Source organism: Saimiri boliviensis, chromosome 4 (genome assembly GCF_048565385.1).
Source record: "Saimiri boliviensis isolate mSaiBol1 chromosome 4, mSaiBol1.pri, whole genome shotgun sequence".
Lineage (NCBI taxonomy): Eukaryota > Metazoa > Chordata > Mammalia > Primates > Cebidae > Saimiri > Saimiri boliviensis.
The window spans coordinates 139,617,179-139,905,536 of NC_133452.1; the positions used below are offsets into that span (position 1 = coordinate 139,617,179).

The 288,358-nt window shown below is 44.2% G+C and overlaps 3 protein-coding genes and 2 long non-coding RNA genes across 7 annotated transcripts; 2 read left to right on the forward strand and 3 right to left on the reverse strand.

The window, feature by feature from the left end:
• Positions 1-63,631: 63,631 nt before the first annotated feature.
• LOC120361113 (uncharacterized) lies at positions 63,632-110,446 on the reverse strand. Its single transcript, XR_012517401.1, has 7 exons — positions 97,388-110,446; positions 95,414-95,551; positions 73,265-73,365; positions 72,575-72,845; positions 68,312-68,386; positions 66,170-66,372; positions 63,632-65,004 (listed from the first exon to the last, which is right to left on the reverse strand). It is a non-coding gene; the product is annotated as an uncharacterized LOC120361113 (long non-coding RNA).
• A 12,625-nt stretch (positions 110,447-123,071) lies between these two features.
• FOXQ1 (forkhead box Q1) lies at positions 123,072-126,270 on the forward strand. The gene has a single exon (XM_039462741.2). It carries the CDS (start codon positions 123,072-123,074, stop codon positions 124,275-124,277), a length of 1,206 nt encoding a protein of 401 aa, XP_039318675.1. The 3' UTR covers positions 124,278-126,270.
• Positions 126,271-128,136: 1,866 nt separating this feature from the next.
• On the reverse strand, positions 128,137-209,432 carry LOC104651283 (uncharacterized). 3 transcript variants are annotated; one of them, XR_744788.3, is made up of 5 exons: positions 207,343-207,792; positions 171,011-171,154; positions 138,656-138,808; positions 132,546-132,727; positions 128,137-131,730 (listed from the first exon to the last, which is right to left on the reverse strand). It is a non-coding gene; the product is annotated as an uncharacterized LOC104651283 (long non-coding RNA). The 3 variants fall into 3 exon arrangements; XR_012517403.1 differs by lacking the exon at positions 207,343-207,792 and adding an exon at positions 209,372-209,432 and having other exon boundaries at positions 128,137-132,727; XR_012517402.1 differs by having other exon boundaries at positions 128,137-132,727.
• On the reverse strand, positions 197,685-199,490 carry LOC141584169 (uncharacterized). Its single transcript, XM_074397085.1, is given in 4 exon segments — positions 197,685-197,827; positions 197,830-198,166; positions 198,168-198,183; positions 199,071-199,490. Coding segments are annotated over 4 exon segments (456 nt in total). The 5' UTR covers positions 199,129-199,490; the 3' UTR covers positions 197,685-197,782.
• Positions 207,904-214,117, forward strand: FOXF2 (forkhead box F2). Its single transcript, XM_010338100.3, has 2 exons — positions 207,904-209,498; positions 213,026-214,117. Exons 1-2 carry the CDS (start codon positions 208,316-208,318, stop codon positions 213,187-213,189), a joined length of 1,347 nt encoding a protein of 448 aa, XP_010336402.2. The 5' UTR covers positions 207,904-208,315; the 3' UTR covers positions 213,190-214,117.
• Positions 214,118-288,358: the final 74,241 nt, after the last annotated feature.

Consider the following 288,358-nt stretch of genomic DNA (forward strand, 5'->3'; position numbering starts at 1 on the left):
TACACTGCTTGTGAGCAGACTGCCATTATTTCAACAATCAACAGTCTTAAATCTCCTTTCTCCTTAATGCTACCTCCAAGGAGTTTTCCTGGCCAGCCTTCTTTTTCCCAGCTGCCATCTTTGAAGATCCCATGTAGTCCTGGGGTCAATGATGCAGTGGTGTCCCAACCATGGGGCTGGGTCTGCTGCTGAGCTACAAGGGGCAGTGGGAGTCATGAAGACATGGAGGGGCCCCAAGGAAAGGAGGGGAGCCGAGTTCCCCAGCTGTCCCCTGGATTGAGAAACATCCTCTATCCTCTCTCAGGAGGGTTAGCAAAATCAGGCCCAGCCTTGTGGAACAAGGCGTGGTGTTGTTTTCTTCAGAACCTATTTTGCCATGAAACTCGCCAGGTCCTTGCTCCTGTCCTTCTCAGGAGGCTTGCCACCAAGTATTTGGAATTGCACCACAGATAAATACGGAGCAGCTTCAGCTCTTTTACCAGTTTTGGTTGTTTTTATGATCAATACCTCTTGCCTCGAGTTCCACAGGAAAGTTACAATCCCGCCAGCACTGTGTTTTTGTAAACTGTGTCTAGCTTCCCTGAGACTTTGATCTGTTCCCATACAGCACCGTGTCTGGGTGTGGTGACTGTAAGTAAACCCACAGAATCCTGCAATGATGACAGCTCACACTCCACGCCACTGACCACACAGAACTCCCGTTCCCAATGGGTTTGGCCTCACTGTCCTGTGGCCATCAGGATCCATATGGCTATAACCTCAGTTTTTCATGAATAGATTCCCCAATTCCCATGTCCCTGGGTGCCACTTTACTTTAATCTGCCACTCTGTGGAATGTGAAAGAGGAGAGGAGAGGAAGTGGCTGGGCCCAGGGATAGGGGCTGGCTGGAGCAGTTGGGGTGTCTGTTCTGGTGTGGGTGATGCTCCTCCCCTTAGTGGCACCGTTTTGACCTCTCATGGTCATTCTGGCTGACATCAGGCAGCACAGCACAGCGATTCTCCACACTGGCACCGTATCTGGACCTGCACCTCTCCTCTGCCGCCCACTAGCTGGTACGAGCAAGTTCCTGAGCAAGTCCCACAGCTTCCCGAGAGAGCCTCAGCTTCTGTCTCCCATTGTGAAGATTCCACGGGAAATATATGTGAGTTGCATGTCACATTGTAGACCCCTGATGGATCGCAGCTTTTGTTATTAGTGACACTTTCTTTTTCTGAAACTTTGGGTTTCAAGTGGAAAAAAACACATGCTCAAAATCTCTGAGTCATTGGAGTAGTTAGATCTCCATCTTGACTTCAGAGACCCAGACAGGTGACGAGCAGAACTGGCTCCCATGCAGCAGAAGATAGAGCCCCCGCCCCAGCCCCAACTGCGTCTCACATCCCACATGAAAGAGTGGCCACATGCAGTTTTTTCACCTATTCAAATCTGGGGGCCTAATCTAAACTAAAGAATGCAAACAGCTTTGGCAAAATAGAGTTGTCCGTATACAAGATTTTTAAGAATAAAAGGAAAACAATATTTTTCAAATCACGTGTTTAAGGAGGAGTGATTGTTTCTTGGTTATAATCATAGTCTGAATAACAATGTGCAGAAGGTCAAAGCTGAATTCCCTGACCCTGAAGCTCTGTGGTCGTGAGCCTTTACCTTCCTCTGTGGCTCTTCTTTTTTTTCCTCAAGACAGAGTCTTGCTTTGTCACCCAGGCTAGAGTAAATGGCATGATCTCAGCTCACTGCAATCTCTGCTTCCTAGGTTTAAGCTGTTCTTCTGCCTCGGCCTCCTTAGTAGCTGGGATTACAGGCGCATGCCACCATGTCCTGCTAATTTATTTTTTCAGTAGAGAATGGGCTTTCAACACATTGGCCAGGCTGACCTTGAACCCCTGAACTTGTGATCTGTCTGTGGCTTCTTTGATCTCATGCTCTCTTCACACCTCCTGAATGATTAGCAGCTCATTCTCAACACATCTTCTGTGTTTTCGCTTTACTGTGGGCTTACTTTGCAGCCAGGGCTAAGATTTGAAGCCTGCTGATGTCAGGCTATCTCCCCCAGATTCCCATGCTGGCAATCTCACAGGTGAGGCTCTCTCACCTTGCTCACCTGGACTTCAGTGCTGTGGGTGCCTGGCTGCTCCCTCTCCTCACCCCAGCCATGGCAATCACGAGGCCAGGAACTGCCCCTCCATTGGAGCTCTGATCCCTTAGCAGCAATGCATCTATCCCAACTACAGAAACACAGGTTCCTCATCTGCACCCCAGACCCTGTGGAGCACACAGCTCCTTGCTGCCTTACAGCTCTACCCCATCCCAATTTCCCCCAGCCAGACGGACTGCTCAGCCTTCCCCTGACATGAGCGCTGAGCCTTTGCCCCTTCTGCGCCTCTGCATTTAGTGCTCTCTCCCTGGCTCCCCTTGTCGAGATCCTGTGATTCTTTAGTCCTGAATAAGCACTTGAGGCACCCAGGGGATTTTTTAAACAGGTACATGCCCCACATCAAGTCTGTTCAGCTAAAGCAACACTTCTGGTCGGGGTGGGGACAGAAGTGAGATTCATAAAAACATTCCCTGGCGATCTTAGGCTCAGCCAGTGGAGACCCATGGCTAGAAGCCCTTCAGGGGCACTTCCAGGCACTCTCTCTCCACTGAGCCTGCCCAGAGCCTCACCTACTGCCATACAGTCCTGTGTGATTTGGGTTTTCTTGGCCCATGGACACAGCTGTGCTAGCTCCTTCTCACCTTCCCGTGGTCAGTATTAGACTCTGTCTGAGTCTTATCAGATTCCTGCAGCTGGACTGCAACCTGTTTTCAGGCAGGGGCTTGCTCTCAGCTCCGTACCTGTGATTCCAACACAGGCTTCGGCCAGGGGCAGGTCCCCGAAACACCTGTGCAATCGAGCATGGTGACTGGATCCGTCTGCACACCATGGGGGCGGCTCCCTAACGTGATCTGCAGGGCTTCTTTCCCATCCACTGTCTCCTCTTAGGTGTCAGTGAAAAGCATTGCCAAGCTTCATTTCCATCAAGGTGATCACTGAACATGTTTCCTCTGCACAAGAATACAGCACAATGCACAGCAGCAGCAGTGATCCCCCAAATTAGAACACTTGGTAAGGTGTCTTTGAGGGCAGAGGCAGAGAACCTGACACAGACCTGGAAGAGCTCAGGAATCTGGAGGCATGGGTGTGAGCGGAAGAGACACAGTTTGCTGTAAGCAGAGACGAGACCATGGAGGGCTTGCCACCACCTTAGGGATTCCAGCCTTTATTCTCAAGCCCCTCTGGAGCTGTGGAAGGAAGCTCAGTTATGAATTTCAGGAGAGGCCTCCAGGAACACCCAGAGAATGATATTGACAGCTGGGGGGCAGGGAGGAAGCTGTTGCAGGCTTCCATGTGGAAAGCAATTGGCCTGAACTGGGAGAGTGGCCGAGAAACAGAAGCAAGCTGATTCTCAGGACCCGCATGCGTCGGCTTCCAGTCCTTTGTCCTGGTCAGCTGTCTAGATGATGAAGGCATTCACGGAGGGCGACGGGCTGGAGGACAAGCAGACCCTCCTAAGTGGTTCACCTTTCATGCCCATGGGACGTCCAGCGGCAGACACCAGAGGCAATCAGAGCCAGAGGGCTAGAGCTCAGGGCCAGGTTGCAGGTTTGGGTTTAGATCTGGGAGCCATGACCTATGGGATGTCTTGGAGCCACAGGAGAGGATGTGCCCATGCCGGGGAGACAGCAGGGAAGAAAGACAGAAGCTGAGTCAAGCTGAGAGAGCACCAATGTCGCAGGAACAGGTGTTCAGAAAGAAATTGCTCCGTGACTCTTTTTGCAGCGCAGTGAGGAAGACTATTCAGGGCCACCTCTATAAAGTCAGAGACTGCTGTAACAGGGTCTTGCAGTGCTGGAGAGATTGGGCTCAACTCCAAACACACCCTGTGCAAGTGGGGATTTGTAGCCAAGGAGCAGAGTTGGGTCAGTGGATGGAAAATGGCTGAGGAGACATCAGGGGTCAGGCAGATTCTGGCTAAATTGACCTCGAAGGATTCTTGCTAAAGGCAGGTGATCAGACAACCCCTGGGAATGGTGACGGAGGAGGAGCCCAATCAGGTATGGAGGGTGATCATGTATCAAAGGTGGAAGGTTCTGGCTAAGCTAGCCTAGCGGTGTCCTTTGTTAAAGTTGGATTTTACGAGGCAGTGCACAGATGGGCTTAGGAGAAGTCCTGGGAACCTGGCTAAAGCTTGGCCAAGCCAAGAATCTCTGTCCCAGGAGACTGAGGAGGAGCAGACAGAAGGCACAAGAGCTGAACAGGGGTGACGGAAAGAGGCACAGTCCCTGTGCTGGGAGCTGTCCCAACCTAGGAAGGCCCTGCCCAGGGTCACCAAGGTGGGTGAGGGTTACCAGGCTGGGCTGCCAGAAAGGCAGAGTGACGGAAAGTCCCGGCTAGTCTGCACCTGGCTGGGTTTCACAGCTGCAGCACAGCTTCCCGCAGATCTCAGAAATCGGAAGCTAAGGCAGATGGCTCCTCTCCCTTCAACTCCAGCTGGGCGACAGCCACCTCCGCCAGGCTAGGGCTCTGTCAGCCGCATTAGCCCGCAGCCCACTGACATTTTTCAAGAGGAGATGGAGCCGTTTTGGTAATTAATTAGTCATGTGTTTATCCTCTGCCCCCACTCCCCTCACCAGGCGATGGGAGTGTGAAGACAACAGCCCTATCCATTGTCCATTGACACGTGCTTTACCTCGGCCCCTGACCCATAGACACTTGGGGAAGAAAGAAACTGGGGAGGAAAGAGGTCAAGAGGCAAAGAGAAGAGAGGGAAGACAGCGTCCTGAGTTTGTTCCATTCTCTGGAGTAACAAACAGCAGCAGCGAGCCCGGCCCAGGCTGCCCGTGTGGATGCACAGCAATGAGCAGAACTGGGATCCATCGAAGGCCTCTCATCTCATTCGTACCCTGATATGCCCATCTGCTAGCGGCAGCCCTATTAAGCATTGGCTGTGTACCAGACCCCACAATCATGCTTGGATCTGCCATTCAGACTTTACCACAGCCCTGCCGCTTCCATCACACTCTGATCATTCTACAGAAAAATGAGCCTCTGAGAGCTTCACTTGTCCAGAATATTCCTGGCCTCATTCAGATATCAGTGTTTTTCCCCATACACACTTGGGTTTCCAGATAAAACACCGAACCTCCAGTTATATGTGAATTTCAGATAAACAAGAAATACTTTTTAGTATAAGTATGTTCTAAATATCACATGGAATTTACACGAAAATAAAAACATCTGTAGTCCATTAGAAATTCAAGTATAGCTGGGCTTCCGATTTTTATTTGCTAAACCTACTACTACTTGCTCAATCACAGTACCACACTAAAGTACAAAGGCTGGAGAAGTACACATGCGCAGTTCCTCCGGCGGCTACTAACATGCAAATGGCACCTTCTTCCCCACCTGAGCCTCCAAAGACATTTAAAATCCTGTGCTTGGCCAGCCGCGGGGCCAGGTACAATTCTAAGGGAATTTCACTTCTCCTGGAAACTAAGGCACTTTCTTCCTCCCCAGCTGGCCTGTCAGCTCGTGGAAGTGCTGCCCTCCGGCCTGGTTCCTGTTGCTTTGATGACTGCCAATCACCTTTACCAACCCACCAGCCCTATAATTCTGACATGCGTGTCACATTCCCCTGGAGCCACCTAGAGATGTCTGGAAATACCTTTGCCCTGGAGAGTAGCGGTTATCACCTAATATAAGTTATTTGTTTGCTGGTTTGTTTATTTCTTCCTACTTTCCACTTTCATCACCTGTTTATATCAGTCCCAAAGCTTTTGCCTGTCTTAAAGCTTATGCATGTTCTTATTATCATGAAATCTTCTTTATTATTATTATTATTATTTGAGATGTAGTCTCACTCTGTTACCCAGGTTGGAGTGCAGTGGTGTGATCTTGGCTTACTGCAACCTCTGCCTCCTGGGTTCAAGCCATTATCTTGTCTCAGCCTCCTGAGTAGCTTAGATTACAGGTGCGCACCACCACACCTGGTTAATTTTTGTATTTGTAGTAGAGACGGAGTTTCATCATGTTGGTCAGACTGGTCTCAAACTCCTGACCTCTTGATCCGCCCTTCTCAGCCTCCCAAAGTGCTGGGATTACAGGCATGAGCCACTGCACCTGGCCCTTTCTTGCCTTTTCTCTGTTAGTATTCCTGAGGGCATTTGTTTTATTATCATCCTTTATTCTGTATATATATATATTATATGTGCTCCTTTACTTTTATTAGTTAGTGAAAGAAAATCAATTAAAACAAATACACAGCCAAAAGCACACTCATGAGCCCAAGAGTTTTGTCATTTCTTTGCCATCCCGTTGGAAGGCATCTTTGCCTCTGTTATTAAATGGTTGCTGAACTTCCTGTGTCTGAGAAGAAACTGACTTGAGAACACTAGTGCTCCATTTCTGGGATTCTATTTGATGCAAGAATAGGAGAAACACTCTCAGCCACAAGATTGACAACCTAACCTTTCGCACAGCTGCACTCCAGCCAGTTGATATAAGACTGTCTTTTACATTTTTAAGTACCAGCCTGGTACAATGGTTCATACCTGTAATCTCAACACTTTGAGAGGCTGGGGCAGGTGGATCATAAGGTCAGGAGATCCAGACCATCCTGGCTAACATGGTGAAACCCCGTCTCTACTAAAAAAAAATACAAAAAATGAGCCAAGTGTGGTGGTGTGCACCTGTAGTCCCAGCTACTCAGCAGGCTGAAGCAGGAGAATAGGTTGAACCCGGGAAGTGGAGGTTGCAGTGAGACAAGATCCCACCACTGCACTCCAGCCTGGGTGACAGAGTGAGACTCCATTTCAAAAAAAGTAAAATAAAATAAAAGAACGATTTATAATCCTTTGGGTATATACCCAGTGATGGCATTCCTGGGTCAAATAGAATTTCTATTTCTAGATCCTTGAGGAATTGCCACACTGTCTTCCATAATGGTTGAACTAATTTACACTCCCACCAACAGTATAATCGTCACACTGTCCTCCACAATAGTTGAATGGATTTATGCTCCCACCAACAGTGCAAAAGTGTTCCTATTTTACCACATCCTGTCCAGCATCTATTGTCTCCAGATTTTTTAATGATCACCATTCTAACTGGCGTGAGATGGTATTTCAATGTGGTTTTGGTTTTCATTTCTCTAATGATCAGTGATGATGAGCATTTTTGCACACTTATGTTCATTGAGGCACTGTTTACAATAGCAAAGACCTGGTCCAACTCAAATGCCCTTCAGTGATAGCCTAGATAAAGGAAATGTGGCACATATACACCATGGAATACTATGCAGCCATAAAAATGGATGAGGTCATGTTCTTTGTAGAGATGTGGATGAATCTGGAAACCATCATTCTCAGCAAACTGACACAAGAACAGAAAACCAAACACTGCATGTTTTAACTTATAGGCGGGTGTTGAACAATGAGAACACATGAGCACAGGGAGGGGAACATCACACACTGGGGTCTGTTGGGTAGGGGACTAGGGCAGGAACAGCAGGGGTGGGGAGGTTGGGAAAGGATAACATTGGGAGAAATGCCTAATGTAGGTGACGGGGGGGATGGAGGCAGTGAACCACCATGGCGTATGTGTACCTTGCAATAATCCTGCAAGATCTGCACATGTACCCCAGAACTATCCTTTATAAAAAAAAAAAGAATGGTGGTGAATAAAACAAATCTCACACAGGATTGTACGTCCCTCATTCTCTGACCTCTATGTAACTCCGGAGTTTCAGTAACTGATGGAAACACAGGGCTGGGTTGTTCTGGGACAGGCACCTCCTTCTGTAACCTGTTCAATAGTCACTTGTGTAGTGAACCTGACTTCTGCCCAGAAACATCCTACATCCATGGCTTTTTTCCTTTATCCTAATATGTTACTGAAGCTCCAATTACTGATGGTGACACCTTCTATGAAACCTTTTAACATTGGAGAATGTGGTGGTTTCAGAGGATGTGTGGGGTCAAATGTCAGCTCAGCCACTTCCTGGCTGTGTGAACAACTGATATGGTTTGGCTCTGTGTCCCCACCCAAATCTCATCTCGAATTGGAATTCCCACATGTGGAGGAAGGGACCTGTAATCCCCATGTGTCAAGGGGGAGGGAAGTGATTGGATCATGGGGGCAGTTCCCTCCCATGCCATTCTCATGAGAGTGATTCTCATGAAATCTGATGGTTTTATAAGTGTTTGGAAGCTCCTCCTTCATTCTTCTCTCTCCTGTCACCTTGTGAAGAAGGTGCCTGCTTTCCCTTCCACCACGACTATAAGTTTCCTGAGGCCTCCCCAGACATGTGGATCTGTGAGTCAATTAAACCTCTTTCCTCTATCAATTACGCAGTCTCTGGGATGTTCTTTACAGCAGTGTGAAAATGAACTAATACACCAACTTTGGGCAAATTATTTAATTGTGCCTGGTCCCCTCATTGGATGAAATGAGGCCATTAAGACAGAAATGAGGATTCAAAGAAAGAAAATACACAGAGTGCTTGAAGTGACACCTGGCAGAGGAGGTACTTAATGAATGTTCAACCTTTTTTTCTCAGAATAATCTCATTTCAATCCTGTTTTCTTCATATGTAACTTAAACTTCACAAAAAGACATTTAAAGTTAATTTTTCTAGGCTGATGTTTTCCTGTTGCGGTGATAGGTGTTTCTCCTAGTATAAATTAGTAGCCTCATTGCCCCTATAGCCATATAAATTGAATCATATTAAAATTGGATGAATATAGTGAAAGAGAATAAACTGAGATTCAAATACATATGTTCTAGGTCTCAACTCATAATAACCAGCCTCGGGTCCTCAAGCACCCTACTTCATCTCCTTAGCATTCTCCTTAACTATATGCAGTAAGAAATCACCTTTGCAACTCTTTCCAGCATTAAAATTAAATTCTCTGAAGTGTCAGGATACGCAGACTATAACTACTCTGTATTTGTTAAGAAAAGATTGTGAGTAATGCAGAGAATGTACACTAAAGAGATTACCTCCATCAAGACCACATTGTTTTTAAAAATGAAAACAAAACCCTGTAATTAGAAACTTAAAGTGGTGACTAAAGTGCTAAAAACAACCAGCGAACCACAGGAATGTGTCTGGGAAACTTGTCCATCGGGTAGTTCATGTGATTTTCATGCCCACATCTAGTAATGCCCACTAGTCTAGTAAGGTCTGGCTGCTGGTGGACGCGGGAGTCAGGGAATCCCCCTGAAACTTACCCTGGGAATAAAACATCTAAACTTCTGCTGGATTTACTGCTGTGTCCCCAACTCCACGTCCAGTGACATCACATGGATAGCTTGAAGTTGACCAGCATTTACACCATAGAAATCCACAAACACCACAACTCAGGGTCTTTCACCAACACCCATGCCCCAGAGCTGGTTGTTAAACATTTCCCAGCACACCTTCTTGGATGTTTAGTTTGGTCCAACTACACTGCACAATTTCAAACCCATAAACTGGAATCTATCTTGAATTGATCATCCTCTTCATGGGATCCTTTATAGGGACTGACTACTAAATTGAGATAGCATTTATTCTACTACTTTCAAAATATGTATACATTATATATGTTACATATGGATGTGTATAGATGTATTGTGTATATGTGTGTATGAAGATATATTGGAAATTAAGAACTATTTTATAGAAGAACATAGGCCTGGTTTAAAGTAAGAACCAGGACAAATAAATAAAAGATGCTTGCTTCAGAGCATATTCAATTATCTTCCCTCTTCTATGCCTTGCCTGGTCTTATGGTTAAATCTCTACCTTGTCCTCCGTTATTGACTGATTGGTTTGTTCTTTCTTCCTCTCATTCTTCCTTTCACATTCTTTCTCTTCCTTGTTCTGGGAAGAATTTCTCATGCATATCTCTATGTTACCTTGTTATAATGTTAATGCACAAGGCTAGCCTTTAAACATGGACAGAACACAGAAGCAGAGAGAGAGCAGGGGGCGGCCAGAGATTTTAGACAAAGGCAACAAAATGAAAGCAGGAATCACAACATTAATGTCACGAAAGAAGTCGTTTAAAGAGATTTAGAAGTATTTAAAGGGCTTTTTAAAGCATTAAGCAAGATTAGGAATATATAACAGTCACAAACATGTGTTTCCCCCCTCAAAAAAATTATAGAATAGTTTAACACACTCCTCTCAGAATTAGACATCAGTTTTAAAAGGACAAGATATTATCTCATCATAATGCAATAAAATTAGAAAAATGCAATAAAAAGAACAACAAAAATAGTTTAACTACTTAGAAACCAAAACACATCTTTCTACAAAATCATGTTAATAAAATTAAAGTTCAAACTTAAAATTAAATATATCTGGAGGGCAATCCCATAATTGCCCTCTAGATATGTTTATATGTAGAGATACAGCTAAAGCAGTAGTAACTACTTGACCTTAAGATATTAGGAAAAAACACTCTGACAATAAAGCCAAAATACTTTTAAAATAAAGGGAATGAAGACATTTGCTGAAATTAATAAAAATAAGAAAAACATGAAAAGATGAATTTTAAAGGTCATTATTTGGAAAGACAATTAAAATAGGTCTCCACAGCCCTGATTTTAAAAAAGAACAGAGGGAGCAGAAACTAAAGGAGCATACAGGGACGAAAAAATACAAATATGGAAGGGATTATAAGAATAATAAGTAGTATGTGTAACTCTGAGGCAACAAAGTTGAAATCTAGAAAAAAAATGTAATTTTCTAGCAAACATAAAACACCAACATTTCCCCATGAAGAAAAAATTATACGAATGAAGAAAGAACAAATTATAAAATATCACTACCATAGAAGACATTTAAAGAGTGATTAAGGACCTAACATTGAAAAAGAGCCTTGAGTCAGTTGGTATACAAAAATAAATAAATAAATGAATATATTTATAGAGCATATATTTATATATACATTATATATATACTTGATTGCCTACAGAAAAAAATTAAATATCTAATATAAAAATAGAGTGCTAATAAAATCAAAGAAAAATGATATGCTGGGTACTGCACATTATAAAGGAAATTATCTGTAGATAAAGGCAATTGTCCATAATATATACAGAGCTTTCACAGATTGTTAAAGAAATACAACCTATAAATAAAATGGGAAAAAGAAATGAAGTGATTCACAGAACATATCAAATGGTCAGCAGACATATTAAAAAAAAAAATGCTCGACTCCATTGGTAGTTAGGAAAATGAAAATGAGTAACAGGGTACCACTCTCAGTGAGAAAAGACACTGCACCAGCAGGGAAGCTGGTCAGAAGCACTCACAGACATCTGCTAGAAATGTCAGCAGTCACTGCCTTGCTGCAAAAGCACGACAACATCTCTTCAAACAAGCATAAAGAAATACATGGTGTTCAATCTAGTAAGCCCACTATCAAAAATCTAGTCTATGAAAATAAAACCATCAGTGGGTCAAAGGCTTTCACATCATAGCAATTTCATAGTAGCCAAAAGTTTAAAAAAAAGAAAAGAAAAGAAAAAAAGAAGACTAAATAAGTATTAAGAGATACTTGAATAAATTTCCTAAATGTATACACTGAAATATTATGTAGTCATTAAAAAGAGTGAGTTGTATAGCAGCTTTCTCTGTAATAGCACCGATCTGCAAACAACCCAGGTGTCTATCAATGAACAAACTAATGGTGGTATATTCATAAAATGGAATACTGCTCAAGGAATAAAAAAGCAGGGAAAAACAAACCCCTGATATTATAAGGACTGTATATGATATATATACTGTTCTAGATGCAGCAAAACTAATCTATGGTAGGATAAATCAGAATAGAGTTTGTCCCTGGATAGGGGAATTGGGAATCCATTGGGTGGGGGGCATGAGGGCACCTTTTGGGGTAATAGTGTTGCTCTGTATCTCAATAGGGATTTTGGTTACACAGATGTATGCCGTCATCTGAACTCATCACATAATTCACTCAATATTAGTGTTTTAGAATGTAAGTAAAATTTACCTTGAAGGAAAAAAAAATATTGAACACTAGCTAATGGCATGAGTGCAAAGTATTTAAGGGGAAGTATACTGAGAAAGCCTGCAACTTCCCTTGAAATACATTCCTCCAAAATAAAATGAGTTGCATGGTTACAGAGATGGACAGATGAAAAACTAAGTATAAGTAATAGGTTAACGGTAAAATCTACATAGTGGGCATAAGGGTGTTTTCTGTAAAATGTCTTCTTTTCTGTATGTTTAATAAACTTCATCACACAGTGCCAAGGATAAAAAGAATGTTAAATCTATGCCAAAAGGCTCAAGGGATATCTATAATGAGACATGCAAGACGTAGCAAAAGTATATGAAATAAGGAATCTGTTTTTTAAGAATAAACAATGACAAAAATACATTCATATATGTGTGTGGGTAGCTACCCAAATAACCCCATATTGGTCTATGACCATGAAGATAATTATATAAAGACCCTGGGAGACAGGGGTGGAGAGCGTGAGGTGAGAGGTGAAGGCTGAATATACTTATGTACAAAAAAAGATGCATGAAGCATGGGCCTCAACACACCATTAACAGCCAGGGCTAGTACAATTCCAGATCATGGTAATTTTCTTATCATTTTCTATACTGTTTAAAATTTCTTTTCTACAATAATCATTTATCATTTATGTAATCAAAAAGATATTTTTATTATTTTATTCTATATGCCTTTGTGGAGTAGGGGTGTGTGTGCGTGTGTGTGTGTGTGTGTGTGTGTGTGTGTGTGTGTATTTGGGAAAAGGGGTGAATATCTCTGTTATTGATCTTACTGTCAACTGGTGTGTTTATTCAATTGAATGGTGGCAGGCTTATTATCTATTGCTACATGTGCTATGAGAACAGAAGTAGTTGTTTATCAAAGCCTGGGATTGTCATTATATTTTCGTTTCTCTTCAAATATAATGAAACATGGCAACAATAAACACTCTTGTAAAATGAAAAAAAAACTGTTCTTATTTTGGATAAACATAAAAACAAAAGATAATTTTATATTCTTGTTCTTAAAAGAACCTGAGAAATTATCAGGACCCCAGAAAACCAAGACTCACTCTTTACCCCAAGACCTAGAGAAGTTTCTTGTCTTTCTGAGCTCTGTGCTGCAACTGGCATGAATTTCGCTCTGAAAACAGATACATTCATCACCAAGGTTTGCTTTCCATGTTGTCCAATGAGCCAGAACCAGAACAACTAAGAAGGCAGTAGAGGGCCACCTTTGCCAGACTCCCAAGGCATTTGCAAGCCTGGAGGTTCAATAGAATTTGCAGCTACAGTCTGAGGGGCTCATCCTCCAGGCTTGGCCTGAGGCCATCTTACTCTTAGACATGGATTTCTCAAAGAGCTCATCCGGTGGTCTGCTGCACAGCTCATGGTGTGACTGTCCCCAGCTGTATCCCTCAGGTCATTACAAGTAAAAGACAGAGCATAAAAGAGTGCAGGAGCCAGGCATGGTGGCTCACACCTGAAATCTCAAAACTTTGGTTGGCAGAGGGAGAGGAAGGCTTGGGCCAGGAGTTCAAGACCATCCTGGGAACATGGTAAGACCCTGTCTCTACAAAAAGAAAAAAATTAAAAAATTAGCCTGGTGTGATGGCTTGCACCTATATTCTCAGCTACTCGGAAGGCTGAGGTGGGAGGATGACTTGAGCCCAGGAAGTTGACGCTGCAGTGAGCTGTGAGGGCACCACTGCATTCCAGCCTGGGCAACAGAGCAAGACACTGCCTCAATTTAAAAAAAAAAAAAAAGGGTGCAAGGAGGCCTTTTGACAAGGAACTGATCCCACAGGAAGCCTATATGGGTTATAGGGCATGGAACAGTGCTTACGTGTGGGCATAGAGCAGAACTCTGCTACCACTCCTGGGCCAAAGGACAAGGGCAGCCAGCCGTTCTCACGCCTGGGGATGGAGGACTACAGGAGAAATCTTCCCCAGCCAGCGCTGAAATCAGGCCCTGAGGAACGCCACCCACTCAGACCCCTCCAGGAGACAGCAGGGTACTTTTAACTGCAGCCTGGCCTCCGTGTTCTTTCAGCGCCATCACCCGCCCCAGCTCCTACTTGGCCAAGCTCACATCAGACACCTGGGGCACCCAGCAGTAGGGAAGGCTGGAGCGAAAACTGGAGAGGCTAAGGAAGGCTTCCAGCACGGCAAGTTTCTCGGATCTACACCAGCAGTAGTGGTAGCAGCCTGCCTACGTCCTCTCCCAATGTGGAGTGGGATTCTAACCAGTTGAGCAACTGCTCCCTCTTCTCTCCCAAACCCAAGGGACACACAAGGAAGGCAGACTGATCCACACAAATGCGCACGGATCTTGAGTCAGAAGAATGCACCTTGCTTTCCTGCTTTCCTGCCTCTTCATGAATGCCTCGCTCTTCCAAGGTGGCCCAGTGGGTTAGAGTTAGGAGAGTAAAGCCACCAGCAAAGCCCGAGGATGCCATATTCTCCGGGTGGCACAAGGGAGGGCAACTTCCCCTCTGCACGTTGCCTGCCTCACTCTGGTCCTGGCCCTGTCCAAGAGCAAGACATAAATACAGCAACAGGTTATTTGAGTATACAGTAGGCTAAGTCTGTAAACAACAGCTCCTTATGCCTGGTGACATCCTGACGTACATGTCACTGTGACAGCTGACAATGAAATGGCTCTTTTTTTCAGCACCTCTCTATTAAAGACTGCCTCACCAGGGTAACCTGAACGCCAGTTGTCCAGGGCTGAACAAGCTCAGTAATTTAAAACAAGTATCTCAAATGCCATTCATATCTTTCCCTTAAAATGGAAGTGCAGGCAGAAATGCTTCCTACTTAGAGTATTCAAGAAACAGCCTAGAGAATTGAAGCTGTTCTTCCTGCTATTGTATTTAGCATAGGAGTAAAAAACCTGTTCAGGAGGCAATTGCTAGATGCCAACGGCTATGTGACCTTGGACCAGTGACTTAACTGATCTGAGCCTTGGCCTCATCTATAAAATGGAGATAACAACAAAGTTGGACTGAAGAAGGTAGTTGATGGGTTTAAATGAGATAATATAAATAATGCATGGCACATGAGAATCAACCAATGTTACCTATTTTATTATTGCTGTTTATTACTACATGATTTTTTTAAAAAGTGTACTTTTTCTAAAATGTAAACTGGCTAACTAGAGGATATGTTTTCATCCTGATTAATTACTGCCAGGAGAATGAAGGTCCTGTTTAAAGTAACTTTGGCTTATTGGATGGGATGTTTTCAGCTATGATTAACAAACAAGAAAAAAAAATACATGAATATAACAATGTACTCATCCATAGTGTTTCTCAAGAAAATATAATTTCTTAACAAGAAAAATGATATTTATAGCAACTTAGTTTTTTGTTTTACTGTACCAGTTGTGTGAGAATTTTTCTTAAAACTTTCTAAACCTGAGTCTCATAGCCTTGTCACTAATTAACTGTTCCACTTATCTAAATATTTGCTTGCCTTTGAACCTGGACCCTATGGGCCCCTGGTTGCTGAAGACCAGGCCTGTCTGCCCAGCCTGCTTCTTTTTGCAGCTGTGTTGAATGCTCTGTCCCAGTGGAAGCTGAACCTCACTCCATTCTGCATCTGTAAAGCCCATAGGGTTTCTGATCTAGTAAATGTTTATAAATTTTAAATCACAACCTCCTTATTAATTTATGATCATTAACTGCTCCTGATTTATTCCTTCATAGCCATTTGGAATGCTCAGCCTCTGAGACCATACTCTCTCCCCATGCAAAACATTCCCATCAGCTCCTCACACTTCAGGGACTGACTTTACCATCTGCCTTCAAGAGAAATTAGCATAAAGGGCTCAAACATTTTTATGGATGCATACTGTTCTCTGATAGACTGTTCTAAACAAGGGTATGGTCATAGTCTTGCAAAGCAGGGCAGGGAAGACCTTCCAGGACCAAGACTTGGAGCACACCCATGTTAGTGGTTTGTGGAGAGGGGCCAGGGAGAGGTTCATCCTGCCTCAAGTGGAGGTGAGCACCTATTCCATCAGCAGGCTGTGGGGCTGGGCTTCAGGGTCTGGAATCTCTCATCTGAAAGGAATGCTCATAGGAGTAAAGCCTCAATCCTAAAACCAGCTGGGTCCTTGGAAGTTCGTAAAGGTGGATTCAGCCACAGGGCCCAAGCCGTAGTCCTGTCATTAGAACTGGGACATGGTGGAACCAAGGTGAAGGTCTGCATGCCACAACTGGAAAAGAAAGTCACATCTGCCACCTCCAGGGTGACATGACCTGGAGTCACAGAGTGTTGGCTTCACCTATACTTTAAGTCAGAAATTCCAAACATCCCCATTAAATTTAATGAAAATATACCCAACCATTTTGTCTAATGAATTGACAGAGAAAAACAGTGATTTTCATTGAAATGATTTACGATGTTCAAGTATACCTTATGCTGCACAGTTTGTAACATAGTTTTATTCAATCCCTGCAAACACTCAGATAAAGAGTACTGTCCAAATAAAGAACTGGAAACTCAAACTCAGCTTTTACATGACTCCAACATTCATGTTCTTTTTGTGACAGACACACTTTCAATTCAACAATTTCCTAACATAACACATGTCTCTATCTGCTTACATTTCAATCTCCCAGAAGGCAGAATAGTGTCTAAAACAGGAGTCTTGCTAATGGCCAGTCTAGTTTTTACTATAAAGTAGACAATGCATATATTTTAATTGACTAATATATTTGACCTTTGAATGACATGGGAGGTAAGGGTACTAACTCCGCCCCCTGGGAAGTTGAAAAATCTACGTCTAACTTTTGATTTCCCAAAAATGCAACTATTCATAGTTCATTATTGACCAGAAGCCTTATTGATAATGCAGTTGACTAACAGGTATTTTGTATGTTACATGTGTTGTATACTGTATTCTTCTAATAAAGTAAGTTTGAGAAAAGACAACGTCATTAAAATCATAAGAAAGGGGACTTCTGCCAAGATAGTCGAGAGGAGGCAACTCTGGAGTGCAGCTCCCAGTGAGTGAGATGCAGAGGGCTGGAGGACCCACAATTCCAAGCAAGGTGCCAGGTTCATTTCAGTGAGATGGGTAGGACAGTAAAAGTAGCCCAGGGAAGGTGAGCCAAAACAGGGCAAGAGCAGCCCAGGGAGGGCAAACCGAGACAGGGCAGGGTGCATCCCCATGCAGAAAGTGCAGCTGGCTCAGAGGATTGGACTCTTCACCCCCTAGGTGCTCCGATTCAGATCCTGCACTTCCCTCATCCCTGCTGCAACGCAGGTCCATGAGAACCCCATCGGATTGAAAGCCACCACAGGTTGTCGATGCAAATCTGAGTGATGGCTCCAGCCTGCCTGGCACCACAAATTGTTGGAACGGACCTGGGTGGAAGTTTGGACTAATGCCAGAAGGACAGAACAACTCATCCCATACAAAGAGGCAGAATTGAAAGCAGGGAAACAGACCAAATGGCCTGGCAGGTCCCACCCCTACAAAACCCAACAAACTGAATCCTGTGCTAGAGAGTTTCCCAGCGAATACACCAGTTTGACCCCGACCAGGAAGATTGAGCTTAGGGAAGGAAAGACGCCCACCACTGGGAAGGTGAAGGCGGGGCTAATCTCACCTGCGTCAACAAACTCCAGGGGAAAACCACCCAACAGCCCGACTGAATCTGAGGCAGCCCAGCAGTGCCTCTACGGGCCAAAAAAACCAAACAACAACAACAAAAAAAACACCTAATACAGGAGATATAGCTCCAATCTCAACAGAAAGGATGTCCACTCAGAGACTCCTCCTGAAATCACCAACTTCAAAGCTCAAAGGGGGATAAATCCATGAAGATGGAAAGAAACCAGTACAAAAGGAATGAAATCCTCAAAGACCAGGATACCTCTTCTCCTCCCAGGGATCACAAGTCCTCACCACCAAGGGACTAAAACAAGACAGAGAATTAGTTTGATGAACTGACAGAAGCAGACTTCAGAAGGTGGGTAATAACAAACTTCTCTGAGTTAAAAGACCGTGTTCTAACCCAACGCAAAGGAGCTAAGAAACTCGAAAAAAGAATAGGCAAAATGCTAACTAGAATAACCAGCTTAGAGAAGAACGTAAATGACTTGATGGGAATGAAAAACACAGCACAAGAACTTCGCAAGGCATACACAAGTTTCAACAGCTGAATAGATGAAGCAGAAGAAAGGATATCAGAGACTGAAGATCAAATCAGTGAAATAAAACAAGAAGGCAAGATTAGCAGAAAAAAAGTGAAAAGAAATGAACAAAGCCTCCAAGAACTATAGAATTATGTGGAAAGACCTAATCTATGCTTGATCAGTGTACCTGAATGTGACAGGGAGAATAAATCCAAGCTGGAAAACACTCTTCAGGATATTATCCAGGAGAGCTTCCCCAAACTAACAAAGCAGGCCAACATTCAAATCCGGGAAATACAGAAAACACCACAAAGGTACTCCTCAAGAAAGAGCAACACCAAGGCACGTAATTGTCAGATTCACTAGGGTTGAAATAAAGGAAAAAATCCTAAGGGCAGCTAGAGAGATAGGTCAAGTCACCCACAAAGGAAAGACCATCAGACTCACAACTGATCTCTCAGCAGAAACCCTACAAGCTAGAAAGGAGTTGTGGACAATATTCAACATCCTTAAAGAAAAGAACTTTCAACCCAGAATTTTATCTCCTGCCAAACTAAGATTCATAAGTGAAGGAGAAATAAAACCCTTTACAGACAAGCAATTGCTGAGAGATTTTGTCGCCACCAGAACTGACTTGCAAGAGCTCCTGAAAGAAGCACTAAACAAGGAAAGGAACGACCAGTAACAGCCACTCCAAAAACATGCCAAATGGTAAAGACCAATGATGCAATGAAGAAACTGTGTCAACTAACGGGCAAAACAACTAGACAGTAACAAAATAGCAGGATCAAATTCAAGCATAACAATACTAACATTGAATGTAAAACACGCCAATCAAAAGACACAGACTGGCAAACTGGATTAATATTCAAGACCCAGTGGTGTGCTGTATTCAAGAGACCCATCTTACATGCAAAGACTCACATAGACTCAAACTAAAGGGATGGAAGAAGATTTACCAAGCAAACGGAGAGCCAAAAAAAGCAGTGGTAGCAATCCTAGTCTCTGATAAAATGGACTTTAAACTAACAAAGATCAAAAGAGACAAAGAAGGGCATTACATAAGGGTAAAAAGATCAATGCAACAAGAAGAGCTAACTATTCTAAATATATATGCAACCAATACAGGAACACCCAGTTACATAAAGCAAGTTCTTAACAACCTGCAAATAGACTTAGATTCCCACACAGTAATAGTGGGAGACTTTAACACTCCACTGACAATATTGGACAGATCAACAAGACAGAAAGTCAACAATGATATGCAGGACTTGAATGCAGATCTGGACCACGCCAACCTAATAGACATCTACAGAACACCCCAAATCCACAGAATATACATTCTTCTCAGCACCATGTCACACTTACTCTAAAACTGACCACATAATTGGAAGTAAATCACTCCTCAGCAAATGCAAAAGAACAGAAATCATAACAAACAGTCTCTCAGACTACAGCACAATTAAATTAGAACTCAGGATTAAGAAAAGCACTCAAAACCACAAAATCACATGGAAACCGAACAACTTCTCCTGAATGACAAGTGGATAAACAATGAAATTAAGGCAGAAAGAAAAATGTTCTTCAAAATCAAGGAGAACAAAGACACAGCATACCAGTATCTATGGGGCACATTTAAAGCGATGTCTGGAGGGAAATTTATAGTAATAAATGCCCACATAAGAAATAAGGAAAGATCTAAAATCAACACCCTATCATCAAAATTAAAAGAGCTAGTGGAACAAGATCAAAAAAACTCAAAAGCAAGCAGAAGACAAGAAATAACTAAGATCAGAGCAAAACTGAAGGAGATAGAGACAGACAAAAAAAAAAACTTTAAAAAAAAATCAATAAATCAGCCAGGCGCGGTGGCTCAAGCCTGTAATCCCAGCACTTTGGGAGGCCGAGGCGGGTGGATCACGAGGTTGAGAGATCGAGACCATCCTGGTCAACATGGTGAAACCCCGTGTCTACTAAAAATACAAAAAAACTAGCTGGGCATGGTGGTGCGTGCCTGTAATCCCAGCTACTTAGGAGGCTGAGGCAGAATTTCCTGAGCCCAGGAGACAGAGGTTGCGGTGAGCTGAGATTGTGCCATTGCACTCCAGCCTGGGTAACAAGAGCGAAACTCCATCTCAAAAAAAAAAAAAAAAAAAAAAAAAAAAAATCAATTAATCAAGAAGCTGGTTTTTTGAAAAGATCAACAAAATAGACAGACTGCTAGCTAGATTAACAAGAAAGAAAAAGAAGAATCAAATAGATGCAATAAAATACAATAAAGGGGAGATCACCACCAATTCCTCAGAAATACAAACTACCATCAAGATTACTACAAACAGCTCTATGCACATAAACCAGCAAATCTGGGAGAAATGGATAAATTCCTAGGCACTTGCACACTTCCAAGTCTAAACCAGGAAGAAGCTGAAACCCTGAATAGACCAATAACAAGGTATGAAGTCGACTTAGCAATTAATAGCCTACCAATCTAAAAATGTCCAGGTTCAGACAGGTTCACAGCCAAATTCCACCAGACGTGCAAAGAGGAGCTTGTACCATTTCTTTTGAAACTATTCCAAACAATACAAAAAGAGGGAATCCTTTCCAAATCATTTTACGAGACCAACATCATCCTGATACCAAAACCCGACAGAGACACAATTACAAAAGAAAACCACAGGCCAACATCCATGATAAACATTGATGCAAAAATCTTTAATAAAATACTGGCAAACCGATTGCAACAGCTCATCAAAAACCTTATCCATCACGACCAAGTAAGCTTCATCCCAGGGATGCAAAGCTGGTTCAACATACACAAATCTATAAATGTAATCCACCACATAAACAGAACCAAAGACAAAAACCACATGATCATCTCAATAGATGCAGAGAAGGCCCCCAACAAAATTCTACAGCCCTTCATGCTAAAAGCTCTCAATAAACTAGGTATTTATGGAACATATCTTAAAATAATAAAAGCTATTTATGACAAACCCACAGCCAATATCATACCAAACAGGCAAAAACTAGAAGTAATCCCTTTAAAAGCTGGCACTAGACAAGGATGCCATTTCTCACCACTCCTATTCAGTATAGTATTAGAAGTCCTATCCAGAGAAATTAGGCAAGAAACAGAAATAAAGAACATTCGATTAGGAAAAGAAGAAGTCAAACTGTCTCTATTTCCAGATGACATGATTGTACATTTAGAAGACCCCATCATCTCAGCCCAAAACCTCCTTAAGCTGATAAACAACTTTGGCAAAGTCTCAGGATACAAAATCAATGTGCAGAAATCACAAGCATTCCTATACATCAATAACAGACTTAAAGAGAGCCAAATCATGAACAAACTCTCATTTACAATTGCTACAAAGAGAATAAAATATCTAGGAATACAACTAACAAAGGATGTAAAAGACCTCTTCAAGGAGGACTACAAACCACTTCTCAAGGAAATAAGAGAGGACATAAACAGATGGAAAAACATTCCATGCTCAAGATTAGGAAGAATAAACATTGTGAAAATGGCCATACTGCCCAAAATAATATATAGATTCAATGCTATCCCCATCAAGCTATATTGGCCCTCTTCATAGAACTGGAAAAAACTAAACTTCATATGGAACCAAAAGGAGCCCAAATAGCCAAGACTATCCTAAGCAAAAAGAACAAAGCTGGAGGCACCATGCTACCTGACTTCAAACTATACTACAAGGCTACAGTAATCAAAACAGCATGGTACTGGTACCAAAACAGAGATATAGACCAACAGAACAGAACAGAGGCCTCAGAAGCAACACCACACATCTACAACCATCTGATCTTTGACAAACCTCACAAAAACAAGTAACGGGGAAAGGATTCCCTGTTTAATAAATGGTGTTGGGAAAACTGGCTAGCCATATGCACAAAGCTGAAATGAGACCACTTCCTTACACCTTATACAAAATTAAATCCAGCTAGATTAAAGATTTAAACATACAAACTAACACCATAAAAGCCCTAGAAGAAAACCTAGGAAAAACTATTCAGGACATAGGCATAGGCAAGGACTTCATGACTAAAACACCAAAAGCAATGGCAACAAAAGCCAAAATAGACAAATGAGATCTAATTAAACTTAAGAACTTCTGCACAGCAAAAGAAACAATCATTAGAGTGAACCAGCAACCAAGAGAATGGGAAAAAATTTTTGCAATCTACCAACAGAACAGAACAGAGGCCTCAGAAGCATTGCCACACATCTACAACCATCTGATCTTTGACAAACCTCACAAAAACAAGCAATGGGGAAAGGAGTCCCTGTTTAATAAATGGTATTGTAGAGACATGGATGAATCTAGAAACCATCATTCTTAGCAAACTGACACAAGAACAGAAAACCAAACATCACATGTTTTCACTCATAGGTGGGTGACAAACAATGTGAACACTTGGGCACAGGGAAGGGAACAACACTCACTGGGGTAGGTGGGGGGTTGAGGGGAAGTGAGAGGAGGGACAGTGGGGAGCGGGGAGGATGGTGAGGGATAACACTGGGAGAAATGCCTCATGTAGGCGACAGGGTGTGGGGGGAGATAACAAACCACTATGTATCTATGCAATAATCCTGCAGGATGCAGGATGCAGGATGTGCACATGTACCCCAGAGCCCAAAGTACAAAAAAAAAAAAAAAAAAAAAAAAAAAAAGGAAAGAAAATTATAAGAAAGAGGAGGAGGAGGAGGAGGAGTTGACCTTGTTGTCTCAGGGGTGGCAGAAAAATCCACATGTAAGTGAGTGATGTAGTTCAAGCCCATGTTGTTCAAGAGTCACGTGGACATTAATCAATGGCCACCAGAGTCCAGCAAAGCAATTCCAATGGAAAATATGACCTCACAGTGCTGAATCCTGCACCCTTAGCTGGGAACACACAAGTGTAGGAGGATTGCTCCATTTTTATCTTAGAAACATAGGGTTGCACAAACATGGGTACTGCCACCCAAACAAATCCGCTGCTTCAGAAACCACGAGCATGTGCAGTTTCACACTAAGTGTCTAATACCCACGGTATAGATGCACGTTGGCTGACATCTGCACAGGAGTAGCTGAGGGCAGCCACAGGATGACAAGCATAGTTGTAGCTGGGTCCATGTCAAAGTGTAGCTGGGTTTCATGTGAAGAGGAGGCCTTAGTGGGTGGGTCCAGACCCCCCACCCTCCTTCAGCCACAGCAAGCCTGCCATTTCTGTTTCCAGCTGAGAGTGGACATCATCCTGTCATTACAACACGCGAGGCCTCTGTCTGGGGCTTTGAAAGTATTCATTTAGTGCTTACAGCAATCCTATGAGATAGACACAATTATTCTTCTCATTTTAAAACTGAAAAAGTTAAATCCTAGGGAACTTTTGAAATGTGCTTTCCAGAACGAGCACAGTGGCGGACCTGGGCTATGAACCCAAGACACTTATACATAGAATGCCTTTCAATTTCCATTGGGCAAAACTCTTTCTTTGATGCCATTTAATTCCCTATTATGTTAAATTTTCTAGCCAGAAACCACAGATAAGGGCTTGTCCAAACAATTTCTCCACTTGGCCTTTTAAAATAAATAAATAAATAGAGATAGTAAATTTATGCTGAATATTATAACATTGCCTACAGAAGACTTAATTTGAAAAGACATTAATAGCATATTTTAGAATAAAATGATACATATTTTAGACAATTTTATGGAATTTGTAGAGTGGCACCGGAGATAGAATAGAACAGTAGTTCTCAAGCAAGGGACAGATTCAGCCCCCCATGGGATATGTGGCAATGTCTGGAGGCATTTTGGGTGGCCACGACTGAGGAGAGGGTGCCACTGGCACATTGTGTGTAGAGGTCAGGGATGCTGTTAAGCATCCTACCGTGCTCAGCACAGCCCCATAACACAGATGTATCCAGTCCAGACGTCAACTCTGCTGAGATGTAGGTGGATCAGTCTGTAGGTATGAAGGTATGGAGATAAATTGATGGACGGATGGATGGATGGATGGACGGAGGGATGGATGGATGGATGGATGGATGAATGGATGGATGGATGGATGGATAGATGGATGGATGGAAAGACAGATGGACAAGAATATGCCCCAGAAGTTACTTTTGAGGCAAAGGCTCATTTAAAGTATTACAGCTCTTCTAGTTTTGGTGTGGCCTTGTCATAGGGCTTCTAGTCAAATCATTCAAACTTGATATGCCTTTCTAGGCATATCAGTGTTATCGGTCCTGTTTAGGAGTAACTTGTGAGTGTATTGAAGACTGATAGGAAATCTTACAGACACAGCAAGGAATCATCATCATCCAATATACAAGAATAAGGAGAAAAAATATAAAATATTGTTTCAAGGTTCTAAAACTATTCAGTTAGAAAAAGAATAACACCATTTATGGAAATAAAGGTACTGGAAAAGGAACCCAAATGTGTGGGAAAAAGAGCCCAATTGTGTTATACAGCTCTGGACGTGCTGAGTTTGAAATGGCTGTGATGCACCCACGCTAAGGTAGTTGGAGAGTCATCAGAACGCAGGTTTGGAAACTGAATAGATCTGGAGATGAGCATTTGGTTTTAAAGTCATGGCTCAAGCCTGAAGACGAAGATTGTTTCCTAGGAGCAAGAAAGTGGTCACACTCAAATGACAACACTGGCAGGGCACTGGGCTTCAGAGAGCACCCCAGGGAAAACTGGGAGAAAGAGGAGTATGCAAAGAGATGGAGGAGGACCAGGAATGGCATGAGGGGCCCGGGAAGAGAGAGTTTACAGACAAGGTGTCATTGTCAGAAGTAAGTGCCAGGAGAGCCAGAAAAAAATCACCATGGTTAAGGTCATCGTGATTTGCAAAATGACTGGCAGCCTTCATACTTGCACAGAGGCAGAGAATTGCGAAGAGATCTTAGAATAACGGGAAGATACTGTAGGTAAGCCACTTGTTTGAGAAGTAGAAGAGTAAAGAACAGACTTGGGGAATATGTAGGCATGGGCTGGTTAAGCAAAGACGTTTTTCCCTACAACGAGAGCTATCTAAATATGTTCTGGAAAAAGAAAAAGATGAGGGGAATAGTTGATAAGGAAAAAGTAATGATAACAGAATCAATCGCTTTTTATGAACAGAAGGAAAAAAGAAAGAATGGTTATAACCATTTGAAATGCTCAAGTAACAAGGAAAATTTCATTCTACCAATGTGCCTTAGCCAAGAAATATCGAATACTTTATTTTCTAACCTTCCTGTAACAATCAGAGTCAAATTTGCATCTATTTCTAATTGAAAAAACAAAACACTACGAAGCTAACCAGATGGCACCAAAGAAAGCTCTCTTCGTTTGCCTTGTATCAACATCTGTAGAAGCTGCTCCTACTTTCACAGTCAGATTAGATTTTACAGCTTCCAGGAGAAACTTACACAAGATGTTTGGCACAAACTTGCCAATCAATGCTTATATTTTAAAAGCAAGAGTCATGTATTAGCTTTGTCAATTTGTTTTTGTGCCAAAGGGAAAAATGGTAACATTGACCTGAAATGGTTCCAGTGACTGATAATTCGTATAAAAGAAAAGTGATGCAATTCAGAGTTATAATGACTACTAGTGATAAGACGAGCATAGTCACTTGCTCGCTGTTTGGCAAGACCTGGCCCTGAGTCCAATCCCATAAACATCCTTCGTAAAACTTGTTGCAGAGTCAGGAAACCAAAATCCAACCACTGTAATTGCAGAAGTATTTTCCACATTTTTAACAAAATCCAGAAATCTGGGTCAAGGATGATCACTGTCCAAATTTTTTCTTTGTATCTACCAACTTATTTATACCCACCTTGTTCCAAAAAGAATTTAGTGGCAAATGTATTTTATTTGTAAATATACAGCCTGTCTTAAAATTCATAGCATAAAATACGACTGAAACACGAGTAGGCATGGCATAAATAAAGAACATTTAAACTTTCAAAGGCACAGCCTCCTTTGCAAAGAAGCAGCTGTGGAAGGGAGAATTCATGTCTGAGAGCAAGACCCTAGTGATCACCTTTTCCAATCACCAGCCCCAGTTTGTACAAGATTAGCAATCTGAGGCCAATACTGGTGAAATGACTTGCCTAAAATATTCCTTTAACTCCGATTTTATTTTCTTTCAATTTTTAAAATTTATTTTTATTTTCATTTTTGTGGGTATATTGTGGGTATATATATATTAATGAGGTACATGAGATGTTTGATACAGGTAGCACTGTGAAGTAAGCACATCATGAAGAATGGGGTATTTATCCCCTCAAGCATTTATCAACTGAGTTGCAAACAATCCAGTTATGCTCTTTAACTGATTTTATAAAGAACTGAGACCACAGTTGTTTCATCTTCAATAGAATTTTCTTCCCACCTGAGAGTTATGTTTATGAGTTCCATACATTTTGTTAATAATAATGATCACATTGAATCTTGGTTTTGTTGCTCTTGTTTGTCCAAAGTGATTCTGAGGGATTGCTATACTTTTGTAGTAATAATCAAAACTCCTGATTTCTCTCATGTGATCACCAGAGTAGGAGCAAGCTCATTTCCTGAACTCACCCCTGTGAATGGGTGTGGAGAGCAGAGCGTTCTGGTTCCTGAGTGCTCTGGTGGAAGCTGGGCTGGAGATGACAGACAGCAGCTAGTAAGCTCCTTCCCAAGTGCCTGCAGAGCACAGCGAGGTGGGAATACAAGCATGCGGGGCTCCATTCAGTTGAAATCCCAAGCACACTGGTCATCAGGTAGAATCGGACGGAGACAGTGTGTGGGGAGTGACACCAACCAGGGGCGTCAGCATAGGCCCAACGAGGAGACTTCTCAGTCTTACGTGCACTCTTCACTGAGCCTAGATATCAGGCAACTCAGGGAGGACTCCACCAGGAAAGTCTCAGGGCAAAGGGAGTGGCACACAGTCCCTTTACAGAGGTCTGGCAGTTTTCCATGGTGCTGTGAGAGAGCCATCAGCAGCACATGCTTCTGTACTAAGCAATGCCACCTGTATCAGCTGCATAGAAACCTGGCCCAGCACCCCCAAGACACCCAACACAGCAGAGCTCTGAATGCCACTGACAGATGACATCACCCAAAAAGAATCCCCTAAAAACACAGACATTTTATTTCCTTTCATCCAGGTTTCTCCTCTTTGAGGCTTGAATATCAAATGACAATAACTTCCAACATGCAGAATGACCTTCTCTTTTTTTGTTCAGCCAAGTAATGAAAAGATGAATGGTGTTCTTCACTCTATTGAAATTGTCTTAACGTCTCAGAAAAATTATAAAACAACTTCTGTTAAAGTGACTACTAGCAATTCCTCTAAGACTGGCCTCTGTCCAGTAATTGTACTACATTGAGTGTTTGGCAAGAAACTACCATGCAGAAAATGGCTCTTTAAAAAAAAAAAAAAAAAAAAAAAAAAAAAAGGCAAGCCTAAAAATACGCAAATCACAGTGGATTTAAACTTTTAGACCTCTGACATTTAACAGCACAGAAATGAGTTATGTCTTTTCAATCTGATGCTCCTCATTACTAGATTTTAGCCCTTAATACAGATCAATTTTCCTTAAAGAAAAGGCAGCGTTGGGAAAGAAAGGAAGTGGAACATGCTAAATTATCAACGACATTTAATACCAAACCTCTTCCTGGGTTCAAGAAAATGTATTAACTTGAATGATACCAATTATATCAGTACTTTACTGACAGACTTATATAGTAAAGATATTTTGGTGAATGCTATGATCACTTTATAAATTGCAGTCAAGCAAATGGTTACTTCCAAAGCAGCATTTCCAAATTGTGTCAAAAGGAGAGCTAGAGATGTTTATAGGTGCTTAGAGGGAAACGAGGGTCTCGCAGTCAGATGGCATGTTCTGTTTGATATTCTCCTTCTTGGCGATTTCTAAGATGCCTTAATGTATCAAGGGACGATTTGACCACAGAACCCCATTTTCCTGAAATTTTTCCTAAGATGCCAGTGGGGCTTGGGTTCCCTGGACACCAGTTGTGAAGCATTATTTTGAAGTCTCTAGAACATTTCACTTTTAAGTGGTTTAAAGAGTCCACTTGTGTGTTGTTTTCACTAGTGGTTTACTTGATAAAGTATTTCCTCGTAGATAATCCTAAGCCAAACTTTTGCCCACGTCTTAGGGCTCAAACCAAGGACATACATAAGCCACCACAGAAATCGTCCCACCCACCCCACAGTGGCACATTTATCTCCAAATACATAACAGCCTTTTTTACCTGCCCATCCCCGACCAAGACACAGCAAAACACACACACCTGGTCACTGGCAAGACCTTGCACTTTCTGAAGCTTTACTTGATGCTCTCTCCCCTTCTTCACTCCTTCCTCATTCTCTACACCTCAACACCACCTCCTTCTTCTGCTTGAAACTAGCTGGACCATGCCTGCTCACCCCCCAGGTCAAGTCTGCTTTCGAGAAGATCTAACATAGAAAACGCACCATGACTCAACTGTCCAATGAAGCTTTAAATGTCTTCTGTCCTACTGGTATTTGCTTTTTAAGAGGAACAATTACAACAATTCCTAGTTAAAGACTACAGAGATTTTATTATTATTATTTTGTAGTGATGGGAACTTGCTGTGTTGCGCAGGCTGGTCTCAAACTCCTGGGTTCAAGTGATCCTCTTACCTCAGCATCTCAAAGCACTGAGAGGAGTGAGCCACTGTGTCTGGCCCAAGAATTCAGAGACTTCAAGCAAAATGGAACATTAGGAATGATCTAATATGACACCAGAAGATGCTGAGGACCAGAGGGCTATAGCTTTTGGACCAAGATCACAAAACTCAATAGAGGCAGCATCTGACCCGCATCAAATACTCTAAAGTCTCAGGTCAGTTTACCAGACTTTAGGACACCGTCTTCCTACAAACTTTAGAGAAAAAGAGGAATTCCTGAAAGCCCCCAGCCCACTTAAGTTTAGTACTGACCCCAAAAGGCTCCATGACAGTGTAACTGTCAGGATGGTTGAAATTGAAGTCCTTGGCTCAGTTTTTCTCTTTATATGTCTGAGGGGCAAGGACAGAAATTCTAGACCCCACAGGTATCTGACAAGCACCAGCTCTGTCCCTGTCACTCTACCAGACACCTGGGAGATGTTGTAACGAACAGAGGTGGAGTCCCTGTGCTGCAGACCTGACACTCTAGTGAGGACAGCCTATGGGTAGTAAGGTCACACAGAAACTTTGGCATGCAAACCTAGGACTCAAGGGAGAAAGAACAGTGTGGGAATCAGCAGAGGAGGGCATTTAACCCATAGGATGTAAGTTTCCAGGGAGAAAAGGAAGATAAAGCAGAGACCAGGGCCTAGGCCTGTACCCTGGAGCTCAAACTCGAAAGATTGGGAAAAGGAAGGGGAACCAGGAAAGGAGACTTACATGAAGCTACCCCTGAGGCAAAAATAAAATTAAACTAAAAGCAAATGACAACAACAAACCAAGTTCAGAAGCCAAGCAAGGAAGAGGGCGTGACCCATCCTAACGATATCAATTACCACCCAGCCAGGTGTAGGATGGGAACTAGGGATTGACATTTCATCTGTTCATATGAAACTCACTGGTAAATACAGTAAGAATAGAGGAAGCAGAAATTGTCTACAAAACTGTTTTAAAGAGTCTTGCTGTGAAAAGAAAGACAGAAATAAAACAGTAACTGGCATGGAAGATGGGCCAAGGGAGGGCTTTTCCTAAGTGGGAGAGAGTCCGAATGTTCATGTGCATTTGAGAAGATCTAAAAGAGGAGGTGAAACCAGTGTGGCAGCAAGAGGGCAGAATGGACGCCCGGCACACAGCAGCAGGGAGCCTCCTGCCGGAGAAGCAGAGGCAGCTCCCCCAACAAGGAGGGGCAAGGAGGGGTGTCTGTACTCCATGCAGATGCAGGGATGAGCTGGTTCTGTGTCCACAGCTTCTGTTCTCTCAGTCAAATAAGAAACCAGATCATCAGCCAGGAGTAGGGATGAGGAGGGACTCTGTCATTGAAGTGGGGGGACAGCATGAGGCAGACGTCCCAGAAGCACTCACTTAAAAGCCGTGGGTATAACTTGGAGTAGAGCTGTCTCCCAGGCGGATGAGGGGGTAGGGCAGGGAAAGCTTGAGGCTAAGCTAAGCTCCGGGTTTTCCCAGCATCCTTGAGGGTGCGTGCAAAGGCATGCTGAGAGTGTGGCGCCTGGCATTCTAAGCTTCGTGGGTGTGGGGGTGTCAGTGTGCAGGAGTGAGGAGGAGTGGGGCAGTAAGCTGGTTGTCGGGGTGGGCCATCGGGGCCAGGAATGGGCAATGACAAAATCACTAGTGATGGCATGTCTAAGGAGTCACCGTGCAAAGCAAGGACCGAAAGGTGGTGGGTGGAAACGCCTGTAAGTGCAGAATCATCCATGTATGGAGAGGTCTGCAGGTCAGAGAACCACCCAGATAGACTTGCAGTTGCCAGAAATGATGCCAGGAGAAGAGGTGAAGAAGCCGATGATGAGAGTGACTGGAAGGGGAGCCAGGCCTTCGGTAGGAAACTGTAGGGACAGTAACACTCGCTACAGGAGAATGGTATAGTCTGACGGGGGCGCAATCAAAAGGAGATGGGATTTTTTCAGCGCAAACAGGGAAAATGGTGGGGAAACTTCTAGAAGGAGCAGGTGAGCATCTGATTCCAACTCCAGAAACAAAGGTCCTGGGATTTGGGGTGAAAGGCATTGTATGGTATGCAAGGTCCCCATGGGCCTTCCAGGTTACAAGTGGAGTAAAATTAAATTATAATGGAGCCAGTGGTTTTAGAGCAAAGGGATGTATTCACACTTGAATACCCAGGGTTTCTCAAGCTCTGTGCTATTGACATGGGGGGCCAGATATGTCTATGTTGAAGGCTGCCCTGCGCATTGTAGGATATTTAGCAGCATCCCAGGCCTCAGCCCACTAATGTGAGTAGCATTTCCTACCAATTATGACAACAAAAAGGGCTCCAGGTATTGCCAAATGTTGCCAGGAGCAATATCACCTTAGCTGGGCATCTCAGACCTGCCTGAACAATCATGGTGCTGTTCCTCTTTACCATGGGAAGTGACTCTTGGGAGAAGCAGTAACAACTCCTATGAAGGACAAGGTTCTCCTTGAAACAGACATCAAGGTGGGGGCCGATAGTATTCCTGTTTCAGCAGCAACCTAAAGAAAGTTGCATAAGGACATCACTGTCCCTGGCCGAAATGTTGGTAGAATTGGCTTATTGCAGACCTTACTAGTCTATGCAGTATTTACAGCTAAAACTCCCAAGATACAAAATTTAGGCCCTAGAAATGAATACACAGGCCTCTATGGAGTTCTATCAAAACCTGTCAGCAGATTTCCTGAAAAGAGCTAGCCTTCTTATGAAACTTACTCTGTAGATTTGCATGGGGCAATGTGCCTCACTATCACAGCTGTGCACTTGGGTGAATAAATGACAATAGAACAAGCACACAGATCTTCGCAAACGGCATGCACCTGGGCCCCGGCTGGCAGAGGGCCTGAGGGTTGCACCACCTGCAATATCATCATTGTGTAACGCAGTCCACCCTCTGTCAGCACACCAGCACAACTTGGAATCACCGGTTTCCAAATCACAATGTAGTCACACTGTCATCTATGTGTTTAAGAAAGGAGAAGCCACACACATTCAAACACGATCACGCGCCATTTCCTTGAAGTCACCAGAACGGCAACGTCTAGAACAAATAACCTCCTCTGGGAAGGCTCATTTCTCCACAGTTAACCATTGATGGGCTGGCGTGATCTCTTCACACATGGGTCTCCAGAACTCAGAGCCCAGAATTAAAACCCATCAAGGGTTTGTCAAGGAGATAGTACTCCTCAGCACCCGCTCAGAAAGGACAGATTTCCTGGAGCGCTACAGGCTAGCAAGGTAAACTTACGAGTGGGTGGACAGAGAAACGGCACTTCTGCCCTTCTTAATGCCTAGAGTTAATTCTATCCTCAGATTTCGTTTGAACTCACACTTCCGGCTCTGAGGACCAAAGCCTGCAAACATTATCAAGTGGACTTAGATACTCAGCAAATGCACCCTTTCCCTGTCTCACACCTTTACCTGCTGGCAAGTTGGATGGTCATTGCAACGCAGCTCCTTCCGAGGTTGAGCAAGAGAAAAAGAGGCTCCAAAACCAGTGGTCTCCTGCCTGGTTAATGAACCACTCTTCAAAGAGGTGTGTGGGAAGCAAGCTTGTACGCTGAAGCAACGCCTCAGATGATCTATGACCTCTGCATAGCTTGCCCTCCACCTCCCCAGTATGACAACTGGCTAATGGTTTTCTAAATATTTCCAGCCTGGAATTCCCCAACATTTTTAAGGATAATAGAGACCCAGAGGCAACAATTGCGGGCACTGAGCAGAATTTTGCATCATCTCTCACTGAAGTTTCAACAGACATGCTTTATCCAGGCGTGCCCATGGCTGATGCCTATCCAAACTCCTCACACCCTCACAGGGCTCACAGGGCAGAAGAGCATGCCCGCTCTGCCCCAGCCAATTCTTCTCACTCCCTAGCACCTCGCCCTCTCTTCCTTTCTTTCCCTTTTTCAGACCCAAGAGGTTGGAATGGTGACAATATTTTCTATGCAAAACAATTCTGAGCAGAAAGACAACCATTTCCTCTGAAGCTGTGATTGATCTGAGGGAGGCTAACATCATCGGAAAGCAATGGCTTCCAATGTGTCACCGGATTACAAGCAGGGGTGTCGCTCCTTCCACCACTTTCATCCGTTTAGCGGTTTATCAACACATGTTTATTGGCACCTGCTATGACTCTAGCTCTGTGCTGTGGATTTCAGGTGGCAAAATACATGGAAGACATTGATTCTTTCAATAAGATGGACCACCCACTGAGTGCCAGGTGCCAAACACACAAAGACTAATCAGACTCAACCCCTGCAGATGAGGAGCTCATGTATGTAGACCGGGGCTTCCCAGCCTGGGCTCTGTAGGCACTGGGGGCCAGATGGGCCTGTGTGTGGGGCTGTCCCGTGAGCAGTAAGATGTCTATAGCATCCCTTACATGTACCCACTGGAGCATGGCACCCACCTCTCCCCAAGTTGTGACAACCAAAAATGTCTACAGATGTCACCAAATGTTTTCTGAAGAACCAAATTGCCGCTCTCTCCCTCACTGAGAAACACTGATATAGACAGATATCAGTACAATATAGCGTCATACGTATAGTAGTAGAGTTATACACAAACTATGGTTGCTGCACAAAAGAGAGTCTAAACATCTTTGCCTAGGAAGGGATCAGAGGAGGTGAGACTTGAACAGTGCCTTGAAGAAAAGAGTGGGAACTCAAGGGGTAGACAAGAAAGACCAGGGGTGACGTCCGGGGGAAAAGTGGTGTACAGAAAAGTGAGAAGACCCCAAATTGCAGGAAACGGCACATGCTTGAGTAAGACCCAAGCTGAGAGCATGAGAGGAGGCAAGTGTGAGAGGGAGCCGGGAGGGGAGCAGCAGCCAGGACACCGAGGCCTCCGCACCCACTGAAAAGGGATCGGCCTCTCTTTGTAAAAGATGGACACATGGGATGTTCTTCATCAGGAGCCTGACGTGAAGAATCTTTTTTTACTTTTTCATTTCACTGAGAAAAAGACATTGTCTTGCTCTAAGGAAAACTGAAATCCAGCATGAAAAAAAAAAAAAAGACACCCAGGACACATTACCAAACATGTAGCCACATCTCTTACACATACAATAAAGAGAAAAGGGAAGGATAGACACTCCTGGTGTGTATCAAAAAAATGTGCAATTCCTATGAATAATATTGCTGTCTGTATTATTGTTTTAAATAAAGGAATATCTAACTTCTTCATTGAACACTCACCAGGCTGGGAATCTTTCCAAGTCGGGCAGTGGGTCTGGCTCATCTCTATGCCCCAGCAGCTGGTAGGGAGCCTGGCACATTGCAGAGCCTTGGTGAGTATTATGGGATGAATGATGTTCCAGACCAGGGATCAACAGACTTTTTCATAAAGGGCCAGAAGATAGCAAATACTTTTGCCATTGTAGATCAGGTGGTCTCTGCCCCACCCACTCAGCCATGCCCTCCTAGTGCAAATGCAGCCACAGTCTATGTCTAAATGAATGAGCATGGCCATGTTCCAATGGAACTTTATTTACAAAAAGAGGAAGCAGGCTGCATTCCGCCAGAATATTATAGTCTGCCAGCTTCTGTTGCAGACAAATGTGTTCTCAATGAGTTAAAGAGGGAACGTTATTCAGAATCTTTATCCCAAAGTAAACATCCCCAGCAAACACAGGGAAGACAGCCTCTTGGTCCTAAGTTCACTTTATTTATCTGCTCTTACAGATAGACGTACTCACTTGCTCTAATAAACTTAAAGTAATAGAGTGCTAGAAAGAGAAGAAGTCTAAGTTAACCCCTTCCTTTTACTGCTAAGGAAAGTAAATCCCCATAATCTAGAGGGCCTTGCCCAAAATTCTGTGGCTGTCTTCCTCTGATATCACAAATCTGGGGAAGAAAACTTAAAACCATTACTTCTAGGTGCAAAATTCCCTGTTCATGCACTGTCTGTCTTGTGGGAAGGGAGCCACCCTCCCGCCTTTCACCACGGAAGGGAGATACTCCAGGATTGGAAATGAGACATTCACTGAGCTATGCTCAGGTGGGATATTTGGCAATACAGTCCTGTGTTGCATCACATCTAGTTGGGTTGCGGAGCTGGCACTGTCCACACTGGCTATATCAAGGGAAGCACTTAACACCAAAGCCAGAGCTGTCCAGGGTTCCAAAAGATGCCAGAGGAAATGGAATTCACAGCATTTGATTTAGCGGTGAACACAAAGCACGTAATAATCACTTGAACTTGGATTCGCTGATGAGGGGGCTTAAATACCAAGGTCTTGACAGTGGTACTCCTTCCAATAACATTGTATCCCAGCCCCAGCTGGGAGATCTTTAAAGATCTGCTTCCTGTTGATCTAGGGCAGATTTCCCAAAGTACTATGATTTGGTCCCCAGTACACAGCAAACTTTGTAACTCTATACAAGTTAAGAGATTGTCCAAATCTCTGAGGCACTACTTAAAGCTTTCCACAAGAGTCAAGATCAGGCACCTGTATTTCCTGTTTTATCAATGAAAAGGCCAGGACAATGGGAGCTCACACAGACGATTGCTTGCCCAGGTCTTCCCTGGGCCCCCCGCTTCTTTCCTCCCTGAGCCTGTCATTGCATGAATTAGGGACACGTTATAGTTGGAGAAATGTGTGTGTGTGTGTGTGTGTGTGTGTGTGTGTGTGTGTGTGTATGTGTGTGTGTGTGTGTTTAATCAATTTCATTTTGTTTTGATCTTGAGGTGCTTCCTGTTCCAAGATTCTAAAATAACTAAACAGACATGAAAAATTACAGAAATGGCATTTCCAATGGAAAACATAGTAGGATTGTAGGAATGTGGTGTCGAAATGGTTTTGAAACAAATCTAGAGTCAGGAAGCCAGAGTTAAAAAGTGCCAGCAAGGTAAAACCCCAGGCGCATTGTACAACAGAACAATAGAATGCGATTTCTTCCTGTCTCCTATCAACAACACTTGATTCGCCGATGCAAACCACCCTCTCCTTAATGCCTTGGTTAGCAAACCAACACACCCATCTTACATAAACTGCTTTACTCAAACCTACACACCCCAAATTTAGACTCGAGTGAGAGATTCTCCTTAGATGTTTAGAACAAGTCAACACAATTACCCACATTTTGACTCAAAAGATTTTTCATGCTCAGATGACTTCTTCAAAATGGGATGGAAGAAATACTTTAAAAGACTGCTTGTGGTATTTGAATACTGGAGGCTGCCTGGCTACATTAGGACAGATACAACTATTTGTTTGAAAGTGCTAAATTATTAATTTGGCCCCAAGAGATTTACAACTGTATTTTCTTTTTCTTTTTTTATTTTTATTTTTAATATGGAGTCTTGCTCTGTCACCCAGGCTGGGGTGCAGTGGTGCAATCTCGGTTCACTGCAAACTCTGCCTCCTGGGTTCAAGCGATTCTCCTGCCTCAGCCTCCCTAGCTGGGACTACAGGCGCCCACCACTACGCCCAGCTAATTTTTTGTATTTTTAGTGTTAGCCAGAATGGTCTTGAATGCCTGACCTCATGGTCTGCCCGCCTCCGCCTCCCAAAGTGCTGGGATTACATTTCCTAGAATCACAGAATGCTGTGGCCACCTCTCTCCTGCCCACTGCCCCTCCTTGTACACTGATGCTTAGCTGAACTATGTCTGGACATCACTGGGGGCTGGGTACCTCCCTCACTCCCCATCCGGGTGTCACTGGGTGCTGGGTACCTCCCTCCATGCCCTGGTTCCTCTGTAGCTTGTACGCCTCCTTCCTTTCCTGGATTCTTCTTCCCCTTTGGTCATTGAAGTTCCAGATGCCTTAGAGAAGACACTGTGAATGGGAGGAAGGAGATGGCTTTTGAGATGGATGGTAATGGCTGCATGGGGCTATGTCAGGTGTAAATTTTGACCACCAGATCTTGAAGGAGGTGGGGAGATGTTGGGGGTGAAGAGTTGGGGAGGAGCTCAGAGACTAGAAGCCGTGTCCCTTGGCTGAATGACCAAGGACATGTGCTCTCCTCTAAGAGGTGCAAAGAACACTGGTGGGTTCATTCTGCACGCAGAAATTCATATCTAAGGTTAGGGTCTTGTCCGAGGACTGGGTCTTCAATGTTTTAATTTGAAAGTATAATTGAGCTAGGCACAGTGTAATCCTAGCACTTTGGGAGGCTGAGGTGGTGGGATCACCTGAGGTCAGAAGTTTGAGATCAGCCTTGCCAACATGGTGAAACCCTTTCTCTACTGAAAACACAAAAAAAAATGCTGGATGTGGTGGTGCACACCTGTAATCACAGCTACTTGGGAGGGTGAGGCAGGAGAACCACTTGAACCCAGGAGGCAGAGGTTGCGGTGAGTTGAGATCACACCACTGAACTCCAGTCTGGGTGCCAGAGGAAGACTCTATCTCATTAAAAAAAAAAAAAGTATAATTGTACAAATTTGCAATTACACCATTACAATTTATGATGGTAATTATAAAAGTAATGCATGCTTAGGGTGAAGTTGGAGAAGGGACTCTAGGTAGAAGTCCAGTACACGGAAAGGTTCAAGGACCAAAAGCATTCCACACCCTGGGAAGCTGGAGAACTCCAGACACCTCCATGTGTGATCAGGAAGAAGGTGGAGGAGGCTGTTGTGGGAGCAGGAGGACCTCTCCTGCCTGGCCTCTCCCTGAGCCGGGCACATCTGCCTGCTTCTTTTGAATGTCCTCATTCTCAATCTTTCTTCTAAGTGAGCTGACTGTGGTTCTGTGGGCTCATCAGCTTCTTTCAGCACCCAAAAATGCAATCAACACAGCAGGATTCATGTCGCACTCACCCAAAGCCACCTATGGCTTTCTTAACGTTCTTTATCAGTCTGAGCTTCTGTTGCCTCTTAATCATGTTGGTGTGATTCGGCCACCTCTTGATCTCTTTTGGGTGTGAAGATAGTTCTCCCTGACAGAGAGCTGGCTTTTTCCCAAACCCTGTTAGCATCACACCCTCCACCCCAAGCAGAGGCCCAGCCCATCCTCATTCTTCTCTTTGCTCCACCAGTAGCTTTGGAAAACCCCTTTATACCCAGCCGTGCCTCTTTCGGCAGCCTGGATGCCTGGGAAACAGCCTTCCCAGCACTCCCCAGGAGGCTGTGCCTCTCCAGGCTGCGTCTCTGGCCATGTACATCCTCTCCCACATCACAGGTTCTTTTTCTATCAAAACCCATTGGAAAGTCCCAAATCGCCCCATTGGGCTTCTTTGCACCTCTTAGAGGAGAGCACATGTCCTTGGTCATTCAGCCAAGGGACACGGCTTCTAGTCTCTGAGCTCCTCCCCAACTCTTCACCCCCAACATCTCCCCACCTCCTTGAAGGTCTGAGGGTCAAAATCTACACCTGACATAGCCCCACGTAGCCATCACCATCCATCTCAAAAGCCATCTCCTTCCTCCCATTCACAGTGTCTTCTTTAAGGCATCGGAACCTCAATGACCAGAGGGGAAGGAGAATCCAGGAAAGGAAGGAGGTGCACAAGCTACAGAGGAACCAGGGCATGGAGGGAGGTACCCAGCACCCAGTGACACCCGGATGGGGAGTGAGGGAAGTACCCAGCCCCCAGTGATGTCCAGAAGTAGTTCAATCTAGCATCAATGCACAAAGAGGGCCAGTGGGCAGGAGAGAGGTGGCCACAGCATTCGGTGATTCTAGGTAATGATTCTAGGAAATGACACCACTGAGATCTCCCTCACTGTGGAGGGTGGTCTCCGGACCCACTGAAGAGCATCCCTCTGCAATCCCCCTCACTGTGAAAGGTGGTCTCCGGACCCACTGAAGAGCATCTCTGTGCCCCACAGGGAGGGACCAACAGCAAAAGTTACTGTTTGTGGGGGTCCAGCCAAGCAGGCTGTTTCCAGGCAGGACTCCAGGTCTGGAGTTTCCATCAGCTATCTTAAATATTATTATTAATAAAGAAGAGAAAACAACTAGCTAGCTGACACTAACAGGGAGTTATTAAAATTGTCAGGGTATGGAAATGGGGGAATCTCGTTGCCACCAAAAATGTGAGTCAAATTACCTCTATCACCTGTGGTCCATGACAGTAAAAGGCACTCCCAATATCCTTTAATATCCCTACGACTTCCTGAGACAGTTTGGTTCCAGAGATGCCTAAATCTCTAGCCCCTGAATCTTCCTGGACGAGGTTGTCACCTCAGCAGCCTTAACTGAAAATGCAACACTTTCCTCCATTCCAAAAATGAAAGAGTGCTCAGACCAGAACCTACACACTTAGAAAACATGAGGAACGTTTCTGTGGGCCCCCTGGAGAAGTGATGCTAAGCCGTGCCACCTGCCTGCTCCCTCTGAGCTCATCTGTTGCACACAGAAATGGGCACATGTGCAAAGAAAGCATGCAGCTGCAGGAACAGTCACACGTGTCTACTTCGGAGGAATACTGGCCGAGGCTGGCCCATGCGGCAGGGCACTGGGGAAGCAGCCTGGGGCTTTCTTACAGCACGCATCAACCTCCAGCTGCACCGGGGGTTCTGAGTCTACACACCTTCTCCCTTCCTTGTCCAGCACTGGGTCAGGCACTACAGAGTCAAAACTGAGAAAATGAACAGCACACACCATTGCCTATGCAAGAAAGGATACAGAAGGAAGGGAGGCTCTGAGCTTCCAACCCAATGTGATATCTGCCTCCTTAGAATCAAGGTGTACTGTTTCCCAAGCAGCGTTGGAGAAGCATGAGTACCCTGTGACATGTTAACAGGTATTCCTTACCGTGCACCCTTTAAAGACTTTAGGGCTAGGTGTGGTGGTTCACGCCTGTTATCCCAGTGCTTTGGGAGGCCAAGATAGGTGGATCATGAAGTCAGGAGATCAAGATCATCCTGGCCAACATGGTGATCAAAAATTAGCTAAGCATAATGGCGGGCGCCACTAATCTCAGCTACTAGGGAGGCTGAGGCAGAATTGCTTGAACCCAGGAGGCGGTGGATGCAGTGAGCTGAGATGGTGCCACTGCACTCCAGCCTGGCGACAGAGAGAGACTCCATCTCAAAAAAAGACTCTTTTGGCAGGTAAATTTCAAAAATCCTTGCACACACGTTTCTGAGAGAGTTGTTTCCATTCACACATCAAGGGCTCTTAAAAGTTCTACAGTAAAAACTCAGCATTTTCCTAACTTATTTGACAAAAGAACCTTTTTTTCAACCAGGTAGGATATGCTATTCAGATATTTTAGTCTTTGTGATACCTAGAAGATAGTTAATTTTTTTATTTTATTTTATTTTATTTTGGGGAGGTTTTTTTGGCAAACATCCTAAAGTACACATTTTTTTGCAAACATCTTAAAGTACAAATATATGACATGTAAGAGTTGATCTCAACCCTATGTAAAACTCTAAATGTCATAGTTGGTGGATTGAAAGATAAGTACCTGAGAAGAAACCTGTTACCGCTACTAACAGCCATCTGATTGCCAGCCTACAGAGGGCAAAAAGAAGGCTCACAAAGCAAAATGCAGCCACTAAATCATCATTATTATCATTGTCATTACCATCATCTTCCCTGTGATAAAATAGATCACTGATTACAAGGTCATCTCAACAATCCACACACAGCAGTCAAGTAGTCTCCAAAATGTCTGTTTTAAAATAGTTGTTAATAACTGACAAATAAAGATTGCACATATCTAAGGCATACAATGGGATGGTTTGATGCAGGTATAAATTGTGTATGATTATCACAATCACATTGATTAATACATCCTTCACTACCCACACTGTATATAAGGGCCCCAGAGCGTGTTCATGGCATCACTGAAAGTTTGTGCCCTTTGACCGTCCTCTCCCCATTTCTCCATCCCTCAGCCCTTGACCACCACCTTTCTACAAGATGGCCCTTTTTATGCAGAAGAACTATTAACATCAAAAACAGCACTCCTTGGAATGCTGTTTGGAGAAATCTGGCCCTGGCATTCCCTCGGTCTTGTGCTGCCTGTTTTTCAGGGTCTGTTGTGAGCCTTCATAAATACCTTCTACTGCACTGTGAGCTCTCTAAGGACCCACAATACTGAGCTAGCTGGAAACAGTCAGCAACACACATAGACCACAGCCCTTGCGACGCTGTCTCCTCCCACAGGCAGATGCCTTTCCCTTTAATGGCTTCATGTCCTCCTGTATTCTCGAAATGTTCTGTCTCCAACATTTAGTCCTCGCTATCTACTTTTCACCATAAGAAATCGGACCATGGTGAACTCTCCGTTTGCAGTGTTCACTTACTCGCCACCGTGCACCTCAGGCCCCCCACCCCATTCATTCTTCTTGGTGTGATGAGCCCTGCACCCCTAGGATTAGGGACAGAAGGAGGAATAACATGGTTTCCCTGTGAGTTCCAGGCCTGGACAGGGATTCGGGGCAAGAAAACAGTATGTGGAATAGAATGAGGAGGCAAGGGAGGATGAAGAACCATCACTACCTGGAGCATGGGGAAGAGAGAGGTGCCAGCCACCTGGGGGGCCAGGAAGACCTTGTGGGAAGAGGGGCTGATGGAGTCGTATGGAAACAATGGGAGCAGTGGGTCTGTGGGCCAAGGGGCCAGGTGGCCGTCACAGGAGTCCCAGGCTAGAGGCCAAGAGGAAAGACAGGGCTCTGAGAGACGAACTGGGCAGGGCCTCACCAAGCTGTGTCCTTGGGAGGGCCGGCTGAACAGCCTTTGGTGGGCATCATTCACACTGGGGAAGTGAATCAGTACACAGAATAAAAAGATTGCTCTGGCCGCTGGGCAAGCAGAGAGCCATGTGATGAATCAGTCAGGAGCCAGGTGGTGATTCAGATCAGGGGTCCTGGGAGCCCACAGATGGGGAGAGAAGAGGGACCCTGGGGATGCCTATGCGGGAGCGAACAGCACTGCCGTGGGCTCCCCAAGCTGGATACTGCCCCTCTGGCCTCATACTGTATGTTTGTTTAAAATCGACCTCTTCTCACCCAGTGTCTCTCCCCTCTCTGTTCTCAGTTCTCACCATGACTGTTCTAGTCTCCTGACCAAGAACCTTAGGACTGCTCCGCCTCCTCCCTCACCAAGTCCTGTTAACTCTTCGTTCCTCCATAACGCCCTTTGCTTCTGATTCTACTTCTCCCCCCGTGGGCTCTGCCCTAGTCCGGCTCCGGCACACCCAACCATCTCCACAGTCCCCGGAGCACCCTCTCCTCCCTCCCACCCAAGTAACTCACTCTCCAAGTGACATTGCCTTGAGGTCTGTGTCCTCATCTCCATATACATTTTTGAGTCCAGCCAAGTTGATCTTCCACCCACTTGGGCTTTGGGGTCCCCATGCCTCTTGCCCAGGGTGCTGTGCCCTCTCTCTCTGCATAGTCCTGAGGCCCAACCCAGTGCCACCCTCTTGGTACGACTTCTCCCTCCCTCCTCTGAAAACTTGTAGCTCTCACTTTTGGCTCCACTCCTTGGACCCTGAGCATATACTTTTATGTAGTGTTATCTATCAGCTTTCCATTACGGTCCTGTTCACACTACGCCCCTGAAAGACAGAGACTTGATTCTGCATTGCAGCCTCTCCTCCCCTAATGAGCACAGTGGGTGCATAGTAATGTTGGCAATGGACTCCGTGCTTCTCGCTGACTCTAGGGTCACTATTGGCCAACCAGGTTCTCTGTGAGTGAGCGTGGCTTTCTGAGCTTCTGACTCCCTGCTTGGGAGTGATACATGCAAGATGGAGAGTCTAGCTCAAGGAACTTTTCCACAGATAATCTCTATAAGTACTAGGATTTCTAGTTCTCTAACTTGCAAGAAAACAAGCCAAAAACTTGACCCAAGAAATAGCAGCTCCTATTTATATCATGGGCGGCCATGTTCTAAGCTTGTTGTGAAAATAAAATGATACTTACTGAAAGATTATCATTGTTTTGTAAGTTTTGATAATCTCCCATTACACTGAATTAAAAAGAAAAAATCCCTCCTTCTTTTCCTTAAAGTCTCTTATTCAAGTAGCATTTACTAATGACTACAGTGTTCTAAGTATTGTCCTGGATGTTTTTGCATTCATTATATCACTTTGTGATCAGATGTCTTCACAGTTTCAGCAAAACTGGATTGACTATGCTTTATCATTTGTATTTGCAGTTTTAATTGAAGCCAGTCAATGTTAAGTTACAGTATGAATTATGTAAATCATACAAACAAATCCACTGGGTTATATTTAAACAGGCAACAAAGAAATAATTGTTGAGTCAAATATACTATGGAAGCATTATAGAATTTAAACTTCACTACAACCTTGCAAGGTAGATTAGTTATTACCTGCACTTACAATGAAAAAACTGAGGCTAACAGAAACTGGACACCTTGCCCAAGGTTGCACAGCCAGCAAATGGAGCAGAATTAGAAACCTGTACAATGTGGCTCCACGTTCCACTCTTGACTTCCTTCTAGCAGATAACCAAAAGAAAAGACCCAGACAGCCCCACGATCACAAATTCGCCCTCCCCTTTCAAATGAGCCCACTGGGCAGACCTGGGATGTGTCGCTCTGCACAGAGCACACACAGCCACAACTATGTCAAAACACAGACTCTAAGTGAGAGAAGCTGTGTGGGGCTTCTCCTCCTTCCCCAAGTGAAGCTTCTGCATGTGTGAGGTGACAGTGAGGTCCTACTGCTATGCAAAGAGAGGGAGGTCACTCCAGAGAGAGGACACCAAAACCCTGGTGGAAGCAAGCTAGGGCAGGGATTTGTGGGACAGGGTCTCCTCCTCCAGCCCACTCTTCAAGGAGATGTCTTTGCAGAAACAGACTAAACTTTCTTCAGGGCTTCTGGCCTACCACCACTCTTACCTCATCACATGTCACAAGTCACCTATACTTCACAAGTACATGTGGTCTCAACATTATCCATAAGATAAAGGTACTGGCTGTGAACAATGCCAGAATCAACCACATTCATTCCACACAACACCCCCAAATCTCAGCATAACCCCTCTTTTTAAATGAGAAAAAGGAAGTGTATAAGAACAGCCAGAATAAATAGCTACAGCTCTCATGACTATATTCTAAAATATAAGTAACTTCTAAAAGGTAACAATTGTTTTAAATACAGTCCTTAGGGCAAGAATATATATATATTTTTTTAATATATATATTATATATGTGTATATGTGTGTGTGTGTGTGTGTGTGTGTGTGTAGTATATAGTATATATATACACTACTATGTATATACACATGGTAAGAACCTTAGGACTATATATATATATATACAGTCATTGTAAAAAGTATCTTTATTTTCAAAGCAAATCTTTTACATAAAGGAAATAGCAGATACCAAGCCTTAAGCTGGAGTCTTTATTGGGAAAATCTGAATTCACATATAAAGAAAACTATTACCTTAATGTGAGTGACTCACTTATTAAGAAGCAGGAAGCTTGTTCTTAAGAAAAGAACATCTATTCATTGCTCAAACTTAATAATATTCACAGTGTTATTCCTTGTAGTTCTACAATTAGCCTTTAGTCATACCACTTTTCTTATGTAAGAATCAACTAGGCTGTATATAAAACATGTGCATATCTGCATGGTCTTTGATCTGGAGCACCCATCCACACAGGATGAGTAACATATGATTGTGAAGTTCTAAGAAGGGATGAAATTCTCTGTGATGTTAGAGACATAAAAACCATTACATTTTGCTATGTTATTCAGAGTGGAGGTGCTTTCAGTTTAATTAATGGTAGTAAAGCACTTAGCTGAGTGATTCTTCTAAGGATGACTATTACATTAAGACAAATGGATGTATTCTTAGGCCTTTCTAAGTATAGTATGTAAATGGCATGAACATTTGATCAAATGAAATAGCTAATCCGCTAAATGTCCATTAAGAGACTGTTGCAAGAATAATTACAGTACCTGGTCCTATTCATATGCATTTCTGATCCCTTTAAAAATCTTATTAAGTTATTAGGCTCAACAATATATTGCAACTGAAATTGTCCAAGGTTTGATAGATAATTGCTTTAAAATACTGCCTTGGACATACACACGCACATACAACAAAAAACAAGTAAATTTGCTTTCAAAGTGGTTTCTGCATTTGAAGCATTTATCGTGAATGTTTGCCTGAGATCTTTATATACGTCAGCAAGCCCTTTGCTCGAGTAGGGTAAAGAAAGTGAATGAAAAATAGATAGATCGGGGATAGTGAACAGTCTCCCTAACTCTCAGCCTAGCTCACTCCTGTTTTCCCTAAAATTTGTCTTAGACATCACCTCCTCCAAAAAGTCATTGTTGAGGACCCACGTTGAGGTCAGATGGCCTCCTTCATGCTCCCATTGTGCCCTGGGCTTTCTCCATGCAAATACTAGATGCTAGCATTTTAGAGAAGTGAATAAGGCATGTCCCTGCCCCCTAGAAACCAGCAGGTAAATATCTACAAAATAATAAGGGCTGCGCTGATCTTCACATAACAGAAGCCAGAAAAAGGGCTGAGCTGGGAGAAATCCAAACAGGCTTCGGGGAAAGGCTAGAAAGGGAAGAATCTAAACAAGAGAATCAGTGTGGCCAAAGGTGAGAATAATTAGGACTACTTTCCACAGATTCCCCCCACAGTCAGCCTCCTGGAATGGGCAAAAACTAGGGCAGCCCACAGTGATCTCTGACTTAGGCTAAAAATGAGTACAGTGTCTAAATGACATCTGTCACACGGGCTAAGGCTGGAACCAGAATGGGCTGAGGCTTTCCCCTGCAGATCCTCTCAGCTGTGGCAGAAAGGGTGGAGAGAGCAAGCGGAGGACTTGGTAGAGCTCTGTGGACACCTGGAGTTCTTGTCTAGCCACTTACCATGTTAGCCTTTTTTCTTAGTTTAGGGGAAAAACTTCCATCATGAGTCATGAAGGAAGCCAGGACTGCTCCCACCATGGGAAGTCCTAGTCAAGCCTGCCTCCATTTCCTGAAAGAGCAGAGTCCCAGGGAGGAGAAAGCCCTTCTGTCTGCCCATGCCTGGGAAGAAGCAAGGCTGGTGCAGAACAGTAGCTGGAGGGTGGGATTTCTGTCCTGCAGCAGTGAGTAGTAGCATGCACATGCCCCCACTGTCCCTGGGAATGCACTGCAAGGCACCAAGTCCCATGCTGCAGGTCCCCATGGGCTCCCCACACCCTCCACCTAGCCCATAGCAGGTTCCCAACAAGTCTTCTCCTTCCTACACTACATTTGTGCAGATGCACCTGAGAGCCAGGCCCGTGGCCTGCGGCCCACCTGATTTGCTTCCCAAGTTCTATTTTCCCTCCCCCATCCTTCTGCCCAAACAATGCCAGGATCGCATTCTTCCAGAGCCCTTGGCCTGTCCTGCCAGGACACAGAATCCTAAAGTGTCCATCAAACTTAGAGAGAACCAGATCTGATCAAAGTCAAGAGAACATCAGAAATGGGGAGTGGGAAGGGGAACCAGCCCCTATCACACGGGGAACTAGGTCTTTTAATGATTATGAAAGTCAGTGTGTCTGTGAGAAAGAAGCTGTGATAATAGAATACAGCGTGGAGGTTAACAAGGAAAAAGATCTTTCCTTCTCCTGTTGACATAAGCCTGTGAAGGGAAAAGAACTATAATCTTGTACTCTCCTGTACGCTGTAAAGTACAGATTAATTGCAGTCTCATGGGAGAATTGATTGTCACTTACGAATTATTATCCTGAGCACAATAGCTATTAGGTATGACAGTATGTGTCACATTGGATTTGTTGTAAGTTTTATTTCATTACAATACCAAGCCTTGTTCATGTTTGTTCTGCCTTCTCTTGTGCTGTTTTTATGCTTATCCGTTCATAACTTAAAACCCTGAGGTTACTTACATTAGTTTAGTACCACCAGGTGGGCTCACCTCCACCTCTCAGATATTCCCTCTTTCACCCGCACTAGCCTTCATCTCCATCTGCACACGGGACTGCTTTAGAGAAGGACAAAGTATGGAATGAATAGGTCATAAGGGTAAATTACAAAGATGCTATATAAAGGTAGGAAAAGCTTTATTTTCTGTAATATATGTCTAAATATTAATGAAAATTGAATTAGAAATGAAGAAAAGTAATCAGAATAAATGAGCCCTTGACCATTTCTCTTGATATTAAAAAAAAAAAAAAAAAAAAAAAATTAGCCCACAGAATGACAACTCCACTGACTAAAGGAATAAACCTGGAGCAGGAATGGGGAAAAAAAGGGAAAGGGAAGAACTCTCGAGTGGTCACAGACACTAACCCTTGGACATGTCTGCTGTGGGTGCTGATAGAGCAATAATCACCCAATTGTCCCCACTTCACAGCTCTAATGACTGTTTGACTTTTGCATTATCTTTCATTTCAGTGTCTTATGCTGGGGGAGAGGGCTGGGGTGGGATGGAAATTGGGGGCTGTGGGCTGGTGAGGGACAGGGCAGAGGGACCCAGAAACCTTCAGGAGGAGTATAGATGGCAAAGTGGAGGTGGTACCAGCATAACTCTGTTCTACAACCTCCAACTCACAAGCCACTTTACACACTGCAGAAGCCCAAAGGCCAGAAGAGCTGAGTGTAGCCATGTGGACCCCAAAACAGTCATGAGGATTCAGGGAAATAAGATTTTACACCATATTGGGGTGCTGACAAGTGACTTTCTCGGCATCAAATATGAATATTGCCCTGTGCCTCCAAAGTGCAGACTGCACATTGGAAAAGCCTAAGCGTGAATGAAGCCAGGTATGCCGACTGACTGCAGTGGGAGCCTGTGGGAGAAGGGTAGGGTCACAGGGCCCTGTTTGGGAAATTAATGGGCTTGGGAGCCGGAAGCCCTGAGCTGAGTCGTCAGCTCTGTCTACATAACACCTTTTTGACCTTTGGCAAGTTTCTCAGCCTCAAATTACTCATCTGTAAAACGTGGGTAATCCCAATGTGCTGTCCTCACAAGATTGCGGTGAGGATTTTTATGTAAAGTGACACATGGTGAATGTCTTTCCTCCTTCCTCCCTACAGAAAGTCCAAGCAAATCACTCGTTCTCATCTAACTTTGTTGTTTTTTTTTAAAGAGTATCAGTAACAACTGCTGCCCCTGTTCTTCCTAGAGATGCAGTGAAGACGGGCAGTGAGTTTGTTCTAAACTCCCTAAATGTTTATCTTCTCAGAGTGATGAGTTATGTTAGAAGCAGGTGATTTTTTTCCCAAAAAACTAATAAAGTCTTATTATTCTACCTATAATTACTGGTTGAATAATATCACATTGTTAGAGCCACATTGCTCATCAGAGAACGGCTATTTAAAGCTAATGAACTTGAAAATTGATAAGATTTTAAGTGTTCTCATCACAAAAAATAATTAGTATGTGAGGTCATGCATATGTTAATTGGCTCAAATTAGCCATTCCACAATGTATACATACTTCAAAACATCATCTTATCTATCATAAACACATACAATCTTTGACAATTAAAAAAATGTTTTAAGACAAATTTAAAAATATATAATAAAACTAGTGAAATAGAGACACATCTCTTTCTACATTAGAAAAAATTACCAAAGCTCGCAATTCTATTGCAGGAACATACCTGTGGTAACAGCCTCCAAGATGGCCCCAGGGACTCCCACCTATAAGACACACCCTTGGTACCCCCTCCCATGCTGTACCAGAGGTTTTCTGAATAAGCAGTAGAATATAGCAGAAGCCATGGCAAAAGACTGTCTGCCATAAGTGCTCTTCCTGTCTCGAGTCACTTGCACCAAGAAAGCTGCAGCTCGTCCTGAGGATGCTCAAGCCACTGTATGGCAGGGACTCACCTTCAGTTCAACCTCTATGTGATGCCAACCTTGGCTGACAGCTTGACAGCAACTGGAGCTGGAACCACCCAGCTAAGTGCTCCCAGATTCGTGGCCCACAGAAACAGTGATATAATGTGTTTGTTATCTTAAGCTGCTGAGTTTGGGGTCATTCGTTATGCAGCAATAGATAACTAATACATTACTTAATCAACACATACAATCACACACATACATATTTGTGCACACACACACACATTTGGCAAGAAATCTTTGGCGTACTATTTCAACCTGATAAACACAGTGCATTCTGGAGTCATGCCTTAAATTTCCCCTTATAAGAAGCTTCATCCTATCATCATGAGACTTTAGTTCCTGGTGCCCAAGCTGTACTCAACTCACATAAAATTCCATCATATGTCAAAGAGTGTATTACACGTAGAAGACAAGAAATCCTCTTGAATTCTGTATCTTTATTAGAGAGGACAAGTGTAATAAAAAGTATTTGCTTTTACTAAAGAGAGAAGGCCTCATTGGATAGAAAGAGAATTCAGATTTTATGCCCTGTGGATAATCTGCTAAGCAGACTCTCTAATAATCAGTTCAATAAATGTTTGGTGCACTGTTTGTTAGTTGAAGAGATTCTTCTGAAACATAATATTGCTTCTTGTAAAAATAAGTCAAAGAACAAAAATGGATGGATGGCTTATGCATATATTCTTGTGCTTTTAAACATCTGAGAGATTTATAAGTATTTAAAGATAATGGCTACTTAGTATTTATGTAGCACCCAGTATATAAGTATATTCACAAAAGATTAAAAAGATTATGTCTCAGCTCTGTCATGACCTATTAACTTCTACATCTATCATCTGGTTAATCCCCAAATTCTTTACCATTATCAGGAAATAAAACATCCTTGCTCAACAAAATGATTTGTTTGTTTATATAAAATGACTCATAAAATAAAGCTTTATTTCTTATTCAACCTACAAAATCCAATAACTGAGTAATGCTGTAATGAAATAGTGCTCTAAATATGAATAATAATATTAACTAAAAACATTAGAAATGAGTATACGAACATAAGATAAAAAGTAGAATATGTAGGTGTACCATAACTCCTAGTTTTGGAGAGGTGACCTGTGATTCGAGTTACTAAAATTGTTTTCAAACAAGTTTATCATTCTTTATTCTGGATTGCATGCTATTACATAATATAAATATTCACGATAATGTTATTTGGAAATAGAAGAGCTGCCCATGAGCCTTTGAGAGAAAGAACGAGAGGATATAAAGAAATGTGGCATTGGTCTTTGGACTTTGAAAAGAAAAAAAAAGTCCAAATGTCATCAAACCAACCAAGTACTAGATAACTGCTCTTTGAAGAACATTCTGCAGAAAATAAAATTTAACAGGCTTTAATGATTTCTTGAAAGCCAAAAACCTCTTAGCAAACTTGGAATAAAAAGGAACTTTAGCCAATGCATAAGGGGAATCTATAAAAAAAAAACAAAAACCTAAAGTGAAATATTACATGCTTTGCTTCCCCACCCCGCAAGATGGAGAACAAGACAAAGATGGCTACGCTCACCACTCTACTCAAAATCGTAATGAAAGTCTTAATTATTGTAATAAGGTAAAAAAAAGAAATAAAAGGCTTAGCGATCAAAAGGGAATAAACTGTCGCTGTTTGCCAATGATGCCATGATTAGAAAATCCTATGAAATGCATAAAACAACCACAAAAACTTATGTGAGGATTCATCAAGGTCTTCAGATACAAGACAGATATATAAAAATCAAATGCATTTTTAATACTAGCACAATTAGAAAAAGAAATTGTTTTAAATTTAATTTTCAATAACACCAAAAAACTTGGGAAGAAGTTTAACAAAGTACACCATCTCTACATTGAAAATTATAAAATACTAGTGAGAAAAATGAAAGAAAGACTGAAAAAATGAAGAAACATATATAATGTTTATGAGTTGGAAGACTCAATACTGTTAAGATGCCAATTCTCCCCAAATTGAGACACAGATTCAATGCAATAACCCCAGCAGACTTTTTATAGAAATTAACAAGTTTACTATAAAATTTCTATAAAAATTCAAAGGACCTAGAATAACCAAAGCAATCTTGAAAAAAAAGAACAAATTTGAAGGCTTTATAACTATCTAACTTCAACATGTACAGTATCAAGACAGTGTGAAATTGGCACAAAGACTAAAAATAGATGGAAAAATCATTTAATTTTCCAATGCAATCCAATGGGGAAAGAATCATGTTTTTAACAAATGGTGCTGTAATAACTAGACAACTGTGTGGGGAAAAATTGACCCCCTTCTTATACAATCCACAAAGATTTATTTGAGATGGCCAGAACAAAATACGTAAGCTAAAACCATGAAGCTTTTATTTATTTTTTAAAAATTTTAGGTTCAGGGGTGCATGTACAGGTTTGTTATATAAGTAAACTCATGTCACAGGGGTTTGGTATACAGACTATTTCATCACCCAGGTACTAAAATTAGTACTCAATAGTTATTTTTTCTCTCCCTTCTCCCACCCTCCACCCTGAAGTAGGCCCTGGTGTCTGTTGTTCCCCTTTTTGTGTCCATGTGTTCTTGTCATTTGGCTTCCACTTATAAGTGAGAACATGTGGTATTTGTTTTTCTGCTCTTGCATTAGTTTGCTAAGGCTAAAGACTTCTAGCTTCATCTGTGTTCCTGCAACAGGCATGATCTCATTCTTTTTTATGGCTGCATAGTATTCTGGTGTATATGTACATTTACTTTATCCGGTCTACCACTGATGGACATTTAGGTTGATTCTATGTCTTTGCTATTGTGAATAGTGCTGCAACTAATGTATATTTGCATTTGTCTTTATAGTAGAAAACATTATATTCCTTTGGGTATATACCCAGTAGATTGCTGGGTTGAAAGGTAGCTCTGTTTTTAGCTCTTTGAGGAATCATCATATTGCTTTCCAAAATGACTGAACTAATTTGCACTCCCACCAAGTGTGTAAGTATTCATTTTCTCCACAACCTCGCCAGCATCCATTATTTTCTTCACTGATTATAGCCATTCTGACTGCTATGAAATGATATTTCGTTGTGTTTTTGACTTACAAATCTGTAATGCTCAGTGATATTGAGGTTTTTTTTTCATATATATGCTTCTTAGCACCATATATATCTTCTTTAGAAAAGTGTCTGTTCATGTTCTTTGCCCATTTTTTAAGTTCCTTATAGATGCTGGATATTAGACCTTTGTCAGATGCATAATTTGCAAATATTTTCTCCCATTCTATAGGTTGTCTGTTTACTCTGTTATAGTTACTTTTGCTGTACAGATGCTTTTTAGTTTACTTTGATCCCATTTGTCAACCTTCATTTTTGTTGTAATTGCTTTTGGCACCTTCATCATGAAATATTTGCCCATTCCTATGTCCAGAATGGCATTTCCTAGGTTATCTTCCAGAGTTTTTATAGCATTGAGTTTTACATTTAAACATTTAATCCATCTTGTGTTAATTTTTGTATATAGTATAAGGAAGGAATCCAGTTATAATCTTCTCCATGTGATGACCCAGTTATTCCAGTACTATTTATTGAATAGTGAGTCCCTTCCCATTGCTTGGTTTTGCCAGCTTTGCTGCAGATCAGACAGTTGCAGGTGTGCAGCTTTACCCTTTCTAGGCTCTCTTCTGTTCCAGTGGCCTATGTGCCTGTTTTTGTACCAATATCACGCTGTTCTGATTACTATAGCCCAGTAGTAGTCTGAAGTTGGATAGCATGATGCCTCCAGCTTTGTTCTTTTGGCTTATGATTGCCTTGGCCATCCAGGCTCTCTTTTGGATACATTGAATTTTAAAGTATTTTTCTCTAGTTCTGTGAAGAATGTCATTGGTTGTTCGATAGAAACAGCATTGAATCTATAAATTGCTTCGGGCAGTATAAACATTTTAACAATATTCATCTCATGAATTTTTGAAAGGAAGAGCATAGAAGTATCTTTGCTACTTTGGGAATCTAAAATTTCTCTGATGAGACTTGGAAAGCAATGAAAGAATCATAATTTTAAAAACTAGACTTCATCAAACTTTCAAAATTCTGTTCATTAAAAGACAGTATTAAGAAAATGAGTAGGCAGGGCACAGACTTGGAGAAAATATATGAAAACACATATCTGATAAAGAACTCGTGTTCCGTTTGTATAAAGAACTCAACACTCAATAAAAGCCCAAAATAAAAGCAAGCAAGATATTTTAAAACTTTACAAAAGAAGAAATACACATGAAAAAATGTTCGACAACCCTAGTCATCAAGGAAATGCAAATTATAACACAATGAGATACCACCATGCACCAACTAGAAGAACTAAAATTAAGAAAGGTTGACAACATTAAGTATTAGTGTGGATTTGAAGCAACTAGATCTGTCATACACATTGTTGGTGGGAGTACGAAATGGTATGATCATTTTGGAAAAACATCTTATATTTTTTGTAAAAACTATACACCTATCCAATGATCCAGCAATTCTGTTAGATATTTGCCCAAGAGAAAAAAAAAATGAAAGCATATTTCCACAAAAAAGATCTGTTCGAGAATGTTTACAATGGCTTTATTTATAATAGCAGAAAAGTGAAAACAGCCCAGGAGACCATCTATATGAGAAAGAATAAAATAATTGTGACTTAGTCATCTGGCAGAACATCACTTAGCAATATAAAAAAAAAATGAACTACACATTCATGTAACCCACATGAATGTTAAAAGCATTTTGCCAAATAAAAGAAAGCTTACATAAAGGAGCACAGGCTGTATGGTTCTTCCTTTATGAAGTTCTACAAAAAGGAAAATTAACCTGAGGATGGTGGAGGCAGAGCTTAAGAGGCATGATGAGACATTTAGGGTAACAGCAATGCTGTAAATCTTGGCAGGGGTTTACCTTACACAAGTACACACAGTACTTCTGCCAAAACCCACAAAATGGTACATTTAATGTTTGCTTTTCATTTTACATAAACTTTACCTCAAAAGAGAAAAATTGTCAATATCAGACTGTCTTCAGGGTAAAGTATTTATGTAGACGAGTACACTCTCTTTAAATGCACTTTAAAAAATAAGATGGGTTGACAGATGGATAGAGCAATGGAGAGATGATAGGTGTGTTATAAGGTAATTCTAGTAAGCTTGCCTGACTTGGTAAACTGTGTGTCTTCACTGTGAAACTGGTTCAGCTTTTCTATATGTTTAAAATTTTTATAATAATGTGTTAAAAATTTCTTTCCAGCCTATACATTCCTAATAACAGTATTTTTTAGCTTCAAACTCCCAAACAGCTCTCATCACATCTTCCAGTGATTGTAAACAGAACAACTCCAAGGCGGGCTCCAGTGCTGGGTGTCTGTGCTGCCTGGACAGCCCGGAAAGTCCAGCAAGCATGCGCACCCAAGATGGAGCACGTGCATGCCTGGGGCACACGGAGGCTCAGGGACATTTGAACTAACAGCTCACAGAAAGGAGATACATGAGAAAACGCAGAATTTACTGGATTTGGAATGCTCTTTTCATTTAAAGGCCAAATATTATGAGAAGATACATATAAGTTGAGCATCCTTCATCAGAAAATCCAAAATTTGAAATGCTCCAAAATCTGAAACTTTTTGAGCCCCAACATGACTCCACAAGTGGAAAATTCCACACTCGACTTCATGTGATGGGTCACAGTCAAAATGCGCCAAAGCTTTGCTTCATGCACAAAATTATTAAAAATACTTTATAAAATTACCTTCAGGCTATGAGTGTAAGGTGTATATGAAACAAACGAATTTCATGCTCAGACTTCAGTTCCATCTGCAAGATATCTCATTACGTAGATGCAAATATTCCCAAATCCAAAAATATCAAGAATCTGAAACACTTCTGGTCCCAAGCAATTCAGGTAAGAGATACTCAACCTGTATATGCTAAGTTTTCATTCAGTGTAAATTATGAATATTTGAGGCAACCTACGAAACTTACCACAAATCCAACTTAACAAATAAAATGTTTAAACAACTATTAAAAAAGACTTCTAAGTATACTATCTCAGTAAACGTTCTAGAGGCAGTGAAAAGTCTGATTTCCTTTGCAAAGAAATAATGCGGTAACAGAAGAGAAACTAACGCCTGCAAACCAACTAGGGAACACTGACATGTTGACCAGTGAGAGAGTGGTGCAGACAGAGCTCTGTAAGACAGGAAACCTCACCTCAGCAGGGTGGAATGACCAGGAGGAAGGCAGGATTTAGACCCACTGACAAGCTTCCTTATATTAGGTAGCACTGTGCAATTTTCTAAGTGCTTTCAGATGTCTATTCTTGACTCCCATAAAATCGTTGTGAGCTGAACAGGGCTTAATATGATTTCTATGCTCTGGAAGAGCCTGGGATCATATGGCTGGGGAGCAGTGAGGCAGGATGAGCGTGGGTCCAATGTCTCTTGGTTTACCAGGTGTTGGAGCTGGGTGTGAATCCAGGCACCCACCTTATAGTCTGTGCTCAGCTTACTGTGCTCCAGGCTGCTTGGCCTCTGTGGACGGAGCAGCCAGAGAAAATGGAAGAGGAGGTGGCAGCCAGCACTCATGGGCCCAGGACCCTTGCTTGAGACTTGATATGAAATGGAAGATAGTGCCAGAACTGGAAGGAGATCATGGTAGCTCTGGCTTTCAGACACAAGGGTCTTTGGAATGCTTCCAGCATCTTGATTTCCTTAGTCAAGGAGGCCTTTCTCACACCACGAGAGGTGTGGACCTTATATCTGTTACAACAACCAAGGCTGGGCACCACCTCCTGATGTCGTTGGAAAAGCCAGTGTTCCACCTATGACCCAAAGTGACTGGGAGAATGTTTGCCAGGCCCCTGGCTCTTTACGAGGAAGGGGAGGCAAGGGTGAGAGGTAGACGTTTACGTAGAGTTTGGCTTTAGTACAGCTGTGGCCAGACTTACAGTTGATACTCGGTGAGGAAGGGCAAAACAATAACAAAACGCCCTTCATTTGAGTTCCTAGTAATTGCTTAATTACACTGTGCATTATGTTATTACACTGCTCGGGCTTCGGGCCTCCTGTTATGCTGGTGAGCCTCCTGCCCTGTTTCTTTGGGTGTGGCCCCCAGAATCTTGCGGTTTGCGGAATGATTTAGATGGTTCCAGGTTCTCTACCGTGACAATGGGGCGGCCTGTCAGAGGCTCAGCGATGCCCAACCCTAGAAGCCTTGCCCGGTCGGATCTGGAGCCAAAACGTGGAATAAAGTTAGAATTTAGAGAGACTTTTGGTTCGGTGGTAACATCTCTCCCTGTCTGTGAAACGTTGCTTTCTTTTATTTTCTTTCTAAACAAAAATGATTTCTTCTGTGTTGCTTGGTCGCTCAACAAGGAAACAGGAACTGTTTCTATACTTATCATTTGCTGTTTATTTAGTGTACGAGGGTAGAATCTAATATCTGTGGAAAATCTTGGGCATAACTGGAAATTCTGGCTTCTTAAGTAATCTGTTTATGTAATTTTATTTTGTGATGTATAAATTTTCTTTTCACTGATTGTCAAGAGAATGCTAGATATTGGTGAAGTCATGTTTTTTCTTTAAGAGAACTTCAAAGTATGTTAGTGCAGTTAAGATTAAGGTAATTATTTTATTTTGTGTGCTTTTATTGTGTCTTTTCTTATTTACAAAAGAAAATGTGCTAAAGGAAAACTAAACACAAGAACTTCAAATAAACAAGATGTTAGTGGAGTCAGGTATTTTCAGACAAAGTTATCGGGTAGGTCAGCAGAAAACTGAAACGAAGAAGAAAGGAACATTACTTCAAAATTTCTTAATTGTAAAGTTGGTCCTGCACTTTTTTTTTTTTTTTTTTTTTTTTTTTTTTTTTTTTTTTTTTGAGATGGAGTTTCACTTTTGTTACCCAGGCTAAAGTGCAGTGGCACGATTTCAGCTCACTGCAACCTCCGCCTCCCGAGTTCAAGCGATTCTCCTGCCTCAGCCTTCTAAGTAGCTGGAATTACAGGTACCCACCACCACGCCCTGTCTCATTTTTGTATTTTTGGTAGAGATGGGGTTTCACCATGTTGGCCAGGCTGGTCTCGAACTCCTGACCTCAGATGATTCACCTGCCTTGGCCTCCCAAACTGCTGGGATAACAGGCATGAGCCACCATGCCTGGCCGTCCTGCACTTTTTAATGCACATCCTCTAGAATGCTCACCAAAAGGCGTACAAAGAGAAGGCTCCCTGTTCTATATTTGTTTGTGTGAGGAGATAAGGAATAAAAGAAGGATGAAAAGAAACACACAGTAGAAATAATGAAAACATTCTCAAATTAGTATTATATTTGGAGTATACCACAGCATCTTTCTACTAATATTAGCCTGTTGGCTGAGGAATTAAATGAATCAATTAATTCCTGATGCTAATTTTTAAGTTCATTTTGAAATTTGTGTATAAGTCATGTGTTTTTTATATAATTAAAGTGCCTAATTTTTAAGTGGCAAGTACTTAGTTTAGACCCAAGGAGAATTAGAAATCCCAGCTTGCTAGAGATAGTATGCAATGAAGAATAAAATTCCCCTCAATGATAAAAAGTCATGGCCCATGTGGGTTTTAGAAATAGCGTTGGACTCAGAGAGACTCCAGTTTCGTGTCTCCCACCAACTCTATGTGCAGCTTTGACCTTGAACTGCCTGGACTTGGATTTTCCCATCTGCAAAAGAGGCAGTTTTATCAGCTGGCCTCCACCGCTACTCGTAGACACTTGAATATACTGTCATTTGCGTGTTAATCAATGTCAGTTACTTTTTGTTTGCCTTGTATTTCAACTTTTAATGCTTGGGAATATATGTGATGGAGATACAAAAATATATATGCTGTTCACCTGTTCCTTCAGCCACATTTTAGACACCCTCAGCAAACTTTCTCTTGTCTGGCTTTGGAGGACCCAAGACCACTTAAGGCTCCAGGTACAGGAGCCTTCAGCCTGATTCCTGGCCCTTGAGATCCTGTCCTGACAATCTTAAAATTTTGACAACCCCTTCAAGAAATGTTTCAGGCTATTAACAAGAATATCGTGCACGGAAGGAACTCCCACCTGAGGCCGACGGTGGTACTTTTCATGATGCAGCCAGTATCTTTTCCTGCTGTGGATTCTGCAATCAATTTGCACACACACTCTCACTTGAAGGGGTCTCTGCTGGCCTAAAGAGTGGCTCTGTTCTCCTCTCACCCATGACCTAACCTGTTTGACATTCCTCCACCTGTCGGGGTCAAACCCCTGTCCAGTTCACTTCCTCCCACCATGCTGTCTACCTCTGTGTGGCCCCTACCCAGGGCACTAACCAGCAGCCAGATTGGCACAGGGAAACCGGGGAATCAAGCTGGTGGGGATGGGGGCAAAGTACCATGAAATAAGCAGTTTGACACAAACAGATTAATAACTGGAATTTGTACATAGTGTTCCAGGCTGGATTATCTTCCCCTACAATTCCTATATTGAAGCCGTAACACACAGTGCCTCAGAACGTGGTTGTATTTAGAGACTGGGTCTTTAAAGCAGTAATTAAGGTTAAGTGTGTTCATAAGGGTGGGCCCTAATCCAATATGACAGGTGTCCCTGTAAGAAGAGGAGGTGATGACACAGACACACAGAGAGGGAAGTCCCTGTGAGGGCACAGGGAGAAGATAGCATCTGCAGGCCAAGGAGAGAGGCCTCGGGAGAAACCAAGCCTGCAGCACCTGGATCTTGGACTTCCAGCCTCCAGGCCCATGAGAAAATAAATGTCTGTAGTCCAAGCCCCTAGTCTGTAGTACTTGGTTATGGCAGCCCTAGCAGACAATTCGCTTATCAAATAATCGTCTTAGTGGGCATTTGAAGATAAGCTACAGGAGGACATTTGGAAGGACCCAGGAGAGCTGCCACCAACTGGGTTATCACTCCTCACCCATCAATGGACTCATCTGCTACTCTCCTGAAATCTGGAAGGACTTTTGCCCAAGAATTACCCTCACAGTGACAGAGCCTGGACTAGACACTAAATTCCCATTCAGTGGCTGGCCTGCTGCATCAGTCAGAGTGAAGGCAGTGCGGCTGTTTTTGGATGGCTTTCCTCCATGATACCAGAATGAGGGAGACCTCAGAATTGGTGCTGGATAAATACGTGTTCAATGTGTGAACTAAGCTTATGAGAGCCTGAGCAGTTCATTTCTCCAATATGGAGTCTTTCTACCCAAAAAGCCTGTCCGTGGTCAGAGCTTCTTCCTGTTTTCCTGGAGTTATAGCACCCCTGTTCCCCATCCCTCAACTTCACCTTCTAAGACTATGCTTGGGTCTCCCTTCACGGCAGCCTTCCTCTGCTGCATGTTCCAGTAACAAACTTTCATTGAGTACATCCCAAAGGACAGGCTATTTTGTCTCTAGGAAGATCCCTGGCAGGTAAATATCTTCCTCTAACCTGTGGGCCAGTGCCACATCTAGGCAAAGAAGTGATCTTTCTAGGAACTCTGTCTCACTTTTTCCCCAGGGTCAGTTTTCCTGTGTGATAATAATAATAGTAACTGATGTTGGCAACCTGCACTGTAATTCACAAAACACATTAATACACAGGATCGCATTTAATCTTCACAACAACTCAGCAAGGCAAGTAGATCAGTAAAGATGGTTTGGGGACTGGAGTCCAATCCTAGTGTGCAGATGTGACATCCATGGACTCATTTATGCAGCCCCCACCACCATTCTTCACACAAAATTGGCCAAATTATGTGCGACAATCAATTACAACAAGAGTCTCTACATAAACTTCTAAATGTATTGTGCAGCTTCTATATGTAAATAAATGTTTGTGAGACAGCCCACTCTGCTCTGATCAATTGTTAAGATATTCGTTTGTTCATTTTGCTGCTGCAGGTCATCTGATGACCAGCTGTCAAGTGCATTCTGGAATCCCCAAACTGACATGTCATCATTACTTTTTCTTATTCTTGCTGGGGATCAGAGCCAGTGGGCAACATTCTCTTTAAAAGTGTCCAAAAAATTCTTGTCAAGCCAAGCCTGAACCAGAGGCTGGTGCACTGACAAACCGAAGAGCCCCCCAAAGAATTAGTTATGACATTGTCACAAGCTGCTGGAAGCAGTGAAGAAACAGTTACATCCTCTCTTGTCAGATGTGCTGCATCTTCCCATGAAGTCCATACAGCCCAATCCTAAGAGGAGTTGCCAATCACAGATGCCTCGGGAGGAGGAGGTGGTTTTTTTTTTTCCATTTCTATGCATGAATCACGGAGTACAAAAAGCACTAACAGTTGAGACACCATATGTGAACCTCTCTGCCTCAGGGCTCCATGCTGATGGAAGCCACCTGCTTTCTTTGGGCACCCTCTGGATAACATTTCGGGAGCTGCTGGAAACTGGTGTCATTTCAGATGGCTCTTCTGTTGGGATGACAGTCTTCGAAAGATGGTTTTTATGAAACAGTCAGGACCAGGAGGATGACAGGTTATTGGGGAAAGAATGGAAATTTTTATGGCTGGATATCCTTCTCTTCCCTCACCCAAAAGGGTCTTGTTTAAAGTATTCTTCATGATATCTCTGGTGCTGAGGTCAGCAATCAAAAAAAAAAAAAAAAGAAGAACTTGATTTCTTACAGATCAAGAAAACTTTCAATTCCGTTACCAGTTTCATCAGCTTTTGTAGTGTTTGTGTTTGATCAAAGAGCACTATCTTGTACAGCTGGTTCTGAGTGTTTTGCTTGTCAGGGGGATTGCATATAAAGTGTCTTTTGCAACTGCTTATTTCATTACTAATTCTCATGGAGCTGGCATTCTTAGAAAGAAGCTGAGTTTTGCAGCAAATTGATGGCAGGGGCTCTGCAGGGCTGACGTGTTTGTCTTCAGCCTCATCCACACAATGCCATCACCAGCTGCACCAACACCCACTTGGGGGTGGACCTGGCCCAGGCTCTCTAAGAGAAGGCAGCTCACCCAAGAAGTACACTGGGAACACATAAAAACTACCAGAGGAGTGCCACCCCCAACACACACACCCACATGCACACACACATGTGCACATGCACAGACACATAGACACACACAGACTGCCTCCTACTGCGCATCCCAATAGCGAGGCCTCACTCCAAATTGTGCTTCCTCTTTGACCTCCATTTTACTTTAAATCTCCTGAATGTCGGCCCTGATTATTTTTTCCAAACTTATATTTCTGGCTCAATTTAGCATTGCCCATCAAAAGGAAATGGCCCCAAGAGACAGGCTGCCCATCACTGGTGGCTGCCAGCTTCCTTTGCAAGACAGTAATCAGCATAAGGGAATGGGTTCGATGCTCAGATGTGAGCATTGAAATAACCCACCAAACAGAGTGGAAACTATAACCCTTCACATAAACCATCGTTAATGCCTTTGCAGGGAAGAAAAACAACAGAAAAGAAGAATTAAACACTCAAACAAATTAGAATAACTTCTTAAAATATTCTTAGAATCAGTTTTACTTATTTCTCTACTGACATAAGCCTTAACATCGCTTTCTAGAACCACAGCCTCTCCATTACAGTACAAATTACAGTAGCAGCCAGGTGCGGTGGCTCACACCTGTAATCCTAGCACTTTGGGAGGCCAAGGCAGGCAGACCATTTGAGCTCAGGAGTTTGTGACCAGCTGGCCAACAATGGTGAAACCCTGTCTCTACTAAAAATTACAAAAGTTGGCCGTGCATGGTGGCATGCTCCTATAATCCCAACTATTCTGAAAGCTGAGGCAGGAGAATTGCTTAAACCCCAGAGGTGGAGGGTGCAGTGAGCTGAGATCGTGCCATTGCACTCTAGCCTGGGTGAGAGAGCAAGACTCCATCTCAAAAAAATATATATATTACAGTAACCCCTCATCCACAGCTTCACTTTCTGAGGTTTCAGCCACCTGAGGTCATCACTATCTGAAAGTATCACAGCAAAGGCACACACATGCCTCACATGATCACACTTTGCAGCTATTGCGTTTTTTACAAATTGAAGGTGTGTGGGACCCCTGAGTCAGGCAAGCCTATCTGCGCCATGTTTCCAACAGGATGTGCCCACTTCCTGTCTCCCTGTCACAGTTTGGTAATTCTTGCAATATTCCAAGCTTTTTCATCCTATCTGTCATGGTGATCTTTGACCAAGTGATTTTTGACATTGCCATTATAATTTTGGGGGGGGGCACCACAAACCACAACTATTGAGGTCAGGGAATTTAACCAGTATATGTGTGCATTCTGATCGCTCTGCCAACCAGCTCTTTCCCCATTTCTATCCCAACTTTCAGTCCTCTCTCTTTCCTGAAACACAGTTTTGAAATTAGGACACTTTGCAACCCTTCAATGACGTCTAAGTGTTCAAGCAAAAGGAAGAATCCCATGTCTCTTGCTTTAAATAAAAAGCTATAAATGATTAAGCTTGGTGAGGAAGGCATGTCAAAAGCCAAGAGAGGCCAAAAGTTACATCCCTTGCACCAGACAGTTATCCAAATTGTTAATTCAAAGAAAAACTCTTTAAAAAATTAAATGCTACTCAGTGAACACATGAATGGCAAGAAAGTGAAACAGCCTTATTGCTGATATGGAGGAATCTGAAATGGTCTAGATAGAGGATCAAATCATTAACATCATTCCCTTAAGCCAAAGCTTAATCCAGGGCAAGGCCCTAACTGTCTTCAATCCCATGCAGGCTGAGAGAGGTTGGCAGAAAAAAAGTTGGAAGCTAGCAGAGTTTGAGGAAAGAAGCCATCTCCAAAACATAAAAGTGCAGGGTGAAGCAGCAAGTCCTGATGGAGGAGCTGCAACAAATTTTCCAGAAGGTCTAGCTAAGAGCATTGATGAAGGAAGCTACCCTAAACAATAAATTTTGAATGCAGATGAAATAGCCTCCTATTGGAGGAAAATGTCATCTAGGACTTTCATAGCTAGAACAGAGGAAGTCAATGCTTGGCTTCAAAGCTTCAAAGGGCGAACTGACTCTCTTGCTAGGAGCTAATGCAGCCGGTGACTTGAAGTTGAAGCCAACGCTCATTTACCATTTTGAAAATCCTAGGACCCTTAAGAATTGTGCTAAATCTATTCTGCCTGTGTTCTACAAATGAAACAATAAGGCCTGGATCATAGCACATCTGCTTATAGTACGATTTACTGAATATTTTAAGCTCACAGTTGAGAACTACCACTCAGAAAAAAAGCAAACTTCTTTTAAAATATCACTGCTCATTCACAAGGCATCTATGCACTCAAGAGCTCTGATGGAGACATGCAAGGACATTAATACATTGATTTCACGACTGCTAACATAACCATCATTCTGCAGCCCATGGATCAAGTAGTAATTTCTACCTGTAAGCCTTATTATTTAAGAAATACATTTCATACGACTATAGCTACCATAGATGGTGATTCCTTTCATGGATGTGGGAAAAGTAAATTAAAAACCTTCTGAAAAGGATTCACTCTTCTAAATGCAATTTAGAATATTTGTGATTGATGGGAGGACGTCCAAATATCAACACGGACACAAGTTTGGAAGAAGTTGATTCCCACCTTCATGGATGACTTTGAGAGGGTTCAAGACGTCAGTGGGGGAAGTCACTGCAGATGCAGTAGAAACAGCATGAGAACTGGAATTTGAAGTGGAGCCTGAAGATGTGACTGAATTGCTACAATCTCATGATCAAATGTGAATGGATGAGGAGTTACTTCTGTAGATGAGCAAAGAACATGGTTTCTTGAGGTGGAAGCTACTCTTGGTGAAGATACTGTGAACATTGTTAAAATGACAACATTCAGATTTTTACATCAATTCAGTTGAGAAAACAGTGGCAGTGCTTGGAAGAATGGACTCCGGTTCTGAAAGAAGTTCTAGTATGGATAAAATGCAATCAAACAGCATCATGTGCTACAGAGAAATCTTTAATGTAAGGAAGAATCAGTTGCTGAGGCAAACTTCATTGTTGTCTTATTTTAAAAAATGCTACAGCCACCCCCACCACCACCTTGATCAGTCAGCAGCCATCAACAGAGAGGCAAGACCCTCCACCAGCAAAAAGACTGTGACTCACTGAAGGCTCAGATAATCAGCATTTATTTTTTTTAGCGATAAAAAGTATTTTAATTAACTTATGTACATTTTTAGACATAATGCTATTGCATACTTAATAGACTACAGTGCAGTGTAAACATGACTTTTATACACACTGAGAAACCAAAAGTTTGTGTGACTCATTTTACTGTGATATTCACTATGCTGCAGTGGTCTGAAATGGAACCAGCAATGTAACTGAGGTATGCCTGTGTTTTTGAGAGGGGAACCACATTCACATACCTAATAATGTGTAATAATATTACAGTTTATTGTTATATCTATTTTATTACTAGTTATTCTTGTTAATCTCTTATCATGACAAGCTTATCAACTGAACTTTATCATAGGTATATACGTATAGGAAAAACAAAGAATGCAGACTATATAGGGTCCAATGCTATCCATGGTTTCAAGCATCCACTGGGGGTCTTGGGATGTATCCTCCAAGGAGAAGGGGGTTCTCTTAATTTGGCTGTCCTCCTAGTCTGCTGCAATTGATCTCGAAATACAGAAGAGAAAACCAAATAAAAAAGAGGCCAATGTCAAAAAAACCAGCAGGCTCTTGGGTGCCGATCCCACGATGGCAATTAAGACATTGTCTCCTAAACTCCTTTCTTGATGTCTGCGAAAGGAGGAGGAGCTCACAAACTATCAGCACTTTGCAGAGATCGCAACACATGGTGATAAAGGTAGTAGAATATATGAATTAATGTAACGTTGGCGGGAATCCTGTCCAGCTTTCTATTTCAGCAGAGGATTGAAATGTTCTGCTTAAGATGACTAAGGTAGTTTGTGGCAAAGCTAAGGTTAAATCCTTAGTTTCCTAACTTGTCATGGACTCACGGATTCCCCGGGTTTAGAGGAACAGCCCAGACAAACCAGCTCTGAAATACTTGAAGCACTGTTTCCACATGCAGCAGATGCAGGTCCAGTTTACGTCCAAGCTCCTGAGTGATGAGATCTCATTGCTTCACAGGAGAGCCCACTCTGCCTTTGGACGGCTCTGAATGCTGGATAATTTCTTAGTTTCTACCTTTCTTCTGCCCTTGTAGTCTTACAACACGAGCTTTGCCCTGCTTTCGTTGGTCTTCAGAGTCAACGGTAGCTGTGAACCCTCTAGGGTCTTTGTCATTCTTCTGGGGGCAGTGTCAAGGCCTTTTGCAATCTGATCCCTGTGCTTCGGGTGTATTCTGTCCTTGTCTTCTTAAATGTGATGTCCAAAACTGAATGCCAATACTCCAAAAGCAGTTGCCCTAGCCCAGAGAAGAACGAGACAATTCAGCATTCTAGGAAATATTCCACCAAGACGTAGCCAAAGATGGACAGAGCAAACATGAAAGCCACATCCTGCCCTACGCTCGGGATTCTCCTCATCCTCACTGAGGGGCTGCTAAGCCCCTTGGCACCCTTGGGGTACTTGTGCAGTGAATTCTTTGAGCCCAAGTGAAGAGCCTTTTTATTTAAGCTTTTAAATGACATTCTAATACAATATGAGGACTACAGGTCATAATATTGTATTATATACTGGATATTTGGGAAGAGGGTCAACTTTAGGTACTTTTATTGCAAAAGACGGTGATGCCATGAGACAACAGATATGTTAACTTGCTTGACTGTGACAGTCACTTCACTGGGCATACATCTATCATCATGTTGCATGCCTTAAAGATATACAATAAAAAGTAAATAAAAATTATAAAATAAAATGGCCTTCCATCTTGCTCAGCCTTTTCTTCTAACCTGTGCTGTGAGGCCCTTTCAGCTCATGATCCTGACTGTCCTTCAAAATGTATGGTTTACCATTGAGCAGGACACAGGACTTGCAGCTCAGCACCAGAAGTGTCTGCGCAAGCCACTGCTGGTCATAGCTCAGACCAGCCTTTGTCAGGTGTATTCCCCAGACCTGCCAGGGAATGGCCACCCCAGCCACCTCTAGCCCACATGCCTTTATTCTGTACACAAGGATATCATCACGAGAGACTGTGCCAGATGCCACCACTGTGGTTCCACCATTTCCTTGACCTACCAGTCTAGTGGCCCTATCAGAAGAAAGATGTATTTACTTTCACATGATTTGTGCCTGTGAACCTGGCCTGTGCGTTTGTCACAATGGCCCCGCCGCTCTAGCAAATATTGATGACTATGCCCGTGCCCTGCTGGTCAAACCTGTCACGTGAAAGGCTGAAGAGCACGTACAGCTGATTTAAAGCAGGGGATGGTCCCTACTGAGGCCCCTGGGCTCTGATGGCCTGAGGCTCAGCTGGGGTGATCCCTGGGAGCTAGCCTGCCTTTGTTTTCTGGGCTTATGGAAGACAGAGACCAGGCAGGGAGCACTCCGGGGCTGCTGCTCTTATAGGGTCCCCAAGGAGGAACTTGTCCACTCTACTCCCCCGAGCCCAGTCCCCAGCTCTTTCTTACCTCCGGCACTCCTTGCCTGCTCCCTGGAACAGGCCTTGGCCCTTGCCTGTCTTTTCTTTCCCTCTTGGCTCCCTGCGGGGCTGCTGCCACCTCTCCCCAGTCTCCACCAAAGCTAACAGGAAGCACCGGCTATTAGCTCTCTCGGGGTCAGCTTTATGAATTTATGGTGCTGAAGGACTCCACCACAGCCACAGAATTCCAATCTGTTAATTCCAATCCGATAAAACATTTCTATAAAACCAAAGGAAAAAACTACGGCGCCCATAGTCCTCCCTTAGACCAATGAATGTGCCGCTTGTCAGTCTGGATTCCAGAGTAAAGAAGGGCTCCCTGTATAAGGGTGATGTAAAAGCCCTCTGTGTTCGCAAAACCACCATCTTCCTGATCAGAGTGCCATCTAAAATTATTACAAATAGGTCAGTAATCTCTGCCTTCAGCACAGAGGGCTCCTTTTACATTTTTTCCATGGTTTGTTGTATGTTATTTTTGCCATCATTCTTCAGTGTGTAGGTGGCATTATCGCCAGAAGGCAGAGACAGTGATAAATGAAATTTCAGGTGTTGCCACTCTTTAAAAAAAAAAATCCTTTAACAAGTGGTTCTGAGGACTGAGGTCATTCTCAGGTGCAGCCATTAGGAGCGCCCCCTCAGTGGGGATCTTGAAGACACTGGCCACTTCGGTGCTACAGGACATGAGTAGCACAGCTGCCCTCAAGGAGGCTAAGCATAATGTCCACATGTTGGATCCAGCTGAATCAAACTCAGCCAACCCTTTGAACTGCTCCAGCAAATAATATTTGATGTCTGGAATGCAGATAGCACTGTACATATCGTGTATGTTTCAAAGCAGCAGAACATACTTGACTTATTCTGTCTTAGCAACATACTGTAAGCACAGACCTTTTAACTCTTTCTGTTTAAAGATGCAAACTCTGAGAATTTGAGGGGCTCAAAGTTGCTGGGATAGTTAGCAGACAGGTCAGGACTAGACTTGAGGTTTCTTTAACCCAAGACATAGACTTTTCAGGGAGAGAGATGGGGAAAGGAAATGGAAGAACTGTGGTGTTGGACCCAAACAGACTTGGATGCCAGTCCTGGCTGTCCTTGTTACCAAATGAAACAGACGGCCTAGGGCTGGTCACTTAAGTGCTCTGAATTCTAGTCCCCTTACCTGTGAAATGAAAGTATTTCCAGCTTTGGAAATGGTGGTGGTGAGAAATGGATGGTGGTGAGAAATGGCACGTGTAATGTGCTTGACAGGTGCTAGTTCTTACTGTAACGGCGCCAAGTTTCTACTTAGTCTTCCTCACTGCACAACAGTGTTACTCAAAAGGCTCCGGCAGGCGTGGTGTCCTACGCCTGTAATCCCAGCACTTTGGAAGGCTGAGGTGACAGGATAGCTTGAGCCCAGGAGTTTGAGAACAGCCTGGGCAACATAATGAGGCCTCATCTCTACCAAAAAATATTTTTAAAGTTAGCTTGGTTTGGCGTCATGCACCTGTAGACTCAGCTACTCAGGAGGCTGAGGTAAGATGATCATTTGAGCCCAGGAGTGAGCCATGATCATGATACTGCATTCTAGTCTGGGTGACAGAGACTCTGTCTCTAAAACAAAAAAATGAAAGCAAAATGCACCCCACAAGCCATGTGTGAAAGGAAATGTTTTCCCAAGAGAGTCTCCTTTCATTGTTAAGCATTTTGGGGACTTTGCCTAGTTTATCACCCTCTTTGAATTAGCATCTTATGAGCCACACCAGACTTTAGTCTCCAGGAGGGCAGGAACATAATGGCGTTTCTCATACAAAGCCTGCAGATCTATACCCAGTGACAATTGCTGAATGAGTAGACAGTGAATAAATGAATAAATGAGAGGCATGAGGAGTTCTGTACCAGGAAGAAAAAAAAAAACTAACTTTGTGGAACAAAATTTCCAAATCTTGCATCACAGAGTTTGTCCTTCTCTGAATACCTGAAAGCTGCCTTAAAAATGCTGTTCTGGAGGGGCGGGTGTGTTTCCAGCTGCTCTCTGGGTAGGGGAAGTCTGCAGGGAGGAGGAAGGGGTTGGGTGGAACCCAACAGGTTTTCCACTCTGGCCATTCCCAATTTTATAAACCCCCCAAACCCAGGCTGACTTTTCTCATACCTAAGGATGTCACTGACTTCCTTCCTCTGTCCACCAGTTAACTTAGAAAATGCAAATGCTAATTTCACTCTCGGTCTATAAGGAAAAAGCAATCATTAGGAAGGTTAATACAAGGCACATTGCAATGTATCTCAAAAGTAAATTTGAACTTTCCATTAATAGGCATTAATGAATTAACTATATATTAGCCTGAGGTCAAGAGTTAAAACAGCATTTAAATATCTTCCTAATCACAAAGAAATTCCAAATGAAATCATTTCATTTGCACAGAAGCCTTGGAAACGGGATCTTTGCTGAGGGAAAGCACTCCCTGGGATGAAGGGGAGGGGGAAGCAGTGGTATGGGTCCCAGCAATCTCAACCGGGACTCTTCCTAGCTGAAAGAACAGAGCGACACTCCTGGCTGAGGTGGAAAGAGCTCCTTTCCTTGCAGGCCACGGACCTTGCACTGGAACCAGCACTGCCAGCAAAGCCCTGTGGTGTCAATTGTCTTGCAGGTAAGACAGAGCCAGGAGTTGGATAAACTCGACATAAGCTGCAGGTGTGATTCCTAAAGGTAGTGCTGCTCCAACACCACTGAGGCTTGGCAGCAAAAAGGTTGTGGGGTGGGGGGCGGGGGTTGCAAATTGCCAGGCACACCTGCCACTCATGGTCCCACAGGCTCATTCAACTGTTGAGGAAAGATACAGAATAGAAACTTACCCCTGGGCAACCCAAGTGTCCCTTAACAGAGATAAACAAACTGGTACATCCACACAACAGAATATGATTCAGCCTTTCAAAAGGAAGTAAGTGCTGGCACATATTACCACTGGATAAACCTTGAAGACACAGTGCTCAGTGAAACAAGCCAGCCAAAAAGGGAAGAGTGCTACATGATTCACTTAGAGGAGGCACTAGCGAAGGCAAATCCATAGCGACAGAAAGTACAGCCAGGGTCACAGGAGGAGGAGTTACTGTTCAATGGGTAGAGTTTCCATTTCACCAGATGAAAAAGCCTGGAGATGGATGGTGGTGACAGTGCCCACAGTGTGAATGTGCTTAACACCACTGGACTGTGTGCTTAAAATGACTAAACAGTAAATTTTATATTATGTATATTTTACCACAACTAAAAAGAATAGCATCAGTAGGGCCAGGCACAGTGGCTCTCATCTGTAATCCCAGCATTTTGGGGGGTCAAGGCAGAAGGACTGCTTAAGCCCAGGGGTTTGAGACCAGCCTGGGCAACATGGTGAGACCCTGTCTCCATAAAAGTACAAAAAATTAGTTAGGCATGGTGACATGTAGCCTGTAGTCCAAGCTACTTGGGAGGCTGAGATGGAAGGATCATCTAAGCCCAGGAAGTTGAAGCTACAGTGAGCCACTGCACTCCAGTCTGGGCAACAGAGCAAGCAGACCTGTCTCAAAGGAAAACATAAATAGCACCAGCCATTTGTTAAAAATTCCCCATGGAAGTCAGGAACACTTTTATACTCTGCTTCCTCAGCATCACAAAGAGTGTTTCTTCCCCATCCTGACCTCCCAACCAAGGATAACCATTACAAATGCCGGTGCTTTGACAGAAGTTGGGCTATTTCTAAAGTGGTGGTTTCTGTTGCAGCCTGAAATCTGCTCTTCTAGTGGGCCGAGGGCCCTGCTGAGGCAGTCGGGCTGTGGAAATCTCCATGGCACCCCAGCACACCTTTTGACTTCAACGGCATTGTCTCCAGCCGTCACATCATCGCTCTTTCGGCAGAAGTTTTCAATGACTGGCATTCTTTTACAATTCTTGCTCTATAAAATGTTTTTTAAAGCACCTCTGCCCATAAATGCAACGCAAACAAGTTGCCCTGTGAGTCACGGGCGGAGGGCACACGCTAAGTCCGTGTAATGATCTTTATGTAATTTGCTCCTTAGTCATTGTCTGGCCCATTAGGTAAACAGGCAGCGTGCATTTCTTTAAAAATAAGGGTCTCTATAAAAATTATCATTGTGAATAGACTGAGCAATAAAGAGCCCCACAACGTGCTTAACTGAAAGGAATGTTTTAGAGATAAAAGCAGATTTGTTTTGAAGTCATTCAGGATGAAATATCAAACAGGATTTCCCCAAGTCCACCCTGGGCATTGATTGTTTTTAAATTTCATAGGGGAAAAAAAAAAATCACTGTGGCCTATCTGAGCCTTAGGGGCAAACGCTGAAGTCTCTCAGCTGACATCAACTTTGCACAGGAAAAAAGGCCCTGAGGCCCTGGAGGTGGAACCTGGAGCCTCGCCACCTAGCTTCCTCCATGAGCTCAGCCCTGGCCAGCCCTGCCTCATTTCTGCACAAAAAGATTCCAACAAGGGCTCACAAGACAGGCGTGTGCACTCGGCACATGCAGTAAGGGAATCAAGAACTACTTTTGTTCACACAGTGTGGGGACAGACTTCAAGTCGTTTCTATACCTGCCTTTGGTATTACTAGAAGTTCTTTCTCCTCACATGCTGTGTAACACAGAGAACTGAACCTCCCAAACAGGAATTCTAATAGAAACACACATCTACACTCACACACACGCCCCCCACACACAACACACTCTCACATGCACTCACATATTCACACTCACATATTTATATGCCCCCACCTACTCACATAACACACTCACACACAGGCACTCACATTAACACTCACATGGTTACACGGCCCCCACACACAACACACTCTCACACACATGCACTCACATATTCATACTCACATACACACCCACACATTCACACAACACACACACATGCACTCACATATTCACACTCACATACTTACACACCCACACACTCACACAACACACACACAGGAACTCACATATTCACACTCAAATAGTTACACGCCCCACATACACAACACACTCTCACACACAGGAACTCACATATTCACACACATATTTACATGGCCCACACACACACAACACATTCTCACACACATGCACTCACACATTTATACTCACATACATGCCCCCACATACACAACATACTTTCACATACAGGCACTCACACATTCACACACATATTTACATGGCCCACACACACTCACACAACACATTCTCACACACACGCACTCACACATTTACACTCACATACACACCCACACACTCACATAACACACTCTCACACACATGCACTCACACATTCACACTCACATGCCCCCACATACACAACACACACATGCACTCACATTAACACTCACATAGTTACACACCCCCAACTCTCTCACACACATAAACTCACACATTCACACTTACATGCTTACACACCCACACACAACACACTCTCACACACATACACATTCACACTCATATACACGCCTCTCACAGACACACATCACATACACTCGCTCTCATACACTCCCACACATTCACACTCACACATATGCTCCTAACACACACACAACACACTCATACACATTCACGCTCACATACAATCCTAACACACATATGCGTGGCACACACATTCACACTCACACTCCCACAGTCTCACACATATACACACTCACATATTCACATAACACACACACATACACACACATATTCATACACACAGGAATTCACATACACACACTCATATACTTACATGCCCACACACACATAACACACTCCCATACACATACACTCATATACATTCACACTAATTCAGTCATACACTCACATGCTCTCACATACAGACACATAACACACACATTCACACAGTCACATAGACACATACACATACAACACACATTCACACTTTCACACACTCATATATCCTGTCACACACACATACTCGCATGCTCACACACATTACACACACAGTCACACATCACACACACACAAATACACAGACTCACACGTACACTCACACCCACACACTATCTCACACATACACACACACAAACACACACAACATACACACCTTCACTCTCAGCTGTTCTGCCAGGATTGGTGAGTACAAGACACCAGCATCCCCTGCCCTCTGGAGCCCCAGGAGGCACTGTCACTGACTGAATGTGACACCCCATTTCCTTCCAAGTCCAGACTTGCTCCTCAGCCCCACAGCCACACAGCACTTCAGACAGCCCCTGCCCATCCACCTGAGCCATCACTTAAACTGACACCATGTACCCTAATCTGTGCTTCTTCATTCTTAAATCCAGAAATCTTAAAAGCCTGAATCAAGCACAAGTGAATTTTCCATTAATGGAGTATAATTGACTTTTCACATCTGTCTTGAGGAAAAAAGATGTATTCATGTAAAGGATGGGTCATACAAACCTTCTTAGATGTTGACTTGAATTTTCCAGTGGCTTATTATTCAATGATGCATTACCCTTGAAATGTGTCCATAAGTGGGCATGAGACAGAATGTTCTACTGCAGCTCTGACTTGGGTACGGACCTGTGTGGGGTCATTGCAGACTTTGATTCCCTGGCCTAGAATTCGATGAGCTACGTGGACTCACATTCTGAATGTTGACCATGCGGGGATGGAATGCAGCGGCTACGACTTCAGGAGTCCTTCCCAGCTTCCTGTATGTCTCTTTTCCCTGCAAGAAAAAGAAAACTGTCTTGTCCTATTCAATTCAGTTAGGTGAGTGGAATTCAAGTTAATTCTACTGAATTAAGTCCAGTAAATTTAAGCAGTTCTCCTTCCTTTTTCCTATTCATGTATGTGTGTGTGTGTGTGTGTGTGTGTGTGTGTGTGTGTGTGTAGGTGTGGAATGGAGGAGTGTATATGTGTTTTTCAAGAAGGAAGGACTAGAATATTCTAGTTGAGTCAAGTCCAGGGAATATTTTTTAAAAGAGGTTTATCTGTCAATCTTCCACCACAGCTTCTTTAAGCTTCCTCTGTCCAAGTGTGGTTTTAACAACAAAGTGTCAGCAAGGCTAAGGGCCTAGGTAGGACAACAACTAATCAGAGAAAATCAGAACATTCTAACAAAGTGTTTTGCTGAAGAAGCATCACCTGTAAGTCTCTTTTCCACTGTGCCACAGAAGCTGGACACAGCCCAGAGTCGTCCTTGGTGTGGGACAGTGGATGAGGCTCTCTTGCTCCTGTCGTGAGCTCTGCACCAGGAACAGAAAGAGTGATGAGAAGAGGGACAATGAGCTCTACCCAAATCTGCATGTGTAAGGGGAGAGGTGGGAGAGGCTGTGTGACCGTGGTGAGGCACGGGGGTGGAGAGTGGCATCCCTAGCTCCACCATGGGTTCCATAACCTTCTCTCCCCACTTTGAAAGAGTAGCCAAATCACCCCTGCTACCTGCAACCATGGGTATCTGTGTTCTGTGCATTCTTCTCATCAATGCTAGCCCTGCACTTGAGTAACAGGCCCCACACTTTCATTAATATAATAGAAAGAAAGCAGATCTTAAATGTAGTTGAAAGTCACATTGAGGAAGATGTGGTCCAGTACGGCAAGACATGCACTAGGCTTCAGAACATGCACTGTGTGCTGGGCCCTACCACTCCCCACCCTCCTCCTGGTGAACTCTGGTTTCCTCTCATCCGCACTGTGGCTTATGCTATAACCACAGGGCTTCGGGAGGCCAAGGTGGAAGGATCGCTTGAGCCCAGAAGTTCGAGACTAGCCTGGGCAACATAGCGAAACTCTGTCTCTACAAAAAAATTTTTCTTTAATTAGCTGGGTGTGGTGGTGTACACCTATAGTCCCAGCTATTTGGGAAGCTAAGGCAAGAGGATCACTTGAGCCCAGGAGTTCAAGACTGCAGTGAGCTATGATTATGCCACTGTACTTCAGCCTGGGCAGCAGAGCAAGACACTGTTTCTAGAAAAAAAGAACAAAAGGCTGGGCTAGTTTAGAAGTGAGCTTCTGACTGAGCAAGGGCTCTCCTCATGTGGGCCCCCCTTGGTAATACTAACCACATTGCAGCGTAACTGTTGGCTAATTGACTTGCTCCACTGGAATTTGAAGTTCTTTGATAGAGGGAATGTCTTTCACCTCTGTATCCGCAGTCTGACGCCTGGTGCTATAGATACTAAGTAAATAAATCGTGCTGGACTTGGACCCTAATCAATCCATCACCAAGTATGTGCTGAGTGTCTGTCTACAGGCCCTGCTATGGGAAAAGAAGACATGCTTGTTTCCCTAAAGAGCTTATAGCTTTGTTGGAGAAGCACTGCATATATAAGGCAGGAGAGGACACATTTGGATGACAGTTGCACACTATAGAGAGATTTCTCAAGTAACCCAGAAGAGATGGATGGGAGCTCTTTTCCTGAAGGTAGCTGCATGGAACACTGATGAGGATCTTGAGCATTTGGGAACCCAAAAGAGGAACAGGCTTGCATTGAAAGGGAAGGTAATGTGGAAAGGAACACCATGAACTGCAGGGCATGGAATGCGGGGTTTTGAGCCTGATTTTGAACATTGAGTCCTGTGTGAAAAGGCTTGCTAGTAAAAGACTTGTTTACTGGTTAGTAAAAGGCTTTACTAACTACATGAGCTTAGGTAAACTGGGTGGAGGCTCCCTGTCTCTGTTTCCTCTATAAAGTGGGACAATGATAGTAACCATCTCGATTTGCTTGTATGAGAATGAAATAGGATACTGCACGTGGCACTCTTAGCATGCGCTGTGCTCAGAGCTCTTTTCCTTACTAGCTGTTAGTATGCACCATGTGGGGATGAGCCCAGCCTGTCTGTGGGAGAGTCATCAGGGCTCTCTGAGCATTGGTGTGCATCAAGAAGTGTGATGGGCCTGGATGATGGAGGGCTTGGAAAAACGGCAGATGGATGTCAACATGAAGGGGAAGAAATAGGAAGCCCCAGAAGGTATTCTCCTTGCTCTGCTGAGGGTACGGAGCTCAAGCCAGCGTGGTCCAGGCTCTCCTCCCATTATTCCCATTAACCATGTTAACGTACTCCTACCTAGCTCACCAACATATCCAATGGGAGTTCCCATGACTTAAACGTTTTTCAGCCTCTCTAAGCCTGTGGTGCTTTGATTACTGGGCGGGTTTTTGTTTTGTTTACATTAACAGAGTGCCTAAAATAGGCTAAAATAATAAAACCTTTTCTATCTCTGACTTTGACTCTTTAACCTCAGCTCAAATCACAGGACCCTTCTCAATATTCTCATCTTCGACATGTAAATGATGCCAGCATCTCCCCAGGGCATTTGAAGAATTAGCATCTGTCAAACATACTGGAAACTTCGGGACCTATTGCCCTAAAAGAGCTATAGCAAGCATTTTATTTTTTTTTTTTAAAAAAAAGAGCCTAAACTGGCTGACCCCCTCCACATCTTGTTACTTCTGAAATCTATACAGTTCTGTATGTTTCTCTTTTCTATTTTTACGTATTTGATTATTTCTTACAGAGTGGGGTGGTTTTCTGCCAAACACCACTGTGTATGCAGTTATTTTCTTCCCCTCAGTTCCCCACAATATTCCTCTATTGTGCCAAGTGTCCACGATTCTTTCAAATCATGGAGACTAAGATACCGTCTGTCACTCGCTCTAAAAAAGTTTTAAGTTCTACCTGCATGGGTGGTATTCTGAAACCAGCTCATGTGGGTGCAGGAGAGACAACTGTTACATTTTCAAGAATCTGTGCACTGGTTGTAAAACAATCGGTCACGTGAAATCACCTGTGCATGCATGGGAATATTTACACCAAGAAAAACGTCATATACTACAAATCAGGGCTTGCTTTGTTGTTTTGTCAATTGTCTAGACTTAAGAAAGCAATAAAGTGTTAATAGATTAGGCTATTAAAATAATAGATGGGAGACTGAATTTTTAAATTTACCTTGTCTGGAGACATCACATTGTGAATAGCACAAAATAACTAAGGAGATATTCCTCCAGAATTTGAAAGCCACTGTTGGATTCAGCAAAGAGGTTGTTCACATATTGTCTTCATTGTTTTACCTTTGTCTCACTTGCTAATAGTAAAACATCAATCAACATTCACACGGGAACCACATGCTGGGAGACATTTGGTCACCATGTACCAGCACGCCACTGCATCTGCCACCTTTGGGTCCCAGGGCAGAATTCCTTGGGGAAGGATGGCATTGTTCATTTCACTCCCATGGGGTCAGCCCTCCTCAGCCTGCCTGCCCAGAGCTGACCCTTCCTCTGGCCACAGACCCACCTCTAAGCATAAGATCAACCTGGAATTTCAAGAAGCAAATGGGGCCCTTGAAGATCTCTTGTGGATCCCATCAACTCCTGCCTTCTCTGCTCACAGGCTTTGAAGTGTGAGAATTTCCCAACAGTGAGATGCCTCTGAAACTATGAAATGAATAGGAATACATCTGAAGCAAGTATACATATATAAATAACGGGAAGGAAAATAACATTCCCTCAGGCTGGGCATTATCACATATTTAAAACAAACTGTAAAGACAGTCAACTTGGCCTCTTTTTCTATGTGCTCTGTTTGACACACTCAGAAAACAAAGTTGTTCATGAAAACTCACTGCACCTGTAGTCGACTAGTTGGAGGGGCAAGGGTCCAGCCATGCTTGCAATTAGGCAGCTGCCACTGTAATTCCTTTACCAAGAACAACGACCGTTTTTACATAGCACTTTTTCTACAAACACAGTTTACACTCAGTTCCATAGAAAAAGTAAATTCTGATGTTCAATAGCAGAGTAGGGTATCTATAGTTAACCACAATGTATTGAATATTCCAGAATAGCTACAAGGCAGGATTTGAAGTGTTCCCGACACACAAATATACAAGGTGATGGATTTCCTAACTACTCTGACTTCATCATCACACATTCTATGCATGTAACAAAATATCACACATACCCCATAAATATGTACAAATACTGTGTATCAAGATTTTTTCAAACTGCCTGCAAGATGAAAAACCGATGTTGGCCTGCCTAAGGATGGCTACAGGTATTTAGTTCTGGTCTCTTTGACTGAGGCACTGGAGCCGCTGAGAGGATGTCTCAGGCCTCCTGTAGGTGGGACACCCCCTGGGCTGGCGGGGCACTGTTCCCTAAGCCCAGAGGATAGCCATAAGGGAGAGAGAGCCACCCTCTGGGAGAGACAGGAGGAGCCCTCCCCACCATATGGGCTGGGAGAGGAGCGATTCCATACCCTGGAAGGCCTTCTTATGCTGCCTATGTTATCTCCACCTATGGGAGCAAAATATCTGCCAATTAAATATTACATTTCTTTCAAAAAGTTGTTTGATATATTTTCCACAAAATCAGTTTGCATTTTGAAATTTTCTATCCTGACTCTAAGTACCGCCATGACCCAATTGCCCAAGCCAGTGTGGACCACTCCCAGTCACCCCCATTTCAGCATCAGGCTGGCCTCAAAGCCCGAACTCCATAACCTCCTGAATTTCTCCCACATCCATCACCTCCTCTGCGTCCCTGCCAGCACACCTGAGGACTGGTATCCCTCATCACTTCCTGGAGTCAGTCACCACAGCCACCTTCACTTGCCTCCTCATCACTAAAGCTCCTTGAACTTAATCCAAAAGCCTCAGCTAGCCCCCCTTTCACACCAAATGAAGTCCAAAGCCCAGATCTGGCATTCAAAGCCCATAATCCACTCTGCCTATCTCTCTCATTGTGTCTCCTGCCTTCCCCAAGAGCAGCCTCCTCCAAGGCGCACCCAAAGAGAGCGTAGGCATTCATCCAACAGGTTGCGTTCCTTCTCACCTCCTGTGCCTCATTACGGTACAAGTGTGTGTCCAGACACCTAAGGAGGACAAGTCACTCATGAAATATAAGCTTCAACACTTCTCCATTGGACCTTCCTTTCTAGGAAAAGCCCCACTTGGGAGACCTCTGGTGATCTCTAAGACTTAATAATTGTTTAGTGAGAGGGGAAGTTCTTGGAAATATTCATCACCAAAACACACATGTATCAAAATAAATTTTCCCATTAACAAACTAAAACACACTATCTCACACCATTAGGATGCCTACTATCAAAATAAATAAATAAATAAATAAAAGACAGAAGAGGAAGGAACAAGTATGGGCAAGAATGTGAAGAAATTGAACCCCTGGGCACTATCGGTGGGAATGCAAAATGGTACACCTGCTATGGAAAACAAAAATTAAAAGTAGAACCATTACATGATCCAGCAATTCTACTTCTAGCTATACACCCCCACAAGAATTGAAATCTGGGAATGAAAGAGCTATTTGTACACACATGTTCATAGCAGCATTGTTTACAATAGTCAAAAGGTGAAAGTAACCCAAGGGTCCATCAGTAGATGTATGGAGGAGCAAAATGTGGTCTATCCATTCAATAGAATATGATTCAGCCATAAAAGGGAAGGAAATCCCAATACATGCTACACATGCTACAATGGGAGTGAACCTGAAGGACATCGTGTAAGTGAAATAAGCCAATCACAGAAGGACAAATACTGTGTGATTTTACTCATATGAGGTTCCTGGAGTAGCTAAATGCATAGAGGCAGAAACTGGAATGGTGGTTTCCAGGGGCTGGAGGCATAAAGGATGGGCAGTGGTGTTTAATGGGCACAGAATGTCCACTTGGGAAGATGCAGAAGTTCTGGAGATGGGCACTGGAGATGGCTGCCTAGTGATGGGGATGCTGTTAGTGCCACTCACTTGTACAGTTAAAAAGGTTAAGATGGTCCGTTTTATATTATGCATATTTTACCACACTTTGATATTCAGGAGATAGAATCAGAAGCATTTGGGGCTACATAGGATTGAGTCAATTTCCCCATTCAGGAAAAGCCCACTTGGGAGTTTTCACACTACATGTCTTTGCAGACTTTTCCCACTTTTCCTCTCATATTTTTTAGTGCAACCATTAATGCCCATTTTCCCCATTACACTCCGAATTCTAGAAGGTTGCGATATGCCTGTCTTGCTGACTCTTACACCCAGTATCTGTACACTGCCTGCCACTTAGAGTATCATCCAGATGCCCCAATAAGAATTGGTGAAGTGGATCAGTTAAGCCATGGGGAGAAAACCTTTGAATGAGTGAGTGACCCCACAATGCCAAGCTTTAAGAAAAGCTAAGTCATATTATTTGCCCTAAAAAAATATCCACTGAATTAGCAACAAGTAGACAGCATTTGTTCAGAGAAAAACCTAGGTAAAATATCTGCTGAGGATCAGCATAGTAATTCATAGCCCTACATCACAAGGAACAGTGAAATCCAATATGGCAGCCACTAGACAGATGGGGCTATTTATGTTTAAATTTGAGCCAGGCATGGTGGTGTGCACCTGCAGTTCCAGATGCTTGAGAGGCTGAGACAGGAGGATTGCTTGAGCCCGGGTATTCAAGACCAGCTTGTGCAATATAGCAAGAACCTATCTCAAAAAAATAATAATAGATTTGAACTAATCATCTATCATTATATGAAATTAAGAGGGTCAGTTGTCTATCTACATTTCAAGTGCCAAGAGCCACCTATGTCTTACAGCTATCATACTGGACAGCCCAGGTCCAGAACATTCTGTAACTGCAGGAGATCCTACTGGACAACAGTAGGTTGTCCAGTGCTTTTGATGTACCTAGAGGGAGGAGCAAGAAGCTATTCCCGGCTTTTCTTCGGTGGTGCCTCCTGAGATCAACCACTCTTCAAGGCAGGCTTGTAAATAGTTCATCAAAAGAAGAGTTCCTGAGCAGCTGTTTTCTGGGGAAGGAGGGTGTGATCACGGCAGGCTAGGGACAAAGGGATTCTGTTCGAGAAACTCCTCCAAGGTAACGAGCCACTACAGGGAAGGATTCAGAAAATCCAAGGGCTCTAGACCTACTCTGGAATGAAGTGGGAACCTGGAGGGGACTGGCTCAACTGACCCTCGATGAAATACTCTGTACCACAAACCCCCATGACACAAGTTTACCTATGTAACAAATCTACACATGTACCCTGAACTTAAAATTTAATATAAATACATAAATAAATACTTTTTTAAATGATGGTTTGAAGCTCTGTAAGTAATGTAGAGAAACCTCACTGGGATGCACTCTCCTGGATTTTTTTTTTTTTTTTTGAGAGAGAGTCTCACTCTATTGCCAGGTTGGGGTGCAGTGGCATAATCTCGGCTCACTACAACCTCCTCCTCCCAGGTTCAAGCGATTCTTCTGTTTCAGCCTCCCAGGTAGGTGGGACTACAGGTGCACGTCACCATGCCCAGGTAATTTTTGTGTTTTTAGTAGAGACAGGGTTTCACCACATTGGCCAGGATGGTGTTGATCTCTCGACCTTGTGATCTGCCCACCTCAGCCTCCCAAAGTACCGGGATTACAGGTGTGAGCCACCATGCCCAGCCTCTCCTGGTTTTTAAGAAATATTTTGGAAATTGTCTGCTGATGTTTAATATTGTTCTTTATACAAAAATGTATATGCGTGAGCATGTGAGTATATGTGTATACACATACATACATATATTATAATATAAACAAGGTCATTAATAAAACTTCTCCAACCTTAAAAAAAAAAGAAAAGAAAGCTAAGACCCAATATGACAGTATTAAGTGGTGAAGCCTTTAGAAGATGATTAGGCCATAGGGCTCAGCCCTCATGAATGGGATTAAATGCTTATCAAAGCACTCAAGGAAACCACGTATGTCCATTTTAACCTTCTGCCTTCTGCCAAATGAGGATACAGCAAGAAGGCACCATTTCGGAAGCAGACAGCAGCTTTCACCAGACATCAAATCTACTGGCGCCTGGATCCTGGACTTCTCAAGTATCCAGAACTATGAGAAAATAAAATTTCTGTTTTTTTAATAAAACAAACAAACAAAAACCAACTGACTCTTAGTAGCTTAGGGTGGAGGAGGTAGTGGCTGCTAAACCTGGCGGTTCTCAATGGGGGCTGCACATGAGAGAATCCTTTAGGGGTGTCCACGCTCCCTCCCAGACCCAGGGGATCTGAGTCCTGGAGGCAGGACCCACGTGTTGACTGCGAGTTAGAGCACCCTGATGATTCAAATGTGTGATCTCAATGGAGAACCATCAGTTTAGTCCAACAAGACATGACTCCTGCTTTGGTCTTCTTTCCCTTCCACTTTTCTCCACAGGTATATACTATACTGGTAACAAAAATGAGTAGAAAATCAGAATTCCTCTCTCCTAATTGGATATAAATCCTTGGTCAAGTATACTGATACAAAATTGGTGCTGTTGGTGATTTTTAAATTGCTTTGAGAAACATCTTGTGGACCTTTCTATAGAAAATTTCTCCTAGAAGTCATGTGCTCTGCAGGTGGAGAGAATTCACGCGTCTTCTCTGTCCCCACTCCCCGCTCTGCCTTCCGGCCACTCCACTCTGGAAGTCACTTGCTCTCCAGGTGGAGAGGATCCGTGCATCCCGTCTCCACTCCTCGCTCTGCCTTCCAGCCACTCTGCTCTGAAAAGCACAGCTACTGCGTTTGTAGTCCTTTCTGTAGACTTGCACAGTTTGCACACATGGTTAATTCTATCTCCAAAATTTACCTTCAGGCATTTGTCAGGATCTACTCATGCTGAAAAAGCAAATAAAAAGTAGTTTGTTTTCTCTCTGCTTGTGGAAACTATTTTGAGAATAGCTGAAAAACCTACCTCATGCCACAATATTGGGCTGACCAGCAGTAAGTTGGAGAGCCATGGAATTTGGTGGCTTGAAGAGACCTTCAACGTTATAGGCCAATGACCTCATTATGCAGATGGAGCCCAGGGGCCTGAGGGGCTTGCCCAAGGTGAACTGATTAATGCTAGAGCTGTGACCTGAGCAGTTTCCCACCTCCTGGCCCTGACCTGCCACAGTGGAGGAGGAGGCACTATTGAATTACTGAGGAAAACAAGGGTTTGCACTGTTCTTTACACAGTTTACATTTTAAAGTTGAAATTGTAAAGTTTTGCACTGAGCCATTTACTCTCCTACCCAGGTCATTGTAAGGCAAATGGTAACTACCATTCCTCACCATCATCCTCCAAGAGCATTACTAGTGTTGCCTCCATTTTGCAGGTGGGCAAACTGAGGCTTACAGACATGTCAATGTGCTCAAGTCACCCAGCTTGCAAGTGACAGAGCTGATATTTGAACCTTGATCTACCTATTTGAACCCAAGCTCCACAACTACCATGACATACTGCCCAAAACCCTATCCTAGAATGTTACTTCCCAGAGCATTACTAGGATATTCCTAGAATAATCCCAGAACATTAACCCCAATCCTTTTGTTTGGAAGTTCCCTACTCCACCATAGGTCTGAAAAATCTCCTTAAAATGCTTCAATGTATAATTTACAAGCCCCCCTCACCCCACCCACAATGGGGGTAAGGACCTTCCATTTCCTAGTCCTTATAACTACACCCTATAACCCCGTTTCATATTTAATGAAGCTATTTAAGTAATCAAAGTTGATCATCTCCCACAGAAGAACGCACTGTCCTGACTCAAAACCAGCCTGCCTAGACAGCCCGTTAGGCTGAGAGCATCTCCACCTAGACAAACACCATCCACATATCCAGGCCTCTTCTTGCTCTGAGGACTAAACTCTCGACAATGACCTGGTGCTTCACAGAATTAATCCCTTTCACCTAGAGGCTTGTTAAGCAAAATAAGCCTCCAGTTTCTGTCTGCCGGGAACTTACCACAACAATTAATTTGGAGGTGTTTCCCTCTCTCTTGACTTATTCCTCATGTTCCACTCCAAATTTAACCAGCAGACTCACTTGTATTTTGACAGACCTGGTTTAGCACAGTCTCCAAAAGCGTGAAGGTTATTCATTTTAATCATTACATGTCTGTTCTTAACATAAGACAGATATTGCACTGAACACGTTCATTACCAAAAAGAAACCTGATCCTTCAACAACAGATCAACAGACTTGCTAAATATAGTTCCTCCATAGCTGTAGGAACTCTCTTTTCTCAAAACCCCTTGTGACTAAATAATATGTTTTGGCTTTAAGCATGTTCCCAAATGACTTTGTATTTCAAGGTACAACGATGCAGAGTGAATCACGCAATAGTCAGGCTACTTCGAGTAGATCAACCTCACAACACCTTTCATTCATTTATTCTTTCAAAAATCTTTCATGGAGTCAGACCCTGTGTGGTACACACACTCACACACACACACACACACACACACACACACAGAATTACGTATTCATACGAACTCTCTCACAGACACAAAGTACTCAGTTCATCCTTAAAGAGGTCACTGTCTAGTAAGGAAAGCAGGCAAATATCTGCCATTACAGTGAAATAAGCACATAACGCCAGCTCAAGTCCTATGGGAGTGCAGAGGAGAGACACTGAACCCAACTCAGAAGAAATTTCCCAAGGAGGGTGCACAGGACTGAACGTCTATGTCCCCGTACAACTCTTACGTTGAAATCCTCACGCCTAATGTGGTGGCATTAGGAGGTGGGGCCTTTGAAAGTAATACGAATGGGATTAGCGCCCTTATAAAAAGGACCCCACAGAGCTGTGTTGCCCCCCTTCTACCCATGTTAGAATGCAAGAAGTCTGCTGTCTGCAGCCCCAAAGGGCCCCTCACCTGCACCCACCCTGCCGGCACCCTGCTGGTCTCGCCTTGCAGCCTCCAGAGCTGTGAGAAAGCATGTCAGTCATTTATCAGCTATCTGGTCTTTGGTACTTTGCTATAGCAGCTAAGGCAGGAGGAGAACATCTGAATTGTACCTTTTACAGCTAACGCAAAGAAGAAAACTCACTCTAAATTAATTGAATGGATGAATCCACAGAGGACTGATGTGATAGGTATGCAAACAATGGAAATAACCATAAGAGAGTTTGCCTGAGGCAGGTCAAAAAGAAACAAAGGCGGGCACTAGCAAGAGTGGTCAGGATAGACGTTAATCAATGATACACATTGACATGTGGAGGGCCCAGCATGAGGTGGACTCTGCTTGGATTTGTGCAGAGAGGACTGGGTGTTTAAAGGGGGAGTGAGTGAGGAGGGAGAGGGGTGAGTGGGGGCCCAGTAGAGTCAGGGAAGTGAACATTTCCAGAAAGTAGGAAGAGGGCATAGTCTGTGTGAACCCATCAACCCATCTGGGTTTGCTAACTGAGCTTATGGAAGTCAGGCTTCCACTACCTGCAGAGGCTGGGAGTCAGGGCCCCTGTCTTCACTTGTTGGCTGGAAAAAACAATAGATTTGTTTAGCACCAAAATCTTGAGTTTCCTCAGGCAGGCACTGTAAGGGGGCTAGGGTCATTCCAGGGATGTGGCTTTAGGCTGATAGAGGCCATGCTAGTGTTTGTTCAAGTCTTTATGGACCAAGATTGAAGCCATCTAGAAGGTACTCAGGAGAGCCTGGCTGGAGTCTGGTCAAAGAGGGACTCTTTGTCAGGTGCTATGAGATTGCAGGGACCCCCATCTAGGCTCTGTAGAACCCCAAGACGGCCTTCCAGGGGAGATCTACTGGAACAGGGACGGGGGGAACCACCTGCCCAGCAGCATGGGAGAGTATGGTAAGTTCTGTAAACATTTGATTTTTCTAAAGAAGGGAATGAGTTGGGGAGAGTGGCTGAGGGGCTGGCTGGACGTGTCTCTGAAGCCACAGAACATGAAGAGCCAGCAGTGGATCTGGGGATTTTTCCTGGAGGTGATGAGGAGCCAGGGAAGCAAGATGGCTGTGATCAGCAGGTGGCTGAGGATGCGGGGGTCAGCAGTCCAAGGCTATGGCAATAATTCCAGGAGAAATGATAAAGAGGATCTCAAAGAGGCCTGCTGCTGGGGGTCCAGAAAGAATGGGTTGGATTTTTAAAGTACATATTTAAAGGATTATTAACTTGGTTGGGAATGGGAGGCATGAATGTGATTATTTTCTGGTTTCCAGGCTGGGTTGTCTGGATGGGTGGAGGGCATCGTGGAGAGGAAAGCCAGGAGAAGCCAGGCCGGGGATTACGAGTTCAGTCTGAACCTGCAGCATTAGAAGCTCCCACTGGAATGTCCCGCCCGTGTATGCTGTGAGTCGCACAGTCCCAGGAAAGGGCTGGAAGCTGAAAATCCCTCCTCATGCATTCTCACATCCTAGAAGGTATTCATCTCCAAAGTCATGCCAGCTGAGAAAACTGCCTTCAGCCTGGAGAGAATTTAAAACTACCAGTAGATACAATGTGCTGCAGACTTCCTATTGTACTGTGCTCCTCACCTCTGTCTCAGCCGCAGCCCACCGTCACCTCGGAAGTCACCAGTTTTCTGCAATTGGCCTCACAATGCTGATATCAATCTCCCTATTGTCTATCATGTGTTTAGTTATCAGCGACAAACTTAAAACCCTAATCCTCGAGAGCAGTGACCTGAGGGTTCTTTTCACTGAGGGAGGACTGGTGGGGAGGAATGATGGGGAAACAGGGAGCCCAGGAGGACAGCAGCATGTCTACGTGACTTTCCAGCAAGAGCGCCTGGAGCTGAGTGGCACAGGGGATAGAGCAGGCAATGAGGGGTGCTGCTGTGATGGTCCCCATGCCCACCCCCCACCAGCAGGGGCCTGCCATTCTGCAGAAGGCTTCCAGCTCAGTGCCCCATCTTTGCTCCCAAGTCACCAGGTGTGAAAATAGACAATGTTTCTTGAACAATTACATCTTGCCAAGCTCTGGGCTAAATATTTCATATATACCACTCCACTCAATTATATATTATATAATTACATATAATATGCACATATATTTGATTATAATTATTTTATATATACATTATGAACATATAATGTATTATATACATCACCCCACCCAATTCTAATATATAATTAAAATTAGATTACATATAGAATATAATTGTCCATAAAGAATTATATACATCACTCCGTCCAGTTCTAATATGTAATTATAATTAGGTTATATACATATATATATAATATACATCTATAATGTAGTATATACATTACCCCACCCACCCAGTGCTGCCCAAAACCCTTAGGTAGATGTTAGTCCTCCAGTTGTGTGAATGAGAACATGGAGACTTCCAGTAACTTGACAGTACCACATAGCAGATCCAAGGTCAGAGTAATCTAAGGCCTTTGGTAACCACCACAGTAGACCACTTCCCAAAATGTTGTCTCCCTGGGGTCTTGTCTCCTCTTCTCTCTCACCAGATTCATCACTCTTGCTCTTGGCCTAGGTCAGGGCCACAGAGTAGCAAAGGATGCACTCTCCCAACTTGGCAGCCATTGCAGTGTTTTGGCTCTGTGGAGGGGAGTCCAGCCTCCTGATATCTACCTGCCCAGGGTTTCACCCTCCAGGCACCACTTCTGGCTGGGCCAATCGTATCCCAGGAACTGTGTGGCAGAAACTGAGGCTGGCTCCCGAGTGTTAATTCTCCCCTATTCCTTCATTATAGGACCCCCAGTTCTTAATCACCTGCATCCTGCATAAAGACGGTATTTCTTAGTCTCTTTCTGCCTAGGTGTGACCATGTGACTAAATTCCGACCAATGGGGTTCAAGCAGAAGTGTTGTATGCAAATCCCAGAATATATTGCTTACAAAGAAGGAAGATGACACTTCTTATCCTTTCCTCCATCCTGCTGGATGGAATGTGGAAGCGATGGCTGGAGCTCAAGCAGCCAGAGCCTGGGTCTTTGGGGAACAGCCATAGCAGGCTGGACTGCCTGCTTTCCAACCTTTTATAGGGGTGCATCAAACATTTTGTGTTTGAGTCACTGTTCATTCAGGTTTCTTCCTATTCTTACCTGATACGGGCAATGACAGTGTGTAGAAGCTATTGCTATTTCTCCTATTTTCTCTAAATTAAACATTTTTCACCTGCTGAGTGATTCATGCTGAACTCTCTCAGAACAGAAAAAGGTGTCCATGCATTAGGGGTCATTTATATTCCTTGTCACACTGCATTTTGCTATATCATGGAGGTAATGATAATGATAAGAATAGAACACAGCACATTTTGCAGCTAAATAAGCGAACTGTACCCAATCATTTGTGCTCAGGTTTCTCATGGGCTATTTACGACTTTTGTTCTGCATCATTAAATATCAACTAAAACTCAGCTTATCTTCTGGCCCACAAAAGATCCAGAACCCTTTACCAGTGACCAGTCTCCCCACTGAGGCAACAGAAACCTTCCCCTCTCAGATACTTTGCCCCAAATCACAAGCTCCTTGCAGTGATCTAGAATCTTCTTTTATTCAATGCACTGACTGTATCTGTTTACTTTTTCTTTCTTGTTGACTGTTCCCAAAGCAGACCAGAAGAAAGGCAGTGTTCTGGGAAGGCACGGGGTGGACAGACCCCTCGCTTACCCTCACAGCTGTTACACAAACTATTCGGAAGTTGGCCTTTTCTGACTGTGGTGTCCTATCTTTTTAACTCACATATACTTCTGATGACTGGTCCTTTATATAGACTAGGAGTTTGGTATTCATTGACTATTTACTATGTGTTCCAAACCATTCCTTAGAAGACATGGAAGAAAACTACAAAGGATCCTTCTCACAAGTCCCCAGATCATAGCCAGGTGGGTTTCTTTATGATTTTATGAAAAGCACATGATTTTTCTTAGTTTAAAACATGGATTTTTGCTGTATACTGGACCATAAATCAGAGTCAGAATTTATAAATCTATTTAAATGTAAATTAACATGTAAAAATAGTAATGGTCTCTACAACCATCACTGTACCTTATTCACTTATTGCAAGAGAAAACATAGCTGAACAGGTTGACAATCATGTTGAAGCAGCCCAGATTACTGTAAGCTTTACATAAGCAAAACTACAATGTTTATTTCAAACTGTAGTCTTTCTGAAAGTAGAAATCAAGGCAGTCCAGTAACATGAACAGATGGAGTTTAATTGCAGCTCTACCAGTTGAGTCAAGCAACTCTGCTTAAATTGCTTTCTTTCCAAATGCTCTTGTAGCAGCAATGGGTTAATAACACTCACATGCAGGGCTGCCTAGGGCATGAAGTGGGCCAGCATCTCTGGGGATGCCTAGCACAATGCTCAGCAGGTAGAGGCTTCTCTATAAATATTGATGGAATCTGATCCCAGACCTATAGTTTAACAGGGATAAATAGGTACTGAGAAAATGCAACATTCATAGTTAGTCACATGCTCTAAGAATTTAAATTAAGGAATATATCCTGACACTGAATGCAGGTTAATTAATATAGTTCATGGATAGAGTTTCAAAATGAAGATAGCAGAGATAGCAGCCAATAGTAGTGACAATAAATGTTATTCAACACCACTATGCATCAGATATTGTGCTGGACATTTAATCCTCACCATAACTTTATGGGAAGGTATCATCCCCATCTTACAGATACGGATGCAGATCTAGAACAAGTGGTGACTGTAAAAAGAGATGAGTAACAAGACGGATCCAAGATGGCCAATTAGGAGCAGCTCAGGATTGCAGCTCCCAGCAAAAGCACGGAGGCTGCTGCAGGTGATTCCCAGGCAAGCAGGGCCTGGAGGGGACCTTAGCAGTCCTACAGCAGAGGGACCTGACTGTTAGAAGGAAAACTAAGAAACAGAAAGAAATAACTTCATCATCAACAAACTGGATGTCCACTCAGGGATCCAATCTGAAAGTCAACAACTACAAAGACGACAGGTGGATAAATCCACAGAGATGGGAACAAACCAGTGCAAAAAGGATGAAAACACCTGAAAACAGAACGCCTCTCCTCCTACAAGGGATCACAACTCCTCACCAGCAAGGGAACAAGGCTGGATGGAGAATAAGTGTGATGAATTGACAGAATGAGGCTTCAGAAGGTGAGTAATAAGAAATTTCTGTGAGCTAAAAGAACATGTTCCAACCCAATGCAAAGAAATTAAGAACATTGAAAAAAGATCTGACAAAATGCTAACAAGAATAAACAACTTAGAGAGGAATATAAGTGAATTGATGGAGCTGAAAAAAACAACACGAGAACTTCGTGAAGCATACACAATTTTCAACAGCCGAACTGACCAAGCAGAAGAATGGATATCAGAGGTCGGAGATCAACTCAATGAAATAAAATGAATAGGCAAGATTAGAGAAAAGGGGGTAAAAAAAAATGAACAAAGTCTCCAAGAAATATGGGACTATGTGAAAAGACCTAATCTACATTTGAAAGGTGTACTTGAATGTCACAGAGAATGAATTCAAGCTGGAAAATAATCTTTAGGATACTATCCAGGAAAACTTCCCCAACCTAGCAAGGCAGGCCAATATTCAAGTCCAGGAAATACAGAAAACACCACAAAGATATTCCTCAAAAAGAGCAACCCCAAGGCACATAATTTTCAGAGTCACCAGGGTTGAAATGAAAGAGAAAATGCTAAGGGAAGCCAGAGAGAAAGGTTGGGTTACACACAAATGGAAGCCCATGAGACTCACAGCAGATCTCTCAGCAGAAACCCTACAAGCCAGAAGAGAGTCGGGGACAATATTCAACATCCTTAAAGAAAATAACTTTCAACCCAGAATTTCATATCCAGCCAAACTAAGCTTCATAAGTGAAGGAAAAATAAAATCCTTTGCGAACAAGCAAGTACTCAGAGATTTCATCACCACCAGGCCTGCTTTACAAGAGCTCCTGAAAGAGGCAGTAAACATAGAACGGAACAACCAGTACCAGACACTCCAAAAACACACCAAAAGGTAAAAATCATCAAAACGATGAAGAAACTGCATCAACTGACAGGCAAAACAGTCAGCTAGCATCAAAACGGCAGGATCAAATTCACACATAACGATACTATCCCCAAATGTAAATGGGATAAATGCCCCAATGAAAAGACACAGACTGGCAAATTGGATAAAAAGCCAAAACCCATCAGTGTGCTGTATTCAGGAAACCCATCTCACATGCAAGGATACACATAGCCTCAAAATAAAGGGATGGAAGAAGATTTGCCAAGCAAATGGAGAGCAAAAAAAGGCAGAAGGTGCAATTCTCGTCTGATAAAATAGACTTTAAAGCAACAAAGATCAAAAGAGACAAAGAAGGACATTACATAATGGTAAAAGGATCACTGCAACAAGAAGAGCTAACGATCCTAAATATATACGCACCCAATACAGGAGCACCCAGATACATAAGGCAAGTTCTTAATGACTTACAAAGAGACTTAGACTCCCACACAATAATAGTGGGAGACTTTAACACCCCATTGTCAATATTAGACAGATCAACCAGACAGAAAATTAACAAGGATATCCAGGACCTGAACTCAGACCTGGAACAAGCAAAACAAGCAAACCTAATAGACATTTACAGAACTCTCCACCCCAAATCCACAGAATATACATTCTTTTCAGCACCACATCACACCTACTCTAAAATTGACCACATAATTGAAAGTAAATCACTCCTCAGCAAATGCAAAAGAACAGAAATCATAGAAAACAGTCTCTCAGACCACAGTGCAATCGAGTTAGAACTCAGAATTCAGAAACTAACTCAGAACCACACAGTTTCATGGAAACTGAATAACTGGCTCTTGAATGTTGACTGGATAAACAGTGAAATGGAGGCATGAATAAAGATGTTCTTTGAAACCAATGAGAATGAAGACACAACATACCAGAATCTCTGGGACATATTTAAAGCAGTCTCTAGAGGAAAATATGTAACAATAAGTGCCCACATGAGAAGCAAGGAGAGATCTAAAATTGAAACCCTAGCATCAAAATTGAAAGAGCTAGAGGAGCAAGATAAAAACAAACAAACAAACAAAAAAAAAAACTCAAAGCCTAGCAGAAGACAGGAAGTAACTAAATCAGAGCAGAACTGAAGGAGACCGAGACACAAAAAAAACCTTCAAAAAATCAATAAAATCAGGAGCTTTTTCCAAAAGATCAACAAAATAGACCACTAGCCAGATTAATAAAAAAGAAAAGAGAGAATAACCAAATTGATGCAATAAAAAACGATCAAGGGGATATCACCACAGATTCCACAGAAATTCAAACCATCATCACAGATTATTAAAAAAACTCTATGCACATAAACTAGTAAACCTGGAAGAAATGGATAAATTCCTGGACACCTGCATCCTCCCAAGCCTAAACCAGGAAGAAGTTGAAACCCTGAATAGAACAATAACAAGGTCTGAAGTTGAGGCAGCAATTAAGAGCCTACCACCCAAAAAAAGCCCAGGTCCAGATGGGTTCACAGCCGAATTCTACCAGACATACAAAGAGGAGCTGGTATCATTGCTTCTGAAACTATTCCAGACAATCCAAAAAGAGGAAATCCTTCCCAAATCATTTTACTAAACCAACATCATCCTGATACCAAAACCCAGCAGAGACTCAACAAGAAAAGAAAACTTCAGGCCAATATCCATGATGAACATACATGCAAAAATCTTCAATGAAATACTGGCAAGCCGATTGCAACAGCACATCAAAAAGCTTATCCACCATGATCAAGTAGGATTCATCCCAGGGATGCAAGGCTGGTTCAACATACACAAGTCTATAAACATAATTCACCACATAAACAGAACCAAAGACAAAAACCACATGATTATCTCAATTGATGCAGAGAAGGCCTTTGACAAAATTCAACAGCCGTTTATGCTAAAAACCCTCAATAAACTAGGTATTGATGGAATGTATCTCAAAATAATGAAAGCTATTTATGACAAACCAACAGCCAATATCATACTGAATGGGCAAAAACTGGAAGCATTCCCTTTGAAATCTGGAACTGGACAAGGATGCCCTCTCACACCACTCCTATTCAATATAGTACTGAAAGTTCTGGCCAGAGAAATCAGGCAAGAAAAAGAAATAAAGGGTATTCAAATAGGAAAGGAGGAAGTCAAGTTGTCTCTATTTGCAGATGACATGATTGTATATCTAGAACACCCCATCGTCTCAGCCCAAAATCTCCTGAAACTGATAAACAACTTCAGCAAAGTCTCAGGATACAAAATCAATGTGCAAAAATCACAAGCATTCCTATACACCAATAACAGACTTAAAGAGAGCCAAATCAAGAACAAACTGCCATTCACGATTGCTACAAAGAGAATAAAATACCTAGGAATACAGCTAACAAGGAACGTAAAGGACCTCTTCAAGGAGAACTACAAGCCACTGCTCAACGAAATAAGAGAGGACACAGAGAGATGGAGAATCATTCCATGTTCATGGCTAGGAAGAATCAATATCATGAAAATGGTCATACTGCCCAAAGTAATTTACAGATTCAACGCTATTCCCATCAAGCTACCAATGACCTTCTTCACAGAATTGGAAAAAAACACCTTAAACTTCATATGGAACCAAACAAGAGCCTGAATAGCCAAGTCAATTCTAAGCAAAAAGAACAAAGCAGGAGGCATCACACTACCAGACTTCAAATTATACTACAAGGCTACAGTAATCTAAACAGCATGGTACTGGTACCAAAACAGAGATATAGACCAATGGAACAGAACAGAGGCCTCGGAGGAAACACAACATATCTACAACCATCCGATTTTTGACAAACCTGACAAAAACAAGCAATGGGGAAAGGATTTTCTGTCTAATAAATGGTGTTGGGAAAACTGGCTAGCCATGTGCTGAAAGCAGAAACTGGACCCCTTCCTGACACCTTACACTAAAATTAACTCCACATGCATTAAAGACTTAAACATCAGACCTAACACCATAAAAACCCTAGAAGAAAATCTAGGCAAAACTACTCAGGACATGGGTGCAGGCAAGGACTTCATGACCAAAACACCAAAAGCATTGGCAACAAAAGCCAAAATAGACAAATGGGACCTAATCAAACTCCACAGCTTCTGCATGCCAAAAGAAACAGTCATTAGAGTGAATTGGCAACCAACAGAATGGGAAAAAATTTTTGCAGTCTACCCATCTGACAAGGAGCTTTGTAAATATCCAGAATTTACAAAGAACTAAAACAGATCTGCAGGAAAAAAACAAACAAGCCCATTCAAAAGTGGGCAAAGGATATGAACAGACACTTTACAAAAGAAGACATACAAGAAGCCAACAAACATAAAAAAATGCTCATCATCACTGTTCATTAGAGAAATGAAAATCAAAACTACATTGAGATATCATCTCATGCCAGTTAGAATGGCGATCGTTAAAAAATCTGGAGACAACAGATGCTGGAGAGGATGTGGAGAAATAGGAACACTTTTACACTGTTGGTAGGAGTGTAAATTAGTTCAACCATTGTGGAAGACAGTGTGGCAATTCCTTAAGGACCTAGAAATAGAAATTCCATTTGACCCAGCAATCCCATTACTGGGTATATATCCAAAGGATTATAAATCATTCTACTATAAGGATACATGCACATGAATGTTCATTACAGCACTGTTTACAATAGCAAAGACCTGGAACCAACCCAAATGCCCATCAATCAGAGACTGGACAGGGAAAATGTGGCACATATACACCATGGAATATTATGCAGCCATCAAAAATGATGAGTTCATGTCCTTTGTAGGGACATGGATGAACCTGGAAACCATCATTCTCAGCAAACTGGCACAAGAACAGAAAATCAAACACCGCATATTCTCACTCATAGGCGGGTGTTAAACAATGAGAACACATGGACACAGGGAGGGGAGCACTACACACTGGGGTCTGTTGGAGGCAAATGGGGGAGGGATGGGGTTGGGGAGGTGGGGAGAGATAGCATGGGGAGAAATGTCAGAAATAGGTGAAGGGGAGGAAGGCAGCAAATCACACTGCCATGTGTGTACCTATGCAACAATCTTGCATATTCTTTGCTTGTACCCCAAAACATAAAATGCAATTAAAAAAAAAAAAACTCTAGAAGAAAACCTAGGCAAAACCATTCAGGACATAGATGTAGGCAAGGACTTCATGACCAAAACGCCAAAAGCATTGGCAACAAAAGCCAAAATAGACAAATGGGACCTAATCAAACTCTACAGCTTCTGCACAGCAAAAGAAACAGTCATTAGAGTGAATCAGCAACCAACAGAATGGGAAAAAATTTTTGCAATCTACCCATCTGACGAAGGGCTGATATCTAGAATCTACAAAGAACTAAAACAGGTTTACAAGAAACAAACAAACAAGCCCATTCAAAAGTGGGCAAAGGATATGAACAGACACTTTACAAAAGAAGACATACAAGAGGCCAACAAACATATAAAAAATTGCTCATCATCGCTTGTCATTAGAGAAATGAAAATCAAATCTACATTGAGATACCATCTCACGCCAGTTAGAATGGCAATCATTAAAAAATCTGGAGACAACAGATGCTGGAGAGGATGTGGATAAATAGGAACTTTTACACTGTTGATGGGAGTGTAAATTAGTTCAACCATTGTGGAAGACAGCATGGCGATACCTCAAGGACCTAGAAATAGAAATTCCATTTGACCCAGCAATCCCATTACTGGGTATATATCCAAAGGATTATAAATCATTCTCCTATAAGGACACATGCACATGAATGTTCATTGCAGCACTGTTTACAATAGCAAAGACCTGGAACCAACCCAAATGCCCATCAATGAGAGACTGGACAGGGAAGATGTGGCACATATACACCATGGAATATGATGTCACCAACGAAAACGATGAGTTGGTATCCTTTGTAGGGACATGGATGAACCTGGAAACCATCATTCTCAGCAAACTGACACAAGAACAGAAAATCAAACACCACATGTTCTCACTCATAGGTGGGTGTTGAACAATGAGAACACATGGACACAGGGAGGGGAGCACTACACACTGGGGTCTGTTGGGGGGAAATAGGGGAGGGACAGCAGGGAGTCAGCAGTTGGGGAGAGATAGCATGGGGAGAAATGCCAGATATAGGTGATGGGGAGGAGGGCAGCAAATCACACTGCCTGTGCAACAATCTTGCATGTTCGTCCCCATGTACCCCAAAACCTAAAATGAAATAAAAAATAAAAAATTTTAAAAAAAGAGAGATAAGGAAAAACTGGAGCCCTTAGGTCCAGGAGACAGTGAGACCCAACCAGCCCCAGGTAAGCTTCCTGTAAGTGGCCCTTTCCACAGTGTGAGTGCAGCTGAGTCCTTCCTTCATCAGGTGTCTGCATAAATTATAAATGGCATGAGAGAAGAGGCAAACTTACGAGGTATTTAGGAAAGAGTATGGAACTAAAGAAGGCCAATTTTGTGAAGCCAAAAGCAAACAGACAGATGCATTCATTTACATGGAAAAGTCAGTTGGGAAGGAAGCATTTCTCCTTGTGAATTCATTTACCAGCACCATCTTCTCTAAATTCTAGCCTTTAGGATCCTCCAGGTCAACATCCTCTTCCAGGCTTCAAGCAAGTCATTGGTTTCAGCATCTGGGAAAACCAAGGAATGTTATGTAACTGTCTCATGCATGTGCATGTGTATGTTCTTATAAAGAGAAGGCTCCTAGTGTTCATCAGATCCCAAAGTAATCTATGAGCTGAGAAGGTCAGAAGCCCTGCTCCAGTCTGCCCCTGCCAAGAGCCAGGCATTGCTCTGCAGGGATGAAGCTCCATTCGGATCCTGCCCATGGCCAGCTGAAGCCTTTTCTGCCTCTTGGAAGCCCTGAAGCCACTTATTTTAAGACCATGGCCTATAGTGTGGATCTTCAACTGCTGATTGCAATAGATTCAATGTCCCTTGACCAGGCAGCATGCCAGGGAAGCTGCATTTCCTCCACAAAGGCTGACAGAAAAACTTAGGACCCAACTTACCAGAAAACATGAAGGCGCCAAAGTCAGCTTTCCCATTATAGTCATAGGTTCTACCACACTGGTGATGAATCCTCAGCACAGGCAAAAAAACAGGATGGCATAAAAATAAAGCACATCTCAGGCCGGGTGCGGTGGCTCACGCCTGTAATACCAGCACTTTGGGAGGCTGAGGAGGGTGGATCATGAGGTCAAGAGATCAAGACCATCCTGGTCAACAGGGTGAAACCCCATCTCTACTAAAAATACAAAAAATTAGCTGGGCATGGTGGTGCACGCCTGTAGTCCCAGCTACCAGGGAGGCTGAGGCAGGAGAATTGCTTGAACCCAGGAGGCGGAGGTTGCGGTGAGCCGAGATCACGCCATTGCACTCCAGCCTGGGTAACAAGAGCGAAACTCCGTCTCTAAATAAATAAATAAATAAATAAATAAAGCACATCTCTTGGCCAGTGGTCTTGAAGTGTTCCTTCCACACCTGCCCACCTCAGCTTGCCTGTGGGCACCCTCTCCTTTCTGCAGAGGTTACTTGCAGCACGTCTTAGCCTTTCCACTCAAGTTCCATTCTCCACTTAGAGCCAAGTACCTTATCTAACCCACGATGCACACAGGAATGCAAAACATCCCCTGCTGTGTGCTGATGCCACATGCAGCAGGAAGTGATCCCAAGGTATCCTGAAATTAACTTACCGAGTTGCATGCAGCATTTCCTTCCTTTTATTTTTGTTTTGAAGGAGAATAGAATGGAATGGAATAGACAGACTAGACTAGAACATATCTGAGTCATTGCATGGTAATGACTACTTGAGACTTGTGTTTCAGTGTGTATGGTGGGGTGGGGGGTGTCGCAATTTAAAATGTTGCCTCTCAGTCAGAAAAAAAACTTGAAAAGATGAATCTCAGGCCATCCACGGAGCTTTCACATGAGGTCCAGGGGCTTCTGAAGGGCTGTGAAGTTGCAGGGAACATGAAAACAAAAGCAGCAGGGACAGAGGACCTTGATTCAGGTCCAGGATGTGCTGTGTCCTCAGTCAGGTCCCACCATCCCTTTGAGCCTTTTTTCTCCATTTGTAAAATGAAGATAATCAATCTCATTTTGCCTACATTGAAAAACTGTTGTGCAGCTCAAATGGAACAGCGTTTGCTAAATGTGGTGCACATCACAGGACAAGGCTTATGTAAGGCATCTTGGAATTTTTGTTTATAGTGGCAAACTCATACCAGAAAAAGAAGAAATGGATAATAGGGTTGTTCAGGAGGTACAGGGGGTGCAGAGGGTGCTATGGTTTGAACGTGTTGCCAAAAATCATGTGTTGAAAACATAACCCATAATGCAACTGTGGTGGGAGGTAGGGCCTAATGGGAGGTGTTTGCATTACGAGGGCTCCACCCTCATGAACGGATCCAGGCCTATTATTAAAAGGTCAGAGGTTGTAAGTTCACCCTCTTGCTCTCTCTCACCTTCTCTTTGCCATTTTGCCATGAAATGAAGCAGCAAGAAGGCCGTCGTCAGATGCCAGTCCCTCAGTCTTGGAGTTCTCAGCCTCCAGAACTGTGAGAAGTAAATTTCTTTTCTTTATAAATTACTTAGTCTGTGGTATTCTGTTACAGCAACAAAAAAAAGATTAAGACAGAGAGTGTTAAAGATCCCTCAAGTCATCCCACGCGGCAGTCTCAGCAGTCTCCTAGTTCCTCTGTGTGTCAAGCCAGAGGAGATTATCCAGGTAATGCCTCAGGAATCCTCCTACTGCAGGGATTCTAAGCAACACAAGCAAGGGAAGTCTCGTTTGTTTTGTTTTCCAGTGTCATTGGCCCCAGGGCTGGTATTTGATAGCACCTGCATGTCTAGGGCTGACCAGTTCTTTCTGGCTCACTCCACCCCTGCAGAGCCCTAGGAAACCCATACAACTTCCTCATTGCCGATGAAGCAAGGCAAGTTGAAGTGCACGCCTCTTATGGAGTGAACACTGCTACCCTTTCTACTTCATGGAAAGGTCTTGCAAAACATTGTTTCTGTCTTCTTGCATGAATCATAGACTAAAGAATGAAGAAACACTTCTGAGTAACAAGGAAAAAAGAAAAGAAAGCAAGCTGTGATGATGTGTTCTTGGAACGTAACTCCAAGTCAGTTTACATGAGCAAAATCAACATGTAGATCTTTGTGTAGGGTTTGCTGCTAAAGGACAAAAAAAAAAAAAAAAAAAAATCCTTTCCTTTTCCTTTTTTTCTGATTAAAAAGCTAACAGACACTCACAAAAGCAAATAAAAAAATTAGTTCCCAAGAGGAAGACAATGTAAGCAATTTAAAGAACATTTTTCCAAATTTGTGTATTTTACTAAACTAAAAGATGGATATACATACATGGGTACAGTATAGATGCTATTTTCCACTCCACGTTCTTTTACTCATCCACATGACAGAGAGCTTCTCTGTGATGGTGAATAAAAATCTAGAACACTGCTATTAGTGTTCTGTCATAAAAATGAAGCAGTTAGTCAATCTCACTGAGTTGCTTCTTAAGTTTTGTATCTATAAAAAAATGCCAGGATAAACATTCTTATATATTCATTATTACGCATTTATCCAGTTATCTCCCAGGAATAAGTTTCTGAGAGAAGAATGATTGAGTCAAAAACTATCAGTATGTTAAAGGTTAATGCATATTGCCAAACTGCCCTGCAGAAATGGGGCATCAGGTCCCACCATCCCCGAATTGTAAAAGAAAACCCATTTCTCCACATCTAATCAATAGTGGCTATTGTCAGTCTTTTTACCTGTTTTCCAACATAGTAAGTAATAAATAATACGTATTTGTTGTTTTAATTGCATTTCTTTGATTTCAGTGAGATGTTAAATTATTAACTGTTATCACTGCAAATATACTACTAACAGTGACAATTGATAATGTGCATTGAAAAATTTCTCTGCAACAGACACTATACTAAGCTCTTTACAGAATTATTTTCTTTAATCCTCACAGTAACCACTCAAGGCAGGGAAAATAAGTATCCCTGTTTTACAGATAAAAACAAAGGCTTAGAGAGGTTAATCTGCTAAAGGTCATACAGTTAGTAAATAGTGAATCCAGAACTCAGTCAGGTAGATCTGCCTCTAAAGCCCACATTCTGTAGGAGGGCATCATTCTTCCATTTATTTCCATACACATGTGCACTAATTCTGTGTTTCTTCTATGTATGTTTCCATAGGTAAGTTTTATGTGTTTATGTCCTTTGCTCATTTTTTTTCAATCGGAGGGCTTCTGTTTTTATTAATTAGCAATAACTCTTTGTATATTAAGAATATTGTCATTTTTAAATCTACTTTTTTCTCTGTGAAATGTATTTATACCCAATTTACAACTTACATTTCTGTTTGTGATTAGTGTAATGAGTGAGTAATGACTTTGATAAGCTCTGAAGCCTGATATTGTACTCCTCAGGTATAGATGAGCCCAAGAAGCTTAGCCAAGCGGATGGGGTTAGATTTTGCCAGCAGCGCAGCCATGGACACTAAGAGGGCTGGATAAAAGCACACATGGCAATGGGAATGGGGGAAGAAGTGACAGAGAAAGCCAGCAGACAGGGTCGCATAGCTGCAATTTCCTCTTCAGTGAGCCTCTTTAGGAAAGGAGGTCTCTCCGTTTTTCTCACCTTGCAGGACCTTCTCTAACACTTTCCCTCACTTCTGCCACCATATCCCAAGAACAGGAGTTTTGTCATATGGTATGTTTTAGGGCTTCAAAATCTCTTTGCATCCCCAAATTTGAATTAACCCTTTATCAAAGCAAACACTAAGCAAAGACCCCCAGCACATCCCTCCTTTGGCCTTGGGGTAGGTTTATTGTCATAGCACAAACCGTCTTCCCTGTAGCAGGACAGGTGCCAAGGGGGACATGGGAAATTGGGGCCCAGTTGGGGTCCCACCAGGTACTGACTGGTAGTGTGGCCATAAGGAAGTTGTTTTCCAATCCCCTGGCTTTGGTTTTCTCACTAGCAAAATGGGGATGACATAGCCATGTCACAGACGGCTGGAAATTATATAAGAAAATGTTTACCAAGTGCCAATGCCTGTGTGACCCTGAGTGTTTAGAAGCTGGGCCTCTGACTCCACCAGTGTCCTTAGAGATGGTGACATCAAAGTCCTCTATGGCTTTCATTGGAGAAATGTAAAACATTGCTAGGACTCAGCTGCCTTGCTATTAAACTAGTATTTCAGTTGATGTGTCTCCAAGATTATTAACCCAAGAGAGACTGCCAGAGCTAAACAGCAGGACAGCATGACATTTCCTCACTCCTCATTGACCTCTTTCTCCTCTTTGTGGGCACCAAAGCCCTTCAAAGGCTGCCTGATCCTAGAATCCACAATTGCTTCACTCAGTGACTATTCATGAAGTATTGTTGGTCCCCAAATCCTCTGTCTTTGGCTTGGATTATACAGGATTGCAGAGCTATAGTATAAATGAAGCAATACCAGGATTCATTCAAAGAAAGTTCCCCAGAACATCAGAACTTGTTGGAAGCAATAGAGGAGAAATGCAATCCTCTTAATTTCCTACAAAGACCAAAACAATCCCTCCTTTGCTGATGCTGGCTGGTTAGTTCCCAGCCATCCCTCTCCACCCTCAGAATGCTCCTCTTTTGGCCTTGAGGTAAGTTTATTGTCACAGCACCCTTTGTTTGCAGAGCAATGTAGATTTAGAGGAACTGGAGCTATGTGCATGGAGCTCCCCACTTTGCCAAGCACTGTAAACACACCTCATCCTCACAGCAGCCCAATGAGATCCCTAGTCACCTACTTAACAAAGCAGGAAGTCAAGATTCAGAAGATTGAACAGTTCCCAAAGCCACATAACTGGTCAATGACCAAAGTGCAACTTAAGCCCAGCTGCAGGCACCTTCAACACCCCCAGTCGCCTACCATGCACTCATCCTTTAGCCTTTACAAAGCACTTTCACATGTGTTTTCTTCTTGATTTGCCCCCAGATCCTTCAAATTGGCACAGCTCCCCTGCCATTGTCTCCATTTACTGATGTGGGGCTGAAAGAAGCTGCAGAATGGATTCTCACCCTCACTAACTGGCATGTGGTGCCTCTGGAGCCAAGCCCCAGGCATAGGCCTGCACCCCACCCAGGCAGCCTCCTGCAGCCAGGCCCCAGGGGTGGAGGGCACCCACCTGAGAGCTCCAAAGTGAGCTATTGAAGGAATACAAAAATATTTACCTTGTTTCTGAGATCAAAAATATTCTACTCAGAAATACGTCTGGACATTGCAACAAGATCTAAGTCAACATTGACCAACTCACTGGGGAATCCTGGGTTCAGGAGCCCTGCACCCCAATCCTTCTCCCCAAGGGGATCATTTGGCTTCACCAAGAAGGTACTGCTGCACAGGCCTTCAGCCCCAGCTGGAGGTCATCTCCACAGCTCCTTTTACTTGTAAAAGTTTATCAGTACAACCAACCCCTGAGGGCCACAGAGTTAGAGGTAAAACCAAGCGCGGCTCTGAAGGAGGAAGTATCGAACTGCAGCCAAAACAAATGTTGCCTGAGATGAGGGATTAGAGCAAACTACGAGAAGAGCTGGCACAATGAACACACTTACACTTCGTTATTCAAGGGCATGAGGTATGAAGGGCAGCTCGTCTTGGAGAATGCAACAGTCTGGTCAGCTTGCAGCCATTTTAAGCTGCATTCAATGAGGTGTCATCAAGGCTTTGAACATTCTTACTGGGGTCATACACTTTTTGAACTCAAAAGGATCTTTGAGAGAATCCAGTCCCATCCTCAAATTTAACAGTTGATGGAACTAGTGTCCAAATAAGTTCAGTGACTTACCCAAACTTATCGAGCTGGTCAGTGATAGAAAAGTGACCAGAAGTCAGGTGCAGAGCTTCAATAACATCAACACAGATTGCCAAGCCCTCAAAGGTGCTGTTTATGTGCACATACACATGCATATACATATGTGATGCAAATGTAAGCACACATGCACATACATACATGCACGGACATATACTCACACACACACTTCACTCAGACTCCACACAACACGTTCTTATCAAGCCATTCTGGGCATCCAAGCAGGATATACCTTGGGTAATGAGGTTGACCATGCAGCTGACTGAGAGGAACACTGCACCATGAGGGGCCTTGCTTACCGTCAGCTTTACATTTACACCTGTTGTTCCTTGACAGCCAGGCCAATAACAGCACTGACCTAGTGGGTGGTACTAGGTTTCCCAAATGACTGTATGGGAAAATGTTGACCAGCAGCTCAGAATGGTGCCCGGTACCTACAGATCCTCATTCATGTCCTAGATGGGGATGTGTCACTTCTTAGAAGGCAGGAAACAAGTGTAGTGTAAGGAGCAGAACTTCTGTGGTCAGACCACCCTGGGCCATGACCCCGACTCTGTTCTTAACTCTGGACAGCTTGCCCACTCTTGCTTGGCTATGGCACCCATGTATACATGAGTTGTTGTCAGGAGTGAATGAGGTGATGGCATTGGCTGCCCAACTGCCAGCAAATACGAAGGGCTCACAAATGGAAAGCAATCCAGGGTGCAATTTGCATGTGGTAGAGAAACACACCAGCCTACCTCTTCCTTTCCAAAAATCCAGATCTACAGTTTCCTCCTTGAGGGTGAGTTTTGTAATCCTACAGCACCAAAGTGTTGGGTGTGGCCTGGAGTCAGAACTCCATGCACTTCCACAGAAGAAAAGTTTCTCCAAAACTCTTTCAAAACTCACCTATTCAGGAAGTCTTTGCCAAGGGACTCAGAACTGACTTGGATGGGTCCTTTTCTGGTAGACATTCAGCACTTGATCTTTACTATATTATTCTCCACTTGTTGCTAAATTCCTTTCTAAGCATTCTCAAGTCCTTTCATCTAGGTTTGCTCTTCCCAACTCCATCACAATGTCCTGGGGAGAAATAATTACCCCTGTCAGCTAAGAAAGCATGTTCACCCAATAGGAACTCAAGAACCTGCTCCCAGAATATCTTTCCTTCCACCCTACCCTAACCGTGTGGTGAGGCCCCTGACATTCTTTAAGGCATTCTGCTGAAGTCACAGTTTCCCAGAAGCTCAGTTTGATGCTGGTGGGGAGTGGGAGGATCATCCCCCTCCCACATCACACATTCTGGACAGGAGCTCCTCTTCAGGGGCCACGTGCATGAGGCCAGATTCCATCAGGAGGAACAAGACACCTTGCAGGATGGCCTGGTCCAAGGACAAACTCAGACCCCCTGAGGGTCTCACACACTTGGCATGTGCCTGGTGAAAAAGCTCATCTCCATGGTCAGCCCTCAGAGCTGAAAATATTAGAAGCTAAAGTGGTAAGAGAGACAGGAGAAAGAGCCATGTCAACTCAGGTGAGAAGGTTCCTGCCAGACGGATTAGTGTCAGAAAGCTCTACACCCATTGTCCTCACTGTTCACACACACACACACACACACACACACACACACATACACACACACACCATTTGCTGATGTGAAGTAGCTAGATCAGACATTTGGCCCAAACTGAGCAACTTCAGGCTCAAACCACACACATCATGGAAGTGGCCTCAGGTGTGGGCATCTCACAGTTCATTGACTGGTTGAGCCTCCCACAGGGAAAATACAGACAACTGCCAAGGATTCAGCACCCAACAACATATGGCTCCCATAAATCACATCCTTATTCTCTAAAATCTTCATTATTTATTGAGCAATGGTCCTAAGAAGACTTTTTTCAGGAACATTATCACATTGAATTTAATACTGGCTACAATTCTTATTTCCCCAGTAAGGAAACAACTGCTTGGAGATGAAGTAGCTTGACAAGATCACATTGCTAGGAAGAGATAGAAGACTTTAAAAGGGAGCACAAAGCTATGAACCAAAATAGCAAGGTACAGGCATAAAAACAGACTCATACACTAAGAGAACAAAATAGCCCAAAAATAAATCCCCACATTTACAGCCAACTGATTTTCAACAAAGGTATCAATAGCACTCATTGGGAAAAGGGCAGTCTCTTCAATAAATGGTGCTGGAAAAACTAGATGTCCATATGCAGAACAATGAAACTAGATACTTATCTCTCACTATATACAAAAGTCAACTCAAAATGGATTAAAAGCCGAAATGTAAGACCTGAAACTATGAAACTACTAGAAAAACAACATAGGGAAAATTCTTCATGACACTGGAATGGGCAAAGATTTTTTGGAAAAGACTTCAAAAGCACAGGCAACAAAATGAAAAATATTCAAAGGGATTACATCAAACTTAAAAGTTTCCATATGACAAAGGAAACAATCAACACAGTGAAAAGCAACCCTACAAAATGGAAGGAAATATTTGCAAAGTATGCGTCTGACAAGGGATTAATACACATAATGCATAAACTCATATAACTCAACAGCAGAAGTAATAATAATGATCACTATCCAATTTTAAAATGGGCAAAGGGCCTGAACAGACATTTTCCAAAAGAAGATTTACAAATAGCCAGCAGATACAAGACAAAATATCCAACATCATTAATCATCAGGGAAGTACAAATCAAAACCACAATCCTATCTTGCCTCACCCCAGTTAGAATGGCTATTATCAAAAAGACAAAAAATAACAAATGCTGGTGTGGTTGCAGAGAAAAAGGAATTCTTATACACTGTCAGTGGGAATGTAAATTAGCACAGCCCTTACAGAAAATAGTATGGAGGTTCCTCAAAAAAATTAAAAATAGAATAATTTTTAAATTTAAAAAAATTAAAAATATGATCCAGCAATCCCACCACTAGGTATCTATGCAAAGGAAAGGAAGTCAGCAGTTCAAAGAGATATCTGCACTGTTCATTGCAGAATTATTCACAATAGCCAAGATTTGAAATCAACCTAGGTACTCCTCAGTGGATGAAGAAAATGGGTTACTGTATCACAGGCCTTGTACAAATTAATTTGTATTCAGCTGGTTTCATTCTTCTTTATGGCCAAACAGCATTCCATTACTTATATACAATCCTTACATGGCCTTTAAAAATAGTAAAAGATAAAGACAATATCGAAAAGGACCTATGATTTGCTGGAATTGACATCAGCCCCGGGGTAAACCATGCAGCCCTCAAACCCGTGATTGTTTAATTGTGCATTCCCAATGGGATCCCGCACTGCTTCCAGTGCCACAGCCAGATCCACACTAAAACATTAACCCCTGAAAATGGAAGGCCAGGGAGGGAGATGCTAAGCAGCACTGTTAATGCCTACACTCTCTTTACTCAGCTATCAGTATAAATTGAAATCTTAAAAACATGAGATATTTTTAATTAAACATATGTATGCCGACATGTGTTTCCCCTTCCCCCAATGAAATATCTAACCTCTCTGTGGGAACTACCACAATTCACTTAGCCTACCTCATTCTAGCCACAGCCTACTTCTCACCCTAATCTTCCTCATCTGGTTCTAGTCTCAGTCCCCCTCTCATTCTAGCCTCTGTTGTGACCAGCTCCTTCAGGGTGCAGCTCCTCAGCACCTCAACCCCAGCCCTCTCTGATGTCTGCCAGGACCTCTAGGTCCTCACACAGGAGAAACCTGGAAGTACAGGTTTAACACCTGTACTTAATACCCACTGGACCACCCTTACTCAGTGGGAGATGGAATCATGGAGAAGTCTTCACCCTTCTAGGGAAAAGTGGACAGCTCTTAAATGCATTTCTTAGGGGTCCTTAGGCGGTCTCTGGGAGCTGGTCCACAGGACACACCTACAAGAGCTTTCCTCCCCTGCCTTCCTCCCCCTGCTCCTGACTTCTGCTCCCTGGCATCATTTCCCACATAAACTCTCAGGCTGTGTCTCAGGGAAACCCTAGCCAAGACAAATCACTTCATGCAGTAAAATTTAATGACCATAGTTTTAGAATCAACAAATGGGACATGGCATCTTACAAAAGATGTCTCTGTACCACCTCTCCTCCAGGAAGGCAGATAGGCGGGAAGACCAAGACAGAACATCGAATTGAACAGAATTCCAGAGCATTTCATTAGTTTGTGTAATTAGTCAGAGAATTTGAAATAAGGCTATTTCCAAAATCTGAGCTGGATGGCTGCTGTACTTCTTCATGATGGTAAAAACAAAGTTGAGTTTTACTTCCCTTAAGAGAGTGAGACAAAGAAGCAAAGAAAAATCAGGTCTAGTGTGGCAGTATGCCAGGGCCCAGCCACATCAATGCTGAGAGGTTGTCACCACACCTGAGCTTGGATGGCTGAAGTAGCTTTTAAAACATAGTTTCCAGAAAGTTGAGATCAAAATCCCACACTAAACAAATATTTTAACTTGGAGGGAAGACTGTCCTCTAAGGTGTACCTGGAGTGTGTGGAGGAAGGAATACTAATATCACAATACTCTAAAAACAAACAACACAGAGCTTGAGAAACCAAGATTGTGCTTTACCAAACAGACAAAAGATCTTGGGAGCATTCCAGAAGGACAAGGGTTACCTGTAGATTAGAATGAGGAACCGAGAGACTGCCCGCACAGCTCAGAACCACTTTCGGGAGTATGCCTTCACACACGACTTACTGAGCCTACCAGTGAAGACACGCCGACATACGAGTTGGTTGTTCTGCACAGGTGTGGTGAGCGGGGAGACGAAAGAGACCTTCCCCCACTGTGTTTCAGGGCATGGGGCACAATGTGACACCTCAGGAGACTGGAGGAGGGAACCTAGCTAAATGACCATCTCAAGTTCCTGAATCTTCTGAGCCCCAGTTTCTACATCCTACAAAATTAGGCTGATAATATCAAAGAAACATCCTAAGAAAGAAGACATGAAAGGGCATTAGAGAAAGTGCTTTGTAGAAATAAATAATCCCATGCTTACTAGTACAAGAGCTGGGACAGACACTCACATTTGCTTAGAAAATCCTATGTTCCTAAATCAGCCCCATAAACTAGCATGAAAGGAAATACTTAAGTAAATGTAGACTACAAACAGCTTGTACATACCCTTAGGCAATACAAAAGCATCCCTGTCTTATGACTAACATGCAAAGCTATTCTTGTCTAACTGAAGGCGATCTAAGGGTGCCTTCTCTCACGGCAGTACCACCTGAGCCCAACTTGAGCTGGAGCATAACTTCGAAAGTAACATATGGATTAATATAACTGAGGCTGGCCTCCTGCCAATTGGTAGAAATTGGTCAACGCTTTCTTGAGCAAGATAAAGAAAACATTCTACTTTTTATTTGAGCTCCAATTTATCATTGCAATTGATATTTTGAAAACAAGAGCACAGCTAGAATAGCAGTACCATTTGCATAGTCTAGAAATTGAACCTAGCTAAGGCTCAGTGTCTGATAAATTCACCAATTAAAAGCAGTGCTTTGATCTAGTTATGGAGCATCAGTGGCTCCTAAGATTACAAAGGGAGAGACAATATGAGCTCCTTTTGTGATGGGAAAGCAAACCAATAACTTTAATGTAGTTTTATTTTAAAAACTGATCTGAGTATGATCAAGGCTCTAAATCCAATTACCAATTAACAGGAAATGTATATGGAAGAACATGTTAAAAGACACCATGGGAATGCAATCAGTAAAATCTAGAATGTTGGAAACTGTACAAACATCTCAGGTTTTCTTCAACAAAAGAAGATGGAAACAGAGAGAGAGAAAGAGAGAGAGAGTGAAAGGTAAAGGATTGACCTAATTTCTCATTAAATAAAAGCAGAAAGATATACTGACCAATATAAATATGCAAACTTTGAGTCCTGATTCAAAATGCATAAATGGTTTCTAAAATGTGTGACTTTGATTCCTGACCATGAAAAAGAAACTGGTATAGAATTTTTTCCCCTCCAAGGCAAAAAGAAAATTATACAAAAATGTTTAAAAATATATTTTTCAGACACAGGATATCAAACAATGTAAGACCGTGATCCTGAGAAAAGAAAGCAAAGGAGCTAAGTTTTACAATTGTCCTGGATTTCTGCCTGAAAGCAATTTTTGAACAGCACAAAAGGAACAGGGGAGGCCAGGAAAAGCACCACAATCTCCCTGGGTTGAGGAGAAACAGATCAGCATTTGGAGAGGCTGATCCAGCTGGAATTGGTAGAGCCAAGTTCAGAGACAAGTGAACTGTGGAAAGAAAGAGTTCCAGAGATGTACACAGGTGGCCCCTTGAGTCATTGGCAGAATATTAGTCTGTGCATTCACAGGGGGAGGATCCACAAGGCTAGACAAATAACTGAATAACTACAATTGAATCCATTCCCAGACCTGCACAAGGCCAAGAGGCATGAAAATTCTAACCAGCTAGAGCAGACACACCTTTTCGAACACTCAGAGCAATATGTAAAGATGTCAGAAGGATCATACCTTAGTACTAGAGCTAACTTAGCTCTAAAGTAGAGACTATTCTAGAATTTCCCTAAAAAGGCTTTAAAGCAAGCCTGGTAAAGATTAATCAGTAAACATATAACTTACCTGTCTGCCAAAACAAATTTCAAAACTTTTTAAGAAAGACAACTGTACCTAAACACTAAACAATAGAAACTCATAATGTCCTGCATCCAATAAAAAATCATTAGAAATGAAAGAAATCAGCAAATTTTGACCCATAGCAAGGGGAAAATCAGTCAAAAGAAACAGATATACATAACAGATGCTGGGAATAGCAGAATATAATTTTTTAAAAAAGTTATTATAAGTACATTTAAATTTTTTAAAGAAAACATGAGTATACTGAAGAGACAAATGAAAAATAATAAAAAGACTAAAATGGAAATTCTAGACAAGAAAAATACAAGTTCTGCAAGGAAGAATTCACTGTACAAGCATAACAGCTGATAGGATGCTCCAAAAGAAAGATCAGTGAAAGCAAAGACACTATCGCAGAAAATACTCAACCAACAAGCAAAGGGGAAGAAAGACAAACAACAAAAACAGAAACTCAGCAACCTGTAGCATAACATCCCCCCGTCAAACATACGTGTAGTTGGAGCCCAAGAAGATAGCGAGGAGGTGGCAAACTTCTGTGATGAAATCATGACTGAAAATTTGCCATTTCTGATGCAAACAATAAACCCACAGATCCAAGAAGCTCAGTGATATCTAAGATAGATAAACACAAATACTATCATAATCAAATTGCTAAAAGTTATTTATAAGCAGGAAAAGTTGTAAATGATTATATATGTAAATATAAAACATGTGTATATGTACACACACACATGTATATTTCCAATACATAATGTAACAAAAAGTAGATTCATTGTTGCCTGGGGCTAAGTATGGGAAGGGGAGATGGGACTGACTATAGGAAGATGAGACAGCTTTTTATGGAATTAAAGTATTCTCTTTTAATTATGATGGTGTTTATAGGAGTGTACACCCTTGACAAAGTTCATTTAAATGTACTGTTAAAATAGGTAGATCTTATTGTATATACAATATACCTTAATAAAATTGATTTTTAAACCATATAATATTTTTGGGATAAGCGACAATTTGAACATATACTGAGTATTTGATGACATTAAAAAATTACTGTTAATTGTATGGGTATCAATTAGTTATTGTGGTTAAGTTTGTTTTTAAGGGTTCTTATTGTGAGAAGTGCATAGTGAAATATTTACAGACAAAATTATATGATGTCAATATTGGTCTTTTTAAAATATAGGCAGCAGGGGAAAGGGAAGATAGAGTAATGTTGGCCATCAGTCAATAATTGTTGAAACTGGATACTGAGTACACGGGGACTCATTAAACTATTTTCTCCACTTTTATAACAACTTGAAACTTTCCAACATAAAAAATTCTTTTACATGCTTTAAACACATGAATTATGTGGCAAATTATTCAATTGAAAATGTAAACTGAGTAACTTTTTTGAGTGACAGATACTACAGGACATATACAAGCATAAGGAATGGTCTCTTTGGAACCATCATGGAACTCATGATTTAACTCACAATCTAGGAAATGCCAAGTAATCGAAAAAATTATATGATGAGAGTAGATGAGACCTTTTATGAGTCAGCATTAGGTTCCAAGAGAATTAAACTCCACAATAAGAGATTTAGATAAGATAGAGGTTTCTTTGCCTCTAAGATAAAAATCTGGAAATAGGCCACCAGAATTGGTAGCACTGTCAGAGCCATCAGAGCTGGCACCTGCAACAATGCAGTTCACAATCATTATCTCATTTAACCTTTCTCCAGCCCAGTAAAGAAGATACTGCCCAAGGTCAAATCTAAATGTCAGGATTTAATCCTGGATCTGAGACATTTTTCATGAAAAGAATTATAAAACAACACCCTCACATTTTTCCTTATTGCTTCACTATTGATACTCAGTTTAATTTTACCAAGATTAAAGAATTAGATAACTGGCATGGTGGTTCAGGCCTATAATCCCAGCCTTTTGGGAGGCCGAGGTGGGCAGATCATGAAGTCAGGAGATGGAGATCATCCTGGCTATCATAGTGAAGCCCTGTCTCTACTAAAACTACAAAACAAAAAAAGTAGCCAGGCGTGGTGGCACACACCTGTAGTCCCAGTTACTCAGGAGGCTGAGGCAGGAGAATCACTTGAACCTGGGAGGCGGAGGTTGCAGTGAGCCGAGATTGCACCACTTCACTCCAGCCTGGGGGACAGAGCAAGACTCTATCTCAAAAAAAAAAAAAAAAAGAATTAGATAGAGGCTTTGTGAAAATTTTGAACATGTTAATACTCTTGAATACACAATTATTCTTCATTAAGTCCAATTGCATATCATAATTTGCACATTCTTCTCTATTAATATAGTATCACTACCACTAGTCTAATATTTATTAGCCAAGAATAGGATAATTTTCTACTTCAAAGAAAATTATCTAGCTCAAAAAACAATACAGCTTAAATGAAAATAAAGAGGAAGAAAAATAATTCAAACTCTTTCATAGGGAATCTTTAAATGGTAAAACTATAGATTGATTACAATCATTCCCTGAGAGGGCATATTGGTTGAACAAAGAATAGCTTGATTATAATCTGGCCTGACAACAAAGTTGGCCCCATAGATTGTAAGGGAATCTTTACAAGGTAAAGGCAATGTACAAACAAAACAAATCAAAACAAAGCAAAAAACAACAAACACAAAAAACTTACATGTAAAGGACTTTGAAAGTTAAGGATGTAAGCTTGAGGTGCAATTCTATTTGTATATGAAAGTAACAATAATATGAATAGATGCCTGCATTCCTATAGCTTGGAAAGAACTTGGCAAAGAAGTTATAGGAATTTCACTAAGCTCAAAAGGCAGAATTACGGCAAAGTATTGCCAGTATTACGTAAGACAAGTTATTTATATTTTTGCAAGCAAATAAAATGGTAAATTAGTCTACCTTGCCAGCATGGATTCTAAGCATTATACTCAGTGTTAAAATTCTGCCCATTTAGTGATGTAGCCTTATATAATTCTGTCAACCCTTGCCAGGTAGTCAGAGTGTACCAACAGACTGGTGCACAATCTACTTTAGGTAATAATACAACCTCCATCTTTGAAGGTTGAGTTAATTAGAAAGTAGCTGACAACTTCTTGAAAGGCAATCACATCTTCTCCAGCCTAAATTTGAACCACAAAGTCCAAGGCTCACAGGATCATTTATGAAAGGGATAAAGGAGACCTCAGAATAGGTGGATTTGGGCTTAGCACCAGAAGCTGCCAAAGAACTAATTAGGAATAATGTAGAAATCAGATTTCAAGCCATGCTTAGAAAGCCATACCCTAATTTTTTTATTGCATTTTAGGTTGGGGGTACATGTGAAGAACATGCAAGATTGTTGCATAGGTACACACATGGCAGTATTGTTTGCTGCCTTCCTTCCCCTCACCTGTATCTGTCATTTCTCCGCATGCTATCTCTTCCCGCTTCCCCACCCCCCGTCCCTCCCCCATTTCTCTCCAACGGACCCCAGTGTGTAGTGCTCCCCTCACTGTGTCCATGTGTTCTCATTGTTCAACACCCGCCTATGAGTGAGAACATGCGGTGTTTGATTTTCTGCTTTTGTGTCAGTTTGCTGAGAATGATGGTTTCCCTAATATTTTTAAGACAGATACCATAAGTTTATTCTTTATTTATTGATCCTCTAAAACTGGAATGCCCATAGAATTTATTGTTCCAAGATTCTTGTAAAAATGGAAGGGGACCATTCTAATAATGGCACAAAGGCAACACATAGACACTGTTCTGAGCAACTGAGATGTGTAGTCAGGCCATGTAAAACCATAGCATGCACTATGATCAAGTTGGATTTATTCCAGGGATGCAAGGATGGCTCAATATATGTAAATTAAGGAATATGATTCACCACATAAACAGAATTAAAAACAAAAACCATATGATCATCTCAATAGATGCAGAAAAGCATTTGATAAAACTCAGAATCCCTTCATGATAAAAATCCTCAACAAATTAGGCATAGAAGGAACATACCTCAAAATAACAAAAGCCATATACAACAAACCTATAGCCAACATCATACTGAATGGGGAAAAGTTGAAAGTATTCCCCCTAAGAATTAAAACAAGACAAAGATGCCCATTTTCACCACTTTTATTCAACATAGCATTGGAAGTTCTACCCAGAGCAATCAGGCAAGAGAAAGAAATAAAATGCATCCAATTGGAAAAGAGGAAGTCAAATTATCTCTGTTTGCTGATGATATGATATTATATTTAGAAAATCCTAAAGACTCCTTCAACTACTACTAGATTGGATAAATGAATTCAGTCAAGTTTCTGGATACAAAATTAACACACAAAAATCAGAAGCATTTCTATACACCAATAATGACCAAGCTGAGAACCAAATAAAGGACTCAATCCCATTTACAATAGCTCCAAAAAAAAAGAAGTAAAATACTTAGGTATATATTTAAAGAAGGAGATGAAAGATCTCTACTAAGAAAACTATAAAACACTGATAAAAGAAATTGTAGATGACATAAACAAATGAAAAACCATCCCATGCTCTTGGATTAGAAGAATTATTACTGTTAAGAAGACCACACTGCCCAGAGCAATCTATTGATACAATGCAATTTCTATCAAAATATCAACATAATTTTTCACAAAATTGGAAAAAAAATCCTAAAATTTACATGGGACCAAGAACCCAAATAACCAAAGCAATCCTAAGTAAAAAGAACAAACCTAGAGACATCACATGATCTAACTTCAAATTATACTACAAGGCTATAGTAACCAAAACAGTATGGTACTGGTTAAAAAACAAATATATAGGTCAATGAAATGGAATAGAAAACCCAGAAATGAAGCCACATACCTAAAGCTAACTGATCTTCTACAAAGGCAGCAAGAACATACACTGGGTAAAGGATGTCCTACTGAATAAATGATGCCGGGTGCTAGAAAACTTGGATAGCCAGAGGCATAAGTATAGGACCTATATCTCTCACCATATACAAAAATTAACTCAAGATGGATTAAAGACTTAAATATAAGATCTGAAACTATAAAAATTCTAGAAGAAAATCTAGGAAAAACTTTTTTTTTTTAAGAGATGGAGTCTCCCTCTCACACCCAGAATAAAGTGCAGTGGGACAAGCATGGTTCACTGCAACCTCAACTCCCTGGGTTCAAACAATTCTCTTGCCTCAGCCTGTTAAGTAACTAGAACTACAGGTGCACACCACCATGCCTGTCTAATTTTTTTGTAGACACAGGGTCTTACTACATTGCCTAGACTGCTCTTGACTTCCTGGGCTCAAGAAATCCTCTCACCTCAGCGTCCTAAAGTGCTGAAATTGCAGGTAAGAGCCACTATACCTGGCCAAAAAATTCTGAATATTGGCGTAGGCAAAGAATTCACGACTAAGACTTCAAAAACAAATGCAATGAAAACAAAAATAGACAAATGGGACTTAATTAAACCTAAAAAGCTTCTGCAAAGGAAAATACATAATTAACAGAGTGAGTAGACCACCTACAGAATGTGAGAAAATATTGGCAAATCATGAATCCAACAAAGGACAAATATCTAGAATCCATAAGGAGCTCAAACAACTCAACAAGAAAAAGACAAATAACCTCATTAAAATGTGGTCAAAGGACACGAACAGACAGTTTTCAAAAGAAGACATACATATGGACAATAAGCATATTTTTAAAATGCTCAGCATCACTATTCATCAGAAATAATATGAAATAAAACCACAATGAGAGATCATCTTATACTAGTCAGGATGGCTATTATTAAAAAGTCAGAAAATAACAGATGGTGCAGATATGTAGAAAAGGGAATGCTGATATACCACTGGTGGAAATGAAAATTAGTACAACTTTTATGGAAAATAGTGTGGAGATTTTTCAAAGAACTAAAAATCGAATTACCATTTGATTCAGCAATCTCACTACTGGGTATCTACCTAAAAGAAAAGAAATTATTATATAAAAAAGGTATCTGCAATCATATGTTTATCACAGCACTATTCATAATAGCAAAGATACAGAACCAACTTAAGTATCTATCAATATACGATTGGATATAGAAAATGTGGTATATACATGCCATGGAATACTACTCAGCCATAAAAACAAATGAAAGCATGTCTTTTGCAGCAACATCAACGGAACTGGAGGCCATTATATTAAGTAAAATAACTCAGAATCTGAAAGTCAAATAACACGTGTTCTCGCTTACGAGTGGGAGCTAATTAATGTGTATATATGGACACAGTGGAACTAATAGACATTAGAGACTAAGAAAGGTGGGAGGAAAGTAGGTAAGGGCTGAAAAATGATCTAATGGGTACAGTGTTCACTGTTTGAGTGATGGTTACACTAAAAGCCTAGACCACACTACTACTAAATATATTCATGTAAGAAAACTTCACACATATCCCCAATATCAATAAAAGTAAAAAATAGACAATTTTTAAAATAAAACTACAAAATATTCTCCTGAACATCTGGGCATATCATTTTACAAAGACCTTGTGTGTACCATGCAACATGTACCACCCACACAGCTTCCATTTTCACTTGCTAAGGTCTTCATATTCTGATATCGAGGCCCAGATAGCATCACTGACTTCTGATAATTTCGGAATACTGTTCTATCTCATGTATGCACAGCATATCTCTGGGCCATGCTGATTTTATGTATGTTCTTATCTCTGGGTTACATGTAGAAATAGGCCATATAACAGGAAATGTCATTAAGTCAGAGGACAGTAAAAGTGAGGACCTCAAGGCCATTCCAACCATACATGGTTGTCCATTTTTACAGGTCCTGTATCTCTCCTACCATCTTTGAAGTCATAAAGCTGAATGAAAAAATCAATACATTTCCTTCAATGTCAGAAAATTCTGTGCTCAATTAACAATCAAAATATTATCTTCCAAATAAGACTATCTCTATATACTGCCATGGAGTGATTGCCAGGATTTTTTGAAAAGTTAAGAAGATGAAGTAGATAAAATTTTAACACTACCTACATGGAGGGATATATAAATACATCTATGTTGGCTTAGTTATTTTAAATAGAAGTATGTTATGGGCTGAGTTGTGTCCTCTCAAAATGTGTATGTTGAAGTCCTAACCCCCAGTACCTCGGTACTGTATTGCATTGGAGATAAGGTCTTTAAAGAAGTAATGAAATTAAAATGAGGGGTCTTTACGGTGGGCCTCAATCCAATCTGACTGCTGTCCTTAAAAGAAAAGGAAATGTGGGTACACAGAGAAACACCAGAGGTGCACATGCGCAAAGGGAAGACCATGTAAGGACACAGCGAGAGGGCAGCCAGCCAAGGAGAGAGATCCCAGATGAAGCCGACGCCTTGATCTTGCACTTTCAGCCTCCAGAGCTGTAAGAAGATAAATTTTTGGGCTGGGCAGAGTGGCTCATGCCTGTAATACCAACACCTTGGGCAGCCAAGGGATCACTTGAGACCAGCCTGGCCTACATGGCAAAACCCTGTCTCTACTAAAAATACAAAAATTTGATGGGTGTGGTGGCAGACACCTGTAATCCCAGTAGCTGGGAAAGCTGAGGCAGGAGAACCACTTTGACCCCAGGGAGTGGAGGTTGCAGCGAGCCAAGATGATGCCACTGTGCCATTGTACCCCAGCCTGGGCAGCAAGAGCAAAACTCCATTTCCAAAAAAAAAAAAAAAGAAAAAGAAAATAAATTTTCTATTGGTTAAGGTACCCAGTCTGTGATATTTTGTTTGGCAGCCCTAGCAAACTAATATGAAGAGTAATTTTTAAAGTTTTATCAAATGGTTACCTGTAGGACGGAGGAGGGAGCAAGGTGGGAAAAAATACTGATTAAAACTAAATTTCCCTGAATATGCTTCATGGTATCATTTTGACTTTAAAACCAGGTCAATATTCAAGCCAGGTACAGTGGCACATACCTGTTTTCCCAGCTACTCAAGAGGCTGAGGTAGAAAGATAGCTTGAGCCTAGAAGTTTGAGACCAGCCTGAGCAACATTGAGGTATCCTGTGTCTTAAGAAAAAAAAGTCAGTATTACTTACTTGTTAAATAAATGAAGAAAATAAAAAATGAAATACACCAAATGATGCTAACTAAAGGCTATAGTTTAAATGTGCTCCCCAAAGTTTGTCTTGTAAACTTAATTGCCATTGTGAACACTGTTAAGAGGTGGGGTCTTTAAGAAGTAAGTAGGCCATGAGTGAATTAATGTTGTTATTGTGAGAATGGGGTTCCTGATAATTTTGGCCCCCTTCTTCCCTCCCATCCTTGTGCTCACTTCCACCTTCAACCCTTCCATCATGGAATGACTGTTACCAGATGCTGATGTCATGCTCTTGGACTTCCCAGTCTCCAGAACTGTAAGAAATAAACATCTTTTCTTTACCAATTACTCAGTCTTAGGTATTCTGTTACAGCAACAGAAAGTGGACTAAGACACTGAATATCAAGTTGATGGCTTAATCACTGGAGAATAATTATCCCAAATTAATTTAAAATTTGGTAATTTGACTGTGTAGATGGTGGAATATATACCCTAAGGGCCAAAAAACAAAAAACAAAAACAAAGTCCACAAGTATAATTTTGAACTGTTTTCAGTTATCACATTGTTAGTAATAAAACAGGAATTGATATTCTAAAATAACAATAGAAAGACTGAGATATACATACACACAGTGATGATAAAGCAAATAAGTAATTACACTGATGTGATTGATATTCAGCATAGAGGCACATGTTAAATAGAAAAATGTCCTAGAAACAATAAACAACCCCAGGATCAATGAATGGTATTTTTAATGAACACTATTTATTATGCCATTCTCTTTACTTTTGTACATACTTGAAATCTTCCATAATAAAACCTATATAGACGGATGGATGAACAGATAGGTAGGTAGGTAGATAGATGATTGATTGATTGATTGATTGATATTCTTCTTACATTGTTACTACATGATTTACTAGCATGGGTTTTACTCTGAGTAACCCAACTGTGCATTCAACTCCTACTCAAATTTTGAATAAGGGGCCTGTTCACAGTTGAAGCAAGGGCTTCTGACTTTTCTTTTTATTTCTGGAACACCAGCTAGGTATTGGCCATAGACTAGGATTAAATGACCCCAAGAAATTTCTCATTCCTCCAGGGACTATTTTTCACTTTTCCAGTTTTTACCCAAAAAGTTTGCTGGATTAATGCTGGAGAATTTGCCTATCTGGGCTCACAGCAATAGTATACCTCTCAAAAATGAGCTCCCAAGTATGAAAGGGAATGAGAGACATAAAGAACATTTAATAAGGGCCTAGAACCTAGTAGTTCAGTTTTTAAAATCCTTATGACTGTTATTCTTACAGATTAAAAAAGATGAGGTCTAGGAACTTGCGTGGTAGAGGAGAAATACAAACCCAAGGCTCCGTGTCTCCAAAGCTCACACCTACCTAGAGTGGCAATGCCTTCTCTGGAGTTAAATGGGAGAGTTCAACCCCGTATCCACTCCAAATGCACAAACCTAGATTGTGGGTCCAGGTTTGAGGGTGTAATGGCCAAGACAAGGGACACAGATCCCTCCCCAGCTCCATGGTCCCCGTAAGGACTGTTTTGTTTGTACATCTTCATATTCATATACCCAAACTGGGTCTCATTTGCCATTTGCCCCTCTTTTGCCCAGAGTTGTATGACAGCAAGATGATGGAGCTCTCTCCAAGGATGAGAGTCAGTTCTCTTCACAGAAAGACAGTCTTCTTCCTTTGAAACATATCAGGGAAGGTCTGATTTTTAATTTACTGTGGATGGTTATAGCCTTAAAGTTAAAAAGAGAGGAATGGATAACTCATTGCAAACAGAAGTTAAATCTTCTTGTTTTGCTTGTAAAACTCAAAATGTAAAGAACTTCGGGTAAGAGAAACTGGACTAGAACTAGACAATGAGGGTTCCTAAGATGTAGCCAGTTCTGAAGAATGGACTGAATGATGCCACTATCTAAGCTGTCACCTTGTTATAATGAATCAGTCCTAGGATTTTCCTTCATACATTGATAATATTTTCACACAGAGTGCTAGAGTGTGCAGGATTCCGTTTCTGAGTGGCAGAATCAGGCAGCTTTCTCAATGACCCCTAATCTTCGTCGCACTGTAGATGATCTAGCTTTGTATCTGCACATCTTTACTCTTCCTTTCATCCTTCTTTCTCTCTTTTCCACCATTATCAGGCCTGCCTCCCTGCCTCTCTCCAGTCCTCAGGACCTACCACCAAACGACTACTTAATTCAATGGGTATCCAATGGCTTTCTTGCTGCTTGTAATCCCTGAGCTCTCAAAAGGAAGCTTCAAGCACATCCCTTGGTTTTGCACCTGGACAATAATGCCCAGCCAAATCCTGGAATTCTTGGGTTAAACCAAGCCCACTGGTCAAGGGACCAAAAGAAGACAGTTCACGCATGCTAAATGTACAAACAAATTAGCCTGACCCTATTAAAACACTTTTGGAAAGAAGTAAAAATACAGATACGTAACAATGCCTAAGTTTCCTCTGTCTACTCCCACACCCACCTTTAATCTGTGCATGATTATTCCAGTGTTTAGCATCTACCAAAAGAATCAACCAGACCATTTCATGGTCTAGAAGAGAGGACAAAAAACTCCTTTTCTTTTCACTAAAAGGAAAGGTAAAGAGTTGGGTTTTAACCTGTAGAGGACCTTCACTGCCACCTGACCTCGAGCTCCAAGTCAGGGTCCTTCCTCTCCGTGCCCCAGGGGAGACTCTGCAGGGATTCAAAGCCTTGCATTTTGCCCTGGGACTCTCAACATTAGCCTCGTCTCTAAGCTTCAGGCTCTTCAATTCTTAATAGCATTATACTATAGAGTTATCCAGAGTCCTAGGTCCCCACAGGAAGGCAATTTTAAGTTTACCCTCTCTTCAGATCCAGAGGTTAACATGGCAAGAAATTCAAAGCTGTTTCCAGGTTGCCAGGTGGATGTGATCAAGATTGTTCTATAGTCCCTTTGAGATGGGAGCTTGCGTGCTCTTCTAATGCACAGGGCAAGTCATCAATATTTCCACAGGGAATCACCTTAGGTATTTTAGGAATTAAGTTATTTTCATTCCAAGATTAGTGTTTAGGAACTGGGTCAGTGAAGCACTATCAAATTATGGAAAGCGTTAAAATCTGCAGATAGTTTCTATCAATTAAGTTAGTTCTTGGCGCCCGGAGATACACACACTATCTTCCTTTGCCTAAAATCGCCACTTAAGAGAAGGTCACGAGATCATGGAAATGTGAACTTATCCTTTGCCATAATTTATTCACTTATCTCCATGGAAATTAAAGGGTAAGGCGAGAAATGAGCTAATAGGTGTTTCTTTCCAGCCAGTATTTGGTCAAGCTCCACGAGCAGGCATTTATTATTAACCCATCAATGTACTCCCCAAGGACTGGGAATTAAGGGGCAGAAATATCCAAGCATTTCTGGGAAACTTTTTTTAAAATGCAGTATCTGGTCTCTTTGCAGTATCTGGTCTCTTCAACTGTACTCAGCCTGAGTGGAGGGTTGAGCCTCAGTCGAGTCAAGGGTGTTGTGGATAGACATACCTTTCTCCATACATTCCCCGTTTCCCAGCTGTAAAACAATAGCTAAAATGGATACTGACATCAACCACAAATGGAAAGAGCAGTTTGATTTGTGGTTTTAACAGAAGACCATGAGTTTATCCTCAGCAAATGGCACATTCATGTGGCAAGAATAGGGGAATATAGCCATGAAGAAAAACAGAAAAAAACCCTGCTCTAGTGGAGCTTCCATTCCAACTGAGGTAGGGTTTTTGTTTACCCTGCTTAGGTGGTCCATGGCCTGCCTTGCCCATGCAGAGGTCTTCCTTCTCAAAGTCCACTTAGGTGGCTGCAAGCAGCCTCTCACCTGCCCATTCCCTAAGTCACTCTAAAAATAGAAAAGTGTTTCCAGCCGAGAATTCACCCACCTCCACCTCACTCTGTTGTCCCCAACCTTTTCAGGCTCCAAACCTGCAGACAGCAGCCCACATTATAGGCATAATAGGTGGGTCAGGTCATTGCCACAAATGAGATCAGGGTAAGGAGAGGGTCCCCTGCAGCTGGGGAGGGGAGGAGGTTGGGTAAGAAAGGAGAAAATTGGGACATGGAGGTGGAGTAAGCCACCTTCTCTGGCAGCGACCAACACTCCTTGGTGGCAGGACACCTTGGCCTTGGAGTCTCAAAGAGACCTCCCTTGGACTCTATAGTGACCACAGGTCCCACCTTGGGTTTACATTCCCCATCAAATAGTCACGTGCCCTCCTACCTTGCCCAACCCCAGCTTCAAGAGAGGATGACATTAATTACGAATACCTTTTATCCCTGGCCAAATCCATGCCTCTTTATGTCTCTCTCTCTCTCTCTCTCTCTCTCTCTCTCTCTCTCTCTCTCTCTCTCTGTACATATAACATATAGTTGTGTATATATATATATAGTCCCGTCCCACTTCCATCCCCAGGTCCAGGGAACCATCAATTCTAAGGTTAGAGCTGAACAAACCCCTCCAGAACAGCTCGTCTCCCAAAAAGAAGCCGTTGCCCACCTGGCTCCCAAGGCGCATACTTCTGTCAGTCTAATCTCCGAACGCGATGCTTCCCCAAATACAAGAATAACAGAGCTGTGAATGGGGCTGTCATGTTGCCCGCCCCATTGTGAATGCCTTCAGAACTCCCTGAATAAAGATAAGAGACGATTGTGTACGTTTTCTACACAAATGGTGGAAAGCAATAAAATAAACATCAAAGGTGAGCTCCCACCTACTCGAGGCTCCGTCGCTTTGTGCAACAAAGGCAGGAAAAAGGAGGAAACGGCGTGGCAGGGCAGCGGGCTGGAAGTGCACCTTCCCGGGGCCGGGGCGCCCGCTCCCTGGACTAATGACGCCGCGTGGAGATCACTCCCCGGGCGCCCTGGGGTGGGGAACGCCCCCCCCCTTTCGAGACGGCCCGACACCGGTGCCAGCGAGGTCACAGCAAAAGTCCCAAGGGAATTATGGAAACACGTGGCCGTGAACCCGCTGTGTTCTTGCCCCCGCCCCCGGGAACACGCCCTCCCCGTCGTTCCTGTTGACTGTCAGATCCCGGCAACCGAGCGGCTGAGCTCGGAATCTGAGGCTTCCGCAGACACACAAGTGCAGGCAGAGTCCGGCACCCCGCGCCAAACACAGCCGCCCCAGGGTTAGAGGGGGACGCTGCTGTCCTCCCCCAGGAGCCACCAACCAGGTAAAGTAAGACAAAAGAAAAGTGAAAGTCGGAACCCATTTAGTGAGCAAGAGTCAAGGTCATCCAAAAAGGCACATAGAATTTCAAGTCCAAGAGTGTATTCATTAAAACAAGAGGAAGAGACAAGATGGTTATTGTAAGGAGCTCACAGGAAGGGGCACGGCAGAAGGCTCGAGAAAGAGGTCACCGCAAAGTGTCCTGTGCACTTTCTGTTCAGCACCTCTGCAGTGACAAGAGGGGTTTGCTTTCCTAATTAGCATTGTTTTCACTACTACAGAAGCACACAGGCCGCGTGCAGCTTAGGCCCCAGCAAAGTCCCTGCTCCCCTGGGCCCAACCCTTCAGGTGTCCTCCTAGGGGAACAGTGGCGTGTCCCCCCAGACAGGCGCACTCGCCCAAGTCGCTTCCCCTAACTGCAGGGCGCAGAAAGCCCTCGCGGCCCGCCAGGTGCTGGGGCCCACACCTGAGCGGGAGAGCCGGCGGGCGGGGCGGCCCCGCGCGCTCACACACGCACTTTCACAGACACGCGCACACCCACAGCGGCGCGCGCGCTCCCCATTGGCGAGAGGGGGAGGGCGGGGCCGGCGGACCCAAAACAAACAACCTGCGCCCAGCGAGTTTGCGGCCGCGCGGCAGCGTGGCCTCCGCCTGGTGCGCGCCCGCTGGAGAGCTAGGGAGCTGCCGCCACCCCGGCCACCTCGTTCCCCCACCCCTCGCCGTCCGCGCCCAAGCCCCGCCCCCGCGGAGCCGGAGCAGGGTTATATTGGGCCGGCCCGAAGGTGGAGAAGAGACGCAGCCGCGACTGTCCAGCGCGGAGATGCTGCCCCTGAGGTCGGGGGCGGGAAGGCGGCCGCGGGCGCAGCGGCCTCGGGGACTCGCCTCCGCAAGCGCTCAAGGCTGAAGGCGCCGGACCCTCCCCCACGGTGGCACACACATCATCTGGCACCATTTCGGTGCCCGAGGACGCCCGCACGGGACCTGGGACCGCCGGTGAAGAACCCCTCCTGGGCTCCTTTAAGGAGCAGCAGATGCGCACGCTGCTTCCCTCCAGCAGGAGAGCCTTCTGAGCCCGGCGCGCTCGGGCACCCAAGGGTGGAACCGCGGGTCCTGCACATACCCCAAAGTCTCAACCTCGAACCGAAGGCGACACCCATCCAACTCCTCCCTCGCCGCCCCTTAGTCCACCCAACACTCACAGCCCCTCCAAAGAAAAAGCCGAGCGAAAGAGGACTCCGGAAAAGTCAGTGTCTTGCAAGACAAGAAGGAGCTCGCGGGAGAGAAGGGCGAAGACCCCTAGCCCGGGATCGCCATCCCCTTCCCCAGCACCAGCTTCCCTACTAGGACGCGAGAAGGAAGAGAATACGACGCCGAGCAGGGACTGGGTGCGCCGGCATGAAGTTGGAAGTGTTCGCCCCCCGCACGGCCCACGGGGACAAGCCGGCCAGTGACCTGGAGGGCGCGGGCGGCAGCGACCCGCCGTCCCCGCTGTCGGCGGCAGGAGATGACTCCCTGGGCTCCGATGGGGACTGCGCGGCCAACAGCCCGGCCGCGGGCTGCGGCGCGGGGAATCCGCCGGGAGGCGGCGAACAGAGCGCGGGCGGCGGGCCGGGCGCGGAGGAGGAGAGCCGGGTGGCGGCGGCGGCGGCGGCGGGGGGCTCAGAGGCCGAGGCGGCGGGGCCTGGCGCGGGCGGCGCGGGGAGCGGCGAGGGCGCGCGCAACAAGCCGTACACGCGGCGACCGAAGCCTCCGTACTCGTACATCGCGCTTATCGCCATGGCCATCCGCGACTCGGCTGGCGGGCGCCTGACGCTGGCAGAGATCAACGAGTACCTCATGGGCAAGTTCCCCTTTTTCCGCGGCAGCTACACGGGCTGGCGCAACTCGGTGCGCCACAACCTCTCGCTCAACGACTGCTTCGTCAAGGTGCTGCGCGACCCCTCGCGGCCCTGGGGCAAGGACAACTACTGGATGCTCAACCCCAACAGCGAGTACACCTTCGCCGACGGGGTCTTCCGCCGCCGCCGCAAGCGCCTCAGCCACCGCGCGCCCGCCCCCGCGCCCGGGCTGCCGCCCGAGGAGGCCCCGGGCCGCCCCGCCGCCCCGCCGCCCGCGCCCGCCGCCCCGGCGTCGCCCCCCACGCGCTCGCCCGCCCGCCAGGAGGAGCGCGCCAGCCCCGCGGGCAAGTTCTCCAGCTCCTTCGCCATCGACAGCATCCTCAGCAAGCCCTTCCGCAGCCGCCGCCTCAGGGACACGGCCCCCGGGACGCCGCTGCCGTGGGGCGCCGCGCCCTGCCCGCCGCTGCCCGCGTTCCCCGCTCTCCTCCCTGCGGCGCCCGGCGGGCCCCTGCTGCCGCTCTGCGCGTACGGCGCAGGCGAGCCAGCGCTGCTCGGAGCGCGGGGGGCCGAGGTGCCGCCGGCCGCGCCGCCCCTCCTGCTCGCACCGCTCTCGGCCGCGGCCCCGGCCAAGCCGCTCCGAGGCCCGGCGGCCGGCGGCGCGCACCTGTACTGCCCCCTGCGGCTGCCCGCGGCCCTGCAGGCTGCTTCGGCGCGCCGCCCCGGCCCGCACCTGCCGTACCCGGTGGAGACGCTCCTGGCCTGAGCCGCGCCGCTGGGCCCCGGAACGCCGAGTCTGCGCCGTCGGGGAGGCGGGAACGCGGGCCAGCGGACTTTGCACTTTCAATCCAGAGGAAAATGAATTTTAAAAATCTCCATCAAACGTGCCTTAAAGCTAAAGCATTTTGACAGGAGTGTTTTAACTTAGTCCGGGATATTTTCCTTTGTCTTTTATAACTTTACGGAGGACCAAAGCAATTCTTGTTTTAGTTTCTTGGCGAAGCCTGTCCCTCTCACCCTTCATAAGGACTTTTTTTTTTTTTTTTGGTCTTTCTTTAACGCCCAGGCTTCCCCTTATTCCTACTGTTTTTGTCGCACCTTCCACTGATTTACGTCCCTCCCCTCCCCGCTAAGTACATCAGGGAACCTTTCCACACTATAAATGATATGACTACTGTTTGGGGTTTCTGACCCCCATCCGTGTACGTATATGGCATTTACAGGTATGACTGAGTGTAAGAGAGATGTCAGAGACTCTTCAGTCGTTTCTTGCTATTGACCAATGCTTCACTGTGCCAAAAGAGGAAAAAAAAATGTTGGGTTTTGTAATTAAATTATTTATATATTTTTGAAACCTGAATTGAAAATGTTGCAGGCAACGGGCGACAGCTTTATTAGTGGTTCTCTAACTGTGGTCTCCTTGGGCCAACCAATTTCTTTAGAGGAAAAGTTGATTATGTATGTGGGGTGCCAGGACCACTGCCACTCGAAAGCAAGTGTGATTTTTATTTTTAATATTATTTTATTTGTGTCTGTGTACATATTCATGTATAAATGTTATGAAACCCAAGCATAGTGCTTATTTTTTAATAAAACTCACAACTGACATAACACATTGTGGTGATGGGTTGGAAGTGGAGAGATTTTTACGCCTGTACCCTTCCCCCCCAAAATGGGCTCAGGTTTGGGTCTCAAGAAACTTCCTCTGGAGATCAAAATATTTTCCTGAATAATTCCATAAAGGTATTACAGTATGGGCTTGCAGATTTCCTTACGAAATATACTGCTGCACAAATTTCCAGACAGGTCTTCCATTCATGGGCTTTTTAAAACTTGAAAACCAATTACTCCTCTAATTCTAATTAGTCACCTAAGCACTAACAGAACAAACGAGAGGAAAATGTCCCTCTCTCCCCCAAGAATTCTTTAGCAGGCAAGTTGAGCTCTTAGCAAGCCTAGAATCAAGCAGGTATTTTCAGGTAAATAGGTTCTGATTTGGGGCTCAAAAAGTTGGAAACTTAAATTTTGTCTTAAGATTATCTCAACACCCAAAGATGTCTTCGGGGCAATTTCAAGAGTGATTTAAATGTCACAGTGTTTTTGTCAAAACAAAACCATCCACATTTTTTCATTTGGGTGAGAACCAATGGGTAGTATTTTTTTCACTCTCCCCTCATCTGTAAAGATTTCACTGGAAACGGTGGCAGTGTCCTGCCTGTTTCGATTGCAGTCTAAAGAGAAAATGCCACCTGGAGAGGAGGAACCTCGAGTCAGTTTACCATATTGCAAATGTAAGGGAGGGTTTTCATCAGTGGGAGTATCAGGGTGAACACCTGTTCCTCACTAGGTTCCTAGGCAGTAAGGCTCTAACAGTGCATGGATTGCAGAATTCTAGAGAGTAATACAAAGTGTGGGATATGCAGAGACTGGAAGCTTAGGCCTTATTGCCATGGCTGCCATTCTTGGGTAGATCCCGTGTTACCCACGACAGGAGGATGATTTGAGCTCTACATATAGTGAAGTGGGGAAGGAGGGTGGCATTTATTTCAGGATGGTGTCTTCTGGCAGGAATGGGAGAGAAAAATGTCTTCCATAAATTCGGTTAACAGATGATGAGTCTTGACTGATTTGGATTACATCTATGTAATAGTCATAAACAGTGATAATAATAGAGTTGAATTATGGCAAGAAGTAGGCATTTGCACCCACAGGGCCAATAATCCTACCCAAAAATAAACCTGAAACAGACCAGCAACTAGGGGCAGGGCACAAAAAGTTCCCTGGGTAGAAATGATCAGACCTTTTCATGTTGCTTTCCTCTTGAAAACACATGGAGGAGAGAATTAGGGAGAGGAGGGAAGTCAGCCAGCTCAGTCCTTTCCACCTCTGGTTTCAGGGGACCTTGTCTCTCTCGCTGCGTGCCTCACCCACAGAGGCAAAGTGCCGCCTACTTTAACATTTTTTGTAAAGCCAGTTTTCAGTCCTGCAAAGGGAGATTTAAAGTCGCTTCTGATTTATTCGTGTTAACACAGAAAACAGCAAAGTGAAAGACAAAGGTAGTGTTCCAAAAATCACAGCTGTTCGGCCCTCCCCTCAAAAGAAAAAATAAATCCTTCCTTGCTAATGAACACGCTGGAGTCTGGTAGACTGCTGTCCCCTCCTGGCTTCTGGGCCCCTTCTCTGTTTCCCCAGGGACTGTAAGGGCTTCTAAAGTCCTAAGAGTCGCATGACTTTTGCACCCCTATTCATGACCAGTTCCAAGCTTGGCATCCCACGACCGGAAGGACAATCACACTGGCTGGGCGGGGCGGGAGGAATTGGAGGGTCCTGGGCTGTGGCCCCCTCCCTGTCCCTCCTACACACCCCCAGCCCCGGGGAGTTTCGGTTTCTCGGTGCTGGGCCGGAGGCAGCCCAGAAGGAAGGGCGTCAGCACCAGCTCCCGTTTTCTCAATGACCGCGGAAAGCTGCAGAGCTGCTTTTAGTTCAGGTGACGCTGGAATTCCGCGGAACCGCACGTCGCGGCAGGCACATCCGCCCTCGGAAAGGCGGCTGGGTCCCCGAGGAACCTGGCCTCAGGCAGCAGCCTCACGGCGGCGGTGGGACCTCTCGAGCCCGACAGCTCCTTCCAGCATATGCCCAGAAAACTACATTCCTTGCAGGCGCGGGTGGAGAGCTCGGCGCTCACAGTGTCCAGGCCCTGGGGCCTGGTCGAGCCCAAGTGGTCCCCCTCCCCCAAGGGCAGGCCTCCCACTCCTCTCTGCTCCAGCCCACCCCTACCCCAACCCCCTCCTCCAGCCTACCCCTCCCCCCGTCCCCGCCTCCCGCCTCTCCCCGCGGCAGCCCACCCCTCTCCCCGCCCCCTCCTCCAACCTACCCCCGCCCCAGTGCGCCCTTCCCGGGCCAAAAGAACCCAGGTCCAGCTGCGCAAACATCAGGCTGCGGGGCAGCCGAGTGACCCTCGGCCGAAGCGGGGGGGGGTGGGGGCGAGGGGTCTGTTTGGTTTGGGAAACGCCCTTTGACACCTGTCAGGCCTTCCTGGAGCTGCAGCTGTGGGTCCAGAGCTCGGTGCGTCCCTTTTCAAAGCAACCCAAGTTGGCCCCCCACGGCCGCCGCCCGCCCTGTCCGCGCGTTTAAACGACCACAGTTCCCTTCCACCCCATCGAAAACCCCTCAGGGCCGCGGTGGACAGTTGGGTGGGGAGAAGTGCACCGCCGCGCCGCCGTCCCCGCCCAGCCTGGCCTCTACTGCGCTCCGGGGGCCCTCTCTGCAGACAGGGACCACGTCGGCTGCCTTTGGGGGCTGAAAACATCTCTGGGAAGCGACGTACTCGTTGTCATAAGTCTCCTCAGTCTGAAGCTTCCTTTCTACTAAGACACGGTTCCCATCCAGCGCGGGAAGCAGGGGGCTGCGGGGCCCACCGGCCATGGTCACCCTGCGCCTCCGCTGTCTGCGAATGAGCCCGGGAGGTGAAGAGCTCCAGCCATTCCAGGGTGAACTCCGAGCCCTTTAGCTAAGGATAAAGAGCCTAACTAGGTCTCCTCTAGAACTGTGCCTCAGATTCTTGACCCCACATAAATTTTTAAAAATCAGAAAGTCCCACCCCGAACAGATCAAGATGGGTTCTCCTAGGGGACCCCCAGGGTGTAGCCCACGAATTCTGAAGCATCCCTAAGAAGCACCTATGGCCACTCTGGTCCCACTGTTGCACAGTTTCACAAAGTTGGTATTTTTTCGGCCTCAGAGGATGTATTTTCACATGCACAATACAAAGCTAAACTCAACGACTCTCCTGGATCAACCACATACTTTCGAGCCCAGTAAGAAACCCTAATTTTGCACCGGAGAAAATGGGGTCCCCCAGTATGTCTTCACATATTCATTAGTGGCAGATGTGGGTCCGGAACCCAGAGGTTCCAGCTCCCAGCTCAGAATTCTTTGAACCGTTCAGATAATCATCGTCTCAATTCACTGTTATTACAATGGTCGTTAGACTCCCCATGCCCGTAAATGGTTTCTGCCGCATGAAAAACTTGCCTTTTGTACCTCCCACTTCACCCAGAACTAGCTTTTTCTAGAGGAGACCACATCCGCCTGGGAGACGGCATGTGGGCACCCAGACCCTAGAGCTTCCGTGCACCAGACAATGCAGCCCCCTACAGGGAGGTGGCTCCGCTAGCTCTCACTTCCGAGGCATGCCAGATACAAACCCCCCGCAAGGGCTGCAAGCAGAATTCTGCTTAGAAAGAGGGGTCTGCAGGGAACCTGGAATGACCAGCAGTTCCTACCCTCTGGTGACACACACTTACAGGTGGGCACTTCTCATCAGACACCCTTCCTGTTTTCCCACACCAGGCCCCAAACAACAGAAATGGCCTTTTTCCCATGTAAAGGAGAAAGTAGAACTTCTTAGAATAATTCACTTTCCTTTTTTAGCTTAAAAAAAAAATGCAAACTCTATGCATTTATGTGACTGACAACTTCCCAGGTATTAGGAGACTTGGTTGGCATCCAATGTACAAAGATTCTGCTCTTCTCTTTACTAATTTTTAAAAAAATTCCTTTGACTACATACAATAGCTGAGTTGCCTCAGTTGTAGAAAGAAGACCAGGAAGAGTCCTTCAGTAATTCTTTCCTTTTAAACAGCACAATAGTTCCCTCTTAAATAACAGACTTTATAGTTCTCTAATGAAACCATTAAATTTTTGTTATACTTTAAGAAGATAATTTGTTAATTCTTAATGTTGTCATCAACAAATGGCCCTAATAAGTATCTTCCAAGAGGATCATGATCAAAAACATAAAGATGTAACTCTCCCCAGATTCAAGGACCTCTTTCAAATTGGCAAGGATTCTGATGTCATGAAATGCTGGTGGTTGTGCAATAGTTTCTGCACTGTTTCTGTTCGACATTATTAAGATGGATGGGTGATTAGAAGCAAATGTTGTTCCTGTCATTTGCCAACTTATACACAGCCTGGAAGAGAGAATTGTATCAACCTTCGTTTTTGGTCAACTGCAGCCAAACATAAACATGAACAAAATACCACATTTCCCTTACCATTCCTGGACCCTCTTTGTCACTGTTTTCAGGAACAGTTTAACTTTGAAGGCTTGCCATAATTGAGCCTTTTTATCATGTCCGAAAATATTATACAATTTAACATCCTTGACATGTATTTGTTATTTCTGATCACCAATTCCTAGCCATTAAGAAAGAAGTAGAAAAGTTTTGCAACCTTTGGCAGGCTCTACCCACTGTAGTTAAATGTCTGGTCATGCTCCAAATCACAGAAGTTGCCCATTCAAGAAAGAACTCAGAATGAAGGTGCTAAGGAGACCCTAGTCTAAATTCCAGCTGTGACTCACACAGCTGGGTGACCTTAAGGAAGCGAGTCATCCCTCCAAGCCTCATAAGAACAAGGGTTGGGCTGGAACATGTCTCGCACACCTCCCTCACAGTGTACATCCATGAAAACCCTCATATAATGTCAAAAAATAACATGCTAATGTGTTTTTTTTTTTCCTTTTCCCCAAACTCAATCAACTTGAGATCAAGTGTGAATCTCAGGGACAAGTTTCAGGATAGCATTCTTTCACATGATTAAAGTACTCACAAACACAGCAGACTATATTGGATGCCTTAAAGTACGATGAACATATACAACTTGTCATTCTAATGGATCATAACATGTATTTCTAATTACATTTCCCCCAGTGTGCTCCTGACAACTTTCTCACAAAATCCCAGCTCTGAGAATTAGAGAGCCATGCTTATTTCACAGGCAGGAGACAGAAGTTGGGTTATTTTCAAGAGATTTCATCATAAGCAAGGCATTTAGGGCTGCTTTTCTGGGTCCCATGGTGGCTCCCAGGCTGCTGCTCTGGGCTGATAGGATCAGCTCAGTCCTTTGTTTATTTAAGGACAAAGTCCAAAGGCAATTCTTAGGGTAGTGTAGCAGAGTTGATATAACCTAAAAATGCAATAGCCTGGGTGCTTCTAGCACTTTGGGAGGCCAAGGTAGGAAGATGATTTGAGACCAGGGGTTCGACACCAGCCTGGGCAACATAATTAGACGCCTTCCCTACAAAAAAAAATAACTTTTTTTTTTTATAAAAATAACCAAGAACAATAAAAATTAGCCAGGCATGGTACCTTGTGCTTGTAGTCTTAGCTACTGGGGAGGCTGATGGGGGAGGATCGTTTGAGCCTAGGAGTTCAAGGTGCAGTGAGCTATGGTGGTGTCACTGCACTCCAGCCTGGGTGACAGAGAAAAAACATCCTATCTCTAAAAAAATTAATAGATAAAACTTAAACATAAAACTGACAATGTAATTAGCACCAAGGGGCTCAAGTCATGGGAACAAATGTATATGTGTTCCTACAAATATAACATGAAAATACTAATGTTAAATGTGGAAACACTGAAGGAAGATAAATGTGGCAACTAGAAACAAGCCCTAAAAAGAAAACAACTCAAATAAGAATAAACATTACTATTTAACGAAGTATATTCCAGCTAAGTTCTCAGGCCCAGGGAATAATAAGGGTGACACTATCACCCTGGCAGACAGACGCATCTTTAGGGGAGCTGGTATTTTCCTGGGGAAGTCAACATGTGGAAGAGGCATGCTCTAGTCTCAGCACCCCAACTTCCTCCAGGGGAGCCACCATCCATGGCATGCAGTATGGGGATTGCCTTCAATTATCCAGGGCTCTAAGCCTTGAGCAGGGAGACTTAAGGGCCAAAAAACAAGTCGGACTGATTTGCTCCTGGTGTGTCAGTGAAATGATCCACCAGCTTCTGCTGTGGGTCTCCAGAGCTGCCCCAGTTCCTCTCCATTCTGGGGAAACTTGTTCAGTCAAGTCTTTTTTGCTCGTTCATCCGGATCTGTTTCTGTTGTTGGTTACCTCCTCATGCCTGTGCAGTCAGCCAGACACAAGGCGAGGAAGTCAGCATGGTAGGCCTGCTCTTGCCCTCTGTCCTCCATGAAGGCTTCTCCTCCTACTGGGCCTCTTGGCACTCTCGTGCCCAGCTAGGGGATGGAGGGACTCAGAAGGCAGGGGGCATGTGAAGCAGGAGCAGCCCCTCTGCAGGCAGCAGCTCTCTCCCCCTCTCTGGGGGACAACACCACGGGCTGCTGGTCCCCAGTACGAATACTCTCTGACGTCTCCAGCTGGGTGAAAGGTTACCACCTTAGGTCCCATGTACATGACATGCTGAAAAAGGCAGAAGGAACAGAAATTAGATCTGTGGTTGCTGGGGGCTATGGTGGGCACAGTTCTGAAGGGTACAGGGGACTTTGGGGTGAGGGAAACACTCTGCATCCTGACGTGGCTTCAGGACTGCACACACTGGCCAAACTCAGTGTTGTGTGCACCAAGAAAGTGGAAGTGTTTGCTGTATGTGAATTATGCCTCGAGAGCCCTGACTCCACAAACCTATTCTCATAGAGAGTGAAGGCTAATACTTGCTGAGTTGCCAAAACCAGGACACCTTCCCAGTAACAGTGTAAGTTAAAAGAGATACAGCTTTATTTGCAGCATTTCAGCTAACTGGAGCTACCTAGCAGAGCATGTTTCCAGGGCAAAGCTAAACTTCTCAGTACCTCTTAAGCCATGCACAGTACCTAGCAGCCCCTTTCCACTCAGGGTAAAGGTGTCTACAGCCCTGGTGCCCGCTGCACTTCAATATGGGCATGTGCCAAGCACCAACATCTAAGAGTGAAACCATGCCAGCATGAAGCCTGCCTCCACCCTCCCCACATTCAGACACACTGTCTTCTTCGGCGGGTACATAGGCTGAGGAAGCACAGGGGGACTCAGAGCCAAAAGCCCATGTGGAAGAGAATGTGGTATTTCTGCAGACTCACATGCTTCCAGAAGCATGGATTTGTTCACAGGGTCGTTCCTGGGGGATGCTGCCAACTTTTAAGGCCTGGATGAGAACTCTGCAAGGGAAATTCCCCAGAAGGGGCTGAAACTGAACACCTACAGGACTTCGTGGCCCCACGCAAACCATCTAACACACTCACCTTCCCTGTGCCGGATTTCAGAAAGCAACTCTGATATGAAGGAGATCAAGCGCGTGCAAATCCCTCTGCTCCCTGACCCCTCACTGCACCGATTCCATAACCACAAATGTAAGAAGTCCGGGGAGATGTTGTGCAAACCAGGCACTTTTGACCCCCTGCGGCAGTTACACACAGTCAGCAATCTGAAATAAGATAATTATTAGTTCTCCTATTTATTAGCCGAGCCCTTTTGAGTAATAGCCTCTGGGGACATTTATAAATGCAATAAAAGACCTCATCATGGTTAAGTGCAAAATGATGTGGCTCATGCTAGATTTTTGCTGAAACAAACCCTCAAGCCCAAGTAGTTCCTCTCCCTGGAGTTGAGAGAGGCAAAGACTTCAACAAGCACCCTCTCCATGCCGGTGTGACTCCAGCATCTACTTTAGACATATTTGTCGAGCTCATTCAGGGGGTTGAAATCAGTAGGCTACATCAGTCCATCTGGATCCAGCAAAGATGAATCTGAGCCCATGTTTTCTAAAATGCAACCTCACGATGAGGTGTGACTGAAAAGAGACGTCTGGCGGCCCAACTCCCCTTTTCCAGTTGTGTCCATGAGCAAAGTTGAAGTGTTTCAGCCAAAAGATTGGGGCCTACAACAAATCTTGCCCAATAAGGCTCTTTCATGAGTCACAGGAAATTAAAACTACCGTATCTTTTAGTCACAGTTGATTCAATAGAATCAAGACCCAGCCCACAAGCAGGCCCAATGGCTGGCTGTTTGCACAGAGTGATTCAGAAGGAAGCCCAAATTCTCTGCCCGATAAGATCTCTCTCCACACACTTTTCTGTTTGCCTCGCCAATCCCAAACCCCCACCCCAGCTCGCTCTGCTGCCTGAAATATCACCCTTTGAGTCATTCTGTTGAGTTACATAAGAAAAATGGGGCATAAGTTCTACAAAAAGGGAAAAATTGGGGGAAGGGGGACTGGGGAGGGAGACAGAGGGAATTATTGATCCAGGACAAACACAGTGTTCCCTTCCTCACACCTCTGTTAATTGCAAGGTCCAAGTGGACCAGCTTGTAAGCCTCGGAGGACTCAGTCTGCGTACTGAACACACCTGTTCACAAACACAAATGGCAGTCTGCAAAAGGAAAACCCTGCTGTCAATCTTAGCATTTGATTTTCTGCCCCTCACTAGCAGAGGTGTTAGGCGTGAGTGAAACAATCCACGAACCTTGTGGTGACCAGCAGTAAATTCAATTAATATAGCAAATGCGACGCTATACCACCCAGAGGTCACAATCAGTTTTCCCTTCCGGGGGTCCCTCTTCCTTTGTCCCAGGATGCGAATCAATGCCAGTGTGTTCAGATACTCCACGACTTACAGTGCAGTCACAACCCAATAAACCCATCACCGAATTGAAAAATTGTAAGTTGGATCATCATAAGTCGGGGCCCATCTGTACTTAAATAAATGTGCTGTTAAATTCCTTTCACTGATCGTTTTCCTGCTGCCTACAACTTTTTACCTAAAGTTATAAAGCAAACCCAGGCTTAAGAAAACATGCAATCTATGTTTAAAACCCAGGCTCCAGGGGAACAGTAGTGATACAGGACAAACAGGATTGCAGTGAGTCGGGGAAGAGGCCCCCCCAACCTCCTTTCACCCCCATGCACACCCCTCTAGTCGGCTCCTGGGTCAGCCAGTGCGCTGAGGTGCGGGTTGCTCACTCCCTCCCCTCACTTCCTCTCTCTGTCCTTCTGGAGAAGGAAAACACATTGTTAGTGTTAAGCATGCCCAGTAGCCAAAGCCAGGCTTTAGGTCTAAGTCACAAGGAATCTAAAGGATAAACAGGATCCATGTCCTCGAACATATCAGCTCCATTCTCTGTTCCCTGCCAGACCCAGGGAGCAGACTGGTTCAAACAGGCAGCTTCCCTGATGTGTGCTGCTGGAGAAGCCTTGACTCTTGCACCTCCAGCAACGGTTCACACTGCCATCCTTGAGGTGGCTCTGGGAATGCCTACTTAGGAGCCCCAAGCTCTCTTAGCTCTGTCAGAATGGCAATAATGAGCGCATGTCACTCATTTCCTCAAGGGGAACGCTATCAGACTTTTACCACATCTTCCCTGGAGAAAAGGGTTCTCCCCTGGCTCGCTGGCGGGCAGTCAGCCATGCAGTTATCTACAGAGAGGCAAGAAAGGCATGGTGGGCAGTCAGGGTCATGCACCATGAAACCCAGCAGCGGGGCAGCAAAGCCGCAGAATCAGGTCTTCAAAGTAAGGAGCAAGAGGCACAGGGACAGCCCCAGCTTGGGGAAACGACAAATGGCAGTCTGTAAAAAGAATACCAAGCCTGCTGCTGTTCTTAGCATTTTATTTATATATTTAAGACGGTGAGTTTCGCTCTGTCACCCAGGCTGGAGTGCAGTGGCAGGATCTCAGCTCACTACCATCTCCACCTCCATGGTTCAAGCAGTTCCCCTGCCTCAGCTTCCCACCTCACTAGCAGAGGTGTCGGGTATGAATGAAACAATCCATGACCCTTGTGATAGCCAGCAGTGTCATAACAAAATTGCTAAGAGAAGAGATCTTAAATGTTCTCCCCACAAAAAAAAAATGAAATTCATACAGCCAATCTTATTTTATGGCAGCCGAGCTTCGTGGCCCTGAAGCGGAGATCAAGCCGGGCTGCACCCTCAGCTGTCAAAGGACTCCCTACCGTGGCATGCAGGGGGACCTATCTGCTCAACCCCTGTCTTAGTAAAAGAGTTGGAGCACAAATTAACTTGGCAGTGCCAGAAATACCAGTAGGGGAGGAGGGAAGTGGGCTGGTAAACAGAAAGCAACAGATACAGGTGAGGTGTCCAGCCAGCTACTGCTGGGAGTGGCTAGTGCTGAAGGCCATGAAGAAACTGTGGGGATGGTATGATACACCTGCCTGGAAATGACCCCACCAGAGATAGATAAAGGGGTGACTTGTTGAGAGGTCCTGGGGTTGGTGGGGTCATGTCCCCACTGCCATGCATTGAGCTGAGCACTTCCTATGCCTTTAGAGAGAACCTTCTAGCAGATATGGCAGCTGAAAGCATTTAATACCCAACCCACTGAAGTTCAGCCCTGCAGGCTCTCTGCACTCACACCAGGCCCTTTCAGTCAAGATTGGAATCCTGCACTAGGAACACTGATCTAAGAGATGGTCTCTGGCTTGTGGCATTTGCTGAATTCTATGGTGAAAATGTAATTTTCACAATGGCCCACCTCAAACCATCAGCAGCCAAACACTGGATGGGACATTCCTGCACATACAACCCCTGGCTGCTGTGCTGTGAGCTAGTGGGAGCCCATTCCAGCCCAACACAGAGGCTGAGATGGGGATCCCCATGCCTCGAGTCTCAGCTGTTGAGTCACTGGCCTTTGCCTGGGGACAGGGGCCTTTGGTCCCAGGGAGCCTACCATGGGATCTTTAATCCAGTAATAACTCTTATGTTTAGAGCTGACTTCCAAAGTTAAAAACTCCGGAGTTAAGAGACTATGTAGTTCAGTGATTAAGAGCATGGACTCTGAAGTCAGCCTGCCCACATTTGAATACCAGCCCTATCATGTGTCATCTGTTGTAACCTTGAGAAGGTAACCTCTCTGTGCCTCAGTTTCCTCTCCCATAAAATGGGGATAATAATAGTAATCACCTTGCAGCACTCCTGTAAAGGTTAAATGAGTGATTACATGCAAAGTTCTTGGAGCGGTGCCTAACACATAGTAAGCACTACTTAAATTTAGCTGTTATTATTTAAGGATGGAAATGAACAGTTGATAAGCCTGAACTCTAAGAGCATGATAAAGTTGTCTGGTTCATCCTGAAGGCTCTGCATTTCTATCACCTAAAGCTACACCTAGAATTAATTCTGGGAGAGAGAGGAAGGTAGAGTGCGGTAGAGAGAGATTAATAGTCTCCTTTATGAAAGGAACTTTTTAATGCCACCATAAATGAAGCAAGAATCATGGAAGGGCAGATCTCCCATATTTGAGGGTTTGTAAAGCACCAGGCTCGGGTTAAAGAGTAATTTGTTCTTTATTTTACATATGATTATACACAAAGTGATGATTTGATATGCATGCATTATGGAGTGTTTAAATCAAACTAATTAGCATACCCATCACCATATACTTATTGTTTGTTTTTGGTGAGAACATTTAAGATCTCCTCTCTTAGCAATGTTCAAACACATAATACATTATTATTTACTATTGTCATCATGCTTTATAATAGATCTCCAGTACATATTTCTCCTGAAACTTTGCACCCTTTGACCAAGATCTCTCCAACACCCCACACACACGGCCTTTGTTAACTACCATCTAGTCTCTGCTTCTATGAGTTCAACTTTTTTAGATGCCACATATAAGTGAAATCGGGCAGTATTTGTCTCTCTGTGCCTGGCTTATTTCACTCAGCCAAATGTTCTCCAAGTTCATCCACATTGTTGCAAATGACAGGATTCCCTTCTCTTTATGGCTGAATAGTATTACATTGTGTATTTATACCATTACAGTTTTCTTTCTCCATTCATGCACTGATGGACACTTAGGTTGAGTCCACATCTGGCCTGTTGTAAATGGTGCTGCAGTGAACATGGGGGTGCAGAGATCTCTTCAACATACTGATTTCATTTTCTTTGAATATACACCCACTGGATCCTATGGTAGTTCTATTTCGAATTTTTTGAGGAACTTCTATACTGTTCTCCATACTGGTTGTACTAATTTGCATTTCCACCAACAGTGTACAAGGGTTCCCTTTTCTCCATATCCTTATCAGCATTTATCTGTTTTTGATAACAGCCATTATCAAACAGGTATGAGATGATATCTCATTACAGTTTTAATTTGCATTCCCCTGATGATTAGTAATGTTGAGCATTTTTTCACATATTTGTTGGCCATTTGTAAGTCTCCTTAGAAATGTCTATTCACATCCTTTGCCCATTTTTAAATTGGGTTATTTGATTTCTTGTTATTGAGTCGTTGAGTTCCTTATGTATTTCAACAATGGATGTCATAATTTTCTTTTGTATCTATGGCTTTTTGGCTTCTTCTCAAATGCTTTCAATACAATAAAGAGATTCTAGATGAATTATATGAGTAGGCAATCCAAGGGTAAGATGAAATTCTTCTATGAACCTTAGTGCAGTTGTCAAGTTTTGTGGACACCTCAGTACCTGCCGGGCACCATAGCACTAGAGAAAAAGCCAAGGTGCAATATAGTCCCTGCCCTTTGGCTCTCCCTGTAAACATGGAGGTGAGTCCCAAATGCCACGTGGGCACATAAGAGGTGTGTTGCTCTCAGGCTACCGGGATTGGAGAAGCTTCCTGGAAGCAGTGGTCTCATACCGAAACCTGAACGATGAATAAGCTGCAGTTAAAGAGCTAAGGAGTGGAAAGGAAGCTTTTCGGATGGAAGAAGCAGCATGTGCACCGGCATGGAGCCAGGGTAAGCACAGTGCATTCAGAGAAGGGCAAATCGTCTGCATATACACACTGCAGAACCTGTGGTGTGTAGGAAAGGAAGCCAGGGAGTGAGGTAGACATGAACCAGACCACGAGGACCTCATTCTGCATTCTGAAGATAGTGGGGAATAGCCAAAATGCTTTCAGCAAAAGACTGACATCATCCTCTACGAAGATGATTCTGGCTGCTCTGGGGAAAACAGAATGGAGGGGACATGACCAGCAGCAACACTAGAGGCTGTTGCAACCATCCAAGTGAGGTAAGAGCACTGAATCAGCATGCCATGGTGGGGATGGAGAGTGGGCAGGGTCCCTGCAGGCTGGGAGATGGCTGGAGGCGGAGCTCAAGAAGAAGACACTGGACGGGCAGTGAGGCCATCTGGGAATCCAGGGGACCAAGGCGGGGCCGGCTTTGCATTGTGTGTGTGTGTGTGTGTGTGTGTGTGTGTGTGTGTGCGCGCGTGTGCATGCATGCAGTCATTCAGACTCTTCATGCGATGCACATATAAACGGGATGCAATTCATGTCACAGTCATAAAAACTTTGTATATCAGTGACAATTTTTCACCAATGAAAAGAAGATATTTTGAAAAAAGTGTGCATTTTTCTGACTTACCCAAAAGCACGCCATAGGCACTCTCCTTGGCCCAGGCCACAGTGCAGAGTTGGGCTTTGGACACATTGAGTTTGAGTCGCTGACAGGACATCTAAGGAGGGCTGTCAGGGAAGCAGGTGCATACACTTGTCTGGAGTTCAGGAACGATCTGGGCTGGAGAAGTAGATAGAAAACATCAGCACAGAGATGGTTTTTACAGCCCTGGAAATATACAATGGAATACGAGTTGGAACACTACTGAGGGGCAGGGATGGAGGCTCCTGGGACCCTCAGAAAGGTGGTTTCCATAGCAACAAGTAGACTGCAGAACTGATGAAAGGGGTGGCAGGAGAACGTGCGGTTGGTTTGGACTCCTTAAGCTGATGTGAAACTAAACTTCCACTGGAAATGGTCCTGCTTCTCATTGCATCTGGGCCTATCTTTGGGGCAAGGGACAAACAATATGAAATCATGGAAAGTACACAGAGTTTGAAGTCAAACGGTCTTAAATTAGATCCCAACTGTGCACTCAATAGTTGTGTAATCTTATACCAGGTAATTCTTCTATTTGAGCCTCTGTTTCTTCATCTGTAAATACAATGAACATGGGCTTGCAGGCCTTGTAAGACATGAGGATGAAATTCTAATATATATATATGTTTTTAATTTCCTTATTTTCTTTTGCACACACACACACACACACACACACACACACACAAACACACACTGCACACCCGTAACTATTTATTGAGTATGGTAAATGTATAGTATATAATACAGAGTGAATACTCAACAAATGGTAATCAGTATTAATAATAGAAAAAGTGTACCTTAACCTTTAATGAGGAAGTCAAATCCTCATCAATCAACCTATAATTATTATACAAATTACACAGTTTACCATGAGGTAGACACTTGGGGGAAAGATGCCTTCAGTAACTTAACTAAATTACCTGGAATTTGATCTACAGGATTATACTATTTATGCTGCAAATCGAAGTCATGTAGGTCTTTGCCAACCTGCATATCATATCATTCATGCCAAGAAATATAAACCTCTGATTAGTACAATTAACTTGTTTGGTCTTTAAAGGGAAAACACCCCACACATTTAGAAACTGTAGGAGGAACGCTAAAAACCTGGGCTATATACTGAATGAAATGTCTTGACTCTCCCATAAGACTTTTCATCTATTAAACCAAAAAAAAAAAAAATACACTGCAAAACTATTGAAATGAAACTAACAAAAAAGTTTTTAATTTCCTTATTTTCTTTTCAAGCATAACTAGATGGAAAAAGATAAAGATAATTCATCTGGTCAATTGTTTTTTCAGCTCAGTGATTCTGTCTTCTATGTTCATGTTGTCAAAATAGAAATAGGTCCTATTAGCTCTAAGGTTTGTGCACATAAGTGATTAATCCCATTTTAAGTTTTTCTCCCTTTCCCCAGAAGCCCTCAATTTTCCATTTTTCTCCCACCGTCTTCTTGCTATTTTTCCTTGTACTCTTTGAGACTTCCTTCAAAGGTTAGCCAGAATAAGAGCAAAATATTCTTTTATTTTTAAGGCAGAGTTTCACTCTGTTGCCCAGGCTGGAGTGCAGTGGCACAAGCTCAGGTCAATGCAACCTCTGCCTCCCATGTTCGAGCATTTCTTCTGCCTCAGCCTCCTGAGTAGCTGGGATTACAGGCATGTGCCACTGTGCCTGGCTAATTTTTGTATTTTTAGTAGAGGCAAGGTTTCATCATGTTGGCCAAGCTGGTCTCGAACTCCTGACGTCATGATTCTCCTGCCTTGGCCTCCCAAAGTGCTGGGATTACAGGCATGAGCCATCACGCCTGGCCCAAGAGCAGAATATTCTATCCAACAAGAAGAGTAAGCTTCTGCCGGATCTTAAAAACAGCCTGCACAGATCCTTTTAACTTCCAAGGAGCCACCAAACCTTCCCTCTACAGCACAACACTGGAGCAGCAGGTTGATTTGCAAAACCACGTGGAGCCAACAAAATTTTCTCAAACCCAGTCCCCACCTCACTCCATTCACCAGAACATAATCTAAAACAGCAAAGATTTCCATGTGTAAAGCAAGCCCACAAGAGCTCTGGGGGAAAGCACAGAAGAGTCCTAAGCCTTTTTTGTGTATAAGCAGGGCTCATCTGTGCATGGCACAAACCCCAAATGCTTTTTAAGGGAAAGCGGGTAACTTTGAGTTCTTAAATAATGTAAACTTCTATTTGTTTAAACAACAGACAAATGAGAAACATACTTGTGGCTTATCTGACAAATAAAAGTAATGATAAAGCTTTTAAAGTCAATTTTTAAGACTAAAAAAAAATAATAAACAGTAGTCAAAGCCAGATTCCACAAAACAATGCAAATAGGCCATAAACAGGTGAAAGAGTGTTCAGTTTTCCATACTTGAAACATGAATTACAGCAATAATTAGTTGCCATTTATTGCCTATTGGCAAAGATTTAAGCGTTTCATAGCGCATGGAGTTGGTGCAGTTTTGAGGAAATCGGCAGTTCATATAATGTTGATAGGGTTGTAAATAGGTACAACTTTTTTGCAGGGCAGTTTGGCAATATCTATTAAAATGTAAAATTTACATACCCTTTGACCCAGCAATTTCACTGCTAGGAACTCAGTCTAAGGGTGTGTTCTCTCATCTGTGCAAAAAGTGCAAGTGTACCAGGACACGTATTGCTGTATTGTTTCTAATCTCCCCAAACGTGGAGAGAATAACTTGTTAATATCAATTTAAGAATCTGGTTAAATTCATTAGGATGCAAACCACACAATGGACTACTAAGCATGGGTGGACTCTTAAGCTCTTGTGGAAAGGTTCTGAGACATGCTGTATCTCAGGTAGTGTATCTTTGGAGAAGCATTTTATCTTTCACCTTACATTCTTTTATTCTACTTGGAAGAAGTCATTGTTATCATTAATGTGCATTACTTTATTGTTAAAACAAACATAGTTTACTAAAAGGGGAAGAAGACACAAGGAAAAAAGGAGAAAACAAGGGAGGGAAGGAAAGCATAAAGGCTTAAAAGAGGGAGGAGGGAAGGAGAAAGGAATGGAAAGAAGAGAGAAGAAACCTCATTCTTTAGAGTAGAAGGCTGAGAGGCTGTTACCTGTTTCAATGGAAAAAGCTAGCAGCACATTTTAAAGCTTTAGTAATTTTACTCAACTTCACAAACACCAACTTGTTGCTTCTTTTCTAAATGGAAACAAGGAAGTACTGTAAGGTTGGCTTTGTCCACACTTTTTCTTGGGCTATGCAAACCACCCTGGGTAAAGTCCTCCCTGCTTGTAAGCCAAGGGTGACTCCAGGGAGCCAGACGGCATTTCCTCCCATAATACACAAATTTGTATTTTGCCTGATGTTTTTGTCTCTGAGCCCAGATCCCACAGTGATAGGCGCCACAAAAGTACACAGACAGGACAGAGGACGCGCCCTGATTTTGCAGAGGAGACATACTTGGGGGTCAAGAGGCTGCCTTTCTAAAGGCCACAGATTCAGACTGGGAGCTTCGGCAGTCTGAACAGATTAGAGCATCAGGATTTGTCGCTAGTGCATGCAAGACTTTTAACAGATAGAAATCTTTCTTTCTTCTCCTTAAGATTCTGGTAGCTGACCAGAAGCTACACGAATCTTTTTTTCACTTGCTTTTTAAGGTTAAAATAATACAGGAGGTCTCTTTTGTGAGATACTGAGTACTGAAAAGGATTTTTTTAAAGAACTGTTTTTTTAAAATCGACAGACTTTAACAGGGCTTGTCTGTTTTTAAACTCCTTTCCTATGGTAAAAGAGGAAAGTTTAGACCTACCTCAGGGCCAAGGTTTGCAGAAAGACAAAACTGTCCTGGAAGCAAATGGGACTCACTCCTTCGCCTCCTTCCCTCGCCCTCCCTTTCCTCTCCCCTTGCCCTGCACTGAACTCTGCAACCATTACTGAAGCTTACAAAATATTCTGCTACTACTCGACAGTTTAAAAATTAACAAGCATGTAAAGCTACTGGGGGTAAAAGCCTGGAGCCTGTGGCAAGAAGCAAGCCCTGGCTGGATTCTGCAATTATTTCTTACGCAACTCCAGGTCGCAGTCACAGCTTTCTGAAGATTATACACTTCCAGCCGCTCAGCTCGGCTGGGGCAGGAGGGCCTGGCTCCACCAGAGTCGCATAGGCCTCTCATAGCATCATAATTAGTCATTAAACAGCAGAACCAAGGGCCTTTCAGACCCAGGTGGCACTACTGTATTCCTTTGCTTTCAGGAAAGGAGACATTCCTTGCACATTCTCCCCTGGAAGGGTGTGAGTGGGGTTGGGGAGGGAAGGCCAAGATGTGGAGAGAGAGGGGTGGACTGAGAGTTAGCCGCAGAAGACAGACTTCACGGGGATTTTCTGTCCCTGCTGCTGGGTTTCTTGTTGTTTTTGTTGCTGTATGAACTCCAGGAGGCCAGCACGCTCTGACTGCCCTAGCCACGATGATCAATGGGAAGGGACCCCCTGGAGGGCCTCTGTGACTACCAGGTTTCTAGCCCTATCCCAGGCTTTTCCTTATTACCAAGATTGCTGCCCTCATATTCACACATTTTATACTTTCATCAGAATTGTGCAAAATCAGAGTTCTAAACTACTGAGGCCCTAGATACTTTTAATGAAACATATATCCAGAACCTGAATCTTCAGGGTAAAGAATTAGCCTTAGATATACCCACAGCTAGCCCATGGATTCTGCAGATGAAAAAACTGAGGTCAGAAAGCCCAGCGGTGAGTTTTTTAACAAACATTGTGGGGGCCTCGTGAAGGCATTTGGCTTGCTTGACTTTATTCTTGGAGCTCAGCGCTAACCTCCCACATTTCCTTTGTCTGCTCTAGGAATTCAGTGTCTATCTGAAACCTCCACCCAACCTGTTTGTACACTCGGAAAACCCAACCTGGTGCACGGGCTGGGTGATCATCATGGCAACACTGCAGCCTGCAGGTAAGTGTGAAGATAACAGCAAGACACCTGGAGAGTGCTCTCTGCCGGCATGGGGCGCACACAGCCTCAACCCCTAAGACACAGCTGCGCCCAAGAGGAGGGATGTCGACCAAGAGTCACACTTCCAGTGTGGGCTGAAATGAGTGAGCTAAAGAAGTGGTTTGTTATTCAGAATTACATTTGCCAAAGTGTACTAGGGAAGAGACTTAATTTCCCACAGCATTAGTAAGAGGATTGGGTCTTTTTGCCTGGGCTTTATAGATGAGGTCAGGAAAGGTGGAAAATGGCCCATGGGTCGTCTTTCCTGCCTCTGCCCACAGCAGCCTGCCCTGCTCAGCTGTGACACTCAGTCGTCACTAACAGCGACTCCAAGGTGACAAGAGAAAATCTTTTCACATTCATCTCATTTCCTCGTGTGAGAGTTTCACTAGACTACATCAGGGAAACACCACAGACACTGACTATCCAGTTCTAATACATCTGAAGAGATCTTCAAGAAGTGTATAGAGAAATGTAGGCTAGATAACTAAGTTACAGAGAAATTCCCTGGATTAATCAGTTGTAACCCAAATGTGCCAGTTAATGGATTAACATCAACCTATAAGGACATCTCTAGTGACACATCAAAGAATTCTTCTCCACCATATTTTCCAGTGAACTGGATAGAAACACCTTCAGATCTCACCTCAAATGTTGTCATTTCCTTTTGAGATTTTTTTCTGTAGCCGCCCTATCTAAAAAAAAATTTTTTAAGTCCTTTCTCCTCTTCTTATCTGTTTCCTCTGCTTTGTTTTTCTCCTTGGCACTTGGTATTCCTGAATTTACCATACACATCTGTCTTTGTTTCATGTCTGTCTTTCACACTTGAATGAAAACTCCAGGACAGGCATCCCCAAACTGCGGCCCGCGGACCGCATGCGGCCCCCTGAGGCCATTTATCCGGCCCCCGCCGCACTTCAGGAAGGGACACCTCTTTCATTGGTGGTCAGTGAGAGGAGCACAGTATGTGGCGGCCCTCCAACGGTCTGAGGGACAGTGAACTGGCCCCCTGTGTAAAAAGTTTGGGGACACCTGCTCCAGGAGAACAGGGATTTCTTCTGTGGTGTTCACCCCTGTATGCCCAGATCTTAGAATGGTGCCTGGCACGTCAAAGGGCACTCAGCAAATAGTCACCAAATGAATCAATGGATGTCAATAACACGCTTGCTGAATGTGAAGATAGCATAAACCCTGGCAGGTGGGGGAAAATATTAGATGGCAAAGTCAACAACCAAAATTATCCTGATAGGTGAGAATGATAGTCCGAAGCCAGCAAGATGGAATTTAACAGGCTATGTAAATCAATCCCACACTTAGATTTCAGAAAAACAATTGCACAAGAATAAGATGGGAACGATAATGTGACTAAATAATAGCACGTGCAGAAATGACAGGGTCTCAGATGACTGCCAGCTCAGTCTGAGTCAAAAATAAAACCAGCCTGTCAAAAAAGTGTGATCTTTGCTATCATCACTAATTAAAATAATCATAGTTTTCAGTTAAAAAAAATGTGCTCACTTGCATTCCTGCACTTGAACTCACATTTTTTCGTAGATATGGGCAATAAGCACGTAATCAAGTTTATTCACTGTAGCCTGGTTTGTAAGATGAGAGTCCACAAACTGTCCATCAATAAATAGGGGACTGGTGAAATAAATGAGGGAAAGCAAACACAGCCTTCAAATAAGAAGGAGGAGCCAGGTATGGTGGCTCAGGCCTGTAATCTCAGCACTGTAGGAGGCCGAGGTGGGAGAATCTCTTGAGCCCAGTAGTTCAAGACCAGCCTGGGCAACATGGTAAAACCCCATCTCTACAAAAAATACAAAATACAAAATATATGCATGGTGATGAGCGCCTGTAGTCTCAGCTACTCAGGAAGCTGAAGTGGTAGAATCATTTGAGCACAGGTAGGCCGAGACTGCAGTGAGCCGTGACTGTGCTACTGTACTCCAGACTGAGCAACAGAGTAAAAACTCTGTCTCAAAAAAACAAGAAGGAGGAAATTACTAAGGCATTGATTCAGAGTAGCCACTAAGGTAAATAGGTAGGGGAGACAGAGATTTAACAAAAAGAAAACAAATGTCCTGCTTTATTTAGATTTCATTTGGAGCCTTGCTACCCAGGGTGACCCTTGACCCTTAGTGTGGGCAGGCTGAAGGCTTGTTAGAAGTTCGGAGTGGCAGGACCCATCTCAGACCTACTGAAACAGAATTTGCATGTTAATAAGATTCCTAAATGATGCCTATGCTGATTAACATTTAAAAAGTAATTTTACGTTATTGTGGTAAACTAGGCATTGGATTTAGCACTTGAGTAATTTTTACACACGCAATTCAGTGGCCTTAAGTCCATTCACGATGGAGAGCAATATCACTACCATCTCTCTCCAGAACTTACACAGATTTTATTGGTAGTTTGGAACTACTTGGATGAACAAATTTGTAACACTTTTTAAAACATATTTGTTCTTAAAGGTACATGTCTTATCTATTGAGTCATTCATTCATTCAGTGTATATCCTTTCAGTGTTTGTGCTAATCCCGATATAATTCTGGGCAGAGAGGACTACAATGATAACTAGAAAGACATGAAGCTTACAGCCTAATGAGTTGGCTGAAACAATTTATTTGTCTTTTTTTCCATCTTCATTGAGGTAGGTATAATGACACATAAAACTGGTATGACCATTATGAAAAAGAGTATAGAGGTTTCTCGAAACATTAAAAATAGAAGTGTCACATGATCCAGCAATCCCACTAACCAAAAGAACTGAAATCAGTATGTCAAAGACACAGCTGCACTCCCGTGTTTATTGCAGCATTATTCACAGTAGCCAAGATATGGAATCAGCCTGTGTCCATTAACAAATAAATGGATAAAGAAAATGTGATACGTATATACACAAAGGAACACTATTCAGCCTTTAAGAAGAAGAAAATCCTGTCATTTGTGACAACATGGATGAACCTGGAAGACATTACGCTTAGGAAAATCATTCAAAGGCAGACGCTGCATGATCTCACTTATATTAAAAGTTGAACCCATAGAACCAGAGAGTAGAATGGTGGTTACCAGGGACAGTCAGGTAGAGAGATTGGGGAGATGAAGTCAGAGGGGACAAACTTGCAATTATAAGTTCTGCAGCTCTATTGTACAGCGTGGTGACTATAATTAATAATAATGAACTGTATGCTTGAAAGCTGCCTAGAGAGTCCATCTTAACTGTTCTCACCACAAGAGAAACAAAAATGGTAACTGTATGAGGTGATGGATGTGTTAACTAATTTGATCATGGTAATCATTTCGCAGCGTATATGTATGTCAAATCATCATGCTATATGCCTTAATATTGAAATGCCACTATGGAAAATGAATTTAACCCAGCCTGCCTCATGCTGTCCACACCCTTCCCTCAAACCTCACTTCTTGTAGCCCTCCCTCTTGTTCTAGAAACCAGGGAACTTGTAACATTCCCAACAGCTCTGAGTCCAGGCCCAAAAGGTTCTCCAGGATCTCAGGGAACACTGGGTTTCACAGGATCCTCCTCCGTGATTTACTCAGAAGTGTCCGTCGCTGAGCTGACACCAATGTCAGCTGATTTTGCCCTGCCAAACTGCTCACTGCAGGGATTTCTGCAAGTGTGAGTCATTCGCTCTTCTTTGGTCACCCTGCTTAGGTCAGGATGCAGTCAATTCCTGCTGTCTGCCAGTAATTTTCAGTAGCTACCACCTGAGTGGTCAGCCCAGCTGGCACAATGCCAGTCTCAGGTGTGCATTTTCCTCCAAGGCCAAGGGTAATATCAAAACCAGCCCAGGAATTCTTTCCAAGTTCAAGGTCACTGTTGTTGTATCACAGTGTGACATGGGTAAGATTTTGCCTTTGGATGGCGCATTATGGACTTTGGGTGGCATTTTGTTCATGTTTTACAGTCACTGGCCAGAAGGATGAAGCTCACATTTTTGCTGGGGGTCTTAGAGGTCACACTAATTTGGCACCATTCTACATGGTCTGCGGCTGAATGATTGAAAAGTCCCCATTCTGCCCACACTTGCTGCAGCTTCACACACTATGTGCTACTCAGCATCACTTTGCCCCCCTTAATACTTCAAGATGTATTTTTAAGTAACAAAATTTAAAAAGTGAGACGTAGAATGGCATCTCAGCATAGTACCTTTGCACAGTGGGGAGGGCACCCACTATATCATAGGCACCCAAGTGTGTGTGTTATCATATGTACAGAGCAGCCCTGAGTGTACACAGGCAGGTGGCCTGGCTGACTCCAGGTTTGTGATGATGGGAACAGCAGTGCCAAGGGGACATGCCATCACTGACTCTGGTCATTTTGAAGTTTTCACCATGTGCAAATATTGACTTGTCAAAAAACTAAATCTGAATTATGAATACATTTAAAATGGATTTTCTACCTTAACAAATGTAACGTTATACTTTATTTAACCAATATGCAGTGCCAGTACTAAAGAAGTAACTTCCCTAATTTTTTACCATGCAGTAGTCAAGACTTTCTCATGTGCAGAATGTTCAAATTGAACATCACACTTCCAAAAATGTATACTTGATATTTATATAATAAAGTGACTTTCTTGTCTTTCCTTCTTCCTTAAAACAAGAAGCAAGCCCAGGGAGCTCTCATCTCTAGGTTAAAATTATTTCCTGTTAGCATGTCAAGTCATTCTTTGTAAGCCATTCATTGCTGTGCATTGCTTTGCAATGCCTCATCCTCTATTCTTATAAGATCCTATACCAGCAAATGACACACAATTCAAGACAATGTTCCAAGTATAAATTCAGATAGTAAAAGCATATGTTAACCACAAAATTTGTTTATTCATGTTTTTACAACTTCAATAATAGAAATAGGTGGGTGATTTCCAGTTTCCAGCCCACTATGTAGGGAGCTTGGAAGCAATCACTTCTATCCTCACAGCAAGAAAGGAGTTAAACAAACTGAAAATCAACAATTCTTAGATCCATCAGAGAACTGCAGTCCTAGTGCAAACTGCTGTCCCCAAAATGGAGACACAGACAGGCAAATACAGATATTCATACTGTTCTGGAACAGATGCCCAGGAAAGAAAGCAGTTTCAGGAACCAGCACCAGCACCTTTTACCCAGCACATCATGCCTAGCTTTTAACAAGGGATTAGGAGGTATATTAAAACTCTAAAAACACAGAAGGAATACAGCAAGCATCAGAACTAGACTTGGATATTGCAAAGATATTGGAATTATAAGACAAGAAATTTAAAATACTGTAATTAATATGCTAAGGGTTCTAATGAAAAAAGTAGGCAATATTGAAGAAAGAATGGGTAATGTAAGCATAGAGATTAAAATTTTGAGAAAGATTCCAAAGAAAATGCTGGACATCAAAGATACTATAACTGAAATGAATGCCTTTGATGAGCTCATCAATAAACTACATGGCCAAGGAAAGAATCAGTGAACTTGAAGACATGTCAGTAGAAAAATTCCACGAGTGAAATGCAGAGATCAAAAAGAAAACAAAAAGATAGGCCAGGCACAGTGGTTCACACCTGTAATCCCAGCACTTAGGGAGGCTGAGTCAGGTGGGTCAGGAAGTCAGGAGACTGAGCCCATCCTGGCCAACATGGTGAAACCTCATCCTACTAAAACTACAAAAATCAGTCAGATGTGGTGTCATGCACCTGTAGTCTCAGCTACTCGCCTGAACCCGGGAGGTGGAGGTTTCAGTGAGCCAATATCATGCCACTGTACTCCAGCCTGGTGACAGAGTGAACCCCCATCTCAAAAAAAAAAAAAAAAAAGAAAGAAAGAAAATTAAAAGATAGAACAGAATACCAAGAACTGTGGGATCATTACAAAAGCTGCAACATACATAGTGGGAATATGCAAAAGAGACAGAAGAGAGAAAGCAACAGAAGAGACACTTGAAAGAAGAATGACTGCCAATGCTTCAAATTTAATGACAGACACAAAACCACACAGCCAAGAAGCTCAGAGAACACCAAGCTGGGTAAATACCAAAAACTGTACAATTAGGTATATCCTGGTTAAGCAGAAGAAAATCATAAACAAAGAGAAAAATACTGACAGGAGAAAGACAGAAACATTTTATCAACAGAGGAGTAAGGATACCAATTACACAGGACTTCTCTTCAGAAACTATGGAAGCAAGGAGGGTGAAGTGAAATACTTAAAGTATTGACAGAAAAACAACAATAACAACACACTAGAATTCTGTATCCTGCAAAATTGTTCTTCAGAAGTAAAAGAACATAAATACTTTCTTAGAAAAATAAAAATTAATTTATCTCCAGTAGCCTTGCCTTGCAATAAATGTTAAAAAGAAGTTCCGTGGAGAAAAATAAAATTATATAGGGCATAAAATCATAAAGAAAGGAAGAACATTAGAGAAGAAATAAGTGAAGATTAGTATTTAAAACTTACCTTAGGTTTCACTTTGTTGCCCATGCTGAATTGCAGTGACACAATCTCAAGGCTCACTGCAACCTCAACCCTCAGACTCAAGCAATCCTCTCACCTCAGACTTCTCAATAGCTGAGACTGCCAGTGCATACTACCATGACTGGGTAATTTTGTCTATTTTTTGTAAAAATGGGGTCTTACTATGTTGCCTAGTCTGGACTCAAACTCCTGAGCTCAAATGATTCTCCTGTCTCAGCCTCTCAAACTGCTGGAATTACAGACATGAGTCACTGTACCCAGGCTAATTTTTTATCATTCTTTTTTTTTTTTTTTTTTTTTTTTTTTTTAGACAGAGTTTCGCTCTTGTTACCCAGGCTGGAGTGCAATGGCGCGATCTTGGCTCACCGCAACCTCCGCCTCCTGGGTTTAGGCAATTCTCCTGCCTCAGCCTCCTGAGTTGCTGGGATTACAGGCACGCGCTGCTATGCCCAGCTAATTTTTTGTATCTTTAGAGACGGGTTTCACCATGTTGACCAGGATAGTCTCAATCTCTTGACCTCGTGATCCACCCACCTCGGCCTCCCAAAGTGCTGGGATTACTAATTTTACTAATTTTTATCATTCTTAATTGATTCAAAAGATAACTGCTGGCTAAAAAAAAAATAGGAAAAAGGCATTCTGTGATTATAGCTTATGAAAAAGTGAAATGAATGATAGCAATGTTATATAAAATGGGGGAGAATAATTGGGAATACTCTAAGGTACTTGCACTACCCATCCAGTAGTGTAGTGTTACTCAAGGATGCCTTGGAATAATGGTACCTATATTTTGTAAACTCAGGGAAACCAGTAAAAAAGTTATTTTTTAAAAGTATAAGTGACATGCTAAGAGAATAGGAAAAAACAGAATCATATAAAATGATCAGTCAAAATCAGAGATGACAGAAAAAGAGTGAAAGGCAAAAAAGAAAGAATAAACAAGGGCAACAAATAGAAAACAGTAACAAATATGGTGGATATTAATCCAGCCATGTCGGTAATCATTATAATTGTCAATGGTCAAAATGAGCCAATTAAAAGAGAGAGATTTTCAGGACCCAACTATATGTCATCTATAAGAAGCCTACTTTAAATCTAAAGACACAGATGGATTAAAAGTGAAAGGATGGAGAAAGATATACCACACTAACGAATGCTGGGAAGATGGCCGCCTAAGAACAGCTCAGGGCTTCAGCTCCCAGTGAAGGTGCAGAGGGTGAGTGGACGCCGCATTTCCAGACGAACTCTTATTGCCCACAGACCAGGAGATACCCAGGCAGAGGGGTCGCCAGGGTCGCAGTCCCAGCCGGTGCGGCTGTTTTGGCCCCTGTGGGGCTAATTCCGCCCAAGCCGCTGCTGTGACCACTCCCTGTTGCTGCGGTTCTCCGTACAAAAGCCACTGGTCTGGGAGCCCTCTTAGCTGGCGAGCAGAGCCCTGAGATGGCAGAGTTGCCCATTCATCTGAAATAGCAAGTCAGGCCAGGAGATTCCTAGGCAAAAAATCCGCCAGGAGCCGGCGCCACAGTTCGAGCCGACTCCCTGAGTCGCAGCACGGGAGATCCCAGCGCCTTTTCAGCAGGCGACCGGAATGCGGGGTCGTTCAACTTAAAAGACTCTGAGTCAGGGAGCCAGGTGATCAGGCTCGGTTGGTCCCACCCCTCCACCCCCAACAACAACCAAAACAAAAACAGTAATTGGAAACCCTCTGGGTTGAGCCCTCCAAACCAAGCACAGCTGAACCGGGACGGTCCGGCTCCGTGGGGGAGGGGCTTCCGCCATTACTGAGACTCTCCACCTCTATGGAGGCAGGCTGCCGTTGCCGAGGCAACCCGCCGTTGCCGAGGCAACCTGCCACAACAGAGAGAGTCCGCCATAACAGAGGCGGGGCCACCGTTGCCAAGACAGTTCTAACTACGCCCATATAAAAAGGACTACAGGGAAGAGCTCAGGGCAGCTGGGCAGAGCCCACAGCAGCTCAGCAAAGCCCCTGCGGGCAGGCAGTGGCTAGGCGTGCTGCTAGCTGGGCGGGTCAGACCTGAAAGAAAAATCAAAAAAGGCAGTAGTGCAACGGAAACTCATAAAGCTCCAACTCCCTGGGACAGAGACAGACAACAGGTGGATAAACCCACAAAAATGGGAAGAAACCAGCGCAAAAAGGATGAAAACTCCCGAAACCAGGACACCTCTCCTCCTAAAAGGGATCACAACTCCTCACCAGCAAGGGAACCAGACCGGATGGAGAAGGAGGGTGATGAAATGACAGAATCAGACTTCAGAAGGTGGGTAGTAAGAAACTACAATGAGCTAAAAGAACATGTTCTAACCCAACGCAAAGAAAATAGGAACCTTGAAAAAAGATTGGACGAACTGCTGACGAGAATGGAGAGCATAGAGAGGAGTATAAGTGAATTGATGGAGCTGAAAAACACAACACGAGAACTTCGTGAAGCATGCACAAGCTTCAACAGCCGAACTGACCAAGCAGAAGAAAGGATATCAGAGGTCGAAGATCAACTCAATGAAATAAAAAGAGAAGGCAAGAACAGAGAAAAAAGCACAAAAAGGAATGAACAAAATCTTCAAGAAATGTGGGACTATGTGAAAAGACCTAATCTACGTCTGATAGGTGTACCTGAATGTGATGAAGAGAATGAATCCAAGCTGGAAAATACTCTTCAGGATATTATCCAGGAAAACTTCCCCAACCTAGCAAGGCAGACCAATATTCAAATCCAGGAAATACAGAGAAAAACGCAAAGATATTCCTCAAGAAGAGCAACCCCAAGGCACATAATCGTCAGATTCACCAGGGTTGAAATGAAAGAGAAAATGCTAAGGGCAGCCAGAGAGAAAGGTCGGGTTACCCACAAAGGGAAGCCCATTAGACTCACAGCAGATCTCTCAGCAGAAACCCTACAAGCCAGAAGAGATTGGGGGCCAATATTCAACATCCTTAAAGAAAAGAACTTTCAACCCAGAATCTCCTATCCAGCCAAACTCAGCTTCATAAGTGAAGGAAAAATAAAATCCTTTGTGAACAAGCAAGCACTCAGAGATTTCATCACCACCAAACCTGCTCTACAAGAACTCCTGAAAGAGGCTCTACACATATAAAGGAACAACCAGTACCAGCCACTCCAAAAACACACCAAATGGTAAAAGAGCATCAACACAATCAAGAATCTGCATCAACTAACCAACAAAACAGCCAGGTAGCATCAAAATGACAGTATCAAATTCACACATAACAATACTATCCCTAAATGTCAATGGATTAAATGCCCCAATCAAAAGACACAGACTGGCATATTGGATAAAAAGCCAAAACCCATCAGTGTGCTGTATCCAGGAAACCCATCTTACATGCAAGGATACACAAAGGCTCAAAATAAAGGGATGGAGGAAGATCTACCAAGCAAATGGAGAGCAAAAAAAGGCAGGAGTTGCAATTCTCATCTCTGATAAAATAGACTTTAAAGCAACAAAGATCAAAAGAGACAAAGAAGGACATTACATAGTGGTAAAAGGATCACTGCAACAAGAAGAGCTAACAATCCTAAATATATACGCATCCAATACAGGAGCACCCAGATACATAAGGCAAGTTCTTAATGACTTACAAAGGGACTTAGACTCCCACACAATAATAGTGGGAGACTTTAACACCCCATTGTCAATATTAGACAGATCATCCAGACAGAAAATCAACAAGGATATCCAGGACCTGAATACAGACCTGGAACAAGCAAACCTAATAGACATTTACAGAACTCTCCACCCCAAATCCACAGAATATACATTCTTCTCAGCACCACATCACACCTACTCTAAAATTGACCACATAATTGGCAATAAATCACTCCTCAGCAAATGCAAAAGAACAGAAATCATAACAAACAGTCTCTCAGACCACAGTGCAATCGAATTAGAATTCAGAATTCAGAAACTAACCCAGAACCGCACAGCTTCATGGAAACTGGACAACTTGCTCTTGAATGTTGACTGGATAAACAATGAAATGAAGGCAGAAATAAAGATGTTCTTCGAAACCAATGAGAACGAAGACACAACATACCAGAATCTCTGGGACACATTTAAAGCAGTCTCTAGAGGAAAATATATAGCAATGAGTGCCCACATGAGAAGAAAGGAGAGATCTAAAATTGACACCCTATCATCAAAATTGAAAGAGCTAGAGGAGCAAGATCAAAAAAACTCAAAACCTAGCAGAAGACAGGAAATAACTAAGATCAGAGCAGAACTGAAGGAAATAGAGACACAAAAAACTCTTCAAAAAATCAATAAATCCAGGAGCTGGTTCTTTGAAAAGATCAACAAAATAGACAGACCACTAGCCAGATTAATAAAAAAGAAAAGAGAGAATAACCAAATTGATGCAATAAAAAACGATAAAGGGGATATCACCACAGATTCCACAGAAATCCAAACCATCATCAGAGATTATTACAAACAACTCTATGCACATAAACTAGTAAACCTGGAAGAAATGGATAAATTCCTGGACACCTGCATCCTCCCAAGCCTAAACCTGGAAGAAGCCGAAACCCTGAATAGACCAATAACATGGTCTGAAGTCGAGGCAGCAATAAAGAGCCTACCACCCAAAAAAAGCCCAGGTCCAGATGGGTTCACAGCTGAATTCTACCAGACATACATAGAGGAGCTGATACCGTTCCTTCTGAAACTATTCCAGACAATCCAAAAAGAGGGAATTCTTCCCAAATCATTTTACGAGACAAACATCATCCTGATACCAAAACCCGGCAGAGACTCAACAAGAAAAGAAAATTTCAGGCCAATATCCATGATGAACATAGATGCAAAAATCTTCAATAAAATACTGGCAAACCGATTGCAACAGCATATCAAAAAGCTCATCCACCATGATCAAGTAGGATTCGTCCCAGGGATGCAAGGCTGGTTCAACATACGCAAGTCCATAAACGTAATTCACCACATAAACAGAACCAAAGACAAAAACCACATGATTATCTCAATTGATGCAGAGAAGGCTTTTGACAAAATTCAACAACCCTTTATGCTAAAAACCCTCAATAAACTAGGTATTGACGGAACGTATCTCAAAACAATAAAAGCTATTTACGACAAACCAACAGCCAATATCATACTGAATGGGCAAAAACTGGAAGCATTCCCTTTGAAATCTGGCACTAGACAAGGGTGCCCTCTCTCACCACTCCTATTCAATATAGTACTGGAAGTTCTAGCCAGAGAAATCAGGCAAGAAAAAGAAATAAAGGGTATCCAAATTGGAAAGGAGGAAATCAAATTGTCTCTATTTGCAGATGACATGATTATATATCTGGAAGACCCCATCACCTCAGCCCAAAATCTCCTGAAACTGATAAACAACTTCAGCAAAGTCTCAGGATACAAAATCAACGTGCAAAAATCACAAACATTCCTATACACCAGTAATAGACTTCAAGAGAGCCAAATCAAGAACAAACTGCCATTCACAATTGCTACAAAGAGAATAAAGTACCTAGGAATACAACTAACAAGGAACGTAAAGGACCTCTTCAAGGAGAACTACAAGCCATTGCTCAACGAAATAAGAGAGGATACAAACAGATGGAGAAACATTCCATGTTCATGGTTAGGAAGAATCAACATCGTGAAAATGGCCATACTGCCCAAAGTAATTTACAGATTGAACACTATTCCCATCAAGCTACCAATGACCTTCTTCACAGAACTGGAAAAAAACACCTTAAACTTCATATGAAACCAAAAGAGAGCCCACATAGCCAAGTCAATTCTAAGCAAAAAGAACAAAGCAGGAGGCATCACACTACCGGACTTCAAACTATACTACAAGGCTACAGTAATCAAAACAGCATGGTACTGGTACCGAAACAGAGATATAGACCAATGGAACAGAACAGAGGCCTCAGAGGAAATACAACATACCCACAACCATCTGATCTTCGACAAACCTGACAAAAACAAGCAATGGGGAAAGGACTCCCTGTTTAATAAATGGTGTTGGGAAAACTGGCTAGCCATGTGCTGAAAGCAGAAACAGGACCCCTTCCTGACACCTTACACCAAAATTAACTCCAGATGGATTAAAGACTTAAACATCAGACCTATTACCATAAAAACCTTAGAAGAAAATCTAGGCAAAACCATTCAGGACATAGGTGTAGGCAAGGACTTCATAACCAAAACGCCAAAAGCGATGGCAACAAAAGCCAAAATAGACAAATGGGACCTAATCAAACTCCACAGCTTCTGCACGGCAAAAGAAACAGTCAGTAGAGTGAATCGGCAACCAACAGAATGGGAAAAAATTTTTGCAGCCTACCCATCTGACAAGGGGCTGATATCCAGAATTTACAAAGAACTAAAGCAGATCTACAAGAAAAAAACAAACAAGCCCATTCAAAAATGGGCGAAGGATATGAACAGATACTTTACAAAAGAAGACATACAGGAGGCCAACAAACATATGAAAAAATGCTCATCATCACTGGTCATCAGAGAAATGCAAATCAAAACCACATTGAGATACCATCTCACACCAATTAGAATGGCGATCATTAAAAAATCGGGAAACAACAGATGCTGGAGAGGATGTGGAGAAATAGGAACACTTTTACACTGTTGGTGGGAATGTAAATTAATTCAACCATTGTGGAAGACAGTGTGGCGATTCCTCAAGGACCTAAAAATAGAAATCCCATTTGACCCAGCAATCCCATTACTGGGTATATATCCAAAGGATTATAAATCATTCTACTACAAGGACACGTGCACACGAATGTTCATTGCAGCACTGTTTACAATAGCAAAGACCTGGAACCAACCCAAATGCCCAAAGATGATAGACTGGATAGGGAAAACGTGGTACATATACACCATGGAATATTACACAGCCATCAAAAACAATGAGTTCACGTCCTTTGTAGGGACATGGATGAACCTGGAAACCATCATTCTCAGCAAACTGACACAAGAGCAGAAAATCAAACACTGCTTCCTTCAATAAAGTGTTTTGTTAGCCATCAGGCAAACTGAAAATAGATTTAGAAAGTATTTACGATTCAAGATTACACAGAGCTTTTTAAAAATTATTTATTTATTTATTTTTTCTTAATTGTACTTTAGGTCCTGGGGTACATGTACAGATCATGCAGGATTGTTGCATAGGTACACACATGGCAGGGTGGTTTGCTGCCTCCATCCCCCTGTCACCTACATCTGGCATTTCTCCCGATGTTATCCCTTCCCACCCTCCCCATCCCTCCTCTGTCCCTCCCCTATTCCCCTGCTGTCCCTCCCCTATTCCCCTGCTGTCCCTCCCCAGCATCCCCAACAGACCCCAGTGTGTGATGCTCACCTGCCTGTGTCCATGTGTTCTCATTGTTCAACACCCGCCTATGTTACTATTATTAAAATCCTTATAGGTCATTAGTCAAAGAACAATTTTTATTTGTAATGATAAGAAAACATTTGTATTAATAATATATTGTTGTATAACAGGTCACCCCCCTACTTAGTGATTTCAAAAACAATAATCTTTTATCATCTCTCAAAAAAAAAAAAAAAAAGAAAATCAAACACTGTATATTCTCACTCATAGGTGGGTGTTGAACAATGAGAACACATGGACACAGGGAGGGGAGCACTTCACACTGGGGTCCGTTGGGGGGAAATGGGGGAGGGGCGGGGGGTGGGGAGGTGGGAAGAGATAGCATGGGGAGAAATGACAGATACAGGTGAGGGGACGGAAGGCAGCAAACCACACTGCCAAGTGTGTACCTATGCAACAATCTTGCATGTTCATCTCATGTACCCCAAAACCTAAAATGCAATTAAAAAAAAAAAGATATACCACACTAACACTAATCAAAAGAAAACTGGCATAGCTAGGTTAATTTTAGTAAAAGCAGACTTCAGTACAAGGGATATTATCAGGGATAAAGAGGGGCATTCCATAATGATAAATGGATCAATTCTCCAAGAAGACATAACGATCTTTAATGTGTATACACTAACCACATAGTATCAAAATACACGAAACCCAAAGTGACAGATCGGCAAGAATAAATTGAGAAATCTACTATTATAGTTGCAGATGTCAACACCCCTCTATCAGGAGTTCAAAGATTCAGCAGGCAGAAAATCAGCATTGGATTGATAATTAACAGCATTATCAATCAAATAGATAGAACTGACATTTATAGAATACTTAATTAAATAACAACAGAGAACATATTCTTCTCAATTTCACATGGAGAATTCATCAAGAAGGACCATGTTCTTGGCTATAAAACACACCATAGCGAATTAAAAAGAACAGAAATCATACAAAATCTGCTCTCAGACCACAATGTGATTAATCTAGAAATCAGTAACAGAAAGACAAACGAAAGCCTAAAATCATATGATTAAATCATAAATGAGGAAAAAGCATTTGACAAAATCCAACAACCATTCATGATTCAAACTCTTAGCAAACTAGAAATAGAGAAAAATTTCCTCAACTTGATCAAAAAATTCACACACAGAAAAATCTATAGCTAAAGTCATGCTTAATAGTGGAAAACCAGTTGTTTTCCCACTAAGATCAGGAAAAAGGCAAGAATGTCCACTCTTACCATCCTTATTCAGCATCAAAATGGAAGTTCTAGCTAGCAATAAGACCAGAAAAGTAAATAAAAATTATGCAGATTGAGAGAGAGAAAATAAAACTGTCTTTGTTTGCAAATGGCATAATTGTCTATGCAGAAAGTCCCAAAGAACCAACAAAATATGCCTGCAACTAATAAACAATTATAGCAAGGTTGCAGGATGCAAGGTTAATACACAAAAATCAGTTGCTTTCCTATATACCAGTAAGAAATTACTGGAATTTGAAATTAAAAACACCATGCCATTTACATTAGCACCCCCAAAAATGAAATACTTAGGTATAAATCCAACAAAAGAGGTACAAGATCCATATGAGGAAAGCTATAAAACTCTGATAGAAGAAATCAAAACAAATCTAAATAAATGGAGAGATATTCCATGTACATGGATAGGTAGACTCAATATTGTTAAGGTGTTGGTTCTTTCAAACTTGATCTATAGGTTCAGTGCAATCCCAAACAATATTTTTGCAAGATTTTTTGTGAATATAGACAAATTGATTCTAAAATTTGAAGATTGACCCATTCACACAAATTTGTTTGTCTATTCATCTTTCAGTGAACACTTGTGTAACTTCCTCTGAAAGATGGATAGACAAACAAAATGTGGTCTATGCACACAATGGAATATTATTCAGCATGAAAAAGGAAGCATTCTGGCACATGCTATAACATGGATAAACCTTGAAAACATTATGCTAACTGAAATTAGCCAGTCACAAAAGCACAAATACTGTATGATTCCACTTATATGAGGTATCTAGAATAGGCAATTGATAGCAACAGAAAGTAGAATGAGTACTGCCAGAAATTCAGAGAGGAGGAAATTAGGAGTTGTTTAATGGGTACAAAGTTTCACTTTTGCAAGATGAAAACGTTCTGTAGATAGATGGTAGGGATGGCTGCAAAACACTGTGAATGTACCCACACTATTGAACCGTACCATTAAAAAATGGTTAATATGGAGCTGGAAGTCATGACATATGCCTGAAATCCCAGCACTTTGGGAGGCTGAAAGGGGAGGATCGCTGAAAGCCAGGAGTTCAAGACCAACCTGAGCAACACAGTGAGACGCCTCCATCTCTACCAAAAAAAAAAAAAAGAACTTAGCTGAGTGTGGTGGCACATGCCTTTAGTTCCAGCTACAAGGAAAGCTAAGATAGGAGGATCACTTAATCCCAGGAGGTCAAGGCTGCAGTGAACGATGAACACTCCACTACACTCCAGCCTGGGTGACAGAGCAAGACCCTGTCCCTTAAAAAAAAAAAAAAGTTAATATGGCAACTTTTATGTTATGTGTATCTTACCACAAATAAAATTTCAAAAATTAATAAGAGAATAAGTAGGTATTTGATGAAAACTGACAATATAGTTACTTCTGGGGAGAAGGACTGAGGACCAGAACCAGAGAGATTTTTCACACATCTTTAACTCAGCATTTTTTAACCATATGCATTTCTCAACATTTTAGTTTAAAAGTGTAAGGGGCTTGCCAACAACCTCCCCCCACCACCTGCCCACATCCCTGTCAAACAGAAGGGGTAGTTAAGAGCCAGATAGGGGTTTTTGTTTTCATACACATGTGTCAATCTTTAAACAGAGAACCTGTATTTAGGGCTTAATTCTCTTGTTTGCTTCACCATAAGTGAAACTTTCTCAAAATTTAGGAAAGCCACTTATTCATAGGAACCCAAATGTTCAGTCTTTGGCACATGAAAAGAATAAAGCTTGTCTGTCAATAGCATTGTTCCTGTTGTTTTTTTGAATAGTAGTGATAGAGTTTTGCAAATTCATTTCTGCCCTGTCCACCGGGCTTGTGTCTAATATCTAGATAGATAGATAGATAGATAGATAGATAGATAGATAGATAGATCAATCTCCAGTAATAACCAGCTAACCCTAGGGTCCTGGTGCTACTGTGGTCTTTTACACATAAGGAAACTGGTGCATAGGAGTGTAAATAACTTTGTTGAGGCCTTGATGCACTCAGGTACAATTTTGCAGCCACTCTGCTATGAATCCAATGCCTGTGTGTTAAACCATCACACTGTGCTGCCTCCAGCAACTTTTCAGGGCGGCGATGACATGAAGCCTATTGCCATGAAACCCGCAAGGACAGTTGGACCAAAAGCCTTCCAGCTTGCTCCCTGTGGTGTCCCACAAATCACACAGCATCTGGCACTAAGTCCCTGAAAGACTTAGTGAATTAGCCAGACTTGCCATAACCAAGAGCTATTTACCTAAACGTGCAAGTAAGTGGATGACTCTGGAGGAATTGAGTGTACAAACCCCTCTGACATCCTGAGTAACTAAGAAAGGACTGCTGGAAACCATTCACGGCACATCTGCCTGTCTTTTTCACCCCAGCTCCTTGCACTCCCTAGCAGGACATTCTAACTAGGGCAAGATTTGTCTAATCCAACTGTGTCTCTGTAAGTTGTGCTCTTAACTTCTCACCAGTGGTGAGTCATTATTAATTGCCAATCCCCACATGAAGCCAAGATGCCCCTTCGAGTAGCTAAGTACTTGAGCAAATGCTGTCAACTTACCAAGTTAGACAAAAGTAACCTAAGTGGAAGGACATACTTATCACTGCCTTCTTCCCTTGACCCACAGAAGGGTCCAAAGTGGAAACCTCTTCCAGAACATAAAGGATGCAATCAATGCCACCCACCCACAGCTTATAAATAACACAGCACATCCACCTAGTGTTCTGAGGCAAGGATGAACACACACAGTTGCGTGCACATTCAGCTTCGCATCTAACCACCTCCCGCTTCTGTCCCTCCATTCAACCAGGCCCCCAACGTCTTCAGTGACTCTTAAAATTCTCAAAGCAGGAAGTTAAACTTGCCAGACACATCAGCAGCAGCACCATGTGGAGCCAAGCATTTGCTAAAGCCACAGCTTATAATCAAGGTGTTTTTAGAAATTATTATTACCGATGGCATATTACTCTGCATGATTATCCAGTTTTCACTTAGGTCTTTTCTCTGATGGAGCAGTACTGAGACTGACTTTCCTAAACACATGTGCTCACTACTGTTCATGGAGTTCTGTTCTGATTTTTCTAGGAATATAGGTTTACTCATCATGCCCATTAACTTATGAAATACCAGCGCTGCTGTCCTTCCATTGCCTAATGCAAGATATCTTTGCCTTTTCTCAGTGCTTCACACACACACACACACACACACACACACACACACACACACGTCTAGAAATAGATATATCTATATCTGTTATCTATATATCTATAGATACAGATATATCCAGATAGAGAGATAGAGACAGATCATAAATTCAGAATAACAAATACGTCATTTGTCTGTTATCTGCACCTTGTTATTTTTGGCCTCTAGACCACTAGTTCTCAAAATCTGGCTTGAATTCCTATCACTGGGAGGGCTTGTAGAAACACACTGCTGGGCCCCACCCAGAGATTCTGAGCCAGTAGGTCTAGAGTGAAGCCTAAAAACTTGAATTTCAAACAAGATCCTGAGTGATGCAAATGAGGCTGGTCCAGATCTCACACTTTGAGAACCACTGCCTGAGAGGAATGGCTTCAAAACCCATCAAGAGGGATGATGATTTTTGAACAACAGAGAATTAAAAGACACTGAAGAAAATTCAAAACCATGTTCAGCTGCAGGAAGAACATGGGCTTAAACAGTAAGAATTAGAAAATACTGAAGTCACTAAGAGAGAAGGGCTTTGTGGTGAACTTTCAAAATCATCATCACCATCATCATCGCTGGAGCTCTCTGCATGCTGAGCTTTGGATGTGCATCCGCCAACTTCTGCTTGACTTGATTATGTGATGCTTCATGTATTTATAAATAAGCTGGGCAACACTTTGCTTCTTCTGAACCTCATGCCCCTTTCTTGGTCCGTGTTGCTCCTCCAAGTTCACTCCTTTGTCTCACGCTTGCATCTCTCGCCACCGAAAGTCTGAGCACAAGGATGGGGTCTTCCTTTGCCCACACTGAAACCTGCTCTCTCAATAAATCTGTGAGATTTCAAGATTGACTCATTCACGCAAAGGTGTAAAATGGCTGATAGTTTTCAATATGTGACTCCTCTTAAGAAAAATCAATTTGAAATGTATTGTTTTCTCGTGCCATTATAAATGTTTAAATGTTCAGATGTTTCTGGAAGATGTTTAAAATTGGCACAGATGTAGAAAAACTGAAGCATGTGGCTGTCCTGTCCACAGTTTCCCCCAAATCCTGAGGCACCTCTGCTCGTAAGGCATGTGTCATGGAGTTGCCTTTCCCCACTTTATAAACGTGATTGCTGTCATGAGAGAGACAGCACCTGGAACCACCAATAAAAGTGGGCCCCTCTCCCCTCTGCTATGACTGTATGAGGCAAACAAAGGGCTTCCAATCTAGCCATGCCTTCAGGGACCCACCAAATTCTTCCAAAGGACAGTCAGCAGCAGTGACATGCTCACAGTCCTCTGAGTGACCACAGGCCTGAGACCATATCCAGGTATATTTGCACCTATAGTGCAGCCGTCACACAGGTGATGCTGCCCATGCATTCTTCCAGGCAGGGCTGGATCTTTATTCATGTGAGTCTGTGGACGTGAGTGGTCTTTACTCTTGCCTTGTCAGTGATCATACTGTGCCCACCATGCCCCATAGCCCGCAACGCATTCATGCCTTCTCATAACATCACAACAGTATCGGAGGAGAGGCATGAGCTCTAGGCAACATGATAAAAGCATCATTGTCCTGAATATAGCACCATTTGCTTTAATCAAAAGGAAGAGGGTAGGTGAGCTTGGGCAAAAAAGAGATTAAGAAAGAGTGACAAGAAAAGCAACATGCAAGAGTAATAGCCCAGAATGATCAAACAAAAGTGCCAGGCCACACATCTGCCCCTAAGCTTGGGAGTCGGTACCCCTGTGTGTATCACGCTCCCACACACACCTGCTAAGGATGAAGCTTTAGAGATAGCCATGTGGTCCAGAAGTGTTGCTACTCTTATTAACTGTCTAGGGAATCAGGGAAGCAGAGAGTGTCCAAGAGGCTGACCAAAGACCACCAGCTAGGTGCAGCAGAAACCCCCCTGTGTCTGTGCTAAGACTCCCATAGGGCCCTCCAGGACCTCTCCCTGAATCTTCAGGTCATTCAGCACAGGAAGGACCCCAGCATAGCAACAGCAAGGCATGAGTCAGACAGTAGAGGGCTTTGGGCTTCTCTTCACACCTCCACTCAAGAGTAAAGAGCATCTCTTTAAAGTCTTGGGTGACTAAAGATTTTAGAGTGGCCACTTGAGACTGAATACACAGGACAATAGAATGTCTCTTAAGGTTCCAAAAGGACCTCCACAACACAGTGCCGAGCCTGCCCGCAAAGCTCTTCCTGCCCTTTCATCACATCATGAAGGCTTGTGCTTGGCAGAAAGCAATGGCTGCAGCAGGGCCCTGCCAATTGTTTCAGCCATCACCGCTTTATCATAAGCACAGCTGCATGTTTTGGCATCCACTAAACAAGTCATCTCTCTTGAGTCTAAAAATAATCCCAGCAAACATGGAGAGCCAGTGAACATTTAATTTTTTAAACTAGGAAGTAGTTTGGTTCACATGAAAAAGAATACAAATGTATCTATGCTGTGACTATATAAGCGCATTTATATGGCTGTAGAAAGCCGAGAGAAAAGAGAAAAAGTTAAATGTAAAATTCTTTAGGATGGTAGACTAATGGATGATCTTGTACCCCATAAACATTTCTTAAGATGTCACCTTCAATCAATTACTGGATCCGACTTTCAAGATGGCCGCCTAAGAACAGCTCAGGACTTCAGCTCCCAGTGAAAGTGCAGAGGGTGAGTGGACGCCGCATTTCCAGACGAACTCTTATTGCCCACAGACCAGGAGATACCCAGGCAGAGGGGTCGCCAGCGTCGCAGTCCCAGCCGGTGCGGCTGTTTTGGCCCCCGCGGGGCTGATTCCGCCCGCGCGGCTGCTGTGACCACTCCCTGTTGCTGCGGTTCTCCGTACAAAAGCCACTGGTCTGGGAGCCCTCTTAGCTGGCGAGCAGAGCCTTGAGACGGCAGAATAGCCCATTCATCTGAAATAGCGAGTCAGGCCAGGAGATTCCTAGGCAAAAAATCCGCCAGGAGCCGGCGCCGCGGTTCGAGCCGACTCCGTGAGTCGCAGCACGGGAGATCCCGGCGCCTTTTCAACAAGGGACCGGAACGCGGGGTCGTTCAACTTAAAAGAAAAGACTCTGAGTCAGGGAGCCAGGTGATCAGGCTCGGTTGGTCCCACCCCTCCACCCCCAACAACAACGAAAACAAAAACAGTAATTGGAAACCCTCTGGGTTGAGCCCTTCAAACCAAGCACAGCTGAACCGGGACGGGTCCGGCTCCGTGGGGGAGGGGCTTCCGCCATTACTGAGACTCTCCACCGCTACAGCCGAGGCAACCCGCCGTTGCCGAGGCAACCTGCCACAACAGAGAGAGTCCGCCATAACAGAGGCGGGGCCACCATTGCCCAGTCAGTTCTAACTACGCCCATATAAAAAGGACTGCAGGGAAGAGCTCAGGGCAGCTGGGCGGAGCCCACAGCAGCTCAGCAAAGCCCCTGCGGGCAGGCAGAGGCTAGGCGAGCTGCTAGCTGGGCGGGTCCGACCTGAAAAAAAAAAAATCAAAAAAGGCAGTAGTGCAACGGAAACTCATAAAGCTCCAACTCCCTGGGACAGAGACAGACAACAGGTGGATAAACCCACAAAAATGGGTAGAAACCAGCGTAAAAAGGATGAAAACTCCCGAAACCAGAACACCTCTCCTCCTAAAAGTGATCACAACTCCTCACCAGCAAGGGAACCAGACCGGATGGAGAAGGAGGGTGATGAAATGACAGAATCAGACTTCAGAAGGTGGGTAGTAAGAAACTACAATGAGCTAAAAGAACATGTTCTAACCCATCGCAAAGAAAATAGGAACCTTGAAAAAAGATTGGACGAACTGCTGACGAGAATGGACAGCATAGAGAGGAGAATAAGTGAATTGATGGAGCTGAAAAACGCAACACGAGAACTTCGTGAAGCATGCACAAGCTTCAACAGCCGAATTGACCAAGCAGAAGAAAGGATATCAGAGGTCGAAGACCAACTCAATGAAATAAAAAGAGAAGGCAAGAACAGAGAAAAAAGCGCAAAAAGGAATGAACAAAATCTTCAAGAAATGTGGGACTATGTGAAAAGACCTAATCTACGTCTGATAGGTGTACCTGAATGTGATGAAGAGAATGAATCCAAGCTGGAAAATACTCTTCAGGATATTATCCAGGAAAACTTCCCTAACCTAGCAAGGCAGGCCAATATTCAAATCCAGGAAATACAGAGAACACCACAAAGATATTCCTCAAGAAGAGCAACCCCAAGGCACATAATCGTCAGATTCACCAGGGTTGAAATGAAAGAGAAAATGCTAAGGGCAGCCAGAGAGAAAGGTCGGGTTACCCACAAAGGGAAGCCCATTAGACTCACAGCAGATCTCTCAGCAGAAACCCTACAAGCCAGAAGAGACTGGGGGCCAATATTCAACATCCTTAAAGAAAAGAACTTTCAACCCAGAATCTCCTATCCAGCCAAACTCAGCTTCATAAGTGAAGGAAAAATAAAATCCTTTGTGAACAAGCAAGCACTCAGAGATTTCATCACCACCAAACCTGCTCTACAAGAACTCCTGAAAGAGGCTCTACACATATAAAGGAACAACCAGTACCAGCCACTCTAAAAACACACCAAATGGTAAAAAAGCAGCAACACAATCAAGAATCTGCATCAACTAACCAACAAAACAGCCAGGTAGCATCAAAATGACAGCATCAAATTCACACATAACAATACTATCCCTAAATGTCAATGGACTAAATGCCCCAATCAAAAGACACAGACTGGCAAATTGGATAAAAAGCCAAAACCCATCAGTGTGCTGTATCCAGGAAACCCATCTTACATGCAAGGATACACAAAGGCTCAAAATAAAGGGATGGAGGAAGATCTACCAAGCAAATGGAGAGCAAAAAAAGGCAGGAGTTGCAATTCTCATCTCTGATAAAATAGACTTTAAAGCAACAAAGATCAAAAGAGACAAAGAAGGACATTACATAATGGTAAAAGGATCACTGCAACAAGAAGAGCTAACGATCCTAAATATATATGCACCCAATACAGGAGCACCCAGATACATAAGGCAAGTTCTTAATGACTTACAAAGAGACTTAGACTCCCACACAATAATAGTGGGAGACTTTAACACCCCATTGTCAATATTAGACAGATCAACCAGACAGAAAATCAACAAGGATATCCAGGACCTGAACACAGACCTGGAACAAGCAAACCTAATAGACATTTACAGAACTCTCCACCCCAAATCCACAGAATATACATTCTTCTCAGCACCACATCACACCTACTCTAAAATTGACCACATAATTGGCAATAAATCACTCCTCAGCAAATGCAAAAGAACAGAAATCATAACAAACAGTCTCTCAGACCACAGTGCAATCGAGTTAGAACTCAGAATGCAGAAACTAACTCAGAACCGCACAGCTTCATGGAAACTGAACAACTTGCTCTTGAATGTTGACTGGATAAACAATGAAATGAAGGCAGAAATAAAGATGTTCTTCGAAACCAATGAGAACGAAGACACAACATACCAGAATCTCTGGGACACATTTAAAGCAGTCTCTAGAGGAAAATATATAGCAATGAGTGCCCACATGAGAAGAAAGGAGAGATCTAAAATTGACACCCTATCATCAAAATTGAAAGAGCTAGAGGAGCAAGATCAAAAAAACTCAAAACCTAGCAGAAGACAGGAAATAACTAAGATCAGAGCAGAACTGAAGGAAATAGAGACACAAAAAACTCTTCAAAAAATCAATAAATCCAGGAGCTGGTTTTTTGAAAAGATCAACAAAATAGACAGACCAGTAGCCAGATTAATAAAAAAGAAAAGAGAGAATAACCAAATTGATGCAATAAAAAACGATAAAGGGGATATCACCACAGATTCCACAGAAATCCAAACCATCATCAGAGATTATTACAAACAACTCTATGCACATAAACTAGTAAACCTGGAAGAAATGGATAAATTCCTGGACACCTGCCACCTCCCAAGCCTAAACCTGGAAGAAGCCGAAACCCTGAATAGACCAATAACATGGTCTGAAGTCGAGGCAGCAATAAAGAGCCTACCACCCAAAAAAAGCCCAGGTCCAGATGGGTTCACAGCTGAATTCTACCAGACATACAAGGAGGAGCTGATACCATTCCTTCTGAAACTATTCCAGACAATCCAAAAAGAGGGAATCCTTCCCAAATCATTTTACGAGACAAACATCATCCTGATACCAAAACCCGGCAGAGACTCAACAAGAAAAGAAAATTTCAGGCCAATATCCATGATGAACATAGATGCAAAAATCTTCAATAAAATACTGGCAAACCGATTGCAACAGCATATCAAAAAGCTCATCCACCATGATCAAGTAGGATTCATCCCGGGGATGCAAGGCTGGTTCAACATACGCAAGTCCATAAACATAATTCACCACATAAACAGAACCAAAGACAAAAACCACATGATTATCTCGATTGATGCAGAGAAGGCTTTTGACAAAATTCAACAACCCTTTATGCTAAAAACCCTCAATAAACTAGGTATTGACGGAACGTATCTCAAAACAATAAAAGCTATTTACGACAAACCAACAGCCAATATCATACTGAATGGGCAAAAACTGGAAGCATTCCCTTTGAAATCTGGCACTAGACAAGGATGCCCTCTCTCACCACTCCTATTCAATATAGTACTGGAAGTTCTAGCCAGAGCAATCAGGCAAGAAAAAGAAATAAAGGGTATCCAAATTGGAAAGGAGGAAATCAAATTGTCTCTATTTGCAGATGACATGATTGTATATCTGGAAGACCCCATCATCTCAGCCCAAAATCTCCTGAAACTGATAAACAACTTCAGCAAAGTCTCAGGATACAAAATCAACGTGCAAAAATCACAAGCATTCCTATACACCAGTAATAGACTTCAAGAGAGCCAAATCAAGAACGAACTGCCATTCACAATTGCTACAAAGAGAATAAAGTACCTAGGAATACAACTAACAAGGAATGTAAAGGACCTCTTCAAGGAGAACTACAAGCCATTGCTCAACGAAATAAGAGAGGATACAAACAGATGGAGAAAGATTCCATGTTCATGGTTAGGAAGAATCAACATCGTGAAAATGGCCATACTGCCCAAAGTAATTTACAGATTCAACGCTATTCCCATCAAGCTACCAATGACCTTCTTCACAGAACTGGAAAAAAACACCTTAAACTTCATATGGAACCAAAAGAGAGCCCGCATAGCCAAGTCAACTCTAAGCAAAAAGAACAAAGCGGGAGGCATCACACTACCGGACTTCAAACTATACTACAAGGCTACAGTAATCAAAACAGCATGGTACTGGTACCAAAACAGAGATATAGACCAATGGAACAGAACAGAGGCCTCAGAGGAAATACAACATACCCACAACCATCTGATCTTCGACAAACCTGACAAAAACAAGCAATGGGGAAAGGACTCCCTGTTTAATAAATGGTGTTGGGAAAACTGGCTAGCCATGTGCAGAAAGCAGAAACAGGACCCCTTCCTGACACCTTACACCAAAATTAACTCCAGATGGATTAAAGACTTAAACATCAGACCTAATACCATAAAAACCTTAGAAGAAAATCTAGGCAAAACCATTCAGGACATAGGTGTAGGCAAGGACTTCATGACCAAAACGCCAAAAGCAATGGCAACAAAAGCCAAAATAGACAAATGGGACCTAATCAAACTCCACAGCTTCTGCACGGCAAAAGAAACAGTCAGTAGAGTGAATCGGCAACCAACAGAATGGGAAAAAATTTTTGCAGTCTACCCATCTGACAAGGGGCTGATATCCAGAATTTACAAAGAACTAAAGCAGATCTACAAGAAAAAAACAAACAAGCCCATTCAAAAATGGGCAAAGGATATGAACAGATACTTTACAAAAGAAGACATACAGGAGGCCAACAAACATATGAAAAAATGCTCATCATCACTGGTCATCAGAGAAATGCAAATCAAAACCACATTGAGATACCATCTCACACCAGTTAGAATGGCGATCATTAAAAAATCGGGAAACAACAGATGCTGGAGAGGATGTGGAGAAATAGGAACACTTTTACACTGTTGGTGGGAATGTAAATTAATTCAACCATTGTGGAAGACAGTGTGGCGATTCCTCAAGGACCTAAAAATAGAAATCCAATTTGACCCAGCAATCCCATTACTGGGTATATATCCAAAGGATTATAAATCATTCTACTACAAGGACACGTGCACACGAATGTTCATTGCAGCACTGTTTACAATAGCAAAGACCTGGAACCAACCCAAATGCCCAACGATGATCGACTGGATAGGGAAAATGTGGTACATATACACCATGGAATATTATGCAGCCATCAAAAACGATGAGTTCACGTCCTTTATAGGGACATGGATGAACCTGGAAACCATCATTCTCAGCAAACTGACACAAGAGCAGAAAATCAAACACCGTATATTCTCGCTCATAGGCGGGTGTTGAACAATGAGAACACATGGACACAGGGAGGGGAGCACTACACACTGGGGTCCGTTGGGGGCAAATGGGGGAGGGGCGGGGGGTGGGGAGGTGGGAAGAGATAGCATGGGGAGAAATGACAGATACAGGTGAGGGGACGGAAGGCAGCAAAGCACACTGCCATGTGTGTACCTATGCAACAATCTTGCATGTTCATCACATGTACCCCAAAACCTAAAATGCAATAAAAAAAAAATAAATAAATAAATAAATAAATAAAGATGTCACCTTCAAAAATAACAAATGTAACACATGCTCACCACAATCTCTGAAACTATGCAAATAAAGAAAAAGCTAACATGCTTTTCTACACACCCTCTCCCCATTTATTCCCCAAATCTCACTACAAACAACTTGACACCCCAGGATTTGCCTTATACGCCTGTCTCCATACTCAAAGGAAAATATAGACACATAGGAGTTTTCAGTTGTTATAACTTTAGGAAAATTGAAGATATATGGATAGACAGAGACATAGATACCCACATATCTGTGCTCACCTTCTCTCTTTCTCTTTAATTTTTCTCATTTAAAACATTGTCACACTCCTCCAGGTCAAGAGGAAAACTCATTCTTCTGAGTAGTTTCACAGTATTCCACGGTATGAATGTTCTTCTTGCTATCAGGTTGTTTTCAGGTTTTCACTGTTAAAAACAATGCAGATATCACTGTGAATGGCAGTAATAACTTCCAAAAATTCTCCCCTTCATACAAGCAATAAATACATTGGCAAAACTGTCATAATCAACCTTTCCTGACCCCTAGAAATTAATCAAGGCTTGCATTAATCCAGGGATCCTCTGCTCATGAAAAATAGCTAAATCTAAGCAAGAACAGAGAGTTTTGTGACATTTGTAATTACCTTATTCCCATCTCCTCCTCTCTTGCTCCTTGGTAGCCCTAAAAACCAACAGCCAGCAATCACAGTGAAAATCAGAAGCCTGAAACCACTGAAGGGCGAATAAAGGGATTTAACTTCCTTGAAAGCCCTATTCTCAGAGAACTGTCATTTTGCAACCTGTCAGGTAGGTCTTTGAAATATCCCACTCCCAAGGCTTGTCTTTATTTGAGTGACTCAAATAAAATACAAACAGTGCAAATGGGCTTTTCTGGGATGAAGGGAAAGGCACTTCTTGAAAACAGATCAGTAGCAATTGTTATACATCAGGACTGCCTGAAGCAGTGGCTAACAGGTGGAATGAAAAACAGGCTAACTAAAAAATGTAAAGTAAAAGCTGAGTAATGAGATGTCCACATAAGGCTGACATATTTCTGGGACTCTAGAAGACCATGTGTATGTGTAAGGCTATGTGCGTGTCCAGGGCTGTGAGCATTCTCAGAAAAGAACTGAGAGGTTTTCAAGTTCTTACCTCTGGTTGACCTTGAGGCTCTGTGCAAGCAGCAAGTGATGGCTAAGATAGACACAACAACCATACCATTGACCATTAAAGGCATGCTCCAATACACATAGAGCCCCTTATTGGTTCCAAATATTTGGAAACTTATTGGTTCCAGATATTTAAGGAATTTGCTATTCAATCATTAGCCGATCTCCATACTAACTGAGCAGAGATTTCAGCAGTCACACATGACAAATAATCTAGACTGACACAATTCATTCTGAAAAGCCACTAAACAAACAACAAAAACCTTGGGTGGAGAGGAGGAGAAAAGTTGATTCATACAGCTGCTACATTACATTATTTTAAATGCCCAGGTCTTAAGAGAAAACTATACTACATGTAAAGAAACAATAAGTTATGGCCCAAACACAGTGAAAAAAAAAGCAGTCAAAAGAAACTATACTTGAGGAAGCCCAGACATGATACTTACCAGAGAAAGACTTGAATCATCAATCTTAAATATCTCTAAAAAACTAAGGGCAACAATATCTTAAAAAGTAAAGTCTGAAAATGATATCTTACCAAATACAGAATATCAATAAAAATATAGAAATTATTTTTTTAAAAATAGTAAATAGCAATTCTGGAATACAAAAATTATAAAAAAAACTGAATTAATGATTCACTGAAGGAGCCTAACAGCAGATTTGAGCAGGGTGAATTAAAAATTAAGATTCTGAAATATAGGTTATAGAGGTGATCCAGTATGAGGAACAGAAAAGAAAAAGAATGACAAAAAATGAACAGGTTCTCAGAGACCTCTAGGATTCCATGAGGCATATAAACACATGCATAATAGGAGTCCAAAATGGAGAGGAGAGGAAGGGATGAAAAGCATATTTGACAAAATAATGACCAAAATATCTGCAAATGTGATGCAAAACATTAATCTACACATCCAAGAAACTAAGCGAACTCCAAGGAAAATAAACACAAAGAAAGTGAGACCAAGACACATCACAAGGTGTCAAAAGACAAAGACCAAGAGAACATCTTAAAAACAGCAAGAAAGAAACAACTCATCATATACATTCACTCCTCAAAAACATTAACAGCTGATTTCTCATCAAAAATGATGACGGCCATAAGGCAATAGAATGACACATTCAAAATGCAGAAAGGAAAAGACTGTTACCCAAGAATTCTACATCCAGCAAAATTGTTATTCAGAAATAAAGAAGACATTAAGATAAACAAAAACTGATAGATTCTACAGCTAGTGGACCTGCCCTACAACAAAAATTACAAGGAGTCCTTTGGGCTAAAATAAAAAGACATAGTAACTCAAAGGAGATAGTAACTCAAATCTACATAAAAAAATAAAAGTACTAGTAAAGCTCAATACATAAGAAATTATAAAAGAGAGTATAAGTGTATATTTTTGTTTATAACTCTCTTTTTTTGCCTACCTAATTTAAAATGCACTCCATAAAGCAACAGTCATAAATCTATGCTGATGGGTATACAATGTACAGAGATATCATTTGTATAGCAATAACAGGACAAAGGAGAGGAAAGTGAATGGAGCATTATGGCAGCAAACTTTTTATATATTACTGTATTAGTCCATTTTCACACTGCTGATAAAGACATGCCCAAGACTGGGAAGAAAAAGAGATTTAACTGAACTTATAGTTCCTCATGGCTGGGGAGGTCTTGGAATCATGGTGGCAGGCGAAAGGCATTCATTATATGGCAGCAGCAAAAGAAAATGAGGAAGAGGCAAAAGCAGAAACCCTTGATAAAGCCATCAGATCTTGTGAGACTTATTGACTATCACAAGACTAGCACGGGAAAGACTTGCACCCATGATTCAACTACCTCCCCCTGGGTCCCTCCCACAAACATGTGGGAATCTGGGAGAGAGCATTTAAGTTGAGATTTGGATGGGGACACAGCCAAACCATGTTATTCTACCCCTGGACCTTCCAAATCTCAGGTCCTCATCTTTCAAAACCAATCATGCCTTCACAATAGTCCCCCAAATCTTAACTCATTTCAGCATTAACCGAAAAGTCCACAATCCAAAGTCTCATCTGACACAAGGCAAGTCCCTTCTGTCTATGGGCCTGTAAAATCAAAAGCAAGCTAGTTACTTCCTAGATACAATGGGAGTACAGGTATTGCAAAATACAGTCATTTCAAATGAAAGAAATTGGCCAAAACAAAAGGATAATAGGACCCATGCAAGTCTGAAATCCAGCAGGGCAGTCAAATTTTAAAGCTCCAAAATGATCTCCTTTGACTCCAGGTCATGCTGATGTAAGAGATAGATTCTCATAATCTTGGGTAGCTCCAGCCTAGTGGTTTTGCAGGGTACAGCCTCCCTCCCAGCTGCTTTCACAGGCTGACACTGAGTGTCTGTGGCTTTTCCATGCACATGGTGCAAACTATTGGCGGATCTACCATTCTGGGGCCTAGAGGACAGTGGTCCTCTTCTCACAGCTCCACTAGGCAGCACCCCACTCAAATTAATCATCTAAACTTCCATCTTAAAGAACTATAAAAAAGGAAAACAAACTAAAAGCAAGTAAGAAAGATGGAAATAACAAAGACTAAAGTGGAAATTAATAAAATAAGAAATAAAAAAATAGATGAAATTAACAAAATAAAAAGTTGTTTCTTTGAAAGATCAACAAAATTTACAAACCTTTATCTAGACTGATCAATATAAAAGAGAGTAGAGGCCGGGCGTGGTGGCTCACACCTGTAATCCCAGCACTTTGGGAGGCCAAGGCGGGTGGATCATGAGGTCAAGAGATCGAGACCATCCTGGTCAACATAGTGAAACCCCGTCTCTACTAAAAATACAAAAAAATTATCTGGGCATGGTGGCACATGCCTGTAATCCCAGCTACTCAGGAGGCGGAGGCAGGAGAATTGCCTGAATCCAGGAGGTGGAGGTTGCAGTGAGCCGAGATCGCACCATTGCACTCCAGCCTGGGTAACAACAGCGAAACTCCGTCTCAAAAATAAACAGATAAATAAATAAAATAAAATAAAAGAGAGTAGACTCAAATTGTAAAATTAGGAATCCAAGAGGGGATATTACTGCTGGATCCCTTCCTTACCCCATATTTTAAAAAATTAACTCCATAGACATCCAAATACAAGAAGCTCAAAGAACACCTGGGAAATTCATTGCAAAAAGATCATCACCTAGGCACACAGTCATCAGGTTCCCTAAAGTTAAGATGAAGGAAAGAATCTTAAGAGCTGTGAGACAAAAGTATCAAATAATCTATAAAGGAAAAATCTATTAGAATAACAGCAGAATTCTCAGCAGAAACCTTGCAAACCAGAAGGGATTGGGGGTCACATCTTTAGTCTTCTGAAACAAAATAATTGTCACCCAAGAATTTTAAATCTGACAAAACTAAGCTTCATAAATGGAGGAGATATAAAGTCTTGCTCAGACAAACAGATGCTGAGAGAATTCACTACTATTAAGCCAGCACTATAAGAAGTGCTAAAAGTTCTAAATCTTAGATCAAAACCTTGAAATACACCAAAATAGAACATCCTTAAAACATAAATCTCACAGGATATATAAAATAATCACACAATGAGGGGGGTGGGGGTGGGAGGATGGTAGGGAATGCTGGTTGTTAAGGCAACAACTAGCATAATGAATAGGACAACACCTCACATCTCAATACTAACATTGAATGTAAATGGCCTAAATGCGCCACTTAAAAGATACAAAATGGCAGAATGGATAAAAACCCACACACCAAGTATCTGCTGTCTTCAAGAGACTCTCCTCACACATAAGGAGTCACATAAACTTAAGGTAAAGGGATGATAAAAGATATTCCATGCAAATGGAAACCAAAAGCAAGCAGAATTAGTTATTTTTATATCAGACAAAACAGACATTAAAGCAGCAACAGTTAAAAAAGACAAAAAGGGATATTACATAATGATAAAAAGGATTAGTCCAACAGGAAAATATCACAATTCTAAATGTATATGCACGTAACACTGAAGTTCCCAAGTTCATAAAACGATTACTACTAGACCTAAGAAATGAGATAGATGGCAACACAATAATAGTGGGGACTTCAATACTCCACTGACGGCACTAGACAAGTCATCAAGAGAGAAAGTTAATGAAACAATTGGCTTAAACTATACCCTAGAACAAATAGACTTAACAGATATTTACAGAACATTCTACCCAACAATTGCAGAATACACATTCCTTTCATCAGTATATGAAACATTCTCCAAGATAGACCATATAGTAGGTCACAAAACAAGTCTCAATAAATTTTTTAAAAATTGAAATTATATCAAGTATCCTCTCAGACCACAATGGAATAAAACTGGAAGTTAACTCCAAAAGGAACCCTCAAAACGATACAAACACATTAAAGTTAAATAATCTGCTCTTGAATGATCTTTGGGTCAACAATGAAATCAAGATTAAAATTTAAAAATTATTTAAGCTGAATATGATAGTTAATCAATTTATCAAAACCTCTGAGATACAGCAAAAGTGGTGTTAAGAGGAAAGTTCACTGTGTTAAATGCCCACATCAAAAACTACGAAAGAGCACAAAAAAGACAATCTAAGGTCACACCTCAAGGAACCAGAGAAACAAGAACAAACCAAACCAAAACCCAGTAGGCGAAAAGAAATTACAAAGATCAGAGCAGAACTATATGAAACTAAAACCAACAAAAATACAAAAGACAAATGAAACAAAAAGCTAGTTATTTGGAAAGATAGACTAAATGACAGACCGTTAGTGAGGTTAACCAAGCAAAGAAGAGAGAAGATCCAAATAAGCTCAATTAGAAATGAAAGGGAAACTATTACAACCAGTACAATGGAAATACCAATGGTCATTCAAGACTGCTATGAACAGGTTTTCATGTACAAACTAGAAAATCTAGAGGAGACAGATACATTCCTGGAAATATGTTGCCTTTCTAGATTACATAAGGAAGAAATAGAAACTCTGAACAGGCCAATATCAGCGAGAGTGAAACAGTAATAAAAAAAAATCATCACAAAAAATAAAAGTCCAGGACCAGATGGATTCACAGGTGAATTCTATCAGGCATTCAACGAACAGTTGGCACCCATCTTACACAAACTATCCCAAAAGACAGAGAAAGAGGGAATGCTATCTAAATCATTCTATGAAACCAGTATCCCTAATACCAAAACCAGGAAGGAACATAACAAAAAAACGACAGACTAATATCCCTGATGAACATAGATGCAAAAATCCTCAACAAAATATTAGCTAACCAAATCCAACAGCATATCAAAGAGATAATATATCATGATCAAGTGGATTTCACACCAGGGATGCAGTTATGGTTTAACATAAACAGGTAAATAAATGTAATACATCACATAAGCAATTTTAAAAAACAAAAATCATATCATCATTTCAATAAATGCAGAAAAAACATTTGACAAAATCCACATTTGGAAGGAAAGAAGGAAGGGAGGGAGGGAGGGAAGGAGGAAGGTGAGGGAAGGGGAGGGGGAGGGGAGGGAGGGAAGGAAAGGAAGGGAAGATAGCCCACAAAATGAAAGAAAATATCCAGAAATAACATACCTGATAAGAAAAACTTCTATCGAGAATATATAATGAAGTCTTACATCTCAATAATTTAAAAAAAAAAACCATTTTTGAAATAGGCAAGGTATTTGGATAGGCATTTCTCCAAATATATACAAATAGTAAGTAAGTACATAAAAGGATGTTCCATGTTACTAGTCATTGGAGATATGCAAATCAACACTACACTTTATACCCACTAGGAAGGCTAGAATAAAAGACAGACAATAACAAGTGTTAGCAAGATAGGGAGAAACGGAACACTCATATATTGCTGGTGGAACAGCCACTTTGGAAAACAGTTTTCACAGGTCCTCAAAATGTTACACATGTGACTGAACAATTCCACTTCTAAGTATACAACCAAGGGAGCTGAAAACGTGTCCACACAAACACTTGCACACAAATATTTGTAGCAGCATTATTTATTATAGCCAAAAGGTAGAAACAACTCAAATATCTATCAACTGATAGACAAACAAAATGTGGTACTTCCATAAAATGGAATAGTATTTGGCCATTAAAAAGAATGAAGTAGGACTGGGCACAGTAGCTCACACCTGTAATCCCAACACTTTGGGAGGCCAAAGCCACAGATCACCTGAGGTTAGGAGTTTGAGACCAGCCTGGCTGACATGGAGAAACCCCTGTCTCTACTAAAGATACAAAAACTAGCCAGGCGTGGTGGCGTGTGCCTGTAATCCTAGCTACTTGGGAGGCTGAGGCAAGAGAATCACTTGAACCCAGGAGGTAGAGGTTGCCGTGAGCCAAGATCATGCCACTGCACTCCAGCCTAGGTGACAGATAGTAATGGTGGTTGCATACCTTTGTGAATGCAGTTGGCCCATGAACAACATGGGTTTGAACTGTACAGTTCACTTACTTCCAGCTCTGCCACCCCAGGATGGCAAGACCAACTCTGCCTCTTCCACTTCCTTTCCAACATACTCAACATGAAGACAATGAGAATGACAGCCTTTATAATGATCCACTTTCAGGTAATGAATAGGAAACATATATTATCTTCCTTATGCTTTTCTTAATAACATTTTCTTTTCTGCAGCCTACTTTATTGTAAGAGTACAAGATATAAATATACAGTATATTCTAATGGGTGAGTTTTTTGGGATGTGAATTGTATTCCAATAAAAGGAAAAATGCAGAAATAAACACTTTTGTATATGTATTATTATATATTCATGATTTTCTTTCTCAAGGATATATTCCCAAATGTTAGATGGCGGTGTCAAAGTTCTAAGGGTTTTTTCCCCTGAATTGTAGATACTCCCAGGTTATTTTCCAAAAGTGATACTAATTCACACTCACAACAAAAGTTATTTTCCAAAAGTGATATACTAATTCACACTCACAAGAAAATTTTAGTTCTCTGAATTCTGTCTGTCCCACTGTGCTTAAATTTTGCCAAGCATATGGGTGAAAATGATATTATTACTTAAACCACATTTCCCTCTTTCATTGCACTTCTTTGATATTTATGTATAATTTGGATTTCTTCAACTATGAGTTACCAAATTATATTCTTTGCCTATTTTTCTATTAGGTTTTTGTCTTTTTCTTAACAATGTGTGAGAGCTCTTCGTACGCTGGAAGTATTAACCCTTTATCTAGCTTATGCATTACAGATTTTGGCCCCTTTTTGTTTATAGTATCTGTGCCTTGAAGTATCTATTTAGATCATTACAATACAGGTTGAGTAATTTGAAAAAAAAAAAAAAAAAACAAGAAATAAGACTACTTCATACCTCTTCTTTTCTTAAACCTCCATACCCAGCTCTTCACTCTCACTGTAAAATAGAAGGCTTCCAAAAAGGAAGTCCTCTTCTTGCCACTACCAATACATTGACCTGCCTGAATGTGTGCCAACACGTGCTGCACCTGCAGCTCTTAAAGTGGTCAGCTGTTCTCTCTTGAGATCCACGGGCTATACTCCCTTTTTCATAGCTCCTTGAAATTTAAATTCAAACTTCTGGCTTTGTACCATCAGTTACCATGATGGGAACTTGGTAGATATCATATACACTGGTTGAAATGAATTGATGGGTTTGGATCAAGACAAATTAGAGATTGCTCAAAGACAGATCAATTTCCTGAAATTATGACCAGACTTGGTCTGGTCTAGTCAAAATTCTAGAGCAGTGTTTCTCACAACTTTTTTTTTTAATCTCAAGACTTCTCTGCACCCTTAAAAACTGAGGACCTGGCCTGGTGCAGTGGCAAACATCTGTAATCCCAAGACTTTGGGAGGCTGAGGTGGAGGGATCACCTGAGGTCAGGAGTTTGAGACCAGCCTGGCCAACATGTTGAAACTCCGTCTCTACTAAAAATACAAAAATTATCCAGGTGTGGTGGTGTGTACCTGCAATCCCAGCTACTCGGAAGGCTGAGGCTGTGAGTGTGTGACAGCAAAGAAGCAAACAACACAGTGGTTACAAGTGTAGCACAGTTTAGTATCACTGCCTCAATGTGTGGTGAGCCCACAGCTGTTTGACCCACCACCGCACGTGCACATTGGTGTAAATGTCAACACAGAATAAAAGACATCAAAAAAGTTATTCATCACTTTGACCATTTCAGCACTGTGTGGGGTGTGTGTGTGTGTGTGTGTGTGTGTGTGTGTGTGTGTTACCCATCAAAGAAGCCTTCTTTGATGATCATGTATCTGATACAAGATGAATACAAGAAAAGCAGTAAGTCCAGCCTCCATTTATAAGCAAAAAGTACAATTGTGCAGACAAGATATTAATACAGTCTTCCTGTTGGCAGCTGAGACTTTCACTCAACAGGTCACAGTATTGATAGTGGCAGTGTCACAACTTCTCTGCTGACTCTGCAACCAGTAGACACTCAGCAAAGCCAGCCCTAGAAGGCCTCATTCTTGGCTCAGCGGTCGTGTTCTTTCCCAGCCTGTGCAATATGATAACTTACTCTGTAAGATGCTTCCGTGGCTCTTTCATGTCTAGTTTGAAAGGCTGTAACAAGTTTGGGGTTTTTAAGAGGCTCATCATGTGTATATTTAAAACACTCAATTCCCTTGTCCTTTAAACTCTGAATGTTTTGTCCAAAAATAATGTCACAATTTAACTACCACCATAATATAATTCAGACATTTTCTGTTGCATAAGACAAAATAAGGTAAATTATTAATATCTATAGAGCTGATGCCCATCACATTTTCATTGCCTATTTCAATTTCACACAGTTTCTTGGGATTAGACTTCTCCTTTCATGACCGAGAGAATGTTCTGCTACAGCAATTCTATACTTTTCAGCGTCTTTACATATGGATAGCACAGCTGCACGCTGAGAAAGCAAATCTTCTCATGTCCCTTTGGAAAAGTCCATGACACATCCTTAAATATAATGAAAATGTGTAATAAATAAATTTCATTTTATTCTAGAATAAGATATTAGATTCTAGAATTGTAACAGTTTTAGACAGAATTATAAAATTTATAAAACGGTTCAGAAAAATAGTAAACTGCTATTGAAACAAGAAAAAAACCATACTTTTTGTTATATTTCTGCACCGTTACAAGGAAACTGTTGAGACTTCAAAATAATGCATGAAGATGATAGTAGGCACAGGGAAGACAGACAGCAGGAACCTAGTGGAGGTACTGAGAACACAACCTGAGTTCATCTCTGAAAATGTGCATGGGAACACATCAGCCCTACTAACTTAGAAGGTTCTGGAGAACATAAGAACACAAGCACACGTTTCACCAGCCATCATCTAGCATCTTCACACGCCACCTATCACAACCTCTGGAAAATCCTAGGGCACTATCCTGTGAGAGTGATGGTGAAAAGGGGAAATACTGTCTTAGTATTATTATGAAATAGTTTCAGCCTCGCAGACCCTTGAAAGGGTCATGGAGACTCCAGGGATCCACAGACCACATCATGAGAACACTATTCTAGACGACTTCCTTTGATCTTGAAGGCAGAATCCAGGAAGAGAAAAAAAAAAAAAAAATCAAGGCACAGGGAGCTTGGGCTTTCCCACAGCCTTGGGGCTTCCAACCAGGGTTGGGAGGTGGCTTCTTTACCAGGAAGAGCCTCCTCCACACTCATAGGCCTTCTGCAGCTGCAGGCTTCCAAACCAGAAAGGACATTCAAGGCAGCCACACAGCACGCTTGCTTCTCTACAGCTTTCTCTCCGTTCCTGGGGACATGTTCCACCTCACTGTCAACCCCTCACATGTGCACGCCATTCTGGAGACGGGTCATAAAGATTTGAACTATATTGGCTCAATGAGGACATTTTGGCTCCAGACTGTGCTGAACTTTGCCCATTCCAGAAATATCCCGTAAGACATTCCCAAGGCACTGAATGATGCGAACCACATTTATCCACTTACCACGGACAAAAATGTGACTGCAAAGCAGAACCTCAGTTTCTTCCCAGATAAAAGAGATGATGCAGACGGTGTTCATAATACAAAACTTCCCTTTCCCATTATTTTAAAATAACTTCCCATGGCTCATGACAGACTCTTGCAGTCTTAAGAATGATTTAGTTTAGAATCAATACCAAGCACTCCTCTTACCCTCTGCCCTTACGCACGGGAGCAGAAGGATACGGTCCAGCAGATGGCGTCATCCCCACGTGCTTCAGGAGTTTTGCAACTAATGATAATATTAACAGGCATAGCAGAAAAGCAGTAGCAATGTGTCTGTGTCACTTATTATAGGCACAGTTATCAAGCATTAGGATTTACTCTGCAAATACTTTTTTTTAAAAAATTCCACATTGTATTGTCACAGGAGAGTGAACTGTCATTCAACCCAGTCTCCTTAAGCACTATTCCTCTTTCTATTTTATTAGCCAGCTTTCTATCTGAGTTAGCATGCTCTGGCTGCCATAACAAATACCACACACTGGGGACTTAGACAACAACATTTATTCTCCCACAGTCCTGGAGGCTGGAAGTCCAAGACATGGGCAGGGTTGGTTTCTCCTGAGGCCCCTCTCCTTGGCTTTCAGATGGCGTCTTCTCTCTGTGTCTTCAAATGACCTTCCCTCTTCGTGTATCTGTGTCTTCATTTCATCTCCTTATAAAGACAGCATCCAAACTGGATTAGGGCTCACCCAAAGGTCTCATTTTCACTTAAATGCCTCTTTTAACATTCTATCCCTAAATATAGTCACATCCTGAGATCCTGAAGGTTGGGGTTTCAACATATGAGCTCTGGAGAGGCCAAATCCAACCCCTAACATCATCTCTCCTGCATCCTTCAAGTGCCCTCTTACGTTTTCTCAGGGAAGGCTGGGCAGCAAACCTTATCAGCCTTGTTCACCTCTGAATCAACAGCCCTTGGCAAAGATTTCTGGCATGTAGCAATGGTTCCATAAATATTTGTTGAAAATCTGGAAAGTTTAATGAATGTTCACTTGTAGATCCATCAGCATCACAAACATGAAAATATTATAACCTAAGAATCCTATTCAAGTGACTCCATTCTATATTTTTATAATAAGAAATAATTATTTATTCTCACACAAAGTATCCCAAATCAGATCCAAAAGATTATTACATGATGCAATTATTAAGTCTTAAATTATTTTTTGAGTGGTAACTCAAAATAATTCTATGAGTTTACTTAACATCTTTACCTTTGTTAGGGCAAGAGAACTAAATAAACTTTTAAAATATGAGTTTCAGAATGAATAATAATTTACCATGTTGCTAACTGAATGGAGTTTATTTTAAACTGTGCTGTCCATGGACTAAAGCCTTCCATATTGATAAGTAATTCTGCATGTGAACACACACTTTCACAAACCACAGCATGTGCAGATTAAAGGAAAAGAGTTTTTGGTCAAAATTTCCCCACATATGCTCTCAGGCAATATAATTTATTATGTAAATGAGCTCCTTTAAAGCATGAATGTTTAAAGCAGGAAATTAAGCAAATCTGGGTTGTTGGGGGTTTTTCTCTCCCTCTCTAAATAGAAAAAGGGATGTTTCTCAAGGCATTCAGCAGTCAGGACATTTATAACTTTCATTCCATGAACTCATAAACATCTGCATTTGCATCTGGAGTTATATGGCCTCTCCATTAAACTGAAATTCATCCACACGCTGTTATCTGGAAAATTATTCATCAGAAAGAAAAGTATTGCAAAATGTAGCTGGCTTCTTGAATGTCACGGAAAAAATTCTTTAAAAAAATAAAATAAAAAATAAACGTTCTGAACTCTGCAGAACTGGCAGGAAACTGAAGAAGTTCAGGATTTTTCTCTGCTGATTTTAGTCTTCTTAAATACCAGGGAGCCTTAAAATACCTTCACTGGGGGCAACGGAGAGAGACAGAAATAGCAGCATTGTGTTGGCCTCAGTGGGCCGTCCCATTCATACAGCAGCCTGCAAACAATCTCTCGTGCCACATTTAGGGAAAAACACAATTTTAGGAAATCCAAACAACCCGTAAACCCACTGACCTACAGATAACCTATTCAGCAACAATGAAACTTGAAAAAAGTAAAAGGGAAAAGAAACTTGCAAAGGAAAAAGAAGGCTTCCCTATCTCAGGAACTAAGTTGAAATCTCAGATGTTTCAAACCCTTGCCTTCATGGGTCTGCTCTGGTTGTGAAGTTTCACTGGGTAATTTTCGCTCGATACGTAAGTCACTATGGAGGACGGCTCCACACCATGGCTCTGAAGCGCGGGGAACACCGTACATACTCAGCTAACAGCGCATCAGGTCTCCAGGACACAGACAAACCTTCAGTTAAATTTCACCTCAAATGCAGCTAACACAGAGCATCAGGTCTCTGGGACACAGACGAACTCCAGTTAAATTTCACCTCAAAAGCACAGAGGAGCATTGAGATTGTTTGCTAAATGCTCAACCACTGCAGGAAATCACGCCAAGAAAACTATCATGGAGCCTGTGGGCTTTTCCCAAGTAAGAAGACACCTCAGAGAAAGAAGGCCGTTGTAGTAGCTCTTAGTGCAGACCACAGGAGGGAAAGATCCAGATACAAACGGGGACGAAAATCAAATATGTGTGGACTTTTCCTAGAACCCTCCCTCGGCTTTATGAAAGCACAGATGCCAGATGCCCCTCCATTCTGAATATCATTCAAAACAAAAAGCATTTCAGAATTTTGTTTCCACATGCAAATTGTGATGACCTAGAAAAGTACAAAAGCTTTGATTTGTTTGTTTGTTTTACTTCTCTCTTTGTCCCAGGGACGGGAGAAATTTTTTTAAGTAAGAAAAATAGCAAGACATGGTGGCTCATGCCTATAACCCTAGTACTTTCAGAGGCCAGGGCAGAGGGATCACTTGAGGCCAGGAGTTCAAGATCAGCCTGGGAAACATATCTCTACAAAAAAAAATAAAAGTTATCTGGGCATGGCTGTGCACGTTGGGAGTCCCAGCTACTCAGGAGGCTGAGGCAGGAGGGTGAGTGGAGCCCAGGAGGTTGAGGCTGAGGTGGGCTATGATCATGCCACTGCATTCCAGCCTGGGTGACAGAGAGATACCATCTCTAAAAATAAATAAAATAAAAGAAGGAAAGTAGCAAACTTTCACCAAGGTATTAATATCTAAACCAAAGTAAGGAGGCCAGCTCTAGGCCTTGGAAAAACAAGCCTAAAGAAGCAGTGTTTTCTCAAATCAAAACAGGAAAACCTAAGAGTTTTTAAGGAAGTTTTCTACATGAGAAAAATCTGAAGCAAATATGAGGGTGTCCAGAGAACAGAGAAGACTCTAGAGGAACAAGCACTGGTTGTGTCATCAGTGGCCAAATACTCAGACAAAAAGAGGGAGCAGACCTCTCCAGGCTGTCCCTTGGAAGCCCAACACCTGTGCCTCCTCACCCTAGCAAGTGGAAACCCGGTGTACAAGACATGGCCCAGTCCAGACCAACCCACAGATGGCTCAGGCCACTCGGGCACAGGGCATTCCAGTATCCCAGTGCCCATTCCCCGCCTTCCACTTCTGGTGAAAGTGAGCCCTGAGCTAGCCTGCCACTCATCGACACCTCACGGAGATCTCCTTATAGGATGATTCGCAACTCACAGCAGACTTCTTAAAGGATGGACTCTAGGCCGGGCGCGGTGGCTCACGCCTGTAATCCCAACACTTTGGGAGGCCGAGGCGGGTGGATCACGAGGTCAAGAGATCGAGACCATCCTGGTCAACATGGTGAAACCCCGTCTCTACTAAAAATACAAAAAATCAGCTGGGCATAGTGGTGCATGCCTGTAATCCCAGCTACTCAGGAGGCTGAGGCAGGAGAATTGCCTGAACCCAGGAGGTGGAGGTTGCAGTGAGCCGAGATCGCACCATTGCACTCCAGCCTGGGTAACAAGAGCGAAACTCCGTCTCAAAAAAAAAAGCATGGACCCTAGGGCAGACATCTTCCATTTTATTTACCTTTTATTTATTTATTTTTTTATTTGAGACAGGGTCTCTGTTACCCAGGCTGAAGTGCAGTGGCACAACTTTGGCTCACTGCAGCCTCACCTTCCAAGTAGCTGGGACTACAGCCATGCACCACAATGCCCGGCTAAGTTTTTTTTATTCTTTGTAGAGACGGGATATGGCTATGTTGGCCAGGCTTGTCTCAAACCCCTGGGCTCCCGTGATCCTCCCCACTCAGCTTCCCAAAGTGCTGGGATTACAAACATGAGCATCATGCCCAGCCACATCTTCTATTTTAAGACAAAGATAGTATAATCTTGGAATTGTAAAACACAGACCTTCTGGATAATATTTTAAATGAGAGGCATTCTCAAGTTGAACAAGAAAAAAGGAGAATTTATGCTCACTCTACAATAAACCAATGTTTACATTCTAAGCAGTTTATTGGTAATTGTTAAACATTTTGTGACCTATGGTCCACCCTGTGCAGTGGAACCATAAAATGATTCCCCCAATTACCCTTAAGTTATAATAATTAAGCCAGATGGATCGTGACTGCCTCATAGATACCAATAAAACTCACTGTCATAAACTGTAACCCGTCATCAGCTCTTGCCATCCATGTGCCAGAGACCCTCAGGGACAGGAAAACCAAGCTCCATGGTAAAAATCAGAACACACCAGCCGTCTCTGTGCTTTCATTACTATTGCTTCTAAAATGAAGTTTCTCCACTCACAGAAAAATTATTCCTTTTCTGTCTCAGTTTCTTTGAAACCTTTTCAACCTGACCAAAGGAGACACGTTAAGAACTAACACTTCATCCCCCATTTCCAGCCCTTCCTCCTTCACCTATTTTTCAGTATATTTGCTTTATTCATTCAAATAAAATTGCCACAACTTCAGAGGTTCCAGGTTGGGATGAATGCAAGAAAGAAGGTAGATTCACCAAGTGTTGTCGCAGAGACAAGAAACTCGCTCATATTCTGTCACACTCTATAGATGAGGACTACCCAGGTGTCCCATAAACCAGGTTTTGCACCCACAGACAAAAAACTGAAGACGGCCTAGGCTTTGTGTAATCTGACTGCATCTCATTCTGACGATCCTCAAGGAAAAGGAGGAGGAAATTAGTTGGACCCTGAAAAAGCATCCTTGCTGAAGATAGGGAACGCCAGGGGAGGTTTTATAGTAAAGTCTATAACAGAATGCTGGGACAGGCTGGACTAGTTTTCCGCCTCAGGCTGTGCTGCTAATAAAAGTGCAGGCCAGCCCGCTGTTTTTAAGTGCCGTGGACTATGATGTCAGAATTCATTATGCACACAGGGGCTATTTACTGCCTCATAAACTTGTAGACAAGGAAATTGTTGGTGAAAAAAATGGTTTCCAAAGCTTCAATGCAATCATTCATTGGGCAGTTCCCCCCAAGGACCACCAAGTCCATCTCCAAGGACTTTTCTGGCCAAAAGCAACGTCCTATGTCCAGAGTAGTAAAAAACTCCTGGGCTAGTTCTATTTTGAATACTTATGCCACATCTAAGCCAGGGTTGGGCCAGATTGAAGGATACATCTCTAAGGGAAAGATGCTTGTCCACAGCCCCTTGGCTGTGTCCAGCAGACACTCAACATGGCTAAGGTGAGAAGGGGGAGGAGGAGAGAAGGGTAAGAAAGGAAGGGAGCAGAAGCAGAGCATCCCTACATTATTAGACCTCTTGGTATGAGGACAGGAAAACAGCCCCTCATCACGGCCAACTCTTTACTTGGTTTCAACTGACAATGTCTATTAGGCACCACCATGAACTGTGTTAGAGGCACAGAACCCAAAACTGAGCCTGACACCTAGTAGGCACTCAAAACATATATGCTGAATGAATGATGAACAAAGAAATGCCACCCCTATTCTCCAGCCTAAAGTAAAGGTGACTGTATTAGTCTACTTACACAATGCTGATAAAGATATACCCAAGCCTGGGAAATTTACCAAAGAAAGAGGTTTAACCAACTTACAGTTCCACATGGTAGGAGAAGCCTCACAATCATGGCAGAGGCAAGGAGGAGCAAATCACATCTTACATAGATGGCAACAGGCAGAGAGAGAGTGCTTGAGCAGGAAAGCTCCCCCTTATAAAGCTATCAGATCTCATGAGACTTATTCACTATCAAAACAGCACAGAAAAGACTTACCCCCATGATTCAGTTACCTCCCACCAGGTCCCTTCCACAACATGTGGAAATCCAAGATGAGATTTGGGTGGGGACACAGAAACCATAACATTGACAAATAAATCCAAATACCACCCTTCTAAGACCGGCATGGTTGCACACACCTGTAATCCTGGCAACCCAGGAGGCTGAGGCAGGAGGATCACTTGAGCCCAGGAGTTTAAGGATGCAGTGAGCTATGATTGTGACTGTACTCTAACCTGGGGGACAGAATAAGACCCCATCTTTAATAAAAAAAAAAAGAAAAAAAAAAACACTACCCTTCTGGGAGAAAATGCAAGTGCTTTTCCCCAGCCATCAGCAATGTTTTTGAAGGAGCATTGGGAATTATCCCCAGTCCATCAAAAATCCGGTCTATTTACTGAATGAATAGCCTACCACTGGATTTTTCCAGTTTGTTTGAGAAGCTGATTCCTTCATATTCACCATCCATTTCTGCTTCTTTAAGCAAGAAAATAAGAAATAAAGTCTTATTTGAGATAATAAATAATCTGTGTCTATCTTAAACTCACAGCCAACATAATACTTAATGATGAAATACTAGGAACATTCCCATCAAATCAGGAGACAATAAAATACCCACTGTCACCAATATCATGTATCACGGTCTAGGCCAATGCAATAAAACACGAAACAAAAATAAGAGCACAATGCTTGGCAGCACCTCCCAAAACATGTTCTTTGGAACACTACTTTTCTGGAATGTTAAACAGAGTCAGACAGTTTCTTTGCTGTAAGACTTTTCAAGGCCTTAAATATCCCAACATTTGCTATGAGTCTCTAAGAGGGGAAATATTATCCAGTGTTTCCCAACTTCTTTAACATTGAATTGATCTTTTTCCCAGAGAACATTAGAAGTCTCAGGTTCCTTGGAACACCCTTTGGGAAACTCCAACTACATCTGTTTCTGATCTTCAGATATTTTCATTTATGTATTTAGTCAAATATACCTATCTTCTATGAACAAAGGCTATAGTTATGAACAGGGCTTTAGAGTCACAGAAACCAGGGTTTAAATGTACATCCTCTCCTGACTAAGGAACTGACAGAAGGTAGTCTCATCTTTCTTAACCTTCCATTTTTTTAATCTGTGAAATGGAGATCATGATATCTACCTTACAAAATATTGTGAATATTAGCTTAGATTATACAGAGACAATTGTTTATCCTCGGGCATTTTTAAAAATGTAAAGTGAAACAACAATGAGATACTACCTCTGTTACGAAATAACCAAAGCTGGAAAGGATTTAGGGAGATAGGTCCTCTCTTCTCAGGGCTAGCAAGGCTGGAAATTGTTACAATTGTCAGAGAAAGTAATTTGACAGTTTAACCAAAAGGCTTAAAATTACTCACATCTGTTGATCCAGTAATTTCATGTCTAAGAAACAAAAAGATGATGAAGATGTTTATTGAAGCTTTTTTTATAGTAATGAGATATTGGAAAGAACACAAATCAATGAAATAACACACACAACAACAAGTAGCTGGATCCTGCTACTTGTTGATGGCCCCGCTAGGGTATTTCCTATTGTGTGCAGTCTTGTTGGAAGGCAGTGCTGGCCCGCCCAGAAACCAGGGGGGCAGAGCCTTTCTTCTCCCCAGAACAGCCAGGGGCAGGCATCTAAGGCAGATTTGCCCAGTCACTGTCTCTATCCCAGCACTTTGAATCTTGCATAAAGAATTATTAGTTATAAATTATATGTCCTCTATCAATTTCCTGTGTGTGTGCATGTGTGTAATATCACGCTTTTTTAAGTCTCATGGAGGTGTATCTATCTTAGGATCCTTTTCTAAAAAAAAATCTTCTGGTTCTGTAAATAATTATTCTCAATAATACAGAGGGAGGTTATCCATGTCTTTATCTTTATTATATCCTTCCTTCTTGAATGTAGAAGACATTTACTATGCACACCCCTACCACTTCCCCACTATCTTGAGAAGATTCTACATAAAGAGTTCTGTCTCCCAAAGTGGAATCCAGAAACTCACCTTTCCAGCATCCTGCAATTAGAATTCACACAGACAACCTAGACTCTGCCAATCAGACCCACCCATGAGAGACTTCTGCTTGAGAGAAAGCAGCATGAGGAGCCAGGCATCATGCCTGGCATGTGGAATCTCCATGCTGTCCAGGATGACCTCAGGGAACCCTGGCATCGACAGCCAGTGTTCATGGTGCTTGGTGGGGGCAATGACTATAGAGGGATCTTTCCACAGCTGTTTTGTGGGTATTATTCTTGGTGATGCAGACTTCAAACATGACTCTACGGTGTTCCCAAGGAAGCAGACCATCTTTGAATTTCCTTTAATAAGTGCATTTTCTGCTGAATCTAGCCAGTATGGGCTCTGTTGCTTTTAAGTAGGAACTCAGACTAACACATTATTTCTTTGGGTTTGTTCTACTGCCTTTGTTCTACCTTCTGGATTTAAATATTAGCTTCTTTGTTATCAGTTTTTCTTAATTTCTGATCACTGCTTTCAAAGCTATAAGTTTCCCTTGAAGCGAGGCTTTAGCTGCACTTTGACGTGGTGTATCTTCTGTGTCAGCAGCTCTCAGTATTGCATAATTTCCCTTGTGATAAGCTTTTTCACTCAATTGTTATTTCATAATTTAAGGGCTTTTGCAGAGGAGGAGTGCTCCCAAATGTGTTTTTAAACTGTTATTTTTATGTTCTTGTAGTAAGCACCTAAATTTATTGCACTGTGATGAGTAAATGTAGTTCATATGATGTTAATTCTTTGGAATTTATTGAGATTTCCTTTGTAGCCTAGTACAAGGTCAATTTTTGTGAGTGTTTCTTATGTGCTCAAAAAAAAAATATGCCTCTTCTGTATTCATTACCACTGGTTTCCAAATTGAGTTCAGCTGACAGGCTACATCAGACTCATATGAATCACTGTTTAAAAATAGAGTGCCCTAGACCTCACTGGAAAGTACTGCATCTCAATCTCTGAGGTAAGGCTCTGGAATCTGTGTGTAACCAGCACCTCAGGGAACTCTAATGGCAATTTTAGGAGGCAATCTTCTTTACTCCTACCCCACCGGGCCCTCAAGTTCAGACAGGATCAGACTTCAGACGTATAATTTCAGACAAACAGAAACCTAACATCTTAAAGAAAGAAATTTTACATCCTCTTATGCTAAGATTTTCTGACATTCAAAGTCATCTATATTAGATTACTCTTCCTTATCTCCACTCTAAACGCCTCACACTAATATATCAACCTACCACTGTCTATTTGACATGTATGGATGCATGCATGCTCCTTCCTTCTTAAAGACCCAGATTTCATTTCTTAATCTTATAAGATGTGTAAGATCATGCGATTTAGCAGGGGTTAACCCATTCCTGCCTTCACAGGTACATCCTGAATAGCCCAAGTCAGCTCCACCGCACTTGCCCATGATTGGCATAGATAATCTATAGGTGTCTTTTCCCTGGAGACTGTCACTGGTCCAGGGAGAAGCATGGATCTACACTGGCCCCCAAAAATAAAGAGAGGAGAACCTTCATGTCACTGTTAAAGGAGATAATTTTTTCCTTTTTATAACCTGGATATAAATGACAAAAGCATATGCTCTCACTGACACTACCTTATGACTAGAAAATAAATGAGTTCTAGGATGAAATGGATTCTGCAGCCAGCAAAGTAGAAAGTAAGAAAGAATTTGAGCCCTTGATGATACCATTGAGCTGCTAACACAACCCATTCCAAAACCTGCCCAACTCTAAGACTTCCTGCCACGTGAGATAATGACTCAGTGTTCCCGCCTCCATAGACAAGGATTTCTGTTGCTTGCAGCCTAAAGGATCCCACCCGAAACTCTTGCTTCTCTTTCACTATGGGTTAAAATTTCAACAAGACACTTTGGATTTGAGAGGTATAAGTCTTTCGCCTACTAAGACTACAACTAAAATCCCTCTTCAGCCTTATCAAAACCCAATGCTTCTCACCCTATAAGCTTTCATCATAAGTACCCTCCTTTGTCCCTTTAATTAGTCACAATTCCCTTCTATATCACCCTAGGTTCCAGGTCCTCCTGCTGGATGCTGAATTCTAGAACTGGATGCATTATCTAGCATGGTTTGGATACTGCCAAACTTTATAAGAATTTCATTCAATCTGTCACATACCTATACTAATGCTATGGCCAGATTTCAGGGTTACAGAGTTTAGCAATAATGTGACTGTGTCTGAAATGGAGAAAGTCAACATATCTACAAACGGGTGTCACTTAAACTTTAGTAGCTCATGGAGAAATAGATAGAGTCAGGTGCTGTGGAAAGCATGGTAAGCTACTGTGGCTGTAACAGAATAGCAAGTATTTCAGGGGTGACTGCCTAGGAAAGGAAAAGGCCAAAAGTCAGACTTGGTCATTGTGTATCAACAGTCTCTCTTTTTTTTTTTTTTGTTTTGTTTTTGAGATGGAGTTTCCCTCTTGTTACCCAGGCTGGAGTGCAATGGCGCGATCTCGGCTCACCACAACCTCCACCTCCTGGGTTCAGGCAATTCTCCTGCCTCAGCCTCCTGAGTAGCTGGGATTACAGGCACGGGCCACCATGCCCAGCTAATTTTTTGTATTTTTAGTAGAGACGGGGGTTTCACCATGTTGACCAGGATGGTCTTGATCTCTCGACCTCCTGATCCACCCACCTCGGCCTCCCAAAGTGCTGGGATTACAGGCGTGAGCCACCGCGCCCGGCCCCAGTCTCTCTTTCCTAACAACCAGCATCTAGCATGGAGAAGGCAGGTTCCCTGGTCCTCTGATGTCCTTTGAATGTCCCAAAGGCATTTCTTAGGGCCTTTGCATCTCCTGTTCCATCTGCCCCCAACCTTCCCATAGCTAGCTCCTCTCCATTCGCAAGTCTCAGACCAGTGTCTTCCCAGAGAAGACTTTCCTGATCACCCCCAATGCCCATGTGTCTATCACATCACCTTCATTTACCATCACCACGGACTGACTTTCTTATGTACTGTCCATCCTCGTATCACTTCTATCTGAAAGCTTTTGCATACTTACTTTTTGTCTGTCTGATCCCCCAAATTTAAGCTTTGAAAGTGGAAACATCGATTGTTTTCTCTGCATGTTTCCCCAGCACTTAGACCAGTGCCTAGCTGAGTAGGCACTTAAAAAATATTTGTGGAACTAAGGAACTGGATGGTAAAATGAGAACTCCTGGGACTGGGGCAGCCCCCAGCCTCCAAAAGTGTTGAGAGCCCTCCGTGTCTGTGTCCTCTGCTCCCTCCTGTGCACTGGTCCCAGACTCTTCTATTATAAATGAGCTTCCCCTAGAAACCAGAGAAGTGAGGAGGTCGGTGGCCATGCCAAGTTCAAAGCATATGTCCTTAATGCTCATAATCCCAGAGGGAAAAGAGTGAACCTCTCTCTCACTTCCTTTACTAACAATCCCAGGGAAGAACTCTATGTGACGGAGGGTGACCCTGTGCCTAGACTTGGCCAAATACCATGGCCAGAGGACAGGCAGAATAGACAGGCCATAACTCCCTATGTCTAGGGTGCCACAGCAGTGTGGCTACACTAGAACAACACTGAGTGGGAGAAACAGAGTTCTCACTAAGGATATGAAGATGTTCTCACCAGTAAAAGGAAGAAATGTCAGGCAAACCAAAGAATCATACATCTACAAAATTCTCTAGGTGTAGAAAGATATTCATATTTGTATCCTATCTTCCATCACGCTGCTCTCTTTCCAAATTCCCCAGGATTAATGACAATGTGAAACTGCACTGGCCTTAGGGTTGACTTTCAATCTTCCAATGACTCTAGTTTTCTTAGTTTCAAACAGTTTCTACCTCTTCCTCTTTAAAAGATTAATATGAAGCTTTTATTAGATTTACTTACTCTTTAAAAGAATAATAGGAGATTTGCCAAGATGTTGATGTTTTCTAAAAAAGACAGTAAATCCCAAGTAAATGCTGTGCAGGTTATCACATAAAAAGAAAAATAAATTTAGAATCTTTTAAAATAAATTAAATTCTCAAAGTAATATTTAAAACTTTAAAAACTAGTAAATATTTCTGATATTTTGTTATGTAAGAAAAACGGGTTAAGGAAAAATAGAGAAAGAATTTCACTTGTGTAATATGTTTATATTTATGTGCAGAAAGACAAAAGATAAATCATGGCTTCATTATGACTCTCATGGACCAAAGCATTCATCCTTTCGTGGGTCACTTCCTTCACAAACTATTAAAAATCATTTATTTTTGAAGGTGTTAATATATTCATCTTACTTTAAAAAAAAAAAGAAAGAACTCATTTAGATGGCAGTCTTGAAGGTAACTTTGAATCATGCAAATAAATTCTTTGGCATTATTTGAGTAACCTGATTTTCTCTATTTCCATCAATTGAAATTCCACTTTTAACTCAAGGTGTGAAAGTAAATTGCACTATGTCATTGTACTAGAAGTTTTAAAAATTAGAAAAGCGAATGAAAACTTGAAGAAAAAGTGCAAATAGTAAAGGCCAGGAGAAATGTTTTCAAGTGGTGTTACCGACACTGCCAGCTCCAATCTCCACTTTGTAGGGACATCCAGAGTCTAGACATCAATCAAATTTTGCCCTCAAAATAATATCTTAGTTAGAAAGGGATCATGAATACATCATAATGAATTTGAGACAACCAGAATTGCTTATTATTTTTTCATTGCTATAAATTTACACATTTTGGTGTTAGAAAATAAAAACAAAATGAATCAAACAAAAAGAATAAATTTATTCTCCAGCCAGGCTTCCCTACTCTATACACCTATATTCTTTCTCTTTTTATTAAATCCCTATGGCCATAAAATGCTTAACTCCACCGCATATTTTTTGTAACTGATTTACAAATGGAAAGGTTTCCTGCCTCAGATCTCTTCTGAGAGCCCTCCAACTGCAGAAAAGTTTTCCATAGGTAGAAACCACAAAACAAAAGAAGTTTATTAAATTTCTTTATAGCGGAGCTCAGTAAGGCAGATTCCCTCAGCCCAAGACCAACATATGCCCTTCCACCTACACCAAGCATCTTACCAGAGATGGGTGATGAATGCGTAAACCTCCTTTCCAGATGGAAAATTCTCCTGAAGAGAATCTGCCACTCCCTGCCTCTTTCCCTTGCCCCTTTCTTTGACACCAGCACAGAGCCCCGAGTGCTTTCTGTACCCTCACTCAGAGCGACACTGCTGCCCATAGAATCTACACAACTCCCTGCCTTCCTCACCCTCCATCCCCAAATCCTGACTGCCCAACTGGCCTGCTTAGCTTTCCACACCCATTTTGTTCTAAAACATGGGTTTCTGGAGGTTTCATTTATATTTTCAGATCCCAAAACAGCCTGCCCTTTCAAGGGAGAATAAAAAAATTAGGAGCTCCTCCCCCTTTTCGTGAATGAAAGTTGACTTATGGAAACCGCTCACAGTTTCTCAGATGCTTGACATATTTTGTAACAGGTCCAGAAACTTGAAAAGTAAATAGATGAATACCTGGCTCATCAAGTATGTCGGTTTGTTTTTTTTTTTTTTTTTTAAGACAAGTCTGGCTCCGTCGCCCAGGCTGGAGTACAGGGGCACAGTCTAGGCTCACTGCAACCTCCGCCTCCCAGGTTCAAGTAATTCTCCTGCCTCAGCCTCCTGAGTAGCTGGGACTACAGGTGTGCACCACCACACCCAGCTAATTTTTATATTTTTAGTAGAGACCGGGTTTGACTATGTTGGCCAGGCTGGTCTCGAACTCCTGACTCCGTGATCTGCCACCTCGGCCTCCCAAAGTGCTGGGATTACAGACGTGAGCCACTGCGTCCAACGATCAGTCTTTTTTAAAGCCAAAAACTAGTCACAGCTGCAGCACTCCTTAGGCTGCTGCGGCTGAAGCCCCCACCGGCATTCTCCCTCGCTAAGAACCAACAAAGACCAAACGAAGGAGACATTTGCCTCTCTCAAAATTATATTACCCATCCAATTGGGAAAATTAAATGTTAACTCTGTTCTGTGTCCATGTTGATAAGAAAAGTTATTGGGGTAGTAAGGTACAATAGAACAGACGGCAAAGTTGAACGTAAAAACACTTTGGCCACCAGCCTAAAGGTGAAACCCAAGCAACAAAAGCAGGTAATTAAAAGGAGTGAAAATGATCTGAGATAAAAGCGATTTTGTGCGGATCGTTTTAAGAGTAAGAGTTTATATGAATGGTTTATTTAAATACCTATAAAATTGCAAAGGTGTTTATGTATGTAAAATATGCATATTGGAGGAAGTGGCCGGTAGCTTCACCCTCCTGCGGGAAAATGCAAAGTCCATTACCAATAGTCGGTCTACCGCAGAGAAGTCTGCAAACCCCAGGGGCCTGGAACTCTAAAAAGGCCATTCAAGCCTCAGGTGGACTCCACGTTTCTCCATTTCCCTGTCCTTCCGCTTTTCTTTTCTTAACAAACTTCTTATAACATTTGCATTTGATGAGGTTCAAGAGGTCACTTCCCCTCTCCCTCTCCGCCCTCCTAGCTCAGCCGAGCGGCCGCGTCTGGACCCCCTTCTGAAAGCCGTCCAAGCCGCGGTGCCCGGCGGCGCCTGGGCTGCCTAAGATTTCGCGCCTCGCATCCCGCGGCCGCCGCTGCGGGGCCGGTTTCGCCCAAGGTGAGGTCAGCCTGCCCCTGCCAGCCATACGCCACCTCACGAGCCCTCAAGAGGCCCCCGCTGGCCTCGAGGCCAAGGACGACCACCGAAACGCGATCGTTTATCGCCTGCCTTTTCCACACAAAATTTGGAGACGAGTCCCACTCGGGGAAGAACCTGGCCGCGGCTCAGGCATAGAAGAGAAGACGCCACAACAGAAATTCCCTCCCAGCTTTCCACCTCCAGCTTCTAGACGCTGCCCTTGGTGACACCCCTCCCGGAGAGCGCTCTCGCACACCGAGGTCTCCACTGCGCCAAGCTGCAGAAAGCATTCTGCACCCCCAGCAATTCAAGGCAGGGAGCTGAGGGGGTGGCCAGGCAGGGGCCAGGAGAAGCAGCGCTGAGTCTGACGCCAGCTACCAGGCCCCTTCTAGAAGAACTACGCAGGCCACAGCACGCAGGACCCGGGGAGCAGCGGCCGCCACCGCTCGAGCCCGCGCGCACCTGCTTTGCTCCGCCGCATTCCCGGCTTAAGCCATCCGCCGAGCTCCTGCCCCACCTTTCGTTCTCCCAGCTCCGTGCCTAACTCAATACTTAACCAAATCCTAAAAGCACACCAATTAGGCTGGGGCTGGGACAGGCTCAGGGGCCCAATTCCCTCCAAGCTCTGTGGGCCGTGGTCGAAACCACCTTGGGGAAAGCCGTAGGGCCGCGCCGCACACACGGGACGGAGTTCCGAGGACTCTGCGCCATCAGTTTCAGGGCCGACTTTTACAGAGCACTTCCCAAGTGCCGCACGCCGCTCTAAGAGCTTGGCTTGTATTAATTCGTTTAATCCTCCCAACAACACTGTTAGCTATTATAACGATCCAAATCGTAGAAATCACAAAACAGAGGTGCAGAAACATAAAGTAACTTGTTCCAGATCATGTAGCTGGTTAAGTACAGGGTATTCTGGAGGAGGAGGGAGGGGGAAGCACAGAAAAAAAAAAAAAAATTAAATGGGAAAAAGCGTTGACCACGTTCGCATTTCATACTGCAGGTTCCATTTTCAGAGCCAGGCTGCAAGCCTATAGGGTAGAGTAGGGGTGCCCGGCAGCGGCCCCTTGTATCCTGTTGTAGTTGCGGGGAGACAGTCGCCAGCCGCCCGGGCTCCTGAGATGCTGTGGCTCACGTGGAAGATGAGGGTCCTCCGGTGTCCCGCCGCCTCCCACAGGACAGTCCAGAGCCTGCTTCTCTTGGAAAGCGGAAATAGGATGGAGAGAAGGAAAGTCCCGCCTGAAACAAACAAATGCGGTGGTGGCTTTGTGGTCCACCACGTCCACTAGGAACCCGCGAGGCGCCCTTGAGAGCTGCGCGGGCGAGTTTTCTTTCAGCTGCACTTTCACGTTCTGCCGGATGGGATTTCGGGGTCAGAGGACTCCGAGAATGCAGACGGCTGGACCCCCAGTGCTGCAGAGGAATCTGATATACCTGGAGGAACAAACCTCTAGGTCCAACCAAGGGAAACATCCCCTCTCCCTCTCTCAGAGTTCGCTCTTTTCAGTGGAGCCCTAGAGACCCAACCCACAGCCCGAAAACACCCTGAGAGCAGGGACCCCAGTCCTCATAGGCAGGCTTACACTTCTAGACAACGGACCCATCTTTTCCTTATTAAAGACAAACCCAAATCCGCCTATGAGAGATTACCCAGGATAAGAGAGATCCTAAGTACTGTGAAACTTAAAGGGTGCCTTAAAACTAAACAGTGTATGTATTAGATTGAAAAAAAAAAAAAAAAAAAAACTGCAAGTGTGTGTATGTCAGAATGTAAATATCTTTTTACAACCGTTATTTCACCTTTATAATAACTGTGGGAGGGGCATCATTTTTTCTTACTTTTATTTTCCTGATCTCCATGTTACCAAAAAACAGAAACAAGCACAGAAGCATTATTAAGTGACTTAAGGTAATCAGGAGCAGGTGCACTTTTCAAACGGTAAATTTAGGGCTACTCGCGACCACCGCATCACCACTCATCTGTGCAGGGTAGCGTTGGGAGGGGGTGAGGGAAATGCTAAGAGCACAACATGGATCGCTTGAGCGAGCAAAAGCATCAAATAAATCAATAAACAACTATTTGTGAAATATCTGTACAGAGTCCTGGGGGCAGGGAGCTGCATAGAAAGCCAACCGGATCTCCCATGCTCCCTCCCCACGAGTCCTTCACCCATCCAGCCTAGTCCAAAATTCTCCCTCAGGCACTTTGAGACGATATGAAAAGTTCTTCCATAGCTAGCCACTGTTGGAAAAAAAAATGATTTGGAAACTGCTGCACCGCACACATGGACAATGCATACCTGCAGATATTTTCAAAGGACACGTGCTCTTGCAATACATTATGCTTCCATCAGGCATACATGGAAGGCATTGTGGGGGTTAACTGGTGACTGAAGGAAACAGCACCCCTTTTCACAGTTTACAGACGCCGTGGCACACCGGCCTGCAGTGAAAGTGGGGGAGGGAACATTTGCCAGCCTTTCTGGAGATCCAGCAGCCAGAAGAAAGCCAAGAAACTCAGAGCTCCAAGTCACCTGGGGACATGGAGAGTTCTGTTTGTAAAATACACAACCAGAACAATGAACCAGCCCTATTTTGGAATTTCTCATGGGAAGGTGTGCCTGTCTACACCGAAATGTAATCTTAGGTATGACAACTAGAGCTGGAGATGTGGAGAGGAGTTATAAGGAGCACTTTTAAAACATGATGTCTACATTTGCTGTAAAATATTTCAGCAAGAAATGAAAACAGAAAGATGAATGAAGCAAGTGTGGCAAAACCTTGACAATTGTTACATCTATGTGATGAGCCTATGAGAGGGCTTACTGGGTAGTCGCTCCACGTTGTGTATTATGAAAATTTTTTTCATAATAAAAAATAGAAAACGATCCCGCAGACCCTGGTGCCTCTCCTTTATATGAAGCTGACCCGAAAAGAACCCCTCAAGCTCCTTCCTATTTTGCAGACTTCTACCAGGACGAGTTTAGACAGCTGCAACGGTTTTCTTAAGAAGCTAAATGAAATGAGAGCTCAGTTTTTAAAAATCGTTGTCTTTCCGTCACTGTAGCAACCCGAAGACGAGATGCTTCCTGGGGACAGGAGGCTGAGGCCGCTCAGAGCCAGCCGAATCCTGCTTCTCCAGGGGCGGGTGGGCGAGATGATTCGGTGATTTGCTTGTTTTCCACCAAACCGCAGGAGGCCTCCAGGAGCTCCAGTTCGACTTACAAATGAAGACACAGAGCCCCCTGCCCCTTGCTTCAGAGAGCCAAAATAACTGAACTGGATTATCGTTTCTTCAGCAAACTCTAAAGACGCTTGTGTCCCGCAGAGAGGTGCCCACACGTGACTCGGCTGACCCTTCTTCTTGGGGGTCAGGGTGGGTAGGGCAGGAAAGCGGGTAGTGCCCAAAGCGGGCCAACCGAGTAAGAGACAGGCGGCGCTGCAGGAATCCGCCGCCCTGCTGGCCACACACCCGCCTGCCCCGGCGCCGGGACGGGGGCCTGGACCCCTGGGGCTACGGGGACCGGGGTCGCGGGCGTTGGGAGCCGGAGCAGGTGACCGCCGCGCGGGGCAGCCCCGGGGCCGCGATTCCCGGGAGGCTGGCGCCACCTCGCGGAAACGAGAGGAACTGCGGCTTCTTGCCGCTCCCGCGCGGAGAGGAGAGGGAGGCTAAGCCCAGACCGCAAAACCCCGGGGCTCCGGCGGGAGGGAAGGTGACTTGGAAGGGACGACTCCCAGAGGCCAGGCCCGGCCTTCGCAGTTCACCTACGAGGACACCGTAACCAAGCCCCCAAAGCACTCCGACCAGGCCGAGACCCCTTTCCCAGTGAGCCCCAGGAGAAAAATTCACTTTCTCCTCAAACACCAACTCCCCGCGGAGGGGCGCGGAGCAGGGTGTGCGGGCGGCTGGTGCGGCGGGCAATGTCACGTGGCGGGAGGCGGAGAGGCCGAGGGGGCCCAGTAAATCATCCTGAGAGATTTTGGCCAGAGTCCCTGTTTCCGAAAGGTTGCGGGACAGCTTTGACGTTGATTATAAAGCTGTTCTCTTTTCAAGTGCGCGCCCCTCCCCACCGCAGCCCGTCTGGTGTGCGAGGATTGTGTTTGAAAAGGAGGAAGCATTCTTGAAGTGGTGGGTGATGGATTGTCTAAACCCTTCTGGGACGTTCTGGGAGGGGGTTTTCGAGGCAGCTCATCAATAAAGACCCCACTAGAGAGAAGGGGCGGCTGGAGAACAGATCCCGCTGCGCCGTCCCCAGGCCCCAGGCCTGGAATGGAATCTTCGGCGTGGGATGCAGGGCGAGAGGGGAGGATGAGCTGCCCCCGGGGCAGGTGGAGATTTCCCTTTCCCCTTGCCCTTTGACCCCCGAAGTCTTGCAGACTGGCCGTGTGGGTGCCGTGGGGCGATTTCTTGGGAAAGGAGGGCCGCAGAAAAGCCCCTGGGCTCGCCGTGCCGTGCCGTGCCGTGGAGTCGGGGAAGCAGGAAGCAGAGTGCGAGTGCGGACATGCCTCCAGCCACCTTGCTCCCTAGGAGAGCTCGCCTTTACTTCAGTCCCCACATCTCAACCACCATCGTGCATGTGGTTTACCTTGGTAATGATTTCTTTTCCAAGCCCCTACACAAAACTTGTCCACCTCCCCCAAGCTGGAGAAGGGAGTTGGGAGGCGGGGCAGTGGCAAGGTTGACCCGGCTCTAGCCACCCCCGGGTCTGACGTACTAAGAGCCTCCAGGGCCATGCCCCAGGCCAGAGGCGTCATCTGAGGTCGCAAAGCCACCTGGCTTCTGGAGGAGCAGTGGCCTTGGCCTGGGCTGGGAGAAGCAGCCCCAGTCGGGGCCCTTCTCTGCTCTGAGCCTGAACTCATCTGGGTCCCCACGCAGAGAAGGCTGCCCTGGGGTCAGGAACTCCGAAGGAAACGAAAGGGAGGCGGCGTAGGTTCCCTGACAAAACCCGGCCTGGAAAAGCAGGGGCCCAAACTCAAAGGGCGCGCCCCGAGTTCCCCCGGCCTTTTCAGGCGCAAGGCGAGAGAGCTCCCCTCCCCCTTGGGTCGGCTTCGGGCGCCTTTAGCGTTCCCAGGCCGCTGGGGTTCCGGGGAGAGACTGTCTCCCTCCCTCCCGCGACTGCCACAGCCCGCCCAAAGGTCAGGCCGCATCCGGGGCCCGGGGCCTTCGGCCAGGCTGCGGGGAGGGCTCAGCGTGGGGGGCTCCCCAAGGCAGCTCTTCGAAGGCGGCATCTGGGCGCCCCAAGGTTCCTAGTCGGCCTCTGGGCGCCGAGCACGTTTTATTTATCCCCATAGAGGATGCTGGAGGACAAAAGAAATATTTGGACGTCAGAGCTGATTTATATTTTTGGAAGAGCTACGTTTCCTCTTCTGAAGAGAAGCAAGCGCGCCCCATATCCTGAGCTCCGCGGGGAGGACAAGAGGGGAGTTTTGATGCGCCAGGAAGTTCATCTATCGTGGAGGCGCTCAGGGCCCTGCGCCCCGCCGAGTTTGCTGCCCGCGGAAATATTTATTTATTTGGGGGAAGGGAGGGCAGCAGGGAGGAGACCAGCCAGACAGGAGAAGAAAGCCCTTCCCGGGCTAAGTTGGGACCTCCAGGGCGCTTCCCCGCGCGCGGCCGCAGCCGGTCAGGCTCTGGTGTCGGTCCGGTCCGGGGGCATCCGAGGCAACGCCTGGAGACCTCCGGGCGCCTTTGGTTGGTGTCTTCCGTAGCCCTCGGCGCGCACTCTCCCGCTTGCAGTGCCCGGAGTGACCTCTCCAGGCCCCGCGGGCGCCTTGGGTGGGCCCCGGGGGGCCAGCCAGCCCTCCCCAGCGTGTGTGCTAGGCCTAGCGGTCTTCCTCCTGAGCCTGGGAAGACAGGCGGGAGGAAGGTATCCGAGGCCGGGGTCTGCGGAGCAAAAGACAAGCGGACCCCTAAATGACCTCGAGCATCATTGTCACAGCCAGGAGGGCGGAGGGAAGGTGTGTGGAGCTCAAGGGCTCTCCCTGACACAGCCGGGCCCCCACCGGTTGCCAAGGCATCTGCACGCTCTGTCCTTCGACCTAAAGCATGGGGACGTCCCTTCCAGCAGCACCAGGGGACGAAAAGTTAACATGCTGAGGGGCACTGGCACCCACACTTGCTTCCAGGAATATTTGTGCTACAGGCTTCCCTACTTCTTTTCCTTAGCCACTGGAAGCCCACTCCTTCTTTCCCCGTTGGGAGACCAACTGTTCCAACTCAAGCCCCTTCTCTCTGCCTTTTAGAAAAAGCGGACCGTCACTGCTCTCCAGCCTGCTCCCCGCCCCTCAACTCCCCACCCCTAAATGCAGTGGGCTGCAGGCAAAGTCGAAGAGGTGCTCCAACTGGTACCTCCGCCTCTGCACCAGGATCTGGGCCTGCAGGCTTCTGGGCTGGCTCCTGAGAGCAACCGAAGGTTTTGGTTTCCCAACCAAAACGACCCGCGCCCAGCAATTTGGGAAGTGCTGAAGTGGGGTGAGGCTGGTCTTTGCATGAGGGTCTGGTAGACTGGACCCTTTTCTCCTCCCTTCCAAGAACCCTCAGACCTGGCCAGTGGGTCATCCAGTCGTCCCCATCGCTGAGGTCAGGAGATCTGGGGCTATCCAGGGATCTCGCAGGAAGGTGGCTATAAAAGGAGCCCTGTCCGGGACACAAGCCTTTGGAGAGCGGAAAACTCTATCCAAATAAACATTTGGAATCGGGTGACTGGTGTTCAAACCCGGCGGTCTGGGGGTTTTGGACCAAGGAAGGAGGGCAGACCCCAGGAGAGGTGTAAAATTCCCACCCCTGGCCACCATGCTCTCTCCAATCCCTGCCTCTGAGTGTCCTCCTAATGCTGTTCCCATCCGCATTTTCTATTGTTAATCGAACTTTCTAAAGAGGCCTCTGAAGCATGCAGGCTGGTGCTCTTCCTGCGTTTCCTCAATCATGCTGACACCCCCAGGCCCCAGCACTGAGTTCCTGCCGTCCACATTAAGACAGGCCTCGCAGAAGTTCGAGAATTCTCTACACACCTTAACTTTGCGCCTAAATACAGTGAAAACAGCGGTCAGTCTCATTCTGAATTGGGAAGAGGCTTACCTCCGGCCAGCCAGCCAGCTGGACCCAGGCGGAAGGAAGGGAGGGGTGCAGCAGGCGCGAACTGCCGGGAGGAGACGTCTTAGATCTCCGCAAACAGCGTTGATGCGGCGATGCGGATGCGTCTCTCCTGTCAGTAACTGGTTTAGTCTAAGCTATTTCATGTAAAACTCACAAAGGAGAGGAAGCATGCTAAGAATACAAAATTTAAACCGCAATAATGAAGAGATTTCCTAGAATAAAACGCCGATTACAGTACAAAATCAGAGAAACCCAAACTGGTTGAAGTTTATATTCCTTGTGCTGGGGCAGGGATGGGACTTCAAGGGTTGGAGCAGGAAAGGACTGAGAGGCCCAGACCGAGCCAGTCAACCAAATCGGGATGGAGAGAGGACCCATGGCACCGGAGGCCGCATAGTTTTGGTTAACCAAGCAGTGCCTGGGCTGACCCAGACGCATTTATATGAACCATACCTTTCCTTCCCGTAAGAAAAAAATTTTCAAGATTCGTGTTTTTTTAACAGGGAGTGAAAGTGAGTGAAAAACTCACCCTGTAAGAAGGAACCCCAGTGAGGGAGGAGCCATCCTAAGCAAGGCTCTGTTTCAGAGACAAACACAATTTTCCTTTTAAAACCCTGTTTGCTAACCAGAAATTAAGGTATTCCTCCCAGGGATAGAGAAATTGACATAATTTCCTATCATAAGCGTTCTTACTCAAGAGATTTGTATAAATCAGTGATTAACACAAAGCTCAGAGAAGCTTTGCTGTAATGCAGTGGAAAGAGCACTGACTTTGGAGTTCCAGGCCCAGGCTACAGGCTACCTTTGTCACTTGTCCCTGCGTGACTTGTAGCCAGTCACCCAGTCTCTGAGTCTTGGTTTCCTCACCTCAAAAAAGGATGATACCTGGGCAACCTGGTAGATGACAAGATGGTAACTGCAAGGTCTGTAACAAACAGATGCAGGGCTTTAGCAATTGTAGACCTGGGAATAGTTTCCAGGGACAGAAGTGGGGTATCTCAGGAAGAATTTTGGAGAGGAGACTTCCCACTGATATAACTTAAGAAGGCCCCCAAGCTCCATATCATTCTGGAGTTTAGGGTCTACAGGGGCAGCATGCAGACCCCTGCAGAGACAGGAGGCTGTGAGTCAGCAGACCACCTCCAGCCCTATCTCCAATGCACACTGCCTTTCCATGACCCAGCCACCGCTCATAACCCTCAGCATACTGTAAGTGGGATTTCTTGCAAGTTTAGAATTTAGGCAAAATAGATACTACTGTCACTTGGATGGACAAGGGAGCCTTTTAAAAATCCCTTGTAATTTAATCAGCTGAATTGGTAGACACTAAAAGAATCTGGTGTTTTTTGTTTGTCTTGATGAGTACCTGTGGACTTCCTAAAAGCCCAAGAAAGTTGGAAGTATTTTTCTGGAAACTGCCTGCAAAGCTTCCATCCTATTCTTAAAGGATGACCCTATAACCCCAAAACTGGGAGCTGCGTGTATAGAATGTTATCACCGGTCCTGCCTGGAATTTAGTTTGTGCCTTTTATTCTTCAGCCTCCAGGTCCTAAAACCTTTAAAGGCCTGTTCTTAAAAGGTTGGAGCTCTGCTCTCTGAGATCTAAGTACATATAATTTTCAAGCACAGAGAATCAGGGTCCAGGCTAAGTGACAATAGGTGCTGAATGTTCCCAAAGCCCATTGCCCACCACCCCCACCTACAAATGAGATGATTGTCCTCCCCCCCCCCCCAGTTTCTCCCCTGGGCTGATGCCTTTCCACTTCATGCACACACACACAGACACAGACAGACCCACACACACTGAACTCTATGTCAGGAGAGCTCTTTTAAGATCCTATCTATCCTCCCCACTCCAGCTTCTATTTTATTAAAATAATTATATTTTAAGCACTTAAAGCATTAGCTAAGTGAATACATTATATTAACGTTTATGTTTAGTTACATATTTTGAAGTTATTCCACACAAAATGACAAATGAAGGCAAGAGAAAAAATACTATGAAGTACACGGGGACCCACCCCCCAAAACCATTCAGCAGTCAGTGAGAAAGAAATTCTTAGAAAGTGGAAACAACTGCAAACCCCCTGCCCCAACCCAATCAAAACATCCCACCCGGAAAAGAGCGCCTTGTTTCTTTTTTCTATTGTAAATGAGTGGTAAACTGAGTTCGGCTTGGCGGTGTTTTCTTAGCTGACTCTCGGCTACAATCAAGCCCTTTTCGGACACATTCCCATGTAGGTACCAGGGGTGCTCTGGAGGAAGCTGTCGACGCCTGTTCAGCTAATTTAGGTTTTCTTTGTCTAATTACTGTGGAGCTTAGGGAGAAGGAGCCGGCTCAGGGCAGTAAACTGACACTCGGTCTCTGTGTGTGGTATCCAGGCAGGGTTTGATGGAAAAAGCCTGCTTCCACTCAACCTCAGGTCACTGTCTGGGGCCAGCCCCGGCCCACCCCCCTCCCACCTACCCCTCCCCTCCCCACCAGCCCTCTCTGCATCTACAGCTCCACCAGGGCACTCAGCCGGGAGCAGTCCCCCAGCACTCGGGGGCACACAGGGCTCCTGCCAACCCCAAGAAGGCTGCCTCTGCGGTGCAGCTGAAGACTGAAGGCTCTTTGCCTGGCGGCTCCCTCCTGATCACTGCGCAACCTCCCCTTCTCTTGCCTCCCCCATCTCCCCAGGCTCCCCAGCAGGCACACCCAAGAACCTCCATCCTTTCAGCCTAGATGCAATGGGGTGCCCAGCTCTGCCTCCCGTTTGGTCGGCTGGTCTTCAGTACCTCCTTTCTGGGCCTCCCCCTTCAGCCCTTGGGTGGCCCCGCCAGCTCCGGCCTCCTGCTCTCCTCCTCCCTCTCCCAGCTCCTATCCCCTGGTCGGACTACATTTCCCTGCACGTGTAATCCAATAACTAACTGTCGGGTCTCATTGGAAATGATTGCTCCCGAGGGCACATCTCTCTCAGAGCCTGACTCTTACTTAGGGAGGAATTAGCCACAACTGGGGAGAAGTGTTCTCGGACGGGAGTTAGCTGAGACCTAGACCAGTTTTGGGTGGGCAATGTTAAGACAGAGGATGTAAACCTAGTGACAGCTGCACACCCCTTCAGGACTGAATATAAATACAGCCATCTCGCTTATTTCAGGGTCTTTCTCTTTTATTTTTTCCTTCTTTTCCTTTTCCTTTTCTCTCTCTCTCTCTCTCTCTCTCTCTCTCTCTCTCTCTCTCTCTCTCTCTTACAAAACACTAACAGAGGTAGTGGGTAAGGAAGTGAAGCAAATACAACCATGAGTCCCATGAGATCCAGGTCTCCAGAGTCTTTAAACTTGGCCTAGGTTTCTCAGTCCAAATCCCTCTGCTCAAGGTTCCGAAAACGTCCACTAGCGCCATCGGCCCGCAACCTTGGGGCGCCCACAGTTGCCCTAACAATTGTCGGGGAGCCTGCAGGCCCTGCCAGAAAGAGAGAGGATTGGCACGTTACCTTTGGGCGTCTGGCACCCCGGCGTGTGGCTGAGGGCGGCAAAGTCTAAACGAAGTTGACAGATGGAGTCAGTATCGGCCCTGGGGAGGGCGCCCAGGGAGGCTCCGGGCAGCCGCACCCGCCGCAGCACCACTCGGCGCCGCGGGCTAGGAGGAGGAAGGGAGAAACGGGGGGTTGGGGGGCGGCGCAGGGTCCACTCCGCGGGGGGCGGCTGGGTCCTGGGATGGGGAGCGGGGGCTGCTGTAGGGGGCAAACAGAAGATTTCACAAAGTCAGAGGTGGTCGAGTTTTGCTAGGGGTGGGGGTCGTCCCCCTAAGGAGATGAGAGTTGAGTCTGTGATCCCGCCGTTTGAAAGAGGGTGGGTGAGGGAAAGTGGAAGAGGCCGAGAGAGGAATGAAAAGAGCGAGGAGACCCTGGAGTGCGGGGAGCGAGATAAGCAAGGGAGGCGGCCGCCAGGTTGGGAGGGGGAGGAGTGAGCGCCGCCGCCCGAGCGCGCCCTCCCCGCGGAGGCGCCGCGCGAGGAGGGGGCAGGGCGGGGTAGGGGGAGGGAGGGAGGGAGCGAGGAGAGCGGCCGGGGAGGGCACGGGAGGGAGGAAGTCGGAGAGACAGAGCGAGGAGCGCTCCTGAAGGGAGACGTCGGGCTCGTCCCCGGGGTCCCGGCCGCGGTCCCACTAGCGCGCGCAGTTGCCCGGCGCCGGCCGCTCGGCCTCGCGGCCTGGGAGGCCGTTGCGCAAGGCAGGGCCCGCGGCTCGCGGAGTGATGCGCCGGGCGTTGCCTCCCGCCCGTCGCCGCCTCCAGAAGCCCCAAAGGAGCTAAGGGAGGCGACGCCGAAGCGCTGGCCCGGAGCGACCACGGCTGCACCCCGGGCGGCGGGCTAGGGCGCTCGCCGGGCTTCTGGGCCGACCCCGCTCCGGCGCCTCCGCTCCCCGCCCGGGGCCCGCCCTCGCGGCCCGGCCTTGCTCCCGGGTCCCAGATGACCACCGAGGGCGGGCCGCCGCCGCCTCCGCCGCGCCCGCCGCCGGCCCCGCTCCGCCGCGCGTGCAGCCCGGCCCCGGGCGCGCTCCAGGCCGCCCTGATGAGCCCGCCGCCCGCCGCCGCCGCCGCCCTGGAGACCACCTCCTCGTCGTCGTCGTCGTCCTCCGCCTCCTGCGCCTCGTCCTCGTCCTCCTCCAACTCTGCCAGCGCCCCCTCGGCTGCCTGCAAGAGCGCGGGCGGCGGCGGCAGCGCGGGCGCCGGTAGTGGGGCCGCCAAGAAGGCGAGCTCGGGGCTGCGGCGGCCCGAGAAGCCGCCCTACTCGTACATCGCGCTCATCGTCATGGCCATCCAGAGCTCGCCCAGCAAGCGCCTGACGCTCAGCGAGATCTACCAGTTCCTGCAGGCGCGCTTCCCCTTCTTCCGCGGCGCCTACCAGGGCTGGAAGAACTCCGTGCGCCACAATCTCTCGCTCAACGAGTGCTTCATCAAGTTGCCCAAGGGCCTCGGGCGGCCGGGCAAGGGCCACTACTGGACCATCGACCCGGCCAGCGAGTTCATGTTCGAGGAGGGCTCGTTCCGGCGCCGGCCGCGCGGCTTCAGGCGGAAGTGCCAGGCACTCAAGCCCATGTACCACCGCGTCGTGAGCGGCTTGGGCTTCGGGGCCTCCCTGCTGCCCCAGGGCTTCGACTTCCAGGCGCCCCCGTCGGCGCCGCTCGGCTGCCACAGCCAGGGCGGCTACGGCGGCCTCGACATGATGCCCGCGGGCTACGACGCCGGCGCGGGCGCCCCGAGCCATGCGCACCCTCATCACCATCACCACCACCACGTCCCGCACATGTCGCCCAACCCGGGTTCCACCTACATGGCCAGCTGCCCCGTGCCCGCGGGACCCGGGGGCGTCAGTGCGGCCGGGGGCGGCGGCGGCGGAGACTACGGGCCGGACAGCAGCAGCAGCCCAGTGCCCTCGTCTCCAGCCATGGCGAGCGCCATAGAATGCCACTCGCCCTACACGAGCCCTGCGGCGCACTGGAGCTCGCCTGGCGCCTCGCCTTACCTCAAGCAGCCGCCTGCCCTGACGCCGAGCAGCAACCCCGCAGCCTCTGCAGGCCTGCACTCCAGCATGTCCTCCTACTCGCTGGAGCAGAGCTACTTGCACCAGAACGCCCGCGAGGACCTCTCAGGTAATGCAACGCCCTCCAGCGCAGCCAGCTAGGCGCATCGCCTCTAGGCCTCCAGGGCTGGTGGCCACTGTCACTGGCACAAACAGGGACCCCGAAGCCAGGAGGTCTGAGGGCACTGGGAAAAGCACATGTTGGAGAGAGCCTCCTTATTCGTGGGAACAGGGATGGGGTCTTACTGTCCTCGCAGTATCCTTGGCCAGCAGCTGAACCTTCAGAATCGTCTGGCTGCTGTGAGTATGGTGTGAAGTCCCCTGGCCTTCCTGGGTCGATGGGGGTCCCTGTGCAGGAGACTGCAGGTCTCCCATTCCGAGTCTGACTTAGCTTTGAAAGAAGGCATGTGACCTTTGGGGACTTTGGTCAGGAAGCTGTGTCTAGTTCCGTTTGTCCTTTTTTTTTTTTTTCTCGAGTTCATTTTGCTGTACTTTTGTCCCAAAGTAAATGTGAGAATCGGAGATGTTCTGTATGTTGGGCTGTGTGTAGGGAGATGTTTGCAGCTGGGCAAGTGTAAAGAGGAGGGCGTGAGAGGGACAGAACTGGCGCCCAGGATCTTTCACTAAAGGGACATTTGCCATTGGAGGGGGGCTCACCAAACTGTTTAGGTCCCCTCCCCTTCCCTGCCTCCCCCCTACAATGGACACACATTGATGATACAGGTCGGGGGTGGCAGGACCTGAAGGACCCTGCTGGGACTCCCATGATAAATATGCCTGCCCTGTGGATGCCACTTGTAGTGTAGCTGGTTTACATTGTGTTGGTCACAGATTATGAAAATTTATTGACTTGCTGAAGGTGGTGAGAGGTGGGAGGAGATGGTGGGCATGGAGGAGGGAATTTGAATATTTGGCCAGGTTTGTCTGGAGAATAGAGATAAACCCTTACAACCCCTCCCTCTGCGTACCTAGGGCTGCAGATTAAAATCCGATGGGCCTGCCAGTCAAAGGCAAGGCCCCAAGCTGCTGTCTCACACTGGTCTCCCACAGCAATGAGACAGTGACTTGCAGGGTGAGGCATACTTTCTGTGTTCCTGAGCCGGTGTGCTGCGGGAGCACCAGGGGAGAAGGAAAGCCCAGAAATGGGCAAAAGATGTTGGTTCCCTGGAGGGTGAAATTTCCCAAATAGGCCTTTTAAATGTGGGTCTCAGAGGTTAACCAAACAAAGACAGTCTCGGCAGGACCACACGGGAGAGGATTTTAGCCTGACTTAACCCACTGAGAACAGAGTCTTGTTCAATTTTATGGGAATTTCAACAAGTAACCAATACAGGCGGCCTTCCCGTCTTATTTGTGTATCCCCTTGGACCAGCTGTCAATCACACACACACACACACACACACACACACACTGCCCTCGGTGGGCTCACCCCTTCCTTCCCGGCCTGCCTACTCCTCTCCCAGCCTACCGGCTGTCCTGCCAGCTCTGCTGGCTCTCTCCTCTCCAGGAAGGCCCAGGCTCTAAGGCTTCATAGCCTTGGAGAAACCATACTCTAGGAAGAAAAAAAAAAAAAAAAAAAAAAAAAAAAAAACAGGAAAGGGACTTCTGACCCTTCTTCAAGGCTGCTCTCTCACCATCCCATACATGGGGAGCATGCACAAGCTCCCAAAACTTCGGGATCTGGATACATGATTCTCTTGGAGCGGCTGAAAAATGCCCAGCGGAGCAAGCAGGCTTCTGTGCCTCTGCCCAGCGGCCTTCCAGCCTCCGGGGCCAGCCTTCCCTGGGAGTCTCGCAGAACTCCTGACCGAGTCTGGGAATGCTCGGGAGAGACAATGTCTCAGTCCTGACGTGTGACAGGGACCCTCTGCCTTTCCGTCCTCGCCGTCTTGCTCCCGTCCCTATAGAATACCCACCCAGCCCTGTTGCCGTCTCCCGGGAACACCAGAGGCAGAGGCTTCCGAGGAGCGGGCCCGCTGTGAGAGGACCCTGTGGGGCCTCGTTGGGAGTGCCCCTCCCGCTGGGCCGGGGCCACTGAGACCTGGGGGCCTGCTGAGGCGCCGGCAGGGAGCAAGGCAGTCTCCACAGCACACAGATCAGCACAAGTCCCCCGCGCACAAACCCAGCACGACCCTCCCTCCCCCAGGACCCCACAGGGTCCGTGCCCTCAGGTCTTAGGCCGGGTGGCCAAGGTCCTTGTGAGCGAGGGCTGCCCTGGGGTCCTTCATTAAGCCCTGCCAGCCTTTCAGGAAGGAGCTCGGGCTTTTATCATTCTGCCAGCATATCAAAGCGTCGACTGCTTCCTTAGCCCTCCGCCTGTATCCTGCTATTTTGTGGTCCAGGACATGGCATCAGAACTTGCTTTAACGCACCTGTGTGCAGAGCGCCGCGCACACATCGGGGCTCGCGGGCCAAGGCAGCTGCGTTAGAGCAGCGCGGGGCGTGCTCCGGTGGGTGTTGTGAGCAAGGAAGTAGGCACCGGCCGCTGAGCAGCCGGCTGACTCCGTCATTGCGGGGACACGGCGCGGCCAAGGCCACGCGAGCAGGGCCCGAGCCTGGTGGGCCGTGGGTACGGTTTTCTTGCACTGAATAACTGAATCGGGCCTGAAGCGACGTGCACTTTATGTTCCCCACACCACTCAGGTAACTAAGACCCGGGCCAATGGACCTAACCCAGGCCGGTGCTGAGGGCCTGGTCCAGTAGCCACAGGGGCCCAGTGCTCAGGGCACGGCAGGCCGACTGTGCCCTGGGGCAAGAGGCGCCGAGAAAACAAAAGCAAAAGCCGGTGGCAGGTGGGGGTCCGGCGTCCGGCAAAGGCCGGGGGCCAGGGAGCCGCCCCGGGAGAGCAGGGTCTGGGCCTTGTTTTTCCCCCTCCAGTCTAGGGCTGCCTCGGGGACTCCCCACGCTGCCAGTTGCCTCGGACCGAAGGGCATTTCTTTGTGCCCTGAAGTCCTGGCTTCTCTAGACGAAGTCTAAGACGTTCCGGACCCAGGAATATGCCTGTGGAGGGGCAGGAGAAGAGGTGTGTTTTTCTGTCCCATCCGGTCATCTTGCGATTGGGTTTTCTCTCTTCCCCTTTGGCAAAGGGAGCATTCCTCTGCGCTCGCCGCTCCTACCCACAGAGTGAGTTAGGAAACAAGGCTCAGAACAAGGAAGAAGGCCACAATGGTGCTTCTGGGCAGGCGCTTGGCCTTCCGTGCAGCCAGGGTTCCGGGGAGCACAGGCCAGGAGCTCTACCGGAAGGGATCTGGACCCAGAGCCTGGGTCGAGCTGTACCCTACCTGTGCTCATTCTGAGATTAAAGCGCGCGTCCCAGCCTCAGAGAGTAAAGTTGGAATTCCAGGACGTAAGAACCGGCCTTTGAGGGGAACTTGCCCTGTGTTTGTGTGAACATCAAAAAACATACTGACTCCAAAGCCCTTCTATGACCTGCCATTGGCGTGTGAGATGCTTCTAAAGCTGGGTTTTCTCTACCAGTTGTCTAGCAATGTACTAAAAGGCACAGCAGCACCTTTTGCACCCTCAGTCGAAATAAGACACCCCGCCATCCACCGGATGACTTTGTTTCTGAGGAGGCTTCTGTTTTCTTCTTTCAGTGGGACTGCCCCGTTACCAGCATCACTCTACGCCAGTGTGTGACAGAAAAGATTTCGTCCTCAACTTCAATGGAATTTCTTCTTTCCATCCCTCAGCCAGCGGGTCATATTATCACCATCACCACCAGAGCGTCTGTCAGGATATTAAGCCCTGCGTCATGTGAACATGAACGGAAAGGGGCCGAGTAATGGCCGCTCTCTCCTTTTCCCTCCTGGGCAAAGACAAACTGAGATGGACTCACATCGCCAGCAGGCGGATAGCAGTAAGCCACACACCAGCCACTTAGCCAGAATGCCCAGGACCGCGTTGGTCACTGTTATTTGCCTACTGCTGAAAGAAAGACGTCCGCTGGCAAGGTAGTGTCCCCAGTATGAATGCCCGCAGGCTCCCACGTGAGGGAGAGGGCTACTGAGGAGATGGGAAAATATGCCATGTGTAGCTCTGGGATCTTCATTGCCTTCAGTAATCAGGGTCTGAAAAATAGCAGACAAGGGGTGTGTGTGTGTGTGTGTGTGTGTGTGTGTGTGTGTCTATGATATGACAACTTGTGTGCTTTTCAAAAAGGCAGTGCTAAGCACGAGATTCCAAAAAAGCCCCTTCTTGTTGCCTAGCTGAGTTGGGAGAGTCATTTCCCCCAAACACTGCATTTGGATACAGGTGCCAAAGAACATTATTAAGAAATTATTTAGAAACAATGTGTCTAGTTTAAGAAAGTGGTTTTCAGTATTGTGACAATACAACGTTTTTACAAGGTTGTTTTCTACCACCATATTTTAAAGATATTTTTATGACCTTCGTGTATACTCACACTTTGCTTGTATTTTAAAAGGAGGATATATTTGCACTTACGTATACTTTTACAGTTTGCCAAAGTATTTTGATGTAAAATTTTTTTCAATAAAATGTATATAACAAATACTTGTTTTAGGGGGGCAACTTTCTCTTCGGGTACCCTGAGAGCAGTGGATGCCAGGTTCTCCTCCCGCCCCACCCGGCAGCCATGGAACTCTGCCCGCACCCCCTCCAGTGGTGTAATTGACATGGTGTGGGGTCTGTGCCTTGAGTAACACAGGCCAGGTTCTGATTGTAAGTCTTCTCGGAAAAGAAAGAGTAGAAGAAATATTTTCTGTTATTTCTTTCTTTACCTCACCCTAGCTTTTTCTGGCTAAACAAAAACCAGAAGATAAAAGGAACTAGAAAGAAAACCAGGCAGGATACCGAAAGGCAAGGGTTTGATTTGAGGACACCAAGTTTGTGCCCCTTTTGTTTTCTTTCCTGTGCCCAGGGAGAGTTCTGCCTTTTGCCCTCTCTCTGTCGCCACTGACTCGGGTTGACAGATGTGGGGCACAGTGGTAAGCACCCCTCCAGGGTTGGGTGTCCAAAGAACAGCACCCTGCTTCTTCCCTTTGCATGCTACAGTTTTGTTATGGGTGGTGGTGGCATGCTGTCAGTAATGGGGCTCAAATCTGAAGACTGGAGGGGAGCCCTGCTGAGCTGCAGGGGTCAGGCTCCCAGCAGGGGAGTTCAACTTCCTTGGGGAGTTTGTTACAGAAGCTGGATTCCCTGACACGGTGCTCTCTGGCTGTGGCCTGTCCCACCCTCCAATTCAGAGTCTGGCTGGCCCTGCTCGGCATCTGCTCACAGCAAGCCTGTCCAGCCCTCCCTTCCTCCCGGCCTCCTCTCCCCGCTCCTCCCTCTTAACCAGGGATTTCACAAGGGAGCCCCTCAGCCCCTTTCTGTTCTTGCTAGGTTTCCCAGTCACGAAGGTTGCAGGCAAAGCTGGTGACGCTCTGGATGGAAGAGCACAACAGGCCAGCTAGGCAGAAGGACTGACCGTCTGTCCCAGCGGCCCGTCAGCGTCACCGGCTGTATTGAGGATGACAGGCCTGAGAGAAGCAGAGAAACTCTGCCCCCATCTCCCTGTGCATTTTCCTCTCAATTTGGGGCAGGATTTCTGTTCTTATTTTTTGCTTTTTCTTTCCTGACTGAAAAACTCACCTTTGTTTCTCATCCTCTAAAAGGTCTTTCTCCCAGTCACCAGGCTTTTGGCACCCCCTCTGAGGAGCTATTTCACACCCCAAGGTTTTTGTATTCTAAGTGAATTTCAGTGCAAAGAGAATCTCCTAAGTGAAACATCTTGTTTCTGAAAGTCTTAACCACCTTTCTAATTTTTGGGCTTCCTTCCTATATCTTCTAAAATTAAGAGATGATTTAAACATTTTTTTGTCTCTCCATTATCATATTTGCAGTAAAATAAGGCCTTTTTATTTTCTTTTATAGTGAGCTACTCAGGGGCCTGCTATAAATTATGAAGTCAGTTTCAGAGTTTGCTCCGACCACAGTGCTGTGTTTACATTCCTTCCGAGGCAGCCGGCATGGTCGTAATTTATATCCTAAACACTTGAACGTAACTTGTTTATACAGAGAATGACAGGACCTCAAAGAGGAAAACTGCGCCTGCCTGCCTGCCGGGCCGCATCGGGAGGCCCAGCGCGCCCCCTGGTGGCACGACGAGATCCGCCCAAGGCGACTCGGGTTCTTTCAAGCTGTGCAGGAACTTGACGAAATGATCCATTTTGTGGTGCTTTCCAATAGAGACATTCTTAAGTATCTCACTTCCATAAGGTTTGCTTTCCAGTTTTGGTTTCTTCTTTCTTCTTCTTTTTTTTTTTTTTTTTTTTTTTTTGAGACAGGGTCTTGTTCTGTTGCCCAGGCTGGAGTGTAATGGTGCAATCTCAGCTCACTGCAGCCTCCACCACCTGGACTTAAGTGATTCTCCCACCTCAGCCTCCTGAGTAGGTGGGACCACAGGTGCGTACCACCAAGCCTGGCTAATCTTTAAATTTTTGTAGAGACAGGGGTCTTGCCATGTCCCAGGGGTGGGCTTTTTTCTATTTTACTCTTTTTGTCTACTGCAGGCGTCCCCAAACTACGGCCCACAGGCCGCATGCGGCCCCCTGAGGCCATTTATCCGGCCCCCCCGCCGCACTTCAGAAAGGGGCACCTCTTTCATTGGTGGTCAGTGAGAGGAGCACAGTATGTGGCGGCCTTCCAATGGTCTGAGGGACAGTAAACTGGCCCCCTGTGTAAAAAGTTTGGGGACGCCTGGTCTACTGTCTTATCCTGAAACCAGATCATGATTCAGTAAAAACAGGCCTGACCTTGCTCAGCAGGTGCTAATGCCCTGAGTTGCTACATATATACTTCATTTCTAGATTTCTCCCCAAATCAGGCCGTTGTTTTGTTTCATTTTGAGTCATAATTGCTTCTCTCCTAACTGTCCCTTCCTCAAAGACACACATACCTACAGACTTATTTATATTTATCTCTTTTTTTTTTGAGAAATATGCAGTGCTTGGCTTTAAATGTTGCTCAAATATGAGTGATTAATTTGAAAGCAAGTGCTACCCCTTTATAAGTGAAAATAAATGAACTCACTCAACTGGGGATAAATGCCTCAACTGTTTTTCCGTCAAATGGATTTTGAACTTAGAGTTTCTGCTCATTGGCAGATTAAAGTGGTATATTAAAAGATTTGATTGTTTTGTATGAGAATGATTGTTTGTTTGTTTCGTTGGAGCTGTATGCATAAAGAAAGAAGAAACCAAAAGCAGATAACTACTCAGCACCATGCACCGAGTGCCAGGCACTATGGCTGCCTCCCTAAGTCTCACAGGTTATCTCACTTAATCCTGTCAATATCCGTCTGATGTGGTGATGTCAACCGTTTACAAATCTCTACTAGGTCCTGACTAGGTCCTGGCTTTGTGGGGGTTTGACCCACGTCTTCTGATTTCAGTTTATTTCCCTCATGTCTCCAACATTGCCTCTAAGAATTTTGCAACTGACGCTGCAGATATTTGAGTGGCAGGAATCTTCACTCTGAAGCAGCAGTTCTCACACTTGAGTGCATATCAGAATCACCTGGAGGGCTTGCTCAGCACAGGCTGCGGGTCCACCCCCCAGTTTCTGATTCAGTGGGTCCAAGGATGTGCTCAAAAAGAATTCCTTTTAAGTTAATGGAATAAGGTGATGCTGATAATGTTGGTCCCAGGACCACACTCTGAAAACCCCAGCTCTTGAAAGGCAGTTTGAATTATAGATTCTTTTACAGGTTCCAATGGATCAGTATTAAGGATAGCCTATTAACTGGTTAAGCAAATATCTGGAAAGGTTTTTCGAATTAGTTTGTTTATTTACATGCCTCTGTGATTGATTATTGGTCCCTAGGAAAATGCAAGGCTTAATTTTGAACCCTAGGCCAGAAAGTAGAATCTTCCCCAGGTGGAATCACCGAAGTCTACCTGCCTCAGTGGAACAATAAGTCTAGGTACTTGCACGAAGCACCCTTCGGAATTCTACAAAGAGAAGGAGGCAGCAATAGAAGCAGAGACAGGAAAGGAAACTCCTTTGTTGGTTATAAAAGCTTTTAAGGGTAGAACAGAGAAAAGGCAAAGAAATGGGGCTGTGATCTCAGAAGATAGCAATAGCAATCCCTAGATACAAATGGGTAGGCAGAACCCTGGGCAAAGAAGGGAGCGAGAGAGAGAGAGGAAGAAGGAAAGAAAGCAAGAAAAGAGAAGAGAGAGAGAGAGATGGAGACAGAGAAGAAGGGGAGAGAGGAAAATGGTCAAAAAGAGGGAAAGGAGAAGAGAAAGGGATGGAAAGAGGAAGAGGGAGAGAAAGAGGAAGAGAGGGAGAGAGAAGGAAAGGGAAAGAGAAAGGGTGAAGAAAGGGAGGGAGGAGGGAGATGGGGAAGAGAGAGACAAAGAAAAGAGACTGGGCGAGAAAGAGAAAGAGGAAGGGCAAAGACAGGGGGAGTGCGAAAAGAAGGAGGAAGGAGGGAGAGAGACAGAGGGAGAGGAAGAGTGAAAGCTGGAGAAGAGGGGAGGAGGTCTGTAGAGGAGGAATCTGCAGACATTTCCTGAGCTCCTGTCCCTGGAGCTGAGCGGCAGCCCTGGAATCTGAATTCCTGTCCTCTGAGGCCATTACCATCTCTCCAGGTCCCCAGTGCCAACCCCTGGGCTGAAAGACCCATGGACTTCCGTTTTATTTGGCTCGGCCTGAATTCTGGGAAAGTAAGTGAATTCTCTAGTTGTGCATGCTCAAATTTCCTGAACTGCCACAGCAACTTATAGAGAATTTAGGGAGAACAATTTGACTTACATTTTAGAACAGGCATCCCCAAACTTTTTACACAGGGGCCAGTTCACTGTCCCTCAGACCGTTGGAGGGCCGCCACATACTGTGCTCCTCTCACTGACCACCAATGAAAGAGATGCCCCTTCCTGAAGTGCGGCGGGGGGGGGGGGGGGGGGATAAATGGCCTCAGGGGGCCGCATGCGGCCTGAGGGCCGTAGTTTGGGGACGCCTGTTTTAGAAAGCGGAAGTCAAATTTTTGGGGAAAATCTTCAGGTCGCAAGGACAGGCCACGGTATTGGCATTAAAGGGAATTAGCAGCTCCTTCCCGAAACAAACACTCTCTTTGTAGATTCGTATTATACCTAATTACTCTGCATCATGGTGATTAATTCAAAACAGGCACTGACTTATTTAGAATGGAAATATATTTTAATATATTTTATAGGAACGGAAATACATTTTACCAAACTTGCCTCTATGAAACACTATCTTAGCAAGGAAAAACACCACAAATGTAGACACAGGGCCAGGGAGGGCCAGGGCACACAGACGTCAAGGTCATTGGGGAAAAAATGAAAGTCCTGGAAGTTCTTTGTGAGCTCAAAGTGCCCGGAGTCTACAGCAATCCAACTGATAAATATTCAGCTTTCCATGTCCTGGGGGACGTGTGTGAGACACGGAGCCTTGGCCATCCCACGGCCACACTGCCAGGCCTCTGGATGTAACTGTCTTCATGAGACAGACAAGCAGAGAGCGGGACAGCTTTCCCTCCAAGGGGCCCATCCCACCCTCCAGCCTGGGAATGGTGGCCCGGGCACAGCTGGGCAGTGACTCGTCTGCTGGGTGGCACCGTGTCACCTCCCAAAGCTGGCAGAGCAACTCTCCACCCCCATTCGGAAACTGCTGTGGGTTAGGTGGAGTCCAGGCCTGGAGTGTGGGGAGAGGAAGACCTGCCTTCTCGCTCCCCTTCAGCAGGTCCACCAGCACAGGGCGAAAGTGTCAGCAGACCGTGTTGATGGACTGACTGGGCCCCAGCATGTGCTAATCCCCCCTAAGAGCTGTTCGTCAAGAAGGAGGGGAGGAACTGGGCCTGCTGTTAGCACAGAATTGCTTAGCTGGGTTGAGACCCAGGGAACCAGGCCAGGATCTGGCATCTCAATAGGGATTCCACAGACACCAGGTTGGCTGACAGACTCACTCTGGATGACGCACTTGCTCACAGCCTGAGAGCGTGCACAGGAGCCCAGCAAGCTCTGAAAAAGAAACGCCCATGGCCGTCCTGTGGCCCACCCACCAAGTTCGCACAGTCATCGGGGGCAGCCCAGGCACACTTGATCAGCTCCCTGGACACAGCCACAGGTCGATGGAAAAATGTTCAACATTGCTCATCATCAGGAAATGCAAATTAAAACCACAGTGAGATATCGCCTCCCATCATCTGAATGGCTTTTGTCGAAAAGACAAAAAGTAAGTAACAAGTATTAGCGAGGATGTGGGGAAAATGGAACCTTTGCACACGATTGGCGGGAATGTAAATTGGCACTGCTGTTTTGGAAAACAGTATGGCGGGTTCTCAGTAGACTAAAAATAGAACTGTTGTAGGATCCAGCAGGCCCCCTGCTGGAAATAACTCCATAGGAGCTGAAATCAGTATGCGGAAGAGATGTCTGCTCTCCCAGGTTCACTGCAGCACCGTTCATAGCAGCCAAGACATGCAATCCACCTACATGCCCATCAGCTGATGAACAGATTTGTAGAATTCCCTGTAAATACAAAGGAATACGGCAGTAGTTCCCAACTATTTTGGCACCAGGGGCCGGTTTCATGAAATATACTTTTTCCACAGATGGGGCAGGGGCATTGGGGACCTCTGGAATATGGCATAGCCTTAAAAAAAGAAGTAAATTCTGTCATTTAAGACCACATGGATGGAACCAGAGAACATAAGGCTAAGTGAAATAAGCCAGGCACAGAAACACGACTACCACGTGATCTGACTCATATGGAGAACCCAAGAGTTGATCTCATAGTAACAGAGGAGAAAAGTGGTTGCCAGAGGCTGGGGGAGAGGAACGGATGAGAACGGGGAGGTACTGACCAAAGGGCACAAAGTCTCGGATGGCAGGGGTAAGTTTTAGTGATCCATTATGTGGCATGGTGACCGCAGTTAATAATAATATATGCTAAAAGAATAGATTTTTCTTTTTTTTTTTTTTTTTCGAGACGGTGTTTCGCTCTTGTTACCCAGGCTGGAGTGCAATGGCGCGATCTCGGCTCACCGCAACCTCCGCCTCCTGGGTTCAGGCAATTCTCCTGCCTCAGCCTCCTGAGTAGCTGGGATTACAGGCACGCGCCACCATGCCCAGCTAATTTTTTGTATTTTAGTAGAGACGGGGTTTCACCATGTTGACCTGGATGGTCTCGATCTCTTGACCTCGTGATCCACCAGCCTCGGCCTCCCAAAGTGCTGGGATTACAGGCTTGAGCCACCGCGCCCGGCAAAGAATAGATTTTTCACATTCTCACCATTAAAAAAAAAATGGTAAGCTGGTGAGGTGATGGTGTTAATTAGCTTGATTGACTCTGCAACGTATATATGTAGCTCAAAACATCCCATCATACCCCATAAATACACAAAACTATTTGTCAGTTAAAAATTAAAAAGAAAAAAGCTCCTGTGGTTCTTCTAATGCTCAGGCCATGCTGCTGGAGTGCAGGATAATGTCCGTGTTTTAAAGTGGTCCTCCTTCCAGGACAGCTGTCTGCTTATAGCCGCAGCTGCCTTCTAACTGTCGAACAAGGCTTCTACACCCTGGTACACTCGAGCAGATTCCCACCATCACCTCAGACCCTAACATGGAGATCTCTGGATGGGCCTGGGGCTCCCTTGGTGATGGCTGCTCTAGGGCCATCTCCCTCAAGCTGGGCATGTGGCCACTGAACCCCTAGATCCCTAGACTCTGCAGAAGAAGGAGGCACAGCCCAGCAGGTGCCAAGCATATTAATCAGTTACTCAGGCCCTTTTCTAAGAGAGACGGAGAGGGCCGAGCATGAGGGCAGGAGCTCAAGGAAGGAGGGACACAGAAAAGGAAAGGCATGGCCGCGCCAGGGAAGGGTGAGGCTGTGAGGACTCAGGTCACAGGGACGTGTCCCTCTGTGCCTTCAATGTCTGCACCCCAGACACCGGGCCTTGCCTGCCCAGGGCCTCTTCCAAGGGCAGTTGTCAGTAAGCTCATTGGCGTGGTGGCAGAGGCGGTTCATAGCCCTGTGCACTAAAATACAGTAGTACAGCAGTAAGGGCCACGCCAGGGCTGCCCACATGACTGGAAGAGGACAAAGCCAAGGATGCCCAGATCTCCAGGCCAAGCACAGGGTAGGCACGGCCTAAAGAAAGCACACACACACACACACACTCAAATACACATACACACACTCATACACATACATTCACATACACTTATATACACAAACTCATGGACACACACTCATAGACACACATACACACAGACACATGCATAGACACACACAGATACACAGACACACACGTAGACACAGACACACGCATATACACACAGAGACACACACATGGACACACATAGACACACATACATAAACACAGACACAGATACACACATAGAGACATAGACACAGACACATATAGACACAGACACACAGACACACATACACAGACACACATTCATGTACACACACACTCAGAAACACAGATACACACATATATATTCATGGACACACACATACACACATAGACATACACATAGACACAGAAACATATACACATAGACACATACACACATGCACACAGATACACGGACATAGACACACAGACACACACAGACACACATATACATACGGACACACAAACATACAGACACACATTCACATAGACACCCACAGACATAGATACACACAAAGACATGGACACACACAGACATAGACACACACAGTCACATGTACACACACAGACACACATACACAGATATACACATAGACACAGACATAAACACATAAACACAGACACAAATGCATAGACACACACATGTTCACATAGACACAGACAAAAACACATAGACAAACACAGACATAGACACACACATATTCACATAGACACACGTAGACACAAACACATAGACACACACATTCACATAGACACACATACAGACACTCACACAGACACACATAGGCACTCACACATAGACACAGAATCACATAGTGACTCACAGATGCAGACTCACACATGCACACAAACACACAAAGACACACACCCACATAGGCACTCACAGACACACTCACACACAGACATAGACACACACAGACACACATACGGACACACATGTAGACATAGACAAAGACACACATAGAGACACTCATAGACACACACACAAAGACACACACACACAGACATAGATCCACACAAGACACACACAGAGCCATGGTTATACTCACAGACACAAACTAACACACACACACCAACACAGAGACTCACATAGACACTCAAAGATAGATACACACACACAGACATACACACACAAGGATATAGGCAGGCAGACATATAGACACACAAACATGAATGCACAAAACCTAACACACAGAGACATATGGACACACACAGACACGTATGCTGAGATATGTAGATATACAAAAGCATGCATGCATGCACACAGATGTACAGAGCCACACAGACATATACATATAGACACACAAATACATAAACATACACAGACTCACACAAACACACACATACATGTAGACATGCAGATACACAGAGACACAGGCCTACACACACACAGAAACACACACACACACTCGCACACAATCTGCTACTCAGTTGTAGGTCTAGCTGCAAGCACTCAAGGCTGGCATTCCATCGTGCCTGCCATCCTCCCAAATCTCCAAATCCACCACAGTGGTTTCGTCATCCTCTGAAGTTTCCTTTTTTCTAATGACAACCCTGCTCTAATCCCAGAAACAGAAAGAACTGCCTCTTTTCAATTAAAAGGTTGCTTTTGTTCTCAAAGGCCAACCCAAGCCCCTTGGCCATGGACAAGGCCACCAGCTAGAACCACAGCACAAGGCCAAGTCTCCCAAGACAGACTAGGGAGGGTGCCTTCTCCAGGAGCCCAGAGCCGAGGCTGGCCCGCTGTCTGCATGGACTGTGGAGAGGACCTGGTGGCTCCAGGAAGCGGTGAGATCCCGGGGCTCTGACTCCGGCTCCGAACATGGAGTGTACCCTTGCGATGATAAGAACAGGGTTCTTATCAAGGGTAACCCCTCTTCCTCTTAGATGATCCTTCCTTTTCAAGCAAGTTCCCGTCCCAAGAGGAATGGGGCAGGTGGCCAGGCTGGGAGTCCTCTACCTGAATGTGAATCTCTGCCAAGGAGCACCTGAGAAGCAGAACCAAGTAAGGAGGCTTTTCCAGCTTCAGGTCTTCACCGTGGGCACCGGCTGCCAGATCAGTGAAGCCCACAGACAGGCCACTCTGGGCTGTAGGGCAAGCCTGGGAATAACAAAAGAACCCATACTAAAGATAACATCCCAGAGATGGCTGCGGGCTGTCTCCCTCCCTCGGCCCCAGGAGTTCCTTCCAGACAGCAGCCCCGAAGAGGCTACGGCCCAGAAAAGCCATAAGGCATCTGCAACTGAGTGCCACAGATTGGGTGATTTACACACAGAAACCCATCATCTCAGTACTGGAGGCTGGATGTTCAAGATCCAGGTGCCAGTAGAGTTGGTTTCTGCTGAGGTCCCTCTCCTTGGCTTGCATACGGTGTCTTCCCCCTGTGTCCCCAAGTGCTCTTCCCTTTGTATCTGTCCTGATCTCCCCTATTTATGGGGACACAGTCATATTGGACCAGAGCCCACCCTAATGACTGTTTTAACTCAATTTCCTCTGTAAAGGCCTTATCTCCAAATGAGGTCACTGGAAGTTAAGACTCCCACATACTTTTTGGGGGAGGTGGGAGTGTAAAGAACATAATGCAACCATAACAGTTGTAAATCAAGCTCACATCTGGACAGAAACATACTTGAGTTCTAGGTCCGCAACCCCAGGCCTTCACCACTGCCCTCGCAAGCTCCAGATTAAACAGGTTCTCAGAGAGCCAGACCAGCGAGGCCCATCCCTTCTCTCCCTGTGCGCCTTGAGCACTGAGTGGCTTGGAAGCTAGATGCTATTTCCTGCAGAGAGAAAATGCTAGAGCCAGCATGCCAATGAGCTCTAAGTCCTCAGCACGACTGCATTCTTCTGGGGAGGGCAAAGCCTATAGTTATGGACTCCACAAGTCCCTGGGAGAGGGAGCACTGTCCCTGAAACTGCATCAGGCATCCTCTAGGCATCAAGGCACTCACTACCCCAAAAAAGAAAGAGGGCAGGGCAAAGGTTTTTTCACCTTTTTGAACTGGGATGAGCTAGTGCTCCGTAGGCACAGTAGAAACACTGGGCATTAAGGAGGCAGCTCTCATGGACCCCAGCTCACTGCTAGCCGTCTGTGAATGGGATATTGATGAGTCTTAGGAAGCAAGTATTACTACACCCACTTCCTCGATGAGCAAGATCATTCACAATCACATACCTGGTGACCAGGACTGCTGAAAACCCCACTTGACTCCATCGGCATCGGAATCGGGCTGGTCTGGGAAAGGACAGGGTGGCAGCCACAACGGGGGAGACTTCCTGGCTGGGCCCATGTGCCCCTTGAGCTTGACAATTGGTGAGATACACTCAGTATACACCAGGGTGTTTGTCCACTAAGCTCATGAAAGGCCCAAGACACAGCCCACACTGGAGTGGATGTCATCCGCTCATTCCATAAGAATGGAACTGACCCTCAGCTGAGCGTGGTGGCTCATGCCTGTAATCTCAGCACTTTAGGAGGCTGAGGCAGGGGGATCATTTGAGGTCAGCAGTTTGAGACCAGCCTGGCTAACATGGTGAAACCCCATCTCTACTAAAAATACAAAAATTAGCTGGGTTTGGTGGTGCTCGCCTGTAGTCCCAGCTACTTGGGAGGCTGAAGCAGGAGAATCACTTAAACCCCGGAGGCGGAGGTTGCAGTGAGCTGAGATCCAGCCTGGACAACAGAGCGAGACACCATCTCAAAAAAAAAAAAAGGAATGGAACAGACCCTGGCGCCTGAGGAGGCTGGGCAAGGCGGTGTGCATGGCCTCCAGGACTCCCGCCCTTTCCACTGAGGTCCCAGGGGAGGGAAAACAAGCTGCTGTGAGCACCCCCTGGGCCGTGTCTCCATCAGCTTAACCCCAAGTGAGAGGCCCAGTCTCAGCTCCCCGGAAGTGAGGTGGGAGGGTTGGGCACTCAGGCTGGGCAGGCTCTGCCCGGCCCTCAAAGGCCAACTTTCCACTCAGGGCACAGGGGAGGAGGAAAGCAGGAATCCCCAGGCAGAGATCTGGCTCGGCAGGATGGGACTTGGTAAGAAGGGGGATTCCAGAGAGGCCTGGAGAGGAGGAGGACCTGCCCTCAGTGTTCAAAACCAGAGTCTGGCCCAGTCTCCCTTACACAGGACTCAACCCTCTCCCCCACAGGGAGGGTGGGGGTGCCATCATCATATCACCCCCAGGGAACTGAACCAGGCTTGGGGAGACAAAATCTGTGTGGCCCTCTGGAAATGGGGGCCTGCAATTTTCCTGCACTGCCCTCTGACTTTCACCAGGCATTCTCTCCTTTGCCCTTGAAAGACTCTTTTTCTCAGCCCCTAGCAGAGGCTGAGTCACTGAGGGATTTTAATTTGGAAAACAAGATTACCCAAGAAAGAAAGAAACCACAATTCTATTAACAATTATGTGCAGAACAAGGCCAGAGTTACAACTTTCCTTTTCCTTCCGCAAATTCAGTGCTTACATTAGATGAGGCTTTTCAGAATTTTGGAGCAGGCTATAGACTCATGGAGCAGACAAGAGGTGACTTAGGGGTTGGGGGATGAGGTGAGAAGGATGTTTTGATTCTAGTACTTTTATTTCTGTCACCATCAAAGCCCAAATGAAAATGTTAAGTCTGATTAAACTGTTGGGTGCAGGAGAGAGCATGAAGGGCCTTTTTAGAATGAATGAGAGTGCAAGGATGCTCTCTGAGAAACAGCCACAAAAAACATGAAAGGAAGTGTTCCCAGGTAGAAAAAGAACTGAGATGACACCTGGAAATCCTTAAGACCCCTCCAAGTTATTTTGGATGCTGGAGGAGGGGCTAGGGACCCTCAGGGAGCTGTGACCTGAAGACCATCTTGCCTTCCTGACTTTGCCATATTTAAGAGCAGTCCCCGAGTCTGAGGGCAGCAGCCCAGCACAGTGGCTGCAACCAGCTCTGTTTTCCTGTCTTCCCTGCTCATCCTCTGCAGAGCCAAGCTGCCTCTGTCGCTGTTGTTTGATATTTCCAAATCCGGCCTGAAGCAGATGATGGGGCCGCAGGAGGAGCGTCCTTCAGGGTGTCTTGTTTGGTTTGGAAATATTTAAATGTCTGCTGCATTTCCTCCGAGAGAGGAGAAGCCAGGGCCTGTGAGAGAGCCCGGCACGGAGGCCACAGCCCTGCGGGGTCCCCAGCTCCTCGGCGGCCACCTCCCTGGGACCGGATCCCCGGTGCCCCCCACCCACACTCCCACCGTCAGCACCATGAGAAAGTCAAGAAGAGCTCAGAAATTCTCCACCATGTGTTTACAGTCAAGTGACTCAGCCCTGCCCTCCAGTTAAGCCCATGCAGCAATTGTCCATGATTACAGAAACCTTCTTGGCTCCTGGAAAGATTGCCGGCACGTTATTAACCTCAGAGGACAGACACATGTTTTCCATAGATGTATTTAAATGCTGGTGGCCACCACAGATGAACACGGCCTTTTAGAATGAAGGGCGTGTAATTAAGACATAATCTCTTCTGTTTTGTAATATATGGAGCAGTAAATGGCTACTGAGGATGATTAAATTCTCCGTCTTCCCTTTGGCACTTAGGAGCTGCCAAAGCTGCTGGAATCCCAATCGTGGTTCTGACCACTTCACAGCACATGGCAGTGTGGACTCACAGCCAAAGGCTGTTCTTCGGGGACCTGGGCGCCTGATAGGACCTGGGTGGATCTGAGATTTACAGTAACACCCACCTGGGAGCGCAGCTGCCTTGACAGGGGTGAGGGAAAGCAGGCGGGACAGTGATTCGCTGGTAGGGAGTGGGCTTTGTACAGACAAAGGATTGAGCAGGAAACGGCGTGCAGTCAAAGGAGATCGAACTGTGTGAATGCACAGCTCCCTGTCAAAGCTTCCTGCCTCAGGCTCAAGCCAGCGTTGTAGGAAAAAAGCACAGCATGGTTTTCTCACGTTGTCAAGAGACCTGCCCTTGACGGGTTAAAAACCAGAGACTTTTCCCTTTGGACTTCTCCATGTGAGGGAAAATGCAGCAGCGGCACATTTATCTCTGCTGCGTCGAGGTGGGCTGTGGCTGATCATCCAAGGATGTAGATTTGCCATGTTTTGGCAAATTTGAGTTTCCGTACTGAGGTTCCTGCCAGAGAATAGAACCCTGAGCTCTTTCTTATCACAAAGCTGATTTTTAAGAAATATTATAACATCCGTGAAAGAGTACTCAAAGACACGGACCATCTATTCGAAATCCTATCCTGAGCTCACATGCCCACAGGAGGGCTAAGTACTCCGGGGAGAATTCTTGGCACACACAGTTGCCCCTCTGAGTCAAACCTGAGCCCACATTAAGGGACATTATAGGGATGACTATTGATGCTCATGGTGTGTTTATTAGAGGAGGCCTAAGGTCATACTCTGCTCCATCAAGGGTACTCCTTAGGCACCAGTGCATTTCAAGTCACGTAGCAGTGGTCACATCTCAGCCTGCCTGCCTCCTGTAACTACAGAGCTCTTCCGTATGCCGTTGCAGGCTTGTCCTATGGGTCTCCCTTGCCCCTGACTTCCTCTCTGCTATTGAATATATCTCCACAAGCTGCCTAAACCTTTCTCTCTTTTTTTCCCCGCGTATCTTAGAAAGCTTCTGTGTCAGTCTTTAGTTTTTTGAAGTTGTTATTTTGTATTTGAAATTTTATTCCATTTTAATGAATACCTGCATATTGTAGATATACAGTGGATTATATGCACGAACATGGAGAGTGAAACCAAATCTCCCTTCCTCTATCACAGAGACAATCTTCATTGTGTCTCTTGTGAGTCCTTCCAAGATACTCTACAGGTATATAAGCCTATAAATGTAAATGAATGTAACTTTTTAATTCTTCCATGCACTCACTGATAAAGCCATGGATGCCTTATTAAAAAGAGCCGTGAATTTTCTTGAATACACACAGCATCGGCAAATCGCTTCTGTAGTGTGTAGAAATGGTTAACACTCTTTCTGCTGAACTGTTACCCAAACAAGATTCCAAATCGAAAAGAAGAGGAATATGAAGCAAAGGAAGCCCCATGGCCTCCCACAGTTGCAGACAGATCTCAAAAGCAATTGCGTTTCTGAAAGCTTGGTGGTTTTGCATAGGAGCAGAGGAAGTGCAAGGACCCTTGCAGCCTGGCGTGCTCCCTCAGGCTGCCTGCCTTTCAGGCGCAGGACAAACTAGAGCAGAGCAGAGATCTGTGCAGCCCCCGTCCACACGGTGGAAAGCAAATGCACCCTGGGAGGGAAACCTCAAGTCATGGGTTTTGGAGCTTCAAACACGATCTTGTGGCTTTGGGTTTTTTTTATGAGAATCAGAAAAATAAATATACTTCATTTATGTGTAGATGCAGAAACCATTGAACGGCATTAGAAAATGGCAATCTCTGGAGGGTGCAGGAGGGTGGGTAGCAGCACCACCTCTGTGCCCAGGGTGCCAGTGGAGCCCTGAGACATCACGGTGACCATTCCAGGAGCACAGCAGCAGTCCTCACGCTACCCTTTCAGAAAATAACAAGCCAATCGGCCCAGGTTTGAGGAGAGAAGAGCTTCAAGTCTCCTTGTCTGGGTGGCCAAGTCACCCAGGTCTCAGGAAATTGACTGCCTGGAAGTGGAGATGGGACCCTGTTGTCTAACCTGGTGGGGCTTGTGCGTGACTGAAAACAGGTGGTTACCGTGTCAGAGCTGATGGGATCAGATAGGGGTAGGAGTGCGAAGAACCCAAGCCCCCCAACATGGCAACCATTCACCTACATTATCTCATTGAGGCTTCCCTTACCCTCATCAGATAGGGCTTATGGTATTTACATTTTTTTAAAAAAAAGGAAAGCTGAAGCAACTTGCCCGGAAGAGATAGGGCTGGTTCCCAAAGGAACAGGAGAGGGCAGCATGTTCTGTGCTTTGATTTTGAAAGTAAGCCCCCTGCCCTTCAGGGATCCAGAGAGGAAACACAGATTTTCAGACTTCCAAGTCCCTTTTGAGATCTTTGATGAAAAATTCTGAACCGGCAAAATCAAAAGATCTCAGAAAGTCGACAGCAGCTGTTCTCAACTGGGATGGTTTTGTTCACCAGGGGTCATTTGGCAATGCTGAGACCATTTCTACCGTTGACTCTGCAGGAGAGGGTGGTGGCTACTGGTGTCTAAAAATCGAAAGCCCAGGGATTTTGCTAAACATCCCACAGTGCACAGGAAAGGCAGAAAAACAATAGTTTGCTCAAAATGGCATAGAGTTTGGCAGAGGTAGAGAAGCTCTGGTCTATGGACATTAAAAAGTCAAATCTTATAACTGTTTCAACACATTTTAAGAAGGGTTGACCAAGCAAGGTGGCTCATACCTATAATCCCAGCACTTTGGGAGGTTGAGGCAAGAGGATTCCTTAAGCCCAGGAGTTCAAGACCAGCCTGGGCAACAGGACTGTTTTGTAGAGACCCCTGTCTCTACAAAAGAAAACGTAAAAAAAATTTAGTTGGTTGTGGTAGCACATGTCTGTAGCCCCAGCTACTCCAGGTAGGGTAAGCTGCTGAGGGGGGAGGATCACAAGAGCCAGGGAGGTCAAGGCTGGAGTGAGCAATGATTGAGCCACTGCACCCCAGCCTGAGCCACAGATTTAGACCCTGTGTTTTTTGTTTTTTGGTTTCTGTTTTTTTTTTAAAGAAGTATTCTAGGCTGGGTGCAGTGGCTCATGCCTATAATCCCAGCACGTTGGGAGGCAGACGCAATGGAATTATTTGAGGCCAGGAGTTCGAGACCAGCCTGGGCAACATAGTGAGATCCCATTTCTAAATAAGAAAATTAAAATTAGCTGGACATGGTGGTACACACCTGTAGTTCTACCTACTTGTGGGAGGTGGATGGATTGCTTGACCTGGGAGGTCAAGCCTGTAGTAAGCCATGATCATGCCACTGAACTCCAGCCTGGGCAACAGAGCAAGCCCTTGTCTCAAAAAAAAAAAAAAAAAAAAAAGCATTATAAATCTTTAAGGAGAAAACCCATCCTGTGGCCACCTTGGATTCCCTAAATTAAACATTCTGCACCTCTTGGTGAAAGGTGTATTCCTGCCAGCTCCTGTCATTGGAGACCTTATTGCCCAAATAAGCATGTTCTCGATAACATCCACCTAAAGTTAAAAATCCTTGTTTTGCTACAAATGTGTACAGCGTGCCAGCAGTGGAGCTCTGCATGAATATGGATGCCCGCTGGCCATGAGCTGAGCCATTCAGCAAGAGAAGCAGTGGGACACCCATAAGACAGGGCACTGCTCGCGTGGAAACCACGCTGGCTTTGAATCACTGAAACCTCACGTGATAGTAATTGGGACTCGAGGAAATTACGTTTCCAGAGCTCTCTGGGTTTACTGTACATTTTAACGTCACTTCTCCATGGCAGCTAGTTTGTCGTCATTCTACATCTATCCCAGACGCGGATGCTGCTCCAGGTGAACAAACCCATGGGGACTCTGGAGGAATCCCAGCGCAGTGACGGCTCATCCTCCCCCAGATGAAAAAGGAGATGTTTGTGAGCCAGGTGCTTCCCACCTCGGCACTTCGGGGCATTCTTACATCTGGCAACACTAGAAACCGCGAGTCAAACACAGAATAACTCAACTAGCTCACAAAGAAATGACCAAGAAAGCCTCTGACAGCGTAATCAGTACCTTTTCGCTCCTCTTCCTCTCACTCTTCCATTCTAAAATTTTCACAGATTCTCAAAGTGCAATTTGACTAAGAAGAATATACACAGACTAATTCTTAAAGCAACAACTTAAGCTTCTCCAAAGCTATTTTTCTTCAATGCTATAAAAATTTTTGAAACAACATTAATTAAAATTTGGAAAAAAACAACAACAACAACCCAGATCACCCCTAATCCCACATTTCCAGGAATTTAAACAAGAGACAACGGAAGGAGCAAGGAGCAGGAGGCGAGCCTGCAAAGCAGAGCAGGCCGAGCGGACGCGGCTCCGTCCATCCATCCCAGCCTGCTGTGGACATGCAGGGTAACTTTACCAACATTTCCCAGCCATCTAGATTCTTATGCAAAACCTCTTGCTTTTTAAATATTGGCTCATAGCTTTTAAGTACCATGCCAGCTAAATAAAACACATCTGCAGATTGAATGCAAATGACAGGCCAGAGGTTTGAAAGCTTCCATATATAATTTTGCATCCAAACAAGAGTGAATAGAAGAATTGGTGTGAGTCTATATGTTTTACACTTTTAATAATCAGAGCATATTTGAAGGAGTATTCTTAAGAATCTTAATGGGTTTCAGCTTTTGAACATATTAAGAGGATACTGAAATAATAACGTAGCTAAAGGAAAGTTGTTGGTGAATCAAAACTCACCAGGAAAACATGTCTCGAGCCACATAGTTGCATGCATAGAATTGTAAATTTATCTTTAACAAGAGGATCTACTAGAAATGCAAGCGTATGTTAACTAAGGATGAAATTGAGAAGATCCCGGGCAAGCATGAAGTCACTATAATACTACAGGGCAGGGGTCCTCATGTAAACACAACTGAAAAAGAATACCTTTGAAGGATTATTAGATTATTAGGAATAACAAAAAAAAACCCTTTCAATGCTCAAGACACAGGGATTATAGCCCATTTCAGGAGTGAATGGAACTATCAAGTAACCATGTTGTGTACTCACTTCTGCAAAGAGATTTCCTTTTCACTGTAGGGGGACAAGCTTGGCCATTTCAGGCACGCACAGCAGAGGGTATCCGCCACAGCATGGAGTTCTAAGTTTTTTTGTTCATACCTCAAGTTCACTCCGGAGCTAATGTTGACCTGTTCATTACTCTTTGAGCATCCTCAATGTTTTAAACCCAGGGAATATGGAGATGAACACAATAGATAGGACATGTGACCTGGTAGAGAAGAAGTGAAATAAAGACAAGTGTGCAAAGACTTATATAAGTCCGAAAAAGTGATAAATGCAAAGAAGGCACCAAGCAGCCTATAGAAATGCCCATGGACCCATCTGCACAAGCAGTCTAAAATAAGTGGAAAAACAATCAAACACCCAACCGTGGGGGCTGGCACTGTGACGTGTACCACTCCACACACTCCACAGCCCAGGACTCCCTCCCGCGGCCGGTGAAGGCAGACAGGCTCTTCAGTGGGAGAGCCTTGAGAGTATGAAGGTGAGTGCCTCGTTGTTAATTATTTACATGCCATCTTTAAAAGCAATGACACCACTTGAAAGAAGCCACTCATAACCACATCGAAACCGATTCAGGATACCCTAATCAGAGGCTAGCAGTGAGCATCCTTCTCCACAGCGGCGGCATCGCAGGTTGAGGGTGAAGGGGCAGAGTGATCGTGACTCCTGCTGCTGAGCCTGTCGTGCCAGAGTCATGGTATTTTAGAACAGACGGCTGGTCCTGAGGGGGCCTTGACAGTCATCCCTCACCTCCAGACTCCAGGATGAGGCAACCTCCATCCCACCCCGACGATTGATTAAGTACCTGTTCTCCTGAGGCAGTTTCCTCTTGAGCTTATGATCTATCATCACCAGGATGATTTGCTATTGAAGACACATGGACAGCTAACCCTTGAACGTAAAACAGGAGCATACCCAAATAAAGATTTATTTTTATTTCCTGCTGTGCATGCTTTGAGCTAGGGATAGTCGATGAGGTGCTATCGAGTGTCAAGCCATAAAGCCTCCTCACGCTGACTCCAGGCATGTGAAGGACTGAAATGTTAAGCTCTTGCTGTAATTCCCCTCTGTCTTCTTCATGAATGGAGGTGAGAATTAGGCTGTGTGGTTTTCACAGCCAACACGGATCTTACACAAGAATCTGGCTGTTTCCTCCCTGGGCTGTTTCATGGCCAATCACAATATGATCCTAGCAGGGTTGCCAGAGAGCATGCAGATGACCGCTTCTCAGGGGCTCCTTCTCCACTGCCATAGCACAGCTACGGAGCTACAAGAAAGCTGAGAACACAGCAGCTGAACGTCGGCAACGTTCATGTCCCTTCCATGAAGCTGGAGAGAAGTGGCATCCGCAACGGGAAATACACAGGCGCTGAAGACTGACGACTTGACTGTCCCTATTCCTCGCCATACCATGGGGACAAAACAGACCAGGGAAGATTCAAGAAGACACTTCAGGCCAGGTGCTTCCAACCATTCCTGGCACATAGCAAATGCCCAATGCATTGAGCCATGAAGATGATTCCTACTCAGCCCTCCCTGGCTAATCACTTCACTTTTTTGAGTCTTTGTTAAAACCAAAGACATGGGGCCAGGTCATCTCTAAATGTCTCCCTGGCTCTAAAACTCTATAACTTGAGGGCAAGAGCCTACATCAAGGGCTTTCAGAACAGAAATCTCTTTTGAAATTGCAGAGACCCAATTCCCCGAGAGGCTCTCCAGCTCCAGAATGAAATGGGGGGATGTGATTCAAACAAACTCATGTGATGCCAGGATCTAGCACAACCCCTGACTCATGTGGGGGTTTAAAAAAGCATCTTAGCCAACGCAGGTCACAGAAAACATCTTCTGCTCCTACATTCACCAGGCAAGAAAAATGAGTAATTTGTAACTTGTCACACTTACATAAATAATGGTTTTTATCTTTATACTGGTTGCCATACTGTAACACATGCTACATACCACAGTGGGTGCTTTATGTATGTTTTCCTTAATCCTTCCGATAATTCTGTCAAGCAGATTTTTATAGATAGGAAATCAAGGCTTAGCAAGGGCAAGTGACTTGCCCAAGGACACACAGCTATTACCTTCCTGCTCAGTAGTGCAGCCTGGGTTTGCACCCAAGTCTGCAGGCTCCAAAGCCACTCTCTTTTCACCATGTCACCGGCCTCAAAGATTTGTTGAATGTCTTTACAGGAGGAATTTTTATTAAAGTTCACAAAGTGACAATGCATTGGCCACTTTCATCAGCTGCTTCCCAAGAGTGGGTGTGGATGATGGGACCATGTGCTGTGAGCTGCACGTCTGACCCGTCACACGGTGGCAGCCATGGTCAGCAGGGACACACAGCCCCTGGGGGGGTCATCACCATGGAGGTGAACAGGGAGGCTGTTGATGCTGACTGTGCAGTGAGGAACAGCCACTCTCAAATTTCTACACCATGTAGCTTCTCATGGTTGGAAAAGCCAAGGCTGCCAGTACCATCCAGCACCAAGGAGGAAAGAGCCTGAGGCCCATGAGGCTAGGCCACCCACAAGACAGCCTAATCAGGACCAGGCTTCCCAGCACGGAGGACACAGGGCCTGATGAAGATGTCACCTCTGTGAAATGCCTCCCAGGAGTCCAGGGTAAGCCCATGAACAGGGAGAGAGCTGCCAGGGGAACCCACAGGGCGCCGCCCCCAAGGCCTGCAGGTAACTCCCACCCCAGGTACAGAGCATGGGCTCTTAGACCTTTCAATCAGAGTGTCTCTTTCGGTCTGGTGTGGTGGCTCATACCTGTAATCCCAGCACTTGGGGAAGCCAAAGGGGGCAGATCACTTGAGGCCAGGAGTTCAAGACCAGCCTGGTCAACATGGTGAAACCCCATCTCTACTAAATACAAACAATAACGAAACAAAAAAAAACTTGCATTTCTTCCCCAGTGCCAGCCTCTGGCTCTGCACCACTGTCACTCCATTCTCCTATAAACTCTTCTATAAACTCTGAAGTGACCAAATCTTTAAAGCACACCCATGGTGTTGCTGTCAGGGCTTCTGCCCCGCCCCCACCACAGATGTCTGCTAGCTAGGTCTTTCAGGGCAAGTGACAGAGGCCCAGAGAGGGAGCGAATTTGCCCAGGGCCACAGAGCAAGCGAGTGGCAGGACTGGGCCTCTAGCCCGTGACTGTGGGCCACGTCTGGCATCTCACTTCTAAACCAATGGAGAACAGATCTAAATACAAAAAACTAAACAATACAAGGAACAATTCAAAACCAGGGCTAGGCTGAGGCCTGGCCCAGTGCTCCCCAAGAGTCCGGTGAGGCTGGGCACCCAGCAGCGGATGGGATTCAGGGGCTGGGGTGGCAGCGGGCATTGGAACAGTTTGCTTTTTAGAAAAGGAGTCTCTGTCTTGCTCTTTGGGCCCCGTGGTCTTGTGGACAAAGTCCCGTGTCTCTGCATTGGAGAATACACAGGTGTTCCCTCTCCTGGCCGCTTGCCACCCACGTGCTTTCCCTCACGGACCACTCCTGGGTCTGCCTCCAGCGCCGCTGCCCCACCTGCTTCCCTTGATGTGGCCTCTCACATCCTCAAAGGCTCAAGGACCTGGCGCCTCTGGCTTCTTGGGTGCCTCCAAGATCCCACTCTGCTGCGCACATCCTCCTCGCCTCCCTTGCCGTCATTCGTCACCCTGGTTCACCAGCCTCCTGTCTCTCCTCACCCTCCTCCTCACCTCCAGCCCAGCACATGCGGCTCCCTTGGACACTTCCTTCACGGTCCCTAACCTCCGTGTCCCAAGCTGCACTGCACACGTGTTGTGCCTCACACAAGTGAGCTTGGAGATGCTCCCTAACCATCTCTTCTGTGCTGATTAGGTCTCACCTAGACCGTTAGGTAATCTGATTACAGAGATTGTGTGCACATGTGGTGTTTTGTTTGGTTTTGTTTTCTCTTTTTTTGGTAGAGACAGGGGTCTCACTTTGTCATCCAGGCTGTTCTCAAACTCCTGCCTCAAGTGATCCTCTGACTGTTAGGTAATTTGATTGCAGAGAGAGAGAGAGAGAGAGAGAGAGAGAGTGTGTGTGTGTGTGTTGTTGTTGTTGTTGTTGTTGTTGTTGTTGTTGTTTTGGTGGTGGTGGTAGAAACAGGGATCTCACTTTGTTGCCCAGGCTGGTCTCAAACTCCTGCCTCAAGCAATCCTCCCGCCTCTACCTCCCAAAGTACTGGGATTATAGGTGTGAGCCACCATGCCAGGACTTACATTTTCTATGTTTTAACAATTCCTCCATGGTGCTCAGTGCCTAGTAACTATAACTAACTAGTAGGCAATTATGGCAGGCTGCCCTCAGCCAATTTCAACCAAATTCTGTCCCCACATACGCACATTGATTAGCCAGTCTTCCTGAGTTTGCCGTAGATTGATGAAGTCCCTGCGTTCTGCCCTTCCACACATGTGAGCTGGCACCGTGAAGGGAGGGATGCTTTGAAGCCTGGCAGCACATAGGCTGACTCTCCAGCGGCATCTGGAATTCCCATGAGGCAGGGGGTCTGGGGGTGCAGGGCCAGCCAGAGTCTAGGCTGAGGGTACTCTTGCTGAGTGTGAGTCCCAGGCTCACCTCGGGATTGGTCCGTTCTGGCACCTACAGGACTTTCACAGTTAACACGTATTTTGATGACCATTCATTTGACCAGAGAAACTCATTTTTAATCTTCTTTATTGCTAAATAACAAGGTCTCAGGTGCAGATTTAGATGGTGGCGTTTGTTAAGCACAATAGAACAGGCATGTGCAAGCTTTTTCTGTGAAGAATCAGCTAGAGAGGAGTTTAGCTTTGCAGGACATGTGGTCTCTGTTGCAACCAGCCAACTCTACCATGGTGGAGGAAAAGCAGTCTTAGACAATGTGTAAATACGTGGCCTGGTTGTGCTCCAAGAAAATACTGTTTACAAAAGTGGGCCTGCCAGCCCTGCTTTAAAGGGTAGATTCTTGATTGAGAGCCTTCAAAAGTGAACCAGTGCAAATTTCTAATTAGGGCACATCAGATGTGGACTATCAGCCCCAGAGCAGGTATCTATACCTATATATCACAATGGAAATACTGCAGGATATTGAATAGACAACAGACAATACAATGGTGACAGAATATATTAATAGATGTCACTTACTGAGTATTTACTATATGCTAGCTAAAGCACTTTAGGGGAGTTATTCTTTTAAACTGCTCAACAAGCTAGACACAGTGGCTCATGCCTGCAATCCCAGCACTTTGGAAGGCTTAGGCAGGAAGGATCCCTTGAGCCCAGGAGTTCAAGGTTGCAGTGAGCTATGATGGAACCACTGCATTTCAACCTGGCTGGCAGAGTAAGACTTTGTCTCCTAAAAATAAAAAAATTGAAATAATAATTTAAAAACAACCTGCACAGCCACCACCTGAAATAGGTACGACTATTAGTATTCCTATTTTACAGATGAGGAAACTGAGGCTTGGGAGAGGACAACTGGCTGGCCCAGCATTAGTCAGGACGGGTCGCCTTAGACAGATGGGCTCCAAGTCCACACTCTGGCGAAAACCAGAGTCTCATCTGCCCCGTCCCACACCCGCTGTGGGACTCTGGGCCTATCACACTGAATCTCAGTCTCCTTATCTTCAAAATGGGGGTGATCATTGGTCATTTTGGGAGCTTTTGAGTGTCCAGGCAGTTGATGTCAACTACAAGCAAATTAAAATGTAACAGCTGTACTGATGTATACAGTCACTCCTCCTTACCCACGGTTTCAGTTACCCCTGGTCAGTCACAGTCTGAAAATAGGTGAGTACGGTACAATAAGCTGTTGCTAGCAGGGAGCCGGAGGGGGCCAGGCGGGTGGAGAGGCCACATTCATGTAACTTTTATTGCAATATATTGTTATGACTGTTCTATTTTATTGTGAGTTGTTATTGTTAACCTCTTCCTATGCCTAATTTATAAATCAAACTTTATCATAGGTATGTATGGCAAAAAAACATAGTATATATAGGGTCATGTACTAGCCTCAGTTTCAGGCATCCACTAGGGATTTTGGAAGATTGTCCTCATCGATAAGGGGATCTACTGTAATTCACCTGCCAGAGAAAGTGTCTAACTCAGTGGTTGTTAACATTTTCAGAATTGTGCAACCAGCACAATTAATTTTAGAATATCATTATCACCCCAAGAGTGTTCCCTTTAGCAATGACTCCCCAGATCACCCCAACATCTCAACCCCAGACCCCGGCAATACTTCCTATCTCTGTGGATATGTCTATTCTGGACCATTCTATGTTAGATAAAATCATACAATGTGTGGGTTTTGGGGTCTGACTTAGTTCATTTAGCATAATGTTTTCAAGGTTTATTCATGTTGTAGTGTGCATCAGTACTTCACTTTTCTTTATTGCCGTATAATATTCCATTGTATGGATATACTATATTTTATTTATCCATTCATCAGTTGTTGAACATTTGGGTTGTTTATACCTTTTGGCCATTGCAAGCAATGCTGCTATAAATGTTCATGTAGAATTTTTTGTATGGACGCCTATTTTCACTGTTCATGAGTATATGTCTAAGATTGGAATTGCTGGGTCATATGGTTACTCTATATTTAATCTTCTGAGGAACTGTCAGGTTTTACATCATTTTACATTCCTATTAGCAATAGGAATTTCTACACCATTTTACATTCCTATTAGCAATATATGAGAGCACTGATTTCCTGACATCTTTGCCAACACTTGTTATCGTCTTTCTGCTTATAGTCAACTAGTCAGTGTAAAGCAGCATCTTATCGGGCTTTTGATTTACATTTCTGCGATGGCTAATGACATTGAGCATCTTTTTGGCTATTTGTACTTCTCTGGAGAAATGTCTATTTAGATTCTTTGCCCATTTTTAATTATTTATCTTTTTATTGTGAAGTTGTTCTTTATATATTCTGGCTACAAGATTCTTTTTAGATACATAGCTTGAAAATATTTTCTCCTATTCTGTGAGTTACCTCTTTACTTTGTTGAAGATATCATTTGTAGCACAAAAGTTTTTGATTTTGATGAAGTTCAATTAATCTATTATCTTTTCTCAATTAGGCATTTAGTGTCACATCAAATGTGGTTTGCCTAACCTAAGATCACAAGATTTGCACCTGTTTTCTTCTAAGAGTTTTATAGTTTTAGCTCTTACATTTAAGTCTTTGATTGATTTCTTAAATATGGTTTGAGGTAGGGGTTCAGCCCTATTCTTTTACACTGTTTGATGAAAAATCTATTCTCTTATGGCATTGGCTATAAATGTAAAAGTTGATTTCTGGACTCTCAATTTAGTCTCATTGGACTACGTATTTGTCCTTATGCCAGTACCATGCTGCCTTGATTACTGTAACTTTGTAGCAATTTTGAAACTGGGAAGTGTGAATTCTCCAACTTTGTTCTTTGTTTTCAAGAATGTTTAGCTATCCTGAGTCAGTCCTTGCATTTCTATATACATTTTAGGATTAGCTTGTTAATTTCCATAACAAAGCCAGCTGGGATATTGATAGGGATTACATTTAATCTGCAGATCAATTTACGGACTGCTTCCATTTTACCAATAATAAGTTTTCTGATTTATGAATATGAGATTTAGATTTAGTTCTTTCATTTTTAACAACATATTATAGTTTTAAGAGCAAAAAGCTTTGCACTTCTTAAATTGATTCCCAGGTATTTTATTCTTTTTGATACCCATGCAACTGAAATTGTTTTATTAATCTCGTTTTCAGATTATTTATTGCTATTAGAAATACAATTGATTTTTCTATATTGATCTAGTGTCCTACAATGTTCCCTGAATTTCCATTTTTACAAAAAAAAATGCTGAAGGGAAGTAAACTAATATCAGGAGGCTAAGAAATAATTTCATTTTTATAAATAAAGAAGGGAATTCTATTCTCAGTGGGGATTTCTCAGCAGTACTGTTGGAGCCCTGCTGCAGTAGGAGAGATAGGAAGTTCAGTCACATATTTGTTTATGTACTAAACAAGTATTTATTGAGTGCCAACTAGGAGCCAGTCAGTCTCAGTTTAAATATTTGTTCTGCCACTCAGTCTCTGTGTTACCCAGGGCAGGTTACTGAACCTGCTGGTGACTCTGTTTTCTCACCTATAAAATGGATAAATTGTATCTACCTCATACGTTCTTTGGGAGGAGTAAATAAAGCCTTTGAGCAGTGCCCAGCTGGTGAGAAGTACTTTTTAGGTCTTAGCTATTGTTTGTATTATGGACAGGCCCTGGATACAACATGAATAAAGACCAAATCCCTGCACTCAGGAAGCTTGATTTTAACAGCAGGGCAGGGGTAATTAGGAGGGGAAACAGCCAAAGAGATAAAGCAGTAACGATACCAAGTGCTGATAAAAAGTGGGGAAGAAAAATAAAGCCAGGGAAGGGAGGAGGACGTGCAGAGGGGGAGGGTGGGGCCAGACATTGCAGGTGGGAGCAGGTTATGCTTCTCAGGCTGGTGACATCTGGGCAGGAAGCCCGCCAGGAGCAGGACATGCCAGAGAAAGGAGTTGTCCCTGTGAGGGGCTGGAGCAGAGCAAATGAGGTGCTTTCCAGGAGCCGAAGTTGGTGGGGGCTGAGCGAGGTCAAAGGTGAGGGCAGAGGCACAGAGGGGCTGGTGGAGCTCATGCAAGGCCTTGAGGTCAGGGAGAGAACTTTATTTTTGAGACAGAGTCTCACTCTTGTCGCCAAGGCTGGAGTGCAGGGGCATAATCTCAGCTGAATGCAACCTCTGCCTCCTGGGTTTAAGTGATTCTCCTGCCTCAGCCTGCCGAGTAGCTGGGACTAAAGGCACGTACCACCATGCCCAGCTAATTTTTGTATTTTTAGTAGAGACAGGGTTTCACCATATTGGCCAGGCTAATCTCAAACTCCTGATCGTGTGATCTGCCCGCCTTGGCCTCCCAAAGTGCTGGGATTGCAGGCGTGAGCCACCATGCCTGGCCAACTTTTTTTTTCAGTTATAAGTTCACTAGCCAATTTATTCAAACTGGATTTGAGAGTAGGTTCAATAAAGTTTTTTCCTCCCATATTCAGTTGGTAATAACTGTACATATTTATGGGGTACAGTGTGATATTGTAATGCATGTTTATAATGCATAATGATCAGATCCAGGTAATTAGCAAATTCATCTCCTCCAATGTGTATCATTTCTTGGTGTTCTGAACATTCAAAATCCTCACTTGTAGCTTTTTGAAAATTTATAATAAATGAGTGCTGACCACACTCACCCTAAAGCCTGCCCTACAGCAACACACTCTCCTCCTATACAGCTGTAATTTGGGATCCATTAGCCGCCCCCCCACCCTCCCTACCTTTCCCCCTTCCCAGCTCTAATACTCAGGGAAATAACTACAGTTTTTGTTTTGTTTTGAGAATAAATTTCATTTTGCTCTGGTTGCCCAGGCTTGAATGCGATGGTGCAACCTTGGCTCACTGCAACCTCCATCTCCCGAGTTCAAGTGATGCTCCCTGCCTCAGCCTCCTGAGTAGCTGGGATTACAGGCATGCACCACCACCCCCAGCTAACTTTCTGTATTTTTAGCAGAGACAGTGTTTCTCCATGTTGGTCAGGGTGGTCTTGAACTCCTGATCTCAGGTGATCTGCCTGTCTCGGCCTCCCAAAGTGTTGGGATTATAGGTGTGAGCCACTGCACCCAACCCATAATTACCTTTTATATGCACCAGACTTTCCCACCAGGGAGGTAGGCCAGTTATCTTACTATGCAACAAACCAACACCAAAACTAGGTGGCTTACAACCAGGACGATCCATGCTGTCTCCCAGCTCTGGGGATCTTCGGGGCTCACTTGGGAGGCTGCACCCAGCTGGCACCCGCTGGACAGGTTTGCAGGGGCTACCTCACAGGCCTGGTGGTGCGTACTGGGCCTCTACCTTCTCAAGGGTAGTCGTGACTCAGTTTGTCTCCACCAGGGCTTCCTTACAGGCTGCAAGAGCATTCCCAGAGGGTCATGGTGGATGCCCAAGGTTCCTGGAAGCCCAGACTCTGATCTTGCAATGCTGCTGATGCCGCAATGCGTCAGTCAAAGCAAGTTCTAGGTCAGCCTGGATTCGGGAGGCAGGAGAGGAGCAGCTGCAGAACACTGCAGACCTTTCCACCTGCTATGGGAGGCAGGATACTACTGGCTACAAGCTGAGGAGCCACCATTCTAGAGGTCTTCAAGCACAGGTTGTGGGACCTGAAGTCTAGCCATGTCTCTGTCTAGAGATTGATGATTGCCATGTGCCTTCTTATTGCAAATTTTGCCAGGACTCTTTTCTAAAGCCTTTAGCAGATCAAAGATGTATTCCTGGCTGGCTAGAGCTCCTTGAAGAATCGCTGTTTCTCTAAACTCACTCTTTTCTTTTGAGGTTTTGACTTCCAGTATTTTACTATTTTCCCCTGAGCACAGTGGCCTGAGTTGAGCCTTGGAAGTGACTCTGAATGTTTAGGTTGGAAGTCTGGAGGAACTCTCACTGCGAAGGCAGACAGACATCAGAGTGGCGTGATTTCTGGAATGCCTGGACTGGAGGGGACATTAAGGCAGCCTGCTGGGAGGAAAATCGACCTGGTGTCTCAACTGCCATCTAGTGTCAGTGCAGTTAGGTGGTGGGATTCCATTGGGTACTGTCCTAATTAGAAGCTCATGGAAATCCGGCTAGAATTTTAACTTGGTTTTCATTTAGAGGCAATAAAGAACAGTGGTTGGGAGGGAAACGGCTCTAGAGTCTGACTGCTGGGTTTGGATCTCAGTTCTGGCACTTAGCTGTGTGGCCTTGGGTGATTCTGTAGCCTCTCTGTGCCTTAGTGTCCTCATCCATGAAGTGGCTGGTGGTAGTACTGGCTTCACAGGTCAGGTCGCTGTGTGGAGTAATGACTCGATACACATTAAAGCATTTAGAGACTGTGGGCACACAGTGCGGTGTGAGTGTTAGCATTCCTCATCCAAAAATCCAAAATGCTCCAGAATCTGAAATGGTTAAGCACAGAAACGATGCCCCAAGTGGAAAATTCCACATCTGACCCCGTTGACCCCTTCAAGACATAGCTTATTCAGCGTCCCCAAGGGAACAAAGACCATCCCAGCCCCCTTCAGCTGCACGTATCTTCCACACATGCCAGATATGAATGTCACATTTTTTCACTGTAAAGTGTGAATAAATGTAAGAAAATGATTGCATATTGGTATCACATAAATTCAGAGTCAGGAAGATTGGTGATGCCAAACAACTACAGGGTATTTTCACGGGTGGCTGAGATAGGAACACCTTTGCTTGCTTTTTTTTTTTTTTTCTGAGATGGAGTCTGGCTCTGTTGCTGAGGCTGGAGTGCAATATCGCAATCTCAGCTCACTGCAAACTTCGCCTCCCAGGTTAAAGTTATTCTCCTGCCTCAGCCTCCTGAGTAGCTGGGATTACAGCCCCATACCACCATACTGGGCTAACTTTTATTTTTTGACTTAGTAGAGACAGGATTTCGCCATGTTGAGCAAGCTGGTCTCGAACTCCTGGCCTCAAGTGATCCACCTTCCTCAGCCTCCCAAAGTGCTGGGATCATACCTGTTGCTTTCTGATGGGCCATCATGCACCACCTTTGTTTCCTGCAGAAATTTATTTAAATGTTGTGTAAAATTACCTTGAGGGTATGTATATGAGATGTATATGAAACATAAATGAATTTCATGTTTGACTTAGGTCTTATTTTACATATGCATAAGAGATCTCATTGTGTATATGCAAATATTTCAAAATCCAAAGTCTTAAATACTTTTGGTTCCAAGTAGAGCCCTTTGACATACACCTTGAGTGAGGCAGAGGAAAGAGAAAAGGTGCTTTTGACTAGGGTGGACCTGAGTTGACTAAAGGATGTCAGTTTCTGGGTATCTTACATTCCTTACAGGGTAGCTGGGTATAAGTTAATGCACTTGCCAATTATAAGGAACCCACAAGTGTGTGGAGTTGTTAGAGAGATCTCGTGGCCACAGGCATCGTGCTCCCTGGGAAGACAGATGATGAGTAATCCCCGATCCTTGAAATTAAACAGAGTTGGCACCTGTGAGCCCATCAGATTCCCCACATCCTAGTTACCTGCTTGGATGCCTATATTTTGTAAATAATTTTTAAACCACATAGTTTTAACTATGCATTAGCAGCAGCAGTCGTTGTTGTTTTTAAGACTATGTTTGTCTCCAAAATGTTGTAAATAAAAGACCAGCTTTGCTTTTTTTGGCCGGAACACTAGTTCTACTACAATTGAAGCTAAATAGTCTTTTATTATAGAAATAAGGTCACTCCACTGTGTTTCCAGTAGCTAACTCCACTTTGTAAAGAATATTCATCCAAAAGTCTCCATCTCTCTTTCGATTGTTCAATTTTTCTTGTAAATGCTTACAAAATATGTCACATTTACCGACAGCTGCACACATCGGTTAAAGATGACAAGGAAGTGTCTAGCGCCCTTTCTTCCACCACTCTTGGTGTGTGAGACTGGCTGTCGTTCCTCACAAGCAACCTGTCCAAAAATGGATTCAGTGCTCAAGGAACAGAAAGGGACGTACCTCAGACCACCCAGGAGCTGAGTGTGGGCCATCTGAGAAAAGCTGTGCCCACAGCCACGGGAAGAGCTGTGCCCACGGCCATAGGGTAGAGGCCAGGGCTTCCCAGCCACAACTTAGAACCCAAGAGACAGCCCTTCACAACTCTGTGACCCTAGGATCCTTCCAGAAGCTGCCAAGGGTACAGAGACCCAGGAAGCCATACATATCTCTCCCTGCTAAGAAATACGCTGCTGAAGTTAAGGAATTCATCCGCGTGTTTTTAAACCCAGCTCCACCTGGTGACCGTGGACAAACATGACGACACATTTCTGGAAGCCACTCTACCCGTCATGCCCACTCTCAAGATGACAGAACACTCCCAAGATGCCCTTGGGACAGAACAGCAAGGACATTCTATCACCAAACACTTCACACACGTTATTTCATATAATCCTCGTCTCACCCCTTTTGGCTGAAAGCTTATCTCACCCCTTTTGGGTGAGTGGGAGCACTAGAATTCCAACCTCTCCAAGCATTTAGGAAAAGTCCCTGAAGATGAGCTGGGGAGAGAAGGAGCTCAGATATTCCAAGTACTAAGCGGGAGCCTGTCAGGTGAAATATTCCCTTCTCCTTCTGCGTCACTCACTGAGTGGGAGAAGTACTCATACACAAAGTGACGACCGGAACTAATCATCCAACTCCCAGTGCTCCTGTTCGCCAATGCGCAGTCACACACAATTCACCAAAGCATCTTTTACATATGTTGCACAGATAACAGAAGACAATTAAAATTACAGATTTTAAGGCTGGATGCAGTGGCATAGACCTGTAATCCTAGCACTTTGGGAGGCCAAGGTGGGAGGATTACTTGAGCCCAGGAGTTCAAGACTGGCCTGGGCAACACAGTGGGACCCCATCTCTACTAAAAATAGAAAAAATCAGCTGAGTGTGGTGGTGCACGCTCGTAGTCCCAGCTACTTTGGAGGCTGAGGCTGGAGGATCACTTGAGCCCAGAAAGTCGAGGCTGCAAGGAGCCATGATGGCAGTACTGCACTCCGGCCTGGGTGACAGAGCAAGACTCTGTCTCAAAAACTAAATAAATAAGAATAATAAAATGAAATGAAAGATTTTAACGTAGGACTTTTAAAATCCAGGACATAGCCCTCTATTCCACACAAAATCAGAAGAGTTTATGGCAACATGTATCCTGTTTTAAATAATGCATCTCTCCTCTGCTCCATGCTCCCGGGGTGCTCATATATATGAAGACTCTGATGCCAACAGATGGAGTCCTGGAGGGAGTGGCTGTGCCTCAGGCCAGTGCACAGGGAGGTAAGCCATGCCACACACCTCAGGGACCATGAGCACTCCAGCCCAGGTGAGGTGATGGGCCCCAGCCACCCAGGAGAGGGGGTGAGTTTAACACGAGCTGCTGGCTGACTCTGCACACCACAGAACAAAGAATTATTTCAGTGAGAAATGCTTATCCTTCCATAGAATTCTTTTCTTTTTAGAGACTGGGTCTCGCTCTGTCCCCCAGGCTCGCGTGCAGGGTGCAATCAGGGCTCACTGCAGCCTCAACCTCCTGGCCTCAAGCAACCCTCCTGCCTCAGCCTCTGGAGTAGCTGGGACTGCAGGTGAATGCCACCATGCCTGGCTATTTTTTTAAAATAGGAATTGGGGGTCTCATTATCTTGCCTACACTGGTCTCAAACTCCCATCCTGAAGTGATTCTCCCCCCTCAGCCTCCCAAAGCACTGTGATTACAGGTACGAGCAACCACACCAGCCCCTGCAGAATTCTTAAAATGAAGGGGGGAAAAAACACAAAACTTCAAATTCAGAGCATGGCTTTTTTGATAATATAGATGAACCATTGTCTATGTGAATCCTGTGATTTGTAGTTGGCACTCACTAAAATGTAAGAAATGAAAGTTTGAGATCAGTGTCTGCGTCTTACCAATCTACAAACTCTGGGTAGGGGCCTTGGCGTAGACCAGCCATGGACTCACACTCCTGCTCCTGCCTGCGTGAGCACTGACCTCTCTGGACTTCCTTCTCATCTGAAAACCTGGAGCTATGAAACTCAGCTCACTATTTATTTTGCTTACAATGCAACAACATTTGAAAACTATTCCTTTCCTATGTTTCATCTGCTTTCAAAGATGAAACTAAATGACTCTATAATGCTTCCCTGACAAGGAAAAGGTTAGTGTTGTTTTCTTTAAAGTGACCATGTTGTAAGGAGGGAAGTGGAAGGAGAATTGATTAATAGAGAAAATGTTTCAAATATCTGGGAAATAATAAGGCAGTAATCCTATTAATCCACATCGATAGGAACTGTAAGAAACTGCTAGGAAGTTCTTCCTCCATGTTAGCCTGGGTGTATGTGCCTAGCATCACTGAACAGTGATGGCGGGGATGTGGCAAACTGGAACCCCTGTGCAGCTGCTGTAGAAAACTATACAATGATTACTCAAAAAAAATGTAACCTAGAGGCTGGGCGCAGTGGCTCACACCTGTAATCCCAGCACTTTGGGCGGCCAACGTGGGCAGATCAACTGAGGTCAGGAGTTGAAGACCAGCTTGTCCTCCAGCATGGCAAAACCCCATCTCTACTAAAAATACAAATATTAGCTTGGCGTCGTGGTATACACCTGTAATCCCATCTGCTGGCGAGGCTGAGGCAGAAGAATCACTTGAGCCCAGGATGTGGAGGTGGCGTGAGCGCCGAGATCGCACCACTGCACTCCATCCTGGGCAACAGAGCAAGACCCTGTCTCAAAAAAAAAAAAAAAAAAAAAAAAAAGTAGGCTAGATTTATCATCTGAGCCAGCAATTCCATCTGGGGACATCCACAAAAGAACTGACAGCAGGGTCTGGGATAGGTATTTGCCTCCCACGTTCATAAACAGCATGCAGCCCCGTGTCCATCAACAGATGACGGGACAAACAAGACACCATCCATTCATACGACGGAGTGTGAGAGTGTGAGGCAGACTGAGAAAAGAAGGAAATCTGACACAGGCTGCAGCATGGATGACCCTTGAGGATGTCATGCTCTGTAAAGCAAGTCGCTCCCACAACGGGTAAAAACCGTGTGGTCCACTCATGCCAGGTACCCAGAGGAGCCCAGTACATAGAGACGGAGAGGAGAATGAGGATTGCCAGGCGCTGGGGAGAGGGGGAATGGGAGCTAGTCTTTCATGAGTGCAGAGATGAAAAGAGTTCTGGAGGTGAGTGGTGGTGACAGTGGCACAATAGTGTTAATGTTCTTAATGCCACTAAACTGCACTTAAAAATGGTTAAAATGCCAGGCCGGGCGCGGTGGCTCACGCCTGTAATCCCAGCACTTTGGGAGGCCTAGGCGGGTGGATCACGAGGTCAAGAGATCGAGATCATCCTGGTCAACATGGTGAAACCCCGTCTCTACTAAAAATACAAAAAATTAGCTGGGCATGGTGGCGTGTGCCTGTAATCCCAGCTACTCGGGAGGCTGAGGCAGGAGAATTGCCTGAAGGAGGAGGTTGCGGTGAGCCGAGATCGCGCCATTGCACTCCAGCCTGGGTAACAAGAGTGAAACACCGTCTCAAAAAAAAAAAAAAAAAAAAAAAAGGTTAAAATGCCAAATTGTGTGTTATGTGGCCACATAAGATGAAAAGAAAAAAGTAATCTGTGGCTGCAGGGTGGACCCGCTCCTGAGAGGGGTAGGAGAGGGCCCCTCAGCTCCTGGAGGGGTCCTGGGACTGAGACTCACTCTGCTGGCGGCTGGGCACCTCTGCCAGTGGGCCTGGGGGTGCAGAGAAGTCTGCACTGAAGACGCCACAGCAGAGCCTCTGCCCGCCGCCAGCACTCCAGAATTATGTTCACGAGGGCAGATAGACAAGATTAGCCTCAGATACAAAACAGCAGCAGAGAAGACATTGCATTAATGGTAGGGAACACATACTTTGCAAACACCTAGATTCAAGAGAATGCTTGTAATGTAAACACTGGAAGAAAGCCAGGAGCCTGCTCAAAACTCCAGGTTAAAAGACAAGGGAGGCAGGATGGGGGAGCAAGATCCCTTTTTTAAAAAAGTTGTTACTGGGTTTATCAGAGCAAGAGTTAAAAGGGAAAGTTTCTTTTGTGGCACAACAGCGCCACCTCATGGACAGAGCTCATATGACGCAAAGTTTCTCTAAAGCGAGCCTGTCCTCTACTGGGAGCTCTTAGCGTAGGCCCTCACAGCTCTGCCTCTGCCTGAATCCAACACTCTCAGTCCACAGAAGAACATTGCATCTTTGCAAGCCAAACACTGGGGCAAACGTCAGGTTCTCCTCTTGTTTCCACTCCCCTCTGAAGGCTTAGAAAGTCTTTTCAGCTCTTGAATGTCAGTGAAGAGGCTGGACGCTGTCTCACACCAAAAACTCTCACTGATGTCCTGGTGATCAGAAGAAGCAAGTGTTGGCTTTATCACAGCCAGAAAATGAAACTGTCCACAAGGAAAAGTATCCCTCCATCCTCATCTCCATTAAATGGCAAGTTTGACTTCTGTTATTTCCTAATTTAAAACTTTTTTAAGAGATGGAATGGGGTGGGGGACGGTCTCAGCATGTTGACCAGGCTGGAACTCCTGGTCTCAAGAGAGCCTCCTATCTCAGCCTCCCAGGGTTCTAGAATTACAGACATGAGCCACTGCGTCCAGCCTCCCAACCTTAAATTGTATAAAGAAGTTTCTAGGAGTCTCTGCTTTGGCCTCAGTCTGTTGTCGTTTTTCTACGCTGTGTTTTTAAATGGCTGTGTGGAAATTTATTGTGGAAGTGTGGGATGTCTTGTATGCATTTGTCCAAATCAAGGCTTCAATGAGGAAAGTATGTTTTTAAAGTGAGTCTTGGATTCACTAGGCAAAGGCTGTGGAGCGTCCACTCCAGCCCAGCCACACGGCAAGCTGCGGGGAAGGAGGTGGAGATGCTGCCACCGTCTGGACCTGCCCCAGAATCATCTTCCCCTTAAATTGTAAGAACCACCCTGAGGCAAAGGTGAGGCCATCAGACTCAATAGACTCAATGTGGGCCTGGCCTAGGGAACCCCGGACACAGGGGCTGCAGGTGGAGAAAAGCACAGTGATCTCAGCTGGGCAGGGAGTTTGTGCTCTGAAGGGCTCCAGTGTTTCTCGTGCTGTCTCTGGCACCATCTCTTGCGCCTGGGGAGATGAGCCTGGTTGGAAAGAATCTCAGACCAGGGACTGCCACGGTCGGCACTCAGGCCATGCTGGGTGCTTCACACCGGAGCTGCCCTTTGGGTCTCCATTCCCATCAGCACACACACATTCTGGCGCTTCTCCCACCCATCTAAATCAGAAGGCAGCCCGCCCCCCAACCTCCACCCCAGGCCTGCCCCTGGCCCTTCTGACTCCTCAGCTCCTTTGACTTCTCAGGGCACCCGATGGATGCAGGTTCTCGGCAACTCTCTCCCAGAGATTCCACCTTTCTGACCTCCAGGACTCACCTCTCCTTACCTGCCCTTCATTCATCCAGGTCTCTCATACTGTTTCCTCTCCTTAATCAATAAGCTCTGGAGCCAACCAAGCCTCCCCACTCCCATCCCATCCAGCAGGTCCTGCCTTTCAAAACAGTTGCTGTGCTAATCACTGCCAAACATGCTGCTCTCCCCCCATGTCTGATTCACCTGCCTACCTGGCGCCTCTGTTCTCTGTCTCATAGATGACCCTAGATGAAGCACGTCCAGGACTAAACTCCTGATCTTCCACACGAAAGCCTGATCTTCCCACACCCCTGCAGAGCACAGCGACCCCAAGCTCTCACTGGCCCTGGCCCAAAGCCCTGGGCTCCACTGTGACCTCTTTCTATCACACACCACATCTGACCCATCAGAACAGACCCTGTCCAACCTGCCACATCCCCTCTTGTCTGGGCTCTGACCCCCGCCCCTGCCATCCAGTGGCCTCCCACCTCACCCAGGGGAAACCCAGGGGCCTGGATTTACCTACGTGGACTAGCCTGAGCTGCCCCAGAGCACCCGGCCACAGTCCTCTCGCGTCACCCCTCTGTCCTCCTCCCTCCCTTCTCCAGCTCCTCCGGGCCCCTTATCCCGACATGCCTGGCTCCCTCCCACCTGCAAGCCTCAGAGCAGCCCTCCCTTACTGCCTGCTCCCCCTACACCTCTGCCTTCGCCTTTCCCACTGCCTGGACCCCAGCCCCCGGCGTGCAGTGTTTTACTCCAGTAAGTTCCCTTGAGGCAGGAACTTTTTGCTGTTTTTCTTCGCTGCTGCATCCCCCTCGCCTGGCCCGTGTTGGAGGCTCCATCCACAGACAATTGTGTATCTGATAAAGGACTTGCTGGCAGCATATATAAAGTGTTCTCCGAACTCATTCATAATTTTTTTAAAACCCAATTTTTAAAAATGGGCCAAAGTTATAAACAGGCATTTCACCAAAGATCATATAGGGACGGTAAGAAGGAATACAACAGCTTTAGTCACTAGAGAAATACAGATTAAAATGTAATTATTACCACTGAGCTGTACAATTAAAAAAGGTAAAGATGATTACTTTTATATGTAGATTTTATCTCAAGACAAAATAAAATTAAAAAGAAAAAGAAATACAAATTCAAGCCACCGTAAGTGACCACCACACACCTATTAGAATGGCTCACTAAATAGGCCAGCCACAACCAGTGTTGATGAGGAGGTGGAGGAACTGGCTTCAGATGCTGGGATGGAAACGAAAAATGCTGTGGTCACTCCAGAAGAGACTCGGCAGTTCCATTCAAACGTACGCCCATCCTACCACCCAGAGAGTCAGTTCTCAGCTTGTTACTCTCTAAAACTGAACACATACGATCACACAAAGACTTATCCAGGAAGGCTCATAGCAGCTTTATTTGTAAGAGCTTGAAACTCGAGGCAACTTAAATGTCCATCATTGGCTGGATGGGGAAGCAAAATCTGGATAAATGCACTGAGCAGCATCCAGCCAATGGGACACCACTCAGCAATTAAAAGCAATGAACTGGGCCGGGCGCCGGGGCTCACACCTGTAATCCCAGCAGTTTGAGAGGCTGAGGTGGGTGGATCACCTGAGCTCAGGAGTTTAAGATCAGCCTGACCAACATAGTGAAACTCCGTCTCTACAAAAATTAACCAAGAATGATGGTGGGTGCCTGTCATCCCAGCTACTTGGGAGGGTGAAGGTGGAGAATCGCTTGAACGCAGAAGGTGGAGGTTGCAGTGAGCTGAGATCACGCCATTGCACTTCAGCCTGGGCAACAGAGTAAGATTCCGTCTCAAAAAAAACTATTTTTTTTGAACTGTCGAATACATGCCTCAACAGAGCCACATCTTCAAATGATACACTGGGCAAAAGAAGCCAGACTCAAAAGAGTCATACTGCCTGGTTCTACTTTTATGAAATTTTAGAAAATGAGAACCAAGCTTCAGAGAGAGAAAGTTTGGAGGAGGGGACTGGAGCAGGGAGGAGTGAGACAGAAGAACTATAAAAGGTCCCAAGGGGACCCCGGCGGATGACGGACATATGCATCCTCTGGACTATGAGTTCCAGGCTCTAACCTCTGACAAGGATTTGAAGTTATCAAAAATGTAGCATGGCTTTAGCAGTGACCAATCTGGCTCTATCCCACAGTTCTGCTGATTTGGATTTCCCACAGTCATCATTCTTTACAATCGCTAACATTCCCCAGTGCAGGGCTAGCTTTAGGGTGGGCGACACCCGTTTGGTCACATAGGGCTCCAAATATAGAAGGGCCCCCTGAATTCCATTTAATGCTCTCCTGCTACTGTCTCAAAATGCTTAATTTTTATTTTATTTTATTTTTGTTATATTTTTGAGACAGAGTCTCACTCTATCTCCCAGGCTGGAGTGCAATGGTGTGATCTCGGCTCACTACAACCTCTGTCTCCCGGGCTCAAGCAATTCTCCTGCCTCAGCCTCCCTAGTAGCTGAGATTACAGGCGCCCACCACCACACCCATCTAATTTTTGTATTTTTCATAGAGACGGGGTTTCACCATGTTGGCCAGGCTGGTTTCAAACTCCTGACCTCGTGATCCACACCATGGCCTCCCAAAGTGTTGATATTACAGGCATGAGTCACTGCACATGGCCAATAATTTTTGAACAAAGGGTCTCACATTTGTATTTAACACACTGAGCCTCACATGTTACGTAGATGGATCTTCCTCAAAGTGTGATCCACAGAATTAATTCTTTAGTTAATTTATGTTAATTGCTATTGTGGAAAAGGAGCATTTGGGAAATAAATGCTGAGTTAAATAACTTCATTTTCCCCAGGACAGTCTGTAGCAACAGTTCAGATTAGAAACTAATGTTTAGTCATCTTACCAACGATAGAAAAGTCCTATTCATTATCACAGAGATTTTTATATATATTCGTCCTTTGGTATCCATAGGGAGGTTGGTTTCAGGACCCTGGCAGATGCCAAAACTTGTGAATCATCCAGTTGCTGATGGAAAAAGTCATAGAATTTGCATAGAACCTAATGTACCTCCTTCCGTGGACTTCAAATCCTCTCTGATTACTTACAATACCTAATACACTGCCTACACATCACTTCATTCATGTCGGTTCAATGTAGTACTCAATGTGTAGCAAACTCAAGCTTAGGTTTTTGGAACTTTGCAGAATTTATTTTCTGAATATTTTCAATCTGCAGTTGGTTGAATACAAAGAGGCAGAACCCACAGATACAGAGGACTGACTGTACTGGAGATTAGACCATGTCCCATAAAACCATGCCTCTCACACTTGGGTGTGCACTTGAATTAAAACCGGCCCAACTGTCCCTTAGAACTCAGACAATGTTTTGAATAAACTTAGAAACTGACCCTCCTGACCTTAAAAATTGAAACTTGTATTTTTCTTATATGAGTTGCTTCCTTTAGTAAGGAGCTGAAACTCGTTAGATCACTATATCCCAACAAGATGCCAGTCCACTCATTCATGATTGCTTCCTGTATTAATCCATTGTATTAATCCATTATCACACTGCTATAAGGACATACCCAACACTGGGTAATTGATAAAGAAAGAGGTTTGATTGGTTCACAGTTCAGCATGGCTGGGGAAGCCTCAGGCAGAAGGAGAAGCAAACATGCTCTTCTTCACATGGCGGCAGGGAGAAAAAGAATGATCAAAGAGGGAAAAACTCCTCATAAAACCATCAGATCTTGTGAGGACTCACTCGCTGTCATGAAAACAGCAGCATGGAGGTAACTACCCCATGACTCAATTACCTCCTACCAGGTCCCTCCAACAACACATAGGGATTATGGGAACTACAATTCAAGATGAGATTTGGGTGGGGACACAGCAAACCATATCATTTCTTTACCCCCCCAATTCTGTTTTACACTCCTTCCGCACTATATGAACTCCCCAATTTTAGTCAGTCAAGGAGACAGATTTCCCATCACCTCAGCTGCAGCACCCAATTAAAGCCTTCTTGCCTGGCAAAACTCGTCTCAGTGATTGGCTTTCTGAGCAACAAGCAATAAGACCTAGACCAAACCTCTGGTGTTTCGTTAACAGAATCACTTGGGGATCTTCTTAACATACAAAATCGGTTTCATTAGATCAGGCCCTCAGCACTGTGTTTCTCAAGCAGTTCTGATTCCACTAATCAGTAGATCACACTTTGAGTAGCAAAGCTCTAGAATAGATCTAGGCATAGGTGGATGTAACCTTTGGAGGAGGCTTAGTTCTCCCTGTTCAATTTATTTGTCGGTTTCATCACTTAGTGTTCATGTGACTGAGGAATGTTATTCTCTCTGAGCCTCAGATTCTTCAAGGTGCCAAGGTAACCATTCCCAGAATTACTTCAAGGATTTAAGCAAAGTCATTTTACACTGAAACTCATTTTAACAGCCGCTTATGGTGAGTGAGGCAAGATAGATACCATTATCTCTATTTTACAGACAAGAAAACTAAAGCTTAGGGAGGTTAAATAATGTGTCCAGTGCCAAAGAATATAAGCCACAGTGAGGGCTCAAAAATTCATCTTCATTTATTTATTTATTTTTGAGACAAGGTCTTGCTCTGTTGCTCGGGCTGGAGTGCAGTGGCTCAGTCTTGGCTCACTGCAGCCTGGACCTACTGAGCTCAAGTGGTCCTCCCACCTCAGCCTCCCGAGTAGCTGGGACTACAGGTGTGCGCCACCATGCCCAGCGAATTTTTGTATGTTTTTGTAAGACAGGCTCTTGGGTCTTGCTTTGTTCCCCAGGTTGGTCTCAAACTTTTGGTCTCAAGTTACCCTCTAACTTTGGCTTCCCAAAGTGCTGGAGCCACTGTCCTGAGCCAAAAGTTTATCTTTCAACTCTGAACCTCTTGGTCTCTGTTTCACTTGAAGATTTTGAGTGTCTTCTACATACCAGACTCTTGTCTGTATGTCATTCTGACTTATCGAAGGGTTTGCTTTGCAATGAAGTTTCATGTAACTCTTCTTGTATAGATGGGATCCTTTTTCTTCCTTCTGAAAATGAATATATTATTCTTTATCAAAATGATAAATGTTCATTGCTTAAAGAATTCAAGCAGTACAGAAGAGAACAAACAAGTAAATATCTCGCCATCTCAGATGTGGCCTTCATTACATTTTAGTGACTATTTTTCCAGTCCCCTCTTTATGACCTACAGGTTACCCATTTAAGTAAAGAAAAGAGTAGCACGGGAGAGGTTCCTCTGGTCAAATAATTTTGAGAAGCTTCTGTATATCACGGTCCCCACCTGGAGGTCGCAGAGAGCATTCCCGTTTTCAGGGCTCACAAAACTTACAGCAAAAAGTTTTGTCATTACAAACAATACTGAAACAAGTATCCTTAAGTGTATTTTTTAGTGTGTTATTATTTTCTTAGGGGAAACAAAGCATGCATAGTGCCCTCCCCAAAGGCTATGCAACTCTACCCTCCCACTAATTGCTCATGAGAGTTCCCATTTCCTAAACCCTGCCGCTAGGAAATTGTACCAATTCCTTTGTTCTTGATCAATCTGATAACACAAGCAAAACTAACTGCTGTTTTTATTGTCTCTTCAGTCGTTCATGAGATGTTTATTAATTAGTTTATAAATTGTCAATTTATGCCCTTTCCAATTTTTTATTAATTTTTGTTTTTTTTTCTTCTTTTTTTTGCTATTTGTTTAATAAGGAAATTTATCTTTTAGTATGTGGGTTGCCAATATTTTTTACCAATTTAGTTTTCAACCTGCTTATTTTATTTTGTTATAGTTTACTCCAACACTTTGGGAGACTGAGGCAGGTGGATCACTTGAGGTCAACAATTCAAGACCAGCCTGGCCAACATGGTGAAACCCCATCTCTACCAAAAATACAAAAATCAGCTGTAATCCCAGCCTGTAATCCCAGCTACTGAGTAGGCTGAGGCAGGAGAATCACTTGAACCTGGGAGGCGAAGGTTGCAGTAAGCCTAGATCATGCCACTGCACTCCAGCCTGGGTGACAGAGCAAGATGCCATCTTAAAAAAAAAGTTTTCAATTTGTATATCACCATATATATGGATCTGGGAATTTCTCACCTGTTCATTTGAAGGACCTCCTGCAACCAAGTTTATAAAAATATTCACCCATATTTTCTTATGATATTTTATAATTCCTTTATTTACAATTAAATCCTCAACCCACCTAGATGTTTTTCTCATGTAACGTCTGAAGTAAAGACCTCTCTTTTTTCTCTAAGTCAAGAGCCTGTTACCATAGCTCATATATTAGATAATTTACTTTTTAACTCAAAGATGACATGATGTCTTTTTAAGTTTGTTTTACATTTTCCATTGCATACAATTCATTTCTGGTGTATACTTGCATGATTTGGGCAAATGTGTAGAGTTGTGTAATTACCATCACAAGGCACAGAACAGTTTCATCACCAACAAGACTTCCCTCTCACTGGCCCTTTGTAATCAGTCCACACTCCCAGCCCACAGTAGCCCACTGCTCTCTTCTCCACCCCGGTGCTTTGCTCATTCCAGAACATGTAAGGATAGAATGGCATCACGTGTACCTGTGAGCACCACATCTTTTACTATGAGCAGCCCATGAGATCCCTCGTGTTGCTGTGTGTGTCTGTTGACAGCTCATTGCTTTTCACTACTGAGTAGTATTCTGTTGTGCCATAGTTTGTTTATCCATTTGCTAGAGTAGGCAGATAGCCATGAACGGGATGGGGAACCCCTGAAAAAGGAAGTTGTGGAAAATCTCACACTGTCCCCTGGGACCACCTGAAATATGGATGCTAGACATAAGCAGAGAGGAGGGAAGATTCCTATGCAGAAGGGAACACCCCAGAATGCTCCTGAGGATACCCAGTCATTGCTCGCTCTGCAGTTGACCTGTCATAAGGTCGATAGCAGTGTGCTGATAGTAATGGAAGAAGGGCAAAAGGGAAATTCCTAAGAGATACGCAGGCACAATAGGCACAAATGTAACCTCTATGGAACCTTCCTGCGGTGGCTGGCATGAGCAACGTTGCCATCAGGCAGGACTCATATTGATCATCAGCACATGCACATTAACCGATGGTAAGGGAGAACCCACAAACTTGGGGTGGGAACTAGGCGGGAACAAGACTGAGACTCAAGACAGAGGCAGGAACAGTCTGATGTAATCAACAGCCCAATGCTGAGCCCTCAGAGCTGCCCCCAGCCAGGCCAGCCCGCTTCCATCTTGGGGTGTACTCTTACTTCCTTAATAAGCCACACTTCCCAGTAACACATTCACCAGTTAAAGGACATTGGAGGTTTTCTGCTTTTTGTGGTTGTGAGTGAGTTTGCTATTCACACTTGCCTACAAGTTTTCCAGAGAGAATACATTTTCATTTGTCTCGGGCAAAAGGCTAGGAGTAGCGTTACTGGGTCATAGCATCTGAGAAGTGTTTCCTACCTTTATGAGAGACCTCTTGTTGTTTTCCAAAGCAGTGGCCCACTTTGCCTTTCCACGGGGAGTGCCTGGGAGATGCGTTGCCCAGCGTTTCCATCAGCACTTGGACTTTTCCATTGCTATGTTGTTCTGGCTGTTTCCTTCATCCACCCTAACGGGCTTGTAGTGGCGACTCATTTCCCTAATAGGTAATGGCATGGAGCATCTTTTCACAGATGATTTGCCATTTATAGATCTTCTTTGTTGAAGTGTCTCTTCAAATCTTGTGCCAAATTTTTTATTAGGTTGTTTTCTGATTTCTGAGTTGACACAATGTCTTTCTTTGCATGGCATTCCCAGATCTGTGCAAGTCTATCTGAACCTTCTGTTCCAGTCCATTAATCTACCTGTCTATTACACACTGTTTAGGACAACACTGTTTTTATTACTGTACCTTTTTTTTTACTATAAGAATGTATTTCATTTGTAGAAGATAATTCTTCCCTTATTATTCTTTTCCAAAATATTCTCAGTTATTTTCAAATATTTATTTCCCAGCTCAACTTTAGAATAATTTGGTTAAGTTCTCCCAAATTCTCTTGAGATGTTTATCTTTAATGCTACTGAATTAAATAGAATAATTTAGGGGAAATTGTCCTTTATAATACTGTCTTCCAGTCCAAGAAAAGACAGATGATTTTCTTCATTAAAGTCTCCATTTGCATCTGATAGGTTGATTGCTTTTCAGCTTTTGTATTTGGTCTGTTTTCATAGTCGGTGTGCACAGGATCAGGGGTGAAATCGGAATGAAAACAAGACACTGACAGTTTGCTCTGATTCACTCACAAACTGGATGGGCTTGAGATCAGATGATGCCAGTGATGTATTTTACCTTTGTCCTAATTTTAGCCATTTGTAACACTTACAACATTAAATTTGAGGATTAGAAAAACAAATAGCTCCCATTACAGTGATGGCTCCATCTCTATGCCACCTATCACTCTTCACAGTGGATAAAACTCTTTCAGTTTATTTTTCACAAACAGAGAACTGACCTCCTTTTAAAAAAAATCAGTAGCTTTTGGGGTACAAGTGGTTTTTGGCTACGTGGGTGAACCGTATAATGAAGTCTGAGATTTTAGTGCACCCGTCACCTGAATAGTGTTTGATTACCCAATATGTAATGTTCTGTTTTGTTTTTTTGAGACAGGGTCTTGCTCTGTCACCCAGGTTAGAGTACAGTGGCACAATCACAGCTCGCTGCAACCTCAACTTCCTGGGCTCAAGCAATCCTCCTGCCTCAGCCTCCCAAGAAGTTAGGACTACAGGTGCAGGTCACCACACCCAGATCATGTTTATATTTTTTTGTAGAGATGGGATTTCACTATATTGCCCAGGCCAGTCTCAAACTTCTGAGCTCAAGTGATTCACCCACCTCACCCTCCGAAGGTGCTGGAATTACAGGTGTAATGCAATACATGCAGTTCATTATTCCTCATCCCCTCCCACCCTCCCCCTTTCTGAGTCCCCAGTCTCCATTATACCACTCAGTACGCCTTTGCATAGCCATAGTTTAGCTCCCACTCAGAAGTGGGAATATACGGTATTGGGTTTTCCATTCCTGAGTTACATCATTTAGAATAATGGCCTCCAGTTCCACCCAAGTTGCTGTAAAAAATGTCATTTCATTCGGTTTTGTGGCTGAGTACCACTTAATGGTGCATACGTGTCACATTTTCTTTATCCACTCATTGGTTGATGGGCACTTAAGTTGGTTCCATATCTTTGTAATTGTGAATTGTTCTGTAATAAACACACATGTGCAGATGTCTTTTTGATATAATGATTTTTCCTTTGTGTATATACCCAGTAGTGGTATTTGGTGGATCGAACAGTAGATCAACTTTTAGTTCTCTGGAAAATCTCCGCATTGTTTTCCATAAGGTTGGACTTATTTACATTCCCACCAGCAGTGTGTGAGCGTTTCCTCTTTTCCACATCTTTCTGAGTCACTTCAGAAGGAATTTACATTTCTACTGTGGGTTGCAGCCATGTATATGTAGCCACACATTGATGGCACATTTAAAATGTCACTTTTATTAGCTTTTAATATAAACATGATTCCATGTAGATACTCTTTTTCTTTTGAAAAAAGCTATATAGCCTGATCTACAAAAGGATTCTTGTGAATAAGAATGCAAATCATCAGTCCGCCTGCTGAGCTGCCCTAACTCCCTCTTACCTGCCAAGTGATCCATTCCATCCCGGGTTTTCTCCTCCCATCTTTCCCAAGTCGCCTTTGCTTCATTTTGAAGAGACTAGTGTCCGTAATTTAGTTTAAGAAGAGACTAGTTTTTGTAATTTACATATCTGACTTCAAGCCTCTTGATAAACTTTCAGTAACATGAGTGTTCTCAGCTTCTTTGAAAAATCTTGGTTGCAGGATATTTTGCTTCCTGGAGCCTTTGCATTCAACAGAATTCAAGTAAATGTTTTGGTCATGATGTAGGTTCACCTTCCTTACAAGAAACCCAAAATCATAGTGGCTTAAATGAGAGAGAAACTTGTTTTTCTCTTACGTAAAAGTCCAAGCAGGTGCCGCAGTTGAGCTCTGTGAAATTGTAAGGGGCTCAAACTCCTTCTGCCTTACAGCCCTGCCATCCTTCTGCTGTCTCCTTTGTGGACATGGACTGGTGGCATCACAAAGAGACACTCCAACACAGACATGGCGGGCCACCACAGCGAGGACTCAGCTACACAACCATGTCCTAGCTACAGGGTGGAAGGTTTGACTGCACCATGAATGCCATGGTAATCTCTGTGACCTGCATGTACACCAGACGAGTTCCTGGAAGAAATGATCAGCCCCTGCAGCACCTAACTAACCTGAGACATTCTTCTATCGTTTCTTATTCCGGCCTCAATTGGCAAGGCCATTGAACTTTGTAACTGACCTTGGCCAACTTCGTGACTCCACACTCTATGACCCCTTCCCAGCTTGGCCAACCTCCTGAGTCCATACCCTATGACCCCCTCCCAGCTTGCAAACCTATGACCCCCTATCAGCTTTCAAAAAACAGGAAACTGTAACTTCTGTAACTTTCCACTGCCCACCCCAAACCTATAAAACCAAATCCTGTCCCTTTGCCCTCCACTTATGCCCTTTTTGGCTTCAGTCTGCCTGCACCCAGGTAAATAAACAGTCATGTTGCTCACACAAAGCCTGTTGGGGGTCTCTTCATTCAGAATGTGAGTTTTAACACAGGGGAGCAAAGCAATGTCACCTTTGTGGTATGCACCTCTGTGCCCAGCTAAAAAGTCTCTGTTAATCTGAGAAAGAAGAGGAGAACAGATATTGAGACACAAGGAGCAGCCTCAGTGCCCCCGTGGGCATTAAGAGATGTTCACAAGACTAGGCTTGGCTTTAGTCAGGATGGGCAAGATTGAGCAGGAACAAAGGAACCCCAAGATTTCATTGGCTAACTGCACAAAAGGTGAGCTCTTGCTCAGTCCATTGAAGGTCTAGGACACCTTCTCAGACAACTGTCTCCCTGGGGAGTTCGGTACTCCAGGTTGCTTCACATGTGCCACCCTGGGCTCTGTCATCACACTGGCTGGGAGGATATGGCATGGTAAACCTGGTGCCAGCTCCCAAATGCTTCCATCCAGAAGTGGCATCTGATGGGTCTGCTCAGATTTCACTGACTGAAGCAAGTCACATGGTCACTCCTAACTTCAACGGGACAGGGCACACCCCCTCCATGAACCTGGAGGAAGAAGAGGCCAAAAGAATGAGCAGGAACACTGTCTATGGCATCTTGAGGAGCTGAAAGTCAGCCCCACCAGAGCAGGACAGTCCTAGAGAGGCAGCAGGCAGCCTGGCACCTGTGCATGGCTCCAGACCTGCAATCCCCTCACAGCCCACCACACCAAGGTAGGTGCTAGTGGGTCCCTGGGTTTGGATGGCAGATCATTCACTCACTTAAAACCAAGTGCAGGTTTGGATTTTAGCTCTGACTGAGCTTTGTGAAGATGGAACTCATTGCAATAGCAGGAGCAGGAAGGACCACAGATGAATTATATTGTTTGCCCTTCAGCATAGACCACCCACCTCTTAATTACTCTGGCGCTTTGGTGACTTATTAAATAACATAGACAGAAAGCATCACACACAATAAATACCCTCAACATGAAAAGCCCGAATAGTGGAAGCCAACATAAACACGCACTCTCTGCATTCTCTGCCGCAGCCATAATTTAGCAGCCCGGAACCCACAGTCTTTCTTAACGAGAATCACTCCACTAAGGATTTCTCGTTCTGGATCATAGCATTTCCATGTGACATCATGTGGTTTTAGCATTTACTTCCTCTCCACTCCCAGGACCGTATGGTAATGCCGACCTGAAAGAAGATGCTGAGGTAAAATTTACATAAGTAGGGAGTTTCTTTGGATCATGCTCTCAAGTTGCAAGCTGGGAGCACAGATTCCGGTTGCCCTGAGTATGCACTCCAATCAGTTTTTTGTTTGTTTGTTTGTTTTTTGTTTGTTTGTTTTGAGGTGGAGTTTTGATCTTGCTGCCCAAGCTGGAGTGCAATGGCATGATCTCGGCTCACTGCAGCCTCCGCCTCCTGGGTTCAAGCAATTCTCCTGCCTCAGCCTCCCAAGTAGGTAGGATTACAGGCATGTGCTACCACACTTGGCTAATTTTGTATTTTTAGTAGAGACAGGGTTTCTCCATGTTGTTCAGGCTCATCTTGAACTCCTGACCTCAGGTGATCCGCCCACCTTGGCCTCCCAAAGTGCTGAGATTACAGGCGTAAGCCACCATGCCTGGCCTACAAGAAGATTTTAAAGAGAAAGAAAGGGCAGTTCCCAAACTGTTTACCAAACAGATACATTAAAATAACATTAGCTATTGATTGTCTATATATTGTTCTTTATATCACAAAATCCAGGAACTTAAAGATGATGGGTGAGGCAGCTTGTCAGCCACAAAATTACCTGAAATAATTGTCACTGGACTGAGCATCTCATGCCTGTAATCCCAGCACTTTGGGAAGTTGAGACAGGAGCATCCCATGAGCTCCAGAGTTTGAGACTGCTCCCCACCCATCTCTACAAAAAATTTAAAAAAAAAATAGCCAGGTGCAGTGGCACACACAGGTGGCCCCAGTTACTCAGGGGTATGAGCAGGAGAATTGCAGGTCAAGCCTTCAGTGAGCTGTGATTGAGCCACTGTACTCCAGCCTGGGTGACAGAGCTAGACCCTGTTTCAAAAGAATAAAACAAAAACACTAGCCCCTGCGTCTGGGTGCAGGGTTAGGAACCGGCTGAAGTCCTATACTATTTTCTCTCTGGGTCTGCATGCCTCACAGAGCTCAGACTTCTCTGAGCTATTTGTCTTTACTGAGTACCTAATGAGGCATCTTGTTAGCTTTGATTCATCCTTCCTAGGCCACCCCAGGGACTCTTCAGCTGAGGAGGCAGCACTTCACTTTCCACTGCTGCTCACCTTCTTCCAGGGGTAGCCATCTGTCTCCCTCCATCTACTTGGAGTGTTTCTCCATCTGGGGAGAGTAACTCTGACTGTTGTAGTGAATAAATCTCAACATTTCCGTGGCTTCATGTGATACAAGTTTGATCCTCCTTTACATAAAATCCCAATGGATGTTTCTGACTGTCATCAATAGCAGGCTCCAAACCACAGAATTATGCAGAAACCTAGGCTAATAGAGGACCCACCATCTTCGGCAATGCTTCCAAGTTTGTTCTGGACACCCATAGCCCATCCAGCAAGACAGGAAGAAAGGTAACAGAAAAGGTGCAGCTACAATCATCCAATGGGTTTTTCCTGCCCACGGCACAGACAAAAATCAACACACTGAGACAACAGCATTGCAGTAGAGAAAGGCTTTCATGGACTGGAGGCTGTCCCACACAGGAGAACAGGACTTAATACTCAAATTAGCCTCCCCGAAGGCTCAGAGTTAGGGTTTTTATGGACAATTTGGTGAGCAAGGGGCTAGGGAGTGAGTGTTGCTAATTGGTAGGGGATGAAATAATAGGGATGTGTGAAAAATGGTTCTCTGGCATTGAGTCTGCACCTCCTGAGTCACAAGTCTGGGTGGGGTCAGTCTGAAAAACATCTCAAAAAAGCCCTTAGGTTCTTCAATAGTCATGTTATCTATTAATGGTAAAGTCACAAACCTTGTGACCTCTAGCCACATTTTCCGTTACCCCTCTAGCAGTAAAAGATTATAGAAAATGTATCTATATCTTAGCAGAGTTCAGGCCCCTCTCATAATCCTATTCTTGCTTACAAAGTTGTTGTTGGTCCCTGAGCAAGGAGGGAGTTAGTTTCAGGGAAGGACTATTATCATCTTTACTTTAAGTTAACTTTTAAGTTAACTTTGTTATCATTGAAGTTAAACTATAAACTAAAATTCCTCCACAGTTAGCCTGGTCTATGCCCAAGAATGACCAAAGACAGTTTGTGTTACCCACCATGAGTTCATGGGCTCTCGGTGCAATAGAAATTTGCATAAGGCTGAAAGAGTTTTCCAGACAAGACTTCATTGGAACTTACAGCTGGACATAAGGGAGACAGCACAGGAGGGAGAGAGAGAGAGAGAGAGAGAGAGAGAGAGAGAGAGAGAGAGAACTCCATGACTGACTCCCCTGAAGGAGCTGGTGGGACTTTTTCATGAGGCAAAGCATGGAAACTGACGTCAGAGATAGGGTGTGCCGGCTGGGCTGGGCAAAGCACGTGAAGGATAGGATACTCGGGTCAGCATTATTTTGTTGCAATGGTTCTCTTGATCAATAATAGGTCACCTCATGGTTTGGCCAACAGCAACAAGGCTGTAAATCAATTGTTCAGCTTCCTTCCCTAGACGGGACACTCCACAACCTTGGTTATCTCCTAAGACCAGTTTCTGGAATTATTTAAGAAAAAGGCATGGTTAAACACGGTGTCAGTGAGCTAGTGCTGCGGGTTTTGTGATCAGTGGGAATGCTCTTGTGGGGATGAAACTCAACCTCAACTCTGTCTCACTTGGAGGTCAGAAGCAAGATGGAATCAATTATGTCAGATTTATCTTACCGTCGTAATTTTGCAAAGGCAGTTACACACCCAGTCTTCAGGAGTCACCTCAGGCTACTGTAACAAAGTGCCACAGACTGGGGTCCATATAGCAGAAGTCTGTTGTCTCATATTCTGGCCCCTGAAGTCCAGGTCCAGGTGTGACCTGGCGGGTTTCTCCTGAGGCCTCTCTCCGTGGCTTGCACACGGTCGCCTTCTCCCTTGTGTCCTCATAAGGACTTCTCTCTCTGTGTGTGTCTGTGTCCTAATTTCCTCTTTTTATAAGGACACCAGTCATATTGATGAGGGAGAAAACCAAAATATTTTATCTGAAAATGTACTCTTTGGAATTTTTTTTTTTTTTTTTGAGACGGAGTCTCCCTCTATTGCTCAGGCTGGAGTGCAGTGGCACGATCTTGGCTCACTGCAACTTCTGCCTCCTTGGTTCAGGCGATTCTCCTGCTTCAGTATGCCGAGTACCTGGGACTACAGGCTCACACCACCACACCGGGCTAGTTTTTTTGTATTTGTAGTAGATATGAGGTTTCACCATATTGGCCAGGCTGGTCTTGAACTCCTGATCTCGTGATCCAACCATCTTGGCCTCCCTAAGTGCTGGGATTACAGGCAGAAGCCACTGTGCCTAGCCTCCTTGGACATATTTTGAGGTACCTGTTGGGGGGCCGGTAGACAGAGGTAGCCCTGTAACGCTTTCTTTCATGGGGAGATTCACCTCTATAGAAAAGCTATTTTGACCAAGCCAGGCTTTCTCTGATGCCCTTCCTTGGGAAGGATCTAGAAAAGATTACATGAGAGTCTGATACAGTGAAGGTCAGAGAGAAACCTTTGCCATCTCTTCTCTCTGAGGGTTGCTAATGTGAGGTGTCATTTACATGACAAAACCACCTTTGCAGCCAGACCTCCTCTTCTCTATGTTCCAAAACCCATCTTGGCACTGGAACCTGACTTACCACCACCCCTGGTTTTGTGTATGCTGGTTTTGTGTATACTCATTCTTTTTGGAGCCTCAAGATGGTATAGAAGCTCTGTACACCATTGAGGGGTTGGGGTAACCACTCTGTGATTTTTCCCTCCACGCACGTTACCACATTTGCATGCCATTTCTCCTGTTAATCCGCTTTTTGTCTGCTGATGTTTCAGTGAAACTTCGGAGGGTGAAGGAAGGGTTATTTCTTGACACCCGCAGTTTTGGCACTGTCAGCAGGACTCCAAAGCTCCGCTCTTCTGGAAGCCATAGTCAAGGTAACCCAGGACCTGACAGGCAGGCAGAAGAGGAAAAATTTACCATCCAGCTTCAGCATCTCTCTGTGCGGAATCAGGTTGAGCAGATGGTAAAAATCACTCTCTCTGAAAAGTTTTGGTTAATAAGAACAAAGGATCTGTGACTAGTCTCGGGTGTAGCAACTCTGTAGTACTTTTTAGTGTGAATGCCCATATTGCTTGATCCATTTTCCTCCCTGAAGGAGTCTGTTCCTTTGTCTTTGTCTTTCTGTGTTGTGTTGTTTCATTAGGAAGGGTACCACGGGATAGAACACGGGCCTTAGCTCATTGTTCGAGCCAGCCCTGCAGGCCAGTCAGTTTTATGGCTCTAATCAGACCTGTATCTATTTAGACAAAACTTCACCGTGGGTCCCTAAATAAAAGCAGGATGAGGTTCCCTGTCATCTTGCATTATGTCCCTACGAGCTTGACTTGTGACCAGGTGGGAGCTCTCTCTTGGTCTCCACCATCCATGGGGTGAGATTTTTTGGGTCACATCAGGTGGGCAATCTGAAAATGGCTGAGAATCTGAGATACATAAGATTTAAAGCAGCACAGTTTTTGTTCCAAACATGTCAGGTTCTCAGGGGGAGTTATCTTACCAAGAAGTCCCATCCATTAGGGGTTTTTGTTATCTCAACCCTTGTGACCTCATAATCCTGGCCAAGCCCAATCCTAAGACAACCTACCCAGTGTCAAAGATTAATGAGTCTGTGACCATTGGAGCCCCATAAATTTTTGGGCTATGGAGGCATCACACATACAAACATTATTCTTAACCATCTGTGGCAACCATGGGGAATCATTGGAATTGCCTCTTCTATGCCCTTTCCAGGAAACACCTCCTGCACATATGCTAAAATTTAATCTAAACCTGGAAAATTACTTCCTAGGCTTCCAATGAAGAGTCTATTGGATTGAGTTGCTATTGGAATAAGTACATAAGTACACCATTGGAAATTCTAATCATTCTTGGTAAAAAGATGGATCCTTAAAATTAGACTTCTAAATTTAAAAAAAAAAAAAAAAAAAAAAAAAAGGCCGGGCACGGTGGCTCACACCTGTAATCCCAGCACTTTGGGAGACCGAAGCGGGAAGATCATGAGGTCAGGAGTTCAAGACCAGCCTGGCCAACATAGTGAAATCTCGTCTCTACTAAAAATACAAAAAATTAGCCGTGTGTGCTGGCAGGTACCTGTAATCCCAGCTACTCAGGAGGCTGAGGCAGGAGAATTGCTTGAACCTGGGAGGTGGAGGTTGCAGTGAGCCAAGACTGCACCATTGCACTCCAACCCTGGGCAACAGTGTAAGGCTCCATCTCAAAAAGAATAGGATTTTAGAGATTTCTCTTTCTAAGCAATTGCCTTATTTCTAAGATTAAATTAAAAGAAAGACAAATAATAGTGTCATGGCTAGCCTTAGAAATTCCCTTGATAGGCCAGGCACGATGGCTCACTCCTGTAATCCCAGCACTTTGGGAGACCGAGGTGAGCAGATCATGAGGTCAGGAGTTCAAGACCAGCCTGGCCAACATAGTGAAACCCCGTCTCTACCAAAAATACAAAAAATTAGCAGGGCGTGGTGGCGGGCACCTGTAATCTCAGCTACTTGGGAGGCTGAGGCAGAAGAATTGCTTGAACCCAAGAGGTGCAGTGAGCCGAGTGGTACCATTGCACTCCAGCTTGAGCAACAGTGTGAGACTCTGTATCAAAAAAAAAAAAAAAAAAGAAAGAAAGAGAAAATATTTCAGCAAAGCCAACTTAAAAGGAGCATATATGGCCAATTACTATTTGCGCTGCACTTACGCAAATAAACAGGCCAAGTTCAATAATACTAAAACTTATCTTGCAAATAAATCGGTCATTATATGAATAATTCTTGGTATAAATGTTGGACTGGAGAGAGAAAAATTATGATTTAGAAGTGTTAAAGTAAACTAAATATGGCCTGTGAAGGACTCCCGACTTCTGTATTTGAGTCCTTGTGGATGAACTGCAACCTAACTTAATAGGTAGACAAGATTGAAAACCTAACCTAGGAGTGTGTGCCTGTAACAGTCGTTGAGTCTTGGCCAATCCCAGCAGCCATATTTCAAGTAGTCATACATTGCTGTGTTCAAACTGTGTTCAAATAGGCCAAACGCCAAGCTGTAACCAATTGAGCTGTTCCTATACCTCACTTCTGAATTCTGTGCTTTAAGAATTTCTACTCAAATATCTACAAACGTATAGACTTTTTTGTCTATAAATTTGTTCTGACCATGAATCACCCCTGGAATCTCTCTGAATGTGCTGTGATTCTGGGGGTTGCCCAATTCACAAATTGTTCATTGCTCGATTAAAACGCCTTTAAATTTGACTCAGCTGAAGTTTTTCTTTTAACAGATGAAAACTATAGTATACCTATTATTAGATTCTAGCCTTGTCCATTGTTTTTGAGTTTTTATTTTTAACCTATAATTTGGACTAAATCCTGAATTCTTCCCTGGCTACAAGCCTCCAAACTAACGTTTTCAAATTTTTTTCTCCCATTTTTCTGACTTGGAATCACTAGAAAATCAAACTATGCTTTTCTTGAAGCCCTGCAGACTGAAGTTAGACAACTTAATATAAACTTCGGGAGAAATTCCTACAGTAACTCATATATCAACAGCCTTTGTTCCTGTGGATGAATGGACTACTCAGAACGTCGACTAGAACACATGATTTGAACTGCAATCCAGAAAAATCTGTCATATTGCCACTGAAATCTGCAGATGCTTCAGGTTCTAAGAAAACTAGTCTACTAGACCATCCCAGACATAAGCCTTTGCTTTCCTTCTGTTTCCATAGAAATGCCTCTTACTAGAGTTTGCCTTTGTCCTACGTAGAGGCCTAGCGCTGAGAGCTTAGCTGCATGCCACCTCCTGGAATGAGACACGGCTATTTAACTCAACTGATCTATTTTCAGGACTCAGAGAATGGTTGAAGAAGATATGAGGATAGATGATAAATTTAAATTCATTCCTTTCTGCTTATCCCAATATGTTCCTTCCTTCCTTTGCCTATCTCTTATCTAACAACCTCTAACCCAAAGTTATCAACTTGGCTTTAATGTGAAACTTTCTGAAAGTAAAGTTTCAAAGTGGGGACTGAAGGCAATCAAAATATTTCACCCACAAAAATACTCTTTTGACATAGTTCAAGGTGGCTGTCAGGGCCTACAAACAGAAGTAACCCTGCAAACTGTCTTCGGTGGAGAGATCTTCCTCTATAGAGAACCCGCACCCATGCAGCCAGGCTTTCTCGGAGGCCCTCCCTTGTCCTGATTTAGGAAAGATTAACTGAGAGGCTGGCACCTTTAAAGGTGTGAAAAGAACATTTACCATCTATTCTCTGTAAGGGATGCTCCCTGTGACGTTTCATCTACATGACAAGACCACTGCCAGGCCTCTGCTTCTCCCCCAGAACCTGTCTTGACAGGGTAACCTCATTCACCACCATACCTGTTTTTGGTTATGCTGTGAACTCCTATTTTTTTTGTAACCTCAAGATGGTATACAAATCCCAGCTACTCAGGAGGCAGAGGCACAAGAACCTGGGAGGCGGAGGTTGCAGTGAGCAGAGATTGCACTACTGCACTCCAGCCTGGGTGACAGAGTGATACCCTGTCTAAAAGATAATAATAGTAATAAAAGATGGTATACAAGCTCCGTACACCATTAAGGGGTTGGGGTAATCACTCTGTGATTTTCCCTCTATGTATGTTAATAAACTTGTATGCCGTTTCTTCTGTTAATCTGCCTTTTGTGAGTTGATTTTCAGAGGGTGAAGGAACAACCTTTCTTGGACCCTACAATTAGGACCCATCCTAATGACCTCATTTAATCTCAATTACTTTTTTAAAGACCCTATCTTCAAATATAACAATAGTGACATTCTAAGATATAGGGACTTAAGATTTCAACATATAAATTTTGGGAGAGGACATAATTAGCCCGTAACACACTCTGAATCACATTAGATCATGGAGTAGTACCCACTTGCCAAAGCCACTCACAGTCCCGCTTACATGCAAGGGCTGGTCAGTGAGTAGGTGCCCCATGGCTAGTAGCAGCTTCCTGAAGGCACTCCCTTCTGTGCAGCCAGCCAGCTCTGCCCCAGCAGAAATGTGTTCCCTTAAACCTCTTCCCCCTAACTGTCTCAGCTGTCTGCCACTTGCAGATTCTCCACTGCAGGGGCTTTAACGCGCCAGAGGATACACACAGAATGCTAAATAAAATAAGTCAGCTCACTGCACACATTACTTACATCATGTGATAAAGACCAGACACAAGTTTCCAGTTTTTTCCATTGCATGCATAGACTTTTTTAAAGTTTTAATTATGCACTAAAGTAGCAATTACTGTCCTGGGTGTCATCATCAAAAAGGAAGTAAATGATGTGTCTGAAACAGAGAAACCTAGGAGAGTTCAAGATGCTGAAAAAGACCATCCATTAACCCCACACAATAAGCAGGGTAGGAATCTTCCAAATGGCCACCATAATCCCAACCCTTATATTCCAGCCCACAAAAATGTCAGCTTTCCCAGAACTCCAACTTTCCAGATGTCAATGAAACCCTAGCCGATGTTGGGATCAACTATGGAATCTTCGTGATGAACCGCAGCTTAAATGCCAGCCGCACAGGCTCAGATACACACACACTTCCATTCTAGCGAATGGTTAATAAATGGAGAACAAGTCTTGGCCTATTTACAGAGCAAGTTGAAGTGGCTGGGGACAACATCTTCTTTACCCTGAAGCTTAGTTTATTAGATGCCACTGTCTGTTCTGTGAACCTCACGGTCACATGTGGATTGTAACATAGAATGGTCTCGGCAGAAAAAGAGTTCCAACTTAAAAAGATGATTCTCTGTCAACATGGGGCATTCCCTAATTAATTTCTAGTAGCTGCTTTATCTCAAACTTTAGGACCTTGTTCTAGTGCCTTCTTTCTGGGCAAGATGCTCAGATAATGCAGGGGCCACGGAAAAGCTCCCCATTCACCCTCTGAAGGTTTGCTGAAAAAATCAATTGACAAAAGGCAGACTGTACCAAGGTATTACCATGCGCTGGGGTCACACAAAATGTAAGCACGCAAAAAAGTGGCCAGATGAGTGATGTTTTTACACCATCTAGAGGTTACAGAAAGAATAAGGGCTCAGATCACAGCAAGACAGTTTATGGGAGGGGGAGAAGAGGAGGCCTGGCCAGCAAAGGTGGCCTTGCAAAACAAAATAAGTAAATAATAAGTAAATAGGCCTGGCATGAAGGCTCACCCCTGCAATACCAGCACTTTGGGAGGCTGAGGTGGGTGGATCATTTGAGGTCAGGGGTTCAAGACCAGCCTGGACAACATGGTGAAACCCTGTCTCTACTAAAAATACAAAAATTAGGTGGGTGTGGTGGTGGGTGGCTGTAATTCCAGCTACTTGGGAAGCTGAGCAGGAGAATCACTTGAACCCAGGAGACAGAGGCTGCAGTGAGCCAAGATCTGGGTGACAGAGTGAAATCCATCTCAAAAATAAAGAAATCAAATTGTACAGGTAGCAGCCCTCAGAGAGAATAGAGGTAAATGACCCTTTTGGACCTTTAAGATGGCAGCGTTTCCTAGATCTGGACAAGTGCAGGGCACAGAGGAAGCCTGGCTGTGTCCATGTAGATTCTCCACAGAGGCTCATCCCCCGACAAGACAGCATTGGAAGGTCACGTCTGTCTGCAGGCTCTCTGAACGGCAGTCTCAAAATATGCCAGACAAGTATATCTTGGGGTGAAGTATTTTGATTTCCTTAAAGAGTGAGTGGAACTTTTTCATGTGCCTCACATAGTTTCTGTCCATTTCAGAGGATAAAGGTATGTTAAAACAAAACTAAGGCATTGTTTTTTAAAAACCTGAAAAATCTGTGTCCACACTTTCCCCTGGCTTATAAATGGATTGAAAACAAATATCTGTACACATGGAGATTTTGTTTCTTTTTATGGAACTAGACTCATTGCATGCACATGTTGATGAAAAAATCAAACTGAAAGATATTTAAAGAAGTTTATTCTGAGCCAATATGAGTGACCGAGGGCTGGGTACAATCTCAAAAAGTCCTGAGAACATTTTAGGGAGACAGAAATTATAAGCAAAGACATAAATCAATACATGTAAGGTATACATTGGTTTGGCCAGCGAAGGTGAAACAACCCTAAGTAGAGTGGAGTGAGGAGGTGGTGTTACAGGTCATAGATGGATTCAAAGATTTTCTGATTGGTAATTGGTTGAAAGAGTTAAGCTTTGTCTAAAGAAGTAAATGCTTGAGTTAAGGAGGGTTTGGCTGGGCACGATGTGTCAGGCCTGTAATACCAGCACTTCGGGAGGTCAAGGTGGGTGGATCGCTTGAGCCCAGGAGTTTAACACAAGCTTGGGCAACGTGGTGAAACCCTGTCTCTACTAAGAATTTAAAAAAATGAGCCAGGCGCAGTGGTACATGCCTGTAGTCCCAGCTACTCTGAAGGCTGAGGTGGCATGCTCATTAGAGCTCAGGAGACAGAGGTTGCAGTGAACTGAGATTGTGCCACTACACTCCAGCCTGGGCAACAGAGTGGACCCTGTCTCAAAAAAAAAAAAAAGATAAGGAGGGTTATGGAAGCCAAGGTTCTTGTTATACAAATGAAGCCTCCAGGTAGCAGCCTTAGAGAGAACACAGTGAAATTTCTTTTCAGACTCCACAGGTGTCAGATTCAATTAATCTCTTAGAGCTGGGAAAGACCTAGAAAAGGAAGGGAATTATGTACAGATGCAAATTTTCCCCTCAAGAGACAGCTTTACAGGTCCATTTCAAAATATGTTAAGGAAATACATTTTAAGGTAATTTTTTTTTTTTTTTTTTTTTTTTTTGAGAGAGAGTTTTGTTCCTATTGCCCAGGCTGGAGTGCAATGGCGTGGTCTCAACTCACTGCAACTTCTGCCTCTTGGGTTCAAGGGATTCTCCTTCCTCAGCATCCCAAGTAGCTGGGATTACAGATGTCCACCACCATGCCAGGTTAATTTTTGTATTTTTAATAGAGACAGGGTTTCATCATGTTGGCCATGCTGGTCTCAAACTCCTAACCTGTCCACCTTGGCCTCCCAAGGTGCTGGGATTACAGGCGTGAGCCACCATGCCCGGCTGACGTAAAGTATTTTGATTGTCTTCAGGTGGGTCTGCTATCTGTCACATGATGCCTTACCAGAGTCAGGTTGAAATTCAGTGTCTTATTGCCAAAAAGTCTGTTCTGTCACTTTTAGGATCTCTGTTTTAATGTTGGTGGTGGTCAGTTCTGTCTCAACTGCAAAACAAGGGGGGGTGTCCAAACTTCCTTCCCATCATGGCCTAGATTTCACTTTTTCAGGTTTCTCTGGGATCCCCTTGGCCAAGGGTAGGGGGGTCCATCCAGTTGGTAGAGGGCCTGAGGATTTTTTTTGGCTTACTCATATTAATTGGCATCAAGCCTTTTTGGCCTAACATATTTGACTTAATGTACTTCCTACCAATGGAGAGACCAGCCTCCTTTATCTCATTTCTTCTTGCAGATAGATGTAAAACCAAAGAAAATGACCAAGTGAGTCTCAATTAATTTAAAAGTTTGTGTTGCCAAGGTTGACGATATGCTCTGGAAAAGGGAGCCGAATTACAGGAACATCTGTGGTCCGTGCTTTTCCAAAGAGGGTTTGGGCACTTCCGTATTTAAAGGGAAACAGTGGACAGTTGGGGAAAGAGGAAAATTTGAGAGGGGAGTGTATAAGGGTCAAGCAACTGTATTCTTTTAAGGCTTTGATCAGCTTTCAGTGCACCCATGTTTTGCATGTGAGAGGGAGGGGATCGAGGATCAGTTGATCAAGCTCAGTAAATTTGCATTTTCACATCAGATAAACAGAGTAGAGGGGGCAGTCACACATGCATTTGTCTTAGGTGAGCAGATGAATGACTTCTAGACCTACCTTTGTTCCCTACCTGTGAAGATAAGCTGGTGATTTATACTGTCAGGGTGAAATTCAACAGAACCATTTTAGGTTAAAGATCTTGAAGTGCACAAGGAATTTTCTTGCAAGTAAATTGTGTGAGAGGCCCCTGGGGAGCCTTTTGTTGTTTTTTTTTTTTTTTTTTTTTTTTTTTTTTTTTTTTTTTTTTTTTTTTGAGACCGAGTTTCACTCTCGTTGCCCAGGCTGGAGTGTAGTGGCACCGTCTCAGCTCACTGCAACCTCCACCTCCCAGGTTCAAGCGATTCTCCTGCCTCAGCCTCTTGAGTAACTGGGTTTACAGGTGCACACCACCATGTCCAGCCAATTTTTGTATTTTTAGTAGAGACAGGGTTTCCCCATGTTTGCCAGACTGGTGTGAAACTCCAGACCTCAGGTATTCCCTCCACCTTGACCTCCCAAAGTGCTGGGATTACAGGTGTCAGCCACCTTGCCTGGACCTGGAGAACCTTTTGTAGCCTTTTATCTTTTTTTCTTTTTTTGACAGAGTTTCACTCTTATTGCCCAGGTTGGAGTGTAATAGCACGATCTCGGCTGACTGTAACCTCTGCCTCCTGGGTTCAAGCAATTCTCCCAACTCAGCCTCCCTAGTAGCTGAGATTACAGGCGCCCAACACCACACCTGGCTAATTTTTTGTATTTTTAATAGAGACAGAGTTTCACTATGTTGGCCAGTCTGGTCTTGAACTCCTGACCTCAGGCGATCCACCCGCTTCAGCCTCCCAAAGTGCTGGAATTAACAGGCATGATCCACCGTGCCTGGCTCAGCCTTTTATCTTTATAGCTATCTACTTAGGAGCAGAAAACAGGCAGTCTTTACATGACTCAGTTCCCAAGCTTGACTTTTCCCTTTGGCTTAGTGAGTTTGAGGGTCTCGAGATCCTATTTTCTTTTCACAGACAGACAGGTGAAAGTTCACGTAAATGGAGTCACATCATATAGCTCAAGCTTTGATGCTGACATGGCCTTCTTTTCCTTGCTTGCTTGCCCCCATCTGTCTCTTCCTTGTGTCACCTCCCCCTGCCTCCACCACAGGTGACACCTGGCATGCATCCTTCAGGGTTTCACCCACGCCCCTGTAACCATCAGGATCTCTGAACTTTATGACGTATGGGTATCCCAAGGCTTTTCAGTGTTTCTTTTATAAATTTGGGGTCCCAGTATTCACACATCCCCACACCTTCCTTTCTTCACCCAAACACGCCTTGTGGAAATTCCTCCAGGTGAGTTGGTAGGGTGGCTGTCACTCAGTGTTTTTAGGGCTGCATAAAACTCCACAAAATAGACATATCCCGATTTATTCAACCATTCCTCAGTTAATGGGCATTCACTTTGCTTAGATCTTTACCAGAGACCAATAGAATAATGCTACTAAATGTTCTTTAGAAAGTGAATTCTTAGAAATTTTATAACACATGCAAATACATATTCATTGGAACAAATAAGGTGGGGATTTCACCAGATTAGGTGGACATTTTCTTATTTCAGGTCTGGGGCATTTCCCCCCAAGGGTTCTTTCAGGTACTGCAGGCGCTGGGCCCATGGGGCCATGACGTTCCACCCAACCCTGCGTGTCACACCCCGAAGCCTCACGTCCTTCCTTGCTCTCTCTTTTAAACATCTGGTTTACTGAGCTCTAAGCTTTATGCCTCTGATCCCAAAGATTTGCTTTATGAATTCCAACAAAAGTATCTGGTTCCAAAAAGCATCTAGAGCAGTTATTTGAAAAGCAATTGTGGGACTCTGGGAAAGTGCGCGTTTTTCACAAACCAGACCCTCCCTTGAGAAAGGGGTAGAGGGTTTTGTCTGAATCCTCAGAGGAGGAGGGGACAAAGACAGCATGTACTGAGGGTGAAATCGCTGTTGTTTGAAACTGACCACCCAAGCAACTGAAGAAACACACAATTAAAGTTCTGCTCCTTGGTTCCTCTGTTTCTTGGCCACCCCGGGAAGAGGGAAACGCCTTCAGGAGAGCCCTTTCCTCTGGGGGCTGCGTTTACCTTAGTGCACAGGCTTCCCCTACCCATTTGTAATGAGCTGCAGCTGGAAATCATCACGAGCAACCACAGATCACTTCACAGAGGGGTTTTTGTACCTGATTCTATTCCTGGAACAATTAATACCTTTCACTTGGCTCTGGGCCCTTCTCTTCCTAGTCCATCTTCAACATTGCTGATGAGCAGAAACCAGCAAATGTACCCTCTTATGTCTTCATTGGTTCCTATTTGCTGAGTGAAATTCCTACTGACACCAACATACTCTATCATCTCCAAAATTAATTTTTTTCTAAGTGAAAACAATCAAAATAAGCATCAAGATGAAAAGGGGTAGCTACAGAAATAAATGGCAGCTGTGGAAGATTTACAAAGAGGTGCAGAACCTCATGTGATTGCCATGGGGGAGGAGGGAGAAAGACTACGGTGTTACTTCTTTTTTTGAGACAGACTCTTGCTCTGTTACCAGGCTGAAGTGCCATGGCACACGATCTTGGCTCACTGCAACCTCTGCCTCCTGGGTTCAAGCAATTCTTCTGCCTCAGCCTCCCAAGTAGCTGGGACTACAGGCCTGTGCCACCATACCCAGCTCATTTTTGAGTTTTTAGTAGAGACAGGGTTTCACCATGTTGTCGAGGATGGTCTCAATCTCTTGACCTTGTGATCCACCTGCCTCAGCCTCCCAGAGTGCTGGGATTACAGGCATGAGCCACTGCACCTGGCCACTAAGGTGTTATTTCTATGCATGGCAGCCCTCATGTGGGAACAAACTTTGAAATGTTTGAAAAATAGAAAAAAGTTATGTAGAGTGGGTAAGAGATAGAATAATACAATACGAGTTGAAGATGACGAGTAGGTCAGTCTCCTTTCTGATTATCACGAAATCAACAAATTAGTGGCCCAAACACAGAAGTGAGAGCCCGGAAGGTCCACAGCCCCACTCATGCCCCAGGAAGGGGCTGTGAGGGTGCATGCTCAGGGGGCCAGCTCTCAGATCTCACAGGCCCTCTTAGAATTCTGCCCAGGACAGGGAAGAATTGACGGCCTTGGAAAATGCTGACTTAAGGCCCTGACAACACCTGATAGCACTCTGCTGTTCCTGAAGCATCTCCTATGTGCCGAGTATCTTAACAGGCATCTAACACAGCGTATTGTTGATCCCTTGTGCAACTCCATGAGGTAGGTCCTGTGACTGGTCCTGTAGCCAAGCAGCTTCGCTCCAAAATGCATTTTAAAACATCTTTTTCTTCTCTCTAGTTTTAGCCTTGACATATACTTTGAAACTCTTTGTTCCCCTAACTTCCCACCGGACACTCCTTGCACGGTGATAGTTAATCTAATTACATGCTTGTTTACAAATTCCAGGGCGTAATCTTGGAATGAACCAGACATGGAGACCCAACTGCGAAACCCTCCTATCTAGAGGTGACCTCGTGGTGGCTCATCTACAACTCAGCCACTGTCGAGATGGCTCCAGCCTGCACTCCAGGAGGACTAGGTAACCATCAAAACAAGATACATATAGCTGGGCATGGTGGCTCATGCCTGTAATCCCAGCTACTTGGGAGGCTGAGGTAGGAGAATTGTTTGTACCAGGACCCTGGAGGTGGAGGTTGCAGTGAGCTAGGATCCCGCCACTGCACTCCAGGCTAGGCTACAGAGCAAGACTCCATCAAAAAAAAAAAAAAAAAAAGAAAGAAAGAAAAGAAAAAAGATACATAGATCCCATACCCAGCACCATTCCCACATGCTTCTCATACTGAGGTTCCCTCCTTAAACTTCTTACTGAGCCAAAAAATATGACATGGTCTTTCAGAGGCATGAGTCTGGACATTTCCTGACTGCTAGCACTGGAATGAAGTTGATTTTTTTTTCACCTCACCTTGCGTCTCGTGTGGGGACCCTGTGAACCTGTCGGTTCCAGTCCCAGTTTGCAAACAAGGACATTGAGATTCAGAGGAGCTGATGACTCCCCAAGGTCAGGTTGCCATGGCAGCACCAGGGCTCAAGTTCAGATCCATCATCTACCAAACATCAGGTATTACCTGAGTCTAGACAGTTGTGACAGGATTAGAGGAAGAAATTCTGTGCCAGGCGGTAGAGAATACCGTCATTCCCTACCGATAACACACCACATCCTCCAAGTTCAAACCTCAACCTGCATGGTCCCTGGCCCTTCAGGGCTGTGCCTCCCAGCACTTCCTCTCCTGACACACCTTTGGGGTTCACCGCTCCCCTGGCATTAGCCCTCCCTCTCACAATGGGCCACTGTATCAGCCCTAAGTGGGTCTCCCTGGCTGCTATGTCCTGAAAACCAACTGGGTGAGAGTCTTCTCTGAATACCACGTGTGCCCCATTTCCGTTTACTCCTTCCCAGGCCAGTGCCACTTCTTCTGCCGGCTCCTTGGGACGGTGTTTATGCCTCAGTCCCCCCACAGCCTCTGGCCAGCTACTATTCATAACCTGAACAGAGGAACTGTCAGCTGACCAGACCAACGGAGGGGAGCTGAGTCACTCTGAAGTCACTAGAGATGTGTCTGCGAGGCTGTCTGAAGCCCCCAGGACTGAGAGGACCTCTGACCTGGGACCCCCTCCTCCACCTTGTCTTTCCTTATATGGCTCCACTGTGGGGTCGCAGCAAGGATACCTCCTGCTCTCTGTGCGTCTCCCTCACAGAGCACCTCCATTTGAACCAGCTGGGGAGGAGTTTGCTTTTTGTGACCTAAACACTGTAGACATACACACCAGGCCTCCTGACACAAGGTCTTGTTCTTAATTGCTAGTTCAGAACTAAATCTCTCTCGCCTGGGGCTGGGAGGAGCAGGGTATGGGGAGTTGGTGTTTAATGGGTGCAGAGCTTTAGTCAGGGAAGATGGGGAAATTCCTGGAGATAGGTGGTGGTGACAGCCGCACAGCAGTGTGAATGTGCTTAGTGACACTGAACTGTGCACCTTACATGGTTGAAATGGTGGATTGTGTGTATTATAACACAACTGTAGACAGATAGGAGAAGATAGATAGATAAAGATAGATGATAGATGGAGGGATAGATAGATAAATAGATAGATGAAGACAGATGATAGATTGACTGATGATAGGTGATAGGTTGATAGATGGATAGATGGGGAATATAGATAGATAATAGATGAAGATAGATGATAAATAGATGGGTGAAGATAAACAGATGATAGATAAAGATAGATGATAGATAGATGATTGATTGATGAAGATAGATAATAGATACATAGATACATAGACAGATGATAGATAGGTAATAGATGAATAGATGAATAGATAATAGATACACAGATGATAGATGATAGATAGAGATACACACATACATACGTACATAGACAGATGATAGATAGATAGATAGATAGACCCTCACACCTGCCTTCTGGACCCTCTCAGCCTGCCCCTCCCACACTGCATCCTGTGCTATCTCTCCCCACCTGCCCACAGTCCCCTTCCTCCACACCAGCCCTCTCCATCCCCTGCCTACCCTCTGCACTCAGGGGCCTCCAGGCATTTCCTGTCCACTTTGAAATCCACTTTGAAGTCCCATATTCCACTCCAACTACTAAAATCCCCACGCTCCTCTCAGCCCCAGTCTAAGACAGAGCTCCACGAAGCACTCCTGACTGGCACCATCACGAAGGATGCCTTCCCCTCACTTAGCGCCCCCTCAGCCCTGCTGCAGTGCCTCTTCCACACCTGCACACGCTTGCCTGTGGCCCATCTTGGTTCACGTGTGCCTGTATGTCTGGATAACACTCCAGGTACAGTGTGAGCTCTCTGAGGACAAGGATTCCTTCCCGAACAACCCACAAGCACCTCTTGCTGAGTGTCTGTGTGTTTCCAGCTCTGGGGAACAAAAGTCATGGTCTCTGTCCACAAGAAGCTTTTATTTATAACACAAATGTGCCATTTTAGCAGAAACTGGACCCCTTCCTGACACCTTACACTAAAATTAACTCCAGATGGATTAAAGACTTAAACATAAGACCTAACACCATAAAAACCCTAGAAGAAAATCTAGGCAAAACCATTCAGGACATAGGCATAGGCAAGGACGTCATGACCAAAACACCAAAAGCATTGGCAACAAAAGCCAAAATAGACAAATGGGACCTAATCAAACTCCACAGCCTCTGCATGGCAAAAGAAATGGTCATTAAAGTGAATTGGCAACCAACAGAATGGGAAAAAATTTTTGCAGTTTACCCATCTGACAAAGGGCTGATATGCAAAATTTACAAAGAACTACAACAGATTTGCAAGAAAAAAACAAGCCTATTCAAAAGTGGGCAAAGGCTATGAACAGACACTTTACAAAAGAAGGCATACATGAGGCCAACAAACATATGAAAAAATGCTCATCATCACTGGTCATCAGAGAAATGCACATCAAAACTACATTGAGATACCATCTCATGCCAGTTAGAATGGCGATCATTAAAAAATCTGGAGATAACAGATGCTGGAGAGGATGTGGAGAAATAGGAACACTTTTACACTGTCGGTGGGAGTGTAAATTAGTTCAACCACTGTGGAAGACAGTGTAGCGATTCCTCAAGGACCTAGAAATAGAAATTTCATTTGACCCAGCAATCCCATTACTGGGTATATATCCGAAGGATTATAAATCATTCTACTATAAGGACACATGCACACGAATGTTCATTGCAGCACTGTTTACAATAGCAAAGACCTGGAACCAACCCAAATGCCCATTGATGATAGACTGGACAGGGAAAATGTGGCACATATACACCATGGCTGAATATTATACAGCCATCAAAAACTATGAGTTAGTGTCCTTTGTGGGGACATGGATGAACCTGGAAACCATCATTCTCAGCAAACTGACACAAGAGCAGAAAATCAAACACGGCATGTTCTCACTCATAGGCGGTTGTTGAACAATGAGAACACATGGACACAGGGAGGGGAGCACTACACACTGGGGTCTATTGGGGGGAAATAGGGGAGAGACAGCAAGGGTTGGGGAGTTGGAGAGAGCTAGCATGGGGAGAAATGCCAGATATAGGTGAAGGGGAGGAAGGCAGCAAATCACACTGCCATGTGTGTACCTATGCAACAATCTTGCATGTTCTTCACATGTACCCCAAAACCTAAAATGCAATACAATAAAAATAAATAAATAAAATGTACCATTTTAACCATGTTTAAGGCTATGGTTCTGTGGTATAAGTAATTCACATTTTTGTGCAACTGTTGTACAACATTCACCTCCATGGATTTTTAAAAATCTTCTCAAACTGAAATTCTGCACCCATTAGCCAATAATTCCCTATTCTGTCCTCCCCAGCCCCTGGCAACCACCATTTTATTTCCTGTCCATATGAATTTTACTATTCTAGGTATCTAAACAAGTAGAATCACACAGCATTTGTCCTCTTGTGACTGGCTTATTTCACGTAGGATAATGTCAAGGTCCATGTTGCAGCAGGTATTAGGATTTCCTTTCTTTATAAGGTGGAATTAGATTCTGTTGTGTGGATACATCACATTTTGTTCAGCCATTCACCTGTTGATGGATACTTGGGTGGTTTCCACCTTCTCCTGTTATGAATGCTATTGCTATCCACATAGGCATAAAGTATCTGTTAGACTCTGCTTTCAGTTCTTTGGGGTTTATTCTTAGAAGTGTAATGCTGGATCACTCATTGATTGACTTCTTGAGACCAAGAACCTTCTAACAAACTCAGGAGGCAGAAGCAATACACACAAGACCACCTGAGACCAAAGAGCAGAAGGAGGTTTCTGTTCAGGCCGGAACCTGGAAAGCCTGACTCCACCACCAAGGGTGGTCTTAACTCATACCTTAAACCTGACCCAGCCTACCTATAAAAGTGAGGGCTAAAGAATACATACTCTTTTCCTGTTCTAAGATCTACATTGCCTTTTCTTTGAGTAGCTCTAAAATCAGCATTGGTTATTTTAATTTCAGCATGTTTTTCCTTAATAGAACGTAAAAGGATAGTGCATTCTGTTTACAACTGGCGGAGCCTTGGACTCCAAACACAGCACCATGTAGGCAAAAACAGATAATAGAATAAGTACTCCTCACTTTAATTTTCCCTTATTCAGTTGTGTGGTAATGACTATACAAATGCAATTAAAGTCAAGAAAAGATGACCATCACAACTTAACCTAACCTGAACAGACATTTCACCAAAGAAGAGATTGCAAATATGCAATGCAATGTTGCTCAACTTCATTAGCCGTTAGGGAAATGCAAATTAAAGCCACGATGAGACATCTGACACATCTCTACGTACCTATTAGAGCAGGTAGAACAAACAAAAGTAGTGATGGTCCCAAACACTGGCAAGGAGGCAGACATGCTGCATCTCGACATTGCATGTGGGAATGCAAAGTGGTACAGCCACTCTGGAAAACAGTTTTGCAATTTCTTAGGAAACTAAACATATACTTATCTCATGGTGCAGCACTTGCCCCTCAGCATTGATTCCAGAGAAGGGGAAACAGGTCCATGCAAAACCTACATGCAAATATTTGTAGCAGCTTTATTCGCAAGAACCAAAATCTGAAAACCATCCAAATGTCCTTGGGAGATGCATGGTTAAACTGTGGCACATCCACACTGTGCCACATCCACACCGTGCCACATCCACACTGTGCCACATCCACACCGAGGCATATGACTGAGCAGTCAAAAGGAATGCAGTGCTGACAAATGCAGCAACTGGGGCAGATCTCATGGGCTTTATGCCGATGAAATAGCCGATCGCAGAAGGTTCCATGACATTCTTGAAACTATATCATTGTAAAGATGGAGAAAAATTAATGTTTGCCAGGGGACGGGGATGCAGCGAGGAATGTGTGTGTGCAGTGTCATGTGACTGTAAAGAGGCAGTGTGCCCAGGAATCCCATTACTGAGTACCCAAAGGATTATACATCATTCTACTATAAAGACACATGCACATGTATATTTATTGCAGCACTATTTACAATAGCAAAGACTTGGAACCAACCCAAATGCCCATCAGTGATAGACTGAATAAAGAAAATGTGACTCATATACACCATGGAATACTATGCAGTCATAAAAAAGAATGAGTTCATGTCTTTTGCAGGGACATGGATGAAGCTGGAAATCTCATTCTCAGCAAACTGATACAGGAACAGAAAACGAAACACTATATGTTCTCACTCATAAGAGGGAGTTGAACAATGAGAAAACATGGACACAGGGAGGGGAACATCACACCCTGGGGCCTGTTGTGCGGAGCAGGGCCAGGGAAGAGAGAACATTAGGACAAGTACCTAATGCATGCGGGGCTTAAAACCTAGATGACGGGTTGATAGGTGCAGCAAACCACCGTGGGACATGTATACCTATGTAACAAACCTGCACATTCTGCACATATATCCCAGAACTTAAAGTAAAAAAAGAAATTTTTTAAGTTTCTGCAGATACACACAAAAAAGAGGTAGTGTGAGTGATGTTGTGCAGATAGAACAGTTGAGATTTTGGTTGTGATGGAAACTGCACATGTAACAAAACTGCATGGAATTATACACACACACGTACACAAAGAGTGCAGGGGAAAACTGGGGACTCCACCAAAGATCTGAGGACCAGTCAGCAGTATTATACCTATGTCTGTTTCCTGGCCCTGTACCATTGTTATGTAAGCCGCTACTCTCGGGGTAAAGTTGGGAAGGGTACACAGGCCTTTGAATTTGAAACTTTCTGTGGATCTGTCATTATTCCAAAATCACACGTTTAAAGTTGTTGTTGTTGTTTTTTTTTCCTGAAAAAAAAAATCTGGAAGTGAGTTGGCTAGATAATCAAGACTCTCTAAAGTATATTATATATATATATATATATATATATATATATATATATATATATATATATATATATATATAAAGATCCTTTGAAGGATCATATATATGTACTGAAGATCCATATATATGAAGATCCTTTGAGGCAGCAATGATGTCCTGAAAGGGGCCTCTTCACCAGACTTTTAGAGGAGAGACCACTCTTCATCTGAGCTCATCAACTCCTGCTCAGCTGTGGGTCATCAATGCCCACTCTGGGCTGCTCCAAAGTCTTCCCACTAGAAATGGGGTCTTTCTACCTCCCAATGCTAATATTAGTAGGAAATGTGAATAGGCCTTGGGAAGCTGAGGAGAAAAGAAAGGCAATACGTGGAGATGTGGGGCTGGGTATATGCCTGCGTATGTGTGTGCGTGTGTGCGTGTGCATGTGTGTGTGTGCACATGCGCCCATATGTGCAAGTAATGGGGGCAGGGGTTGCTTTTGCTTCAAATAACATTGCCAGCTGTTTTTTTTCCCTAGACTTAGCTCCCAGGTAGATCACAGTGCTGCTTGGGCTTATCCAACTTAGATTTGTTCCAAAGCTATGGACTGTCCTCCCACCCACTGGTCTTAAAGGGGTCTGAGGATGGAGTAAGGGTGGATCCATACTAGTCTTTGCTAACCCATAGTTTAGGTGTGTGTGTTGTCTAAAGGGAGCATTCCTGGTAAGTTGGAAAGTTGGGTTTCAGAGTCACATTGAGCCAGAATTGAATTCTACCCCATATGTTAACCCATAACTGTAGGACCAGGAGCATGTGATATAACTTTCCCCATTGGAGCATTAGAATAGTTGTGATCATAGCTCATATTTCTCCAGCTTCTTCTGTGTGTCAGGCACTGTGCAAAGTGTTTACCTACCTTGGAATTTTCTTGGAGAACTAAATGAGCTTATGAATCTTAAATTGCCTGGCCAAATACCTGTATCAAGAAGGCAATTAATAAACTTTGCACTTAAATAGCTATTATTCCTATTAACATCATATCCAAGAGGAAAAAGAAACACAGTTCTCGAAGAGTTCAAAGAACTCTGAAAATCATACCAAATGCTCACTTTCAAATGTTGAAACAAGGCCCATTCTGCTATGAGATTTCTATTCATTAAGTGTGCTCTGCACTAGACATTAGTCATGATCCCTGAAAATTTCAGCACAAAGAATCCACGTGTTTGCTGGCACGTATCTTGAAGTTGGATTTCTCCTCAAGATACTCTAAAGATTAAGTGCAACTCTTAGTGTTAGCAGTTTGGAAAACACAGCTATTTCCTTTCGTCTAACCATGCGATGATGCATCAGCCAAAGTAAATACAAGGAACATAGTTAGGTAAGAATGCGAGGAACATCAGTGAGATGTAGTTTGGAAATAAATTAAATTCCTCAAGAAGGGTTTGGCTGAATTGTGGGGTAAAATGAGAAACACAACCTGACTTTGATGTATAATCCTTGACATAATAGAGGTAATTATCTAGAGGAATTTTGTAACAGATGGCTGTTAAATTAGGATTTTAATCCTCTTAAGCAGATTTAGTAAATATAAATCCAGGGTGGGCTGACTTCTACATGCAAACTTTTTGTCCTTGCTTTTAACCTGAAGTTTCTGCTTCACACATTGAGGGTAGTGTTTTGGCCATCATGGTGATGGTGGTGGTGATACTGGTGATGGTAGTGGTGTTGTGGTGGTGACAGTGGTGGTGATGGTGATGATTGCAATGATGGTAGTAATGGTGGTGGTGGTGGTGATAGGGATGATAGTCATGATGGTAGAATTGTGATGTGGTAGTGATGGTGCTAGTGATGATAATAGTGATGGTGGTGATGATGATAGTAATAGTTACGATGTTAGTGGTAGCAGTGGTGGTGGTGAAGGTAGTAGTGTGGTGGTGATGATAGTAGTAGTGGTGGTAATGGCAGTGGTGGTCGTGGTGATGATGCCGATGATAGTGTTGTCATGGTGATGGTGGGGATGGTGATGGTGGTAATAGTGATTGTGATGGTGATGGCAATGCTGATGGTGGTGGCGGTGGTGATGCTAATGGTTATGTTGTTGTTGGCAGTGGTGGCAGTGAAGGTAGTATTGTGTTGGTGATAATCACAATGGTGCAGGTAGAGGTAGCGGTGGTGTGCATACATGTATTTTTTTTTTTTTTTTTTTTTTGAGACAGAGTTTCGCTCTTATTACCCAGGCTGGAGTGCAATGGCGTGATCTCGGCTCACCGCAACCTCCGCCTCCTGGGTTCATGCAATTCTCCTGCCTCAGCCTCCTGAGTAGCTGGGATTACAGGCACGCACCACCATGCCCAGCTGATTTTTTGTATTTTTAGTAGAGACGGGGTTTCACCATGTTGACCAGGATGGTCTCAATCTCTTGACCTCGTGATCCACCCACCTCAGCCGCCTAAAGTGCTGGGATTACAGGCATGAGCCACTGCGCCCAGCCCCTACATGTGTTATTTATAATCAACCCCTTGGAATGAGACAAACATGCCTAATCCTCATTACAAAGGATGGTAATAGACAACTACATCGAATATCAAGTTAAACAGGCAAAATCCAGACCTTTTCAAGCAGGTCTGCTCCCTGAAATATTCCATCCTTTCCCTACCTCTCCTGCCTTCTTCCCTCAAACTCTTAGTCTTTGAATTACCACATTCAATTTTGTATTTCAGTTTTTATGAAACTCAGCATATGTTTTCAAAGCCAATTGTGGCCAACTTGACTTGAGTTTGACTATTTCCCAATCCGGAGAGAAAGAAGATAAATGGCACTATCACATAAGGGCCTCTGTTTTCCAGGGGTCATGTGTCACTTTCCCCTGCAGAGGAGCAGGCGTGGTCTTTTGGGAGAATATTTGACATCAAACACATCTGTTTGAAGTTATTTTGAACATAGACGTTCCAAACCCTAAGTAAAATGGAAAAACTATTTTGTGTGGTTTTCAAAGCAAGTAAAGTGGCCAAAAGCACTTATGTTTCTTAAGCCCAGAACAACCACTAGGGCCTTCAATCTTTCACTGAGTCTTTTCCAAATCAGTGACTTCTGGAATTTGGTCTCTTTAATCTTCTTCCTCAGCTTTTCTCTCGGTATAGTTGGAGGTCTATAAAGTCACCCCAAACCTCTGCACCCAACTAAATTTATTGGTAAGTACGTGCCTCCTAATTTTTTTTAAATTATATTTTAGGCCTTTGGGCCCTAAGAAAAAATACCTGGAAAGCAGGTAAGTCTCAGAATGTATTGAGCAGCCTAAAAAACAGTTCAAATGAGCTTCATTTCTGAGCTGAGGTTGTCATTAGCCAATGTTAAGCCTCAAAAATGTATATAAATTCCAATAGTCCAGAGTGTAAGTTTATTGAAGTTTAGGGATCAAATGCTTAAAAGAGACTTAGAACTGCAACTGATTATCCCGTTCCATTTTTAGGAAAGATAAAAAATAAAATCAGAAGAAAATTAGCTAATGTTGGGGATTTTGTGAAAGTAATTTATAAGAAAATAGAAATAATCTTCCAGGGAATGTTCTGGTCTGTACATGACAAGCACAGTCCCTCGTGCCTTGTGTTGCTCTACTATCAGGGCTTTAAGAAGAAAGCTGCTGCCCCAAACAGGAATCACTGAGGTCTCACAAAACCTTCAACTGTGAAAAGCAAAGTCTATGACTAGGTAGCAAATCCATCTTCACTCATTCATTTAATAAATGACTATTGAATGCCTATCGTGTTCTAGGGCCAGAGCTAGGGGCCGGGATGGAGTGATCCTTTTCTTCACAGAGCTGGGTCCCAGGGAGGTTTTGGTAGGCTCTCTCTTCTGCCTTGAGTTCTGGTCCTGAGCTGCTTACGGGGCAGCTCCACCTGGTACTGCGGACTCAGCCTGCTGAAAGCTGGAATCATTACCTCCTACATGTGCCTCTGCCTTTGTCTTGGATGTAATGGAAACTCATTAGAAGTAGCTTCAGAAAAATATGGTTTACCACAAGGATACAGAGAGAACCCGCAGAACCCAAGGACAAGACGGGTAGTCAAGCCCCGTACGAGATGAGAAGCAGGAAACGGAAACCATCTACAGCCAGGGCAGTCAGCTTCCCCACTCCCATCTCTGGCATCCCATAGATTTTGTCCCTGCTTCTCTTTATTTCTCTGTGCCCCAGTCTCTCTCTCTATCTCCTTACTAGTTGGCCTAGGCTTCTATTACAAAATACCACAGACTAGGGGGCTTATATTTTCTCATAGTCCTGGAGGCTGGAAGTCCAAGATCAAGGTGTTGGCAGGGGTGGATTCTCTGAGGCCACCCTCTTTGGCTTACAGATGGCCACCTCCTTGCTGTGTCCTCAAATGCCATGTCCATCCCTGGTATGTCTCTCTCTCTCTCTTTTTTTTTTTTTT

Bases quoted from the DNA above. Each gene is read 5' to 3' on its own strand.
- FOXQ1 (XM_039462741.2), top strand. From the start codon at position 123,072: ATGAAGTTGGAAGTGTTCGCCCCCCGCACGGCCCACGGGGACAAGCCG.
- FOXF2 (XM_010338100.3), top strand. From the start codon at position 208,316: ATGACCACCGAGGGCGGGCCGCCGCCGCCTCCGCCGCGCCCGCCGCCG. The intron at 209,499-213,025 runs GTAATGCAACGC...TTCTTCTTTCAG, and splicing joins CGCCCGCGAGGACCTCTCAG to TGGGACTGCCCCGTTACCAG.